At 40.3% G+C, this 288,358-nt stretch overlaps 1 protein-coding gene and 2 long non-coding RNA genes across 3 annotated transcripts; 1 reads left to right on the top strand and 2 right to left on the bottom strand.

The window, feature by feature from the left end:
* Positions 1-83,775: 83,775 nt before the first annotated feature.
* On the top strand, positions 83,776-186,724 carry HS3ST3A1 (heparan sulfate-glucosamine 3-sulfotransferase 3A1). The gene is made up of 2 exons (XM_003912371.5): positions 83,776-84,683; positions 183,946-186,724. The coding sequence occupies exons 1-2, from the start codon at positions 84,085-84,087 to the stop codon at positions 184,565-184,567; spliced, it is 1,221 nt and encodes a 406-aa protein (XP_003912420.2). The 5' UTR covers positions 83,776-84,084; the 3' UTR covers positions 184,568-186,724.
* LOC108582582 lies at positions 116,222-130,679 on the bottom strand. Its single transcript, XR_001896211.3, has 3 exons — positions 130,598-130,679; positions 125,213-125,268; positions 116,222-116,298 (listed from the first exon to the last, which is right to left on the bottom strand). It is a non-coding gene; the product is annotated as an uncharacterized LOC108582582 (long non-coding RNA).
* On the bottom strand, positions 152,299-157,269 carry LOC103878654. The gene is made up of 4 exons (XR_004179347.1): positions 157,065-157,269; positions 155,271-155,308; positions 152,904-152,968; positions 152,299-152,421 (listed from the first exon to the last, which is right to left on the bottom strand). It is a non-coding gene; the product is annotated as an uncharacterized LOC103878654 (long non-coding RNA).
* Positions 186,725-288,358: the final 101,634 nt, after the last annotated feature.

The raw sequence follows: 288,358 nt of genomic DNA, 5'->3' as shown, positions 1-288,358 counted from the left end.
TCTCTGATTGATGTGGCAACTAAAGACCAAAGAGGCTCTATGATTGACTCAAGGCTTCCAGACTGTTTCTTCCATGATATAAATAATAATTGCGTTAGTAATGAAATTACACAAGTTCACATTGAAATGTATCTTTCCTGGTATGGAAACAGGACAAAGAGGAGGTGGGTTTTGTTTTTGATGGACATCACCAAAAGCCTTCTTCTTTCCAAATAGTTCTTTCTGAGTCTGTTCCATGTCCCCAGCTCTTCACTATTAGAATCGTTCATTTGGCCATGATTTTTGTAAGCCTTGGCTAAGATAAAAATGTGTTAAGAGAAATTGTGAAGCAGTGCAGTGAATGCAGGCCTTAGAACTAGAAATGAGTGGTCTACATTCTGGCCTGACACTTGCTGGGTAGGTGATCTTGAGAAAGTTTCCAACTCCTCTTATCCACGTGTTCATTCAAACACTTACAGAGAGAGTCTGCTCTGTGCCAGTTTCCTCATCTGGAAAATGAAAACCAACCTGAGTGAAGAGAGCTGTGAGGATTACATGGAATGACATTTAAAGCGATCATCTTAGTGTTTTCCATATGGCAGACATTTAACTATTATGGTAAATATCAGTGTATATAAAATAAGATGTGAGTCATAATATATATAGTTATCATATGTGTAATTTACATCTGCTGCTGATGGGGTTGACTGCTCACTTTTTAAATTCACCACCAAGATTACAGCAAGATAAACACTGAGAGTTTTGGCTTAGATGTTCTAATGATTAAAAGAAGCCAGAACATATGATGTTCCAATGCTGATATTTAAGGTACGGTAAGGTTCTGATTTACCAGTGTCTTGTGACTAAGTCTTGGTAATTAAAAGCCTTAAAGCTTTTGTTTTGTTTTAATCTCCATCCAGCGTTATGATTGAAAAATGCTTTCGGCACCCTTATTTCTCTGGCCAGCCAAAACTTAAGAAAACTATTATCATATGGGGGACATACAAGAGAAAAATGGATGCGTTTCCTTCAACACCTGTTTTCATTAAGTAAGGGGAAGGAAACGAAAGGCTTTTTTCAATGCTTATCAAGTTAGTGCCAGAAGCATTACATATGTTATCCCATTTAATCTTCAAACCCAAAGAGGTAGATACTGTAGTCCCTGCTTGAAACATGTTATAAAACCATCCCTAAAATTTTGAACTTTATGGAAGTAGAATATATTTCTTAGAATTGAACTTTGAATGAATAAAAACAGAATCCAATGCAAATATTGGTATGGAAAGTTACAAGAAAGGGGTAAAATGGCATCCAGGCCAGTACCATTTTCCATAACGTTAACATTATTAATATTCTTACCAAAGAATAGTGTCATTGGATAAAGTTACAGGACAGCCACAAAAGTCCATAAGAAAGAGAAGTACAGAGATAAACAGGTGCCATTGGAGGAAGAGAAAGCTCAGCTAGTGAACTTGGAGGAGCTGGGTTACCCATTATGTGAAGCTGTATACCTGAGGTTTTATTAGCTTGATTATATTAAGCATCCAAACAATTGCCTTTTTTCTGATTTCATGTTCAACAAACAAGCTCCTGGTTGTAATTTCACTTTCCATGTAGAGTTGGCTACAGGAAAAGAAAGTTGCCAATGATGCAGCTGTGAGGACTCTGGTCCAACTCTTATTTATCTTGGGAAATTAGTAAAATGGCTTTCTAATTTTATCTGTTAGTCTTGTGATTGGTTAATATGAATAGATCCACCTGATGGAATCAGGTTTTGGAGTCTACCAAGGGGAGGCCCAAATTCTGAATGTTGGTTTATTACTCAAGTAGTTCATGCTGGATTTTCTTGGAATTAAATATCTCACCTCCTTTCTTTGTGAACCACTTCATGAGACAACAATCCTACCAATAGCAATTATAAACTTGTAGAGGACTACATGCTCGCAAACAGGGTGTTCCCGATAAGTCCTGCTCTCGCAAACGAAGCAGGGCATTCCCAATAAGTCCTGCTCTTGCAAACGAAGCAGGGCATTCCCAATAAGTCCTGCTCTTGCAAAGGAAGCAGGGCGTTCCCAATAAGTCCTGCTCTTGCAAACGAAGCAGGGTGTTGGGGGCTTGTTTATGTGTAAACATCTTGAAAATCCAGAAAGTCAGGGAAAGGTCAGAAAAACAACAATGTGTCTTGTGACTTGGCAACATTCCACAAACCACTGTATAAAATAAAGCAGAGCGCACCATTCGAGGCGGCCACCATGTTTGTCTTGTCTTGTGTTGTCTTGTGTGTTCATTCCTTTGTTTAGGAAACACGTGGACCCCTACATAAACTACTGACCAAGTGTCAATATATACTGTTTGATGGTGTTGTAGAACAATCCAAAGATGGCAGAATCATGAAGAAACTTGAAATATGAAAAAGGAGAAGAAAATCCGGTAAACTTTATATTCAAGCAGCTCTTCCTCCTGAGGGCTTCACACTTCTCGTCTGCAGAAGTGAAATAGAATACAAGGAGGACACATGGGGGGAAAAAGGGCAGACAGGGGGCAGAACCAACTTGCAGCTCCCACTTGGACAGACAGAACAGCATGTCGAGACTCACATCATGAACTTTTGCTCCAAGAACCACCTCAGGAAAGCTGAGAGAATCCACAGACCCTTTGAGGGAAGCGGATTGCTCCTGCAGTCTCCGGGAGACAGCTGAGAAACTATGAGTGCCCAAAGTGTGAAAGTACAAAAAGGGGATCATCTATCCCTGAACACACACTCTCACTGGGGAACCTGAAGGTCCAGATCGCTGGAGAAGGATTTGACCTTACCTGGAGCTGAGATTAATTTAGAGAGCCAAGAAAAATATAGGGGTAGAAGAAACAGCAGAAAGAGTCCTGTGAGCTCTCTTGGTCCCCAGGAAAGCCATTTCTGACTTTGTCCCACAAAGTGAGAAAAAGCGTTTTGGGAAGGGCTGCCAGAGGAACTGAGAAAAGGCCACAGGAAGAAGGAAACTTCCAGCTGAACTTTGTAACAATTTTGACCAAATGTGAAGTTTCCTGGACAGAACCTGGAGGAGTGGGTGAATCAGGAGTGCAGACACAGCACAGAAACTATGGCAGGTGAGGAGGCCTGAAACCTGAAAGCCTTACTTGCTTTCTTAGCTGGGAGGCTGAAAGCCTGTGGCAACTTCTCAGTCCTGTTCACTCACTGCCTGGAAATAAACTTGGTAATGTTGGGTGGGGAGAGAGAAGGGGTGGGACCAGCCTTGTGGGCTATGTGGAAGTGGGGTGAGACTTATGACTGCTGGTTTTCCCCTACTTCTCTGGGAACCTGCGTGATGCAGCAGAGGCAGCCATAATCCCCCCAGGAACGTAACTCCATTGGCCTGAGAACCACACCCCCATTCCCTACAGCAGCCTCAGCAAGCCCTAAGAAAGGAGAGTCCGAGCTCAGATTCACCTAACCCTGCTCTCACATGATGGTCTTTCCCTACCTGCCCTGGTAGCTGAAGACAAAGGACATAATCTCTTGGAAACTCTATGGCCCCACCCACTCCCTGATCCACCCTATACTACGGCTGCTGATGCTCTTTGAGAGCGCCACCTCCTGGCTAGAGGCCAACCAACACAAAACTAGCACAATAAACAATATTACAACCAAGGACGCTCACAGAGTCCCTTTCACTCCCCTCCACCTCCATTAGTGCAGGCGCTGGTATCCACAGCTGACCCAAAGCTGGTATCCACAGCTGACTACTCTCGCAGGTTTGAGTAGCAGCAAGAAAGACCATATGGGCCACAAAGTGTAAAATATTTACTCTCTCTCCTTTTACAGAACAACATGGCTGATGACTGCTTCAAAAATATTTGCAAAACTAAAATAGACCAATCTTAATAAAGCCTTAAACAAAACTTCTTCCCAGTTAAGTTGATCTGCTGGTATCTTAACCTCCTATCAGAATGAAAGAAATCAATATTTAGAGGAAAATAACATAATCCAGAATATGTGCAACGTATTATACTCAATATCCAGTAAGCAATAAGAAATTACTAGACAGGTAGACTTAGGGTAATGTGATTCATGAATAAAGAGGGAAAAGGTCAATAGAAAACTTTATAGGTGGTCCAGATGTTAGAATGAGCAGAAAAGAAAGTAAAGTAGCTAATATGAATGGCAAAAGGAATTCAGGATAAATGGACACAATGAATCAGCAGATGCAGATTTTCAGCAGAGAAATAAAAACTCTAAACAACAGTCAACTTGGAATTCCAGAACATAGGAAAAAAATACATTAAGACTTCCAATTTCATCTCTGACATATTAAGAGCTTGAAACCTGTCACTTCAGGCTGAGGCACAGTGGCTCATGCCTGTAATCCCAGCACTTTGGGAGGCCGAGGTGGGCAGATCATGAGGTCAGGAGATCGAGACCATCCTGGCCAACATGGTGAAACCCTGTCTCTACTTAAAAAAAAAAAAATTAGCTGAGTGTGGTGGTGCACACCTGTAGTCCCAGCTACTCGGAGGCTGAGGCAGGAGAATCGCTTGAACCCGGGAGGCAGAGGTTGCAGTGAGCTGAGATCACACCACTGCACTCCAGCCTGGCGATGGAGCGAGATTCTGTCTTAAAAAAAGAAAAAAGAAAAAGAAAAGAAAGCTATCGCTTCTGTCCTTACAAGAAAGAGTTAGAAAAAGTAAGGTCAATGGTTCATCTTGGACCCATCAAAGAACTGAGGTTGCAGGGTAAACTACCACTTGACAATTTGGAGCAAAAGGTGCAACTAGAAAGACACAGCTGAGATTGCTTATCTGGAACAGAAGCTGCTAGAGCCATAAACTGCCTCGGCTGGTGGCTAAGTGTGGCGTAACATGAGAGAGTGAAACTCCTGTGGAGTAGTCTTAGGGGTGGCCCCTGCATATTCATGGTCTTTACTCAAGGGATCCTACTAGATTTCACAGTGAAGATCTGAGAAAGATCCCCTAATGATTTTGGCAGGGGGAGGAAAAGAGTGACCATGTGAAATACACCCAGAGCCTCATCTATAATAAATGCATTTTCTGGGGGAAAAGACTACCAAATCCATATTCCAGTTGGGGGAGAGAGCATATTTTGCACTCCAAGTCCCACACCTAGCCTTCCTAGCTCGCCTAAGAAAATGACAACATCCATGTCTCTAGTCATTTACATTAGGTATATCTCCTAATGCTATCCCTCCCCTTTCCCCCCTCCCTACAATAGGCCCCGATGTGTGATGTTCCCCTTCTTGTGTCCAAGTAATCTCATTGTTCAATTCCCACCTGTGAGTGAGAACATGTGGTGTTTGGTTTTCTGTTCTTGTGATAGTTTGCTGAGAATGATGGTTTCCATGTATACATATGTAACAAACCTGCATGTTGTGCACATGTACCCTAGAACTTAAAGTATAATAATAAAAAAAAAAAACGACAACTACAACAATAACAACAAAACAGAAATCATGACTGAGCCTCAAGTTAATAGACTAGGAATACTGCAGCCAGGGAAAGGAGAAGGGGACAAAGGGAAAATGCTATACCAATGGAGAAAACACAGGCCCCCAAAGCAACAGCCCACTAACCACTGAGATTTAATCGGATTGTAGAACACCCATTCTCTTCCACCAGCTATCAGCACATCGGCTGGGCTCCAGTATAATAATAGCTGAAAGTGTTGAGAAACACAGATTAAAGATAAGTATGTGAGGCAATGTGTACGTTAATTAGATGAATTTAGCTATTCCACAATGTACACATATTTCTAAACATCATGTAGTATACCATAAATATATACAATTTTATTTATCAATTAAAAAGTAAATTGAATCAAATTCAGAAATGACACAAATGTGAAAATGATCAATTTAAGATAATTATAATTAATATGTTAAGAGATATAATGTAAAAAGTAGACAACATAAAAGAAATGATGGGTAATGTGAGCAGATGGGTGTAAACTCTAAGAAAGAATAAAGAGAAAATGCTAGAAATCTATCACTCTGTGATAGAAATGAAGAATGCTGTTGGTCCCTCATAAGCAGACCCAGTCAAGAAAAGGATAAGTGAGCTTGAAAATAGCTTAACAGACGTTTACCAAAATAAAATGCATGGCACGTCCAGGAATTGTAGGTCAATTTCCAAAGGCATAACAGACATGTAATTAGAATACCATATCAAAAGAAATGTTTGAAGTAATAATGGCTGAGCCCCCACAATTAATGACACACCAAATCACAAATCCACAAAACTCAGAGAACATCCAGCATGATAAACATCAAAAAACACACCTGAGCATGTCATATTCAAATGGCATAAAATCAAAGACAAAGAAGAAATCTTGACTGAAACACAAGGATAATTAGCACAGAGAGCTTCTCATCAGAAATTATGCAAGCAAGGGAGAGTGGAGCAGCATATTTAAAGTACTGAGAGAGAAAACAACCCACAAACCTAGAATTATATATTCAGCAAAATTATCCTTCAAAAATGAGGAAAAAATAAAAATTTTCTCTAAAAAATAACAAAACTAAGAGAATTTATTTCTAACAGGGTTCCTTAGCAAGAAATGTTGAAAGAATTATTTCTAAGGCAAAAGGAAAATACTATAGTCCAGAAATGTACATCTACCTACAGAAAACACAAGATATTTTTAAAGAAAGAATAAATTGAAGTAAAATAAAATATTTCACTTTTTAATTCTTAATTTATCTAAAGATAACTGAGGAAGCAAAAGAAACAACATATTTGGTTACTAAGTATTACAGAGTATGGTTAAGTAAAATGAATGACAGCATTGGGACAAAGCAATGGGACAAAAAAAAATGTGAAACTCTGTAATATGATATTGCACCACTATTTATAAAACAGATTAGTGTTATTTAAAGCTGGGCTTAAATTAGCTTAAAAATGTGTATTGTAATGACTGTGGTAATCCTTTCACAATGTATATGTATATGAAATTATCATGTTACATGCCTTAAATTTATACAATTTTTATTTATCAATTATACTTATATAAAGCTGGAAAAATATGTATTGTATACTCTAAACCAACTACAAAAAGCTTTAAAGATAAGTCTAATTTATATATTAAGAGAGAAAATAAAATGGAATCACAAAAAATGTTGGATTAAAACTAGAGAAGGCAGAAGAAGACTGGAAAAAAAAGAAACAAGCAACAAAGTCAACAAGTAGAAAACAGATATAAATCTGATAGATGTTAATCTGACTATACCGACAATTACTTTAAATGTGAATTAAAGTTACTTTAAATATGAATGGTCTTAATAAACAGCGATTATCAGAATGGAAATAAACGAAGCCTAACTATGTGTTGTCTACAATAAATTCACTTTAAATATAAAAACTTAACCTAAAAGTGAAGAAATGGAAAAGATATACCATGTCGACAAAAGTCAAAAGAAAGCTGGAGTAGCTGTATTAATTTCAAACAAAGCCGACTTTGGAAAAGAGAAGATTGTCAGAAATATGTAGAGGCATTACATAATAATAAAGGGTTCAGCTTGCCAAAAAAAAGATCCTGAATGTGAAAGAATGTCAGAATAAATGAATTAAAGCCTGATAGAACTGAAAGGAGAAATAGAAAAATGACTATTAGAGTTGAAGACTTCAACAACCTTCTCTCAGTAACTGGCAGATAAAACAGGCAGAATATGAGTAAGAATATGGTTGAACTGAACAGCACTATCAATCAGCTTGATCTAGCTGACATTTATAGAATATACCAACCCTCAACAGCAATATAAACATTTGCCTGCACCTCATGTGGAACATTTTCTAATATAGACTACATTCCAGCCAGAAAACAAACCTTAAGAAAATTAAAAGAAAAGGAATTATGCAAAGTGTGTTCTTACACCACAATGAAATTAAACTAGATATTAGTAACAGAAAATAGCTAGTTAAGTCCCCAGTATGTGGAAATTAAATGACACAGTAACTCATGCATAAAATGACAAACTAAAAAAGTTTAATTGCAAATACAATTTATCAAAATTAGAATGTAGTAAAAGCAGTGCTTAGAGGAACATTTTTAGCATCAAATGCATGTATTAGAAAACTAGGTTGGCCAAGCTGCTCTCGAACTCCTGACCTCTAGTGAACTGCCCGCCTCAGCCTCTTAAAATGTTGGGATTACTGGCATGAGCCATCACGCCTGGCCCAGATTTTGGTTTTCAGTACTATTCTCCAATAATAATAATAATAATAATGAAAAAACAAGTCTTGGAGAAATTGGTGATTCCAGGATTAAGGCAGGAAATATACTAGATGAGCCTGGAGCATCTCATAATAAAAGTTAAAAAGTGCTGAAAAGAGAAGTAAGTGCTTTCAAACAAACACACACACAATAATGGGGATATGTTAAATGGATAAAAGGGCCAAATGAAATAACTTCCAATGGCCAGAACTAAAACAATCTGGGCAACAAAATATTATAAACAAAGTAGAATTAAATTATAACCCAAGTTATAAAATAAATGTTCATGAGTCTACGCCAATATAGATACATGATTGAACAAAAAGTAAATGGAGGAGAATAAACACATCTCCTATGCAGAATTTCAAATAATCCTCAAAGAGATGGAGCATAACTTCTTACATTGAGAGCTGTACATAGTGACATCCTTCCAAAGTATAAAAAGAGGAAAAAAATAGCCTCACAGCAAAGAAATCTGAAAAACATCACTTCAGCCAAATGACCAGTTTTGACATCAGTATTGATAAGTCATGTTGATAGTATTTAGCCTTGGTATGATGTGATAAGTGGCACTTTACCTCGTGGTTTTCCTCCCAGATACTCATAACCCTGTCTGATCGTGAGGAAATCATCAGACATTTTACAAAATAACTAACCAGTATCCCTCAAAACATTCAAGGACGTCAAAAACGAAGGAAGTCTTGATAAACTACCAGAGCCACAGGGAGCATAAGGCAACTACACTAAACACAATGTGGTCTCCTGGATACCTAAGTGGAACTCTGAAATAGAAAAATAACCTAGATAAAAACTAAGGGAATCCAAATAAATATAAACTTTAGTTAATATGAATGTATTAACATTGGTTCATTAATTATGGCAAATGTACCACACTAATGTAAGATATTAATAATAGGAAAAATTGCTTCTGGGATATATGGGAACTCTTTGTATTATCCTCATATTATTTGTAAATATTATCGGTATAGTCAGATTAACATCCGATTTATTTGTAAATCTATTACCATACAAAATAAAAGGTTTATTAAATAGATATTGATTAACACATTTATAAAATTGGCTTAGAAGATTAGACATAGCAAAAAAAATTAATTAAAAAACATGTCAATGGAAATTACCCCAAGTAAAAGAAAAAGAAAAAAAAGAATTTGTTTTGAGATGGAGTCTCACTCTGTTATTCAGGCTGGAATGTAGAGGCATAATCATGGTTCATAGAAGCTTTGACCTCCTGAGCTCAGTGATTCTCCTGCCTCAGCCTCCTGAATGGCTGGGATCACAAGTGTGTGCCACACCATCTGGCTAAATTTTTTGGTTTTTTGTAGAGACAGTCTTGCCATGTTACCCAGGATGGTCTTGAATTCCTAGGCTTAAGCAATCCTCCTGCAATTACAGGCAATAAATTTAAAACAGAATTACACTACTATAAATTATAATGTTTGTGAAGTAATACAAACCAATTTAAGATAGACTGAATTAAGGTAAAGATGCATGTGGGAATCTAACCATAAGAAGGCAATAAAAGAAGAACAGAACAAAAAATAGGTGAGTCAAGTAGAAAACAAATAGCAAATTAGTAGAATTAAATTCAACCACATCTACAAATACATCAAATATAAATGAACTGAAAAGTCTAATTACAATGTGTTAATTGGCAGCCTGTGTAAAAAAAGAAGGATAAACTAATGGTCCTTACAAAAGGTACAGTTTAAACATAAAGACACAGATACACTGAAGCTAAAAGATGGAAAACTATATACCCTAAAAACACTAATTACAAAAAAAACTGTTGTAGCTGCATTAATGTCAGACTAAATAAATGAGTAATGCAATGAATAATGGGGAATATTTTATAATATAAAAGGATCAATTCATCACGACAACAAAACAAACATAAATGTATATGCTGTGACTAATATAGTTTCAAAATATCTGAAACCAACAGTGATATACCAGAAAAGACAAATTCCTAAGCATAAAAGAAGTTTTAATAGTTTTCTCTCAGTAATAGATCAAAAAGTAGCATAAGGATGTAGAATAGTTGAACATCACTTTTAACCAACTTGGTCTTATTGATATTTTTGACTTGTTTCCCCATATTTTTATTATAAAGAGTCTTCTCAAATGTACTTAGAACATACACCAAGATAGACAATATTTCTAGCTATAAACAATCTCAATACATTTTCAAAATTAAAATCCTACCGAATATGTTCTGAAAACCCAACAGAATTTTTAAAAACAGAAATAAAATTGTAACTAAAACACACATACATGATTAAAGAAAAAATCAAAATTGAAATTTGAAAATATTTTGAGCTCAGTAAGAAGAACACAAAATATCAAAATTTGTGTAATGGAGGTAAGCAGTACTTAACAGCAAACTTACAAGTTTAAAGACATATATAAGTGTACACACACATATATGACAAATTTAAAAGGCATATATATAATAAGAATCAATTATTTAGGTTACTAAAACAACTAAGCTAACAAGAACAAATTAACATGGATGGAAAAAAAAAGAGAAAAATCAATGGAAAAAGACAAGGTAAATAATAGAAAATATTAACACAACTAAAAATTTGTTTGTAAAAAGATTAATAAAATTGATAAACCCCTAGAAAAAGTAATCAAAAAAAGAGGAAAAGCATAATTTGCCAGTTTCAAGAATAAAAAAGAAACCATCTCACAGAGTTTTTAGGTATTAAAAAGATTGCAATAGGGTATTATTAACAACTTTGTGCCAACAATATTGATAACTTAAAGGAAATAAACAAATCCCTTGACAAACACAGATTTTTTTAACTGGGCACATTCACACACAAAAATAGAAAATTTGAATATCCCTGTGTCTTTTAAATACACTTAAATAAAATATAATATTTTCCACAAGGAACACTATGTCTAGATGGCATCAATGCAAATTTTTCTTTAAGGAAGAAATAGCTTCCATGTTATACAAACTCTTTAAGACAATTCAAAAAAACCGAACACGTGTCTTCTGGATTGGGGGCAGGATAGTCCTAATACTAATACAAGAGAAAAACAATACAGAAAAAAAATCACTGAATAGTACTGAATAGTATCTTTCATGAACATAGAGAGGTTCTTAACAATTAGCAAATAGAATCTAGCTATGTATAAATGGGAAAATAAGGCTACCAATCCAAAAAGCACACATCACAGTCACACTGCAGAAAAACAAAGATAAAAAGATTAACTTAAAAGTAGCCAGATGGGGGAAAAAAGAAACTCCCTATACAGAAAAACAATGATAAGAATGTTACTTGACTCCTCATCAAAAATAATGGAAGCCAGAATATAATAGGATAATATTTTTCAAGTGTGAAAGAACAATTAACTGTTGCATCTGCCAAAAACATCCTTCAAAAACTAATGGTGGCATAGAGATATTTTCAAACAGACAAAAGTTGAATGAATTAAACTCCAGCAAAACTGTCCTACAAGAAATAATAAAAGAATTTATGTAGGTTTAAAAGCAGTGACATGAGATAAAAACTCAGCTTTAAAAGAAAGAATAGAATATATTTTAAAATATTTTGAAAATTATTTTTTGTTTTCTATACATAAATTATTAAATATCCTTAAAGAGTATTGACGATGTAAAGTAAAAAAAGCAAAAGAACATAGATTTTATGCAATATGTAGAAGTAAAATCACAAAGCCTCAAAAGGTAGATGGTAGCAATTGGAAAATATTGTCATATATGAAATCGTGAGGTAATTAAATATTTTGAGATAGCTATAATTTAAGGGTGTATATTATCATTTTTAAAGCAACTGCTTAAGAAAAGTAAGCCATGTAACTAAAAAATTATTAGAGGAAATAAAATAAATACGAAGATTAAGAGGATAATAATTATAACCAAGTGGTGTTTGTCTCTAGAATGCAAAGTTGTCTCAATATTCTAAAGTCAATCAATATATTCACCATATTAATATAAAGTTTAAATTACATAATCATCTCAGTGTAATAGATATAGAAAAAACATTTGATAAAAGTCACTGCCCATTATGAGGGGGAAAAAACCCCTTCAGAAAAGAAAGTAGAAGACTTTCTCAGTAACACTGATAAAGTGTTAAGCACATTATACTTTAACACAAAATATTGAACACCCTAACATCAAGAACAAGGCAACTATCTTTGTCCTTCCCATATCTGTTAGACATTGTACAGAAAGTACCATAGGAAAAAAAAAAAAAATAAAACACAAAAAACAAAGAAACCACAAAGAACAGGAACAAGTAGACTTTACAATAAGTAAAACTGTCTTTATTCTTACATGACATGATTGTGAATGTAAAAATCCAGGGAAATCTACTAAGAAAAAAGCTAGAATGAAAAATGTAAGTATTTCTATACACAAGAAACAGAAAGAAATAACTAGGAATGAAATTAAGTAAACGCCACCATTTATAGTAGCTTAATAGTTAAAATCCAAGTACAAATAAATACATTTAATAAAAGATGTGCACCTACACATAGAGAAATTATAGTTCTAAATAAATGGAGATATATACCATATTCATGAATTTGAAGATTCAATCTTGTAATCACTACTTTTCTCCCCATCAAGATTTATAGATTTAAACAATCTCAAGCAAATTCCAAGCAGATATTTTTGTAAAAATTGACAAGCTAATTCTAAAATGTATATGGAAATGCAAAGTGCTTAGAAAGATCAAAGTTTAAAGATATAAAGTTAGAAGCATGTTAAAGATACAAAGTTAGGAGATTACATTGCCTGATTTCAACACAGAGCATAAAACTACAATATATTAGGCAATTAGTTATTGGCATAAGGATAGACAGACTAACTGTACAGAATAGAAAACTTAGAATTATATTCATACTTGTGAAGTTCAAAGATTTATTAAAAATATCCTAATAAAATTCAGTAGAGGAAAAAGTCTTTTCAGCATGTAACATTAGAGTAATTGGATATCTTTATGAAAAATTCATCTTCACCCCTTTATTATGTCCTACATAAAAATTAATCAGATGAATTATATACCTAAATGTAAGAGCTAAAATTTTAAAGCTTCCGAATGAAAATATTGGAAGAATATTTTTATATACTTGAAGTAAGCAAAAAACAAACAAAAACATGGATGAATCTCAGAAATATTATGTTGAATGAAAGAAGCTAAACATGAGTCTATACTATATGATTCCACTATATGAAGTTCCAGAACAGGCAAAAGCAATCTCTGGTTATAGAAACTGGAACAACAATTTCTCTGGAAGGGAGATATTAACTGGAAGTGCCACAAGGAATGCTTCAGGCAATGGAAATGTTCTGGTTTTTGATTTGAATGATGTTAGAAGGGTATGAACATTTGTCAAAATTTGTTGAACTATTCACTTAAAATCAAAGCATTATACTTTATGTAAAAAATACTCCAATTAGTAAATTTATAAGCAGGACTCTCCCTACTCTTGGTCAAAGCACTTCTCTCATTTGAAATATTGAGGTAAACCAAATCAGTGAGGTGAATTATGATTTCTCAGTAAAAGCAGAATGGGCAGATTTCATTTGGGGGACATACAACTGCGGCTTCTCAAAATCATTCTCTGTCTGATGGTTAAATCCTAATATTCTTTCGACAGAACGTGATTTAAAAAATTATTTCAGAGAGAAAGAGACCAACACAAATGTATTTAACATTGTTATCACAGTAAGGTAGCATTAACCAAGGACTGGATAAAATAGGAGGAAAGGGCTGAAAAGGAGACATCAGAGAAAAGCAAAGAGAGACAAAACATTTATTTCATTCTTGAAGGAAGAAGATGTCCCTAAACAATCTGAACTCTCTATTGCTGTAGTGAACGGACTTCAACTCACTAACTTTGGTGACATCTCAGCAATTCTATTCACCATATGTATGATTTTGGTGTGTCATTTTGATTCTTACCTTCAGTTCTGTAAGTCTAGAATAGTAACTGCTACCCCAAAGCTTATCACAAATATAACTTAAAGGGAAACCTTAACCAACCCTTTCCCCCAATCCTTTGAAATCTGCACCAAATACAGGGAAATAATGAGTCTTTATACCGCCACTTTTGTGTTTGTAGAGGTACTTGGAGACAATATTTAGTCCACAAATTTGAGTTGATTCAAAAGTGAAAAAAGAGGCTGATTTCAAAGCTTCTTCTCGGTTTTTTTTTTGTTTTTTTGTTTTTTTTTTTACTTGAAGGCAACTATCTGATACAGATGGTTTTGTGGTTTAGAGAAGCAGAAAATAAGTATGATTTTATACACACCCATTTCTTCTGGGAATGTTTAAAGGAAAGATAAAAGATTGCTGACACTCCTGTATATAACATGGAAAGTATTGTGGACTAAGAAATCGGTATAGGTTATGCTACATTTACGGAAGAAAGTTTCTTATTTCCATGTAGACCATATTCTCTACGAAAATATTGTCTGTTGTTGTGAAATATGTGTAAGTGTTTAGCCTTATAGTTAAGAAAATGATACAAAGAGTAAAAACGACATATCTAGACTTCATATGAGAGAGAAGAGACTGAATGGGATTGGATTCAAAGGATGAAAACCAATCTTGAAGTTGTCCAATGTATTTTGGAGACTCATAACCAAATTGCTCTGCTGAAACGACGTATGATGTATGTCTCAACTCAATGCCTTAGATTTTAGGAAAACATGTTTCTGTAGGTTAGTGTGGTCTATAGTTTGCCGTGGAAGAAAAAGATGATGAAATCCAAGGTGATATCAATCCTCATAAACTGCAGATGTGGATTTCTAAAAGACAAGCACAGATTTGAAACAAGAATTTAAAAACATACCTCTCTGAGCATGAAGGAAGGGAGGCTTGGGAGACTGAGAACAGGAGTTTGAACTGGGCGAGGCTTGGGAAACTGGGAACAGCAGTCTGAGCTGGGCTGCTCCCCGAAGGGTATGATGAAGAGCTACTTTGTTTATTCATCCATTCACCCATTTGTCTTCTATTTATTTATTGCCTTTTTTGGGGGGCTTGGGGAAAATCATATTTCACATGCAGTTTTAAGTTATTCTTTCCTCCATTGTATAGAAATTTCCAACTCTATAATGATATATGTTATAAACACAGAGACTGGTATGGTGGGCTTGGAAGAACTGAGAGATACAAGAGCAAGGGAAATTTTCTTGTCCCATTTCCTCATCTCCTGCTAACATCACAGGAGAAGCAGCATCACCTCGAGGGGGAGGTCAGAGTTCCAGAGTTTTAGGCAATGGTTGGCAGCACAACCCGTATGGTCCAAAAGGGAGCCAAGAGCAACAGAGAGAAACATGCAATCCAAAGCAGCAGCTGCAAGGAGGAGGAAAAACAGTTTTAAGACAAACTCCCCTTTCCCAAAATATGGGGAAAGGCAAGACTAGTCTAATACTTGGGTTACATATGGATTATGTCAGATAACATATATTCTGCACATAGGAAGCACTGGATATATGGTAGCTATTAAAATAATAATAATAAATCTAAACGAATCCCACCTGGAACTATTTATCTGTGGAGGAATCTGAAGAGAGAGGTATGGCAGACCAGGAAGCCTCTGGGAATGAAGTAATAGTATTTAAAACATCAACAAATACTGACAACATAGAAGCATTGAATGCCACAGCTGGGAAATCTCAGTTATTTTAGTTTAACACTCTCATTTTACAAATGTATTAACTGAGTCCCCAAGAAATGAAGTGACTGGCTCAAAATCGCCCCTTATTTATAGCAATGGAGCTGGGATTTTTTTCCAATAGAGTTGGATTTTTTTTTTTTTTTGGATCGTTTTCCAAGAAATGCTCAATGTCTGACATCTGCAAATAAATTTAAGAAAACTCTAAATAATACGTATAATATATTTATCTTAGTGGGGATGTTACTGGCAGACTGTTTTCCAGAAGAACGATGCCATTCAGTCGATTAGGGTTTCAGTGATAAACATCAACTCAAGGGAATGAAAGTTCTTCCCTATAAAATATCATAAAGGATGTTCAATTTTGTGAGTAACCTGAGAACCTGATTTTCACTTTTCCATGTTTGTATACAAAGAAAATCTTGTTGGGACAGTAGAAGGATATCTAAACCTCTTCTATCCTACAAAATTGGAGTTTTTGGACCAGGACCAGGGAAAGTGACAGAAGCCAGCGTGGCTAATACAATGGGGATTGTGACCATGAGATAACGAGAGAGGTCGCACCCAGCACTGCCTGCGGTCAACTCTTTGCAGAGAAGCTGGACTTGCAATGTTAGCCACAATCCTTTATCTCCATTTGGAATCTTCCAACTGTAATTTTAAATTGATATATAGTATTTTAGATATTTATTGAGGATGTGTGAGTATTCGTCACTTGCATTCCCCTTTCCCCATATCCACACCAACATTTATGGGTTTTTTTGACTTTTTAATAATGGTTTTTCTTAAAGGAGTAAGATGGTATCTTATTGTGGTTTTAACTTGCATTTCTCTCATAATTAATGATATTGAGCATTTTTCATGAGTTTGTTGTCCCTTTGTGTATCTTATTTTAAGAAATGTCTATCATGTGCTTTGCCTACTTTTTAATAGACTTATTTGTTTTTTCTTGCTGATTTGTTTGGGTTCCTTGATTCTGGTTACTAGTCCTTTGTCGGACGCATAGTTTGCGAATATTTTCTCCCATTCTGTAGGTTGCCTGTTTACTCTTCTGATTATTTCTTTTGCTTTGCAGAAGCTTCTCAGTTTGACTAGGTATCATTCATTTATTTTTGTTTTTGTTGCATTTGCTTTTGGGGTCTTAAACATACATTCTTTGCCTTGGCTGATGTCTAGAAGAGCTTTTCCAACATTGTCTTGTATAATTTTTGTAGTTTTAGAGCTTATATTTAAGTCTTTGATCCATCTTGAGTTGATTTTTGTATAAGGTGAGAAGTAGGGATCCACTTTCATTCTTCCACATGTGACTCGCCAGTTTTCCTAGCACCACATATTAAATAGAGCGTCCATTTTCCAATATATGTTTTTGTATATTTTGTCAAAAATCAGTTGGTTGAACATTTTTGGCTTTATTTCTGGGTTCTCTATTTTGTTACATTGGTCTATATGCCTGCTTTTATACCAGTACCAAACTGTTTTGGTAACTATAGCCTTGTAGTATAATTTGAAGTCTGGTAATGTGATGCCTCTAGATTTGTTATTTTTGCTTAGGATTGCATTAGCTATTTGGGTTCTTTATTGGTTCCCTATGAATTTTAGAACTGTTTTTCCTAATTCTGTTAAAAATGGTGTTGGTATTTTGATAGGAATTGCATTGAATCTGCAGATTACTTTGAGCAGTATGGTCATTTTCACAATATGGATTCTTCCAATTTGTGCGCATGAGACGTACTTTCATTTGTTTGTGTCGTGTATAATTTTTTCAGCAGTGTTTTGTAGTTCTCCTTATAGAGATCTTTTACATCCTTGGTTAAGTATATTCCTAGGTATTTAATATTTTTTGCAGCTGTTGTAAAAGGCATTGGGTTCTTTATTTGAGTCTCAGCTTGGTTATTGGTGGTGTATAGCAGTGCTACTGATTTGTGTACATTGATTTTGTAATCTGAGACTTTACTGAATTCATTTGTCAAATCTAAAAATATTTTGAAGAAGTCTTTGGAATTTTCTAGGTATACAGTTTATATAATCTGCAGACGGTGGTAGTTTGACTTTCTCTTTTCCAATTTGGATGCCCTTTATTTCTTTCTCTTGCCTAATTCCTCTGGCTAGGACTTCCAGAAGTATGTTGAATAGGAGTGGTGAAAGTGGGCATCCTTGTCTTGTTACTTTTCTCAAGGGGAATGCTTTCAACTTTTCTCCATTCAGTGTGATGTTGACTGTCGGTTTGTCATACATGGCTTTTGTTTTTCTTTTATTTATTTATGTTTATTTATTTATTTATTTATTTTTAAAAAGACAGGGTCTTGCTATGTTGCTCAGGCTGGTCTCAAACTCCTGGGCTCAAGCGATCCTCCCACCTTAGCCTCCCAACATGTTGGGATTACAGTTGTGAGCCACTGTTCCTGGCCTGGCTTTTATTATTTTGGAATATGTCCATTCTATGCTGAGTTTGTTGACTTTTTATCAAAAAAGGATACCAATTTTCTTGAATGCTTTTGCTGTGTCTATTGAGATGATAATATAGTTTTTATTTTTAAATTCTGTTTATGGGATATATCACATTTATTGACTTGCATAGGTTAAAGCATCACTGCATTTCTGAGATGAAACCCACTTGCTCATAATGAATTATCTTTTTGATGTGCTGTTGGATTCAGTTCGCTAGTATTTTGTGGAGGATTTTTGCATCTAAGTTCATCAGGGAATTTGTTCTGTCATTTTTGTTGCGGTTGTTGTGTCTTTTCCTGGTTTTGGTATCAGGGTGATACTAGCTTCACAGAATGATTTAGGGAGGATTCCTTCTTTTTCAATCTTTTGGAATAATTTCAGTAGAATTGGCACCAGTTCTTCTATGAATGTCTAGTAGAATTTAGCTGTGAATCCATCTGATCCTGGACTTTTTTTTTTTTTTTCTGCTGGCAATTTTTAAATTACTGATTCAATCTTGCTGCTTGGTATTAGTCTGTTTCTGTTTCTTCCTGATTTAATCTAGGAGGGTTGTATGTTTCCAGGAATTTATCCATTTCCTCTAGGTTTTCTAGTTTGTGCACATTAAAGTATTCACAGTAGTCTTGAATGATCTTTTGTATTTCTGTGGTGTTGGTTATAAGGTCTCCAGTTTCATTTCTAATTGAGGTTTTTTGGATCTTCTGTCTTCTTTTCTTGGTTAATCTATCTAATGATCTATTGATTTTGTTTATTTTTTTTCAAATAACCAGCTTTTTCTTTCATTGATCTTTTTTTTTGTTTGAATTTCATTTAGTTCTGTTCTTATCTTTGTTATTTATTTCCTTCTTCTAGCTCTAGGTTTAGTTTGTTCTTGTTTCTCTAGTTCCTTGAGGTGTGACATTAGGTTGTCAACTTGTGCTCTTTAAAACTTTTTGCTGTAGGCATTTAGTGCTATAACCTTTCCTTTTAGCTTTTGCTGTATCTGGAGGTTTTAATAACTTGTGTCACTATTATTATTCAATTCAAATAACTTTTAAATTTCTCTCTTGATTTCATTGTTAACCCAGAGATTGTTCAGGAGCAGATTATTTAATTCCATTTGTTTGTATAATTTTACAGATTGTTTTTGGAGTTAACTTCTAGTTTTATTCTACTGTGGCCTGAGAAGATAATTGATATGATTTTGATTTCTTAAAATTTATTGAGACTTGTTTTGTGGCCAATTATATGGTCTATCTCAGAGAATGCTAATACAATGGGGATGTAAATATCTGTTAAGTCCATTTGTTCTAGTGTGTCACTTAAGTCTATTGTTTCTCTGTTGACTTTCTGTCTTGAAGACCTGTTTAGTGCTGTCAGTGGTATACTGAAGTCTTTCCCTAATGTTGTTTTGCCATCTGCTTTGTTTCTTAGATCTGGCAGTAATTGTTTTACAAATCTGGGAGTGCCAGTGTTTGGTGTGTATAAATTGAGAATTATAATATCTTGCTAAATTAATTCTATTTTTATTATATAGTGACTATCATTGCCTTTTTTTTTTTTTTTTTTGCTGTTGTTACTTTGAAGTCTGTTTTGTCTGATATAAGAATAGCTATTTCTGTGCATGCTTGTTAATCCCAGCACTTTGGGAGGTTGAGGTAGGTGGATCACCTGAGGTCAGGAGTTTGCACCAGCCTGACTCACATGGTGAAACCTTATAATCCGAGCTACTTGGGAGGCTGAGACAGGAGAATCGCTTGTACCTGGGTGGCAGAGGTTGCAGTGGGCTGAAATCATGCCATTGCACTCCAGCCTGGGCAACAAGAGCGAAACTCCATCTCAAAAAGAGAGGAAAAAAAAAGCGATTTCTGCTCTCTTTTGATTTTCTTTTGTATGGAATACCTTTTTACCTTTTTCTATCCTTTTACCTTGGGTTTATATGAATCTTCCCATGTTAGGTGAGTCTCTTGAAGACAACAGATACTTGGATTGTGATTTTTTTATCCATTCTGCCATTCTATATCTTTTAAGTGGAGTGTCTAGGCCATTTACATTCAACATTAATATTGAGATGTGAGGTACTGTTCTCTTCATCATGTTAATTCTTACCCAGATAGTTTTATTTCATTGATATTGTTTTACACACCCTAAGAGTTTTAAGTTTTCAAGAGGTTCTGTCTTGGTGCATATTAGGCTCTCATTTCAGGGTTTAGAACCTCCTCTTAGTATTTGATGTAATGTTGGTTTGGTAGTGACAAATTCCCTCAGCAGTTGTCTGAAAATGACTTTATTTTTCCTTCATTTATGAAACTTAGTTTTGCAGGATACAAAATTATTGACTGACAGTTGTTCTGTGTAAGGAGGTTGAAGATAGGACTCCAATCCCTCTAGCTTGTAAGATTTCTGCTGAGAAGTCTGCTGGTAGTCTGGTCAGTTTTCCTTTGTGGGTTACCTGATGCCTTTGTCTTACTGATGAAGGAATTCTTTCCTTCATATTGCCTTTAGATAACCTAATGACTGCATGACTTGCTGAAGATCTTTATGCAATGAATTTCCCAGGAGAATTACTTGAACCTGGGAGGCAGAGGTTGCAGTGAGCCGAAATTGCGCCATTGCACTCCAACCTGGGCAACAAGAGCAAAACTCCATCTTGGAGTGTCTTGGATTTGGATATCTAGATTTCTATCCAGGCCAGAGAAGTTTTCCTCAATTATTCCCTCAAATAAGTTTTCCAGACTTATTATTTTCTATCTTCCTTCAGGAACACCGATTATTCTTAGGTTTGACCATTTTACACAATCCCTTATTTCTTGGAGACTTTCTTCATTTCATTTGATTTTTTCTTTATTTTTGCCTGATTGATTAAATTCAAAAGCCTTGTCTTCAAGCTCTGATTTTTTTTTTTTTTTACTTGTTATAGTCTATTGTTAAAATTTTCCACTGCATTTTGTAATTCTCTCAGTGTGTCTTTCATTTCCAGAACTTCTGGTTTGGTTTTTGTTTATCATATTTCTCTCTCTAGAAATTTTTTATTCATATCCTGAACTGCTTTTTAAATTTCTTTATGATGGTTTTCACCTTCCTCTGATATCTCCTCAAGTAGCTTGATAATTGACTTTCTGAATTCCTTATCTGGTATTTCAAAGATTTCATCTTAGTTTGGGTCCATTGCTGGAGAGCTAGTGTGACATTTTGTGGGTGTCGTAGCACCCTGTTTTGTCATATTAACAGAGTTAGTTTTCTGACTTCTTCTCATTCTTGAATATACGTATGATTTGACTGTGTTTCTTTTATTTTGTTTGCTTGCTTGTTTTTAAATTCTTTTTTCCCCTAAAGGATGAGACTTTAATGCTTAAAGTTAATTATAGTCTAATTCAGTTATTGGTGCTTTCAGGGGTGATGACTCTATAAGAGTTCCTTGGTTAGAGAGAGTCTTTGTATGGTGGCTTTCTTGTATGCTGGTTGTAGTAGCAACGTGCTAAATGTGTGAGCAAGTTCACTATCTTCTGGGGGTTGGAATGGTCAAGGTATTTTAAAGCTTATCCCCCCCGTGGCATGCACTTTTTTTATTTATTTGTTTTTCCTCAATATTTTATTTACTGGTTTGATGATTTAGGATTCATTCCTGGGTAGGAACTGGTTGCGGCTAAAGCAGGTGGATAAATGAAGTTGCAGCCTTGACAGAGGTGGGTGGAGGAGGCCTCAGTCTGTAGCACTAAGGTCTTATCAGGGTAAAGAGTTGGAGTAACTTCAGCTCCCCAGCTGGGTCAGCAGGAAAGGTATCCACCTCTCAGACACACTCCTGTGTCAGTGCTCTGGCTATTCAGATCAGATAGGCACCCCTTTTCATCCGTAGGAACGTTGATGTTCCAAGCAGAGAAGGACTGTGACTCTGTCTCTCACGCAAGCCTGAACCTGGAAGGCGTTCCTTCTGTGGGAATGCAGTCACCCTGATAGATCCCAGAAAGGCTGCCTATAGTTGCACCCATGCTGAGATCTTGTGGGAGAAGCCCCACTGTGCATACAGTGGTAGACAAGTGAGGAAAGATATTTTTTTCTTCTCCAAGACCCCTCATGTGCATCAGGGCTGTCTGACTGTTGGGATAGAGCTGAAGACATTTTCTGCTGGGTCCAGCACTGCAACTGTGCCTCTTCTGAAAGAAACTCCATCAGCAAAATGAGCCAGTGTTCAAGGCCTGCCATCCAGATTCTTTTGTTCCACGGGGCGTTTCCTTGATGTGGTGCACTCTCCCTTCCCATAAAAGTGGGAGTCCCTGGGAGCCAGACTACTGGGAGCGAGCTGAGTTCCAGTCAGCCTGCAGCTACCCTGAGTCATAAGCTTTCCCTGTGAAGACAGAAATTGCGGCTTTCAGACCACGCCCCTCCCCATCCACGGCAAAGCTGAACGCCTGGCTCCTCCATTCATGATTCCTACACTTGCCGCCTACTTTTCAATCTCTTCCTCACTCCAGCTCTGACCAGGGAAGTTCGTCCCTATCTGAGGTTACATCATGATATCCAGCAGGGGGCTTCTTTCAACCTGCAACCACTTCCTGAACTTTTTGGCGGTCCTCTGCAGCAGTTCCCCTGTGAAGAACAGTAAGGAATGGCCGCCCTCAGCTCGTGCTGGGATTTGGGAATGCATGCAAGGGTCTTCCCACTGCTGCTCCCACTTTTATAGTCCACAACCCTCCCCAAGTTGGTTCCTGTGCTGGGTGCGGTCAGGGCCTTTCCCTATGGCCTGACTTTCAGGGTCCCCAGTGGGGGTGTATATCTCAGAGGCAGTCTCTCCTCCTCTCATACTCTGGGGACTTGAGGCGCTTCACCTGACTCACAGTGTAGGCTGCAGCCTCCTGCTTCCTTCAAAGGGTATGTAATTCCTTCAGTTTCACTGTTCAGTTCCTGTGTCGCTTCTTGAAAAAAATTTCACAGTGCAAATCGCTAGACACTATTTTGTCCTTCCAAGTGGGAAAGGTATGCTAGCAATGCCTCTGATCTGCCATTTTGAACAAAACAAACAAACACACAAAACAACTAGAAGGTTTTATTTTTGGCTTTTGCCTGATTGTTCTGGTGAGGACTTGCAGTGCTATATTGAATGAGAGTGGTGAAAGCAGGTATCTTGTGTTGTTCAGTTCTTAAACAAAAGATTTTCAGCTTTTCCTTATTCAGAATGATGTTAGCTGTGGGCTTGTCATATGCGGCCTTTATTATGTTGAGGTATGTTCTTTCTATGCCTAGCTTGTTGAGAATTTTTATCATCAAGGGATGTTACAATTTATGAAATGTTTTTCCTGCATTTATTGAGAAGAAGAATTGTTATATGGTTTTTGTCCTTTATTCTGTCGATGTGATGTTTTATATTTATTGATTTGCACACATTGAACCATCTTTTCATCCTGGGGATAAATCCCACTTGATCGTGGTTTATTATTTATTTGATGTGCTGTAGAGTTTGGTTTGTGAGTATTTTTGTTGGTAATTTTTGCATCTGTGTTCACCAGGGATAAACCTGTAGTTTTCTGTTTTGTTGTTGTTGCATTCTTGTCTGCTTTCGGTAACAATGTAATACTTGTTTTGTAAGAATGAGTTACATTCTTATGAAGGGAGAATTCTCTCCTCTTCATTTTTTGGAATAGCTTGAGGAGAACTGGTGTTATATATTTTTTGAAAGTGTGCTAGAATTCAGTAGTGAAGCTATTCAGTCCTGGATTTTTGTTGGGAGACGTTTTATTATGGCTTCCTTCTCATTACTTATTATTGGTCTGTTCAGGTTTTCTATTTCTTACTGACTCAATGTTGGTAAATTGTATGTGTCCAGGAATTTATCCATTTTGTCTCAGTTCTCCAGTTTGTTAGCGTGTAATTGTTCATAATAGTCTTTAATGACCTTTTGTATTTCTGTGGTTTCAGTTGTAATGTTTCCTTTTTCATTTCTGATTTTTTTAAGGTCTTCTTTCTTTCTTTTCTTGGCCAGTCTCACAAGTTGTTGATTGATCTTGTTTATATTTTCAAAAATCAGCTTTTTGTTCCATTCACTTTTGTATTTTTTTAAGTCTCTATTTTATTTAGTTCTGCTCTGATCTCCATTATTATTTTCCTTCTGCTAACTTTGGGTTTAGTTTGCCGAGATTTTTTTTTATCCTTTCATTCAGTCTATACTATATTCTTTAAGAGGAAAGTTCAATCTATTTACATTTAAGGTTAGTATTAGTATGTGAGGTCTTATTTCTTTCATTTTATTAATTCATTTCTGGTTGTTTTGTTTATACTTTGTTCCTTTTTTTCTCTCTTAATATTCATCATTGTGGTTTTCAGTAGTAGTAATATTTGAGTCTTTTCTCTTCCTTGTTCGTATGTTTGCTCTACCAGGGGTATTTATGTTTTCATGTGTTTTTATGATTGCAGATACTGTTCTTTCACTTCTGGGTATAAGACTTCCTTATGCATTTTTTGTAGGGCCCATCTAGTGGTGATCAATTTCTTCAGGTTTTCCTTGTCTGGGAAAGACTTAATTTCTCTTTCATTTATGAAGAAAAATATTACTGAGTCATCCTTGGCTGGCAGATTTTTCTGTCAGCACTTTGAATATATCATCCTATTCTCCTCTGGTCTGTTAGGTTTCTGCTGAGAAATCATCTGTTAGGGTTTTGTTTTTGTTTTTTTATACATGGCTTGATGTTTTTGTATTGCTATTTTCAGAATTTTTGCCTTTGACTTTTGACAGTTTGACTATAATGTGCTATAGAGAAGACCTTTTTGCACTGTATCTATTTGGGGATCTCTGAGCTTTCTGTATCTAAATGTCTAAATATCCTGCTAGACTTGGGAAGTTTTCATCCGTTTTTTATTAAATTCATTTTTGAACTCTTTTGTTTTCTCTTCATCTCTGGTATTCAGAGAATTTGAATATTTGGTGACTTTATGTTGTCCCATATATCACATAGTGTTTGCTCATTCTTTTGAATTATGTTTTCTTTATTTTTGCCTAATTGAGTTATTTTAAAAGACCTGTCTTCAAGTGCTGAGATTCTTTCCTCTGCTTAATCCATTGTATTGTTGAAGCTTTTAAATGTACTTTATATTTCATTCAATTTTTTAGTTCTAGAATTTCTGGTTTTTTAAAATGATCTTTATCTTTCTGGCAAATTTCTCATTCATATTCTGCATTATTTTTATGATTAATTTGTATTGTTTTGTAGCATTCTCTTATATCTCATTGAACTTCTTGAAAATCAATATTTTAAATTCTTTAGGATTTTGTAAAAAATTTTTTATTAGGATCTGTTGCTAGAGAATTATTGTTTCTTTGGAAATGCCTTATTTTCTTCCTTTTCTCTGTTTCCTGTGTCCTTATGTTGATATATGCATATTTGGTGAAACAATTACTTCCTTTAATTTTTTTGAATTTGCTTTCATAGGGGAGGATTTTTCTTGAGGCTATATCTATGGTGTTGGTTGAGTAGGACACTTTGGCTTTGATTCTTGGTGCATGCAGTAGTGTAGTTTCTGTATGAGTTCTGTAAACAACATCAGTGGTGTGTGATTTTCTTGGTGTCTTAAGGGGTTATTGTTAGTGAAGGTTGTGGTGAATTTTGCTGGAGACAGGGATGTCAGGTGGACCAGTCTTCAGAACCCCGTGGTGGCAAGGGTGGCCTCAGTGTGCCTGTCCTTGGGACCTAGGGTGGCATATGCAGGCACTGGTATTAGTAGATCAGGTGGGCCAATTCTTGAGTCTCTAGGTAGCTTGTGTGGATGCTTATAATGGAGGAAGTAGGCAAGTTATTGGGCTTCTGAACAGAAAATGTGGCACAGGTAATGGCAATTAAGTGATGGGACAACTCTCTGAGTCTTGAGTGGTGCACACTGCACAGTGGCTGTGTTGGGCTAGGTGGGTCAATTTCCAGGCCCACAGGTAGTACACGTAGGTGGATACTAGCCATGGTGGTAGGAGCAGGGTGGGTGAGTCCAACTGCAGGCACCTGGGAGGAGTGCGCAGGTGCCGACACCGGTGGACTGGCCTGGGCGATCCCCAGGCCACTTTATTACATGCTCTGGCACTGGGAGCAGGGAGGTGAAGCTGGGCCACGTGGGCTTGTCCTCAGGTCCCTAGTAGTGTAGGCACTGGCTGTGGTAGGCAGAGTCAGGGTGGTCCCCAGACTCTCGGTAGAATGTTCAAGTTGAGGGGGTAGCAACAGCTACTACTAAAGAGGTCAGTGTTGCTCTCAGTGGCAGCCACAGGCAGGCAGGTGAGGAATGCGCACTTTGTTCATATTTCAACCTCTGTGCTGGCAGCCCTCACTTTGCTTGTTCCTCAGCCCTGGCAGCAGCAACCTCCCTCCCACTTGCCATTTCAGCCATCAAGGCAGCAACTCAGAGTGTTGGAAACTGTAGGTGGGGGAATCTGGGCATATGAAAATGCATGGTGGCTCTACTGCCAGAAGCAATGGAGTCACTGTTGATGACTCATGCCTTGGCCCTTTGCAGTCTATTGAGGGATGAGCTCTTAAAATGGCACCTTGCTGTAACTGCTTAGGACTCTGGTCTGTGAGGGACCCACTATGAGCTTCCTTGCTGGAGTAGTGCCATCATGTGGTCTCCGGGAAGCTCCCTGTATCAGTTTCAGGGCCTTCTATAGCCAAGAGACTCTCCAGTGACTATGTTTGCAAGAGTCTATGGTGGGTATGTGGACTGCTGGGTGTCTCTGATTTACTCTTTCCTTACAATGGGGAGACTCTACAGGTCCCCAGTCAGCCTCAGCCCAGTAGGCTGCCTCATTTATCTCTCATTCCCTGCTTTGGGGCTTCCTGTCACTTCTCTGTTGAATTCCAGTGTTCTCTCTTAGATGATCTATTTGAAGTGTTACTATCTACTCACTATTTTCATTCTTTGTTGAGAAAGTGAGTATGAGATGCCTCTAGCGAGCCATCTTGAAGCCTCTTCTGTGACTGACTTTGGTCAGTAAGCTATTATCCTAGGAAACAATATCTGTTTATTGTCATGCACAGAAATATCTGTACACATCGTGAAATGCTGTCACAGAGGGGAAGGGATAAACTTCACCTTTCAGAATCAGCACTAGCACCTGTGATTTTTAATTCTTAGATTTTTCCAGGAGATCAAGACGTCATACCACCACTGTTAATTCCAAGTTAGTGAAGGTGTGTAATGACCAAGGTAGCTGTTGTGCCTGGGGTCAGATGGTCTGGACCATCAAAAATAGTTTTTTGGCCGGGCACAATGGCTCACACCTGAAATTCCAGCACTTTGGGAGTCTGAGGTGGACGGATCACAAGAGGTCAGGAGTTCGAGACCAGCCTAGACAACATGGTGAAACCCTGTCTCTACTAAAAATGCAAAGAATAGCTGGGCATAGTGTTGGGGGCCTGTAGTCCCGGCTACTTGGGAGGCTGAGGCAGGAGAATCGCTTGAACCCGGGAGACAGGCTGTAGTGAGCCAAGATCGCACCACTGTACTCCAGCCAAAGTGACAGAGAGAGACTCCAACTCAAAAAAATAAATATATTTTTTCTCCAGTAGCACAGTTGCTTTAATATCTATTTGCTCATGAATCCAAATTCTGGTCAACCTCTCAAAGAAGAAGTGGCCCAAATTAACCTGTTTTCAAAAGCTTATTATTCTGACATACACAGTTTCCTTAGAAATAATGTATGTCTAAGCATATCTAGTCCTCTCTTCTCCAGAGTCTCCCAGAGATTTTCCAAAATTAAGTCTTGCCTCCCTTATCTCAGGTTTTCTCTCTGTCAACTCTCTCCCCAGGTCAGGCCTTTTTCATAGGGATCCTTGTTTTAGGTGCCTCCCAGATGCTACTGCCAGCAGTGCCAAGGGTTTTATTCTCAGGATATGGAAAACTCATATTCCAGCTATAGGTGAAGGATCTAAAGACAAAAACTGAGTCTAAAATGGCATGGGTGTTGAGGTTGAGATAATAAATAAAAGCTAGAGAAGAAAAGAATAACTGAAAATAATTTCACTCTTTTTACCTAATACTTAGAGAAGATATACATATATATACACACACACATACACAAATATATACATATTAGGTTGGTGCAAAAGTGATTGTGGTTTCAGACTGTGAATTTTAAATCATTATAACTAGTTTCACACACATCTTTATTAATCAAAATAGGAACGATTACAATCAACAGATTCTTGCCAGTGAGAAATAAGTTTGTTTATTCCTGTAGTGTAAAAATCCTTGCTTCGGGGCTCGACAAACTCTTGGAAAGCATTTTCTGAATCCTGCTGGTTGTGAAAGCATTTTCCCTGCAAAACGTTGTCTAGATACTTGAAGAAGTGGTAGTCAGTTGGCGAGAGGTCAGGTGAATATGGCGGATGAAGCGAAACTTCAGAGCCCCATTCATTCAACTTTCCAAATGTTGGTTGTGTGACGTACAGTTGGGAATTGCCGTGGAGAAGAATTGGATCCTTCCTGTTGACCAATGCTGGCTGCAGGCATTGCAGTTTTCAGTGCATCTCATTGATTTGCCAAGCATACTTTTCAGATGTAATGGTTAGGCTAGGATTCAGAAAGCTGTAGTGGATCAGACTGGCAGCAGATCACCAAACAGTGACCATGACCTTTTTGTTGTGCAAGTTTGGCTTTGGGAAGTGCTTTGGAGCTTCCTCTCGGTACACCCACTGAGCTGGTCATTGCTGGTTGTCGTATAAAATCCACTTTTCATCACATGTCACAATCCAATTGAGAAATGGTTCGTTGATGTTGTGTAGAATAAGAGAAGGCAACACTTCAAAAACATTTTCACTCAGCTCATGAGGCACCCATTTATCAAGCTTTTTCACCTTTCCAATTTGCTTCAAATGCCAAATGACCATAGAATGGTCAACGTTGAGTTCTTCAGCAACTTATCATGTAGTTGTAAGAGGATCAGCTTCAATGATCGCTCTCAATTGGTCGTTGTCAACTTCTGATGGCCGGGCAATATGCTCCTCATCTTTAAGGCTCTTGTCTCCTTTGCAAAACTTTTTGAACCACCACTGCACTGTATGTTCATTTGCAGTTCCTGGGCCAAATGTATTGTTTATGTTGCCAGTTGTCTCTGCTGTTTTATGACCCGTTTTGAAAAGTTTGAATTTACTTTTGGTCTAACATCATTTCCGTAGTCTAAAATAAATATAAAATAAACAGCAAGTAATAAGTCATTAGCAAAAAAAAACATAAAGCAAGACATGCGCATTAAAATGATGTGTAACATAACCACATTTATTTAAGAATGTATTCCAATGTCAAATGCCAAATTTCAACAATGCAAAAACCGCAATTACTTTTGCACCAATCTCATTGCATCTTCTAAAACACATTTTATATGATATACACATTTATATATGAAAGAGTATTTATTGATATATGTGCATTTATATGTAAATTTAAAAATACAACTCAAATAGCTACCAGAGTCAAACCCTTAATTCAGTAATTTACATGGCCTTGAAATCCTGTGAGAGATCAAAGTCACTTGTTCTGATTTGTACAACTGCAAGAAGACACTCTGAGAGCTGGACCCCTTGTTACTGGATAAGGAGCTGCTTCAAGCCCGGGCTTTACATCTTTTTGCACTACCCAGATAAAACAATCCTTGAGACCTCCTATGTGCCATGTTATTACCACTACAGAACCAAGGAGGGGCTGTACTTGCTTCCCTCTTAGATGTTCACTCTTTCATTCACACCCAAGATTCTCCAGAATTCAGAGAAATGCCCCAAAACTCTTTGGTTCCCTTTATCTTCCTAAGTCACATCTCAGAAAACTTCTCACTACATTGTGAAATGGACAGCCCATGTCACAAGTACACGGCTGTGTCTTTTCGTTCTTCAACTTCCCCAGCCAACTGCTCTCTGTAGCATCAGGATTTGGATGATATCAATTCTTTTGACATCGCCTCTTTTGGATCTTTGTTTTCCTAAGGGGAGCCCAGTTTAATTGAGTGTGGATATTAGTATCATACAATCAGCAGCCAGATGGTCCAGAGACGGGGATTTTGATACATGTGGTCTCTGTCCTTCAGAAGGAAATGATTGCTGCTTCTCACTGTGTCTGAGATGCTGTAGGTATTGGCGGCATTAACAATAGGCCTCTCAGTGCAAAGCAAAAGTGACACGTAATAGAGCGCAATCTCATCCTGAGATGTGTTTCTGCTACTATCCATCCTCCAGCCAGCAGAGTTCTGGAGACAGTGAATTCTGCGACTGCCACAGGGCATCTGGTTCTAGTTCAAATCCACAAAGTTTGTAAATGAATAATCTGAGGCCCAGATAAGACTCCCTCACAAAATAAGTTGCTGGCAGACACAAAACTAGAGGCCAGATTACTAAACTCTCATTATAGTGCTCAGTTTTACCCACATTCTGGATCTAGATAATTAAAATAGAATGCATAATCATTTACTATATATCTACTATATTGTATGGTAGTATTGTATAAATAAATAAAAAAAATTAATATAAAAAGTACATGAAAATACAAATAAGTTAACATAAAGAAAAGTCTCAAAATGGTTATAACTGCATACATACATGGAAAGATACTGCTTTTACAAGAGAAACCAGGAGTCAAAAAAGTGATGTGACCTGGGAAGAGAGCTGCTGTGGCATCCTCAGAATTTCTATGACTATGACAGTAACACATGAAATTCTTTAACATGTAAATCTTGTATATTGAGATATAGTGCTTTTGCCTAGACTTATGGAAATACTGAATGTGGAGGAGAGGATAGCCAATTTCCCTTTTCCCAGTTCATCTCAATTGTTTATTCAGCTAATATTAAGCTTGTATTATATTGTAGACACTGGGCAAAGCCTTGGAAATGAAGCAGGTGACCAGATCGTCATGGAATTTTGTCCTAATGGCACTTAAGAGTCTTTAAGCCTAGAACCCTAACACCTAGTATGACTACACTTAATAACTCCATAATATATACTGGAAATTTGTGAAGAGAGTAGCTTTCAAGTGCTCTCACCAAAAAAAAAAAAAAAAAGGAAAAAAAACCATAACGACATGAGGAGATGGATATGTTAATTTGCTTCAATGCAGTAATCATTTCAATATGAACATATACATCAAAACACACTGTACACATTAAATATATACAGCTTTTATTTTTAAAAACACTCTATGGAAGAATGTGAAGTAGGTCACAGAATGTCAGGAAAAACAAAGTAGTTTTAGCAGAAAGCATTGTGGAATTCCAACTTTAACTCATTGGGCATGCTTCGATATTTGCTGAGGTGTCTAAAATTTTAGCTTTACATAAAATCTTTTCTACTATACAAAAGTATAGTTGTGATGACAGTGTGTTATTTAAGTGAGTCTAGATAAATATATCAAAGAAAAGAATATGGCTTCCTACAGACATGGTCATTGATGTTTGACAAGGCCAATAAGGCAACTTAATGAGAAAAGTTTTCTCAACATACTGTGCAGGAACTGAATAGTCATGTGGAAAAAAGTAAGCCTTGATTCCCATGTCACCTGATATACAAAATATTATTCAAGATGGGCAATAGAGCTAAAATAAGAGGTAGAATCATAAACCTGCACAAAAAAAATATATAAAGAAATATTTACAACATTGGGGTAAGGAAATATTTAATAGCCAGCAAAGAAAAAGCACTAACAATAAGGGAAAAAATACTGAATTGGATTTCGTAGAAATTTAAAAGTTCTACTTAACAGAAAAGATCATGAAATTATTAAACAATGAAGCCACGAACTGCGAGAAAATATTATCAATACATATATCTTGCAAAGAAATGTATCCTGAATGCCTGCAATTTAAAAAGTTTAAAAATAAAAACAAACAAAGACTTAGACACTTTAAAAAGAAAGTGCACAATACACACATGTCTATATACGTGTAAAAAGCTGCTCAACATATCCAGTCTTCGGGAAGGCAGGTTGTCACCACATACCCATGAAAATAACAGAAATAAAAATATTTGACAATGGCAAGTGTTGGTGAGAACAAGAAGCAACAGGACTCTCATTCATTGCTTGTGGGAGGTATAAAATGATATAACTACTTGGGAAATTTATTAGACATGCTCTTATACAGTTAGTCTTATACCTTCTCTTTGACCCTATTACCCTAGGAAATAACTTTAAGTAATTAATAAATAAATAACTACATCTACAACAAGATTTGTGTAACAATATTAACAGCATTAGTCATAATTGCCAAAATGAAATGAGCCAAATGTACAACAGAAAAATGTACAAGTACCCAGCAATAGGAGAAAATGAACTATTGATGCCATCAGCAACATGAGTGAATCTAAAGAGCAATTACGTTGAGTGAAAAATGCCGGGCACTAAATGATACATACTGTGTGATTCACTTACATGAAGTCCTACTTCTGGCAAAACTAAGCTATCGTAATAGAAATATGAATCATGGTTACCTTTGGTGGTGGTGGAGAGGGAGTGGTGGCTTGAAAGGAAAACAAAGGAAAGTTTTAGGTTGATAGAGATGTACTATATTTTAATGGGGGTGGTGGTTACTCGGTAGTTACACTTGGATGTAAAAGTCATCACATTGCACACTTTAGTCTGTGCAATTTGTTTGCAGATAAATTATATCTCAATTTAAAAAGCTACATGGTGAAGTATTTTTGATTCAGCCTTAAGTCTAAAATCAACTAAAAAGCCCTGAAGGATATATATACACACACACACACATCTATATAGGTATATATTGAAAAAATGAATATTATTAAGATTTCAGTTCTTTCTTATTAACCTATATATTCAATGTACTCTCTATCAGAATACCAATAGACATTGTGCTGAACTTTGACAAGTTGGTTCTAAAAATTATAAAAACACAAATCTGGATAATATTTACATGAGTTTTCACTGAAATGTCCATTTGTATTTTGAGCACTTTTCTGGATATACTATAAATTAGTTAAAAAAGTGAAGAATATTTACACCTTGAGGAATGCCATTCTAAATGTCTAAGAGAAATACATGTGCCCAAAGATATATGCAGGAGAATGTTGATTGCTTATTGCTTTAAGAATTAAACCATCTAAATAGGAACATTTTAAATAAACAGCACTATTATTTCAACTATAAATTACTATCAAGCACTTATAGAATTATGAATTACTATGTGGAAAATGTGATTACACAATGATAGTTTGATTCCAGTTACAAGCATGTTGTGTACATATTTCATAAAGATGAACACAATATATTTTGCATTATTTCAGTTTTTTCTTCACTGTTACCTTTATTTTTTATTTTATTTATTTATTTATTTTTGAAACAGACTCTCGGTCTGTCACCCAGGCTGGAGTGCTCTGGTGCACTTTTGGTTCACTGCCACCCCTGCCTTCTGAGTTCAAGCGATTCTCCTGCCTCAGCCTCCTGAGTAGCTGGGACTACAGGTGCCTGCCACCACACCCAGCTAATTTTTCTATTTTTAGTAAAGATGGGGTTTCACCACGTTGGTCAGGCTGGTCTCAAACTCCTGACCTCATGATCCACCCACCTCGGCCTCCCAAAGTGCTAGGATTACAGGCGTGAACCACCACACCTGGCCCACAGTTATCTTTAGAAAATTGAGTTCATGTTGCTGATGATGAAATGAGTGTATGGTAACAGTTTTTTTATTTTTTCTTCCAATTTTTTTCTTTCTTTTTGTCAGATTGGATAATTTCTATTAATTTATCCTTAAGTTCATTCATTCTTCTGAATGTCCATTCTAATGTTAAGCCTGTTCAATAAATTTTAATTTGGATATTAAAATTTTCAATTCTAGAATTTCCATTTGATTTTTTGTATACTTGTATTTGTGAGATTTCCTATTTTTAAATTTATTGTGGGCATATTTTTCCTTCTGTCTTTGAGCATAGTTAAAATTGTGGCTTAAAAATTCTTGTCTAATAACTATGACAACTGAATCTTCTTAAAGTCAATTTCTGCTGATTCCCTTTCCTTTTGAAAATGGGTGGCATTTTCTTCTTTATTCATATTGTCAGTAATTTTGGATTATGTGCTGGACATTGTTAATGATGTTTTGTAGGAACTCTGGCTTCTAATACGTTCCTCTGAAGTGTTTTGATGGTTTGTTTTTTTTTTTTAATTGGACAATTAACTTGGCTAAATTCAAGCTGAAAATTCTGTCTCCCCTGTGAGAGGCAGCAATGATATGTTAGTCCTTGTAGCCTTAGCTGGGCTTCTTGGGGTCTACACAACATATACATGGTTAAGGGGTAAGACCAAGTTTGGAGTTTATACACATCATTCTGGGCTTTCTCTCTAGGACACTCTCATTTCCAGATGTTCTTATTTTCTAGTGGCTGTAGTTACCCTGAACACTGTTTATGAAATTTCTACCCAATAATTACTACTATTAATCTATTGCTCTATTTCTTCCTTACTCTCCTGTGTGCCTTATCTTTGTATATATAAATGCCATGTATTTTGAATGAAAATTGGGTTTATTTTACAGACATATATTTTATCTCTTGCTTTTATCAGTTAAAATTGCCTTTTAGGTATTTTCTTATATCATTATATATTCTCGTCATTCAATGTAGATACTTCCATAATTTCTCTTTGATTGTTTTGAAATTATGCTATCATAAATAAGAGTGAAATCAATTTCTTTCACATAAAAGTTTATTCACCTTTCTGAATATTACCTTACTTCATACTTCTAAAAGTGAAATTACTAAAACTTGGGAAAATAATTAACCTTACCATCCATCACTTCCTAGGTATTCTGGGTCACTGGATAATATGGAAACTGTTATGTTCATCCTCCTCAAGAAAAGGAAGTATGAACATAAATGGCCAAATTGTGGATCATTTATTGGGCTATGTTTACTGGAAGCTGGGTTCCAGAGTGTTCCTTATAATGTACAGGTTTTCCTTAAGAGGCTTTGTGTATCCTCAAAGATCTATTCCCAGCTCACCATTTTGCTCAACTTTTCCTCTTCTTTACATACATGCTTCATTTTCCTTGTCTTTGCTTTGAATTTCTGTATCACATGGAATGCCAGAGGATGTTAGAATGTTAGTATCTGTAAATATGAAACTTAAAAGGCTTAGAGGTTTCTTTCAAGCATTGAGTCTGACCACAAGCTCTAAACCAGCTTTTTTCAGAGGGTTTCAGAGAAGGCTCCAGGATCCCAACTGATTATCAAATGGCACATAACATATTTGACCGAAGAACATTGAAGCTAGGAACTTTTATAAAGACTAGCAAAATCACATTTCAGAGCAAGAGTATGCCAACTCTGCCCATCACCAACAGGCGATGCAGTATCTAGTCATGAATTTGTTCTCTCCATTGTATCCATGGAATTTTAATTTTGGAGATGACTGAGTGACAACACACAAAGTCTAATGCCACTGAAATAATTGATTGCCTACATTTTCTAAGAGGAGAGGTCATGTATGCCATACAGGCCATGGGTGAAAACGCCAGGTTTGGTCAGGGACAGAAGAAGTGAGGGAATGCCTTGACCAGTGCCTTTATTACTACAGTGGTAGAAATTTGCAAGGTTGGAGTCCCTTATGGAACAGCAAGTAGATATTACTGTTTGTGGTTGGAGGATTTCTCATTTGATGTTTACATACTCAGAAAAGTGGGATTGCAGAAGAGATGCAGGCGACTTTGGCCATGATTTGGACCTGTGGTTAATGGATGCCAAATAGAGAAGTACAGAATCTAAGAAAACACAGTTAGGACACTTGTTTATAATGAAAACAATTAAAATGCAAACATATTTGGATAAATGTTTAAAAGAATTGAAAAGAAGCCAGTAGATTTTATACAGCCTGCCCCTTCCACCTCATATCCTACTTCCCTGCAGTGGGCTCATTCCGCCTCAGCCATTGACCTGTTGGAGATTCCTGGAAAAAAGTAGGCATGGCTCTGCCTCAGGGCCTTTTCACTTCCTGTTTCATCTACCTGGAAAGTACTTCCCCAGGTAGCTGCAGGATTTCCTCCCCGAAGTCTTTACTCAAAAGTTACCTTCTCAGTGGGGTCTTCCTAACCACCTCTTCTAAAATGTTAACCCCACTTAACACTTCTAGTCTCCTTTCCTACTTTGTTTTTTTCTCTTTAGCACTTACCACTGTCTAATATGCTAAATATTTTACTTGTTAATGTCTGTTCCCCACTAAAATGTATGTTCCCTGAAGGTAAGGATTTGTTCGTTTTGCTCACTAATGTACCCTCAGGCCCAGTGTCTTTCAACCTAGTATTAAGGGGAAAATGTTGTGAGTTGAGGAACAAATGTTAGTGGAGAATAAAGAGAAAGCTTCCCCTGTACAAAGAAGTCTACAGGTTTAACCATTAAATAAAATAGATACATTGTAGTCCCAGCTACTCGGGAGGCTGAGGCAGGAGAATGGCGTGAACCTGGGAGGCGGAGCTTGCAGTGAGCTGACATCTGGCCACTGCACTCCAGCCTGGGCGACAGAGCCAGACTCCATCTCAAAAAAAAAAAAAGATATAAATACAAGAATATATAGATATATAATATACATATAAAGAGAGAAGATGTAAACACACAAATATACATATACATATATACATAGTGAGATGGTAGAATTTTTTTAGAACCTTTAGCATGCATTGACTTATACCAGCAGCCTCATGTTTATTTGAACCACAGGACTCTTTGTCATTGAAAGCTCTTTTGGAAAAGCTGGTCTCAGTTCTGGCTGTGGGGAGAGGAAAGAAAACTGGCATTTCTTTTCTTTTCTCTTCTTCTCATGTCCTAAGACAATAAGAAACCCAAGGCTTCTAAGGATAGTTTCAGACTACATCTTCGTGTTGTCCAGCCCAGGATGCCAATGTTTTATTATGTATCCCTCTTAATTCACATCTGCCTGCAGCAACTTATCTCCGTTCCAATTGTCATATGGCTCTTACCCCCAATTCAGGCATTGTCTGGCTTCTCCCACCCTTCCCAGACAACCCCCTTCCCTCTGTGTCCCCCACAGCCCAAGTCTAGGCAAGGCATCCTTTCACATGCCCCTAGGACATATTTCACACACCTTTCTCATAATGTCTGTTACCCTGTTTTGACTGCAAATGGGTGAGATTGTAATTTAATTGCTTTATTTGCAAAAGGCATAGCACCTCATTGCTTCGTAGATATTCACACTTGGACAATGTATTAGGTCAGTTTCATGTGACTATAAAGAAATACCTGAAGCTGAATAATTTATAAAGAAAAGGTATTTCATTTTGGCTCATGGTTCTGCAGGCTGTACAGGAAGCATGGTGCCAGCATCTGCTTCTGGTGAGGCCTCAGGAAGCTTCCAATGATCACAGAAAGTGACAGGGAGCCGGCATGTCACATGGTGAGAGTGGGAGCAAGAGAGGGAGAAGGGGGAGGTCCCAAACTTTTAAACAACCAGATCTCACAAACTAATTGAGTGAGAGCTCACTTATCACCATGAGGATGGTGCTAAACCATTCATGACGGGTTTGCCACCATGATACAATCACTTCCCACCAGGCACCCACCTCCAACACTGGGAATCACATTTCAACACGAGACTTGGAGGGGAAAAACATCCAAACTCTAACAGACAGCATTTCTTTCTTCAGGCTTAGTTTCTACCTTAAAGTATCTGGTGGCTTAGAATTCTTAACTATTCTGAGTCTCAGTCATATTTTCCAGCATTGACGTGATTTATTAACCCATATACCCTAATGTCACTAGGAAAGCCTGATTATAAACATAATCAGATGGTGTTCTGTTTACAGGCCATAACGGGAGTTTAAACATTGATTCAATGTTTGTGCACTGATGTCCATAGCAGCATCATTCACAATAGCCAAAAGGTAGAAACAACCCACGTGTCCATCAACAGATGAATGGATGCCAAAGTGAGGTGTACCTATACAATGGAATTATTATTCAGCCTAAGAAAAGAAGGAAATTCTGACACATGAGTGAACCTTGAGGACATCAAGCTAAGTGAAATAAGCCAATCAGAAAAAGACAAGTACTATATGATTCCACTTACACGGGGCGCCTAGAGTAGTCAATTTCATAGAGACAGAAAGTAGAAGCAAGATCACCAGGGGCTAGGGAGAAGAGAGAATGGGGAGTTACTGTTTGAGGAGTATAAATTTTCAGTTTGGTGTGATGAAAAGGTTCTGGAGATGGATGGTGGTGATTTTAAGTACATGAGTGTACTTAATGCCACTAAATTGTAGATTTAAAAGGGTAAATAGTAAATCTTAGGTTACACGTATTTTCACACAATACTTTTAAAACATTGATTACATTCAGTACCTGATTCCTATATATCTTACCTCTTTGCCTTCTTCTGGCCATAAGGTAAAATCTGAATGAATTAAAGAGTCAAGTTGATTTCCATTGCTTGGAATAAGCCTCAAATATTGATGAGAATACATCCCGTAGTGCAGTCTTTATTGTTATGTACCCTCACTATCTTCACTGCTTTACTTTCCTGTTTTACAAAATAAAACTTCTCTGAAGTTGTCTTTTAAAATGTTCTTTGCTAAGAAAATTTTAGTTTATTATATTTCACTAGGGACCATAGAAGCGTTTATTGCAGAAATTTCTCTCTTGTGCTGTGTTTTGAATAAAGTATGACTTGTAAATTCTTAAAATTTGTTTATCAGCTTGGAACAATAAAAGCGATAGTCTACATATGAAAACATGCTTTAAATAACTCTAAATGCATTTTTTTATGTATCTCAGTAAATTTTTTATATTATATACATTTGGCTTGCAAATGACATTATCAATTCAATGAAAACAGTGTGAGAATTGTTTCATTCATGCAATAGAGATTTAAAGAAAAAACTCTCATTGTTCATGTTTGAGACAATGGAATCATGTAAATATCAATCATGGAGAAGAGGTTTCCATGGGATGCCTGTCCAGTAGTACTTTAAAAGCTTCTCATATCTTCATAGCTCATTTGTTATTAGATGGCATTTTAATAAATAATAATTTACAGTTTAAGGATAGTCAATTCGTTAATATAATGATTCAGAAAACTATGCCTGCCTCAGAAAGACCTTAAGTCTAAGTATACGAAGCACAATTTTTAGCACATGTATTATTAGCATATACTAATATATATATATATATTTCTATGTGCATTTTTTTCTGAACAGAGCATAAGAAAATAGCTTTTCGCATGCAGAAAATGTGAATTCTTTTTTAAAAATAAGGAATCATTTTAAAAATAAAATGATCAGGTTTCATAGATTGATCTTGAAGTCATGGTTCTTTCTGGGAAAAATCCTTTCCTTTTTGCAGTTTCTGCATCACTTATCTGGACCAAATCTCTTGAGTGTCATCTTAAGAGCTGTCCAAAACATAAATCATGCCAAATGGGTAGTAAGAAATGATGGAAGGTGATAAGCTGATTTGCACCATTTTTCTTTCTGACAGTTCTGTGTGATCCGCATTGTGATAATTGTAAGTCATGGAGTCCCAGTCTACTCATCATTGCTCTTTGCACATACCTCCAGGTGTGCCAAGGGGCACAGCGAGACCCATGGGAAGCTGACAGAGCACAATACAGAGGAGAACGTGGACGGGGTGCTATGGACGAGGAAGCCTCAGCTCCTCCCCACCTGAGTTCGTCCATAGGCCTGCTTGAGCGTCTTCAAGGCATGGCCACTGGTTTCCCACAGAGAGAGCCATTTCAAGAGAGAGAGCCCAGGTGGAAGCTGTAATGCCCTTTATGACTAATTTTAGAAGTCCCAGTGTCCCGGCAGCCCTATCCTGTTGGTCACATGGAGCATCTCTGATTCGGTGTGGGAGGGAAATGCACAAGAATGTAAATGTCCAGAACCTGGGTCACTCCTCACAAGTCACAAAGCACTCCTGGAGCAGCCCCCAACTGCTTCCTCTCTGAAATCTCGTCTGAGCTGTCCACTAATGCTCTTCTCCTCTTGCCCAGGGGAATCTTCTTTTAGGTTATTGCAGGGTATAGATGGAAGGCCCACCTTTTCTACTACTTTTAACCAAGAGAATTGTCCAGTGTGTATGAATTATTTCTCTCACTCATAACTACCCTAAATTCCCCTGAGGCATTGGTTTTCAATGCTGGCTGTGAATTAGAACTACCTGAGAAGAGAGAGAGAGGGATGGGGGTGGGGGAGAGAAAAAGAGAGAGAGAAAGTATGTGTGTGTGTTCTCTTTTATACACAGTCATGCGCCACTTAAGGATGTTTCAGTTAACAATGACTACTTCCGGGATGTGGGGCCGGTGAGATTACAATACTATATTGTCATGCTGCCTTTTCTATGTTTAGATACACAAATACTTACCATTGTGTTACAACTGCCTCCAGTATTCACTGCAGTAACATGCTGTACAGATTTGTAGTCTAGGAGCAAAACTAGGCCTTACTATATAACCTAGGTGTGCCGTAGACTGCGCCATCTGGGTTTGTGTAAATGCACTCTATACGGTTCGCACAACGACCTAACCACGCATTTCTCAGAACGCATCCCCATCGTTAAGAGACACACAAGTGTATTATCTTTTTTCTATTCTATTCTATTTCAAAAGCAATTCTACCGCATCAGAAATGTGTCCTCCCCCAATTCCGCTCTGATTTACTTGATCTGGGGCAAGTTCCAACAAACAGTAATTTTTAAAAGCATCCTTGAATGATCTCAACGTGTGTTACAAACCACTACATATGTGTTTCAAAAACAAAACCTAGAGAGCCTGGGTAGATAAAGCGCACAAATCTTAACTACATCACTCAATACATTTTTAATATCTATGCCAAGCATATCCAAATGGTGGCCCCTGGGCGGCATGCAGCCCAGGACGTCTTTGAATAAGGCCTAACACAAGTTCATAAACTTTCTTAAAGCATTATGAGATTTATGCAGGTACTTTTTCTGTTTTTCAGTTCATCAGCTATTGTTAGTGTTAGTGTGTGTGTGTGTTTTTGTTGTTTTTTTTTTTTGAGATGGAGTCTCGCTTTGTCACCAAGGCTAGAGTGTAGTGACACAATCTTGACTCACTGCAACTTCCACCTCCCGGGTTCAAGCAATTCTCCTGCCTCAGTACCCCAAATAGCTGGGACTACAGGCAAGTGCCATCTTGCCCAGCTAATTTTTGTAGGTTTTTTTTTTTTTTTTTTTAGTAGAGACAGGGTTTCACCATGCTGGCCAGGTTGTTCTTGAACTCCTGACCTCGTGATCTGTTCACATCGGCCTCCCATAGTGTTAGTGTATTTTATGTGTGGCCCAAGATAATTCTTCTTCCAGTGTGACCCAGGGAAGCCAAAAGATTGGACACCCCTGGCTACATCATCCAGTTCATTGTAGTACATTTACAGCACACCAGAGAGCTGCCCGATGGTCCTCTCAGTCAATAACCCCTCTCAAAGGTAACCCCTATTCTGATTTTTATCACCCTATATTATTTTGCTTGTATTTGAACATTATTTATATAGAATGACACGGTATGAACTCTTTCGTGTCTGTTCGTTTTTTTACACTTAATAGTTTGAATGTGAGATTCATTCATTTTGCTGCCAGTAGTTGCTTCTTTTTTAGTAATGTTCAGTTTACCATTATTTGAGTAAACTATACTCTATGTATCCAGTAGATTATTTCTAGTTTTTGGCTAACAAAAGTGCTATGATCCATTCTGTGGATGTCATTTGGTTGACACAGGCATTCATTTGTGATGAAGCAGAACTGCACAAGCAGAATTTCTGAATCATAGGTTAGGCATCTGCACAGCTGGAGAAAATATTACCGAACATCTTTCCAGAGTGGTTGTACCAATTTTCCCTTCCATCCACACGGTATAGGAGTTTTAATTACCACTCACCCTCATCAACACTTTGTATTTTCAGTTTTTTTCAATTGTATGCATTCTGGTGTGTAATATCACAATGTGGCCTTAATTTGCATTTCCCTGATGATCACAAAGGGCACATTTTTATATATTTAAATAAAACATATAATTTGGATATATTTTGGATACTTTCTTTTGTGAAGGGCATAATCAAATCTCCTGCTCACTGTGTAACTGATTTTTTTTTTCTTTTTTTAAACCATTTATTTGTAGGAATTACTCATGCATTATGGATATAAGTCCTTAGTTGGTTATTTGTATTGCAGATATTTTGTTTACAGCCAATGGCTTGCCTTTTACTCTCTTAATAGTATATTTTTATGGATAGAGGTACTTAATTTTCATGAAGTTTAAACTTCATCAGTATCTTTTTTATGGCTTTTTTTGGGTATCCTGTTTAAGGAATCTCTGCCTTTCCAAAATCATAAAGATATTTTTATAAATTTTTTTCTAGAATATTCTATTAAATCCTTCTTCAGTGGCTGTGAAGGCAGAGCCAGCTATTTACTTTAGCTGAAAGAAGAAAAAAGAGAAAATGAAGAAGAAAATGTGAAAATATGAGCTAATACCTAAAAATAGTATCTCAGTAAAATTTTATCTACTAGATTATAGGCTCTGTCTTACTCATCTATACATTTAGTTCAATGGCAAGCTCAGTACCCCACACGTAGCAGACATATATAAAGATAAAGCTGAATTTGCTTCCTACTCAAGTTCAACCTCTGTCCTCATCCAAACAAAGAGCCCTCACTGAAACCCAACAAGAAGAGTCAATATTCGAGATGATGAGAACTTGGAAAAGCCTTAGACATTGCCCAACCAAAGTCACATCACGGCAAAGGAAGCAGATGGGACTTCCTGGGCCACACACCGGCTTAGTGGCAGGGCCACGATTTGACCCCGGGACTCCTGTCTTCCAGTTCACAGACCTTTCCCACATTTCAAAGGCTTCTAGAAAACCCCAGGTCTATTTTCAGAGAACCCACATGAATGTCAGCTGTTAGATTTCTTCACTGTTGATTCAACATATAAACAAAAGAGTTCTGCAGTTCTTATTATGTCTCTCTGTTGAACTACCAAGAGGCAATCAGCAGGAAACTAAAACAGCATAAACTTGAAGGTGAGCTGTGGAAAAGGGAGAGGAATAAAAAAATATTGGTCTCGGGTAACATTATCTTCACTTAAGGGCTTGTATGGTTACGACCAGTTTTGAAGAGGGGGCTTTGATTCCTTCCAGGCAATCCATGTTAGCTCACACTTGTGTATTCTGTTCCCACTTATTCAGACACAGGTAACTGAGATTCCATGCGTGCCAGTAACTGTGGAAGCACTTGCTTCATCCTTCCTTAAGGCAAAAGCATTTATTTAGACTGGATGTTTCACATTGGAAGCCTGTGGGGTGGATAAGGAACACAGATGGGGTCATCTATTTATATGTTTAACAAGCCAAAGTTTTTCTAAAGTTTCACATAAAAAATAAGCAGAATGTCTGGACTTTTTTGAAAAAGAGAATTGATCTCTTGAAGAAGAGAAGAAGAATCGATCTATATGATAATAATAGACTTGTATCTCGACAACGATGCACGTGAGTTGGACTGGCTTGCCTTCCCTCATTCATTGCTTTGTTCATGGACATCACCTCTCTTCCCTCTGTGGGCTTTTGACTCAGGGGCCCTGACTTAAGTAATAGCATAAATTAGGTAATATTATTTTCTGCTTATAGCCAAAGTATGCACTGAATTTTTTAAAATTCTAACTTATACATATACATTCTAAGTTTTATATATATTATGCTATGGACTGAATTATGTGTCCCAAAATTCATGTGTTGAAGCTTTAACCCCTAAATGTGACTGTATTTGGAGATAGATCCTATAAGAAGGTAAGTAAGGTTACATGAGGTCTGATAGACTGACCGTGGTGGCTCATGTCTATAATCCCAACACTTTGGGAGGGCAAGGCGGGTGGAACACTTGAGCTTAGGAGTTTGAGACCAGCCTGAGCAACATAGTGAAACCCTGTCTCTACCCAAAATTTAAAAAGTAGTGGAGCATGGTGGCACACACCTGTGGTCTCAACTACTGGTGAGGCTGAGGTGGAAGGATCACTTGAGCCTGGGAGTCAGAGGTTGCAGTGAGCTGAGATCATGCCACTGCACTCCAGCCTGGGTGACAGAGTGAGACTCTGTCTCAAAAAAAAAAAAAATGAGGTAATGAGGTCTGATAGGATTAGTGCCCCTATAACAGGAGACGTCTGAGAGGTCACTTTCTGTGTGCATGCCGTGGTGAAAGGTCATGTAAGCACAAAGCAAGAAGGCAGCCATCTGCAAGCCAGAGAGCCCTCACTGAAAACCAACCACCTGGCACACTTCCTAACCTCCAGAACTGTGAAAAAAAAATACATTTCTGTTGTTTAAGCCCCTCAGTCTATGGTATTTTGTTATGGCAGCCTGAGCTGACGAACACATGCATACCGCAAGTTAGATCTTTTCAACTCCTCCATAAACTGCACATTGACTTCACTGATCCTGGAGCATTCTGGCTTCCATTTGGCTGCCGGTTGGAATACAGGCATTGAAAACCTTATTGACATCTTCCTGCTACTCATTCTGTACATTAAATGGCCTCAAAGGGATTTAAAATTATTTAGGCATCATTCTTCCTCTAATGGAGACAGTGGCTTCATGGATGTAACTCTCAGCATCTACTTGAATCCATGTCTTATCCATAACTGTCTCTACTCATTTTCTGAAGTGACCGAGAAGTCTCTTACCTACGGACTGTGTAACGGCACTGTCTCAGCCTTGATTGTCCCCAGTTCCCAGTCCTAGAGTTACGACATTCACCAAGAAGGTGATACAACGCAGGTACAACTTCAACAAAAACAAATACCAGAATCAGACTCTTCTTACTACAATTTAAAACACAACACATGCCCTTATAGCTTTTTATTTGAAAGTTTCTGAATTCCCATCATTTGGAAACAAACTCATGCATTTTTAAGAAACAGTAATGGTGACCTAATATGCCTATTCATTCTCACTCTGAGGAAAACTATATTGTTTGAAAGTTTTTGCTTTTTTTGAGCTCATTCTGGGGTTGCGATGAACGAGGCTAGATTCTGCAGCTATATTTCATGAAGTATCATTATCCTTCTGCCAAAGCAAACTAATGGATGGCTGGGAGGGACGATACAATTTGGAGGCAATTAATTCTGCTTCAAATCCCAGTTCACCCAGGCTAAATAGCACTTGAATCTCGATTCAAGATTTAGTGTCCAACGGCCTGTGGAAGCCGGCTTGGGCTGCTCTTCATGGCTCCATTCTGCAAAGGGCCTGCCTTTTGTCCCACTTCCTCTTGGCCCTGTGCTTATGGGCAATGAGATCAGTGATGGGCTGCTTCTTGTGCAGTTTACCGGGGCCTCAAGCTGCTTTATGCCCTGATTTACAGCATGAAGGGAGTCTCCGATGAGCTGGTGCTTGATGCTTGTTCAATTTGTCCCAACTACAGCAGGGCCCATGCTGCCATCTGCTTGTGATGCTCCAACAAAAACACTTGAGGAATGAGCCTGTCTTTGTCTCCCTCCTGACACTGTTTGGTATACTCTGGACTGGAAATGGCATTAGCAAGCCAAAGATACTTCACGCTCATAGAATCATCCTAAACAGGAGGCACAGCCAGTGGTTGGTCAACAAATGTAGCTGCTAGGATTATTCCAAAAACATCATCTTCCACTCATGATTTACAAACACAAGGGGAAATGGTTGTGAAGCTATTGCTGCTAAGGGATCAGCCCTTAAGCCCATCCCTTCGCTTTTTCCTCTTACAGAAGAACACTGGCTGCAGGCAGCCCTCTGGGAGCAGCTGAGTTTGCTGACTCAGAAGCAAATTCTAGGACAACTGGCCTCACCTTTCATCACTTATTTTGGTGCTTTCCTAAGATCTGATGTTCTGCAAGCCCCAGCTTGCTTTGCTTTGACGGTCGTACACTAGGCCCTGCCATTTACTAAGCCACGTTGGGCAACTTAGCATTTCTGTGGCTCTGTTTCTCATCTGTACACAGGGTTGCTGCAATATGATGCAATAATTTTATTATTTATCATTATTATTGTTGTTGTTTATTTAAAGATGAAGTCTCACTCTTTCACCCAGGCTGGAGTGCTGTGGTGCAATCTAGCTCACTGCAGCCTCAAACTCCTGGGCTCAAACCATCCTCCAGCCTCAGCCTCCTGAGCAGCTGAGACTACAGACATGAGCCACCACACCCGGTCTGATACTGTGATTTTTGAAGAGTACCTGGCACACAGTAAATGCTCAGCAAATGTTAATTACCGTTACCATTATGGTGTTTCAGCTCACACCATGATGAGCGAGCCAGGCTAGAAGTGGAGAGTCAAATAAATGCAGGGAACAGAACCCTGAATTAAGCCTTCAGTCCAGAGATGCTGGTCTGCTTTCAACTGTACCTTTTCAAGTTCAGAGCACAGAACTTAACACTCATTACGCAGAGAGGGAAACTGAGATGGGTAAAACGGTTTGAATGTGGACGTTAGGGAATTACAGGGACTTTGCTCAGAGTCCTAATTGTGCCACATACCAGCTAAGCGACACCCAGCAGTTCATTCAATCTTTCTGAGTCACATCTTAGTGTGATCCCACATCTTAGTGTCCAGCTTTTCCTCCCGCCTCACAAGGCTGTGGTGAGGACCACCTGGGTTGATGTGCTTGGTCACAGTGAGTGCTTTCTGAATGGTAGCAGTGGTGGCTATTCTTGTTCTTACCCAATTCATGCAACTTGAAGTGGTAGAGTCTGACCCCAATGGCTGACTCCAACTCCAGGATTCTTTCCTCTGCTGCCTGAAGAACAGCAGAAATACACACACAGAAATCAGAGGTCTGGTGAAGCCCAACACTGATTCCATTCTACACGTGGGACAGCATCCTCTATCCAGAGCCTTCACAGATGTGGGGTAACAGCAGGACGAAGCGTGGAGGTGGGAACAGTGTGCACTCAGAAGCAGAGTCTTGAGCCCAAACTCTGCTCCCCTCACCCCCATCTGCCTAGGCTTTGTGATCAGAGAATTTCATCTTAAGTGTTTATAGACCTGCCTTTCCCAGATCCCAGTCTCTGAGGTTAAATTGGTTTTGGTCATCATAATTACCAGATGTTATGGGAAGGCTCAGTTCATCCCAGAGTTCATTGCCATACAAAGGCTGTGTGAGAAGCACACAAAGGCAAACTAGAGAGAAGTGAGGAAGTCAGCATGTGCACCGTAATTGGGCATGGCAGAGGGTGGTGGAAGTTCAAATGCATCCATGAGGGAGTTCAAAGAAGGATGTGGTTAACATGGTTTGGTCAAGGGGGAAATCATCTAATAGAATGTTGAACACTTTATGTATGTAATCTTATTTAGTCCTTAAAGCGTTCTTCCAGAGACAAATGCAGTTACATAAATTTCACAGATGCAGCTTAAATGCTAAAGTCATATATTGAAAAGAGCTGGAGCTAGGAGTGGAACCTGAGTCTGTTTTAAAGCAATACTGCAAACTCCTTCTACTGTATCACACTGCTTCTTAGCATTTATGGAGCACTTACTGTGTACCACGTACTCTGCAATGTATGCTGCATATATTACCTTATTTAAACCTCAAATAACTCTTTTGAAATAGATGTTATTATTCCCAATTTCTGGTAAGATGGGGCTAAGTAACTTGCCCAAGGTAATACATTTAGTAAAAGGGCAAGATTTGAACCAAACTTTTTAAGCTCCAAAATCTAGGCCTTTTCTACTGTATCACAATTTTCTTTCTCATTATTCTATAAATTTTAAACAAAACATTCCCAAACTCAATCAGGCATTTAATAATGCATTCTAATCTAGGCAACATTTAGCATATTCCTCACAGTCACTATTGACCTTTTCTGCTTATCTTTGGGGCCAAATACTGCCTCTCTAACTGTGCAGTGTCACCAGGTCACATCACTTCTTGCGATATAAAACTTCTAAGTCAAGTAGGGCAATTATGCTGGAAACTTCAAACACCTTTTTCACAAACACCCCTCCAATCCAGAGGGAGACTAACCCTTCCCTTCACCTGTATCCCAGACCTCATTTGCCAATAGATCCTGACTTTCCAAGGCACCTGTTCCCTTTTTGAATACTTTCCAAAATTCGGAGAACTCCTCAAACTATATATACATGCTCAAGTCTCTCCTTTGACCTAGGGATCCACTTTTATAACTTGGGAGGCTGAGGAGATCAACTAGAGCAAAATAGTGCTGTGTCAAAATTGAAATATGTAGTATGAGGAATTCAATGATCTAATGACTTTCTGCTGAGAAGATTACAGAACGGTGAGAAAATAATGTACTCTCACATCAGAATTCCAGGAAGAAGTTTCTAGATCTTTCCTCTAAAGGCAGAAATCACTGATTTATCACAGGAAACTTTCTTTTTTTTGCTTTTCCTTTTCTTTTTTTTTGGAGACTGAGTCTCATTCTGTCACCCAAGCTGGAGTGCAGTGGCGCGATCTCAGCTCAGTGCAACCTTCGCCTCCTGGGTTCAAGCGATTCTGCTGCCTCAGCCTCCCAAGTAGCTGGGACTACAGGCGCGGTCCACCATGCCCAGCTAATTTTTGTATTTTTTTTTTTAGCAGAGGCGGGGTTTCACCATGTTGGCCAGGATGGTCTCGATCTTCTGACTTTGTGATCTGCCCAGGCGTGAGCCACCGCGCCCAGCCCAGGAGGCTTTCTTTATACAAAATCCACTTGTTGTTTTCATTTGATGTATTTTTGTTTTGTTTTGAGGACTTTGATACATTCCCGCTGATTGCATTATTAAAGTGATCTCCTCTGGCTGATGTTTATCTCTTTGATCTTTCTTTCTTGATCTTCCTTGACCCACTAGAATAGTGAGGGCAATGACAGTGAGGTAGGAAGGCATGCAGATGGGTTCCGGGTCTAAACTGGCCCTACTTCTCAGATAGGGTGACCAACTTGTCCCAGTTTGCCCTGAACTTTCTCAATTTTAGAACTGAAAGCCTTGCATCCTGGGATATTCCCAGTCTTGGACAAATCAGAATGTCACCCCATCGTACAAGGATGAGAGTTTAAAAAGAGTATGGCTGAGGCCTGGATATAAAATTAATCCAGAAAACCAAGAGACATTTGGCTAGAGTCTCTTTAGTTTGAAATAAGAAGAACTTCCAGGGGTAGAAACCCCCAGAAGGTGTGGGAATAACAGATGCTGAGCTCACCCTAGGGTTTCTGACCCAGCAGGTCAAGGTGGGGAAGAGAATCTACATTCCTGACAAGTTCCCAGGTGAGGCCGATGCTGCGGGTCCAGGGACCATACCTTTAGAACCACCACCCCACAGCTGATAGACCTTCTTTGCGGAAACTGCAGGATTCCTGCAACTATGATTACGCCAGAACCATCTTGCCACTAAGCCTGACCTTGTACATGCCCATTGAGCTATTTTATTCTTGCTAAAGTCTTTATTGTTCAGAGAGAGAGTGAGTGATAGACCAGCAACACGGTCACCATTGATTAATGAGCCCCTGCTGCCCCGGTGCCTTCAGGATCCTCTGGCATGCAGCTTTTGCCCTCAGAGCCCTGGATTTGAGGGAAAGAAATAAGAGGTCTCTTTAGAAAGCCTTGAAGGGCTAAGGCTCGAGAGGTTGAGCAAGGCTACAGATCATTGGAGAAGTACCAGCCTGACCCTCTCCAACCCACAACAAAACCTTTTCTTGAGTGATTAGCCCCAGAGAAAGGTGATTTGTTAAAACCCTGGGTTCACGCTTTTGTGTCCTGGGCCTAGGACATCTGGCAGGAGCCAGAGAGCTCTCTGATACCGGGCTTGAGCCCCCATTCTCATCCACTGGACTGTGCATCATTGAAACACTGGCCACTCATTCTCATGCTAATCCGTGAACTCAGAGAGCAGATGTGAAACATTCGGTTCTGTTCTTGTTCACTTGTAAAGAACTAATGCAACTTTTTTTAAAGGGAAGGGCAGAGTTGGGCTGAGAGAGGGGTTAAGGTGAAGGGGGAGGGAGAAAAGGAAGAAAATGGGGTGAATTCCAGGAAGAAAGAAAAGTTTACTTGAATGACTTTCTGTCTTGGTGGGCCAAAGCACTGCAGTTTATGTGAACTTCAGCCAAACCAATATAAGGCAGGAAATACAAATTACTACTAGAGGAATGAAGTACTTCCAACTTGCAATGTACATGTTTTCTATAATGCAAAGATGGCAAGATATAGAAGCTTCTCTCCAGTGAGATTCCATGAGCCTTTTTTTTTCTCTGCCCTGTGTAAAAGCATTGTCTTTAGAGGCAAGAAAACTTTATTCCAACCCGCAGGTATTTTACACTGTAATTATTTTATATTTAGAATGCCATTCAAAAGTTGACAATAGTTGAAGTGGAAATTGGAAGTTATTCCAAAAAAAAGTATCCATTTTACTATATGTATTTCTTTTTTTTATCAATAGAAATATATACATAAATTCATTAGAGAGATGAACAGATAAATAACTTCTAACACTGTCAGAGATTTAATACCCTTATTCCTATGTGGTTCATTTGACTAAAGTGTCTATATCATTGATGAAATTGTAAATCTGTTAATGACAACATTGATTCAGTGGACTATCTAGATTTGTTTCCTCCACTGTCATCAGGAAAATTCTTGGGGAAAAAGACTTATGATACATTTGCTGATGGCATACTGTCCCTCTTGCCTAGGATTTGTGGTCTGTTTAATGCATGCCACAGATACAGGCTGACATCTGCAAAACATGCCAACTCGAAATTGTTTACAACTCTCACCCAAATGTCCTCTACATTCCACCAGCCAGCATCACTCACTTTAACAGTTCTGCTGCGTCAGTAGCCTCTGCATGTTAAGTGGACAGATCGCCACCTTCCACCCTTGCTCCTTTCTAGAAGTCTCTTTAAATGACTGCTGCCCAAGCTTCCCTAGTGATAATAATGACCTGGAGTGCTTATTAAACATAGAAGAACTTCCTGGGCTCTCCAGGAAAATCTAATTTGATAGATATAGGAGGCAGAGGTTCCAGCATCCCTGTCCAGTATTGAGGATGAGTCTGATCAACAAAAAAACTCTAGGTCACTTTGCCCAAAAGAGTATTTTTGGGAGTCATCTATGGGGCAAATAGGGTCTAATATATACCGAGCCACGTACTCTCTGCTTCAGCCATTTCTTCTCTAGAGCGGCTATCTGCCTAGGTTTGCAGGTCAGGTGTTTGGGGGACCACGTTTGACCTTTGATACCTTAGGAAGCCTATTCTCACTTTACTACCATTACCTAGAATTTTTGGCGACTTGTCTCCTAATATTTAGCACGCAGTTCTCTCTCTTGTAAGCGATTCCTTTTCATCACCATTCCATGTTTAGGAAGAGAGGCTTGGGGACATTGAATAATTAAGGTCTTCAGGTTCGTTTTGCCTCCGAGTCTTTCGGGGGAAAATGTTCCCCAAATAGTAATTTGGCCTTCCGGGAAAATTGTTATTTTTAAGTTTGCCACCTAGAGAGACCCTGAGGAGAGGCTACTTCAATCATAATGTGGCACTGTCCTGGGAGCCACCATCCCATGACTGCACTGTCCTGAATTCAGCCCACACTTGGGTCCTTTTTTCTTCGTAGTGATTTTCTCTCAGTAGCCTCTCTCCTGTACATACCAGTAATCTAGATACACACACACACACACATACACACACACACAAACATGGGCCCACACAAGCACATTTAGACACATGAACGAACACAGGCACATGCACGTCCACATCCACACATTCACACACAAAATTCACACATAATTGCACAGACACACATCTCTTCCAAAATCCTCAGACATATTTTTAAATGTGCAGACTTACCTTTGGGCAAGGTTTTTGTTTATTCTCATAGAGCTTTTTAGCTTATCCAAATCATAGTATGTACAAAGGCACCTGCTCAGGTGACCCTGATCATCCACATATAGATAAGGAGGCCTTCTCTCTATCCTGAATTCAAGCAAGATCTCAAACAAAGGCATCAGCCAACTTCACAGGCTGGTGTAGGCAACTCAACCAAGACACCTGTTTCCATACCTTCTGAAGAGGTTGTTACTTCATCCTAGTGTAGAGACAGAGGGAAGGTTTCCTCTTTGCTCACCGAAGGTTCACTGAAAATGAACTGACAAAAGCAGATAAATATGAAAAAAGAACTACAACATTTATTTAACATGCATAAGCACAGAAGCCGTACAGAAAGTATGAGGCTTGAAGAGAGGCCAGATGGTTGAGGCTTAAGTACTCTCTTCGTAGGGAAGATACTATGGACCTGGGAGGACAACATCATTTTGTATATGATTCTCTTTGGAAGCTGGATGGAAAAATGAGGGTGGCACAGTGCTGGAACAAAGGTTGTCTTATGCAGATCAAGCCCTCCAGGTAATCCCTCTGAGCTGCCCTCAGGAGAAAAGATGAAAAGTCTGTCTGGGTATGGCAATTCCTACCAGTCTTTTCTCTGTAGCTGATCTTTCCTGGTTATTTGATGAGATTCCTAGGGAGAGGGTCTTAAGACAATTGCATTTCTTTTGGGAAGAAGCTTTCTTAGTCAGACAAGAACTTTCTCTAAGTCCCTTCCAGTGTTTCAGGAAAGAGAATCAGAGAGACAGGGAGGCAGGGGAAGGTCACAGAGAAAAAGTTTGATACTGAAGCTTACTTTTGTGACCTTTCAATTTTCAAAGCGCTCAGCATGCCAAAGCACTATATTTTGGGCAATTGTCTTCAGTGCTCCAAAATTAGACCCACTCAATCTGTTCTATGCATTTCGACTTCTTCTTTGATGCTGCTACTCATGCCTCTCTTTTTTTATTTTTATTTTTTTGTTGTTGTTGTTTGTTTGTTTTGAATCTTTACCTATCCAAATCCTCAGTACTAAAAAAAGAACCCTCCATTCAGCCTTCTGATTCTTACAGGTGTCACCAAGCTCCTCCCCTTTGGAATAGCTAATCTTCTATAATTTCCCTTACATAATTTTATATTTAATTACATATTATATGTATCATTAAATATTGTCTCAAGTATAAATTTCCATTTGGTCTATGAATACTGTGAATTCCATTTTGAGATTCCTTTAGCCAAATTCTGTTTCTTCTCTGGTACTTATTTTCTTCCTTTTATAGTTAATATGTTTTTCAAGTGTCAACCTGATGTCCCTAACTAGATTGCAAATTAGTACATCAGTCTGCAAAGATCTACTGGTTACTAACCATGAGCTGGGGAAAACTCATTAGCAAGGTAGATTTATTTTTACTCTCATTGTGCTCGCAGTTTTCCAATTTCTTCCAATTAGAAACTAAATGTATGTCCTCAATTGCATATGCTAAAATCTTATTATTGCTAAGACAATTGCATATGCTAAAATCTTATATTATTATTGCTAAGACACCTTTGAAACAAGATAAAGGGTTTAATTGGTACAAGATATAAAAGATACAGCCCATAAGTTTGGCTACGTGCCCATGGTCAGTTTTAAAGAGTTAGTAAAGCGAGATAACAACAATAATATTTACTGTTTATTGGGCACTCTTTATGAGTCAGGCACTCTATTAAGCCCTTCATATGTGTTACCAGAAGGGGTCCTGATGCAGACTCCAAAAGAGGTTTCTTGGATCTTGCACAAGAAATAATTCAACATGAATCCATAAAGTGAAAGCAAGTTTATTAAGAAAGTAAAGGAATAAAAGGCAGAACAGCCCTGAGGACTGCTGGCTGGCTATTTTTATGTTTATTTCTTGATTATATGCTAAACAGAGGGTGGATTACTCATGAGTTTTCTGGGAATGGGCTGGGCAATTCCTGGAACTGCAGGTTCCTTCCCCTTTTAGATCATATAGGGTGACTCCCTTTCATTGCTATGGCATCTGTAAACTGTCATGGAGCTGGTGGAAGTGTCCTTTAGCACGCTAATGGATTAAAATTAGCATGTAATGAGAAGTGAGGTTGATCAGAGGCGACTTTTGTTGCCATTTTGGTTTTGGTGGGATTTGGCCCGCTTCTTTGCCACCTGCTGTTTTATCAGCAAGGTCTTTGTGACCTGTGTCTTGCGCAGACCTCCTATCTCATGTTGTGACTAAGAGTGCCTTAACCTCCTGGGAATGCAGCCCAATAGGTCTCAGCCTTATTTTACCCAGCCCCTATTCAAGATGGAGTCACTTTGGTTTGAGTGCCTCTGATGTATGTATCAGCTCATGTATTGCTCATGATAACTCATTGTAAGAGTGTATTATGATGCTAATACTACTATTATCCCTGTGTTTCAGATAAGGAGAGATAAGTAACTTGTCCAAGGCAACTGACAGGGTGTGGACCCAGATTCAAACCCTGGTCATTCAGCTGCAGAGCTTGTGCCCTTCACTGCTGTGACCTCGGCTTACATCCTAATTCTCAGGTTTACTGTGTAGCCTCTATAATACTGGGGAGAGTATCTGGCCATAGTAACTGTTCAAAAAATGCTAGCAATCAATAGCAAATTGTAGTTTGGCTTTATCTTTGTCCAAGTATTCATTAGGCAAGTAATACTTTACTTTCTTAGTACTATGATTTTGCCATGTTTTTTAATTATAGTTTTCTTGTCTTATTGCATTGTGGTCAGACATTACGATTGATGAAATTTATGCTATTTAAATTTTTTAAAAATTTAATTATACATGCATGTATAATAGTCTCTAATTTATGTTTTGAACCAATTTAAAATATTTTGCTTTCAGTAAATTAGTATGACTTTTATTCTAAGATGGAACAGGTATATTTGGTTTAATTTCAATAATTTTCATATACGGCTTTTGTTTCTTATGCTTCCCTTCTATTTTCTTTGTTTTCTATGCCACTATATTTTCTGGAAATTTTACGTGTTAGTTTGGAAGACATTCTGTCTGCTTGAAGTTCTGCTTATAGTTGTATAATGTCTTTCATAACTGATAAGCATTCTTTTAAACTTATGTTTGTTAATTTAAAAATGACAGAAATGAAATTATAATTGGTGAGTTCCCTCAATGAAACATGAATTCAGTTATACTTTTGAAATGTTTTTTTCAGTATTTTAAAATTAATTTATGATTTTTTAACCTGTCACATTTGTCTCAAACATTGTAAGATGTAAAGTATAATATTTATTACACCACTTTTATTTATGGTTTTAGATGGAGTTTTAACTTCCTACTTCTGGTGTTTTTACTTTTGAATTTTTTTTTTTTTTTTTTTCTGAGACGGAGTTTCACTCTTGTTGCCCAGACTGGAGTGCAATGGCACGATCTTGGCTCACTACAACTTCCACCTCCTGAGTTCAAGTGATTCTTCTGCCTCAGCCTCCCAAGTACCTGGGATTATAGGCATGCGCCACCATACCCAGCTAATTTTTATATGGTTAGTAGAGACAGGGTTTCGCCATGTTGGTCAGGCTGGTCTTGAACTCCCAAGCCCAGATGATCCAAACACTTTGGCCTCCAAAAGTGTTGGGATTACAGGCATGAGCCATCGTGCCTGGCACTTTTGAATTTTTAGTTGGTTAAATTGTGCCTTCAACTAGTTTTTCAGGAAGAATACATGAGCAGCATTGTTACTGAGTCATTTTACTAACTGTGAAAGTCATCGTATCATCTTTATTTGAGAATGATAAGTTGGCTGAATAGAGAATTCTACTGTTTTTTGCCAAAGTGTCTGAGGAGATATTTGAGGTTGATGCTTTAGATGTCAATGATAGTGACACAGGAGTTAAGAAAAAATTATTTAGGCAGATAGTGAGAGGAAGGAAGTCCTTGGTAATGTTTTTCTTTTAATAAAAAAGCAGCCCCAAATCATTTTCTTTTCTAACAAATGGCAGCCTGTAAAATCAACCTGCAGGCATAGACAAGCAAGCTAGAAGCTTGCACGGGTGAGGCAGCTGTGCCAACAGGAAAAGGCTACCTGGGGGGAAGGCATGTCCAACATGGCGGCTCCATCTTCCCCTTATCTTGTAAACCACGTGCCCAGTAAGGAGCAGGCAACATGGCCCAGCCAAGTACAGACTGTATTTGCATAATAAATGATTGGGGTGGGGTGGCCAGCTTCCTCGTGGGCTATGTAAATGTCACACCTGGTCCAACCAATCTTTGAGCCTTATGTAAATCAGACACTGCCTCCTCAAGCCTGTCTATAAAACTCTGTGCACTCCAAGGTGGACCAGGAGTCTCCCTGGGGCACCCCTCTGTCTTGTAAGAGAGAGAGAGCAGTTCTCCTTTCTCTCTTTTGCTTGTTAAATCTCTGCTTTTAACCTCACTCCACCTGTGTCCATGTCCTTGATTCCTTGGCACGAGGAAACAAACCTTGAGTATTTACTCCAGACAACAGTGCCGCTTCATTAGTCCTAAAAAATATATTTAAAATGGTTTGGCCTTTCCTTGGTTTCAGCTTTTTCTTTTCTTTCTTTTCTTTTCTTTTTTTTTTTTTTTGTCTTTGTCATATTTGTTTCTTTCTATTTGTTTCAGATGGTGCTATATATGGAAGTTCCAGCTTTCCTCAATTTCTTAAAATTTTAAATTAAACATATATGAGGCTTCTCAGTACCTGTTATCAAGGTTACTTACAGAATTTATTAACATTATATTTCACATTTTATTTTCTATTTTTAACTTATTATATTTTCATATCTGATCTCCTCATGTAAATTTAACCCTCTAACTATTTTAGGCCGGGTGCGGTGGCTCAAGCCTGTAATCCTAGCACTTTGGGAGGCCGAGGCGGGAGGATCACGAGGTCAGGAGATCGAGACCATCCTGGCTAACACAGTGAAACCCCGTCTCTACTAAAAATACAAAAAATTAGCCGGGCGTGGTGGTGGGTGCCTGTAGTCCCAGCTACTCAGGAGGCTGAGGCAGGAGAATGGCGTGAACCCAGGAGGCGGAGCTTGCAACGAGCTGAGATTGAGCCACTGCACTCCAGCCTGGGCAACAGAGCGAGACTCCATCTCAAAAAACAAACAAACAAACAAACAAAAAATTTAATATTTAAAAAAATTCAATATTCAGTATCAGCCATTTAAAAACCATTTCTCTTTCTTTTCCACTTCTACTTCAAATACATTCTTTTCAATAAATATTGTGAAACTAAATAATTCAAACTTAAAACTGTTGGAACTTTAAATTATTTTTTGAGCCTTGAGATGAATGTGGCTATGTGGCCTGAGCCACCTAACATGCAGCTGTAACTCCTGCTTTTTCCTGAAAATGATTAGGAAAGACTTTGTGGCATCAGGGATAAGACCTCCTTAGATCATCATTCCTCCCCACAGAATGTTAAAGCAATCATTCTTGCAATGTAGCAAGCTGTAATAAAATTGCTACAGCATAGGTACTGACTTTGTTTGGAAAATGTTGCAACCCCTGTTAACTGCCTATATAAGGGAAACTGTAACTTCCCCACTTTGGAATGCTGACCCATTATTTTGCAGTCTGTGTTTCCCAAGCACTTATCCTCAAGCTTTGCACTTGAATAAACTCTATACATTAGTCATATTTTCTGAATCTAATTATCTAAGGCTGACAATACAAATATATAATACTTTCTGGACATCTGAATATATACATACATATATAGGTACATATAATTGTTATATTACTTTTCTGTGAGGAAAAGAGCTTTAATAGGTATATAATACTTCAAACAGTTTTCCTTGAAAACTTTACACACATTGCTCCATTGTCTTAAGAGCATTTCAAGTTGTAGGAAGGTCTGAGGCTAGTTAATTTTTCATCATCTGTAGACAGCCTTTTCTTTCTACCTGATTTTTTCAGGTACTCTCTTTTTGTTATGTTTTTTACTCCTTTTAATCTGAGGATTTGCTTTATTTGTTTTGCTTTGTTCTGCTCAAGAAAGTTCTCCTGTGTGTGTGTGTGTGTGTGTGTGTGTGTGTGTGTGTGTGTGTGTTTTGAGATGGAGTGTCGCTCTGTCGCCCAGGCTGGAGTGCAGTGGCGCGATCTAGGCTCACTGCAATCTCTTCCTCCCGGGTTCAAGTGATTCTCCTGCCTCGGCCTCCCGAGTAGCTGGGGCTGCAGGCACATGCCACCATGCCCAGCTAATTTTTATATTTTTAGTAGAGACGGGGTTTCACCATGTTGGCCAGAATGGTCTCAATCTCTTGACCTCATGATCCGCCCACCTTGGTATACCAAAGTGCTGGGATTACAGGCATGAGCCACTGCGCCCGGCCACTCCTATGTTTTAAATTCTTGTTTTGATTGCATTTGTTCTGGAGAACCCCTCAATAACATTAAGATTTACATATTTAATCTTAGTTCCTTGTTCTCCACTTCTATCATCTTTCTTATGTTTTAAATTATCTTTCTTTTTTCTGCCATCCTGGAATAACTTCTCCAATTTACTCTCCATTTTCTAATTCTCTCTTCTTGAGGATAAATTTTGTTTTCACCACTTCTAATAAATTTTGTTTTTATCACCTTTTTAGTATATTAATATTATCAAGTTTCTTGTTTCTGTTTTGTCCTACAGAGTCTCCCTTTTAATCTCAGTTTATCTAGTCATCTCATTCTTTCTTTTTTTTTTTTTTTTTTCCAGATGCAGTTTTGCTCTTGTTGCCCAGGCTGGAGTGCAATGGCACAATGTCGGCTCACCACAAACCCCGCCTCCCAGCTTTCAGTAATTCTCCTGTCTCAGCCTCTCTAGTAGCTGGGATTACAGGCATTAGCCACCAGGCCCGGCTAATTTTGTATTTTTAGTAGAGACGGATTTTCTCCATGTTGGTCAGGCTGGTCTCGAACTCCAGACCTCAGGTGATCTGCCCGCCTCAGCCCCACAAAATGCTGGGATTAGAGGCATGAGCCACCACACCCAGCCTCATCTCATTCGTATCTCATTTCAGTGAGCCAAAATGTTATTTTATTTTATTGAGAGCCAAGCAAATGTACTCTAAAATATACCAGAGAAATATACCATAAAATATCATTTGGAAAATTTTATTTTTCCTTAAATGTATATTTCCTTTTACTCATGCATGCATGATGAGACTTCTATCTAGGAATTATATTTGATTTCTCGTAGATTCAGTAGGTTCTTCTTGAATTCCTTTGAACTTTACCTATATGCTTGATTGCAGTCTCTGACACATCATCCTCATAATAAATATGGAGACTATAAAAAGATTGCATAACATAAGGAGAAACAAGGTAAACAAAACGAATTTAAACTTAACTTTCTTATCTACTTAAAGGAGATAATAACTCTTAGGCCACAGGAAATATTGCAAGATTAAATGCCTAAGGTGTTTGACATACTCCCTGAAAAATACTTGACAAATACAGCTCTTGTTATTACATCAGTGGAGAATCTAGTCATTATCCAGAATATGAAATTGGCATGGAAAAAGCATCTAGTTATTGAAACTTTGGATACGTAAAAATAGTATTCATGGATCGAACCCATTTCTTACCACATCACTGCAAAATTACAAACAGCCTGGGAGTCCTTCATTTTTATTCTTCACCTTGAGAAGCGTGTGGACAATCTAATTACCAATGTTGTCCTTGACGTAACTCCTTAACTCCCTTTAAACGTTATACTTCTGGGCAGAAACTGTGTTGATTCAACCAAACATAGGCAAGTCTAGCAAGTCTGTAGTTACAATCAGGCTAAGTAAAAACATCTAAGTAAAAAAAACCTAGATGTTTTTACTTAGGCAAAGATACCAGGTGGCCATCTTTGCCTTTCTCTAGGTAGACCAGTCTCGTCAGTTATTTTCATCATTTGCCCTGTCTGAACCCCAGTTATATGCAAATCATTTTACTTAAAAAAGACCATATTTTATTGCTTTCTGAGTTTTCAACATTTCAAAAATGTTTTTTTAAAAGTCCGATTTCAGGCCAGGTGCGGTGGCTCACTTTGGGAGGCCAAGGCAGAAGGATCACGAGGTAAAGAGATCAAGACCATCCTGGCCAACACGGTGAAACCCTGTCTCTACTAAAAATACAAAAATTAGCTGGGTGTGGTGGCGGGCACCTGTGATCTCAGCTACTTGTTCGGGAGGCTGAGGCAGGAGAATCTCTTGAACCCGGGAGGTGTAGGTTGCAGTGAGTCGAGATCGTGCCATAGCACTCCAGCCTGGTGACAGAGTGAGACTTTGTCTCAAAACAACAACAACAACAACAACAACAAAAAAGTCCTATTTCAAAAAATTGTACATATAGACACATCAGTATTTTTTCTTCTCACTCTTTCTCTTAACTAATATTTTAGAACTTCACAGCTTTGATAGGCTTCCTGGATATAACTTCCTCTTCATATTTTCCTCAGTATAAGAATTTGCTCCTCCCTTTTTTTTTTTTTTAACTGGGTCCGGTGTATTGATTTAGAAATATCTTTTCCCTTCAAATAAATGTAGAAAATGCCATTGCAGAGGACAGAAAGATGTCTAAATTTCAGAGGCTATTTAAACAGCTTTTTCAGTTTAGCAATATTATAATTATTCTTATTTTTTCCCTTCCTTGTTTGAAAAGTGGCACAAACAAGGTAGTCTAAAGTGAATGTCAGGAGAGAGAAGAAAAAGCAAGATAGAGTAAAAAGCCAACCAAGCGGAGCTATCCTAAAATTAATGGTTACTTCCACTTTGCAGGCTTCTACAAAGTGGTATAGAATTATGTAGTTCTTAGGGATATTCAGGGATCAACTCCTGACCACCCACAACATCGCTTAATCTCCTTGTGCCTTAGTCCCTCTTTTATTTTTATTTTTATTTGTTTTTTGAGATGGAGTCTGGCTCTGTCACCAGGCTGGAGTGCAGTGGCGCATTCTCTGCTCACTGCAACCTCCATCTCCCAGGTTCAAGTGATTCTCCAGCCTCAGCCTCTCAAGTAACTGGGACTACAGGCTCACGCCGCCACACCCACTTAATTTTTGTATTTTTTTTTTTTTTTGAGACGGAGTCTCGCTCTGTCGCCCAGGCTGGAGTGCAGTGGCCGGATCTCAGCTCACTGCAAGCTCCGCCTCCCGGGTTTACGCCATTCTCCTGCCTCAGCCTCCCGAGTAGCTGGGACTACAGGCGCCACCACCACGCCCGGCTAGTTTTTTGTATTTTTAGTAGAGACGGGGTTTCACCATGTTGGCCAGGATGGTCTCCATCTCTTGACCCTGTGATCGACCCACTTCGGCCTCCCAAAATGTTGTGATTACAGGCGTGAGCCACCGCGCCTGGGCAGTCCCTCACCTTAAAATGAGACTGATTGGCCGAGCGCGGTGGCTCAAGCCTGTAATCCCAGCACTTTGGGAGGCCGAGACAGGTGGATCACAAGGTCAGGAGATCGAGACCATCCTGGTTAACACGGTGAAACCCCGTCTCTACTAAAAAATACAAAAAATTAGCTGGTGAGGTGGCGGGCGCCTGTAGTCCCAGCTACTCGGGAGGCTGAGGCAGGAGAATGGCGTGAACCCGGGAGGCGGAGCTTGCAGTGAGCTGAGATCCAGCCACTGCACTCCAGCCTGGGCCACAGAGCGAGACTCCGTCTCACAAAAAAAAACAAAAAAACAAAAAAGAGACTGATTATCATTTTGTAGTGTTGTTCATGAAGATCAAAAAAATTGATATGTGAAAAGAAACTAAAATAGCACTATATAAATGTTAGGTTCTCTTTTATTTATGTTAGATTAGATCTGATATATCCGAGTTTACTTTTCCAATGGCACATGATCAGAATTTCATCTGTGTAAAAGTTGCAAGGATTTTTTTTAATTGGTAACTTCACTGAATTGAGAGTTCTACTCTTAGTGATTGAATATTAGATTATGATTCAACCATGATTCAAATGTACATGAAGATATCATTTATACTGATTTCCTTCTGTCTGTGATCCTTCATTATGTCAGTTTGGTGATGTAAATTTAAAGAGTTAAATTTCAGCAGCTGTGTAAGTAATGATATTACACTTCAATTAAAATTGCTACTTGATTCAAGCATTCTGATGGGACACCTGGCGAGGTTAGTTATGCAATAGAAGCTGCGGGCTGGTGGCAAATGTTGGCTGTGAAGTCATGTGTACTAGCCAAATTGATAAAGAACATTTACTTTAAAATGTTTTGGCGCGGCCGGGCATGGTGGCTCACGCCTGTAATCCCAGCACTTTGGGAGGCCAAGACGGGCAGATCACAAGGTCAGGAGATCGAGACCATACTGGCTAACACGGTGAAACCCCCGTCTCTACTAAAATACAAAAAAAAATTAGCCTGGCGTGGTGGCGGGCGCCTGTAGTCCCAGCTACTTGGGAGGCTGAAGCAGGAGAATGGAGTGAACCCGGGAGGCGGAGCTTGCAGTGAGCTGAGATCCGACCACTGCACTCCAGCCTGGGCGACAGAGCGAGACTCCGTCTCAAAAAACAAACAAACAAACAAAAAAACCAAAATATTTTGGGGTACGCCTTTGGCCTTTGAACATCTGCAAGCGCAGTAGAGTGGAAAGAGTACAGACATGGGTTTGAGAGTTCTGAACCTGGTCCAGCAGTTCTAAGATCATAGAGTGGAGTGGTAAGGTTCAGACTTCATACAGAGAAAGCATCTAGCACACAGCTAATACCTATGACACTAAGTGGTAGCAGTATGGGTTAAAATGAATATGTGAGGCCAGGCGCGGTGGCTCAAGCCTGTAATCCCAGCACTTTGGGAAGCCGAGGTGGGCGGATCACGAGGTCAGGAGATCAAGACCATCCTGGCTAACACGGTGAAACTCCCTCTCTACTAAAAAAATACAAAAAATTAGCCGGGCATGGTGGCAGGCGCCTGTAGTCCCAGCTACTCAGGAGGTTAAGGCAGGAGAATGGCGTGAACCCGGGAGGTGGAGCTTGCAGTGAGCCGAGATTGTGCCACTGCACTCCAGCCTGGGCTACACAGCCAGACTCCGCCTCAAAAAAAAAAAAAAAAAAAAAAAAAAAAGAATGTGTGATAGTGAATACTAATGAGTAACCACACAAAGCAGGAATCAGAGAGACTCCGTCTCTCCAGATATTCAATCTTAGATAGAGATTCAGCACTACCCTTTTCCAGGTGGGTGACTTTGAAAAAGTTAATTTAAATATCTAACCTTCAGTTTTATCTCCTCCAAATTGGGAATAATACTTGGAGAGGTTGTGGTAGAAAAAAATGTTAGAAATATTATGTGTAGTGTGATTAGCTGAATGTGTAACATAGTAAATGCTCAATAAAGAAACTTACTTTCCCCAGCAATAGATTTTATATCACTTCTTTCCCTCTATCCCCTGCATATCATGTGAGGTGTGCTGAACTCCTACTAACCTTAATTAGTAAGAGAGGCATCAGGTTCAAGAGACCAAAGAAGAGACCCAGAGCCAGTAAACGAGACATGGGGTATTATTTTTATTTTATTATTATTTTTATTATACTTTAAGTTCTAGGGTACATGTGCACAACGTGCAGGTTTGTTATATATGTATACATATGCCATGTTGGTGTGCTGCACCCATTAACTCGTCGTTTACATTAGGTATATCTCCTAATGCTATCTCTCCCCACTCCCCACAACAGACCCGGTTGTGTGATGTTCCCCGCCCTGTGTCCAAGTGTTCTCATTGTTCAATTCCCACCTATAAGTGAGAACATGCGGTGTTTGGTTTTCTGTCCTTGCGATAGTTTGCTCAGTATGATGGTTTCCAGCTTCATCCATGTCCCTACAAAGGACATGAACTTACACATGGGGTATTATTAGGGATTTACGTATAGGGTACAGAATCCAGTGGCGGTGGGTTGAACAAGATATCTTCCTTACCTACAGTCTAGTGGTGGCGGGCTAGGCAGCAACACTGCAAACCCTTGCAAACAGCATGCAATTTATATGACATTTTCACCTAATACTCTCTCCTTAGTTACCTCCTTCTGGTAACCTTCATTTAACCCAAAACTCAGGGGCTCAGTCCCCTGTATGGCCCATGGGTGCTCAGAAGTTCCTCATAGACAAGGAATCAAGGAATGGGTCTCCCGGTTGGCCATGCCCAGTTTCCCAAGAACGGAACACACATTCAGATGCCTGTGCCATAGAGGGTCAATCTGAGGGTATGCCTAAGTTATTGCTATCGGGTGTGTTTGCCCTACAAGTCCATTTATTTTCTTCATAGGAGTCATCATTCAGTATCTGAACTTATTTTTATTTATTTTTGTTTTATATCTTTCTTCAGACCACCATTTTGGTGACAGCAAGAATTAGCCCTCTTGTTCTTTTTTTCTTTTTTCTTTCTTTTTTTTTTTTTTTTGAGACGGAGTCTGGCTCTGTCGCCCAGGCTGGAGTGCAGTGGCCGGATCTCAGCTCACTGCAAGCTCCGCCTCCTGGGTTCAAGCAATTCTTCTGCCTCAACCTCCCAAGTAGCTGGGACTACAGCCGAGCGCCACCACGCCCGGCTACTTTTTGTATTTTTTTAGTAGAGACGGGGTTTCACCATAGTGGCCAGGATGGTCTGGAACTCCTGACCTGGTGATCCTCCCGCCTTGGCCTCCCAAAGTGCTGGGATTATAGCCGTAAGCCACTGCACCTAGGCCCTTCTTGTTCTTAACTCTATCCTTAGTATGTTGCACATGTAAGCCACATAATAAATGTTGGATAAATGAACAAAAGAAATTATTATTAGTATTATTATTGATTTGGATACCTGAGACTAAATAAGTCTTTTCAAGCTTTTCATATAGTTTAATTGTTTTTAGTATTCTACTAGTTGTTTTTTTGTTTGTTTGTTTGTTTTTGTTTTTTGAGGTGGAGTCTCACTCTGTTGTCCAAGCTGGAGAGTGCAGTAGTGTGATCTTGGCTCACTGCAACCTCCACCTACTGGGTTCAAGTGATTCTCCTGCCTCAGCTTCCCGAGTAGGTGGGATTACATGTGCCTGCCACCACGCCCGGCTAATTTTTTGTATTTTTAGTAGAGGCGGGGTTTCACCGTGTTAGCCAGGATGGTCTCGATCTCCTGACCTTGTGATCTGCCCACCTGGGCCTCCCCAAAGTGCTGGGATTACAGGGGTGAGCCACCGCGCCCGGCCTCCGCTAGGATTCTTGTCCTGAGTATATTGCACTCTAGCAAAATGTTTACATGCCCTTTTGCCCATAGTTCAATAATTCATAATTCATATATTATGCCATATATAAGTCTTATTAATATAAAATAGGTCTTGACTTTTCTATACATCTGTACTTGAGTAAGAACGATCTACATTTAATGACTGGATTGATGAAGCAGGGATTGGTGCAGGTGGAGTTAATTATGGTGACAGGTAGATTTTGGATCAAATAGAAAAACCTAGCATTGTTTTCAAGAGATTATTGGCCCAATCATCATAGATGCCAAGAAATTTAATTGAAAGGCTTTCTAAAAGTCTTCTGACCTCATTATATCTGCCAGGAGGCAACAAGGACTAGTGTAAGGCGAAAGTGAAGATGGGGAAGAAATGGAAGAGATTCCAATTTCAAATTTGTTTCCTGAGAAACAAAATAAAATAAAATTGTTCATTGACAGTTTGGGTTTTTTTGTCTCTTTTTTGTTATATCATGCTCTAGATTTTTATAATATCACATTAGATTCGGTGATTTATGTTCCCATATATTTTAAGTTTATAATTAAAGTAACAGCTAACAGACTCTGCTTAAAGTACATTATGTAAATTATCTTACCTTGCCACAAAATCTTCTATGATATATATATATATATATATATGTTTTTTGTTTGTTTGTTTGTTTTTGAGATGGTATCTCATTCTGTCACCAGGCTGGAGTGCAGTGGCACGATCTCAGCTCACTGCAACCTCTGCCTCCTGGGTTCAAGCAATTCTCCTGCCTCAGCCTCCCAAGTAGCTGAGACTACAGGCGCGGTCCACCACGCTCAGCTAATTTTTGTATGTTTAGTAGAGACAGGGTTTCACCGTGTTGGCCAGGATGGTTTTGATGTCTTGACCTCATGATCTGCCCGCTTCAGCCACCCAAAGTGCTGGGATTACAGGCATGAGCCACCACGTCCGGCCTCTTCTATGGTATTATTAACATCATGTCCATTTTAGAGATGATGAGGCTTGGAGTAATGTGCCCAAGGTGTCACAGGTGCTAGATAATTGTATGGTGATTTGAACACAGGTGAGCCCACAGGTGATCACTACTACAGGGGTTCACAAGCTATGGTCCAGCAACCCTAGCTTAAACTTGCTAGAAATGTAAACATTTATTTCTCACAGTTCCAGAGCTGGAAGCCAGCATGGTTGGGTTCTGGTGAGGGCTCTCTTTCTTGTTTATAGGTGGCTGCCTTCTTGCTGTGTCCTCTATGGTGGAGGCAAAGATCATCTTCCTTATGTCTCTTCTAATAAGGGCATTAATCTCATTCATGAGGGCCCCACCCTCATGGCCTAACAAGGGTCTCATCTCTAAATACCAACATATTAGAGATTAGAGCTTTAACACAGGAATTTGAGGGAGACACATTTAATCCATAGATGGTGGTTTAGGGTTTGGAGTCGTAAGATGATATTGTATAATACCATGATAATATGTGGTTCTGATTAAAATGACAGATTAATGGAACAAAATAAAATGGCTCAGGATTCAGGAATGTGTCAAATTAAACATAAGATAAATGCATCATTTCAAGCCAGCGAGGAAAGACTAGGTATCAGGAAAACCAGTTCATTATTTGGGGATTAAAAAAAAAAAAAAGTTAGATTGTTACCTTACAACAAAGAGAGAAATTGATTAGGTAAAAAATTTTACTCAGAATCCCTTTCTTATTAACTCTTCCTAATCTTGCTTTTTTCCTTAGGATATTTAATACATTAGTTTGAATTTCTCTGCCTATTCACAAAGATACCTAATCATATGCAAGCAAAATAGGGACTATCTTTTGTCTCAACATAACCATGTCTTAAATTTGCTATTTTTTCTTGCGTAAATGGAGTTTTGTTTGTTTGTTTTGTTTTGTTTTGTTTGAGACAGGGTCTTGCTTTGTCAACCAGCCTAGGGTGCAGTGGCACAATTATAGCTCATTGGAATTTCAACCTCCCATACTCAAGCCATCTTCCCACTTCAGCCTCCAGGGTAGTTGGGACCATAGGGTCATGCCTCCATGCCTGGCTAATTAAAACAAAAAAAAGAAAAGAAAAATTGGTAGAGTCAGGGTCTCACTATGTTGCCCAAACTGTTTTCTAACTCCTGAGTCCAAGTGATCCTCCTGTCTTGGCTTCCCAAAGTACTGGAATTATAAGCACAAGCCATAGCGCTTGGCACTAAATGAGTCTTAAAAAGTTGTGTTCTTAGACAGTCTGGGATTTTAGTCATTCTAAGTCCTTTAAAAGAGTATGGTCTGTGTCAGAAGTCAAGCTGTAAAAAGCTTAGAGGTGAGTTTGAGCTTTTAGTGTTTAATTAGTAAAGTTAAGCATTATCTTCATAGCCCCAGCTAATACAATTCCAGCAGTTAAAGGGCAGGGTGTTAAAGAGATGAGGCTATAAAATGCTCCCCTTTTTGGATAGGAAATAAAAGATACCTTCAGAGTAGTAACACTGGCAAAATCAATCTCTCTCTCGCTCCAGGAATTATAAGAAGTGGTCAAGTTTGCAAGAAAATCAACTACAGGCCTTTTCTAGGAAATGACAAAAGTTAGAATGAGCAGAAGCTCTGGGAGAAGGAAACTTTGGGGAGTTTTAACATTTTGAGGATGTTTCTATTAGTACTAAAAGTGTGAACGAAACAGAACAAGGAACCGCAGATTGAGTTGAAAAAGTGTGTTTTAGTCTGAGATAAAGTAAGAGTACCTTTTAAGAGTAAGTTGTGTAAGTAGGACAATGCCCAGTTTAAGGATTAATATTGGCTTTGGAGTTAGGCAAAGGTGCAAAAAAGCTTGATCATGCCACTTCCCAGATGTGCAGCTTCAGGCATGTTTGCTCATCCTCTTTGGACCTCAATTTCCCCAGCTGTCAAATGGGGCTAATACAACTTACATTCAAGGTGGCCCTGGGAGGACTCAGTGAGATCGTGGTTGCAAGGCACTTAACACATAGTAAAAGCTAAAAAATATTAGCTATTATTATTAATTGTATTGACTAATTATTGCATTATTATTATTATTATTATTTTTATTTTTATTTTGAGGTGGAGTTTCACTCTTGTTGCCCAGGCTGGAGTGCAATGGCACAATCTCTACTCACCGCAACCTCCGCCTCCCTGGTTCAAGTGATTCTCCCTGCCTCAGCCTTCCCAAGTAGCTGGGATTACAGAAATGTGCCACCATGCCTGGCTAATTTTGTACTTTTAATAGCGACTGGATTTCTCCATGTTGGTAAGGCTGGTTTCAAATTCCCAACCTCAGGTGATTTGCCCCCCCTCGGCCTCCCAAAGTGCTGGGATTACAGACATGAGCCACCGCACCTGGACTATTGCATTATTAATTAGCTATTATTATTAATTGCATAGTCATGTGTGTTGTGACTTGAATTGGGTCCTCCCAAAAGATGCGTTCCAGTCCTAACCCATAGTACCTGTGAATGTGACTTTACTTGGAAAGAGTCTTTGGAAATGAAGATTTAAATTAAGAGGAGGTTATACTGAATTAGGGTGGACCCTAAATCCAATCACCTGTATCCTTAATAGAAGAGACACAGACAGAGACACAGGCAGAGGGAAGATGATCATATGCAGAAATTGAAGTAACACATCTACAAGGCAGAAACATCAGGGAATGCGAGCAGACACTAGAAGCTAGGAAGCAAGGAACAGGTAAGGAAATACCCTTCCCTAGATATTATCCCTTTCAGAGAGATATATCCCTTTCAGAGAGAGCATGTCCTGTCAACACCTTGATTTTGGACTGTTAGTCTGCAGAGCTAAGATAAAATAAATTCCTATTGTTTTAGCCCATCTAGTTTTCAGTAATTCGTTAAAGTAGTTCTAGGAAATGAATATAGCACTTAATCTTTCACTTTTAGTTGTTTAACAATATGCCTGGAAAAGCTATATTGTTGTATAGAAAACAATAATAATTAAAAATGTACCTTTATTTAACTGTTGTTCTATATGTGTTTTCATTAAAAAAATTAATTGATGCCATCATTTTGCCCCAGAAGTTTCAGTACAACTTGAAAAAATCTATTAGACAAGGCAAGAGAGGAGATGGACATTAGTGCTTTGGGGTTGACATCATTTGGATTTTTGTCTCCAGTGGCAAAAATGCAATAGAGGAGAAAGCAGTAAAGGGATGAATGTTGCAAATAGTACTGTAAGAGCCTGAGCCCGTATCTGACCTGGAATAGAAACCTCACGGGAAACAGAAAATAAAAGTTCTCTTCTTGGTAACCACTGTCTACTTCGTTTTCAGTTACCCAAGTGTGCACCAAGCCTTCTTATGATTTTGCAGGTAATGCAATATTTTCCATCATCTCTAAAATTTCATTTATTTTCTACCACCTCCAGGGATTTTATGTGCTTTATGAAATAACTTGCTCAAGGTGAAATTTGCTTAAGTGGAATATTAAATAACCTGAGGAGTACCTGCAGTGATTATTCTAATTCCAGTTAATATTCAGGTTCAGCTGTATTCATCTTTTTTTTTTCAACTTAAAAAAAAAATCAATTACTAGCAGGTCCTAAGAGAACAATCAATTCAAACTTCTTGCAGTAAATATAAAGCTATTCATGTTAATGTATGTCTATATGCTTGCATATGATGTGTGCCTGCCTCCACTAGGTATTCCAGAAAACAATGAAGAGGAGATTATTTTGGCAGTGAGGGTAGAAGAGATCCCTGACTTGAAAGTATATCAATTCTTAAAAGCTCTGTAAATATTTATTAACTTGATTAAATAGAGCTGTTTAGACTGTAGGAGATTGAGCCATCCATACTTTAAAACTGTATTTAGTTCTGATTAAGTAAATATGCATAGAAACTACCAGTAAATCTTTCACTTTGAGTGCTTAATCATATGACTCAAAAATCTATAGTGTGTGGAAAATAATTAGAACTAAAAAGAAAAACAAAAAATCATTTGTTGAAAAAGGTGGCATGGATAGATGCTTTAAGGTATGCCTTATAGGTTCCCTTTAGTAAATTCATTTAGTAAACTTCTTCAGTGACTGTTGCAGACACAAAATATTGGATAGGACAATCATGTATGTAAAAATTAACTTCCTTGCGCTTTTTGAAAATTGAACTGAATTTCCATTTTCAGGGCCCATTTTTCTTGGTCCATTCTGGGTAATCTCAGGGTCTCTCCCCGACCCCCACCCCACAGCCTTTATCAATTCCTCTGATCTTGCCCCCAGGTCTCCTGGGTGGTCTTAGAGAATGCCAAGACATCATAGGGAATCTGGTTTTGGCTACCATTATCCGTACATAGGCCATCTGGCCCTTGGTCACCACTCCATAGCGATCACAGCTGTACCAGCTACAGAGACCATGGCTTCTCCAGACCTGGATACTTTTTCATTGTTTCTGTGCCTTTTCCATTTTGGAGCTTTGAGGGGCCCCTGGAGAGTGATTGGAGGTGCTACATCATAGGTGTTTTTTTTTCTGCTCTCATGATTCTCTGGGCTCTTTGAGACTCACCCCTTCCCTGGACCCTCCTATAGGCCTCCTTTACTTTCAGATTCCCTCAAGGGATCTCAGGACCCATGTCTTACCTCCAGCTTCTGCTACACTTGTGGCTTAGAAATGGTTCTTGCCTAGGAACCAGCAACATTTCACTCTCACTTTCCCCCTAACTTACCTCCCTCTCCTGCAACACAAGGAATGCTTTTAAGTCTCCTCTAGAGATGGGGAGCCAAGAAAATTAACTCAAAGTCCTTTTACTTTTCAGGTTTAGTACATATGCCCACCTCCTTCAAATGATCATCTAAAGATTAATTTTTAATCTACTATGAAAAGCATATGGTACCTTTAAAATAAAGGAGTACCAATATGATAATAAAACAAAAAAGCAAGTAGGGTCCTCTACTTTCAGAAAACAAATTGAGAAGAGAACAAATAGAATAACCATGACGCCCTCATCGAATCGACTTTTAACAATACGTTACTTATTTCCGTATGTCTCATTTTCAAACTGTGAATTCTTCTTCCTTCTGATGCTTTGTTTTTATTCTACCCAATGTTGAAAACCTAGATGCTCTACTCAAACATGTCTCTTGACCTTTTTGCACACTAATTTATTTTTAAATGAGTTATATTTCAAAAACCTGTACCCATTTCTTGCATGTATCACAGAATATGAAAGAATTTACTCAGGGTACAAGCAAGAAGCATGAGGCGATCTCTATGTAATTATAAACCTTTTCAATTATTTTTGGCCAAATCAATAATTCATGAAAATTGCCATTTGTCAGGACCTTGGTGAAACCCCTATCCCTTGGGGAGAGTGGGCCCTCTGAGAAATGACAGAACAAAGAAAATTCCAGATATTTGGTGAAATATCCCCCCACCTGGTCTCAAAGTAAACCAGGCCCTCACTATATGCAGCTGAGGCCCCAATATGTTCACAAAACATTCGTCCTCTGAGGTTCCTGATAATAGCAATCCCTATAAAGCTGAGGATTGTGTTTGCTGATGTGTGTTCCTCAGAACAATGAATGTTACCGGATAGGGCATGAACAAAGAGAGCCCATGATCCTCAAAGCTTGGAAAATGTTGAATTCAGCACAATTTAACTAGTATCTTTACTGCGACATCATCTCGGAGACTATAATATGCTAATGTTTATCAGGAATGTTCAAGAGACGATATGGTCTCCCAAATTTGTTTCATCACAGTATCGTTTTTTATGGGACATTTTTCAGGGTGAAGATGATACCTGGGGAAATGCTGGCCTCTTTGAATACTGGAAATGACAAGAAGAAAACCTGAGCATCCACACAGAGAAAGACCTGCTAGGAAAACCGTGGTGCTGAGTGTGATACCCAGCCTTCAGTGAATATCAGCCATCTTTCATCTCCCTTCCTCATCATCCCGCTGGTCCAGACTGCAAAGAGTTTTGGACACTCATTTTGGTAAGAGCAATTCTTACCATTGGTAATAATTTTCGTTTGTTTTGTTTCTCAATCTGGGATACCCACGCTGCTCATAGCCATCTGCAGAAATCTGACTTCTACAAGGCCCTATTTAAATTTCACTTACTTGGAAATTCTTGGTGATCTCTCTCTCTCTCATTTTATTTTAACTCACTCTCAATAATAACTCCCAGTTTAGCAATGGATAGATTTTTAGTCATCATGTCACCCGAGGCTGAGAATACAATCTCGCCCCCAACACGAGATTAGTAAGAATTGTATATGATTTAGACAGCAATTGAAATAGTCACCGTGACTTCATTTCAGGCCTGCTTTGTCCTACAGTGAGAGCTGACTTGTGACCAAAGCTGTAGCTTCGATTCTAAAAGTGACTTGAACCAGCCTCTGTCCCTGCTTGCCCTCTTGTCTGCTGCCCACTCAGGGCTACACCTCCTGGCACATCCCCAAGTCAGTTTGGAGCAGGGCATCAGCATGCCTGACTGCAAAGACAGAAGACAAAACCAGCCAGTAAACAGACACAAGGCCAACTGTGAAGGAAGAATTCAATGGCAATAATCGCAGTGGCTTTTGATTTTTGCTTTTTCTTTCACCTGCTTCATCTACCCCATCACAGGGTTTTCGGCTGCTTTCTTTGGAAGATAGTTTAGAGTTTTCTATTTGTACCCTCTGCTGACAGCGTAGTTTAGGCTGATATGATTTCATGACTGGCACCTAACTAGAGCTTCTCTACTGGGTTATCTACTTCAAGCTTTTCCAACCCATCCAGCGTGCAGTCCTCAAAGCAATTTTCTAAAATGCTAACTTCATTATTCCTGGGATTGAGAATAAGAAATCAGGCACTTGAATTTGAGCGCTGAACATCCTGAGGTCCTATTTTTGTTTGTTTGTTTCTTTATTTTTATGTGCTTTGACTCTCAATAAACCTAAGGTTGCCGGATGCGGTGGCTCACGCCTGTAATCCCAGCACTTTGGGAGGCTGAGGCGGGTGGATCACGAGGTCAGGAGATCGAGACCATCCTGGCTAACATGGTGAAACCCTGTCTCTACTTAAAATACAAAAAATTAGCCGGGCGTGTTGGTGGACGTCTGTAGTCCCAGCTACTCGGGAGGCTGAGGCAGGAGAATGGCGTGAACCTGGGAGGCGGAGCTCACAGTGAGCCGAGATCACGCCACTGCACTCCAGCCTGGGCGACAGAGCGAGACTCCGTCTCAAAAAAAAAAAAAAAAAAAAAAAACCTAAGATTTTGGGACCAGGTAGCTTTCTATCCCCAGCAAGTCCGAGTTAGTCCTTTTTTCCTCCTAATATTGTTGTGATTAAAATAAGTTCAGAGAAGCAAATGGTTTTCATTCATGAACAATAAAGCTTTCGAACACTATATTGGAATGATTTGCACATAAAATCCAAAACAACGGGTATATTTTGTTATATAAGAATAATCAATTAGACTTCAAAAGCAAACACTCCTGTTTTATAGTCAATAATTTAGTAATGTGTTAAACCCCTATTAGAGTAAATAAAAATGGCTGTTTAAAATGTCAGAAATAGTTAACTCCAGTTGAGCAGGCTCTCTGGAGTCAGGCTAGGTGGCCTCAGTTCAGGCCTGACTGGTGTTCTGGGAGCAGGAAAACAGGTGCAGTCATACAGGTGACAGCAGGTGGGTCCTGGTAGGTTTCAGCTGGTGGGCATGCAGCAGCACAGGTTGGCGTCATTAAAAATATCACTGGTGACCCAGCTACTTGGGAGGCTGAGGCAGGAGAATGGTGTGAACCCAGGAGGCGAAGCTTGCAGTGAGCCAAGATCGCGCCACTGCACTCCAACCTGGGCGACAGAGCAAGATTCCGTCTCAAAAAAAAAAAAGAAAGAAAAAGAAAAAAAAATCACTAGTGAAAATGTCTGATTAGGCAAGCAAGGAAGCTTGTAGGGTAGAATAGAAAACCAAATTTGGACTGGGCATGTTGGCTCATGCCTGTGATCCCAGCACTTTGGGAAGCCAAGGTGGGTGAATCGTTTGAGCCCAGGAGTTTGAGACCAGCCTGGGCAACATGGTGAAGCAATATCTCTACAAAAAGTACAAAAATTTGCCAGTAGTGGTGGTGCACGCCTGTAGTCCCAGCTACTCGGGAGGCTGAAGCAGGAGGATTGCTTCGGCCCAGAAGGTGGAGCCTGCAGTGAGCTGAGATGACACCACTGCACTGAAACCTGGGTGACACAGTGAGAACCCGTCTCAAGAAAAAAAAAAAAAAAAAAAAAAAAGGGAGAAAACCACATCTGTTAAAATCGAGAGAGACCTGATATTTTAACATCCCGATGAATCTTGAAAATGACAACAACAACAGAATTTATCAGTGCACGTAACTACTAGCTCCAGGGTAGAAATGAATCCAGGGCCTCAGATTAAGTTTCCTGGAATCTCCTTCTTGCTTGCCTCTGCATTCCTGTGTTGACTCCATCAGAGAGGAAAACATGGTAACCGGCAGCTCAGGCTTACATGCTGTCAGCGCAGCAGCCCAGGGAGAAGAGCACTTCTTTTTTCAGTAGTTGCAGCAAAGTCCTAGAGTTGAACCTCTGAGCCTGACCTGATTTACTTGCATCTTTTAAACCAAACCCACCCTCTGGACAGGAAGCTGGGCTACTTAGACAGCTGAAGCCAGGGGGTGAGGCTGGCTTTATTGAGATTTTGTGATGTGAGTCCAAGGAAGAGTATTCGCCCTGAGGAAAATCTGGGTGCCGTTATTAGAAGAGCAGGGGAGAAAAATTAGAGCTATTTACTGCCATCGCTCCCAACTCTCATCTACCTCTCAACATACATAGCAGAAAGCACTCTTTCCCCGGACTCGCGAATGTCTGGGGCAAATTTTGTCAGGAGCGCGCTAGAACCCATGTGAGTCCCCTTGACACCACTGTGCCCATTAGATCAAGGTACTGCTTCTTCTAAAAACATTTTATTGCCATGTGACAAAACATTAGCATTATAAATTACAAATCTGCAATGACTGACATGCAAATGACATCCTGGAATGTGATTAAAGTAAGTTCAGAGAAGCAAATGGTTGCCATTCGTGAATAATAAAGCATAACATAAAAAATATAAAAATATAAAAAAATATACATTAAGTTGGGTATAATCTTCACAGCCTCACTAACTGTGGTCCTAAGTTTGGTATTCCGTTGTCCACTGTATTCCTTTTCAGGTGAACAGGGGCAATTTTGCAAGGTTCCTTAATAATTTCTTGACTTCAGTGCTTGTTTTCTTTTTCTTTTCTTCTTCCTTTTTTTTTTTTTTTTTTTGTTTTTGGTCTTCAAGGTGGTTTCTGGCAGCAAAATCCTGATGCAAGTCTTGAGAGCGAGAATAATGGAAGCGAAAATATTGGGTGACAATACTATGAAAAAAGGAACATGACTTCTCATCTGGTAACTTCATTCTCAGGAATTGGGCGTAACCTACAGAAAACATGAGGAGTGGGTAGGTTAGAAAACAGAGACTACAATGTAATGCAGAAGTCTATGACAAGCCCCAGAGGCTGCAGAAATCCAACGTCGTCTGCTTCTAGGAAACTTTCTTAAGTTAATAGATAGAAACACTTTCTTTCCTTTCTCCCTATCATTGCACACACATTGACTGAATTTTTAAAAAACCACTGCATAAACCCTGTAGAGTAGATTTAACTATCCTCCATTGATGGACATCTAAGCCATCAATTTTTATTTATTTATTTATTTTTTGAGACAGAGTCTCACTGTATCACCCAGGCTGGAGTGCAGTGGCGCTATTTCAGCTCACTGCAACCTCTGCCTCCGGGGTTCAAGTGATTCTCCTGCCTCAGCCTCCCGAGTAGCTGGGACTATAGGCATCTGCCACCACGCCTGGCTAATTTTTGTATTTTTGGTAAAGATGGGGTTTCACCATCTTGGCCAGGCTGATCTTGAACTCCTGACTTCGTGATCCACCTGCCTTGGCCTCCCAAAGTGTTGGAATTACAGGCGTGAGCCACCGAGCCTGGTACCTTTTTTATATATATATGCATATATGTGTGTGTGTGTATATGTGTGTGTGTGTGTGTGTGTGTGTGTGTGTGTGTATATATATACATATTAAAAGGAGAAACAGTTTCTTAACACTAAAATAGGGATACATGAAGATTTGGTTATAGTTAATCATTCAACAAATATTGATTGACTGCCTCTTGGGTGGCGCTTATTCTTTGTGACTCAATGTCCCCACCTGCCCCACATTCCTCAAGACCTAGTTGGAAATCTACCACCTCCACCAAGTCTCCCTCTAGTTTCTAGCCAATAATTGATTGTCATTTTTACTCTCTTCTAATAGGAATTTGTCACACAACTGGAATCCTGCTCTCCTGACTTGACACTGTGTAGGAGAGCTTTCTAGAAATGCAAAGTGGCCTTGTCAGTCTCCACCAGTGTCCCACAAAAGTGCAGCCTGTCAAGAAAATTGTACAAGATCCTCAAGATCTGCTCTTGATTTCCACTCTAGTCTTACTCTCCTGCTACTTCCAGCTCTCTTCAGTAGCTCCACTAAGCCAATCACTTACTTCATTCCGACTGAAACACAAGCTGTTCACAGGACACCACATCCTCTCTGGTCTCTTGGCTTTTTGTTTCTTCTTTGAGACAGAGTTTCCCTCTTGTTGCCCAAGCTGGAGTGCAATGGTGCAATCTTGGCTCACTGCAACCTCCGCCTCCTGGGTTCAAGCGATTCTCCTGTCTTAGCCCCCCGAGTAACTGGGATTACAGGCGCATGCCACCATGCCAGGCTAATTTTTGTATTTTTAGTAGAGACGGGGTTTCTTCATGTTGGCCAGGCTGGTCTCGAACTCCTGACCTCAGGTGATCTGCCTGCCTCGACCTCTCAAAGTGCTGGGATTACAGGCATGAGACACTGCACCCGGTGTCTTGGCTTTTTAATGAAGTGTGCTCAGGCCCTGCCCCACCTCTGGATGCATAAGTCCATTCAACACATCTTTACTGGGCATCTCCTTACAACAGGTAATATGCTAGATGTTCTAGGTATACTAATGGGCAATGGTGTAGGATCCTTTGGCGTGCTTGTAGTCTAAGGGGGAGACATAGACACAACCACACATCTATATAGCAAGAAACTCTCATACAGTCTGCAAGGAACAGTGCTGGGCACTATTAGCATCCATACCAGGAGATCTCATTAAACCAGGGGCAAGAAATGGACCATGAAAACATCCTTGAAGGTGAGTTTAGAGCTGATATCTGAAGAACAGGTTGGGGTAGGGGAGCAGTGCATTCTAGGTAGAAACACCATGTGCCTCAAATCAGAAAGAAACAGGTCAGCTGGGTGCGGTGGCTCACGCCTGTAATCCCAGAACTTTGGGAGGCCGAGGCAGGTGGATCACCTGAGGTTGGGAGTCGAGACAAGCCTGACCAACATGTAGAAACCCCATGTCTACTAAAAATGCAAAATTAACCGGGTGTGGTGGCACATGCCTGTAATCCCAGCTACTCTGGAGGCTGACGCAGGAGAATTGCTTGAACCCAGGAGGCAGATGTTGCGGTGAGCAGAGATTGCACCATTGCACTCCAACCTAGGCAACAAGAGCAAAACTCTGCCTCCAAAGGAAGGAAGGAAGGAAGGAAGGAAGGAAGGAAGAAGGAAGGAAGGAAGGAAGGAAGGAAAGAAGGAAGGGAGGGAGGGAGGGAAAGAAAGGAAGGAAGAGAGAAAGAAAGAAAGAAAGAAAGAAAGAAAGAAAGAAAGAAAGAAAGAAAGAAAGAAAGAAAGAAAGAAAGAAAGAGAGAGAGAGAGAGAGAAAGAAAGAAAGAAAGGAAGAGAGAGAGAGAAAGAGAGAAAAGAAAGAAAGAAAGAGAAAGAAAAAGAAAGAAAGAAAGAAAGAAAGAAAGAAAAGAAAGAAAGAAAAAAGGAAGGAAGGAAGAAAGGAAGGAAAGAAAGAGGTGAAATTTGTGAATTGAAAATGAATCTGGTGAGTGTGGAACATAAAGTCTGACAGTTTATTGAATATAATATAATTCTGCATTCTAAGGGGTGCATTCATGTTTTGGCTCACTAAGCTCATAAGCTCTTAAATCTGTGTCCCCACTTGTGGGACATACTCTGTTCTGAATGCCTTTTACTCTTAATCTCTATCCTGACCTGGGTGTAGCTCACATCAGTGGGCTCCTGAGTTCATTGGCTTCTGCGTTAGTTTGGCTGATGTGGTATCCTGGCAGGCGATGGAGGCAAGGATGTGACTGAGAGACAGATAGGAAAGGGGCAGGACTCTGGAGAGCCATAAAGGTTGTTTCTCAGATATGTGGGTCTTTGGGGAAAGGGGAGGTAAAAAGTCTTCGGTGAAGCACTCTAAATTCTTGGAGCAGAACTATCCATGAGTTCATGCACATCAATTATGCGCATTATTACAGGCAGCCAAAGAGTGATCCCCATATTCTCCACACTGCTAGAAACTTCTAGTATTTTTTTAAAAAGTATCTGTTTTTCTGTCTCTCGATCCATCTGTCAATCTATCTCTCTCATATATCTACATCCACCTCTCTTTCAGAGAGAGAGAAAGAGAAAGAGGTGGATGTGCATATGGATGTAATTGTTTTATTTGTTATATAGTCATGTATATTAAGTTTTCTGAATGAGTATAAACTATTGATATGTGAGTCAGTGGGAGTGAGTCGTCTTTAAAAATATTCCTTACTTTACAATGTTAAAAACCTCTGTGGTAGGGCATGAGAGATGGTAAGAAATGCTTGTACAGTAGAATAACAGGTTTATAAGATCCAGGCCCGGGAAGGGATTGAAGGTGGGAGGCCTCACAGGACCCTGGGTGGCATTGCAAGAGTGGACATCACAGTAAAGGAAGCCAGAAGGGTACAGAGAGGGAAGCTGAAAGTCACTGAACACAGACCTCACCCCTTTCACCACCGAGCACAAGACCAGCTTCTGTGATAGCAAGAAAAACCTGGAGTTTTTTTCCAAGGCAGAGCCTTATTGCTTTCAAGGGTCTTGAAAGCATGCTTTAACATGATGTGATAATTAATTTTAGGTGTTAACATGACTGGATTGAGGTATATGTACAAAAGGCATCATTTTGGGTTCTTTCTGTAAGGATGCTTTCAGAGGAGATTAGCATGTAAGCCTGAGTGGAATGAGTTGGAAAGATCCACCATCAATGTGGGCAGGCACTATCCAGCTGGTTGGGGGGCCTAGACATAACAAAAGCAGAGGAAAGTGAATGTGTATTTTTTTGTTTTTTTTTTTCTGAGATGGCATCTCACTCTGTCGCCCAGGCTGGAGTGCAATGGCACAGTCTTGGCTCACTGCAACCTCCCCCTCCTGGGTTCAAGCAATTCTCCTGCCTCAGCCTCCCGAGTAGTTGGGATCACAGGCACCCACGATGCCTGGCTAAATTTTGTATTTTTAATAGAGACGGGGTTTTGCCATGTTGGCCAGACTGGTCTTGAACTCCTGACCTGAGGCAATCCACCTACCTTGGCCTCCCAAAGTGTTGGGATTACAGGCATGAGCCCCTGAGCCCAGCCCAATGTATCTTTATCTACCTCCTAGAGCTGGAATACATTCTCATTCTCATGTTACTGGTCATCAGAATTCCAGGCTCTTTGCTTTTGGACTCCAAGACGTACACCAGTGGACCTCCGATTCTCAGAACTTACACCATTGACTTTCTGGGCTCTGAAGCCTTCAGACTTGGACTGAGCTACACTACCAGCATTCAGGGTCTGTGGCTTGCAGATGGCTTGTCATGGAACTTCTCAGCCTCCGTAATCACGTGAGTCAATTCCCCAGTAAATAACCTCTCATCTCTCTATCTCTATCATCTCTCTCTAATCCATCTATCTATATCCATGTATCCCATTAGTTCTCTTTCTCTGAAGAAGCCTAATAAACATGGAATAACAAAGAGAAAGGGAAGAACAAGAAGAAGCTGTGCAACAAAGTCTGTTGTGCTCTCTGGTACTTTGGTAGGCACTTTTTCCCCATCAAAGAACCCTAATAATCATCATCTCCAACTTGTTTGCATTCTAATGTAAGACTCTGAGTGGATGAAAGAAGACATTTTCTAAAAGGCTGTGTAGTGTGACTGCATCTAATGTTATCACGAGGCTTTAATCACCCTTCTTGATTTTTATCATGATTAAACATAATGCCACATACCTATCCCCTACTGTCTTATCAAGAACATTTCTTTCCCTGATTCCTTTTCTAAGAGGTGCCTTAGACAGGCTGTGTGTCACCACGAAAACTTGCTGCCACTCTCAAGGGCCTCTTCTATGGACATGTTCCCTCCTGGTTGTGGTAACTCTTCCTTTCCCTCATTCTTTCCCTCATTCTTTCAGACATAAGGGTAGTGACAGCGCCAGGGCTACTAGCTTGGGGTTGTTGTCTTTTCTAGTCCTTTATAAACAGTTCTTCTGTAAATAAACCCTCCATGTATTATCCTAATTTGAATGTGCTGTCTGATTCCTGTTGAGATCCTGACAGATTCATCCCTCCCACCAAAGCAACATCCCCATTTGTGCTGTCTACTAGGGGAGCCACCAGCCACCTAGGGGTATTGAGCATTTGAAATGTGGCTAGTCCCAACTGAGATGTGCGGGAAGTATAAGATTCTTTCACACTGGATTTCAAAGACTTGGTATGAAAAGAAAGAACATATATGATTTCAATCATTTTTATATTGATTACATGTTATAGTCACCTTTTTGGATGATGGGATATATTATGAAAAGATAACTTTCTCTGCTTCTTTTTTAACCTTTGTAAGGTGATAAAATTTATTAGAAATCAGCCTGGGCAACATGGCAAAACCCCATCTCTACAAAAAACAACAACAACAAAAAAACTAGGTATAGTGGCACACGCCTGTAGTTCCAGCTACTCAGGAGGCTAAGGTGGGAAGATCACTTGAGCCCGGAAGGCAGAGATTGCAGTGAGCCAAGATTGTGCCACTGTACTCCAGCCTGGATGACACTCAGACCCCATTTCAAAAAACACACAAAAAATTACTGGAAATTAAAAATGACCCATGCAGCTTTTATTTGTGGCTCACATTTTGCTTCTAAGGTGCAGAGCTGTCCTACATATCATGCGAGTGATGGTGAGAACCGAGCAAGTATTTAATTCCCACCTAAAGGAAAGACCTGTGCTCAGAAAGTGGAAGACCAAACGCATGCTATGATGTCATGTTGGAGCTAGAAGGGAACTTCCAGCCCATCATTTTCCAGTCCGGGAAACTGGGGCATGTTTATAAGAATTCGCAGAATTGCATGTCTTCAAAACAACTTAAAAATGGTCTTTGTTTTGTCTTCCTTCTGCAAATCTGACTGAAGTACTTAGAGAAAAAATCTGAAAACACAGGAAAGCTTAAGTTAGCATTAGATCTCAACTGGTTTGTCAATATCCAATTTTAGAACACAGAAGGACGTTAAAGCTTGGCAGGGCTTGTCCATCCTCGTAAACGCCCAGTGCTTTATGGCATCAGAATCTAAAGGGCTCTTCAATGGTTGTTGAATCAGTTGGGATTGGTAATTCATAAACATAAAACCATATCCAGCAGTGAGTATTTATCCAGCAGGGCACAAATTCATGGATCCATGCAAGCCCAGAGTTAGAACCACTAGGTTCCCCTTGGAAGCTGAAAAAGTGGAAGCTGACTTCCACTTCCATGGTCAAATAACAGAAGGGCTGCGAAGTTCCTGCATGGGGGCGCAGAAATGCCTGGTAAGTTTCCTACACGGTGGACCTTGAGCCTACGGTGGGCCCTTGTTAGTACCCACAGTGGACCCAGAAAGCTGCCTCCACAGCTTGCAGCGGCTGGTATGAAACTGCCAGGCTACCGCCCACATGGTGAGGCATCCCGTGGAGGCAAGGAAGTCAAGAAATAAGGAACAAATAGGATTGGAACAAAAAACCACCTAATGCATCTTCCACAGGCCACCTCCCTCCATTAGACAGCAAGGCGGTTTGTATCCCTTCCTGACCTGCTCTCCGGGGAGCGCACGAAGAGGATATAGGGTCAGGGGAAGCAAGGGAAAGAGGAAACCACCGTTTATGACAGGACATTTAACCCCTTTGCGAGCGTGCACGAGCGCGCGCGCACACACACACACACACACACACAAGTACAAAAACAGTTAAGAAAATACACACTACATTAAAAATTGGGCATAGGGACTTGGGATAGGAGCTGCATTTTTTTTTTTAATTTTAATTTTGCCTTTGATTTATGCATTGGTTTTCCTCCTAAGAGTCTGCTCCTTTCTAGGCCCTGGAGGACTGGATCATCTTATGCAAATCCAGGGGAAAACAATCAAAAGAAGAAAACAAAACAAAACAAACAAACAAACAAACAAAAAACAAACTGATGGGAGAAAGAGCTTTGCTCCAAGGCCCGTAGCAGACAGTTGAGTAGGTAGAAGTCGAAGCTGCTGCAGAGGAATTCGGTTTGCGCCAGACAAACGGGGGCGTGGCGTGCAGCGCACTACGGGGAACTGCTGCAAACAAAACTTCCAACGGGACGAAAAGTAGGTTCCAGGCGATGGAAAGTGGTGGGATGAAGGATAGGGCAACAGTGCCGAGAAAGGAGCAGAGCGCGGGGAACCTGGAGAGGGTCAGGGCTGCGGAGGGCTGAGCTGCGGTGGAGAGCTCTGGAGCCTCTCACCAAGCTAGTGGCTTCTTGGGTGGAAGTCAGGCCTCTAGGGATCCGGCCGGCCTTAGCTGTCACTCAGGCAACCCCGAAGCAGCCGCAGACTCCGGATCCACTGGAAGGGGGCGAAGCCGCCGGGAGGAATGGGGGACACTGGGGAAGGGGCGTCGCCCCTGCCACCCCCGCCCTCTCCAGTGCCATTGGGCGGCCGCTGCGGAGCCCGCGCCACCTTTTCTCCATCCTACCCCGCCCGTCTGGCCCCGCCCGGCCGCGGGTCCGCGCCCCGCTGCGCTCGTCCTGGGGCTGGTCCGGCCCGGGCCGTTGACGTCACCAGCAAGTTTGCTGCCCTCGGCGTCCCACGTGTGGCGGCGGCGGCGGCGGCCCGGGAGGCAGCCGGTGAGTGCCTGCGAGCACAGTGGCGGGGGCCGCTGACAGGTCCCGCGCAGCCCAGCCCCGCCAAGCGGCTCACTGGTGGGGTACAAGAGCAGTTTGGAGCAACCCGGCGCGCACGGAGAGGGGTGGACGGCTCGGCAAGGGCCTCCTGTCTCCCGCTCTGGCAGAGGGACTCGGGCGGACCTCGCTCCTTGGCCAGGAGAACCTGAACCCGGGCGGAGAGAACGCGCCCAGGCGGGCAAGGGGACCAGAGGAAGCCCGGGCTGGAGGGCACTCTCGCTCGCTTCTGTCTGGAGCGCACGGAGCGCAGAGGCGCCGCAGCCGCGCGTGCCCTCACCGGTACCGAGCCAGGGATGCAGGATCGCTGAGCAGACATCCGCCCCGAGAGGCCGCTCGGGGCCGGGGCTGAGACGCACGCCTTCGCCACTGCTGCCAAGACCCCGATTCCGGCGACTCTTGGGGGGAACCGGGTGGCCGAGGGCTGCCCCAAGCTCAGGACTTGGGCGAGTCTAAGACGATGGTTTCTTAAGCACGGACCCGAGTTCCCCTTCCCGCCCCCTCGACTGGAGGCAGGGATCCTGCGTGAGGCCCCCGGGGGCTCCGTCTCCCCGCGGAGCCCCGGCCGCTGCCTCCCGGGACTGTTCGCACGGCCGCAGGGGCGCACGGCGATGTGGCCTCCGTCCAGCGCGCAGGCACGCCGGGGGGATGCTCTGGCACCTGTCGGGGTCCCGGCCTAGCATGGCCCGCGCGTTGCCCGACGTCGCCTCCGGCTAGGATGGCCCCTCTGGGCCCGGCCGGCGCCCTCCCCACCTCTGCGGAGCCGCTGTCCCGCAGCATCTTCCGGAAGTTCTTGCTGATGCTCTGCTCCCTGCTCACGTCCCTTTACGTCTTCTACTGCCTGGCCGAGCGCTGCCAGACCCTGTCCGGACCCGTCGTGGGGCTGTCCGGCGGCGGCGAGGAGGCGGGGGCCCCTGGTCGCGGCGTCCTGGCCGGAGGCCCGCGGGAGCTGGCGGTGTGGCCGGCGGCGGCACAGAGAAAGCGCCTCCTGCAACTGCAGCAGTGGCGGAGGCGCCGGCCGCCCGCGCCGCGCGACAACGGCGAGGAGGCGGCCTGGGAAGAGGAGTCGCCTGGCCTGGCCGGGGGTCCCGGCGGCTCCGGGGCCGGAAGCAGCGTGGCCGAAGCCCCGCAGGGGACCCTGGCGCTGCTCCTGGACGAAGGCAGCAAGCAGCTGCCGCAGGCCATCATCATCGGCGTGAAGAAGGGCGGCACGCGGGCGCTGCTGGAGTTCCTGCGCGTGCACCCCGACGTGCGCGCCGTGGGCGCCGAGCCCCACTTCTTCGACCGCAGCTACGAGAAGGGCCTCGCCTGGTACCGGTGAGCGGGGCGAGCCCGGGCGGGGGCTGAAGGATCCGGGGGTCCTGGGATGGGAAAGACGTGGGAGAGCCCTCGGTGACCCCCGGTTCGCCCTCCTGCCCACTTCTGGCAGAAGGCGAAGGGTCATCAAGGTTCTTTCTTTCCTCTCCGCCTTCTCCTTCCTGGGAAGTGGATGTTGAGGGAGACAGTGGGAGGGAAATTCTGGCCTTCATGATTTTCGTCCTTGGGGATCCCTCGCCAACAAATAGCTAGTCTGGTCTCTTTCTCCTGCTCTGCAAAAGTATTCATGTATTTAACTAACAGAAAAAAAAAAAGTCTCTTCTAAATTAGAAACCTGTTCAACAATTAATAGATTTCCTTCCCCTTCCCAAGGAAGCCCGTTTTCATTCTTTATCTTTCGGGCAGTTCTCTGTGGTTAACATACTCTTTACCATCAGGTATTTATTTACCTTGACCTTTTGCCAGATAGTTGTCCTAGGTGGGAAGTAATATAGAGACTTAGTAAAAGTGTCAAGAACCAGAGAATCTGGGTAGTTTGGAAAATATATGCCTGTCTGAGCAACAGAAAGCAACCAGGCACTGTATTTTAAAGGACGCTTGGCAGTAACTTTTGTTTGAGGGCAAGGAGTGAGTTTTGTGAAGGGCTTTTGATATTTGTAGGGAAAAGTAACTTTTGTCTCTTGACTGACAGAAACTTTTCCAAAGATCTTCAAACAATCCTCTTTACAGATAAGGTAGCCAATTAAAAGAAGAAGAAGAAGACAAAAGAGGGAAAAAGACCTTGGCACAGCTTTGCCAATACAGTTTAGGAAATAAGTTTCGCTTAGATCTTAATCTTAAATTTGCCAGTCTCTTCAAATTCAGACCACCGTTAATAATAAAATCAGCCAGATACTAATAAATCTAGTGTCGCCTGGATTTTGTTTGCCATAATATATTGGCTTTTTTTTTTCTTTCTTCAAAGTACCAGTAAAAATTATGTTGCTAGTTTTCCATTTTATAAAGTTTATCTTGTTCATAAAATATGCATTCCGTTTGTTATTTTAACTGAAACAATGTTACGAAAATTACAGCACAATTTAGGTACATTTCAAAAAGCCCATTAAATTAACCATTCATCCCCAACACAGAAATGGATATGATTTGACAAGTTTATTTACTTGAGGGGCCAATTACACTCTCAGATTGATTTCAGGAGCCGAATTTACAGTAAATCTACTCATAGAGAAAAGATTTGGCCCTAAAAATAGAATTTGAACATTAAACACTTTTAAAACAGTAACTTTCCATTTGTTGGAAAGAAAAAACAAACAACATTCCCTTAATATAGATGATATATCATTTAAAATCATCAGCCACTTAAAATATCCCCTTGTGTTTCTGGTCATTTATGTTGTATCCTCTGGGAAGTTCTTATAAAAATGACCTGTTGAATCTGAAAACAACAGGTCCTTCTTTTTAGCACAAAGGCAGTTCTGTTTTTTCCATCAAGGACACGAGAAAGAAGTGATTAAAGACCCCTAAAACTCTTATCTATAGCAGTTTGCTATTGAATTCGGCCTCGAACCGTGCTATAAGCGAACACATTTCAAGCTGACTGTCTAAAACATCTAGCACTACGCTGGGCTCTGAGGTGCTATTAAATATGGTGAAATATTTAGTACTAAAACCCTTTATTTTCCTTTTGCCATATAAACTTTATTTCCACAAAGTAGGATTGTTTCTTCTTATTCCAGAAATGAGTATTTGAGGGCGCAGTGTATCTGCAGACCTGGATCTTATTTTCCGTGGACCTTTCTGAGCTCCTGTAAGGGGAGGAAGGTTTCAAGGTAACTAGAAACATAAGTATTTTTTTAAAAAAAAAAGAAAGAAAGAAAAAGAAAAAAAGAGTCATAAACTTGTAGGCCACTCTTTCCTTTGGAAACTGAAAGCATGCTATAAAGTAAATCTCTCCTTGGATTGTTTACTCCAGCAGAAGAGTTCTATAAAGCAATTTATGGTGGTTACAAAAATAACTGCACAGTAGACTTCATGGTTTGGTGAATTTAATTTTCTAAGTGTTGGAGCAATGTCTTTGTTTTACCATTTGCAGTGGTTTTTTTATTGGATGCATAAATTTACGTTTAACTCAATTACATAGGAAACTTATTTTTAAAAAATCCAACCTATGGAGCCTGGATTATGTGATTATTTAATGAAATTTCCCCAAAGTTCTCTTTCATCTTGGCTCTGAACTTGGGGTTGGATGTTTGTGAGTAAGACTGAAGGCTCAACTATGAAAAAAAAGAATCTCCCACCCAGAATGCCACTTAAATATTAAGTGCATTTTAGCTACTTATATTTGGCTAATAGTTTAGAACAGGGGGATTCAGTTAGACCTGCATGAGTCAACCCAAACTTTGCAATACAGGATTTGTACCACATGCTTATGACCACACTAACACAGACACACACATATGAACAGAAATAAATTCCAGATATTTGCACCCAGCAGTGAATTATGGAAGAGAAAACCCTATATAATTATTTTTAGGTGTACATTGACGTGGGAGAATCCTAAAATGTCTAGTCTTTTTTTTGGCCAGTGAAATCACTCAGCTAGCCATGATAGTTTGTGGTGGCAGCGCCCCCTACTGTCCCCACAAAGGGACAAATCTGTTGCTATTAGCAAGTTTGAAGAAAGTCTCTTGGAGAATGAGTCTGTGAGTTAAAAATGCCTGTTGCTGAACTTTTTCAGTCAATTACTCTCACTGGGAAGAAAATAAAATACTTTATGAAGTTTTTTTCCAAGAGTGAAGTAATAAACACTTCCTTCATTTGAACACACTTGTAGTGAAGGCAAAGAAAACAAATGTATTATTCAAAATCTCTAGAAAGAAAGTTATTCTTACTAATTTAAATGTCCTAATAGACTTCCTCTAAAATAAATACAACAAAGGCAAATTTTTATATGCTGAGAAACTCGACCCCTGATGGAGTTTAAAAAAAAAAAAATTCCTCAAACTTAATTTAGCAGACATGGTATCAGTACAACAAATGTCTGTGGCTTGCGTGTCACGGGAAGGCTGTCCTTTGCAATGAATAGTCTCCATTTCTCTTGTATGTATGGTGGCTTCATAAAGGAAAGGAAAAAGTTTCCTTAACTTCAAAACATTGAGATACTTGCTGGAAGTCAGGACTGAATAGCCCTACTGTAGTTCAAAAGCAGACGAGCTTAGAATTTAATAAGGAAGCTCCCTTCTGCTGGTTTCCATCTGCACCAACTAAAAGGTATGCCCTTTTTTTTCTCGCAAGCTAAAAGATACCTATTAATAAAGTAGTTAAATATGTGTGTATGTGTGTGTACGTGTGTACACATACACATACGTATGTATGTATGTAAATGTTTAGATTCAATAACATTTCAGTCTATTATTTTGGTGCAAGATAGGCAATATTTATTATCCAGTCTCTTACACTAGCATGTCTATTTCTTATATTTCTATTTCTTTTCTTTAGCAAGTCTGGACAATTTCAGCAGAGAAGGATACCGCTAGAATCATTTTATTCTAGAGGATACGGGAAGATCAAAGATAGTCCAGATCAGAGTTTAGGAGTTAGTGCTCCCCCGACTTCACCAAAATTTGAAATTTTCTGGCCTCGAATGATCATGGCCCTGTTTTTCAAGTCCATTAGAGAGGCAGACTGAGCAGAGGCCCTTTCGATTCCTAGGAGGAGAAATTGGCATTTCGTAGCAGCTGGGAGCAGCTGCGAAGTCCCTCCATGTACAGTTTCCCACCCTCCTGTACTGTGCAAGCCCCTTCTGTGTGAAGAGTTTGAAATGAAATCCGAGCCAAGGAAGCTGCAGTCTGGCCACCCATGCAAGGTCATATGGACTGAAGGCCAAGGGCACTCTGTCCTTAGGGCAGAGGAAAGAACATTGGGACTAGGTGAGGGCTAGGAAGAGAGTGAGATGTTGCTTTGGACTCTGAGTCTAGAGTACTTGTCTACAGAAGTTCTCAGTACCTGGACGTTCCCCACCTACTCACAGGTTGGGGAGCCAAAATGCTGTCATCTAGTTTGCTAAATGTCTGAACTCTGGGCTCATCCCCAGTAGACAACCAGAAATGCAAGTTGATCAGCCCAGTTCCTGTGTGTGTGTGTGTGTGTGTGTGTTTGCCCTCACACATGCATGTGCATGCAGGAGCAGACACCCAGAAGGCAGGGACAATGACGGAATTTATGATAGGAAAGTTACTAAGTAGTTGGGGAACTTCTGAGCGATATTGGACATCCTGAGTAGGGAACAGTTTGGGAGCACTATTGAGATCATAGCCCAGGCATTAAACAACAACAAAAACCCTTGGTAGGGCTTGGACTGGAATGCCGTGTGTGAATGAATATTCCTTTACAGGGATGAGATTTACAATATGCTCCTATACTTCATGTGAAATTCATAGACTTCTATGAAAATCCACCACTACATTATAATCTCCTGCCCTCTCTTTAAAAAGAAAACACCCTGGCCAAAATATTTGTCTCCTGTAAATAAGTCTGTTGATTGGCCGGGAAAGAATAAGTGCCAAATCTGTATTTTGGCAGGGTCATGGGAATGAAATAAGCCTGTGTAATTAATGACAACAGGGGCTAACCTCACATAGACCAGATGCTTAACTTCATGAGAAGAGTGTTGCAGGGCAAACAAAACTCCCTGATATGAACAACAACAACAACAACAACAAAAAAGGCCTCATATCTCTCCGGGACACAGTTGAACAATTGCAAATTGCAATTACCATCAGTCAAATTGGTGGGCCCAGTCGGGAACTTGATATTCTCAGCTCTTTTCCTTGGGGGGCAATCTTCCTCCACCGAGTGATAGTAAGTTGGCTGAAAAAGAGCATCGTTTCTTGGTATGGGTTTCCTAATGATATTAAACCCCAAGCTTTTAGAAAATTTGTTTCTGCTTAAGTGATGAGTTGCAATTGTGAACATAAGGTTTCTTATTAAATATGTGCCTCTAATATGTAATCAGAGGAAATTGTACTCCCTCATCTTTGCATTTTATAAGGATATCTTAAAAATGCTTGTCAGCACTTTAAAACTTTTGCTAATTTGATACAGTTTAAAAATCTCTATGGGGGATATTTATATAGTGAACAAATAAGCTGTTGTGAAGCCAAAATTGGGAAATCGAATTTATGAGAGGGAAGTTATTAAGTAGTTGGGGAACTTCTGAGCAATATTGGACATCCTGAGTAGGGAAGAATTTGGGGGCACTATTGAGATCATATGCCAGGCAATGCTGAGTTAGTGAATGGAAGCCTTTCCCCAGTTTCTTGCCTTCAGTGATGCCACTCTTGAATTTTTGCCTTACTATGTGGTCATGATTCTTCATGTCCCTAAAAACTTACATTTATCCTAAGATTGCCCGACGGCATTACGGAAATTCAGAACTGGCCTGTTTCAGTTGTCTGATGACAAGAAATGTGAAAAGAGACAGGGGAAGTGTTTATTAAACAATGAAGTTTAGTATTTGCCATCAGGAATTCCAGAGACATTCTTGCAAAGGTTTCAACACAGACTACCGACTCCATCAGCCCGCTTTGAATGTGATGTGTAGCGCCGCCTAGTGGGAGGAGGAGTCAGCAAGCAACACCTAAAGGGAGGACGTGGAAAAATCTCATCATGATAGAGCATATTTGCGGTCCCACTTTAAAAAAGAAACTACAGCAATATCAAAAACTTGTGTTTAGGTAGGACTTATAGCAAGATGATGTGCCTAGCACAGATGAACTGCACTTTGCCTTTTTCCAGGCAAGGATAAGTCACTTCATTTAGGCAGGGAGTTGATTCTTTGGAGAGAAATAAAGAGATTTGGCTTCACAATAAACTGAAAACCAAGATATAAATGGTTAGGGGATTTATATTAAAAATGCCTATGACTGAAAGGAATACCATATGCCCCAGATTACTTTTGTTAGTGTGTTTTGCCTCTGTGTCTGAAAGCCAGCTTCAAATGAAAATACTTCCAGATGATTTTATTTCAACATCAGTAATGCAGGCCTGTTCCTTCCCCTGTGTGGTACAGGCTCTGGAGGAGGGTTCTGTGATTCTAAACAGAAGCCTGTTTAACTCTTAAGGCGCTTGAGGTGCCCCGTTGAGAATCCTGCCCATCACACACAGAACAGCTTCACAGGAAAGCGCTTCGAGAGTTGCGACAGGACAGGCGTTTCTGCGCCCGCAGTCCAGGGCCTGGGAGAGCAGGCTGGGATGGGCAGGATGAAAGGGACAAATAGGACAGATTGAGTGGAGAAACTGACAGACACCACCTTAACCAAGTAACCAGGGTTAGCATTCCCTTGTTGTGTTGAGATCATGATCCCTGATATAATACAATAGGATGGCACTTCACCTGTGCGGTAATCTTCCCCCAAATCCATAACCCCAGTATAGCCATGAGAAAACATTAGACAAACACTAACTGAGGGATATTTTACAAAATCCTTGACCAGTACTCTTCAAAAGTGTCAGGATCATGCAAAACAACGCAAGACCACTAAGCTAAGCTGTCTCAGATGGGGGAAGACAAAGGTGAGTCATGACTAACGAGTAAACACGAGGGTGCCGTTGGTCGGATCCTGGGTCCGAACTAAGGCATTTATGGGAAAACTGGGGAAATGTGGATAATGTGTACAGTTTAGTTAATAGCATTATTATTCAGGTCAATTTCTTGGTTTTGATCATTGTACTGTACTAGGATTGCGATATCCCCTAAGATTATCATCTGGGTGAAAGCGGTATGCGAATTCTCTGTACTATTTTTCACAGTTTTAATATCTAAAATGATTCTAAAATCAAAGGTGTAAACAGCAAAGAGGGCGGGAGAAGCCTAACAGGCATTGAAGGATGAGGGCTCATGCTGAAATACTGTCTGTGCCGATTCCCTTTTATTCCGTGTTTCTTCTTTCCTTTCCTTCGGAAGGGCCCCCAGGATGGGCCCGCCAGCTTCCCCTCCCCTGCCCGCACCTGTTGCTTCCAGACATGCTGATCTTATCCTCAGCTGATTTCATAATCATATTGGCTCACGGCTCCCCTCCTACGCTCTTGTTCCCGAACCAAGCACAGAGACAGTTTTGTATTCCTTTCTTTCTGTCTTCTGCAGCGGGCAAATGTAAAGTGAAGAAGGTGTGAAAGTCTCCCCAAAGCTTTTTGTCATAGAGAACAAAAACGCTGATGTAAATGACAGGTCTCTGAGGGCACAAAGAGCTAAAAACTAAAATAAGGGTCAAAGGAAAATCAGACTTGGGCGTATGACTTTTTTTTTTTTTTTTTTTTTTTTGCTACAAACATAGAAAGGAACAGGTGTCAGTGGTTGAAAGCTGGTTATAGGGTAAATAGATAGATAGGGCCAGAGCTGTGGATGCACCTTATGGCGAAGATGACAACACGGTCCAGATTTTCCAGGCCAGCTTAGGAATTTTATCTGCTTACTTCACTTGTTTTAACCTGTGTTGTAGACACTTTGAGTTATGAAACTTTCCATAGGAGCAAAACAGACCTGGAACAGTTAACACATTCAAGGAAGAGGCAGGAAGAGAGAAAGTGCAACCTTCAGGGCTCTGGAGGACCAATTTCATTGCACCTTCTAACCATGCGGGTTTTTTCCACTGGAACTGCTCAGCCAGACTCCCAGAGTTATCAGACTCAAAATTCCTGTCTAGGTGGTGTGCTGTCGTTTTCTGCTTCTGTTTTTAAACACACAGTTATGTTGATCTGTGCTTCTGGTTGAATTGAGTCATGAAAATCTCCCTCAAAACATTTCCTCTGATATTTTTAATAACTGTAAAAATAGTTTTATCCATGTTACATTTTTCCCTAAGCAAAACAAAGCAACACCCACTCCATCAAGAGACTCCAAGAAACTAACAGTATTTTCTTCTAATCGTTCATTCGCTTATCTTTATTGGATCTGTTGTATCAACTGCTTTCGTGCAAGGGATAGACTGCAAATGCTTATGTAGTTAAAAATAATTTCTGTGATTTAATACCATTCTCTACTTGTTTGGCGTTTTTCCATTTTAGTGGCCATACACTTTTCTTCATGCGTTTTAGCCTTTTTTAAAAATAGCAAAATAATTGGACCCCACAGTGTACCTTTGATGAAATCTATCCTTTCAGAGGTGAGGTGATATTAACTATACTTGTTGAGGCCACGCTATGTGCTGGATGATGCAGAATGGCCTGTCGCTCGTAGTCTGATGTTATTAATGTGACTCCTATTTTTAAGCAGGTCCTATCATTTTCTACATTTTATAGATCAGAAAACAGGCTCAGAAAGATGAAATAACTTGTCCAAGGTCGTAGAACTATGTACGTTATAGAACTGCTGCCAAACCCAGGTTCACCCACCTCCGGCATGCCAGTGCCTCACCACTGTGGTGAATGGGCTCTGTGATGGTCTCTGGCAGAACTGCCTACAGCTAGTTCCTGCCTACATAGCAAGCCACCAGTGTCTTAAAGGTGCAGGGGACTGAAAGGCTGCTGCATGTGGTAGAGTGACTTGGACGTTCTGATCTTGGACCTTTAGTTAGAAAATCGGACAGCACATTAGGGCCAGGTGTGGTGGCTCATGCCTGGAATCCCAGCACTTTGGGAGACCGAGGCAGGCAGATCACTTGAGGGCAGGAGTTCGAGACCAGCCTGGCCAACATGGCAAAATCCTATCTCTACTGAAAACACAAAAATCAGCCGGGTATGTGGTGGTGTGCGCCCTGTAATCCCAGCTACTCAGGAAGCCGAGGCACAAGAATCGCTTAAGCCCAGGAGGCAGAGGTTGCAGTGAGCTGAGATTGTACCACTGCACTCCAGCCTATACAACAGATTGAGACTTTGTCTCAAAAAAAAAAAAAAAGAAAGAAAGAAAACAAAGAAGTTTGGGCAATCCATTAAAATATGGTTGTAAAAGTGAATTTTTAAAAGTATTTAAATATCTCTGTTAGTCAATTGGCCTATTATGGAATAACTATTATTAAATAATACTTTTAGTTATTTTTGTCAATTTTACTCCCTTTTTCTCTAAAGAAGTCGTCTGATCACAGAACTTATCTCGTTGAACATATCAGAAATCTCGTGTCATTCAATTGATTTTTTTCCCCCATTTATTACAAAATAACAATAACCACCAAAAACACTTTCCAAACTGCTGTGTGAGAAAGCCAATATGTTGTCAGAAATGTAATCAGAGCTGGGCACGGTGGCTCATGCCTGTAAACTCAGCACTTTGGGAGGCTGAGGCAGGCGGATCACTTGAAGTCAGGAGTTCGAGACCAGCCTGGACAACATGGTGAAACCCTGTCTCTACTAAAAATACAAAAGATTAGCCAGGTGTTGTGGCCATGCCTGTAATCCCAGGTACTCCAGAGGCTGAGGTAAGAGGATGGTGGAGCCCGGGATGCGGAGGTAGCAGTGAGCCGAGATTGCACCACTGCACTCCAGCCTGGGTGACAGAGTGAGACTCTATCTCATTAAAACAAAAAACAAAAAAATAAAATAAAAAGGAAAGAAAAAGAAAGTACATGGAATCGGAAGGATGCTTGCTGCTCCTGGAATTGGAGCAAGGAGAACTGAGGCTTGTGTGCCGTGGCTAGTGTCATCGAGCTACCTTGAGGTCCCTTTTGCACCGTAGGGATCCCCCAATCCAGTGCTCTCCCGAAACCTTGCTGAGCCACTCTGCCGGTCTGTCTTCTTCACTTTTCCGTATTTTCATCTTTGGATTGATGCTTTTTAAACATTCTTTAGATATGTTAATACCCCCAATGAGAGCACAACCTGGTTGTTATCCGAAGTACTATTCTATCTTCATTATTGTTATTATTAATAATGTTTGTCTAATTGATTTCCTGTCATCTGGTCATTATTAGCACCAAGCCTTTACTGGAGTGGTCAGGTCATTAGTCACATAAGACATGACTGTTGATCTGAACTTCCTTTAGTTCCAATAAGATAGAATCATAAACAGATAGGATGTTGGAGGTAGAAGGTATCTGAAAAATAAAGGTTGTCTTCTGAATAGGAAGAAACAGAAGTGCTTTGCCCAAGGTTAAGCTGAAAGACGAAAACTCAGTGCTTCTAAGTCCAAGGATATAATTCTTCAATGCAATTGGGGAACAATTGCATACCTCCACATATGTGAGTTTGGTTTTGGCGGATTTGCAACAAAGATAAAAATATTTTTTTTAATGGAACCAATCGTAGCATTATTTTTTTTCCTCACAGAGCTATTACATTAAAGCATTGAATTGAATTGAATCAATGGTCAATTCATCTTTAAATTTCTGTTTTCCATCTCAGATGTTTTCCACAATATTTTGATACTTAGAGGTGTGGGAACACGGCGAGTGCGATTGGTCTTGGGGTCCTTGAAAGTAATTTGTGTTTTATGTCCGTTGCCTGCTTGTAAAAGATTAGCAGGAGAAATCTGAGTATGGACAGGAAAAAGTTTGCTTTTTCGCTTTTTTCTCTCTTGAGTGTTCAGAGTAGGAAGTAATCAATCAAATTACGGGAATAAAATTTCTTTCCCCTTTTTCAGAGTTCTTACTTGGATTAGATCTCTCCTTTCACTAGGAAATATCAAAGTTGCCAGGCTGGTTTGAATGACAAAGTCAAAAATGATGTGTTTGTTATGGTCATAAATCTCTGCGGATTCTCATTAAGTTCAGGTATTTAACAAAAGGGAACCGGATTAAGCTGCAACTAAAGTTGTATTGCCGGAGCTAACTGCTCCCCTTGCCACCTTTCTAAACGGAAGCCATGTTTGCCCTAACTCTGTGTTTTGAAAAGATGCTGTCGCAATGCAGTGATTTCATTTCACAAACAAAGCTTTTCACAAAGTAAACAAAAACTTGCACCTGTGTGTGCATGTGTGTGCGTGCGTGTGTATGTGTGTTTAATTTTCTGGTGAGCTCTAATTATTCTTGTAGTTTCTTTTGTCAAATGTTGTGTGTTTGCTTTTTCATTTTTTCTTGTTTTAAGAAAGAAAAGCCACTTTTTTCTTTCTAATGAGGCCTTGGTGTAGGAGGCTTTTGGATTACAACATTATTTGTTCATAAGGGCTTTCCCCAAAGCCAGAGGGTCTACTAGAATGCCCTGCTAGGGTTTAACGATGGAAAGAAAACAGATTGGATCTGTTTTATATTTATATGGGGAGAGGTCATAGGGAGCTAACGCTTGTGAAGAAAATTCTTGGGATTTTCAGGTGCATTTGCTCTGTTGGCGAAGGGTGGCAAATTGGGGAGCAGGCCTTGGAGAAACTACTCAGCTCCCACAGATTCTTACCAAGTAGGAAGGAGGGCTCCTAGAGATTTGTCCTCTGACTTTTCAAAGAAACTTGGAGTATCGACTTTTTAAAAACATAGTGTAAAAGGATTTACATATTAAAAACCAAAACCCACACGAAAACCAAACAAACGTCTGTGTGGATGAAGCGAATCAATCTCAACTGAAGTGAATGGCTGCTAGTTTACAGCCTGTGACGTGCGGTGAAGGTCAGAGTTAGACAGTCCACAGCTGGAGCGGACCAGGGAGTTTTCCAAACTGTGAATCACGAGACATGAATGTCTGATAAAATCAATCCTTCTTTAAAAATGGAATTACCTATAAAATGGACTATACTAAGGTAACATAAGAGAGTGAATCCCATGTGGTAAGAAGGACAAGTGTTGTCTTGACAAACTTGGTTCTGTTTTTTATATTTACTGATATAGATACGAGTGTGCTGAAAGAGTTGGGTGTAAAATGTATTTGTTATAGTGCATCCCAATAGAAAAAAAGTTTGGAAAACACTGACTAGTGTACAAGAAAGTCATGTTTGAAAAGACTAAAATGAATGTGCTAAAATGACTAAAATGAGAAACTAAGTGTGAACATTCTATGCTATGGATTCTAAACTTCAGTCCTTTTAACCCGATATGCCCAAGGCTTGGAACTGTACCACAAACAGAATCACTATGAGTTTAATGAAAAAAAAAGTTTAATGCCCCCTTACGCCAGGTGTCAGCAATTTTTTTTTTTTCTTTTTTCTGGAAAGGGCCAGATACTAAATACTTTAGGTTTTGTGGGTGGTGCAGTGTTTACCACAACCACTCAATTCTGCTTGTGTAGCATGGAAGCAGCCACAGATGATATGTAAATGAATATGTGTGGCTGTATTCCAATATTCCAATAAAACTTTACTGACCCAAACCATGAAACCACTGGCTGTCGTTTGCAGACCTCTGGGCTAAGCCAGAGGCTTCAAGTATCTCATATGTGCTTCCTTTACTTATGGTTTACTCTCAGGTGAGCACCCGCAGCTAATATTCATGGCAATGTTAGGGAGGCCGAAGGTAGGTGATGAAACACCAATTCAAGATCCAATTCAGAAATAACAGAGCTCCCTGTGACTGTGTGGGAATGGGATTAGGCCGTGCACTCTGGAACTGCATGCCAGTGACCTGTATTTTTGAAACATACAAAGTTGTTTGGGAGGATGACATTTTCTAGAATGTGATTATATGCTCAACTACAAATATTCTGTTTTGAAACAGACATAAACACCAATCAAAGCAGTGGTAGCTCTGTTTTTTTTTTTTCAAGCTTAATAATCTGTTTTGATGCTTCCTTGACTTTGTACTTGAGTGTGTTTAGTTTATAAATCATTCCCTGCTCTCTCTTTTGCCTTTTTTCTTTAGATGCCTGGGCACCATATGAATCATTTAGGAGTAGTAGGGGTACAGTGAGGTCACTTTGATTGTCACCTGACTTCTGCACTGAAACAGCATTTCATTCACCCATCTGTCTGTGCAGGTGAGGAGTGAGACATCAAGTTGGGAACAAAGTTTGGGAAAGATTTTTGAAAATTATTATTTTTTTTATTTTTGAGATGAGGTCTCGCTCAGTCATCAGATTGGAGTGCGGTGGCACGATATTGGCTCACTGCAGCATCCACCTCTTGGGTTCAAGCGATTCTCCTGCCTCACCCTCCCCAGTAGCTGGGACTACAGGTGTGCGCCACCACACCCGGCTAATTTTTGTATTTTTAGTAGAGACGGGTTTCACCATGTTGGCCAGGATGATCTCAATCTCCTGACCTCGTGATCCGCCCACCTCGGCCTCCCAAAGTGCTGGGATTAGAGGTGTGAGCCACTGCGCCCGGCCTCAATTATCAAGTGGCATGTTTAAGGAGTTTGGACTTTATTCAAGGACAGCACAGTCCAATGGAAATGTAATGAGAAACTTATATGTAATTTCAACTTTCTAGTAGCTACCTTATAAAGGTAAGACTAAAGAGGTGAAATTAACTAATAATATTTTAACTTAAGCCAATATATCTAAAATATTATAATTTCAATATGAAATCAAAATAAAACATTAATAGTAAGAAATCTTGCAGTTTTTTATATTGTCTTCAAAATCTAGTATGCATTCTATACTTGCAACAGATTTCAATTTGGGTTCACTACATTTCAAGAGCTCAGCAGACTCATGAAGCCAATGGCTATTCTACTAGCTACTCAAGGCACTGGAGACAGAGGCAGGGGAGGCACTGAAGGCTTTCAGTGGAGGACTGATTTCACAGACCTCCTCTCGTTCTGCTTTGGAAATCTAATTCTCGGTGGCATATGGATGCACACTGGGATAGGTGGCTGTTGAGGAATCTAGAGGACAGACGATAGAGGCTTGAACTAGAGCAGAGCAGTGCAGTGTGCATGGGAAGTGAGGGAAAGATTTGGTAGGCGTTTCAGAAGTAGGTCTTGTAACGTTGTGTGGAATACTAGCAATGCGGAAAGGAGGAGGAAAGGGAGAGTAGTTGAATACTTATTAGTAAGTGTAACTGTGATAAAGAACACAGAGGCAGGGTGTGGTGGCTCACACCTGTAATCCCAGCACTTTGGGAGGCCGAGGCAGGTGGATCATGAGGTCAGGAGATTAAGATCATCCTGGTCAACATGGTGAAACCCTGTCTCTACTAAACACAAAAAATTAGCCCAGCGTGGTAGTCCGCTCCTATAGTCTCAGCTACTTGGGAGGTTGAGGCAGGGGAATTGCTTGAACCCAGGAGGCGGAGGTTGCAGTGAGCCGAGATTGCACCACTGCACTCCAGCCTGGGCAATAGAGCAAGACTCTATGTCAAAAAAAAAAAAAAAAAGGCACAGAAAAATGAGTATTTAGATTGTAATTGGTGGCTAAATGGTTGCTCATGGTATAATTCTTTCAAATTTTGCTCTATTTTATATTTCCACAATAAATGCTCGTAATGGAGAAGGGAGGGTGGTTTCAAGGTCCATGGTATCAGCTTCTACAGAAAGGATGAATACAGGTTTGAGTGTTTGCCTTGTGAGTTAAGAGGTCATTGGTGACCTTGAGGCCAGGTGGGCTTTTGTGGTGTGACAGAAGCCACATGGCCTGGGGTGATGAGTAAATGGAAATGAGTAAATGAGTAAATCCTGTGTCAGAAGACACAGGATATAATGTGTATCTGTGTAATCTTTGCCACCTTTCCTGTCTTTCCTGGACTTGAGTCACCCAATGGGATCCTCATACTTGCTTTGTGATGATTTTGACTAGTTATCCATGTGAATAAAACTTCCTGAGATGAAAAGAGTCTTTTCTATATTTCCTATACCCGTTTCCTTCCATGTGTGTCGTTTTTATCCATCCATCCTTCCTTCTTTCCTTCCTTCCTTCCTCCTTCCTTCCTTCCTTCCTTCCTTCCTTCCTTCCTTCCTTCTTTCCTTCCTCCTCCTTCCTTCCTTCCTTCCTTCTTTCCTTCCTCCTCCTTCCTTCCTTCCTTCCTTCCTTCCTCCTCCTTTCCTTCCTTCCTTCCTTCCTTCCTTCCTTCCCTCCCTCCCTCCTTCCTTCCTTCCTTCCTTCTTTCCTTCCCTCCCTCCTTTCCTTCCTTCCTTCCTTCTTTCCTTCCTCCTTTCCTTCCTTCCTTCCTTCCTTCCCTCCCTCCCTCCCTTCCTTCCTCCCTTCCTTCCTTCTTTTCTTCCTTCCTTCCTTCCATCCCTCCCTCCCTCCCTCTCCCCTTTCCTTCCTTCCTTCATCCCTCCCTCCCTCCCTCTCTCCTTTTCCTTCCTTCCTTCCTTCCTTCCTTCTTTTCTTCCTTCCTTCCTTCCCTCCCTCCCTCCCGCCCTCCCTCCTTCCTTCCTTCCTCTCTCTTTCTTCCTTTTTTTTTCTTTTTCAAGAAATTGCAGACTGTGGTCTTTGGATGAATGCTTATGGTTTCCAGCATTAATTATTAAACACATGTAACCATGTAGCATCTGAAATGCCTGTTTAATTTTTGTGAACGTTTTGGTAAAAGCATAGTGGTTCTTCTTCAAGCCAGCACTTGTACCAGTCTATTCTAAACTCCATTGCAAGTATGTAAGTAGAGACAAACTTGCTTTAAGGATCTCCATTTTTTAAATACTTGCTTGAAAATTTCATCAGAGAATGAAGAAATTTAAATACCTTATGTTTTTTCCTCACTCACATTGAAGGCTTTTTAAAAAGTTTTACCATTGGCTCTTCTTCCATCAGTGACGTGTTTTTATGTGTTCACTGTGAATACCAGATAGCACATAAAATCCAGATACTCTTTGCCTTGCATTCAATACTTTCCTTTTTCTTCTCTGGAAATCATGGTAATGGTGAGAAACCCTCAAAAACAAAGCAAAACAAAAATACTGAGGAGTGAGAAAACCAAACCAATGTATTACTGCCGTATTGTCTGACTCACAAATGTATTGCTCATGGCAAAACCAAACCAAACCAAGCCAAATGCCTTTGTAGTGTTCAATTCCTCATTTAGTTGACAGCGAATATTTCTCTCCAACTCCTAGAGGTTCGTAGAGAAAAGAATCAGAGAAAATTTCAAGCTGAATATTGTTTAAAATAAGTGGAGTGACTGTATGTCAAGTTCAACAACTATGTTCATGCCATCTCTTTAGATTTAATACTGGGATATTGCAAATAATTAATGTACTTCACCATGAGTTTCTTTTCCAGTTTGACAAAAGTTTGATAAAAAATCTAAGGGTAGGCCTTTAGCAGCATGGTGATGTGTTAAGGGGCATTTTTTCTGGAGGGGATGAGGGAGAAGGGAAATTGAGAGAGTATGAGGAACCCAGGAAACTGAAGAATTTAAAAGCTGGTGGCTTACGTTTAAATAAATAAGTGCCTGAGATCTTCACTTTTCTAATAGCCTGATTAAAGCCAGACTCCTTGTGACTCTCTGCATATATGTAACAAAACTTTAGAATATTTCAATGCATGACCAGAAACTCCGTACAACTGCAGCGGAGGAGAAAGCAGAGAACCAAAAGGGGAGGAGAAAGTAGCACTGATCAAATGCTTCAGAGGTTCACCAATAAAAGGGCAAAGAGGCCAACATGGAGGAGAACGTGGTCTAAAGGCAGTTTCAGATTTTCTTAGCGGTCGAGCCGGATTTTTTCAAGGAATAACTCTGAAGACTTCTGTGAGTCTTAAAATTCACAGACGCTGAAATGTTTGTACCTTCCCTGCGTCCCCCGCGTCTCATGCCTTTCTATGGCCGTGGGTTTCCAGTGAATTTCCTCATGCCCACAGTTTAATGCCTTTTCAGTTACCACTATCATTTTGTTCACAGAGAGGCATTTTTCTCTCATATCTGGAGAATGAATGGCTGTAACATCTTCACAGGAATTTAAACGATCTGCCTCTACAAAATTAACAAATGACCGAGTCTCAGGAACTGTGCAGCCTACCTACACATGATCAAAGAGCAAATGTGAGTCTTTGCCTGCCAGAGGTTACTCTGTATTACAGCATTATCTAAAAAATAAGGCACTCGGAAAGACATGAGAGTATTTCAAATACGATTTCTGAAAGACTGATTGATTTCTCAAGGAAAGAAAGCATGAAAATCATTAAAGAATATAATGAATGAGAAAGTAGTGTTATGCAAATGAAAAGGTGATTATTTTGACATCTTAGAAATACGTTGGGCATTAAATGTTTCATTTCACGTGCAACTCCTTGGTCATTTAGCACACCACATCGGTGGACAGATTATATGTTAGCTCTATTCATGCAAGCATGTTTTCCTTCATTTATAAAAAAGCAAATAAATCATAGTTCATTTAAATAGCTACATGAGTATATTGATTTGGACTTCTGACTTATGTATTCCTATTATCATAGTATACTAGCACGGTTGTAAAGGTTTGGGCAAAATTATTGCCCTTTTAAAAAGGAAGTTCTGAAAAACCAAATAATAACTGGATATTTAAGCAACTTCAATACGTTGATTTGGACATATGACTTTTATGTAGGCCTATTATCAGGATTCCATTGAATATGCTAGCTCAGTTTTAAAAGCTCAGGCAAAATCATTTTCCTTGAAAACAGAAAGTTCTTTTTCTTCCTCCCCAAGGCCGCTAAAAATTTGAACTATTGAACTCAGATTTGAGTGATGATGTACTATACTTTGCCAAACGAGTTGTTTCCCCTTTTATAACATCCATCAGGAAAAAAAAAAAAAAAAGGAGGAACACTTCCTTTCATTTGTTCATTGGTCAAACTGTTTGCCAGGAAAGTCCTTTTTTGTGTGTCTATTCGCTTAAGTCAAGGTAATTTTAAAATAGGAAGAAAATTTCACACTGTTCTCAGGTGACATTTAGGAAATAAAAAGTATGAGTCTGTGTGTTACGTTCTGTTGGTACAGAAATGCCCAGACAGTAGTTAAAGGGTGACCCCCCTCGGAACTGAGTTTATTTATTCTTATCTAAACATAAAGTACTTTATTATTAAGAAAGAAGTACACTATCACAAAATCTCGTTATTAGCATTGGAAATGACCTTGGGGTCATTTAGCCCAATACTTATCTGATAGACCAAAGTTTATTAAAACAGTTCTGTAGCTATTCTAGTCATCAGATAATGCTTTTAAGATAAGTGCTCAAAACATTGATATAACATAATTTATTTGGATGGCAAAATATTTATTTAGTCCATTGCTTGCTTTGCCTGCTCATTGACGAGCAGATTCACATGTATTTATTCTGTATTTGTGTGGCTAGTTTTGAGACAGTGCTGGGTGTGTAGACAACTTTAGAAATATTATTTTATTAGCTCATGTTAAAGTTTATTTATTAGGAAGTTTCTACCTTTTTTTTTTTTTTTTTTTTTCCTGAGATAGAGTCTCACTTCGTCACCCAGGCTGGAGCGCAGTGGCTTGATCTCAGCCCAGTGCAACTTCTGTCTCCCGGGTTCAAGTGATTCTCATGCCTCAGCCTCCTGAGTAGCTGGGACTACAGGTGCGTGCCACCACATCCAGCTAATTTTTGTATTTTTAGTAGAGATGGGGTTTTGCCATGTTGGCCAGGCTGGTCTTGAACTCCTAACCTCAGGTGATCCACCCACCACAGAAGCTTCTACTATTATGTGTATATAGCACATATATAAATGTATATGATAGACATATAAGTTAAGTCAGTTCTGCTGTAATGCTTGTATTGAAATGCAAATTTGTTCCAATGGAATTAATATATTAATATTAATATCTTTGAGTTTACCATTTGAACATAATGTGAGTTTTTCTTACGTGCACTTTCATTCACAAGAAACGCCAGGTGAATACAGAAAAGTGAAAGCTGCACCCAGCCTCACAGGAATACACAAGCACACACATACAGGTACATGCCCCAGTTGCCTACCAGAGACCTCAATTCACTGTGTGTGTTCTTTTTTTTTTTTTGAGACGGAGTTTTGCTCTTGTTGCCCAGGTTGGAGTGCAATGGCGTGATCTCAGTTCACCACAACCTCTGCCTCCTGGGTTCAAGTGATTCTCCTGCCTCAGCCTCCCGAGCAGCTGGGATTACAGGCATGCGCCACCATGTCCGGCTAATTTTGTATTTTTAGTAGAGGCAGGGTTTCTTCATGTTGGTCAGGCTAGTCTCGAACTCCCAACCTCAGGTGATCCGCCTGCCTCGGTCTTCCAAAGTGCTAAGATTACAGACGTGAGCCACTGCGCCCGGCCCACTGTGTGTGTTCTCAGTCTCACCCATCCAGGTCTGTTGTCTGGCTTTAAGCTGGATTTTACTTTACTATGTTTTTCTATTTAAAATGATTATTTTTTATTAACTTGTTTTTAATTGACAAATACTAATTGCGTATATAAATGTATAAACACAGTACAATGTGATGTTTTGCTAATCTGATTTTAGATAACCTTCCATTCACCCCTTCCCAGTAATTCACAAGCTGCAACCCCTCCAATGCCCACTTCCATGAGAAAACACTAGGGCTTTTTCAAAGTAAAAGTGTCATTTTTATTTTAGAATTTCTGGATTTCTTAACCATTAGTGTGTATGGAACTGTGTTACCATTGTTATTTAGGTTCTTTTTTTTTTCATGTGCCACTGATGAAAATTTTAAGTGTTGTACCCTAATCCTATTTTCCTCTAAGTCGTGTAGTTTTTTTGTCTTTGAATTTTTATTGGCATAGTGATTTGAAGAATGTGTGTGTTGACATTATAGCACAACAGACTCTATATGCTCCCCCTTACAAAAAACATGGCAAATGCCATGGCAAATTCAAAACTGGTAGCCTTGCTTTTGTTTTGTTTTTAACCTAATTAAGATCATAGCATAGGTATAATTTCTTTTTTCTTTCTTTCTTTTTTTTTTTTTTGGACAGAGTCACTCTGTCGCCTAGGCTGGAGTGCAGTGGCGCAATCTCGGCTCGCTGCAGCCTCTGCCTCCCAGGCTCCTGAATAACTGGGATTACAGGCAAGCACCACCACAGCCCTGCTAATGTTTGTTATTTTTAGTAGAGACAGGGTTTCCCCATGTTGACCTCAGGTGATCTGAGGAGTTCAGTCAGCCTCCCAAAGTATAATTTCTTATGATGCTTTTTTTTTTTGGAGACGGAGTCTGGCTCTGTCACCCAGGCTGGAATGCAGTGGTGTGATCTTGGCTCACTGCAACCTCTGCCTCCTGAGTTCAAGCAATTCTCCTGCCTCAGCCTCCCTAGTAGCCCAGATTACAGGTATGCACCACCATGCCCTGCTAGCTTTTGTACTTTTTATTAGAGACAGGGTTTCACCATTTTGGCCAGGTTGGTCTCGAACTCCTGAGCACAAGTGATCTGCCCACCTCGGCCTCCCAAAGTGCTGGGATTACAGGAGTGAGCCACTAGGCCCAGCCTAAATCCTCTTTTAAGAGTGTCTCATAGTAATGATTACCCCTTTAGGCACTTTTTAATTTGGGACTATTATAAGGGATACTTTTGTTGGAAATCTTTGTTTGTAATGTTATTTCTAATATTGGGTAAGAGTTTAGAATACATTTCCAGAAGTCGAATCATAAGGTCAAAGGCTATGAACATTTGATACATATTGCCAAATCGATGTCCAAAATGGTTGCATGAATTTACACTCCCAGCAGTACTGTACCAACAGAACAGTGGTAGAATTTCCACATCTTTATGATGCTGAAACAACAAAGATAAAAAATTTCATTAAAATGAAAAAATGTGTCCAGTTGTATGAATGGCTTTCTTTTTTGAAAAGATACACAGTGCTAGGCGTCTGGGAATTTAAAAATATATAATTATGTGATATGGTCAAGAAAATGTTCAGCTTATCTAATAATAAATGTTTTCCTGGGTAGCTGCATGTTGCCTGCATATTTTGTATATTTAATAAAAATGACAAATTTAATAATGAAAAATCAACATCTATTTTGAATACATGAAGTAATTCAAAAAATCGAATAGTCAACCTACCTCTAAATAATCGCTTATATTGACATGGTCTCTGTAATTCCTCTTACTCAGGTAAGATTTTGTTATTAGGGTGTGTCTGGTGTTATGCTAAAAATCTAATCGACATTCATTCATTCAGTATTACCAAGTCTCTTTATCGACATTCATTCATTCAGTATTACCAAGTCTCTTTCCTGTGGCAAGCACTGTACTGAATATGGAAATGTCTAGGAGAGACTGGGCCCAGGCTTCAGATTAGATTGAATAAATTTTCAGACACCACTGTGGAAACCCTGACTTTTTTTTTTTTTTTTTTTGGAGATGGAGTCTCGCTCTGTCACCCAGGCTGGAGTGCAGTGGCACGATCTTGGCTCACTGCAACCTCTGCCTCCCGGGTTCAAGTGATTTTTCCACCTCAACCTCCCAAGTGGCTGGGACTACAGGCACCTGCCACCATGCCCAGCTAATTTTTTTTTTTTTTTTTTGTATTTTTGTAGAGACGGGGTTTCATCATGTTGGCCGGGCTGGTCTTGAACTACAGACCTCAGGTGATCCGCCCACCTTGGCCTCCCAAAGTGCTGGTATTACAGGCATGAGCCACCGTACCTGGCCTGGAAACCCTGACTTTTAAAAAGATTTTAACCTTTTTTTTATTTGAGACAGAGTCTCGCTCTGTCGCCCAGGCTGGAGTGCAGTGGCGTAATCTCGGCTCACTGCAAGCTCCACCTTCCGAGTTCACACCATTCTCCTGCCTCAGCCTCCTGAGTAGCTGGGACTACAAGTGTCAGCCACCACACCCGGCTGGTTTTTTTGTATTTTTAGTAGAGATGGGGTTTCACCGTGTTAGCCAGGATGGTCTCAATCTCCTGACCTTGTGATATGCCCTCCTCGGCCTCCCAAAGTGCTGAGATTACAGGTGTGAGCCACTGTGCCCAGCCATTTTAAACATTTTTTAAAATATCGCATGGATTCTGTTGTCTGGAAGTCCTATAAGTCACTTAGGCAATCCTTATTGTTCAATGTTTAACTTGATTCCAGTATTTCACTATGACAAATAAAACTGCCGTAGACTCCTTGTTACTAAATCTTTAATGCTCACCTATCATTATTTTCTTAGGATAACTTCTCAGCAGAAAAGATGGCTGAGTAAAGTGGTATATGCATTTTTTAAATCTTTTGACAGCTGTTACAAAATCGCCCTTTGGAAAAGTTGTATCAAATACTATCTCTGGTAGTGTGAAGAGGCCCATTAATCTAGAGGTTCTAGATTGAGAGCTACTCTAAGAACTCTTTTTACACACACACACACACACACCCCAGAAACTGCTACCAAAATTTCTTGGCTTCTTTAAAATAGTCATTAGACATAAAAGCAGGGGCCTGAACTTGATGGAAATGGTAATCATATTGACTATGATAATAAAGCATTTTGTAGTAGGGATCTAGCCCTGGCTTTGCCCTTAATTAATTGGTGAATTTGTACAAGGTACTTGTGTTTTATCTGTGCCTGAGTTTTTTTCATCTTCTAAATAAAAATGTCAAATTTGGTGATTTCTGTTGGTTTCCTCCAAGTCTACAATTGTATTATTCTGTATGTATTCTGTCCTGGATTGTGTAAATTTTGACTAAGGAAAGCTTGTGGGCATGACTCTTGTCATGAATGTCCTCAAACTCTCATTATTCCTCTGGCCTGGGAGGGAGCAGTTAGCTTTACTGGTTTCCTTGCCAGACCTAAAGGCTCTTCAGAGTCGAAGGCAGTAGGGAAGGAAGGTTTTCTTTCATGAGGCAGCCAGAAAGCAACCCCATGAATACAATGAACTGGTAATAGCTTGGAGAACTGGAAACTAGCAAGATTTCCTCCAGTCCTGGCCAGGCAGACTTAGGGTGAAGAAACCTTAGTTCCATGAATTAATAGCATGCTGAGTAGGTGTTATGGTTTGGCTGTGTCCCCACCCAAATCTCATCTTGAATTATAGCTCCCATAATTTCCACGTCTCATGGGAGGGACCCGGTGGGAGGTAATAGAATCATGGGGGTGGGTCGTTCCTGTGCTGTTCTTGCAGTAAGTCTCACGAGGTCTGAAGATTTTATAAAGGGGAGTTCCCCTGTACACGCCCTCTTGCCTGCCACCATGTAAGGCATGCCTTTGCTCTTCCTTCGCCTTCTGCAATGATTGTGAGGCTTCCCCAGCCATGTGGAACTGTGAGTCCATTAAGTCTCTTTCCTTTGTAAATTACCCAGTCTCAGATATGTCTTTATCAGCAGCACGAGAATGTACTAATGCAGTAGGCCATCCTACCAACCAAATGTCTGTTCTGCCGTCTAGTGCTAGACATGAAAATTGTGATTAATTGCACCATCCAGTTTATTGGTTAAAAAAATCTTTAGGGTTGTTGCTTGCTCTAGGAATAGTGAACTAATTTTTAGGATGTCCCTTGGTCTCTCCTGCTGGGGAGGCACTAATTAAAATTGGATTCCTAAGACGTTAGGTGTTATTAAAGGTTTTTGGACACCCTTAACATTGCCGTGGTGATCTTCAAGATATGTCCACAAAGTCATATACTCTTGGTACTCTTTTGTTTAATAATTGAAGTGTAATCCTCCTCTTGGATGTGGGCTAGACCTAGTCATTCACTTGCAACAAAAATAATACGAGAGAAGTGATGAGATATATCTTCCAGGCTTGGCTTGTTAAAAGATTGCGCTTTCTCTCTTGAGTGCATTCTCTGTCTGGAATGACTTGAAGTAGCAGAAGTTAGCTGCCATGTTTTATGAGCAGCCCCTATGGAGAGGCCCACATGGCAACCTGAAGTCTTCCAACAGCACGTGAGTGAGCCTGGAGTGACTCTTCCACCTTAATCAAGCATCCATATGTCTGCAGCTCCAGCTGATGACTGTGATCCCAGGAGATACACTGAGCTGAGCTGGAACCACCCACTTAAGCAGCTGCAGCATTCCTGACCCTGGGCAACTGTGTGAGATAATCAATGTTTGTTATTTTAAGCTAGTAAGGTCTGCAGTTCCTTGCTGTGCCGCAATTGTTAATGCAGCCACCACCACCATTTGCTAAGGCAGTGTTTAACCTAAGTTGCATCAGAATCACCTGGAGAGCTCATTAAAACTCAAGTTCCTGGGCCTCAGTCCCAGAAATACCAGTGCAGTAGCCTTAAGGTGAGGCCTGAGCATTTGCATTTCTAACAAGCTTCCAAGTAATGCTGATGCTAATAGTGTGGAGATCATCCTTTGAGTGACAAGGCCTTTATCTGCTTTCCAGAAAGACTTGTGTGAGTATGCTGTTCACAGCAGGGTAAATCTTTTCCATGGCACTTAGCTGGGAAATGTTTCTAGCTCCCGCAGTCTAACTGGAGCCTCTACTTCCCAGCATTGACGGAAATGATGGTTAATACTTACAATGGTTATTTTTGAGGCTTCTAAACCTGCTGGGCTTTCGGTAGACATTCCAGCCACTAGTCAATTATCAGCTCATTACTTCCAATACAATTTCCCTCCCTTCTTAGCTTCTATTGGCTAAGAGATCAGGCGACTCCTTGCTAACCTCTGGTATGGTCTTGTGCTATCTAGGAACCTCAGATAAAGGCAGAAGGAGCTAAAATCTTTGATTGACCCCTAGAATAAGCCGTGAGATGAAAGGATTTTTCTATTCTTTTCCTGATGACAGTCACCACAATTAGAAGTGAGAGAGCGAAAACTTCCTGATTGGAACTAGGAACCAACAAGGGTAGATTCATGCTCTGTAGAGTCATGCTCTGTGGTTTCTTCTTCAAAGCATACCCCTGCTTTTATCTTACCAGTGTGTTTCATTTGCAATGTCTTATGAATCTGGCAAATTTTGAAATCAAAATAGAGGCTGGGAATTTCATGTCTTTCTGACCTCATCCATTATCCATTTTTTTGAACCTAAAAGATGCTTTTTCCCCACTTAGGGTAGGAGTTTGCAATTTGATGGAGGAATCAGAAAAGAGCCTCAACATGGGTAGTACGTGTAATGCTAGGCAAAGGGTATAGGTAATAATTGTCAGAGAATTTCACAACCAAGAGAGCAAGCAAGAGTGGTCTTGGTATGCTAGAACATTTGGGGGAAAGTCTCCTGAAGGAGATGGGATTATTTAAAAAATTGACAGGAATTAGATAAACAGAGAGACACTGAGAAAAATTTCCAGGTAGGGACAACTGTGAAGTGGAAGAGGGTCGCAAATGTGAATGCGTTACAGGATGGTGGCAAGAGGATTAATTTGACTAGATGGGATATTTTGTCTTCAAGCAGTATTTCAAGGTGAGATGGGAAAGAAAAAGCAGACCCTCCTTGCGGGGGACCCTGGACATCAGTTTTAGTGTTTTACAATTACCATCTATAGATATGGAGAACGTTTTTCAGGAGGGTGATGATGAGACATGCCTTTCACTGTTTTAAGAGTGATATGGGCTGGGCGTGGTGACTCATGCCTGTAATCCCAGCACTTTGGGAGACCAAGGCGGACAGATCATGAGGTCAGGAGATCGAGACCATCCTGGCTAACACGGTGAAAACCCGTCTCTACTAAAAATACAAAAAATTAGCTGGGTGTGGTAGCACGCACCTGTAGTCCCAGCTACTCGGGAGGCTGAGGCAGGACAATCACTTAAACCTGGGAAGCCGAGGTTGCAGTGAGCCGAGATCGCACCACTGCACTCCAGCCTGAGTGACAGAGTGAGACTCCATCTCAAAAACAAACAAACAAACAAACAAAAACAACAAAAAGAGTGATATGGCAATGGGTATAGGCTGAATTAATTGAGCACAAGGATAGAGAGTACTGGGGTGAGAACTGCATTAGAGGATGGTCTTAGTTTATCTACTATAACAGAATGCCACTGACTTGAACAACAAATACTCATTTCTTACTTCTGCGGAGGTTGGGAAGTCCAAGACCAAGGTGCTGGAAGATCTGTGTCCAATAAGGGCACTCTTCCTGGTTTGCAGACTGCCATCTTCTTGTGTATTCTCATGTGTCAGAGACAGCAGAGAGAGGGAGACAAGCTCCCCTGTGTCCTTAACTCCACTTTGGAGGCTGTATCCTCATGCCTTATTTTATTTTATTTTATTTTATTTTATTTTATATTTTATTTTATTTTATTTATTTTTTGAGACAGAGTCTCGCTCGTCACCCAGGCTGGAGTGCAGTGGCGCCATCTCTGATCACTGCAAGCTCCGCCTCCTGGACTCAAGCCATTTTCCTGCCTCAGCCTCTCGAGTAGCTGGGACTACAGGCGCCCGCCACCATGCCCAGCTAATTTTTTGTATTTTTAATAGAGACGGGTTTTCACCGTGTTAGCCAGGATGGTCTCAATCTCCTGACCTCGTGATCTGCCCGCCTTGGCCTCCCAAAGTGCTCTCATGCCTTCATTTAAATCCAGCCACCTCGCAAAGGCCCCCAGCTCCTAGCACCTTCACATTGGAGATTACAGTTTCAACACATGAATTTGTGGTGGGGGGCGGTGGGGGCACAAACATTCAACCTGTGTTGTTGACACTCACCCTCAACATTCAGCTCAGTCACATACCAAGTGTGAGGATAGAGGGTTCTGGAGGTGGGAACTCTGCCAGAGACACAGCTGATGTCTTTTGGGCTGGTGACAATGAAGTCCTGGACCAGGAAAGACTGGAGAGGAAGAGTCATCAGATTTTGATTTCTGGTTGTTTGGGAGACTAAAAAGGAATCACAAATGACTCTTTCCCACTTTGTAGCATGGTGGTGTGGAAATGGGTAGAACTGAGGGAGCATGGATAAAGGGGCATGGTTGTGGATGGACAGAGACGTCAGCGGGGAGCTTCGAGTTCTAGGTGGAACCTTCCATGAGACAGGGGTAACACTACAAATGGAGGCTTGCAATGATCTGCTTAGAAATGAGAAGACAAAGCATGGATGGATTGAGTATGTAGGAGTTGGAAGGAGGAGGAGGTCTTGCTGTGGGCATTGGGGTATTCTAAAATGCATTCAGAGAGGATGGATGAGATCGAGGGCAAGTGTAATGCCATGGAGGTCAGGGGAATGAATGGTCATTTTAAATGTGGACAGGAAGGAGGCTAAGGAGAGCCAAGAACACTGAAAATCGGATGCATTTGTCCACTAGGAGGTCAGGGTGAGGAATCTCATGGTGTGCAATATTTTGACGGAAATCCGGACATCAGTGGAAAAGCTTTAGTGGAATTGGTTATAATCTTTCTTCCAGGACCTCCTGAACTCCAGGACTCCACATAAAAATCCTTTTCTGCTCATTGGGATCAGGCTGTTAAATAAGCAGGGTCTTGTGTTGGAAAAGGGTCCGCTGTTTTCCCTAATTCAATATATACAATTTTAACTTATTCTTTTCCTGCCTCCCATATCTCTAACAGAACGGCTAGTTCCTTGAGTTTGTGTTTTGCTCAATTTTTTATTTTCCTGTGGTTTCTGGCACAGTGCCTTGCACACAGGAAAAACTCAGAAAATAGCTGTTGAATTCCCCATCTACTTAATCCTGTAAAATAAAAGCATGGTTCTGAAGATCAGGCAGGTGAAATGACCTTAACAAATTAAAACATAGCCTGGACCTCTCCTCTAGGGAGCCCAGCCTCTATGAACAGAAGCCAGCGGTTTCCTTCCAGCCCATTCAATTGTGAGCCCTGTATCAACTTCAGGATCAAATCCCGGTAGCAGCTCTCACATCCTCTCTGCTGGCCCCCTCGATGCCCTTTTTTTCGTGAGTATTTCTTAGCACCCCGACTTTCTCTAAACCTCCATTTACAATTTCCAAATGCATTGGTTTCCTAGTCCTTCCAGGTAGGGTCCCACAAGAAAGTGGTCCGAGCGGTCACCCCCTAGGAGGGAAGGATCCTGGGACACAGGAGCCCAACCTTTGCTCCTGCACCTGCCATATGATGACTTGATTTGGGATAAGTCAGTTCTCCTCTTTAGAACTCAGTATTATCCTCTCAAAAAATGCATTTGATTCAATGTTTTCCGAGCATATTCGTTCATCTTTAGAGAAATATCCCTAAGTAATTCATAGACATAAAAAGGACATGGTAAGGAGAGAGATGAAGAGAGACAGAAAAAATAAATCTATCCAGCAACATTTTGTTACCCAGAAAAGCATTTTGCTGTGGAGTCTCTTTGTTTTTTAAAAGCTTTATTAGTGGGGCGCTATGGCTCATGCCTGTAATCCCAGCACTTTGAGAGGCTGAGGTGGGTAGATCAGCTGAGGTCAGGAGTTCGAGACCAACCTGGCTAGCATGGCGAAACCCCGTCTGGACTCAAAATACAAAAATTAGCCAGATGCAGAGGCACATGCCTGTAGTCCTAGCTACTCAGGAGGCTGAGGCAGGAGAAACGTTTGAACCTGGGAGGTGGAGGCTGCGGTGAGCTGAGATCATGCCACTGCACTCCAGCCTGGGCAACGGAGCGTGACTCCATCTCAAAACAACAACAACAACAAACCATTATTTTGTAAATTTCAGTATATGGCAGGACTAAAATAATTTTATAGTGAAAACCCATCAACCCATCATCTGGATTCTATTCTTTACGTTTTACTATACTTGTTTTTATCATATATATTTCCATCTACCTGTCCTCTCTCTAGCACTAATCCCCTTTTTGATTTTCCGAATCCTCTGACGATATGACTCTCCTGAGACATCAGGGGCTTGTGGGAAAGTTAGGGAAAGTTGCCAATTAGCCATTGAGGTGAAGTGAGGTTGGCCAATTGGCAACCTATGCCATCTAGGTTGCCCTCAGAAGGCGATTTTCTTCCTGCCGTTGTCAAAGCATAGAGCACTTGCTAAAATAATGCATCAACTGAATTATGTAAAATGTGAACATAGGAAGACTGAGTTTTTTTGAAAACAGACACACATAATTTATAGATCCAATTAAGTGACGTCCATCAAAGCAGTCCCCAGCAGAGGTTATGTGCTTACTCTAGTATTGCCATCACACAGAGCATTTGGGGGGATTTTTATCTGGAATTCCCTCTAAAACTGTATGTGTCACAAAGAAATTGGCTTTATTGTTTATAGACAGGCCATACACTGATTAGATTCATAACCACAGCTTCAAAAAGTCCCCTTCCTCCCACCTTTCTCCCTTTAATTCCAGTTTGGCTCTAGTTCTAACTACCCATGAGTTTGTATGGGCTGATAGAGCACTTGTGAATTCCCTAGGTTTACAGACACCTAAGAAGAAAACCTTGGTAACAACAGGCTTCTCCTATATCTGTAATGCTGAGCAACTCATTGTCAAATGCTTGTGTCTCGGTTTCCTTCTCTGTCAAATGTGGTCAAGCACGTTTACCTTGCTTTAGTGAGAGGGTTGTTGTGATTAAAAAACAAAACGAAACAAACAAACAAACAAAAACTAAGATGCATAGGGACCTAAAACTCCTGCAAATATGTGAAAAACACATGGATATTTTGATTTTAACTATGTTTAAATAAGTTGTAGACTGGACACAGCGGCTCACCCCTGTAATCCCAGCACTTTGGGAGGCTGAGGCTGGCGAATTGCCCAAGAGTTGAAGACCAGCCTGGGCAACATGATGAAATCCCATCTCTACAAAAAACACAAGAATTAGCTAGGCCTGGTGGCGTGCACCTGTATCTCAGCTACTCAGGAGGCTAAGGTGGGGGGAATCACTTGAACCCAGGAGGTTGAGGCTACACTGAGCTGTGATTGTGTCACTGCACTCCAGCCTAGGTAGCAGAGTTTGCTTGTCTCAAAAAAACAAACAAAAAGGAAACACCTTTAGAATGCTACCAGTGCTGGAATTATGGATGAGTGATTATCTTTTTTTTTCAAAACTGTTTATAAGGTGATATTATTACCTTCATCACGAAAAAGTGTATTAGAACTAAGCATCCAATATTCTTTTCATGTTTAGGACAAACAGCAAGAAATGACTTTTGTAGTAGTTAGTTCAAGAAGGAAACACCCAGTCATTTGAGAGAGAGATGGAAATAGCATGGAGAAGGTCCTTCTTTGTCTCCTGATAGCATTGACTACCATTTACGCCTTCCATATCCTAAGACCATTGGTTTACGTTGCATCTCTGAGTAACAGCTGAAAGCTCTCAAATGTGGTGAGAATATTCATGTATCAATAATTCTAGAAGGTTTTTCTTCTACCAGTTTTGAGCTATGAGAGGATTTTGAAAGGTTAGAATAACTGTTTGTTAACCAGCTAACTCCCATCTTCTGCACAGCGCTACTTTCCAAGAGGGATTAATGGCAAGTCCCAGAATAGAATTTCCAGCCTACACATCTAGGACACGGCTTCTGTGAGCAGGAAGGTGGGAGGAGTGTGGAATGGTTAAAGACCCATTTTAGATGGAGACGAGCAGAGAATGTGAAAACCAGGAAGGTGACAGCCAGAGCTGTTGATAAGCCAGCTCCAAAGGAGAGGTAGCACTAAGATTCTTCAGACGTGCTTTTCATTTCTATTTTACTTGGTGTTTCACTGCCTTTCCCAAGGGATTGAATTTACATCAGAATTTTACTCCCAGTGGAGGTCTGTTGCATTAAAGTTTCAAAAGTTGATAGTTGTAAAAAATGAACCCCCGCAAATTCGCTACTTGTTATATAGAGATAGAAATGGAAGGAGCTGGCAGGGCAAGGCTGGGGGACGCCGGCAGTGAATCACCTGATTCATCCAGGCTTTGTGTACTTGCTGACAGTCCACAGTAGTCTCCGGTGGAGGGGCTGGGACTGGTGTGTGTATGTGCCGCATCTCGCAGCAATGCATGTGGAGCTTGGACGCCTGGACTCTGCTCACATAATATGGTGCCAATAGAGCGTCATAATTAAAATCTTTAATTATCACAGAAACATTTCCAGCAATGAGAGGGACTCAGCTGAGGAGAGAAGTGATCTAATTCCTCTTCTTTCCACCCAAAATAAACATAAAAGAATGCTGCATAAAATGTAACAGCTACCACAACAAAAACAAGTATACCCAGCCAAAGTTCAAAGAAAAGAAATCCTGCCAGGGCAGTAAGTGGGCGCTGAGGCTGCTGTAGCCCACAGAGGATGAACAGGAGAAAGGACCTGGGTTGAAAGCTGGGATTTAGGAATTGGCCACTGCCTGCATTTGCCCCTAGAGACAAAACCATGCCTATACATGCAGCCAAGCATCTGGACATGCTCCATGCTCCTTGACCTCATAGATTAGAAAACCCTGCCTCCCAGGCTCAGCAAAAGTGTCAGGAAGCTTGCCCTCTCTCTAGACTTTTGGACAAAAAGTAAAAATAAAAATAAAAGTCACTCATAAGGAATTAAAACCACAAGTCTGAGCTGTATGTTTGCATGTGGCCTGAGTTTATGCTTCCCGTGAAGTGTGAGAACCACAAGCTGAGAAATCAACAGAAGAACCGGTCTCAGGACCATTGAAACCCTTGGTATCTTTGGCAAAAGAAAAACTGAAGCTGTTCCGAATGATTTTCTACAACTTGGTTCCCAGGAGACTTCCCTAGAATGAACGACCACAATTGAGGATGGGAAACACGATTAGAAATTTCAATCACTCGAAGACAGACACCTACCGTGTGGAAGAGGCAGTAAAACCAACAAACCCCAAAATTGACCTCAAAATCATAATACTCTGAAAGATACCTACATGACTGTTTCAAATTTATGAAAGAAACAAAATATTAAAATTATTACGAAAAATCTGGACAGCATAAAAATATTTGACAAAGAGCCAAATAGAATGTGAAATGAAAAATTGTAAATGTTGAAGTTAAAACCTCAACAGAGAGGATAAACTGCAGATTAAAAAAGCAGAAAAACATAGTCCAGGCATAGCTCGGAGATCTTGCAGGTTCTGCTTCAGACCACTGTAATAAAGCAAATATCACAATAAAACAAATATTACAATAAAGCGAGCTGCACAAATGATTTGATTTCCCAGTACGTATAAAAGTTATGGTTTTTTTTTTTTTTTGAGATAGAGTCTTGCTCTGTCGCCCAGGCTGGAGTGCAGTGGTGCCATCTCAGCTCACTGCAAGCCCCACCTCCTGGGTTCGTGCCATTCTCCTGCCTCAGCCTCTTGTGTAGCTGGAACTACAGGTGCCCACCACCACGCCCGGCTAATTTTTTGTATTTTTTTTAGTAGAGACGGGGTTTCACCGTGTTGGCCAAGATGGTCTCGATCTCCTGACCTCGTGATCTGCCTACCTCGACCTCCCAAAGTGCTGGGATTACAGGCGTGAGCCACCGCGCTTGGCCTAAAAGTTATGTTTATGCTATTCTGTGGGTTATTAAGAGTGCTATGTAATTATGTTTAAGAAAGTACATAGCTTAGTTTTAAAATACTTTATTGCTAAAAAAGTGCTAATGATCATCTGAGTCTTCAGTGAGTTGTAATCTTTGCTGAGAAAGGGTCTTGCCTCAGTGTCAATGGCTGCTGACTAATCAAGGTGTTGGTTGCTGAAGATTGAGGTGGCTGTGGAAATTTCTTAAAATAAGGCAACAGTGAAATTTGCCTCGTTGATCCACTCTTCCTTTCATGAAAGATTTCCCTGCAGCATGCGATGCTGCTGTTTGATAGCATTTTACCTACAGTGGAACTTCCTTTAAAATTGGAGTCAATCCTCTCAAATCCTCCTGTTGTTTTATCTACTAAGTTCATGTGACATTCTAAATCCTTCATCGTCATTTCAACAATGTTCACAGCATCTTTACCAGGAGGAGATTCCGTCTCAAGAAACCACTGTCTTCGTTCATCCACAAGAAGCAACTCATTATCAGTTCAAAGTTTATTGCGAGATTGCCACAATTCAGTCACATCTTCAAGCTCCACTTTTAATTCTAATTCTCAGGCTCTTTCCACCACATCTGGAGTTACTTCCTTCTCTGAAGTCCAGAACTTCTCAAAGTCATCCATGAGGGTTGGAACCAACTTCTTCAAAATTCCTGTTTGTGTTGATATTTTATAACCTCCTCCCATATATTACAAATGTTCTTCATGGCACCTAGAATGGTGAATTCTTTCCCGAAGGTTTTCAGCTTTCTTTGCCAAGATCTATCAGAGGAATCATTATCTATGGTAGCTAGAGCCTTACAAAGTATATTCCTTAAATAATGAGACTTGAAAGTCAAAACGACTCTGTCCTGTGGGCTACACAATGGATATTGTATTAACAGGTATAAAAAACAACATTCATCTTATACATCAGAGATCTTAGATAACCAGACGCATTATCAATGAGTAGTAATATTTAGACAGATATCCTTTTTATTTTCTGAGCAGTAGGTCTCAACAGTGGGCTTAAAATATTCAGTAAACCATGCTGTAAACAGATGTGCTGTCATCCAGGCTTTGTTGTTCAATTTGTACAGCACAGGCAGAACAGGCTTAGCATCAATTGTAAGGGTCCTAGAAATTTTGAAATGGCAAATGAGCATTGGCTTTAGCTTAAAGTCACTGGCTGCATTAACCCCTAACAAAAGGGTGAGCTTGTCCTTGAAACTTTGAAGCCAGGTATTAACTTCTCTGTAGCTATGAAATTCCTAGATGGCATCTTCTTCTAGTATAGAATAAGGCTATGTTGTCTACATGGAAAATATGTTGTTTGGTGTAGCCACCTTCATCAATAATTTTGTGTAGATATTCTAGATAACTTTTTGCAACTTCTGCGTCAGTACCTGCTGCTTCATCTTACACTTTTATGTTATGGAGATGGCTTCTTTTTTTAAACCCCATGAACTAGACTCTGCTAACTTCACACTTTTTTTCTGCAAGTTCCTCACCTTCTCAGCCTTCAGAAAATATAAGAGAGTTAGGGCCTGGCTCTAGATTAAACTTTGGCTTAAGGGGATGTTATGGCTGGTTTGATCTTCTGTCCAGATCAGCGATAAGGCTGTTTCACTTTCTTATCATTTGTGTGTTCCCTGGAGTAGCACTTTGTTTCCTTTAAGGACTTTTCCTCTGCATTTACAACTTGGCTAACTGCTGCAGGAGGCCGAGCTTTCAGCCTGTCTCAGCTTTCAACATGCCTTCCTCACTAAGTTTAATCATTTCTGGCTTTTGATTTAAAGTGACGGATGTGCAACTCTTCCTTTCCCTTGAACATTTAGAACATTGTAGGGATATTAAATGACCTAATTTCAATATTGTTGTGTCTCAGGTAATAGGGAGGCCTGAGGAAGAGAGAGATGGGGGATAGCTGGTCTGTGGAGCAGTCAGGACACACACATTTATCGATAAAATTCCCTGTCTTCTATAGGCATGGTTTGAAGCACCTCAAAACAATTACAATGGTAACCTCAAAGATCACTGATCACAGATCACCATAACAGATACAATATTAATGAAAAAGTGAAATATTGAGAAAAATGCCAAAATTGTGACACAGAGACACAGCATGTGAGCATACTATTGGAAAAATGACCCCGACAGACTTGCTTGATGCAGGGTTGCCTCAAACCTTCCATTTTAAAAAAATGCAGTATCTGCAATGCACAGTAAACCAGAGCTCAATAAAGCAAGGTATGCCTGTAATAACTAAAAGATACATGATAAACTTACCAAACAGCAGAGGAAAACAGCTGAAACATGTTAATAATGAGAAGATCTGAGAAACTTCTTAAAGAGATTAAAAGATGGAACTATAACAAGGTAGTTTACAGACTCCGAGTATAGACTTACTAGGTCCAAAATGCATTTAATAAAACTTTCAGAGGACAGAACGTGGAGAACTTTCAGATAAACAAAGAGAGAAGTAACTATACAAAACCTTTACTGAAACTACTAAATGACAGACTTTAGCAAGAAAGACTGAATCCAGAAGGAAAGCAAGATGTACTAAAAGCAAGGGTGAGTTGGGAAGATGGTAAACACACTCATCCATCCAAACGAGCTGTGACTATAAAATTAAAAAAAGTAATATGTGGCTTGGATTAAGAGCAGTTTTACCAGTGATAAAATTAGAATGAGAGGAAGGTGAAGTGGAGGGCAGTGTTAAAGCATTTTATTTTTTATTTTACTTATTTCTTTATTTTCTGAGACAGAGTCTCACTCTGTAGCCCAGGCTGGAGTGCAGTGGCATGATCACAGCTCACTGCAGCCTTGACCTCCCAGGCACAAGTGATCCTCCTGCCTCAGCCTCTGGAGTAGCTGGGACTGCAGGTGCAAGGCACCGTGCTCAGCTAATTTTTGCATTTTTTGTAGAGATGGAGATTCACCATGTTGCCCAAGCTGGTCTTGAACTCCTGGACTCAAGTGATCTGCCTGCCTCGGCCTCTCAAAGTACTGGGATGATAGACAGGAGCAACTGTGCCTGGCCTCAAGCTTTTTAAACCCTTGCATTGATAGAGAAGGATTGCAATATTAATATGAGGTTTTCTTAAATTAATTACCATGCAAAATTTGAAATGTAACCAATGAAATAATAATTTCTAAATTGGAAGGGGATTCAATAAAATAAACTTGACTACTCCAATAAAAGAAAAGAAAAAAGCAAACAGACGTAGTAAATGGAGAGCATCAAATAAGATGATAGAAAACAAGTCCAAATTTCATCCAGGCACGATGGCTCATGTCTGTAATCCCAGCACTTTGGGAGGCTGAAGCAGGCAGATCACTTGAGGTCAGGAGTTTGCGACCAGCCTGGCCAACATGGCAGAACCCCGTCTCTACTAAAAATACAAAAATTAGCCGGGCATGGTGGCATACACCTGTAATCCCAGGTACTTGAGAGACTGAGGCATAAGAATCGTTTGAACTCGGGAGGTGGAGGTTGCAGTGAGCTGTGATCGCACCACTGCAGTCCAACCTGGGTGACAGAGCGAGACTCTGTCTCTTAAAAAAAAAAAAAAAGAAACAAGAAACAAGTCCAAATTTCTAAGCACAGGGGACATTCCACATCGGTGGGTTCTGCATTCAAGGATTCAGCTAATCCCCCGCCCCCCACCGCCACAAAACAATACAATGATAAAAAGTAACATAAATACTAAAAAAATGTGGTCTAATAGCTATTTACGTAGCATTTCCATTCTAGCAGGCATTATAAGTAATTTAAAGAAGATTTAAATGTATACAGGAGGATGTGTGTAGGTTATATGCAAATACCATGCCATTTTATATAAGGAACTTGAGCATCCATGGATTTTGGTATCCTTAGGGGGTCCTGGAACCAATCCTTTGTGGATACCAAGGGGCAACAGTCATCAAAATAAATTTAAATGGATTAAAATCTAATACTAAAGGCGTCTCAGACTGGATAATTTACTCAGAAAAAATAAATCTCTGCCAAATAGCATCTGAACCTTTTGAGAAAATCCCTACTGCCTTTAATCTTCCTCAGGATATTTCACTTCTGTTATTTTCTGCACCAAGGGGTAAAAATGCAGGTTGCTGAGCACTGGCAGAAGGAAGTTCAGGGTACAGAAAAAATATCATTAACACATGTCATGAGGTGCTGCTGATGGAGGCAGAATTGCTTTCCTGGATTAACAGTAAAAACTTCCTAAAACCCACCTAATCTCTTTAGCTTCCTGAAAAGCAGTGGTAATTCAGCTTTGTGGTCCACGAGACGAGTCCAAATGTTTTATTGTGCAATCGTAGATTGGCCCATTTATTTAACAATAATTAATAAGAAATTAATTTTTCTTAATAATAAAAAATTAGTGCCTGGCACTGGTGCCCACAGTTGTGATTTTGGGATCTTTAAGTTGTCCTTTCACAGTTAATTAATCGCATTTAAAAAATACAGAAACGTGTATTCAGCAAAGGAAGGAGCTGCAGCCGCGTACTCCAGTAACAAATACCCATTGCCAGAAAGAGAGAGACAGCAGCCTCCAGTTCAGCGTTGGGGACTCGTGTGTGTCCTCTGAAAAGGCTGTTTCCTGAGCCTTTGCTCAACTATGACCCTTTGTACTCCATTCACTTCATGATTCCCAGAGTTAGAGAGTGTCGGAGCTGAAAGAACCTCTGGATTTCCGTGAAGCTGCTCTAGAGATGAGGACAATTTACATGCTGCCTCTCTGGTCCCCACACTGGGGTCAACACTTCAGAGTAGCCGGACATCTCTGACATTTTCTTAGTTTGCTCACATCCTCACAAAATGCTTACATACATCCTGCTCCAGTTCCCTTGGCCCCAGCTGGCATAGGTCCTCTTGAAGAATGACTTGAGTGAAATAAATGCAACATTGGTAGCAAACAACACACAGACCCTCCAGGTGACTGAAAGAGCTCAGAATATGTCGTCCCTTCTGCAGCAGAAAGCTCCCTCCTAAATCCCTTTGTTCCCCTTGTACCCCACCTTCAGTTTCTTTCCATACCCCGATCAACCTAAAGAGATGATGTGGTTCTACCCTTCGCTGCGGTTCTGGCGAACATTTCAGAGACTCATCACTGTCCCTTTTTCCAAATGGGATCTAGGTATCCCTGGAGGACGCAGGGCTGGAGGCAGGGCTGGGGAGGAGGAGGCAGGGCTGGGGAGGTTAGATAAAATGATTCTCTTCTCCCTGCTTCTCATTTGCATCATACAAGATAACAGGTATGTATTTTTCCCACTTATCATGGACCGTCAAGAATCTATGGAATCTTGTTTAGGGCCCCTTTAGGTCTGACTCAATTTCTTTACCCCAACGAAATGAACAAACAACAGCTGGCTGACTTAGCTTTTCAGGCTCTCTATCGGGTCCCGACACACAATCCCCTTGTAAAAGAAGCTAGGGCCTTCCAGGCAACAAAAGTTAGGCAGAAAAATCATCTTTTTATGAACTCAAATACTGTCCTGTCATAGTAAATATAAGATGGTTTATGGTCACAGGGCACCTCGACTGGTTTCATAAACGCTGGCTCCTGGAGCTCAGCTGGGTGCCTTGATATTTGACTCTGGATGGAGTTCGGCCCGGTGGAAACGTTTGCCCGTGATTTCCATCAATGTAGAAACACAGGACTTAGAGCTCATAAATTCTCTGCCTGGCCAGGGGTGGGGACGGGAGCTCTATTGTAGGGCCTGGGGGAAGGGCCTGCAGCTTGAGGGTGGAGGATGTTAAAGGACTTCCATCAGGATACTGTTTCTTCAGTTTTTGAATCTGTCTTTCACGGTGGACATTTTTATAGGGCCATTCAATCCCAGGATGTAATGGAGATCAGAGCGGGTGTGAGGGGGCTGCAATGTCAGGAATTGGATAGGGTTACTGTCCCTCCCACCCGCTGTCCCTCGTGTGTGCCCGGGCAGCCACACTGGTGACAGGATGTGAAATGTTCGCGGAATAGACGAGGCTGGCTGTCCACGGCACACACGTCTGTCCCTGCCTCTTGCAGAATGAGCGGTCCTGGACTCCTCCAGACCGCGACTGTGTCTGACTCATCTCCTGGCATGTGGTGGAAGCTCAGTCAACTCTTGCAGGCTGCGGCTCCTTTTTCCTAGAGACGGAGCCAGAGTTACTTCCTGGCTATTCCAAAAAGGCAGGGTGGTCATGGCGATGGGGAGAAGGGAAAGAAGAGGGAGGTACAGCTGTTGTTCATTCACATTGTCAGGTATTGTGAGCGGTCACAAACACTGGTCTTTGCTTGAGAATTCAATTGTTTATAAGGGCAATGGGCGGCATGACTTTGTCAATTGCAGGTTTCTCCTCCAGCTAAGCTCCTGGACCCAGTGTCAGCCCATGCCACTGAGAGCTTCATCTGAGGAAGCTGCCTTCAGCACCACACAGAACTGCACCCTACACCCTCCTTTTGCCCTTTGTCTCTCCTCTTTGTACCCCTGGGATCCGGACATTGGCACTGGCACAGTTCATAGCTCTGTCATTTTCCGGTTTGTGTGAGTGAAATGCCTGCTGTTGGGTGTGGCATCCGTCTCCTGCTGGAATTCCCCAGTGTCTCCAGCCTGGTGGGAGGTCTGAGACATTGTGGACAACGCATTTAAGAATGGTCTGGTGGCCGGGTCCAGTGTCTCATGCCTGTAATCCCAGCGCTTTGGGAGGCCAAGGTGGCTGGATCACGAGGTCAAGAGTTCGAGACCAGCCTGGCCAACATGGTGAAAGCCCGTCACGTCTAAAATAAAAAAAAGATTAGCAGAGCATGGTGGTAGGTACTTGTAATCCCAAATCCCAGCTACTTGGGAGGCTGAGGCAGGAGAATCACTTAAACCTAGGAGGAGGAGGTTGCAGTGAGCCAAGATTGCACCACTGTACTCTAGCCTGGGCAACAGAGCAAGATTCTGTCTGCAAAAAAAAGAATGATCTGGTATCTCAGGGTGAATGCTCACAAGAAAATCAGCACAGAGGGAAGGAAAAATGTGGTGCAGTGTCACTTCCTAAGGCAAGAGACTTAGGTGGTGGTGGACAAGAATACACAGTCGTACCCAAAGTCCAAACTTCCTTTCCTCTAGGGCAATGGGTCTCAGTTCCAGCTGCTTGTTAGAATCACCTGGGAGCTTGTAAATACCAGCATCCTTGTTCTGTCCCCAGCGATTTCTACTTTTATTGGTCTGAGGCGGGCTCCAAGCCATCTCTGCATCTTTTAAAAGCTCCCGAGATGATTCTAGCATCCATCGAGGAATGGAGACCTCTGGCTGAGATGTGTTATAAACAGAAATAAGAGAGATGGAAGCAATGTGTTTCTGATCTCTTAGTGGATCATCTGTGCCCACCTCTCCCATAGGCTACACGGTGTCAGGATCTGTGCTTTGCTGTACAGTATTGCTGGAACTTAAGTTTGAATTTTACCAACCTTCCTTCTGTAAACTTGAGGAATGTCACTTTAATTTCCTACACTTCGGTTCCCCTGTCTTTTACACGAAGAAAACATTTTAATAAGTTTTCCTGAGGTACTAAGTACTTCAGTTCCAAACCAGATTCTCTACTAGGCACCTGTGTTGATATCGTACTTTGATCAAAATGGAATTGCAATAATTAATTATTTAGAGATATTTACTCATGATATTTAGGAATGGAGCTATATTTTAGTAAGCTCACTTTACCATACATAATAGGCAGGATATCCAGACTAAAAGAAACTCTATATTCCAAACCAAAACTCCAGACACACGCTGTAATAAAATTTGTTTTCCTCCATGTTAAATGTCCTGAGTATGATGATTGTATTATGATTACTTAGGAGAATGTTTTTGCTCTTAGGTAATAATACATGTGGAAGTATTTGAGGTGAGATGTCATGATGTTTAACTCTATTACGGTTCAGAAAGGATATACACAGTTACACACACACAGAGGCAAAGGAGGCAGGAAAAAAGAAATGGTGACTCTAGTTGAAGAGTATGTGGGTAATACACTTTTTTTTTTTTTTTTTTTTTTGAGATGGAGTTTTGCTCTTGTTGCCCAGGCTGGAGTGCAATGATGCGATCTCGGCTCACCAGAACCTCCGCCTCCTGGGTTCAAGCGATTCTCCTGCCTCAGCCCCCTGAGTAGCTGGGATTACAAGCATGTGCCACCATCCCCAGCTAATTTTGTGTTTTTAGTAGAGATGGGGTTTCTCCATGTTGGTCAGGATGGTCTTGAACTCCTGACCTCAGGTGATCTGCCTGCCTCGGCCTCCCAAAGTGCTGAGATTACAGGCGTGAACCACCACGCCTGGCCAATATACTCTTACTACTGTACCTTTCCTGTAACTTTGAAAATTTTCAAAATATAAATTTAGAGGATCAAATAATTGTTAAGAAAACAAGATGGGCTTATTGCAAAAAAACCAAAACTAAACTTGCTGCTTGAAAAATGAATAGTAATTGTACAGCCTAAGCAAAAAATAAAATAAAATAAAAATGTATATTTGCACCTTGCTCCTCAGTCTCCTCAGTTGCCTTAGGGATAGCCTGTGCTTCCATTCTGTACCTGGAATGTGAAGAAGAAACTACTGTTCACTGAATTTGGTAGGAACATGCTCATTTCCATTTCTAGAATTTTCTAAGGGGAAGGATACTTTAAAGATAATCAATTGCCTAAGACCTTAATGATTAATAAATTAGACAATAACAAATTAAACATATATGATAAAAGATCAAACTTTTATAATATATAATATAAATAAAATTATATCATAAAATCTAAAATTATATCTAATGATATATGTAATTAATATGTTATATAATTAAATTTTATATAAAATATTAAATTATATACATATCTAATTGAATATATATTCACATGTAATAAAAAAGGGTATATTTTCAAAACTATTTTTACTTTTAGGTGTAAGAATAGTGTAGAAGTAGAGTTTGGACACATAAATGTCTGAATTTCTGGATGCTTGAAGAGGTGTCATCCATTAATACGAAATTACCTGTTTCAGATTTGCCTTGGGTGGTAGCCCCCAGCTGAGGGGCTAAGAGACTGGAGTAAAACCAAGCATCTCCACCCAGTCTCTTTTTTTGTTGTCATAATAATACTAACAGTTAATATTAATTGAATACTCATATGTGCCAGCCTCCAGGCTGATTTGTATTGCTTGTTTTACATAAATGTTACAATTTCCCCATGAGGTAGGTATCATTATTAGCCTTTGTACAAGGGCATAGCTGAGATTCAGACAGGCATTGTCACCTATTGAAGGTCACATCACTACTAAGTGGTAGAGGCAGAATCTGAGCACAGAGCAGTATTATTCCTGAGCTCAAGCCTTAAACCATTGTAATCTACCACCTGGCCCTTTATTATGACTTTTCAATAGCATTGTGATTTTTTTCTTCAAGGGCTGTTTTTTACACTGGCATTTCATAAACATTTTTGTGACAATTTTTTGGACTTTCTTATTTAGTTTCTTTGCTGATGCAGCTCTGCAGTCTCTAATCTCTTCATTATTCCCTTCTTTTAAAAAGCATGTACAATATATTAAGCCTGAAAATGATGCAAATAACCTCTCACATGCCAGATTTGATATTTTGCCGTGTTTGTTTGTTTCAGGCATGGCTACAGATAGTGATTGTTTTAAAGGAAATAAACTGGTATAGTTACCAGATTCCACCCTCTGCCTTCCTTCCCTCGAGATAATCATCTTCTTTAACATTTTTATCATTTGTTTTCTTACTTTGAATTTTTTATCACTTACATACAGCATAAATCACTACTTTTTTGTTGTTAAATTGTATAATGGATCTTTGAAATTTTTATTTTATCTATACATTATTGAAATACATAGTACTTTATACATATTACATATAATACCATATGTATATAGTATAAAGTAATGTTTTCAACATTAAACATTTTTTGCACATCCAATTTTTGTTTGTTTTAGAGATGGTGTCTCACTATGTTGTCCAGTCTGGTGTGCAATGGTTATTCACAGGGACAACTGCAGTGCACTACAGTCTCTAACTCCTGGGTTCAAGGGATTCTCCTGTCTCAGCCTCCCAAGCAGCAAGGAACTACAGGCTCGAGCCACTATGCCTGGCTTTTCAATTTTTTTCTTAAATCTCTTATAAATGAAATATTGGTGGACTATAGCTTTCCTGAGTCATAGATATTTTCCCTCAAATTTCTACAGAGTCTGCTTCCAGGTCTTACGGTATGTAATGGTGTTAAGTAAAGGCCTTAGACCACTTCTTTTATCTTGCTTTTAGGTAACTTGAAGGATTCTGTCTTTATTCTTAAAATTCAAAACGTTTACCAGGACACAGCAAATGCTTGTCCCTTTTCAGTAATTTTGTTAACGGTGAACGTTTTCTGTCTGCAGATTCCAGGTCTTGAGATCTTTTTCCAAAACATTCAATGACCTGCATCGTGGAACTTCGTTCTCTGATCTCAACCTGTCTGCTCATCTTCCCGTTCCCATCTCTGAATAGCTTTTCTCTGCAGCCTAAGAGGAGATGGCTTCAAGCTTGGCCTCCACAGTGATACTTAACCTTCCTACTTTTGTATTTTCAGTTTCTTTGAATGATTTCACCTGTCCTTTTTTTTATTTCTGCTCACCTCTTAAGTAGCTGCTTCTTAACCTGTCTTTATTCTTACTATTTCCAATTTCATCTCTGTCTAATGAAGTCCATATTTACATTTAGTGAGAGTGTTGGACAAGTATCACTTAATTCTTACCTCGGGTTTTTGTTGTTGTTGTTGTTGTTACAAATCTTTTTTTTCTTTCCTCTGAAAGGTGCCTTGCTGTCTCTTTCTCTTTAGAGCTTGTCTTTTTCTTTCAATTTTGTAACTTCTCTTTCTGATGTTGGTGGTTATCTGTTGACTCACGCTCAAATGTTCAAGGGTTTTACTCTGGCCTTTAGTTTGCTCAAAAAGTAGAGTGTGTGATTCACCTCAGATAAACAGGAGGTCTAGCTAATGAAAAAATCCATTTTTATTAAGTGATTCAGCAACTGTGAAGAGGGGAAAAGAGGTGGAATCGCACAGCACCCATTAAGGAAACATTTCTGGGCCTTCCTCCGACCCGTGGTCATTTTTGTGAATCTGCTGGGCTAGGTGTTTGCTTTGCATGTATCCTTTTGTTTGTTGGAAGTTTGATATTCTCGTTTGTTTTAATTTGGGTGAGCTAAGGCGTCTCTGTGGCTATACGATTTGACTGTGTCAAACCTATTGCCTATTCTGGTAACTGCACTTTCAGGGAACATGTTTGCTGTCCTAAGGAGGTTCTGCTGGGTGCAAGCATGTGCAAGCATGGCTGCCATTGAGTTTCTGAGTGCATTTCTGTTTATGCTGATTTCGCCTCGCTTTTTTTTTTTTTTTTTTTTTTTTGAGACAGAGTTTCGCTCTTTCACCCAGGCTGGAGTGCAGTGGCGCGATCTCCACTCATGGCAACCTCTGCCTTCCGGTTTCAAGCAATTCTCCTGCCTCAGCCTCCCAAGTAGCTGAGACTACAGGTGCCTGTCACCATGCCTGGCTAATTTTTGTTATTTTTAGTAGAGACGGGGTTTCATCATGTTGGCCAGGCTGGTCTCGAACTCCTGACCTCGTGATTCACCTGCCTCGGCCTCCCAAAGTGCTGGGATTACAGGCATGAGCCTCCACGCCCAGCCTCTCCTTGCTTTCTAATTCTCCCTAAATCTAGGGAGATTGAAGTCTTTCTGGTGTAGCCCCTCATCACACCACATACTGTTTTCGGGAAGGTGTTATATCTGTGCAACATGGCCCTTGGTGTCATCCTTCTTGATTCCTCAAAGCTGAACGTGGATGCCACCCTTCCCTAGGGCTCAATACTGAAGAAGGGCTTCCCAGATTTTTCTTCTTCTTTGGTCGTTGTGCATACGACTGGGAGAAAGACAAGAGAAGGAGGAAATCTAATGAAACCAAAGGTATCTTTTATTTCATAATTTGTGCCTTTGCTTTTATGCTTAGAAAACAGTTCTTCAGGAATGGCTTCATATTCGTCTGTTTTCAAGTTCTTATATGTAATATAATATACTCTCAGACACATTGAACTCTTAACACATCTGGGGTTGACTTCTGCATGTGGTTTGAGGTGCTGCTGGAGCTTTATTTCTTATCTCAGGTAGTTAAATGATTGTCCCAGCACCTTCTGTTAATTATAAATCTCTTTTGCATTTTTATTTTATGAAAAAATGACACATTTATGAATGTAGGGGAATTTGTTTCAGTGTTAGGTCCAAAACTCCACAGGTAAGCAAGTTCTTAATACAGTCTAACATCGACTTAAGAAACTCTTTTTTTTTTTTTTTTTTGAGACAGAGTCTTGCTCTGTCACCCAGGCTGGAGTGCAGTGGCACGATCTTGGCTCACTGCAAGCCTCCGCCTCCCGGGTTCACGCCATTCTCCTGCCTCAGCCTCCCTAGTAGCTGGGACTACAGGCGCCCGCCACCATGCCTGGCTAATTTTTTGTATTTTTAGTAGAGACAGAGTTTCACCATGTCAGTCAGGATGGTCTCGATCTCCTGACCTCATGATCCGCCCGCCTCGGCCTCCCAAAGTGCTGGGATTACAGGTGTGAGCCACTGCGCCCAGCTGAGAAACTCTTTGATCAAGTCTAGGATGGTTTTGAGGCAAGATGCTTCCACTCTAAGGGGCTTCAGGGATCTGGGGACTTTGGAGAGAACAGGTGAGTCTCAGCCCCATTTCTGTTTTCTAGGACACAGGCTCCTAGTTGAACACCAGGCTGAACTGCCTGCACCATTTCAATTGTGCTGTGTCTCCCTGTTGCCAAGTTGAGTCTGTGTAAGTGAAACGGGTTTAATGTTGAATGTGACACCCCTACAAGAGCAGGTTACATTTCTTCCTCCACCTGTTTCCATTCCCATACTGCCTGAACCACGGTAGGTTTATATGAACAAGGGTTTGGAAAAGACTTCGTGGAGTGGAATGGAGGAAGGATGAACTCCAGGCAGAAAAGGCCCACCCAGCAGGAGGCATAAGGGTGTAATCTGTGCTAAGGAAGCCATGGGTGTATTCGTTCAGCAGAAATGGCGGTCACCGCCGGGGAGGAGTGGGCGATAACACTGATGAGGTAGGTAGTGTGGGACTCCGTTGGTGAACATGGTGGATTCTAGACTGAAATGTCGGTGAGTTAATTGCAGATCAGACAGGTGCCGCTGAATGAGGGTAAGTGACATTATTCTCAGGGGGCTTGAGGAATACTAATTTGGCACACCAGGACACAGGGTGGAATACAGTCAGGGGGCAGTCTGCCTGTGGGGAGATAATTTATGGGGATATTGCTATCATTGGGTTTCAAGATAATAAGGTACTAGAGTTGTTGGGGGTGGAGGGGATGATGGAGGAAGGTAGTATCTGTTAAATCCTCAGGGATGGCATCTTATCCCAATCCTGCAGGTTTTGAAAATCTGGATGAACGTTTCCTCTTTGTGCTTGAAAGACAAAACCTTTGCCTTATCTCTCTTTCAAAAGGAGGCTGAGCATGCTTCGAACTAGATTGCCTTGGTAGGTCTAGGGACTTGACAGTTCCGAAGTCAGCACCCCTCAACAAGAAAGGCAGTAATCAGTTGAGCGCCCCTCGCGGTTTTGCACTGAGCTGCCTTGAGCACGCAGCCCACAAGGCATTACAGAGATATCAGCACCGCACAGGGCCTAGCAGCTGTCAGATGTCAGCTCTGGTAATGACTGTATCTTATAAAATTTTGTGAATTTCCCATTCCCCTTGTGAGCACTTTTATTTCTCATTTATATTTTTTAATAAGCTTGATACATTATACATTGCTCATTTGCTACTAAAATTGGAACCAGTAGAGCAATAACTGGCAATTACCTCCTGAGCCTGTGAATTTTCCTGCTACTTTTCTGGAATCCGTAGTAGAAGACTCAGAGCTACTCAAACCACCAACCAGGCTTCGGTCTTGGGCTTTGCAACCGGACCAGTAGGCTTGCCAAGCCTCTGCCTAGAACACAGACTAGCCACTCAATAGAAACTCAGAAAAAATGTACAATCGAATGTCTGCTTCTGAGGCAGGAAGTTTGCCAGTGATGGCTTGGGTCGCCAGCTTTTATTCCCTTATTTGGCCCCGCCCATGTCCTACTGATTGGTCCATCTTACAGAGTACTGATTGGTCCATTTTACAGAGTGCTGATTGGTCCGTTTTTACAGAGTGCTGATTGGTGCATTTACAAACCCTTAGCTAGGCACAGAGCACTGATTGGTGCGTTTTTACAGAGTGCCGATTGGTGTATTTACAAACCTTTAGCTAGACACAGTGCTGATTGGTTCGTTTTTACAAGAGTGCTGATTGGTGTGTTTACAAACCTTTAGCTAGACTGAGAGCACTGATTGGTGCACTTTTACAGAGTGCTGATTGGTGCATTTACAAACCTTTAGCTAGACACAGAGTGCTGATTGGTGCGTTTTTGCAGCGTGCCGATTGGTGTGTTTACAAATGTTTAACTAGACTCAGAGCGCTGATTGGTGTGCTTACAAACCTTTAGCTAGACACAGAGAGCTGATTGGTGCGTTTTTACAGAGTGCTGATTGGTGCATTTACAAACCTTTAGCTAGAAACAGAGTGCTGATTGGTGCATTTACAAACCTTTAACTAGACACAAAAAGCTGATTGGTGCATTTTTTGCACAGTGCTGATTGGTGCATCTATAAACCTTTAGCTAGACAGAGTGCTGAGTGGTGTATTTACAATCCTTTGGCTTGTTCTCCAAGTCCCCATCTGACCCAGAAGGACAGCCGGCTTCACCTCTCAACGTGTGGAGTGAAGACTGCCAGTGAAGTCTAGGAATATGGTAGACTAGAGGATAGGATTAGAGATGGTTTGTCAATATGAACACTATCCAGGATGTTAAGGAACATGGTGGATATAATGGACTAAACGTGTTCCTGCAAAATTCATACATCGAAGCCCTTATTTCCCATGGGATGGTATTGGTATAGGTAGCACTTTCAGTAGATAATCAGGTTTAGGTGAGGGGATGAGAGTAGAGATCCTATGATAGGATTAGTGCCCTTATTAAAGGAAGAGACCAGGGGTTTCCCTGACTCCTCAATGTGAGAATGCCACAGAATATGGCCATTTACAAACCAGAGAGAGAGCCCTAACTAGATGGCAAATCTGCCTACACCTTGATCTTGGAGCTCCCAGCCTCCAGAACTGGGAGAAATACATATTTGTTGTATAAATCATCTTGTCTGTGGTATTTTGTTATAGCTCCCCAAAGTAACTGTAACAATTCAGAAAAGTAATAGAGATACAAAGTCGTCAGACAATGAAAATGGCTACTGGAAACCATGAGAGTGTGAAAGTGAGAATTTAGACTTGGTTAGTATATTTAAATAATCAGTGCTGTGTTTAATAACACCATACCTGATGCCAAACCTGTGGGTTTTTTTTTTTTTTTTTTTCCTCACACCAACCAATTCTCCAACTCCCCAGACACCAACTAGGTCTCCAACAACTCAATTCAATTCTGACACTATCTACCTGGAGTTAGCATCCTATCCCTGGAGTTAAGGGCTCAGTCCCTCCCACAAGGCTGCTCCATATCAGATGCTAATCTCAAGTCCCAGGCCTCCTGTACTTCCGACTGACTGGCTAAATATCAAGGTTTCTCATAACCCCTTTCTTGGGTTCAATAATTTGCTGGAACAACTCACAGAACTCAAAAAAGACTGTACTTATTATAACCAGTTTATTGTCAATAATACAATTTAGGAAGAGCCAAATGGAAGAGATGCTTAGGACAAGGTGTGGAGGAAGGGCATGGATCTTCCCATGTCCTCTCTGGGTGCACAGCCTCCCAGCACCTCCATAAGCTTTCTGAACCCTGATTGTTTAGGGGCTTTTATGAAGTTCTGTTACATAGACATGATGAACTAAATCATTGGCCATTGTTGATTAGCTCCAAGTCCAGCCCCTTCTCCCCTCCATGGAGGTTGTAGGGTGAGGTTAAAAGTTCCAGCTCTCTAATGGTACCTTGTTCTTTCTGGCAACCCATTCCCCTGAAGCTATCCAGGGGCCCTCCAACCATCGGTCCTCACATTTGCTTGCAAAAGGTACTTATCACTCTGAAAATTCCAAGGGCTTTAGGAACTGTGTCAGGAACTGGGGACAAAGACCAACTTTTTTTTTTTTTATGATCACAGGACTTTAAAAGTAAAGACATAGTGTTAGATGCTATGGGGAGGGATGGAGGTAAAGTCTTATTTTCTTCCCTTGAGGTGAATGGGAGTGACGGTTGGGTCTCTGTGTGAGAGACACATGGTCATAGAATGCAATAGCCAAAGGAAATTTGGTAATCATTAAGTCTAATGTATATTCTGTGAGGGGTTCCTAGGCAACTGCAAAACATGAAATTCCATGGTTAAACACGTTTGCTAAAAGTTGCATACCATATGAAGTTTCATACTGCTTAGTAGCCCATTGGAAGGCTTGAAGAGTTTTAGAGTAAAGATTAAACACATTTTTCTCAGCTCTCCCTACACTTGTCTCCAGAATCCCTTTTATCATGGCACAAGTATTTTCATTCATTCAACAAATATTTATTGAATATCTGCGCTTGGCACTGTATGAAAAGTTGGTATTCTAGAGAAGGCAGTTTGAGAAATGATGATCTTGTCCAACTTCTGGGTTTTTCAGGTGAGCAAATTAAGTCTATGAATAATCATATTTTAGTCAAAGGAGGTAGTTAAAAAGAGAGGCTGAAAGAGGGGGTGCCATTTCCACAGGGAAATCAGTAGGAAAAATGTACTGCAAGATCACGACAATTGGGAAGCGTGATATGGGCTGGGTGTGATGGCTCACGCCTGTAATCCCAACACTTTGGGAGGCCGAGGCAGGCAGATCACGAGGTCAGGAGATCGAGACCATACTGTCCAACTTGGTGAAACCCTGTCTCTACTAAAAATACAAAAATTAGCTGGGCATAGTGGCACACACTTGTAGTCTCAGCTTCTCGGGAGGCTGAGGCAGGAGAATCGCTTGAACCTGGGAGGCAGAAATTGCAAGTGAGCCAAGATCACGCCACTGCACTCCAGCCTGGCAACAGAGTGAGACTCCGTCTCAAAAAAAAAAAAAAAGAAAGAAAGAAAAGTGATATGGAGTTGTAGAAATAGTTTGGGCGGCAGATTCATTTTCTTTCTGAGAGTGGCATATAAAGAAAAAGGACTAGATAAGATGAAACTGCTTGCATCTTAGTGGTGAGGAGTGGGTCCACGTGGTAGACAGTCAATTTTAAGTCAGAGAGGGAGGACAGGTGGAAATTAGGCAGAGAAATGCACATACACACACGCTGTCTCTCTCAAGCGACCCCCAGAGCTGGCAAGAGGGTGGAGATCAGATTCACCTGGTACTTTTTAAAAATTATTTTGAGATGGAGACTCCCTCTGTCACCCAGGCTGGAGTGCAGTGGCACAATCTCAGCTCACTGCAGCCTCCGCCTCCCAGGTTCAAGCGATTCTCCTGCCTCAGCCTCCTGAGTAGCTGAGACTATAGATGCGCACCACCACGCCTGGCTAATTTTTGTATTTTTAGTAGAGAAAGTTTCACCAAGTTGTCTAGGCTGGTTTCGAACTCCTGACTTCAAGTGATCCACCCGCCTTGGCCCCCTAAAATGCTGAGATGATCACCTGATACTTTTTAGCATTGTGCTGGATGTTCTGAGTGATGCAGACATGAGCAATGGAGGTTTCTCCCCATATTCTATGGAAGAGGTGATGCAGCCCCAGCTCCAGGGCTTATTTCAGAGGTCACAAAACCAAAATTTCTGTGGCCCAGTGGAGTGTGACAAAAGATATATAAACCTCTTCCATGCAGAGAGATACATAGCTCTCCGGTATAGGTAGGGAGAAAGAAGGAAAGATTTCTTAGATAGTGAAGGCAGGTCAATCGAAAAGGCCAGAAATAAAACTCCACCACGGGCCGGGCGCGGTGGTTCATGCCTGTGGTCCCCGCACTTTGGGAGGCTGAGGCGGGCGGATCACCTGAGGCCAGGAATTCGAGATCAGCCTGATTAACGTGGAGAAACCCCGTCTCTACTAAAAATACAAAATTAGCCAGGCGTGGTGGTGCATGCCTGTAATCCCAGCTACTTGGGAGGCTGAAGCAGGAGAATCACTTGAACCCGGAAGGCGGAGGTTGTGGTGAGCCGAGATGGTGCCATTGCACTCCAACCTGGGCAACAAGAGCCAAACTCCGTCTCAAACAAACAAACAAAACAAACAAACAAAAAACCTCCACCACGATGAGAAGCAACCTCTGTGAGGAGTTACCAGGGGAAGAGTCCCCTGTGGAACTAGCATTGATGTCTCCATTCATTGTGTCCCTCTCACACTGCTTTCATTACTTGAACAGGATCTGGTGTCATTAAGATATCAATTTTATTTAGGTATATCTGCATTGGCAGTTTAATTATGTCTGGGTAAGGCCCGGTATTTATTCATGGGTGATCTTGGTAGTTGTCAGACACCAGCCTGAAGATAAAGGCGTCCATGCCTGAGGAATGCTAATGCTCCCCAGCCCGCCCTTTGACAAGCGCACATGCCAGTTACTACCAAACTGATTATTTCAATCATGAACACCACATGCATCAGCGTCCTTCACCCGAGATTGCCACATGCATTCATCTTTTCATAAACAATTATCTGACAAGGGTGCCGAGAATTGATGTTCTGGGGGGAATTGCCCAACTTGCCTTAGCCACGGATGCAGCAAGCTGAACGCCCCGCTTAGCATCGTCATTTCATTAATCAGATTAGCACAATGCCCAACTGAGTGAGTACCATGTTCCTAAACGATCTCCAATCAGGGTTCCTTTCTGTTGTCCATGCTGGTGGCTGCACTTTGATTTTTTTTTTTTTTTTTTTTTCCTGGAGGATTTCGGCTTTGCAGATCCCCTTAGAAAACCTGGATCTTTGCTTATCCCACCACCCATCCCATTTTTAATAATTACTCTTGTTCCGAGGAGCAGGGTGCAGGGAGAGGCTCCGGGTTTGTGGAGGCGCCATCTGCTCCTTATTGCTCACCTGAGTCAGAGCCTCCTGACATCACTTCTCCGCAGCAATGAGAGCCAAACATTCACACAAAGAGGCCGGGGCTGTGCCAGACGGCGCAGGGCCTGAAAAGTGATGAATGAAAGAAATGTGAAACAGCAAAACTGCTCCCAGGCAGCGAGCCCTTCCTTTAAAAGGTGACTCACAGAAAAGGCAGTTTCGCCTTAGTTAGAATGGTCGTCCCAGACCCTTACAGCCGAAGGACTAGCATTTGTTTCTCTACACTCACAGCTTGCACAGATCGCATCTCACCCATCGGGGAAAAGAGAACATTCTGTTCAATTTCACTGAGGCTTTTTGTTGTTCTTCTTCTGATGATGTAAGGCAAACTTCCAGGGTTTGGGTTTTTAATGGTTTTATATGATTGCCTTTTCATGAGACACACAGTTATATTTATATTTTTAAAGCAAACCCAAAGTAAGAAAAAAATTATATACTTTCATCATATGAATGGAAAGTATTATATATTTTTTTCTTTTCTTGGAATATTTTCATTGGATGACGCAAACGGCATGATGATGATAATAATGTTTTCTATTTATTTGTTGCTTGACTAATATATTTTTTTCAATTTTCACAAAAACTGTACTTTCTTTTTAAAAAGAGTTTTGGAAACTGAGATGAAGAGACTTTGGACAACTTGCCCAAGACAGTGAGCTACTTAGTGGTAACCCTTGATGAGTGGGTTTTAAAATCCTACTTTTACCACATAAAAGTCATCATAGAGTCCTGCTAGTCCAACATTCTTTGCGATGCTTTGGAATCCAGATCGATGGTTATTTATGTGATGGGATCTTACCCACTTGTGTTATGTAGCTCCTTCTCATTCTTCTTTTGAAAAGCTTTAACAGTTAAAAATTCTTTTTTTATAATTAAGCCAAATACCTTATTTTTAAAAACATTTCCAACCAGTTCTAGATTTCCTTCTAGATTCACAGAGAACAAATCTGAATCTCCATGTATTAGGTTGGTGCAAAAGTAATCACAGTCTTTGGCATTGAAAGTAATAGCAAAAACTGCAATTACTTTTGCACCAAGCTAAAAGTAGTCACTGTCTTCAGATATTTTAAACAGCTATAATGTCTTCTGGAAACTTCTCTTCTTCAGGCTGATTCCAAATGTTGAAGTTATGTGGCACTGTATTAGTCTGCGTGGGCTATGTCGGAGAAAAAAAAATCCTTTTTCTCTACTTCCACACATCACTCGATATAACACTTTTGACACTACATTCTCCAGCACACATCATCTGGGTGTCTTATTCAATTCAGTTCTGACACCATCAACCTGTAGACAGCATCAGATATCATAGGTTAAGGGCTCAGTTTCACAAGACTGCCCCCCACTTTAAATGCTAGTTGCGAATAGTATACCTCTGATTGACTGTCTGGTTATAAATTGGGGTTTTCCATGAACCCTTCATTAGATTTGTTTAATTTGCTACAGAGGCTCACAGAACTCAGGGAAACACTTATGTTGACCCACTTATTACAAAGGATATTCCAAAGGATACAGAGGAGCAGCCAGATAGAAGAGATGCATAGGGCGAGGTATGTAGGAAGGGGTTTGGAGCTTCCATGCGACTGGGTGCACCACCCTCCAGGAACCGCTGTGTGTGCAGCTCTCTGGAAGCCGTCAGAACCCAGTCTTGGGTTCTTGTAGAGGCCTTATTACATAAGCATGATTGATTAAACCATTGGCCATTGGTGATGAGCTCAATCTTCAGCTCCTCTTTCCACCCCAGAGGTGTGTGTGTGGTGGTAGTAGGGGAGCTGAAAGTTTCAACCCTCTAATTACGATGTTCCCCTGGCAACCAGCCCCCATCCTGAGGCTATCCAGGAGCCCCCAGCCACCAGTGATCTCATTAGCATTCACAAAGACACTTATTGCTTTAGATTCCAAGGGTTTGGGGAACGGTGAACCAGGAAACAGGAAGACCAAATATCAAAATATGGTGGCCTGTGATGTTTCAAAATGTCACAGGCTACCATAACAAAGTGCCACAGGCTGGGGGACCTAAACAACAGTTTATTTTCTCACAATTCTGGAGGTTGGAAGTCTGAGATTGAGGATGGTAGGGTTGTTCTGTCCTGTGACCTCTCTCCTTGGCTTGCACATGGCCACCTTCTCTCTGTGTCTTCACACAACCTTTCCTCTGTACAGACATACTCCTGGTGTCTCTTTCTCTTCCTTTAAGGACACCAGTTCTATTGGATCAGGGCTCCATTCTTACAACCTAATTTAACTTTTTTTGGGGGGGACAGAGTCTCGCTCTATTGCCCAGGCTGGAGTGCAGTGGCACAATCTCAGCTCATCGCAACCTCCACCTCTCCTGGGTTCAAGTGATTCTCACTCCTCAGCCTCCCAAGTAGCTGGGACCGCAGGTGTACACCACCACGCCGAGCTATTTTTGTATTTTTTGTAGGGATGGGGTTTTGCCATGCTGGCCAGGCTGGCCTCAAACTCCTGACCTCAAGTGATCCACCCGCCTTGGCCTCCCAAAGTGCTGGGATTACAGGCATGAGCCACTGTGCCTGACCCCTCATTTAACTTTAATTACCTCCTTTAATGCCCTTTAATCTTCAAATACAGTCACATTGAGAGTTAAGCCTTCAACATACCAGTTTTGAGGGGACATAATTCAGTCCATTCCAGATATCAGTGAAGTCAAGGCATCCATTTCCTCAATATGCTTTACTACATGTACAGCAAGCCAGGACTGTTCACAGTTGAAAGAGGTTTCTGGAGGTGTGTGAACCATCTGAACTTCATCCTCTTTCTTCAAGTAGTCTTCAGGACTTGTGCCCACTCAATGAATCCTGTGGAAACTGCCAACAGATGGCCATCTGGTCAAGATGTTCAAAGGCTCAACCTAAACAACTTTGAAAATTATCAAAACTAAGGCAAAGGATATGATTCTACTAAAGAAGGAGACTTCTTAAGGAGCAAGAGTCTCTAGGAACTGACTGTTCAGCAGCACTGAATGTAAAATTGGAATAACCACCCTCTCAAATCTCAAAGAAACTGGACTTAGGGCTTTTTTTTTATTATTATTATTAGAATGTGTTTGGGGAAGTGGACAGGGTGATTATATTAACTGGCCCTTCCATTCCCAATGTGTGTACCAAGAGCGAGTGAGACAGTGATGAATTACCCAGGATGAGGTTAGAATAATTTAATAAAAAGAGGTGGAAATGGGGTCTTTAATTCCTAACCTTTGGAGCTGTGGCTAAAATCCATTAATAGAACATGGATTAAGAGTCCAAAGTAAGATTACTCAGCATCACCCGCCAGTGAATCACTCTGGCACTTGGGTCAGAATTAATATCTGAGAATTCTTTGAAACTTTATGGCTGGAATTTTTCTTTCCCCCTGGCTTGGCTTCTTTTGTAGTCTCAGCCTCTTTAGCAGAGGAGATAGGAAATCTTTGGCATCCTTTCAAAAACTCATTCAAACCACAGGGTAGAACTTTAAAGGAGGCCTTTGGGGATATGTGGGGTCAGTTGGAATAGTTTATATCATAGCTTTCAGTTTAAAGAATTTTTTTACAGCATCAGTAGGGAGAATTATATCACAATACATAAATAGATTTAGCAGGATTTACAAATCCACATGTGTTCCCTTAAGCAGTAGTTTTCAAATATTTGATGACCTTAGAACTCCTAGTTCAAATGAAATTTTACACTGAAGTGAAAATGAACAACACTGATAAAAGGGGAGTTTCTCTGCTAAAATAAGGATGTGAGGTCCCAGAGATCCCTTCTGCCTTTCCCTTTTGCTCTTTTGGGTAGCCCCTAAGGGGAACGAATGCCAAGATCTTCCAGGAAGATAGATCGAATGCTTTTTCTCTAGGAGACTCTTGTTCTACAGTGAAGTTCCCTCAATGAACCACAGAAATGTGTGAGCAAAAGCTGATCATTAAGTAGTAAGTCACACCTCTCCTTAAGTTTTGAAAAATATTTTGAAAATGATATCTGGTCTTCCAACATAAATGCGGAGATGAAAGAAAACAGACTTTTCTTTCTCCACAGCAGGAGCACTTAAAAGTCTTTGACTATTTAAACTACTGGAAAAAGGTACATTTTATCAATTGAGCATGCATTTTTAATCCATCAAATCATGCAATGTTGAAGATGGAAGGAACCCTAGAAATTGAAATCAGATGAGGCAATTACACAAAGTGCTTTGGAACCTGTGAAACATTTTGCAAGAGTATAATTTGATGATGATATTTAACCCCTTCCACTAACTAGAGCTTTACTGTGCCTTTAATGTTTAACCCTGAATCCTTTGGCAAGAACTCAGAAAGGGGAAAACCACCCTGCCCAGTGTCAAGCTGCTGGTCAGTGACACAGATAACACTAGAAATGGATTGTTGCTTGAAGACATTGTGATCAGTCATAAAAGCCTAGGAATCAGAGGTCAATCAGAAATTAGAAAGAAATCATTTACTTTCTCTTGCACGAAAATATGTTTTATTTATACCTACGGTGGATCCCAAGGGACTACTTTCTGTTGGAACACAAAAGACAAGTCTATCAGTCTTGATCTGCAAATCTAAAGCATGTTTTAGAGAGGAGATTTAGGCTTATTTACTAACTAAGCCCAAACTGGAGTGCACAGGAACACCCTCTCTTCGTAGCTCTACAGTGATACATTTGGAGTAAATGGGTGGAATCTCATCTTACATGGTTGGTGGTGAGCTTCTAAAATGAGTAAAGAAGTTAAAGATCATACAAAATCACAATTTTTTCTGAGGACCGTTCAGACTCTTAGAAGCTGTGACAAATCACATGTTAATATTATTGTCTATGGAAATTTCACTGACATGTTCCTTTTCCTGTGACACTGGAAACTAAAGTCTCTTTTGAATTGAGGAAGGCAGCATAAATAAGGTGTGTTTTGTCTTCTTTGTGCTTGACTGGTTGAATATGAATCCTGTGCTCTGGTTCCTAAACAAGTTGCCTGTTTGACTTACAAATTGACTCATGGTGATAGAACTGATTTGAAGCTCAAGTTAATTTGAAATGAGGATCTAATAACAAACATGGAGTGATGTTTAAAGAAAAAGATGTTCTTTGCCAACGTCTCTAACCTGTGAAGTGAAATTATGGAGAATGACCACTAACTCCCTGAGCTGACCATTAGTACCCTCATCCATGCTAGAATTGAGAAAAACACTGCGAGCTAGTACGGTTGACTGTCTCCATAGATATGCCAACTATTCCTCCCACCCACATTTGTGCATTCCATTTACCCCATCCAGATATGGAATCATGGAATCTAATTATGTCCACTCACCTTGGATTTGAACTGGCCTTGTGATTTGCATCAGCTACTAGAATATGGCAGTAGCAATGTTGTGGCAACTCCAGGTTTAGCCACTTAGAGGCCTAACGGCTTCTGCTGTGGCTCACTTGGAGCCCTGAGCCACCAAATAAGAAATTCAACAACCCTGCTGAAGAGAGGCTCAGCCGGCCCCCAGATCTTCAGCCACCACAGCTGAGGACCCAGATATGCGAGTAAAGCCACCTCGATATCATTCTAGCCCCAGCTGACCTCTCTGTCAACTAAAGCTAAATGAGTGACTCTAGCTGATATCACATGGAGCAGATGAATCACTTAGCTGAGCACTTTCTAAATTTCAGAATTATGAGCGAATAAATGTTCTGTATTGTTGCAAGCATTAAGTTTGAGGGTGTTTTGTTAAATAGCAGTACATGACAGTTAGTTGGTCAAGAGATTTCTGATAGATTTTGTCTTATAGACTCTTCCCTGACCCTCTTCCTTCTCCGGATAGGCTCTTCTGCTTTGGTGTCCCCTAATTTTACCCCAAATCTTGATGAAAAAAAAAAGCAAAACCAAAACACCTGGGACTTCCTCACTGGTAGACCCTGCACGGTCTTCCCTTCCTTCCAAGCAGATGATGTGGTTGCGGGGATCTGGCCTGAGTCTCTGAATGTTCTCACCTTGCAGGAGTGGTCAGAAATGTGGATCAGGGTATCATACATTTCAAATTCCATGTTATGCTGGCATTTGGTTTACAATTCCCATTACAGAAGAAGACATGGACAGGTGGCCACAATTAATTTCTAAAGAATTCAATACTCCAGGGAGAAGGGGTTAGTGATAAGCATCAGAAGTGAAAAATTAGACAATTGTTGGGTAACCAGGGTAAGCAGAAGGAATTTCTAAGAATTTCTAAGTGCTACTGTGAAAATAGCAACAGACAACCTCAAAGACTTGCAAAATGGTCAGACCACTTCTGTGGCTAATCAGGATGGCTTGGAGTCAGTCAGTAATTGAGCCATTTCAGTCAATTCTAAAATAAATTGGTCTGCAAAAAAAGTAGAATAACCATCTATAAACACAAAGGGTTTATCCCAGTATCCAATATCATGGTAAATTTATTCCATAAAATGCAGTTGCTGGATGTTTAACCATTAAGTAGTAAGACACATCATTTCTGTTGTATTGAAAAACACTATACAGATGATATGTCATTTAAAATACACAAATGTAGTCCTGACAGACCAAATACATGTTTCTTAATACAAGCATCCTTTGAAACCCTGGCACGGTAAAGCAATCGCTACAGAATGTTTATTGTATTAGTTGAACAACTCCGTTAAATCCAATAATGTTGTCACCTAAGAAAACACCAAAGCTGAGTTTTTAACCTTACAGAAATATTGATGGCATAAAGTGGAGGCTGATGAAATAAAGATTTCTTATTACTTTTACTACCTTGGAATAACCTTCTACCTGTGAACTGTAGGAAAATGCTTTGCCAGTGCCACCACCTGCCCTCCAGGGCAGCTCTACCCTCAGTTGACAGGTGTTCGTAGAAATTTTATAGGAGTTTTCAGTGAGGCATCAGTTGTCTTTAATACTTGAAAGAAAATTGAATGGAAGGATTCAATTACTCATGTGAAAAATGAGTCTTCTACCCAAGGTTTGGCCACTGCTGGTATGCTTGTTTTAAAACTGAATTATAGGCGCAATACATTTGCCAGAGACACAGGCATTAATTTTTCTCAAACCATTCAAGATTGGGAGGACAGAATAGGAGGGAGCAGAGAGAAAATAAGATAATAAGAGCTTCACGTTGATTTATTCACCTTTGTGCAAAGTAATGGGGACAAGAGGGAGGCGGCCCCCGGAGCCTGGAAGAGAGATGGAGGAGCTGAGAAAGGAAGGATTGCAGGGCAGCCTGCCAAATAGAAAGTCAGATTGTTGTTCTTAGATGATATAAGATTGCTTTATTTCTCTAGCTGCTTTATAAAAATACATATGCATAAAATATGCCACATGATGCAGCTGGAGTGAACGAAGGCCACTCTATTTATCCAGGAAAGGATTGTATTCCTAACTTGCCTGTCTGTTAGCTCATTCTTTTAATAAAGATAAAGTGATCCTCTACCTAGCAGAGCTCAGGCTATGATTCCAATGTGTTTGATGCTAGGAGTGCATGAGAGATTGGCTCATAACCTGCCCTAGGCAGATGGATAGATGGATGCTCTGAAGCACAAAGTTGACACCATACAGAAGTCTGTGTACGTGAGCTATCATAGTTGCGGAGGAGGTTCTGTCCTTCGCAGACCTGATGTCAGGTCACTTAGCACAGTTGGGAGAAGTATTGGACAAGGAATCTGTGCATTCCTCCCTCAGCTACTAACTAGCTCCATGCAGGACTAGGCTCATAATTTTCAGGGCCCAGTGCAGTAAGAAAATGTAGGGATCCTTGTTAAAAAGAAAAATGAGAATTTTAAGACAGCAGTGTCAGAGCATTAAACCAAAGGCAGAACCCTTCTAAATATGGTGATCTTTTGAGTGCAAGACTCTGTGGGACTGCATGGGTTACATGTCCAGAAAGCCCAACCTGGCTCCATGATTTTGTGACATGAAGCTTCTCATTTGGGACCATCAGTTTCCTTGTATTAAGAGAAGCCAATTGGAAGCGATCAGCAGCTTTCACCCTAGGGGTGTTAAACGTGGTCATGGTCAGTTAGCAATATTATTGGTGAAGTTGGATCTTCTCTGTATTATGGAATTTGAATCTTAATTCCAAGAAAACCTTTTTTTTTTGGAACCACGTGACAGTGCAGAGGGAAATACCTACTCTCTTGGGTACCCAGGAGATGGGGAGCAGAAAGTCTGTGTCCATTGTCTCATGGAGTAAAAGAAAACTTATATTAACAAAGAGTATATTTTCTCATGTCTATAAAAGAAAATCAAGTCCATTCCATAAATTAGCCCTTGCCTTTCTTCTAAAACAACTTAAATCTTTTTTTTTTTTTTTTTTTTGGTCTCCAAACAGAAAATTTAAAAAATAGCATAAGCTCATTTATCTTGGAACAGACATTGCAGGCAGAGTTGACAGGTTTATCTGTTTGAAAAGAGACCTTGAAACCTAAATGCCTTCTTTAATGCTTGGGCTCTGAAGTTGAACTTCTGGGAGATGACAAATGAGAATGGGATGAAGCATAACTTTTCTTATTTTAACCATACAAGTCTCACTAAACCCAAGCATATGACTTGACTTACAAGTTCTGAGAAATAGAACTCTATGTCCAGCAGCTGCAAAATTAGTAACTGGTTCTCTAGGTCATTTGGGGAAGGTTCTGGAGTCACCAGAACCTTGCTGATATTTCAATTTCTCATCTTAATGGAAGAATCTAGTAAAATTCTGTGGATTTGCTGTTTTTTCCCTGTTCACACCCCAGAGGGTAGCCACTGGGTCAGTAAAACTCTAGAAACAATTCTTCAGCATTGGAAAAGCCATTTGATACCAACTTGCCGTTTTGCACTGAACAGGTGTGTTTCTGACTTATAAGTATTTTTGATTTTTTAAACAAGATTTTTCTTTTTTTTAAGAGGGAGAAAGCTGATTTGAAAGAACAGACAACCCAATATATTTGGCCTATTTTCATGGGTTTTCAATTTCTTTTTTTTTAAATACATCTATTTAACAAATGCAGTCGATCCTCACTATTCACGGATTTGTGTCTGCAAATTTGCCTACTTGCTAAATTTATTTGTAACTCCAGAATCAAGACTTGCAGTACTTTCAGAGTCATTTGTGGGCATGCCCAGAGCTGCCAAAAATTTGAGTTGCATGAGGTTTGCAGCTAAGGTTGAATGAAACAACACTCTGCCTTCTTGTTTTAGCTCTCATACTGTAACCTGGCTTTCTTGCATGTATTTGGTGACTTGGTTTTTGCACTTTCATGCTTTTTGTCGATTTCACTGTTTAAAATGGCCCCCAAGTGTAGTGCCAAATTGCCGTCTAGTGTTCCTAAGCACAAGAAGGCTGTGATGTGCCTTGCAGGGAAAATACGTATGTTAACAAGCTTCCTTCAGGCACAAGGTATTGCACTATTGGCCATGAGTTTAGTGTTAATGCATCAACTATATGTTAAATAATGTGTCTTTAAACAGAAACACATAAAACAAGGTTATGATTTGAGCATTTGACAAAATGTGACCAGAAACTCACAGGAACCTAGCCCTATGTTTCCCCTAGGAGCATTGGTTCAGTATTCACTAATTAATGTTTCATTTTATTTATTTATTTTTGAGACAGAGTTTCACTGCTGTTGCCCAGGCTGGTGTGCAATGGTACAATCTCGGCTCACCACAACCTCCACCTCCCAGGTTCAAGTGATTCTCCTGCCTCAGCCTCCCGAATAGCTGGGATTACAGGCATGCGCCACCACGCCTGACTAATTTTTGTATTTTTAGTAGAGATGTGGTTTCTCCATGTTAGTTAGGCTGGTCACGAACTCCCGACCTCAGGTGATCTGCCTGCCTTGGCCTCCCAAAGTGCTGGGATTACAGGCGTGAGCCACTGCGCCCTGCCATTATTTATTTTTTTGAGACAGGGTGTCACTTTGTTGCTCCGGCTGGATGGCAGTGGCACCATCACGGCTCACTGCAGCCTTGATCTCCCTGGGCTCCAGCAATCCTCCCACCTCATTCTCCCAGGTTGCTGGAACTACAGGTGCATGCCACCATACCCGGATAATTTTTTTTTTTTTTTGTAGTTTGTAGAGATGAGGTTTCGCCATGTTACCCAGGCTGGTCTCAAACTCCTGGGCTCAAGCAGTCCACCTCCCTCTACCTCCCAAAGTGCTGGAATTACTGGTGTAAGCCACCGCACCTGGCCTGCAGCAACTTTATAGAACATAATTACTTAGAATAACAAGAACTTAGAGAGTCAGCCCTGTTCAAATGCTCTGAAGGAGGCAAAGTGCAATAAAAGGTTTCCTATCTTCAAGGAGTGTGTTTAATAGCAATCTTTTCCATTTTTGAGTACTTATTCCAAGCATCTTAAATATTGTATCTGCTTTAATTTTCTCAGTCACACTGTAAGTTAGACATTAACCCCATTTATAGAAACAAAGAAACAAAGACTTAAGTTATCACAGCTACTACTAAGTAGGACAAGAAGGATTTGGACTCTCCACATCATGCATTCATCTTCCCACATTATTCTACCTACCTAGTCAAGGGGAAGAAAAGTTGCAGGTTATGGTTTCATAACAAGATTCTAATGCTTGTGATTGCTTTGGGATCTATGGAATTGAGACAAAAGAAAGTACCCAAATGGGTATTTCTGGCTAGTTTTCTCAAAAACACTAAATTCATCCTAATTTCTTTCTCCCTCTTTCTCTGAGACATCTGTGAAAATGCTCTCAGAGAAACTCTTCAGGGATTTACAGTCCTTCCTATGTTAAGTTCTTTCTCTTCTTATTTGTTACACTAAATATAAGGCAGGAATTTTAAACAAGCAAGAAAAGAACTTTATACTCTGGATTATGATCTTTGATGACAATAAGTATCACTGAACATTTTGTTCTTTTTTTCATTTTGGGTTATTACTCTCCTATTTGTTCAAATTATAGACCCTATCTAAAGCTTTAGGAAGTTGTGTCCATGAAAGTAACATCTTTCTATCTTGATGCAATCAGATTTCTCCTGCTTTTTGTTATTTTGATTTAAATTCTTTGCAATGAATGTAACCAATCTCAAATGACAGAGTTGCCTTAAAAATTAATAACTTCAGATTATAACAATTCTTTGTATATATTCATTATTATTTTTCTTATCTCCCCTTTAAAGATCTGGGAACTCATTGAAAACGAGTCTCTGTTCTAGACTTTTCTCCTTCCGAACAAGACTTAGGAAGATGACATTTCCTTTTTCTGTTTCTTCAGGGTTGCTGTAAGGATAAAGTGAGATAAACTACAAAAGTCACCTTAAGCAGTGTGTGGATTATAGCAGATATGTATTAAATATTAGTTTCTTTCCTGTTTCCCTTATTAAGCAGTTTAATTTCCACTTAGCAGTGGATGCCATTTACAAGGTTGGTATGCAAATGAGAAAGCTTAACTTGACTACATATACTAACCTTATACATGTAGGTATTTTACACTTTACACAGTTCCCCACTCCTCCACAATCTTGACATGTTCTATTCAATTTAATTCTTACAGCAACACTATAAAAACGATGGAGCAGGTGCTGTTGTCCTTTTTTGATAAGACGATGGGACTGAGGTCTAGAGTGGATGAGATTATTCAGGGTGAGATCCAGATGTCACTGAAAAGAACCTATTATATTTCCTCCATTTTCATCATAAGTCAAAGTGTATAAATATGTATTTATATATTTATATATATATATTTGTGTGTGTGTAACCATAACCATATTGTTTACTAGTTGCAAATATGTCTTGGAAATATTCAACAAAGATGATAAAAACCTCCAGAACCTAAATCCTGCATGCTGCTCTCTGATGCTTCTATCTCCTGCTTACCAGATGTCTCTAATTTCAGACTTTTGTCTGATAGGACTATGGAAAATAATTGTCTTTCCCCATCTTCAGTATTCCATCAGCAGATATTTAAGAGCGACTCTCTCGTAAACTCTTAATACCCAGACGTCTTGCTTGTGTTGATCTCTACTTTATACTTTATTCCCCTTTCATCCTGACCCCCCTCGGGCCCTGGACTCTCTTGGAAAACTGATTTCTTCATGATATTGCCTCCATCTCCTTGTTGCTAGGTGTTCGGCTAGCTCCTGAAGCGCTAGGCTTTGTTTGTCAATTTCTGAAACTCAGGCTTCTTTGAAATTTGCTTCGACCTCCCGACGGCCTTAGGACCCTGTTTCCTAATTTGAACTCAGCATTCTCCTGGTCAGCCCCTGGTCTTCCTGGCACCATTCCTAACTAGGACTGCTCTACCTATGCCCCGCTGTGTTACCTGATGACAGTCAGATCTTTTGCAAATGCAATGGTAAAGGAACACAAGTGCAGTCAGCACTTGGGAGGGCATGAGATGTGTAGAAGATCCTGTGTTCAGCAGCCCGTCTTCATCTGAAACAGAATTGCCAGAGAAGTCACCGGTGAACTAAGTCCGTGGCTTCTCCCCTTAAAGTATGCTGTTTCAACTCATCTGGCTGATTGTGCTTGCAAAGAGCCTTGATTTTGAGCTCTAATTACCAGCCGCTAATTCAAGCCTGGCCTCTGATCATTCATCTTTTAAGTGTTCAGCTTCTGAATCCCATTTGGTTCCCTGTCCCCTCTCTCTTTCCTACCACCTCCCCTTGATGTGGCCAGAATAGTTAACTCAGACAATTAGTAAATGCTGAATCATTGAGTCAGTGAATGAGGCAAGTGTCTGTGTGAGGTATACAACTTCCTGAGTGGGTTTAATGGAAGCCTAAAGAGATTTTTCACAGATTCATGGGTTTTCAAAGGAGAAATTTGCATATTAATAAGAAGCTGTTCAGACTGATTCGCTTAATGTGTTTGGAGTAAGTATAATTAAATGTCAAGGGAGATATATCATGAAGTAATGAAGCTGAAGCCAATTTATCAAAAATAAGGTCTGGAGAGAGACATTTCAAATAATAAACAGTTCTCTAACCTTCCTTTTTAAGGTGATTTGCTTAGTCTGGGCCAAGATTTACATGTTTTTTGAGACTTGGTTCAAACAAAGATGCTGGGAACTGGGTGGGGGTGGGGAAGGAGAATGCACATTTTTTCCCATTCAAGTTTATAACATTCAAGGAGGTCTTTCCTGTCTGAAACACTTTTAAAGGGGACAAAACCTATTTCATTTTCCTCACTCAGATATTGGGATGTGAGATAGGATGAGCACCCCACCCAAACCCCACAATTACAGCTGCCATTTGAAAACTCCTGTTCTGATGAAAGGGAAGGTGATATGCAACGGGAGCTGGTTCATTGGGAACTGCAACTGTGAGAAAAATGGATGAAAATATAACCCCGAGTTCTTGATTTTGAAGAGTGAGCTATTTACTAATGAACATGTTTTAAGAGTTGGTCAGTCTTTGAGCAAAATCAATCCATGCTTTGCTTTGAATTCACTTAGGAGAGATATCATGATAAAATTGCACACCCGTCTTTTTATGCTTTTCCTTAAATGTTAGATTAAATTAAGAAGTTTAGGCTCATGTAATACATGGATTCTTTTGAGTTCAAATGACACTGAAGTGACCTCAGGAGTAGTTGCCTGACCCAATCAAATGGAAACACTCAATAGCATCTGATTCTGTTTACCAGAATGTGAAAGTCACTGGGTTCATTTCTAGCCAGAGAAGAGGGATCAGTGGCCCTCACTGGCCCACCTCAAAGAGGTCTCGGGGGAAGAGAGGAAGGGCTTGAGTCAATACTGTAAAACCACTGGGTGGAAGAAAGAAAATGCCTGCCTCCTATTCATTTGTCACACTGAAAAAATGAAAAGCCACATACAGAAAACTGAGAGATTGAGTTGCTTATACTTGTATTGACTGCAAGTTGTGCTGACTGTGGTCATGGGGAGGATAAAGCAGAGACAGGCCGTGATTCAGTACTATCAGCTTTTGGGGTGGTAGGCTCCCCCAAGTCTTACAAAGGGAGCTAACTTTGAGAAGCATCCATCTATTTTGTTTCATAACCAAACAGATTGTTAGATTGTCTATATATGATTTTTAAAAGTTAGTGTTACCCACTGCCTTTGTAACAGGACTGCTTTTGAAATCTGCCTGTCTTGGGTTCAAGTCTTCCACACCTCCTTATCATCTGGCTAACTTGGTACAAGTTACTGAAGCTCTTTACACTTTAGTTTAGTCATTTGGAGAGTGGGAACAGTAATGTCCACCTTGCTTTGCATTTGTCAGGATTAGAGATGATGCATGTGGACCACCTTGTTGATATTACTGTTGTGATTGTCATTTGACCCATAACTTCTTGTCGCCATCTTTTCTGGATATCATTTGTAGACATCGTTTATACCTCAAATGATTAGTGATAATGAGCCTTGCAATTTCCTCTTAACTTCATTAAAGTTAAAAATAAGAACTGTATTTTAGGTGGGATTGCCTATGTCTGAGCAGGGGTGTCCTTTGGGAAGTTTGTGTTGCATCTATTCAAAGGAATGAAAAGGGGGCATTTCTTCTTCTGAGATCAAGCCCCTGGTCTTTCTCCTTTTCCTAATGGTAGATATATGCCCACCCCAACCCGTGTGTGTGTGTGTGTGTGTGTAGTTAGATAAATAGATTGATTGATTACTGTTGTGATTTCAAATGTAGCACTAGAACTCTTTTTTTTTATTCTTAAATATCTGTTACAAATTCTTAATACATAATACAATCCACGATGATTGAATTGAGGAGAGGAGCTCTAGAACCCACCTGCTTAGCCACCCTCTCATTTCATGGAGTGACCCTAAAACATTTACAAGGAGACTTTGGGGTTGTGTTCAGCAAGTTTTGATATGAAATGCTTTTGAATTCCTCAAAGTCAACCCACAAAATGTTTTCCCTGTAGTGTTATTTCCATATCTTTCACAGGAGTTATGAAGGTAGGAGGATTTTGTGATCAAATATGAATGGGAAATGAATTCAACAAACATAAATGGATTTTCTACAGTAGACTTTTAAAGTCCGGGGACCTTGTAAAATTCACTGTGAAAAGTCAGATGGGATTTGTCACATACAGTGTTTCTCATATTATGATGACAGTGGAAAGCATTTTAATGAAAAATCCATAGGACTCTGTGTTTCTTGGAATGCAGCTTGGGAAATTTTTTGTTAATTAAAGCAAATTATGATTTCTAAAATAACTTCTTTAGGATGGATGATCTTCCTTGTTAGGATTTGATAATGGGCTTAAGGTAGTTATTTTAGAACCACGTAAACATGTCTTTTTCTTCTCTTGAATAAGTAGTCAGCAATAGGAATATTAACTGCCATTTTCTTTCCTCAAAATGTGGGCCTAGAGAATGAATTTTACATGATAGATTGGTGTTATGATATGATTGATTTGACTGTACCATGGGTCAAGCAATTCATTCTCTCCCTAACAAATAGCAGGTGCTATTTTTCCAAGGAAACCACCTACATAGAAGTAAAATATCTGTTTCAGGGCTGTCAAAAACACTATGCTATGGAATTCTACATATTTTATTGCTTTGTGCAGCTCATTCTTCTCCCAGGACTACCATTTCCCTTTATCAGAGTCTACAAACCAATAGGAGTGTATACATAGAGCGTTTGTGACAGCTGTTTATCTTGGATCCCATATTTCCCAGCTTTATCTCCCCGCTTCACCCCCTGTCCCCACCACTGCACATGTCCACATCGTTCCATACATTACCCATGCTCCCACATCCTGCTCTTTATATCATGCCTTTGTGCATGTGTCCATCCTGCTGCTTCAAATGTCCATTTTCTTCTTTCCTACTCATTCAACTCCTATTCATCTTCAAAGTCAACTCAAATGCCATTTCCTTCACGATTTCGCCTTCCTCCGTTCCCCCAGTGGTCAGATCCATCACACCCTCTTCTGCATCGTACGCCACTTTGTTTGCAACTCATCCCCTGTCACCATGGAAGTTCTCCAGGAAGCGGATCCTAAGAGGGAGTTAGAAGTACAAAAGGTGTCATAGAAAGGGAAATCTGTACAAGTAAAAGGAGGGAAGCTGGATTGGGCAGACCCCCATGCAGACCTGACAGTCTCTGCCAGACCAATGGGAGGCTCTGGAGCAAAGATGGCTCAGCACAAGAGTTACTGGGCTAAGCCTTGGTGCCACCACCTTGTTACACTATTGACCAAGCTATTCTGTGAGCAAATCATGAGCTCGACAGTGAGATGGAGCCTAAAGGCTCTAACAGCTGAAACCTGTCGGCTGCCCACACGTCACACAGCTGGATGGCAGGCAAGTCCTTTCCTGAAGGGTGATCTGAGTAGCACATCTCTGTGCCTGTCACATTTCCCATCATTTTTGTTGCCTGCCAGAGTTTTTATTCCTTGACCCACATGTCCAGAATATTAGAGGTAGATGGGACTTTGGAGCCCATACAGTGCATCCTTCACATTCCATTAGGAATGGAGACGTTCGTTACTCATACTGCGTTATAACTTCCCTGACTGTATGATCCATTCTGAATTGGATCCCAAATCAGAATCCAGTAGATCTCCTCCTTCTTTCCAATGACACAGATCAGTATATATACATATATCTGGCCAACCCAGGAAGCACTGCCTATTCCTGGGGGCCAAGAAGAATGAATATTGATAGCTGTAAAAAAAAAAAAAAAAAGAACATTATTAGTGATATCGTGATATCTGCACTGGGTCATTGTACTTCAATTATACATTTCCCAAAAAAGCAAACAGCAACCAAGAATATTGACACTTTAAATATTAGCCTTTTGTGACTTGAGGTCCCCACACAATTACAGATAATGAAGGGGAGCTAAAATCCTCAAAGCCAGATCCACTGCAGCCGTAGTTGGAAGCCTACGAACAAATGTTTGTAAAAGGAGGAAAATCAATGAGCAGAATGGGAATACATCGGAGCAGAGTCTGTTTCCCTTTCTGTTGATCAATCAGTCTTCCTAGAAGCTGCTGGGCTGTGAGGTTATCTTAGATGCATTTCCAAAGACCCTGAGCTCTTGGCACTTTGTGGTGAGCAATCTCTGTGCCGTGGGGAGCAGGGGGGCTTCACTCTCCCACCAGGGTCCACTCCGCTCCCGGGGTGATGAATAATGCCTTAATTACCAAACCCAGAGCAGGTGATGTCTGTCTTCTTGGTCCTCAGGGCTCTTGATTACTTAACTCCCTCCCTAAAAGGAAACAGTTTCCACATCAATAATTTAACAGAGCAATTAGGGGAATTTAAAAAGTATAATTAGACAGAATCAACTCTGTGTCCCTTGGGTATTCTGTCCCTTTTTCTTTTTCATGCTCCGTGCCCTCCCTCCCCTTTTTCTAAAGGATCATTTTGTGGGCATAGCAGATAGGAACATAGTTCAGTGTCTTTAGTCCAGGAGAGAGAGAGAAAAAAAAAATCAGTTTAAAGGAATGAAAGAAAGGAATGGAAGGTAAGCGCACACCCAGACTGTCTGAGTTCAGTCCTGGGACCTGCTGTTTCCCACGTATAGCAGCCTCAGCTCTCGGGGCTTGAGGAAGGCAAAGGAGGTAGGTTATTTGGGGCTGGAACAGTCCGTCATGCAAGAAGTCTCTGGAAATGGGGTTCTCAGTCCCCAGAATAGTGCCCAGCCAGCAGCAAAGTATGTGGTACCCCCATAGAAAACGACCTCCATGGACCAGGTGCAATGGCTCACGCCTGTAATCCCAGCGCTTTGGGAGGCCAAGGAGGGTGGATCACCTGAGGTCAGGAGTTCGAGACCAGGCTGACCAACATGGAGAAACCCGTCTCTGCTAAAAATAAAAATAAAAAAATTAGCCGGGCGTGGTGGCGGGTGCCTGTAATCCCAACTACTCGGGAGGCTGAGGCAGGAGAATCGCTTGAACCTGGGAGACGGAGGTTGTGGTGAGCTGAGACCACACCACTGCACTCCAGCCTGGGCAACAAGAGTGAAGCTCTGTCTCAAAAAAATAAAAAAGAAAAGAAAAAGAAAATAACTACCGTGAATGGCTTTTACTTTACTCTGATCTGCCTGGTATCCTCAGGTGAGGAGAATATATATTTTTTTAACCTTGAGGAAATGAAAATTAATCACAGCCCAACCCAATAATATGTATATTAAAAAAATTAAAGTTGCATCCAAGCTCAATTTGGTAATAAAAAAACTTGTGCTTTAAGTGTTTCCTTTCCCCAAATTCCCAGTGACATGGCCAAAGAAATAGTAGGAATAAGGAAAAAGCACTGTCAGTAATGGAAAAAGGACAATCACCATCTACCAGCAAAGAGCTCATAAATTCTCTAAGATACAATGCGGGGAAGTCTGGATTGAGGCAATAGCAACTGGGAAGTTGGGACAGGAGCCACTGAAAGAAAGCTTGTTCTCAGAAGGAAGCAGAAGGGACCATCTGCAAACCCTGGAACTCAGATGCTGGGCCCCAGGGAGGGTGCACTGCAATGCAGTGACAGAGGGCAGATTCTAAGACTGCCCTGTGGAGACAGCAAGGGCCAGGACTGAACAAGCAGGATTCAGGCCTGCAGATGGCAAGGTGGGTGCCTGGAGCACTGATATCCCGGTTTCCTAGGATATCATGTCAAGTACAGCTGGGGGCTTAGTGCAGCCAGCCTCAGGTCTCAGCCTTGGAGTACTAGTTCCTGTGCTCTCTCCCTGCCTCCTCCTCTTGGGATATTTATTTGACTTTTATTTTGATAAAGTAAATCACAGAAAAAAAAAAAAAAAAAAGGTAACATTTCTCTTCTCCCTTGCTCTGGCCCTGAACAGATTTCAACAGGCACTCGGAAAAACGGAAGCCCTTTCAGTCACAAATATGGACAAACACAGATCCACCTCTGGGGCCCTGTAAGGTCAACAGGAAGAAACATGATCAAACATAAAACTCGGTCTTTTAGAAGAACAGAGTCAATTGGAGGCATCAGAATGAATGTCCTCCCTTCCTGACCCTCTATGATACAGAGTTTCAGTATGAAATGGGAGAGAACTGGAGAAAATCTCTTAATTTGTTTTCTCCAGATTTCAGTCTGTAATTTGAAAAGGTTAACTGAGTATCATGCAAAAGTCATGAAAGTGGCCTAAATGCATCCTGATTCCAAGGAGAAAAGTTTAATCAAGGGAAAACAACAATATCAACAAACAAAAACCCTACAATTATCTAGATGACAAAAACAGATTGCCTCAGAGGAAAAAAATATATAATGCTGGCATTAGATGTCTTCCTTGAAATATTACGTTTCAGAAAGCGTTAGCCTCATATTACAGTTTTAAGGAAAAAAAACATTTAGGACAATAATTTTTAACTGTCCAAATTACTTTATATGGTTAAGGTATGAAGAAAGTTAAGGCATCACAATAAATGAATGAACTAAAATTATATCATAATAGGAGGAGTAAAAATCTGTGATTGTTATTTCTTATTTGTAATAGACACACTAAAACAAAATGAAATAAGTTTAAAAATATAGGATAGTCAAAGCTGACTTACCAGACTTGGGAGTATGCAGACACACTTACACATATACACTGCAAGACAGAAAAGAAAGGAAATAAAAGAAAGCAAGCTGGGGTCACAAAATTAGCATCAGGCAAAGTAAAATTCAAGGTAAAACATGTTAAATAAAACAAAAGTATCAATTTTTAATAATCAAGACTATAATTTATAGCTTGAGATTTATGAACCTTTATGTAGTAGATGACATAACCACTAACATCAAAATATATGACCTGAAAGCTGTTAGAAATGCAAGCAGTGAATTTTTAAATTTATTTTTACTTTTAATTGGAAACAATTATAGATTTGTAAGAATGTGAATACATTTTGCAAAAAGTTCTTATGTACCCTTCACCCAGCCTCTCCCAGTGTTATCACCTTCTATAGTTATTGTACCATACCAAAACCAGGAAATTGATATTGATAGAATCCATAGAACCTGTAGAAATTTTTTAAAAATATCACAGTACTGGTGGAATATTCTAATACATTCATTTGAACTTTTGCCAGAGCAATTGGAAAAACGAGAATAAATATAGAAATATCAAAAATGTGCTTAAGCCCGGCTCAGTGGCGCACACCTGTAATGCCAACACTTTGGGAAGCTGAGGTGAGCAGATCACCAGAGTCCTCAGCCTAGGCAACATGGTGAAACCTCATATCTACAAAAAAACACAAAAATTAGCCGGGTGTGGTAGTGTGTGCCTGTAGTCCCAGCTACTCAGGAGGCTGACTCAGGAGGATTGCCTGAGCCCTGGCGCTTGAGGCTTCAGTGAGCTGAGATCATGTCACTGTGCTCTGGCCTGGGTGACAGAGTGAGACCCTGTCTCAAATATATAGGCTTAATTTTGATCTGATTAATAGCTATCAGAAGGCTACTTATCTACAAACAGAAAATAGTCTTTTCAAAAGTCTGTGAAATAGTTGTAAAATGTGTATATACTTGGCCACAAACTCATACTCTGTAAGTGACAAGTAATAACAAAGGAAAAATAAAATTAATAAAATCAATATAAGGCTAAAAACTACTTTATAAAAATCTTTAAAGAGGAAATCAAACAAGCAGTTAAAGACCATTTATGTAAGAGCCAAATGATAACACTATATACCTATCATATTTTTACAGTCAGTGATGTAAGTAGAATGAATTCACATTTTTATGTATTTTAGTATTAAGATAGAATGAAAATGGATAAATAAGCATTCATGCCCCCAAACTTGAAAAAGAGCAAAAAGTAATAAAACAATGAGACTAGATATGGCCAAGAAATTATAAAATATACATTACATAACTCTACAATAATGAATTTAAAATATATCTGAAATAAATTCTCTACCGAAAGACACAAGTTACTAAAACTCTCTGTGGGAAACAAAGCAGGCATCTGTTATTGAAAGGCAATTCAAATTGAAAACAACTGATTGAAAACAGGCAAAAACTTACCGAGAGAAAACTATTGGAGATTTCTCCGTGTAAAACTAACTCTGACCTATTTTCTGTAGCACCCAGAAAGCCTCTCTTAGTGTGGAGGGCATGCATTCTATGGAAACTTCTTTCCAGGAGCAATAGCAATCCACCATTGTCAGAGCTGCCATTTCTCACCATCTTTGCAACATTTGATATTCAACACTATAGATCACAGGCACATTTACAAATGATTTCCTGCATCCTTTTGGTTTCCTCTTCTATATGACACCACCCTCTGTCTTCCTAATTTCACCCCAAATGTGGGCTGTCAAATATCCAGGCTTTGTCTTACCCATGATTACATTTTTTGTTTCAGTTACCTGATCCAGTTTCCTGCTCAAGAAATTAACTAGACAGGCCATATTCTTCATCTTTTCCTTGTTGTTTCACTCACTTTCCATACAACTACATGGCCAGATCTTCAAATGCAGATTGGGTTTATTTATTTATTTATCTTTTTCTAGAAAGGAAATCTTTAAGAAGAAAATAGAGAAAGCTTCACTTCGTCTTTAGTTTGATCCTAGAGTCTCAGATGCTGGACTCTTGAGACCTAGTTCATCCTCTCTCTTTTGTGAAATTCCTAGCTTGTGTAACTTCTCACTTCTGCCTTTGGTTCCTATCTTGACCCACTTCTATTTTTTTCTAAGCATGCAGCATTTCTCACTCACCCTAGCTGTCTGTTTTGGCTTGAATATGTGCTTTATCACTCTCAATAAAACTTCACTTCTGTGTTCTGGGGTTACCACAAACTTATGGCCAAAACTGAAAAGGTTATCTTTTGTACTTGCTTTTTTTGTTTTTTGTTTTTTAGGTTTTTTTGGTCTAGGAAGCTTGACTTGACTTGAAACAGCTTTGGTATCATTAAATATTATTTTGCCATTTTTTATTGTTTCAGTTTTTATGTGTTCATTCTTATGTCCCCAACTGACAGCAAATGGCCATTTTCTTGTCTAATTTAACTTGGTATTAACCATCTAACCTGTGTCATCTGTCTATAAAGTGAGATTTAAATACGCATTGCTTAATAATTGTCTCCTAAAATATATAATAAGCCCGGAGATGCGAGATTGGGCAGCTTTGCACATATTTTGCTATTTCCCTCAGTATATAGACTCCCTAATCTCCTAGATGACCTATGATATTTTGTTTTGATACTTTTATATTATCTAAGGTAGACAGAAATCACTAAACTTGTCTCAATAAGGTAGAAAACAAAGTGCCCATTAGTTGTTGAAAGAAAACCATACTAAATTAAGAACAATCAAACAAAAGCATACAATACAATATTGAAGAGAAATAGATTTCTAAATGGGAGACTGTAATCCATCTCTTAGTAATAGCACAGATAAACAATAGACTTTCTGAGGGTCAAGTCTCTCAGTATTGTTAACTTTTTTTTTTAACCATAATCCATGTTATTTATAGGCATATACATACACACAGATGAATATGAAATACATGTTTATGAAACAGTACTTTCTCTTACGCTATGTTGTCTGATTTTTTTTTTTTTTCTGATTCTATTTTACTGTATTCCACTTTTTAAATTCAATGTCGGTGGCAATTTTCTAAAGCAGTGGTTTTCATCAGAGGACAATTTTGCCCTCAGGAGACATTTGGCCACGTCTGGAGACACTAGTAGTTGTTATCACACCCTGGAGGGAGAGTGGAGGAAAGGGAGGTTGCTACTGGCATCTATCTATGCAGTCCAGAGATGCTGCCCAAATTCTACAATGTGTAGAACAGCCCCCAAACAAAGAATTATCCATCCTGGAATATCAATAGTGTTCGGGTCGAGAAACCCATATCTAAAGAGTTGTAGCCACAGATCCAAACACACTTCCCTCAATCCTAGGGTTACCAAGAAGAGAGGAACATTGCCTGTAACAATATGATAAAGTTCTTCTAAGAGGACTCATTAGAGCGATTTTTGTCTATATGAGGATCCCACAACGTAGGCCCATCTTTCCTATGATAATGCTTGATGTACTCTTTCTTCAAGTTTATATCAACTTGTGAGACCTTGAAGGCCATGCAGGGCACGCTGAGGTTAAATGTTAGCAAATACTTCTCTAAGCGTTCATGAAAGCGGATTCATCACTCGGGGCGATTAGCAGTGTTGGGTTAGAACTAATGAGCTTTGAGTGCCAGTAGTTGCTATGTGAGCTTAGTGGGGCATTGAAACTCAACAGCACTCAACTTCTTTCTGACCTGCCTGGCCCTCTATTACTTCAAAACCCAGCAGTGAGAAAACTGCTGAAACAGCAGTGTATTCCTCATCAGGCTAATTACTTCTTTTCCCAAGATCAAGAGTACATTTTGGAAGGGCTGACACATCTGAAAGCAGAGAACATCCTGCCTACTGGGGCAGGGAAGCTCAGGCAGTTTTTGTGCCCCTCAAAAGAAAGAAGCAATTAGCAAAGGATCTGAAAGCAGAACACAAAGCACGGGGACTTCTGATGGAGTCTGTAAACCAACCCGGCCAAGAGGCAAATGGTCACTCAAACTCAGAAGCAAGAGTTTGGGAGTGCTGCCACCACAGACAGCTGCTGCCATGTAGAAGAAAGGGTGTCAGTGGGACTGGGGAAGCCCAACAGAATGCTTGTAAACCATAGAGAATTTGGAAAGAAGCCCATGAAGTTGCTTTTGGTTGGAAGGTTTGAGGTTGTCAGAGCAAACTCTCAGCAAACTCAACATACAGGGATATTGTTCTAGTTTTCCAATGAATAAGCGCTTTAAAAATCTAAATGATCCCACCACTTTGGGAGGTCGAGGTGGGTGGATCACCTGAGGTTAGGAGTTAGAAACCAGCCTGGCCAACTTGGTGAAATCCCATCTCTACTAAAAATACAAAAATTAGTCAGGCCTGGTGGCAGGTGCCTGTAATCCCAGCTATTTGGGAAGCTGAGGCAGGAGAATCGCTTGAACTCAGGAGGTGTACTCCTTGCAGTGAGTGGAGATTGCGCCATGGCACTCCAGCCTGGGTGACACAATGAGACTCTATCTCAAAAAGAAAAAAAAATAACTGAGTGAAAATATTTGCATATTCTTCGGCATCGAGGATTGTTAGCTCGCCATGGACTGGTTCTACAGACATAGACTCTTTGGGAAATATTTCAGATGTTGCTCTGGCTAGGAGAATAGGGTCCTAGATTTTTGTTCTTATTCTGTTGATATAACATTGGGCAAGTGACTCTATGTCTTCTGACCAGGATCTTATAATATCTGAATGTACAGTAGGACTGATACAATTTTCAAAGGCTTGTTTCCCCTGAAACATACTGTAGATTTAAGAGGATTGAATGATAATGAAACTGTCCTAAAGTATATCAGGTTTTGTTTTGTATCACTGTTTAAGCAGACATTAGAAAATAATAGCATACTGGGAAAAGGAAAATTAATGAGTCAAAGCAATAGCATAAGAGACATGAAGAGTATCAATAGCAATAGCATATTCATTCTTTATTGATCGTTTACCAGCCTTTTTATTAATTAGAGGGTAGATGTAGGGAGGTGGCAGCAAGTAACTGAATTTAATTTCCATAACATGAATTTTCTATTCATTATTTATTTTCAATGGATGAGGAAACTAATACACAGAAATTAAGAAACTTAGGGTCAGATAGTTATCAGGAGATGGAACCAGGTACTTTTAACCCTCAAACCTGACATATTTTCATGCTATTTTCCCATCCTGCTACCTCTAATAAGTTCTATGCTTCACACAGGAGATGATTCTCTGATATTTTGGATGTCTACAGTTATTTTAAATGCCTGTCATTTGTTAAAACTATTGGTCGAAGCTTAATGTGGGGTGAGCAACCAAATCAAATCAATAGCTTGGAGTTCCTTTTTTTTTTTTTTTTCTAGACTTGGGAAAGATTAAAACAATAATTAAATTTTCTCCCAGAGAATTGGCATGAGTGAACAAAATAACCATACATCAGAATCCACTTACTTATAAAATCACTCAGCTATTTTAATAATCTGAAAGGCCAAATTAGGTCAATCTCAAGAAGATTAATAGATCATATGGCAGTTGGTTCTTAGTGTGGGTTAAAATTAGCAAATTATCATCATCATCATCATCGTCGTCATCATTGCTATTCTAAGCACTTTCAGCTTACAATACTTTTATACAGAACTTTGGATACTCTTAACAGTTTCTTCTATAGCTGTTCCTCTTCAAAATAGACATAATCATTATCTCAATGATCTCACCCCCGGCAGCTTTATAAATAAGGAAAAATGGGCTAAAATAGAGGTTAAGTGTCTCATTCACTGATGTTCAGCCTATCAGCGTGATAGATAAGAACAAAAGCCAACTATTCTCAAACTTTTTAGAATGTTAGTTCTGTAACCATTCAGACTTAATCTTAAGGCCCTAGGCAGCCACCAGGATCAAGTCTTATTTTCTTATCTATTTTTGGTGTTTCAAGAACACATTAAGGAGAGAAAATGGATCAAAGCAAAAACAGCAATTCAATTTCTTAGAGGGTACATCAATACTTTCAGTGTGTGGAAGTACAATGTTAACCAACCATTCCATTTCCTAGAGGTAACCACTGTTAATAATTTGTTATGTATCTGTCCAGATTTTTGGTAAGCTTATATTATATACAAATATAGCCTATCAGTTATCTAGGGCTAAAATAATGCTTCAGAACATTACCACAAAACCTCAGAGACATACAATAACAGTTATTTATTTTATAAGTCTGCAGGGTTTAGCTGATCCAGACTAACTTGGGATCTCAGCTGGCCTTGCTTATGTGTCTGTGGTCAGCTGTGGGTCGACCAGATGGCTCTGCTGATCTTGGCTGAGACTAAGCAGAGGAATTAGCTGGCTGAAGGCTGACCTAGGGAAAGCTTTCCTGGGATAACTGAGGTGGCTTTACTTTGTTCCATCTGCCTTTCATCCTTCAGAAGGCTAGCCCAGACATGTCCTCACAGTGATGAAGAATTTTCAAGTCTCTTCTTATAGCACAAGAGCTAATGTTTCATTGGCCAAAGCAAGTCACGTGGATAAACTAAATATCATGAAATGGGAAAACAGATTCCACTCCTGACACAAAAACTAGAAATTCCATGGCAAACGGCAAGGATAAAGAGAGGAATGAAGAATTGGAGCCGTCAACACACTCAACCTAATACTAAAACACATTCTAACTCAAAACATTTTTTTTATTGCCTGTTTTTACAAACATGAGATAGTATCTTATTGTTTTATGACTTGTTTTGTAACCTAATACTATTTTGGGGATCTTTCTAAGTCATTGGAAACAGATGTAACTCAATCTTTTTAACACTGGGAAGTGTTACATTATATGAATAAATTAGAGATTTTTTAGCAGTCCTCTAATGATGGATAAGCTAATAATAAAGTTACTTCCTGTTTTGAGAAGTTTGTTAACCGTGCTGCAGTAGACACCATCTTGCATAAATATTTGTATTTCCACTGTAATTTCTGTAAATTAAATTCATATAAGTCAGACTGTAGGATCCTTCCTACTTCACCCTCCAGCAAGACTCAGCCACTTATACTTCTCTGAATATGCCTCCATTTTCTCAAGCACTAATCTCTTATGCCTCCATTTTTTCAAGCACTTTTCTTCTAGAATCCTTCCTCTCCCAGTGGACCCTGATAAACTAAAATAAAACTTTATTAGAAAATAAATTTACAGCCAGGCACGGTGGTTCATGCCTATAATCCCAACACTTTGGGAGGCCGAGGCAGGCAGATCACCTGTGGTCAGGAGTTCGAGATCAGCCTAGCCAATGTGGCAAAACCCCATCTCTACTAAAAATACAAAAATTAGCCGGAGATGGTAGTGGGCGCCTGTAATCCCAGCTACTTGGGAGGCTGAGGCAGGAGAATTGCTTGAACCCGGGAGGCAGAGGTTGCAGTGAGCCAAGATCATGACACTGCACTCCAACCTCGGCGACAGAGTGAGACTCCTTCTCAAAAAAATAAAATACAATAATAAAATAAATTTCCATATAATTGATCATTAGCTCCCGTTCTCTATATCTGACTCACTCTGTAACATCTCAAGTTTATAGATTATGCAAATGATTGGGAGGTCACTTGTGACTCTACTTTTATCATCATTCTTGTCTTCACTCAAGCACTTCTGTGTTTGTGAAGCTTTTTCTAAATTCCTTAGGCAGATTCAGTACTCCTTCTGTGAACATAAACATTCCCTTATAGTAATTTTCCCATTGAAATACATTTGTTATTGTGTCTACCTGCCCTCTAGATAGTAAGCTGTTTGTCTCAGGGACATTATCTTTTTATTCTTGTAGCCAATAGGATGCTTGGCCAAGACAGACATTCAATAAATGTTTACTAAATAAAAATTTTGCACTTTAGGTCAAACCTAATGTTAGTCATCTATTAATAACATTCATTCACTAAATATTTATTAAATGTGTTCAGTGATTTAGATATGTTTGAAATGAGAGTGTGGGTAGAATGTGAATGTGCCTAATTGAAAAGGGATGATCTTTTTAGAGTATCTGATGAAATTTCAAATTTTTCCTTCAGAAAAACGCATATATGCTCATTTCCACACTTTTACATACACTTACTGTAAGTTCACTGTTTCCTGATACTCATTCTTGGAACTCAAGTTAAGAACCTCAGCCTTAGGTGGATAAGAACATGGCCCAATGTCAGACTTAGCTGTGCTAAGGACAGATTTTGGGAACTTGAGGTTAGACCATCTGTCATAACCTACGCATTATAGTCCTTCATTCTTATAATAAGTGTACACGTGGCCAGAATATGGATTCTGTCATATCTATATCTTCATCTACATTTTGGCTATCTTGCCTACCTCCTAAAATACGCTTGAGACTCATAATATTTCGGGTCATTGATAATGAGATAGCTACAAAGACAGGGAAACCACAAAGATGTCTCATCACTTGTTTGACATTTCTACCATAATTCTGTGTAAATACATTGATCAGTTTGATTTAGTGGGAGAAAGAAAAACTTTCCAAAAAATCACTGGATTGAAAATATAACTTCTGCATTAAAAAAAAAAAAAAAAAAAAGCTTAAGGTATATTTAGATCAAATAAAACATCAAGATCTCATTCAAAATAATAGCAAAAATTAAAATATTTAGAAAAACATCTCAATAAGAATTGTGTACAACTTGCCTGTAAAAAGCTTTACTGAGGCTTCACGACTTGGGTCTAGGCAAAGAGTTCTTACACATGTGATAAAAGCATAATCCATAAAATAAATCTATAAATTGGATTTCATCAAAATTAAAAATCTTTTACTCAGTCAAAGACACTGTTAAAAAAATGCAAAGTCAAACTACAAACTGGGAAAATACTTGGAAAAACCTCCTATCCATCAAAGGACTTTTATTTTGAATATATAAAGAACTTTTATTTATTTATTTATTTATTTTATTTTATTTTATTTTTTTTGAGACAGAGTCTTGCTCTGTCACCCAGCTGGAGTGCAATTGTGCAATCTCTGCTCACCGCAACCTCTGCCTCCTGGGTTCAAGTGATTCTCCTGCCTCAGCCTCCCGAGAAGCTGGGATTACAGGTGCGTGCCACCGTGCCTGGCTCACTGTTTGTATTTTTAGTAGAAATGGAGTTTCTCCATGTTGGCCAGGGTGGTCTCGAACTCCTGACCTCGTGATTCACCCGTCTCGGCCTTCCAAAGTGCTGGAATTATAGGTGTGAGCCAACATGCCTGGCCGGTGAAGATATAAAGAACTTTTAAAACTCAGCAGTAAGAAAATAAACAGCCCCATGTAAAAATGGGCAAAAAAACTGTAATAAACATTTCAACAAGGAGGCAATTAAACACATAAAAAGATGTTCAACATCATTCATCAATAGGAAAAGGTAAATTGAAACCACCATGTGATACCACCACACAACTATTAGAATGGCTAAAATTATTTTTAAAAAGTGACAACATTAAGTGCTGACAAGGGTGTGAAGCAAATGAAACCCTCATACATTGCTTTTGGGAAATGAGAAATGGTAGACCCCCCCCTTTTTTTTTTTGAGACGGAGTCTGGCTCTGTCACCCAGGCTGGAGTGCAGTGGCGGGATCTCGGCTCACTGCAAGCTCCACCTCCTGGGTTCACGCCATTCTCCTGCCTCAGCCTCCCAAGTAGCTGGGACTACAGGCACCCCCCACCACGCCTGGCTAATTTTTGTATTTTTAGTAGAGACGGGGTTTCACCATGTTAGCCAGGATGGTCTCTATCTCCTGACCTCGTGATCCGCCCGCCTCGGCCTCCCAAAGTGCTGGGATTACAGGCCTGAGCCACCGCGCCCAGCCGACACTCTTTAAAACAGTTTGGCAGTTACTTATAAAGTTAAACATATACTTGTTAAATGACCCAGTAATTTTGCCCCTTACTGTTTAGCCTAGAGAAAAAGTTTGTATTCACATACAGCCTCTGCAAAATGTTAATAACAGTGCTAGTCATAATTATTGAAAACTGGAACTGACCAAGATGTCCTCCAGCAGGTGAATGGATAAACTAACTGTGGTGCGTGTAGGCAATAGAATACTATTCAGCAAAAACAGAAACAAACAAACAAACAAAAAAAACAAAACGGAGCAAACTGGTTGCTCACAGTGGCTCATGCCTGTAATCCCAGCACTTTGGGAGGCGGAGGTGGGGAGATCACCTGAGGTCAGGAGTTCAAGACCAGCCTGGCCAACATGGTGAAACCCCATCTCTACTAAAAATACAAAAATTAGCCAGGTATGGTGGCACATGCCTGTTATGCCAGCTACTTGGGAGGCTGAGGTGGGAGAATCACTTGAACCCAAGAGGTGGAGGTTGCAGTGAGCCAAGATAGCGCCCTGCACTCCAGCCTGGGCAAGAGAGGGAGACTCGTTTCAAAAAATATATGTTATTGCAATTTTATATGTCTCAAATCAAATGTGAAATTTCCTGTTCTACTCTTGAACATTTTTCATTGAATGCGTTTTCTTCCAAATACATTGAAGAATTACACAATATTTGAATTAAATCCTATTTCCCTCTTCATTTCCATTTGAATTGGCATTTCATAAAATACAAGTACTAGTTTGGGAAGAGATGACTTTTTACTACCTTTAGTTCATTAATCTAGGAAAATTATATGACTTTCATTTCCACAAATTTTCTTTTATGTTCCTCAGTAACATTTTTATTTTGTTTTATATTTAAATTAATATTTAGCAAAATTGACATTTCTGGAGGACAGCTCTATGAAGTCCAACATGCGTACTGATTTGCATAACCAACACCACCATCTGAATGTAAAACAGTTTCATCACTTTAATCTCATGCTATCACTTTGTAGTCTTACCCTCTCCTCATCTCTGGCAACGTTTCCTCAAAAGGAAAAGCCATACCTAGAAACACGTGACTTCACGTGATCCACCCTCCTTGGCCTCTCAAAGTGCTGGGATTACAGGCATGGGCCATCGCGCCCAGCCAAACTGCAATAATTAAAAGAGTGTTCTACTAATGCCAAGGTAAACATAGAACAGTATCAAAACTCCAAACACAAAATGAAGGATACATAGCAACTTAGTATATGACGTAGGTGGCATATCAATACTGGATAAAAGGACAGGTACTTGTTCATAATTTTAAAGTATATATATTTCAAATTTGACTTTACATAATTTAAAGTGAATTAAAAAATAAAATACAAATCAAAGACGGATATTTATTTAATATTAAGATTAGAAAGACCTTTCTTAGGAAACATTATAAAGGAAAAGCAAAAGTCATAAAGAAAAACATTGATGGATTTAAAAATATTTTTAAGAAACACTATGAACAAAAAAGAAACAAGAAAGGATAGACTGGAATGTTTGCTCTATAAAAGACAAGGGATAAATATCATTAATATAAAGAAAATGAAATCTAAGAAAAAAAATCCCGTTAGAAAAATATAGACAAAACAAACATAACCAGAAAATGTCTTTGAAAATCATAATCTTGATAAACATCTGGGAAATGCTCTAATTTAAAGCATAAGTACAAAAATATTTTTAAAAATCATTTCCCTATGCTTACTGGAAGCAATTGAAATATAATACAAAGTGTTAAGGACTGTATGAGAAAATATATACTTTAATATACTGAAATAGAACCAAAATATTTTAATATATTAAGATTCAAAGACAAAATATAAATACCTTCATAGAAGTTTTACGGTATGGCTCAAAAGCTTTTAAAATACTCATGCCTTCATTTCTACTTCAAGGAAATAATTAAACGTGTGAGTCAAAATGTTTGACTTTAGAAACAACTCAGGTATCCAATAATAAGGGATTCACTGAACACTTTATGGCATTTCATAAAATAGGATACTGCGCAGCAATTTAAAACGAAGTAGATGTGTAATTAATGACAGGAATGGTGTTTCTATTTATTCCAAAGTGCAACAGGCAGTTTAGAATAGTGCGTGCACCATATGATTTAATTTTATAAATAAAGTATTAACCTACAGCTCTGCATAGAATGAGATCTGCATGGATGTATTTTTAAATGCTGTATCTGAGCGGTGGGTGAGTAGTTTTACTTTCTAGAATTTTGTGCTTCTCTGAATTTTCTAAGTTTTCTATAATGAACCTTTTTGGCATGTAGAATTTTTTAAATGTTGTTGAAGTTTAATTTTTTTAAAAGCCCATTTGGACAGCCGCTATTTTCCGCTGCTCCCCCCCGAGCCTAGCCTGTTGCGTTTTCCTGTGCTGAAAGAAGAGGGGTTTCTGTTCGCTCACACAGATGTGAGGCGTCTGCAGCGTTTCTGCTGCGGTGGAACCACCTCGCCCGCGTGAAGTGCCTCATCTGGAAAGTTCAACCCCTGACAGCCCCAGGCTTTTTTGGAATGGACAGCCTGTCTGCCGGCCTTGTTTTTCTTCACCATGACTTAGCTCTAAGTCCCGGTGTGTTTTCATATGGCCCACCCTTTACATTTCAGGTCCCTGGACAAGAGCACAAACGAAGGCCCGCATACCGTATGTCTGAACCTTTAAAAAGTTCTAAGTCAAGCTAATAAACTGTTAAATGAAATGCATCCTATTCTCCTATTTTGACAAATATTCCCTCCTAACAACAAAACAGAAAAATACACATAAATCTATTATTTTTCTATGTCTGAAAGTTGGCAAATTACCAGAAATGACTCAATTTAATTATTATTGCTCATTTGGGCATTTTGTTGATGGGCCAGCAATGTTGGGATGAGTAATAAAACAAAGACATACGCAGATCACGAACTACTACATACTCACGCGTACAATTTGTTTTTTTATCTCTTAATTTCAACAAAATGCTAATTATGCTACCATCAAGATTTTGAATACTAATTTTTTTTTTTTTTTTTTTTTTTTTTTTGAGGCAGAGTCTCACTCTGTCGCCCAGGCTGGAGTGCAGTGGCGCGATCTTGGCTCACTGCAAGCTCCGCCTCCCGGGTTCACGCCATTCTCCTGCCTCAGCCTCCCGAGTAGCTGGGACTACAGGCGCCCGTCACCACGCCCGGCTAATTTTTTTTGCATTTTTAGTAGAGACGGGATTTCACCGTGTTAGCCGGGATGGTCTCCGTCTCCTGACCTTGTGATCCGCCCGCCTCAGCCTCCCAAAGTGTTGAATACTAATTTTGTTCTACTGACAGCAATGGTCTAAAGCAGGAGGTGAAAAATGTTTTATGAAAAGGTCCAGATAATGAATATTTTTCAGGCCACGTGATCTCTGTTACACGTACCCAGTCCCGTGTTTGTGGTTCAAAAGCAGCCAGAGAGGATACATTTGCAAATGGACGTGGCTATGTTTCAATAAAACTTTACTGACAAAAAAAGCTGATCACCACCGCTATCCAATCCCAGAGCACTTTCATCTCGTCAAAAGGAAACGTCATACCTATTAAGCACTCACTCCCATTCCCCACTCTCCTTAGCCCTTGGCAACAACTAATCTGCTTTCTGTCACTATAGATTTGCGTGTTCTGAATGTGTCATATAAATGGAATCATGCAGTTTAAAAAAACTAGCTGGGGTTGACCTGTGGGCCATAGTTGGATGACCTCTGATCTAAAGAATTTTTGAAGTGTAAGTATACAAATTTGAACATATTTTGATCAAAAAAAAGTAAATGTAAAATTTAAGAAATGAAAGTTATTTCCATGTGTATTTAAAAGTTATCTTTATTTCTAAAATATTCCAAGTTATCTATCAAAATTCAAAGACAAAATGTAGATTCTAATTAACAAATATAAAATTTTGAAATAAAAATTCTTTTAAATTGACTTCTTATTAATTTTTAAATTGTAATTAAATCTCAAACATATTTATAAAATTAGAACTGTTCTCTGTTCTAGCTTTTAACATCCATCTAGTTGCCACTAGCGTCAGTACCATACTTCAGCTGTTTCATCTGGACCTACATGTTTATACATGTCAGAGTGGCATCATTTGCTCCATTATGAAATATGCCCCTCCACCTCCAAGTGCAAATGTTGTGAGTACTTCTATAATGTGTTAATATCTTCAGGACCGTGAACTGGATTAGGAGGAGAAGCAGAGAAATGAGCACTCAGTAATGCTAGGACATGATACTTTTACTTCAAGACGCTATTTCATGCTCTGTGATAGGAAGCCCTGGATAAGTTACTTAATTTGATTTTTTTTTCTCTTAGCTAACTACTTCCCTCACCCAAATCCTTCCCCAGACTGGAAGCAGTGTCTGTCTGCTGCAACACAACCCCTGTATGTTCTCAGCATTTGGACCTTTTGTTTTAAAGACACAGGGCAAGAGGTTTGCCGAAGCATTTCCCTGGGATTTAAATAGGAGAGTGGGTATTTAGGGTTTCTGGTTGCACTATGCTGATGCTGGAGTGACAGTTTCTGTAATAAATTTGTGTGTGTGTGCAATTTGTGGGAACTTCCAAATTGTGGGACTTAAAGCCAGAGCCCTTCTTGCCTGTGTCCCTGTTGGATGGATGGTTTTACTTCTTCTTAGTGGTGCGTGGTACAGCTGCACCAAGAGGCTGTGTAAAATGCGCACTCAGGGATGGATTTCCTAAAGTTTGTTTTGTCTGCATGCCTCATTTCATGATGACATTATTAGGGTTTTATATCATAAGAGTAATGAATAAGAGATTATTTTGGAAGTTTGTTTTGATCTGTATGAGACAAAATGTTTCTCCTTTTCTACTGTTCAAAATCAAGGACGTGGTGGCGGGTGCCTGTAATCCCAGCTATGCAGGAAGCTGAGGCAGGAGAATTACTTGAACGGGGGAGGTGGAGGTTGCAGTGAGCCAAGATCGCGCCACTTCACTCCGGCGTGAGTCACAGAGCAAGACTTCGTCTAAAAAAAAAAAAAAAAATCAAGGACACTGAGATATTCACACAGGGCGAGGATGGCAAATTTTAGAAAGAATATCCTAGCAGTTCAAGACCCCAGACTCCTGCCAAAATCATAGCTGCAAGTCACTTTTCCTGGTTCAAACTTGCAAGACGTATTGATTTAGCACCTAGTCTGTGTCCAGAACCTAACAAGTAGAATAAAATAAACTGACAGAAAAATAAGGAATGAACAAGCAAACAACAAAAAATACCACCATTGCCAAAATGTAACAAAGAACCTTTCTAAAATTTTAGATTTATCCTCATCATGTTTCTTTCTCAGCTTCCCCACTCTCCTTAGATTGTTGATTTCCAAACAAGGAAAAGCACATTTCCCCCCTTATCTCCAGCCGCACATATGCAAAGACCCGATAATTCCAGGCTGATGAGAGCTCTGTTCCGAAGCAGCTGCCCGCAGTTGCACAAAAGCCGATAGCACAGCTCTCAAACTAATCATTTATAAAACTCCTGTCAAGAGCCCAGATCAGCCTAGATGTTGGGTTTGCTGCGGCAGCCACCAGAGAGCCAGGAGAGGGGCCTGCCCTTGGCCCAGACTCTCCCCACTTTGAATAAGAATTCCATTCTCCCCTTCTAGATGCTGACCTCATATCATGGTTATGAGAACCAGGTAGGCTGAAGAAAAGCCAATTCTTCCTTTAATCAGGACTCAACATTTAATATAACTTTCACAGTTCAGAAGCACTACAAGGGAATTCCACCCACGCCCCCAAGATGGATTTTGTTTTTCAAGTAATTAAGCCCTGGGCACATTATATTTCTAGAATTAAGGCAGAATAATGTAACTTAGAAAGAACAGTGAGCCAAGCATCAGAAGACTCAGAATCTAAGCCTGGCTTTTTGTGTTCTTTTGGCTGAATGACTTAGAACAAGCTCCTTCTCCAACCTTTCAATATCCGTGAAATGAAGCAGCTGGATTAGGGGGTTTTTAAGGTTTTTTCCAGTTCTAATTTTTAGTGGTACTGCTTGGAAGAATACAGTCCTTGCACTTTCCTATCTCTGGTAGATTCTAGATTCTTCTCTTTTTTCTGCTATCTTCTTAGTCTCTTCTCTGTCTCCTTGTAACCTATCAATCTCTCTCTGTCTCTCTCTCTCTCTTTCTCTCTCTCTCTCTTGCACCCAAATACACACGTACTTCTAAGGGTTTGTAAATATTGTTCAGGCTTCAGCTCCTAACTAACTTAATTACATTTTATTTCTGCTATGTATTTGTCATCATTTTTGTGTATACATTAAGAATAATTCTTTAAGACATTTCTATTCTGACTGATTTTAGATGGCCCCGCATTTTACTGAAATACACTAACTTTTTCATTCTTGTGCTTTTAATTTTTCTCTATCTATTGCTCAGTTGACATGAACTTTCAAGTTTGTTTGTTTCCCAGGGTTACATGGGTGTTAAGTTTTTTAAACCATTGCATATCTGAAAATGTCATTTTGATATGTCATCAAATGAAATAAAACTTAGCTGAGCATAAAGGTCTTTTTCCCTTTAAGCTCTTCTCCACTTTTGGCACTTATTACTGAAGGCTAAGGCCCAACTCCCCCATCTCCTCCTTCATTTGTCAGTAGCCTAGGTGTTGTGTTATTTGTTTCTCTTTCTGTTTAAATGCCAGGAAGTACTTTCTTTTTTCTCAAACTCTAAAAACTTGCTAGTATTTTCAAAGTGTGGATCTCTGCCAGGGCCAGGACCAGGGTCAGGCAAGAGTGGCACCTAGGCTAAAAAAAAAAAAAAAAAAAAATTAAAGAGATGCTTACTCTCAGAGTAGGAAATCTTACTTTTTGCTTGGTACACAAAGAATGTTGGAAGTCCAGAGATGGCCCCACGGTGGGGAAGAACAACGTATTCCTACCTTTCCCAGGTGGTTTCTTAGGCTCTGATCGTCTTACAGATTTTGGCATAATTAGGTTGTTTGTGAACTTTAGTTTTCAATGTTGTAAGGTTATTTCTCTAGATATTATTTGATACTTTGATAGGACATTGATAGAAGCACACCAGCTCCTAGGAGACAGAAACCACTTTAAAACAGAATTTGGGACAATGCATACCGTGTTAGAAATGGTATTTTACATCTTATGAATTACATGAGTTCCCCCAACGAAATTAACATAGAAAGGGGGATCAGGGGTTGAAGCAATGAGCCTTGGAAGTTACTGGTTTATTTTTACTGTTTCTAAGAGTCAATGAAAGAGAAAATGTGTGGAATTGCTTGGGAAACTCTAAGATCCAACAGAAACATAAAGCGTTCTTACTTGAATTTAGGAGCTCAAAACACTCTTGCCCCTTGTCTCCCAGGAAGATCTGACCTGACTACAGATGGATTCGTTATCTTTTCATGAGGCTCCCCCAAATTAACGATCAAGAGTCCTTGACTTTTCTCTCCTCCCCTAGAGTCCAGGGAACCCTGTGCTGTTTTCTTGAAGTAAGCTTTGGTACATATTGTGTCATAAAGACTAGTGAGAATAAGTATCCAGTTTTTTTTTTCTCTCTCTCTTTCTTCTTTACCTGGTCGTTAAAAGTTTTAAAAGGAGCCTGCTATCAGTGACACTGGTCAGTGTCCCAGCCTCTCACCCTGATGTTTAGCTTATCTTGATGATGATTTGGTTCTTAGAATTGCATATCCAGATTCAGTTAGTGTGGGAGCTGGTTCAAAAACATAAGTCTTCCTACCCACAGAAGCCAATTCAAACAACAAGTAAAGGGAGTTTTCTTTCCATCCTTATAAGTCACGTTTTCGGAGGGGTCCCACGTAACAACAGCAGGAAAAGAAATATTAATGTGAGTGGGACTCGGCCCAAGGGATGGCGAGCTGACAGCACGGAGAGTTTCCAGCAGTTTCCCCTGCTCCCAGACACACACCATCGAGGACCCACAGGAACTACCTTCTCGCCGTGGCCATGAAAAGAGCATGTTTTTCTAGCATGTTCTGCTGCCGGAGGCTTCCAAAAACAGACACACAGTTCTGTTTGGTTGTACAGACTTTAAAAAAGTACATGTTCATGGGCCAGATTTATTTATTCCTCAAGGCACATTACCTTTGCATTACAACTCAGGGACTTCCCTTTGCAGGATGTTCTTCCCTTGCAGAAGATAGCCTTTGAAAAACATATGATGTATATTACCTGTTCGCAAGATTTCAGGAAGGGTGATTTGCATTCAGAGATGGATATGTAAAGAATGCATTTAACACTCGTATGTTTTGGCAGAATGTCAAAGAAGGCCAGGAACATCAACTAAAAGTCACTCTGATGTCCCTGACTGTTTCCGAAGGTTGAAAGAATATGCACTTTAGAGCTGGATGGACCTGGGTTTTCATTCTTGCCCTATTAGCAACCATGTGTGCTTGGATAAGTCACATTATCTCTGTGAGCCTATTTCCCCATCTGTAAAATAAGGGGAATAATTCTAGCTTTTCATTTTAGTTGTGAGACTCAAGAAATAATACATCAGACCTTGTGCTACGGTAAATGCTCAGTAAGTGTTCATTTTCTTCTGTCTTCATTATCTCTTCCTAAGGACCCTGAACTTAAATTTCTGGCTGCCCTGGATCTATTATTTTTAATGTAGTCCTATCCATGAATTTCATCTTCTGACTTTGACATTTTTCTTTCTTTTTTTTTTTTTTTTTTTTGAGATGGAGTCTCGCTCTGTCACCCTGGCTGGAGTGCGGTGGCACAATCTTGGCTCACCGCAACCTCCGCCTCCCGGGTTCAAGCATCTCTCCCTCCTCAGTCGCCTGAGAAGCTGGGATTACAGGCCTCTACCCCCAGGCCTGGCTAATTTTTTTTTTTTTTTTGTATTTTAGTAGAGACGGGGTTACACCGTGTTGCCCAGGCTGGCCTCGAACTCCTGAGCTTGGGCGATCCGCCCGCCTTGGCCTCCCAAAGTGCTGGGATTACAGACATGAGCCACCGCACCCGGCCTCCTGACTTTGACATCTCATTTCAACGTGTCAGGCACAGAAGAAGCACAGGATAGACGTGGGTCTCCTTCATCACTTGCCTTGTGGAATATAGTGAGACCTCTCTGCTCATAGATTTCCTGGTCTTTCTGCTGCTCCCAAGCCCTAGGGATATATCAAGTTCACTTTCATTTTAACTAACCTCAGCACTTTCTCTTGGCATCAGTTATTTGAACTGCATTCTTTCAGATCTCATTGATTTTGAAATCAATTCTGTTGATGCAGAATTGCCCTGTGTAATTATTTATACAAATCGCTTGATGTGATTGGTGGAGCCATACTTCAGAACACAGCAGCATAATGCTGCACAGAGCTTTAAATACAAGTTAAAAAGGAATTAAAGTCTCACTCCCTACATGAAATCTTAGAAATGGGAAGTCCTACCGACATTGAGGACAATACACTTTTTTTGTTCGTGAAGAAATCGAGGCCAGGAGAATGAAAGTGATTTGCCCAAGATCACACAGCTTATTAATAGCAAAATCAAGGCTGAAATCCTTATTACTATTCCTGCTTTTGAGTTTCCTATAAAACTATGTTGTCTTCATGGAGATACATGATCCATCTGTGTCATAGTTTAAAATAAAACTAATACTATTTTGTCTCCACTAGAATCCTCATGCAGAAATCCTAACTTAAAAAAAAAAAAGTAACTGACTCTACTGAAACAGAAATCCAATTTATTTATTTATTTATTTATTTATTTATTTATTTTTTGAGGTGAAGTCTCACTCTGTTGCCCAGGCTGGAGTGCAGTGGCGAGATCTCGGCTCGCTGCAACCTCCGCCTCCCGGGTTCAAGCAATTCTCCTGTTTCAACCTCCTGAGTGCTGGGATTACAGGCACATGCCACCATACCTGGCTAATTTTTGTATTTTTAGTAGAGACGGGGTTTCACCATGGTAGTCACGCTGGTCTCGAACTCCTGACCTGGTGATCTGTCCACCGCTGCCTCCCAAAGTGCTGGAATTATAGGTGTAAACCACCACACCCGGCCCAAATTTTCTTTTTTGACGGGGAGAGGGGACCACTTTCTTCTTCAAAATAATTGTTCACTTTAATAAAATTTGTATTATTTTCCACCTTTCTTTTTTGAAAATGTCTACGTTGTTTCAGTCATAAATCAGCTATCTAGCCTCACCGATTATACTCTAAATATTTCTTTTGTCCTCACCCACCCTGTCTTTCCCACTGTCAGCACCCTAATCCAGGTCTTTAACTCCTCGAGCTTGGATTCTGTTGGAAGAGCCCCCTAAAGTATTTAACCACCTGCAGTCCTTTCCTGCTCCAAACCTGCACACTGCTTCAGATTTAATATATCACTGACATTAAGCAAACCATCATCTTTTTTGGTCTAATTTCGTACAGCTCCCCAGTTCAAGCAGACAAATTTCTTCATCTCATCTGTATTCAATTCAGGATTTAGTTCTTTCAGGATCTTCACATCTACCTTCTGGATAACTCTCTCAGGTTCCCATGTTTTCCATCTGTTGAATTTGCTCCATTGGTGCCATTGTCTGTATATGATTTTTGTAATCCCCTTTGGCTGCTGACTTTCTCTTACCCACTGCAATAGAAATACTCTTGCACTAGGCATTGGGAGGACCACCCATCACCTTCCATACAGTGACTATGAAGACGTCAGCATACTGCTCAGCCTCTCTGGACCTCAGCTTCCTCGTCAGAAAAACTAGGGAATGTAATTACCTACCTTACCTCTTTTTTGGCTATATAAGGATTAACTGAGAAAGTCGTCGCCCAAATGTTTAGCAAGAGTAACTTGTTCTTCACTTCTCTCTTTTCTGAGTTCACACTCTTGAAACACATCCTCCAGGTTACACTGCACACCACTGTGCTCATAGTGGTCCATGTGAGGGGCAGCTGCTGTCCTTATCATTTACCTGGGGTGATGGAGAAGCGGTCTTGGAGAGGACGCCTGACTCCTAGGTATATGATCTCCACTCCTTCTCCCTTGTGATCTGAATTTACACAAATTGGAGACACAGTGGGCTTCGTAAATACCCTTTAAAAAAAAAAAAACATGCTTTTCTTGGAGCATTATGGGATATCGGTCCATTTATTTTTTATAAGCATAGTAAAATCTTTATTCAAGTACAACATAAACATAAAAAAAGACACAAATCATGGGATAGAGCTCAATAAATTTTCACAAAATGGACATGCTTCTGTGACCAGCACCAGGTCGTGAATTGGTACTTTTCCTTTGGCCTGGAAGTCCCTCTTATGCCCTCTTCTAGACACCGATCCCTGCTAAGGGTAACCTCCATTTTGACATTGAAGGGGATAGATGAGTTTGGCCTGTTTAAGAACATTTTTTATAAAGGAAATCATACAGTGTTTCCTTTGTTGTGACTGGCTCTGTTTGTTAACACTGTGATGTTCACCCACAGGTTTTGTTTGTTTGTTTGAGATGGAGTCTCGCTCTGTCACCCAGGCTGGAGTGCAGTGGTGTAATCTCAGCTTACTGCTGGGTTCAAGTCATTCTCCTGCGTTCAAGTCACTCTCCTGCCTCAGTCTCCCGAGTAGCTGGGACTTGTAACAGGTGCCTGCCACCACACCCGGCTAATTTTTGTATTTTTAGTAGAGACGGGGTTTCACCAGTTGGTCAGGCTGGTTTCAAACTCCTGACCTCATGATCCACCCACCTTGACCTCCCAAAGGGTTGGGATTACAGGTGTGAGCCACCATACCCAACCCACCCACAGGTTTTAAGTCATTCATTCTGTGTGCTGTTTAACATCTCACTGTTTAAGATCTACGTGCGTCTATTTTGGGTGGACATTTGGATAGCTTGAAATGGGGACTATTAGGATGGTCTGTGAACATTTGTGAACATGTCTTTTGGTGAACATATGTATCATTTCCATTGAGTATAGCCCTGGCCATGAAATGGCTGGGTCACAGTGAATGCACATGTTTGGTAGATAGTGCCAAAGAGTTTTCTAAAGTCACTGTGCCAGTTTACTCTTTAACCACTAAAGTGCCAGTTCCACATTCTCGCCCAAACTCAGAATTCTCTGTGGGCTTTTATTCTAGATGACCAGTGGGTGTGTCATAGTATGCTATTGTGTTTTACTTTACATTTTCCTGATGATCGATGAAGTTCAGTGCCTTCCTCGTGTGTTTATTGATTATTTACTTTTTATTTATTTATTTTCCATTTCATTGTTAGTTGGCACCTAATAATTGTACATACTTACGGGACACAGAGTGATATTTCAATACATGTATACAATGTAATAATCAAATCAGGGTAGTTAGCATATCCATCACCTCAAACATTTATTACTTTTTAGTGTTGTGAACATTCAAAAATCTTCCCTTCCAGCTTGTTGAAAATATACACGAAATTGTTGTTAACCATATTCACTCTACAGTGCTTCAGAACATCAGAACTTATTCCTCCTATCTAGCTGTAATTTTGTGGATATGGTATTCTGTTAACAAAACTTTGCTTCCTTCAAAAGTGCTTATTCCAGCTTTTTGCCTGTTTTTCTTCTATGCTGTGTAGTTATTTTTACTTATTGATTTATAGGAGTTTTTTGTTTGTTTGTTTTTTGCGGTGGATCTTGCTCTCTTGCCAGGCTGGAGTGCAGTGGCCTGATCTTAACTCACTGCAACCTCTACCCCCCAGGTTCAAGCGATTCTCCTACCTCAGCCTCTCGAGTAGCTGGGACTACAGGCACACGCCACCACGCCCAGCTAATTTTGTATTTTTCGTAGAGATGTGATTTCACCGTGTTGGTCAGGATGGTCTTGCTCTCTTGACCTCATAATCAGCCTGCCTCCACCTCCCAAAGTGCTGGGATTACAGACGTGAGCCTCCGCCCCCAGCCCTATTTATTTATTTATTTATTTATTTATTTATTTATTTATTTTGCATTATAGTTGCTCCTTTAAGAAATTAACAAAACTTTACCTCCTTCAAAATCATCAAGATGTTCTAGGTTTCCTTCCAAAAGTTGATTGTTTCACCACTTATATTTGTATCAGCAGACGACCTGGAGTTAATTTTTCCTAGATAGCTAGAGGCAAATGCCAAGATTTATTTTTCCATATAAATAGAAAATTGACCAAACATCATTGATTAAAAATGAAATGGGGAAGGGTAATAGGGTAATCGTTTTTTGGAAGAAGTACTTTCAGAGAGGGCCAGTAGCAGTTCCAGAGGGAGGGTGAAGGAGCAAAAGGCAACATGACGGCAATGAGAATTCAGGGCAAATGGCCCAAATGGATAAGAAGAGTGAGGCACATGAGGGAAGTTCTTTTTATTTTTTCTTGCACATATTGGATGCACCATGCATATGTGTTGTTGAGTGTCATGGAAGGCTCTCTCAGGTGGTTCCCGGATCATAGAGGTGGCAGTGATGCAGCCAGTGCTAGAGTTCTACACTTGCCTCTTGGACCATCGTTAAGGCACAGCCATGGAGGCAGGTCTGTCCCCTCAGTAGTGTGGCAGTGGGAAAGTCCTCTGGGTCATTTTAGTACTCCCACCATTAACTGCTGGTTGAAGGCTGGGGTAGAAAACAGAAGACAACTTAGCGTGTCTATCATGGTTCCTGCTTGACCATAACACTTCCGGCACCACAGACGCACAGCAGCTCTAACAATCCTAGGCCCCGAGAGCCTTACCCGGGGTGACAGATCAGATCCAGAATGGAATTCCCCAGCACAGTGGAGTGGCATGATGTGTGAGCCAGATTTAACATTGCCCAGCAGTTTCCTTCCTGGCACAACTGCATCCATGCCATGGAAGGAAATGAAATCCCCTTGAAAACGGAGCTCATCTCTCTCACACCATTATAAGATAATAAGCCAGGCTCTGCCCTTCCAAATAATGTAGCCAGCTCACGGCCTTCAAACCAGGCATCCTCACTGTCTGAATGACAAATGGGCAGGTGTGTCAGGAACATGGCAAAGAGCTCTAACTCTGAACCCTTTATTAGCTGGACTAAGTGGAGTTCTCCCGGAAGTTGGGAATTCAGAACACTGAGTGTCACATTCTTAAAAAGAGTGCTTCCCTCTATTCCCTACAGTAATAATGGCCATGTTGACACTTCATTACAGTCCAGGAATTTTGAACCTTTGATTTGATTTTTCTGGTAAGGTGAATAAACTGAACATGGAGATGCTAAATTACTATCTCGTGATCATGCAGCAGGCAGTGGGCATGGACCACAAACCTCATTTTTTGATTCGAGATCAGCTGCACAAAAATCTCATAAATTGTATTTCCCTTTTAGCAAAACCACAATCTCCTTCAGCGGTACCTTGTTCTAATGTTTAATTAACCATAAAGCAAAAAGACTCTTTTGTCTAACTAATTTCTATCAATGCCACTGAAATGTTTGTTCTCCCTTAAGTTCTTTTTAAAAAAATTGTAGTAAAATACACATAACATAAAATTTACCATTTTAACCATCGTTAGGTTCAGTAGTGTTAAGTACATACATGTTGCTGTGTGATCAACCTCGAGAACTCTTTTAATCTTATAACACCGGAGCTTCATACCTACTGAACAATAACTCTCTGTTCCTCTTCCCTACAGCCTCTGGAAACCACCATTCTACTTGCTGTCTCAATGAATTTGAGTACCCCAGATATATCATATAAGGGAACTCATACAGCGTTTGTCTTTTTGTGACTGGATTATTTCACTTGGCGTAATGTCCCCAAGGTTCACCCAGGTTGGAGTGTGTGTCAGAATTCCTGAATAATATTCCATTGTATGCATAAACCACATTTTGTTTATTAACTCATCTGTCATTAGACACTCGGGTTGCTTCCGCCCTTTGGCTACTGTGAATTCTCTTTGAGTTCTATGGGAAGAAGAGCAACTGTGTGTAATCTACCTTGCAATAATTCTTAATTTGCTTGTGAAATTTCTGCTTATCTTTGCCTCCCTCAGGACAAAACAAATACACTTCTATATTTTTTTTTCCTTACAATGTTGATCTCAACCCATTTCCTCATCCTTATACCTACTGTAAATGTCTCCAAATTCTGCTCACTATTTAGAGGGGAGGTTGGAATGGTCTACGCTACTTAGCTTGGAAAGTAAGTTCTCCTAGGACCTATGCCTCCCATCATCCGGTTGAATTTCTCCCATCCTTCCTCACCTGTTCTGTCTTCAGGCAAGCCTCACGTGATTTCTCAGTGCACACACCTTCGTGCTCCCATAGCCTGCCTGGTATTTCTATAGACCTTTTGTAGTACTGTAATAGATCTTTCACTACCCATCCTGGGCCCCAGCTTTTACACAAAGCACCATCATAGTATTAGGTTGGTGCGAAAGTAATTGTAGGTGTTGCCATTAAAAGTATTAGGTTGGTGCAAAAGTAATTGTGGTTTTGGCAATCATTGCAAAAGCCACAGTTACTTTTGCACCAACCTAATATGTACCTTACTGTGGTAAAGAAGAATGATTTCCAAGTTCTAGACACTTTGAAATGCAGTATTCCAACATACATATGCCTTTTGTTTTATATGCTAGTGTGATGCTTTGTTGAACATTAAAATGCAGTAAGATTTGCAATAAGAAAATGTATGAAAAAAATGTATCCCCTTCATTGACTTTTTTGAAAAGAAATGTCTATCCCTTTTATTGACTTTTTTGAAAAAAAGATTTAAAGATTGCAATTTAAAGAATTCTGTTGTGAGTCCTGTCACAAAGCAACCGTTTTCTACAATGTAAGCTTGATTAGGATTCATTTAGACTATCGTTTCTTTATTTTTGCAGAAAGAAGCTTGCAGGTAGCTTATAGTTAAGCCCGACTCTCCACACCCACCCCATGCTAAATCAGTCAGTTTTCCTCACCCTGCCAATGACAGTAATGAATGTGTTTTTCTTTTGCAATCCGATTTTAGCTGTTTCCTCTTCAAACTCCTCGTATGTTGGATAGCCCTTTTCCCTACTCTATTGAGATTATTTAAACTATGGTTCCTTTTTTTAGTGGTTTTAGCAGTGTTTCCTCTGGCCCAGCGCAATCTATAGCCTCAATCTCTGCAAAGTCTCCTGCAGCTCTTGCCCACCCCAACCACACCCATACACCCAACCCCTTCCCCAGTAGGCCAACCAGGAGCTCCCAAGTGAAGTATTATGCTCTCTCTATTTTACTGGTCAAAATTTGAAATAAAGTAGTTAAACGTCAAAGATATGTAGAAAAAAAAGAGACAGGAATGCTGGCTTTTTCAAAAAAAAATCTATAAATACTCTTTCTTATCATTTCTGTGTAGTTGATGGTTGCTTTTCAAGCCCAAAACTTTTTCACACATTTGATTAAATTTCCTTCACTGAGAAATTCCAACCATCTCTGGATAAATCTCCTGGCTCACCTTAGACAAGAGTAACGTAAGCTTTTATATTAGGTTGGCCTAGCCAACTTTTCAGTTCCATAAAAGGAGTCACAGAGCAATGAGTTATATGCATTCACACCACGGAATCTGCATAGATGGTTATGCCAATGTGTGTCTCCTTTGTGTCAACACCAAACTATCTGGTCTTCGCTTACTCTTACCCAGACCTTAAGGTCTGTCTAGGAGGTGGGTAATGAGGTACCTTAAGAGTTATTTTGAAAAAGGAAGCTCACATTTATTTCAAAAATTAAAAGCTCAGAAACAGAAAGCAAATGCCTATAAAAAGTAAAGCTAACCCGACTGAAGTGACAAAAATAACCGCCCCACCCCGCCAAAAAAAATGGGAGGAAACCTGAGTATGGGCTAAGGGAAAACTTCCCCTTCAACTCCTGAAGGGTTGCTGAAAATCACTGATGAGAGGCAGATTCATAGGAGAAAAGGCATACACGCTTATTACTGCATATGCAAGAGCCTTCAGAGGGAAGACCTAAAGATACAGAGGAAATTGTCCATTTTTATGCTTGGGCTTAGCTAAATATGAACAGTTGTATAGAAATATGATTGGACAAAAAGGGTATGATCTAACCCAAATAGACCCAGTGGGGGAAGCCCGCAAGGCCTCTCTGTCTAGATTCTTCTTGGCCTCTCTGAGCATGCCTTCCTTCCTGTTAGGCGTGGGGCAGGACCCTCTCAGGAATGAAGGTCTTATGACCTACAGTCAAACAGGATAGGTCAGATAATGTCTTTATGGCCAATTTTTATACAGAAAAGTGGAAAGTTAGAGGAATGTTTTTAGGTTTCATGGCTGGCTTTGGGGAAAAGGAGTTCTGGTTTCCATGACCTGTCTTGGGGGAGAGGGATTTTAGTTTCTATGGTGAGTCTTGGGTAAGAGTAGGACTGAAAGACAGAGGGGCAGGAGAAGTTCAGAGAAAAAGTTCTGCTTCTGAGGCTGCTTTTGAGGCCTTCATTTTGGAGTGTTGTTTTCTGAGTCCCAGTACCTGCATCATTAAAACTAAGGGAGTATCAGGGCCACCAGATTGCCTGAGAGATTGAGGAATTTGTGCCAGAAATAATGCAGAGGGGAGCAGGAATACTTATTAATCCATTGATAGGATGTTTGTGAATGACTTTAAAATAATCCAGCTGGCCTGGTGGAGAAGCAGAAATGAAGGGTTTTAGAAATAAAATTGGCCATCCTGAAGTTTTGAAACTGGATGTGAGGTGTATGAGATGGATTTGACAATTTTCTCTGCTTTTGTGTATGTTTGACGTGTCTCACAAAATGTAGTTAGCCCAGATGGTGTAGCTGGGACAAAAATCACAGGGAATTAATAACTGCAAGCTTCCATGACACAAAGTGTATCCTTTCCCTGCAGATGCAAAATAAAAACGAACCACAAATTCCATGAACAAAAGTAACAAATCTATCATCGGAATTAAAGATATAATACAATCCTAGATAATGCCTACATTAAAAGAGAAATCGAAACTACAAAATGAAATAACTAAAGATCTCTGACTATCCATCTGTCTGTATCTATCTCAACAAATAGTGCATTTAATTGCAGTATACTTAAGTTGGAAGAACCAATAGATGTAATCTCTCCTGTTCATATGTTTTGACTGGCGAGGCCCGTAGAAAGCCTTCTTGAATAGAGAAGCACTATCTGCTTTATCAAGACTCCAACTGGGTTTTTGTTTTTAATGTGACAAAGTGATATCTCATTTGTCAGGAGGAATAAACAGACAAGAATCATCAAGGGCAAGTTGAACAATAGAAAGTCAGAATGTACTCTGGTGTACATGAAAATATACTATCACACGATAATCACTTATAATTGGGCCAATGTAGAAAGGAATCAACATATTTAGAATATGATAATGATGGCATTTCAAATCATTAGGCAAAAGATGGATTCTTTAATAAGTCTTGTTTGTGCCTGCAAAACTCAGGAATTACAAGCATAAGTATTTTGTGTAATATGCTACGTGATGTTGAATATAATTGCTTTGTTTATAAGAAAACTACAGGAAGGACTCAGGATATTTTAATACTATCTCATAACAGTATAATTGTGTTGATGACAATATTCTAATTCACCTGAAGATTTTGACCAAGGTTATTTTCTTACAGCACTGTGGATAAACAATAATAAAACACAGAAACTTAACATGGCATTTATTCGGTGCCAGGCACTTTTCTAAGCTGTTGAGGTATATTAACTCGTTTAATCATCACAAAACTGTACGCGATGGGTAATACTATTATTCTCTGCTCAATACACGAGGAATCTGAGGTGCGGAACTCGTTATGCCATCATCAGACATCTAGCAAGTGGGCGGGGGATGGGGAGCTGGAATTGCTGCCTGGCTCCAGCGTGTACTTGACCGTCTGTCCTGGGACTGAGCTCTCTATGCACATCTCTGACGTGCCTTTTTGCTTTTCTCAGGGACCTGATGCCCAGAACCCTGGACGGGCAGATCACCATGGAGAAGACGCCCAGTTACTTCGTCACGCGGGAGGCGCCCGCGCGCATCTCGGCCATGTCCAAGGACACCAAGCTCATCGTGGTGGTGCGGGACCCGGTGACCAGGGCCATCTCGGACTACACACAGACGCTGTCCAAGCGGCCCGACATCCCCACCTTCGAGAGCTTGACGTTCAAAAACAGGACGACGGGCCTCATCGACACGTCGTGGAGCGCCATCCAGATCGGCATCTACGCCAAGCACCTGGAGCACTGGCTGCGCCACTTCCCCATCCGCCAGATGCTCTTCGTGAGCGGCGAGCGGCTCATCAGCGACCCGGCCGGCGAGCTGGGCCGCGTGCAGGACTTCCTGGGCCTCAAGCGGATCATCACGGACAAGCACTTCTACTTCAACAAGACCAAGGGCTTCCCCTGCCTGAAGAAGGCGGAGGGCAGCAGCCGGCCCCACTGCCTGGGCAAGACCAAGGGCAGGACCCACCCTGAGATCGACCGCGAGGTGGTGCGCAGGCTGCGCGAGTTCTACCGGCCTTTCAACCTCAAGTTCTACCAGATGACCGGGCACGACTTTGGCTGGGATGGATAACCATATAATTTAAAAAGAAAAAAAAAAAAAATCAAAATATAATATATTTTTTTACCAATCGGTAGAGAAGAGGCAGTTTAATATTTGTGCTGAAAATATGTTTCAGTATTTTTTTCAATGAATGTTAAGAGATTGTTCTCACTCCAGCCCCATCTTAATGGATAACCAACGCCAAACACGTGGATCAACAGGAAAGGAAAAGTTCACTCATCTAAACGCTTTCAATGTTCAGTTTTTATTTTATGTTCTATGTACCCAGTCATAAAGTATAAGCATCAGTTTTCATTAAAAGTTTTCAGAAAATCTTAAGGATAAACCTCTCTCTCTTTTTAATACAAGACCCTGATAAAATTGATATCTATTCTTATATTTTTCTCCCTTTTTCCTGTGTCACTTTTTCTTAAATTATTTCCCAGTTAGTATTATCATGTTTGTACCCCACTTCACAGTTTTCATAGTGCTTTCAAATACACGTTTTTGATCATACTTAAAAAAATCTTGCTCTGTCGTATAAGAGCACAGTAAGTAAAGATTATTATACAGAAAGAGAATAAAAATAAAAGGTTATTTTACAGAAAGGAACACTGAGTCTCTGGGAGGCGAAATGATGTATCTAAAGGCTAAATGGTGGACCCTGGACAAAATTCCATCTTCCACTTGTTCCGTATTTTATGCCACTTTTTCCAGGGAGAATGGGAAGGAAGATATCTGCGCCTTTAGAAATGGTTAGCTAGTTTTCAGATGATCTGAAAAGGGACAGAAAGAGTGTTTTCTTGTTTTCTAAGTTCCATGGCACCCAGTCTCATTACATAGTTCTGTCCAAGAAAACTACTCAGACCTGGACACAATCTCTCTTAAGAGCAGTCTTGCCTCTTGGCTACTAAAAATAGCCTGAGACATGGAAATCTTGACTGACGGATGCTTGATTGAATTGGAGAGGAATTATTGGATTCTTGCACGGAGGACAAGGTGGCCAGCCACGCTAGGGGTAGCACAAGATGTGTTAGGAACATAACTTACCCATTTGTTGGTTTAACTGACTTTTAAAAACAAGAAAAACAGATTTCAATTAGCGCTGACAAGTATGAGTCTCGTGTGTGTTTTTGGTTTACCTCTTTTTAAAGAGAGAAAACCTACCTTTCTTTGTAGTATCTCGCTTCCAACTTTGGAGCTAGTACTCTAAAAGAATTAATTAGCAATTCGTTTTCAATGTTTTCGTTTTTCATGGATGGAAGATGATCACTTTGTCACTTTATCCCCCCCCCCCCCTTCCTATTTATACCATTTATAACCTAATGTTCGGTAATATTTGGAGAAATATTCTAGGAAATTCATTTGTGGGAAAATGGTGGCTCTTCCTCTTCTCTCGTCTGTTTCTGCCCATCCTCCATTTAAATCACTCAAATAAATCAATAGTTTATTAAGAGTATTCCTTTCCTCTCTGAGTGGGTATTAACAAGATTAGCGTTAATGGGAATTAAATTGGTTTAGGGAGGAACACGTATGCACGAAATATATAAAACATTTATAATTAGCCTGTCAGCAACATTTTACTAGAGGTTTAAACCCAAGAGGAAAAATGTCTTCTATTTCATGGAAGTTTTCTTTATCTGCCAAAATTTAAAGGACCAGACACTCTGAAATAATATTCTTTTTCTTCTCTAATGTTGTCAATCAAAAGAAACTAAAGTTGTTTTAAAATATGCAATACAATTGTACATTTACCATAGATGCTGCAGCAGGTGATGTAAATATTTCTTGAGAAGCTTAACATAGGATCAAAATGAAGGAAAAAAATCTTTTAAGTGTTAGATATTGTGTCATTGCTCCAAATCGTCGATTTATCTGTTAATATCCCATTTACAGGAGTTAAGTAAACCCCAAATCCAGGTCACCTTTTTTCAGCTGATTTCCTTCATGGCTATGCCCTCAATTTCCCAGTGCCACAGACTGTTTTTATTCTACTTGAATCACTAGCTACAACAAGATAATTCTTATCATCATTTCTCTTAGCTCATTTTGTTTGTACAACTGATTCTTTTGTAAGTGTTTGCTTGGCGTTATGCAAAAGTAGCTTGCGCAAACAAACAATTGCATTCTGCAACCTTCATTTTTTTAATGTGAAAGAAATAATAAAAGAACAGAATTGAATGCAAAGGATCTCTTTTTGAACGTAGATATTTTTGTTCATATTATTTTCAAAATGAATGACTACAGAAAATGCCAGAAAAATCTTCTAGCTTCTATGAGTTTCTTAGAGTGTTAGAAGTGATAAGTACCAGCAAAATGTATAAAGATTTAGAGTCAATATTCCCTAACAGGAATATCCATTCATTTCTGCCTCTATACTGTACTCATCCCTGCTGTGCATGAACTTGACCTCACATTTATTTTGTCCATTTAGCTACACCAAATCATAGGCTTTGACCTCAATTGGAACACCTTAGCATCCATTCTCTGAGCTGTCTGCTCCAAAGCCATGCCTCCCAATCCCCTTCCCGTTTCTTAGAGGTATAGAGTATTGTCTTTCAAGAAGAACACCTAGAAAATACAGTTTCGTTTTGAGCAGTTTGCTTCCAAGGTCACATCTACAGTGTATCCATTCTCCAGAGAACTTAACCACTTCCAGGGAAATGAATTTCATTTCAATAAATGGAGATTAATATGCTTCTAGAAAATGGATATTGATTATTCTAGAAATATTAATCCCACTCTAATTTTCTTATTTTCAAAGGATCTTCAAAGTTGAAATGAACTTCAATGGTCATTTGGATCAAATTCCTGTTCAGCACCTGAATCCTTTCGTTAACTTGTTATGCAGGGGTTTAAAACATTGACATGTCTGTAAATTCTTAACTCTTGATATTACAGTTGAAAAGGGGATACATTTCTCCTAAACAGTCTCATCGTATTCTGCCAGCTGAGACCTGCTGAGTCCCCAGCTCCCCATGAAGATATCTTAAGTTCAATATGTGAATAAAGAAACGTGTCTATAAAATAATAATGCCTTATATTTATATTGCAGACTGACCTTTCAAATGCATTATTTCACCGTATACCAACAACAGCAGCTCTCTACTCTCATTAGTTTCACTTTACAGATGTTTCACTAGGTTTCACTAGGGCTTAAGACACTGGTGCCCAACAAAAGGTGAATTTGCATCCCAGGGCAATGTCTGGAGATATTTTTGGTTGTCTCAAGGGTTGAGGAGTGTAGGGTGCTAATAGCATCCTGGGTAGAGGCCAGGGATGCTGCTAAACATTCTGTAACGTGCAGGAGAGTCTCCATCACCAAAAATGATCTCAACCAAAACATCAGTCATGCTGCAGTTCCTGGGTTGAGATGAGAATCAGCCACAGCTAGTGTGTGCCTCAGGTCTAAAAGCCACATTCTAATTAACGTTGGACTGATAATTCTTTCAGTCACCACTCTAGATTTTCTCTTGAAAATCTTTCTTTTCTGTTATTTTCTTCGCTCCCTCCCTCCCTCCCTCTCTCCTTCCCTCTTTCTTTTTCTTTCTTTCTTTCTTTCTTTCTTCTTTCTTTCTCTCTTTCTTTCTTTCTCTTTCTTTTTCTTTTCCTCCTTGCTTCCTTCCTTCTTTCCTTTCCTTTTTCTTTCTTTCTTTCTTTCTTTCTTTCTTTCTTTCTTTCTCTCTCTCTCTCTCTCTGTCTGTCTCTTTTTCTTTTTTCTAATAAGCAGGGCAATGTTTACTGTTGTGCTTTGCTGGGAAAAATGCTAAAGGGAACCAAACTGTATTATTATAATGAAGATACAGAAGCAACTTGCAACAAATGGATAATTGCAATTGTGAGAAATGGAATCAGTCAGCTTCAGGTGGAGAATAACATTCCCATAAAACACTTCTAAAGGCTCTTTCAAGTTCAAGCCTTGCAGTTTCTATTTGCCTCCACAACAGGACCGTGACTGTATTTCTTGTCACCTGACAAAACCAAAGTGCCTAGAGAGAGAAGTAAATATCTCTGTTAAACAGCTAAATTCAGATGGATGTGCTACGGTTACAAATAGCCTCGAGTTGCTGAATAATAGCAAAGGAAAGCAAATTCCTATTGCCTCATATCCTAGAAACCCCAGAACTTTGTGCATAATTTCGATAGAATCAGAGAATAGAAAAATGTATGGTTCTCAAACACAAGAAAAGTGTTGCTGGGATTCATTCCAATATAAGTCTTGGTGCAGAAAAAAAAGGGTCCCTGTTTATTCTCCTATTGTATCCTATAATCACTGAAGGAGAGTGGAATTTTAAAAACCCAACCCCAAGCCCTGTTGGTGAGGCACTGGTGTTATTGTAGAATTTGTGGTCCTTGAAATATCTTCATCAACATGCAAACAGATTTGCATTGAGTCTCTAATATATGGAAGAAGAACATGGATAGGTAAATTATAAATCTGTTTGCTACATATTGGAATGCTGAAATGGCAGGCGTTTCTTTAAAAGCTTGAAAAAGGGTGAATTTGGGGAAATTATGAGGCAGTGCGACATCACATACGAAGTCATAAAATAATAAATTTTAGTCACGCCAGGAGGAAATAAAACTGAAAATAGAAATTGTTTCTAATATATGGTTCCATTGTGGGATATCAGAAAATGTTAGTATGTTTCAGGCTACAGCCCAATTTTTTTAGTTTAATTTCCAAATGTTGGTTGTATTCTTTTAATAACAATATGCTCAACAACTTACTGTCCTCTGGTTTTCCTGTGAAAATAAAAGGGAACACTGAAAGGGCAGCACACATTCTGGTGTGAGTCCTTTTTGCTCTAAAATGTCTGGATATGACATTTTAGTTACTTTTGAGGGATCAGATAGGATGAGATCTGGTGTCCTTCATTAGCTCTGCCTGGAAGATCCACGACTATGCTAGATTTTGAACTTGGTGCTAACTTGGATTATTCCTAAGAGGGCTTTTGTGTAACTGTCTAGTCTCTACGTTGACCATTAGGTCTCTCCCAAAGTCATTTTATAATAAACCTAGAGTGTTCCCCCACACCCCAAGGGGAGTTTGGTTTCATTGCAAATAGAAATAAAGGTCTTTTCCCCTCCCATCTTCTACCTCCATGCTTCTCTCACTTTCCGGTGACTTCTGCCACATCCTGCCTGTGACTAGTGATCTTTGGCATCTGATTCTTCCCTCTCTTAAGATGTACCATATCTGAGGATGTCCATTTCCTACTTCAGATTCCCGGGAAAAAAACTGCAGCCCACCTAGGGCACTTGCTTTCAGCTTCAACTCTAGGAAAAACAGTCTGAATATCTGATATAGACACCTAGAGAGATGAACGTGAAATAGGCTTCACTTTCCCCAAGAGGATTTACATTAGGAAAATAAAAAAACCCCAAAGGAGGATGGATGGAACTGAATCTGAAAGGATGGAGGCATGTTTGACATAGGAGATGTGCATGTTGTTGAAAGGATGCTTACCTGGCTTCCAGTACCCCAACCCCTCACTACGGACCTGAAGAACCAAGGGCAGTAATGTGTGGCCTTCCACTCCTGAAAGGTTATCTGCCTCTGGTCTGGGCAGTGGCATTTTTCTCCCACCTGTTTTTCCAGAAAGCCTTATCTAAGCTCAGATTTCTTTATTTCAGGCCTGCAACAGCTGGTCAACCAGCAAACTGTAGGAAGCAAAGAAGCTTTATAGTCATTTCACTGCCATTTTTCAGAGGCAACAAGAGTTTTTGATTAAGTGCTATCAACGGATACCTTTATAGCCAAACCTAATTTTTATTTCAGACGACTTGATCTTACTCCTAAATTCCAGGTCAGTTGTTCTTCATTATACAAAGTCCAACTAAATATCCTATAATAGTAATACCTTACCTTTATACAGAATGGTTCAAAGCATGTTTATATCAAAGAGGGTATCGACTTTAGACTTGAATAGTTTTTTTTTTTTCTTTTTCCTTTCTAGATTAAAAAAAAAAAAGTTTATATGGTCTATTGCAACTCATTCCCATCTTGGGCAAACCCCACATTTCCCCTGAGCTGAATTACTTACAAAAGTCTTTTCAGCATCTTTCTTTCTACCCTTCTTGATTTTACTTTTTTCCTCATCTGAATAAACTTTTACTCTTCAATTTTTTCCTGTACCTTATGTCAAAAACTATTTTACATATTTTTTATTACTCTTTTCTTTTCTTCTTCTTCTTTTTTTTTTTTTTTTTTTTTTTTGAGACAGAGTCTTGCTCTGTTGCCCAGGCTGGAGTGCAGTCATGTGATCTCGGCTCACTGCAAGCTCCACATCCTGGGTTCAGGCCATTCTCCTGCCTCAGCCTCCCCAGTAGCTGGGACTACAGGTGTCCGCCACCATGCCCGGCTAATTTTTTGTATTTTTAGTAGAGACGGGGTTTCACCGTGTTAGCCAGGATGGTCTCGATCTCCTGACCTAGTGATCCGCCCTCCTTGGCTTCCCAAAGTACTGGGATTACAGGCATGAGCCACCGTGCCTGCCCTCCTCCTTTCTTTGCAACAAGACCCCTAATTGTTATTTTCCCCCTTTTGTAACAATCTGGCCTCAAAATTATACCTTACTTTTCATTTCAAAGTGCTTGGCTTTCATCCTACCCTCTTTGATGTTCTTTGCCCTTTCTCAAATTGTGCCTTTCCACGTTAGGGAAAGTTCTCTTTAGAGAAAAATCCCCTCCCTACTATCACTGAAGCATATGGCATTTGAAACTTTCTTGTGGCTGTAGCTTTCTTATTCCTTCCGACCCACTGAAATGCAAAAATTCCAACTGGTTGACTTCCAACTGGAAAGTAATTCCATATCGAACACACCTAGCTCTTCTTCTTCTATCTAGCCATAAATAATGAGCTCTTTTTCAGACTCTTTGGCCCCTGCTATTTGCTGAGGCCATTAATAAAAAGTTCTTTATCAACAAGATGATGCATTCTACTAGCCCAAGCTATATATAATGAACACACAGAAAAAATTGGAAGCAGATCTGTTTTTACCAGCCTCATCCTGTCTTCTAACTGAAGTTGCAAATCTCCCACGTGTAACAATGCCCATAGTCTGTTTCCCTCATCATTCCTGCATGTCTGCTCCTAGGTTTCTTACCAGTCTGGTCTGTGCCTGCTCATTACCGTTTATTTCTGTGATGCTTTCATTATTTAATGGACTTTTGTTCCAGTTCATCATTTTTACTATTGTGTCCCTTATTTATGTGGTTGCCTGTTTGATGTTTTCCAGATCTCTCAACCTGTGCTGAGTAGGCTTTTTCCCTGACACTCTGTCATTTGCATAAGCAAACTTCCTTCATTTCATTCCACTTACCTGATGAATGAAAAATATATATATATATGAATGAAATACATATATGAATGAAATATATATATATGAATGAAATATATATATGACTGAAATATATACATATATATATATATTTGAAATGGAGTCTTGCTCTGTCACCCAGCCTGGAGTGCAGTGGCACGATCTCAGCTCACTGCAACCTCCACTTCCCAAGTTCAAGCAATTCTCCCTGCCTCAGCCTCCTGAGTAGCTGGGATTACAGGTGCCCACCACCATGCCCGGCTAACTTTTGTAGTTTTTAGTGGAGATGGGTTTTCGCTATGTTGGCCGGGCTGGTCTTGAACTCCTGACCTCAGGTGATCCTGCCTTGGCCTCCCAAAGTGCTGGGATTATGGGCATGAGCCACAGCGCCAGGCCAGTTATATATATATTTTACCCTTACATGGCACTTCATACCATGAAAGAGAAAGCAATGGCTTATCTAATCCATCATTTTCTTGATCCTGTCTTTTTTTATGATGTTCTTTAGACTCACCAGCTCTTTCCGTGCCCTAATAATGAAACCCCATGGCTTGTATATAATCTTGTGAGTAATTTTTGATTTGGCCACAAATAATGAAAATTTGCATGAATCATTCAATCCCTCTGAACCTTAATTTTTTCATTTATTAAAAAAAGAAGAGGATTAACAGTTCTGTCCGTCTCATTCCAACTGTGACAAGTCTGCAAGCATTCTATGGTTGAAGCTGTTACTAATAATTATGTTTCTTCTGCCTTTTAAAATGGTAATCTTTAAGTCACTAACTTTACTAACTTCTCATAGGCTGCTGAAACTGTGACCAAAGTTTGTTTTTAGAAATAACAATCAGTGCTAGCTGGCCACTGAGCCTTTCCTTTCAATAGAAATTGATCACATTTGTCAATGTTAGAGAAGTGGTCACTGCCCTTGAATTGTGTTTTTCTTCCTACTTCCCCTGAAGTCCTAACATTATCACCCTTCCTGAACTCTAAGGTTTCTGAAATAGTTCTGTTAAAAAAAAAAAAAAAAAAAAGTGCTTAATAACAGTTTCTAAATTGAGGGTATCTTAATCCATTCATTTTTGGCTCTTTAATTTACAGACAATCCCCTACCTTGAACAGTAAAATGTAGCTATAAAGAAACTCAATCATTACTTCTATCATTGTTTTGATCTGGCCCAGACTGGTTTTCCTTTGACTTAGGCTATTTTCTGTGAATTTTTATGACCTGGTTTCTCCTGCCTCCTGCACCATTCCCTGCTTTTGCATAAGGAGGTAGGCACCTTACCTTTTGAATTCTTTCTACAGAGAGTGCACCATTTATAACCATTTGGAAATGGGGACCAGGCTTCTCGCCTCTTGATAGGTCATATAAATGCCTTCTGAGTCTACAGTTTACACAAAGGTTATTAGGTGGCCAGAAAAGGCAGTATCTGTTGCTTTATTTCCCAGCCTCTATCGTCCTTACAACTAAACCCGTGGCTTTGATTTGTGGAATTTTTACTTAGGTTCTGGGATGCCTTTTGAATTCACTTTTATAAAAGGAATTTTTTTATTTTGTTAAAAAATATGTAACATAAAATGTATTATCTTAACCATTAAGTATATAATTCAGTACATTAAGTACATTCACAATGTTGTTCTAGAACCATCATCAATATTCATTTCCAGAATATTTTATCCTAAACTGAAGCTCTAGGCCCACTAAACAGTAACTCTTCATTCCCTCCTCCCTCAGTCCCTGGCAACCACCATCCTACTTTCTGTCTCTATTCTATGTACCAGAAGTCCCTCCTACCTTGAAGGCATACCCAAATTTTGATTATTCAACTCATTTTGTTTTTCTACAAGTAAGCTCCCAATTGTTCAGTCCTGCCCAGCAGCTAAGTAATGTCTGCTACCTCTATAGCCAGGTTTTAGACTTTCCAGCCCTTCCCTCAGTTACTCCAGTTCAGGAGGTCTGCCCAAACCCATCTGTTTGACTATATGCCTGATACGTCTTGCTAGACCTCCCTTGCTTTTATCTACCAAGGCAGATTAGGAGATTGGACAGTAGTCTTCTATTTCAATCCACTCAAGCACTGGAAAAGTCTCTGTAGCCCTCTTTACTGATTTTACTGCCTTAGTGATCTCCTCCCTGGTCTATTCTAAAGCCAAGGGAAACCCAGTTATGATGAAATTCTTCCAATGGCTGTGGCCCAATTTTTTCTTTACACATTTTTAAATACATTTTCTGCATGTTATCTTTTAACTTGACCAGAGTTCTCACAGGAATTTGAAAGGTAGCTTATGCATCTTTGGTTCCTCTAGATTTAATTCATAGTCCCCGGGTAGCTGTTGTCTCTCCTGAAGGTTTCCCATGAAGAAATCTCTGATTTACATGGGGCACAGAGATAGCAAAAGTTCCTTCTGCCTTCTCCTGCCTCTGCCATATGCAGGTGAATTCACTACTCGCTACAAAATAAGTGAAGATCAAGCTTCAGACTCTTCAATGGTGCTGAGTACTTTCCAAGGTCCTTTACCCCTACATTTCTACTTTTGTATTTTTCTTCTTAAAGGGACCCCTAAAATTATTTGAGTGTCAGGGTGTCAGGTGCTATTAAACCTATATCCACTTTTGCTTGCTTGATTTTTTTTTTTTTGGACAGAGTTTCACTCTTGGTGCCCAGGCTGGAGTGCAGTGGCATTACCTTGGCTCACTGCAACCTCCGCCTCCTGGGTATGAACAATTCTCTTGCCTCAGCCTCCGGAGTAGCTGGGATTACAGGAACCCGCCACCACGTCTGGGTAATTTTTTGTGTTTTCAGTAGAGACAGGGTTTCACCATGTTGGCCAGGTTGGTCTCGAACTCCTGACCTCAGTTGATCCACCCATCTTGGCCTCCCAAAGTGCTGGGATTACTGGCGTGAGCCACTGCGCCCGGCCTGCTTGCTTGATTCTTGAAGACAAATTTGCCATACCAGCAGAATGAAACTTCTTCTCTTTTAACCACCTTCTTTTTTCTTTTTCTTTTTCTTTTTTTTTTTTTTTTTTTTTTTTGATAAAGGATCTTACTCCAATGTCCAGGCTGAAGTACAGTAGCACGATCACGGCTCACTGTAGCCTTGAATTCCCAGGCTCAGGTTATCCTTTCACCTCAGCCAACCAACTAGCTGGGACTACAGGCATGTGCCACCACACTGGGCTAATTTTTTGTACTTTTTGTAGACATGGGTTTTACCATGTTGCTTAGGCTGGTCTTTAACCCTTGGGCTCAAGCAATCTGCTCACCTTGGCCTCCCAAAGTGCTGGGATTATAGGCATGAGCCACCATGCCTGGACTCACCTCCTTCTTGATTAGTACATCTCAAATCCCACACTCACCTAGTTCGTCAGTTAGATTCTCCAGTTCCTCTTCCTTATTCTCATCATTCGCATCTGGCTGATGGCATTCGTTTGACAAAGGGTGGCTCATGGGTCTGTGTAAGAAACGAATGACAAGGCACTGCAATGGGAGATCATTCCGTCTGCTCCATTTGAAAGGACTGGTGATGATGCAGTTTAATTTTAGCTGGTAGTACCAGGTGAAACTGGTCAACACGCCAAAAGCAACGATGACTAAGGAATTATAACCTACAAATCACCTGGCACCCTTTTTAGGCCCTTCTTAGCCTATATTCTAACATACATATTTATTACAAAGAATCAGTGTACTGTAAATTATTAGTTAAGAGCATGGCCTTTCAATTTGAATTCTAGATTTGCTCATTTCTAGCTTGGTGACTTTGGTAACAGGACTTAATCTCTCTGTGCCTCAGTTTTCTCTTCTGTAAAGAGGGGATGTTAATAATGGCATTCACAACAAAGGATTGTTATGAGGATTAAATTATTATGTAAAATGCTTATATCAATGCCTGGCACACAGTAAATAGGATGTGTTTCAGCTTTTATATTAGCTGTTGTTTGGGAGCTTTATATTCACTCACTTTCTTGGTTCTAAAATGACTGTGGTATGCATGAATATGTTTGTGTACTTAGGCATTCTTATATTCCAGGCCTCTTTGCACAGAGATTATATAATTTGAGATAATTGCATTGCATCGTGTGATTATTTTACCTTGAAATTAGAGAACTGCTAAAATATGCAGTGGAAGTTTCCAAATCCTAAAACTCTCTTAACAGCTAAGTAGAAATTAGAAGTAGAAAGGAAAAATTTGAAGCCATTGTCTTAGACCATTTGGCCTTCCATAACAGCATGAGATAAACTGGTTGGTTTACAAGTATTAGAAATTTAGTTTTTCAGAGTTCTGGAGGCTGGGAAGTCCAACATCAAAATGCTAGTAGGTTCTGTGTCAAATGTGGGCCTGCTTCCTATTTCATAGGCACCTGTCTTCTCATTGTATCTTCACATGGTGGAATGGGCAAGGGCACTCTCTGGGCTCTCTTCTATGAGGGCGCTAATCCTGTTCAAAAGATCCCCACCCTCATGACTTAATCACCTGACAAAGGCCTCACCTCCAAATCTAATCACATTGAGGATTAGGGTTCGATATATGAACCTTTGGGAAGACATAAGCATTCAGTCTATAGCACTGATCGATGGAGTCTAGTTTCATCATTTCATAGTTATGTCTCTCCATTTTGCAGACATAAGTCATGGGCAGGAGGGAGACCACAGAGGTGTCCCCATCATAAGTCATCTAACGGAAAGCAAAGCTTAGGGTTACTTGGTAGAGAACTACTCATAGATCTCTTCATTGCAGGGCTGTGAAACTCTAGAAGGAGCAGCCCTTAACAGCCTCAAGATCTGGGGTTTTGCTCATGAATGACACTATCTTATGACTTTACGTAAACTCTTGGAGGTTCTCAGAGTCTCAGTTTGCTCATTATGGAGTAGATTAAATGATTTCAGAGGTTTCCACTAGCTCTAAACAAGTATAAATGTACATATAAGTAAAAGCAGTTCAGCAAACTGGTGAATCCTAGTGGTGACACATTTCAATTGTAGAACACTTGAGGGTTTGCACAGTTCTTTTGTTGGCACAAACTAGTATTTGTTTTTTTCTTTAGCACCCAGTGTTTTTAAAGGAGGTTATTTCCATTTTGATCACTACCAATTTCACCTAAGTTCAATATTATTTCCTCAGTAATACCTTTGTAAGAACATGGCAAAGTATTTTCTTTACTTAAAAAATTACTATCGTGAGCACAGTTGACCTGATACATTTAGAATTTATGTCACATCCCACTTCTGCAAAATTCTAGTGCAGAAACCATTTATGTTCACATTTTATAATTTCATTGGAAGAGGAAAAAGGGTGGTAATATGGAAGTTGAAAATATATTGATTTTTCAATTGATAGCCTTTAGAGAAAAAAAGCCTAATGCAAGATAATCTATATGCTACCAAGGATGTCGTTCACCTTAATAGCTATAAAAACCAGGTTAATCAAGCTGAGATGCTTGGTTATCAGAATATTTTGAGGTCATGGAGTTAATTCATGATCACAGTAGCAAAATGTCAACATAATGAAAATAATCTTTAGCAGCAGTGCCAAGATGAAGATATTTACTATGAAGTGAACTTACATGTTATAAAGTAAAACTTTACAGGGCTCCCAACTTTATAGACTAGGACTACTTGTGTTTTATATGTCAATCAAATTGGTTAACCAGTTTTAGCTTCCCTGCCTTTCCTTAAATTAAAAGTTGTAATTTTCAAAGGTAAATCTGGGCATCCTAGGGCTTTTTGCAAATATATTAAGATTCTTCATAAACAAGAAAATTAATAGTTTCCCGTGATGGTTTGGTTCAGTTAATCCAATTGTACATTTTTGTTTATTTTCTTCCCACTGTAGTAGAAAAGGAACTAAAAGAAGACTGTTTGGTGTTGGTAGTGGTGGTTAATTTGATGCAATTTGTTTTCTCATATTTACTGAGGTAGAAATTATATGTGTGCTACATTAAGGAGGCACTCTATTTGAAGTTCCAAGTTTTTTGGCCCAAATTGATGATCATTAATATTTTAAAAAAGCCTTTCAAAGCTCCTCTAAAATAACTTTCTAAGCCTCAGTCATCAAAATGGTAGCTTTTATGTGCTTTAACTCTTTGAAATATTTTTAGCATCCCAAATTTTTCCCACTTGAAATAATTTATCCGTTTTTTCTCATAGAAAATATAATTTGCTTTTCATTTTATGTCCATCGTTCTTAATTATTTCTTACAAAACCTGTCAAGTGGCCTTTCATTCAAAATATTTCTTTAAGCACTTTCTCAATTCTGTAACTTTTTCACTCTAATAATTTAAGTTGGAAACTGTTTAATGTATTAAGTGTACATTTACTGTAATAAAGCTACCAGAAAAATCATAGGCAATAACAATAAATTAAAAATTTAAGCTTAAAATGAGAAAATCTTATTTAAAATGTATCTATTAAATTGTGTCACTACACCAGGTTTTCTGTGTCTTTTTATGTAACAAAATATGTATATTTTTATGGTAAAGATTTAAAGAGCTTGTAACACCATTTTTTCACATCATATTTTACATTGAACATCTTCCCTTCAGTGTTATTTCTGTTTAAAAAATAATTTTGCTTATGTTTTATATTTCTTTTAATTAAACACGCCCATTTCTTACAATACAGGAATGGTTGCTTTCATTTCTTTATATCTATGTACAGAACATCATACTTGAAGATGCTAATATTACTGATGGGGTGAACATTGATTTTAATATTAAAGTTAGTATTATGTTATTTAAAATGAAAAATATCAAAATTTTAGACTTACTTGTATTTCTTTATTTTCTGAAAACTGTATTAGTTTGTTCTTGCACTGCTATAAAGAAATACTTGAGACTGGGCAATTTATAAAGAGAAGAGGTTTAACTGGCTCACAGTTCTGCAGGCTGTTCAGAAGGTATGGCCAGGGAGGTCTTAGAAAACTTATAATCGTGGTGGAAGGTAAAGGGGAAACCAACACTTCACATGGCCAGGGGAGGAAAGAGAGAGAGATGGGAGAGGTGTTACACATTTTTAAACAAGATCTCATGATCACTCACTCACTATCATGAAAGCAGCACCAAGAGGGAAATCTGACCCCATGATCCAATCACTTCCCACCAGGCCCCACTTCCAACACTGAGGATTCCAATTTGACATGAGATTTGGGTGAAGACACAGACCCAAACCATATTATTCTGCCCCGTCCTCTCCCAAATGTCATGTTGTTCTCAAATTGCAAAATACAATCATGTCTTCCCAACAGTCCCCCAAAGTCTTAACTCATTCTGGCATTAACTTAAAAGTACAAAGCCCAAAGTCTCATCTGAGACAAAGCTAGTCCTTCTGCCTATGAACTTGTAAAATAAAAAAACAAGTTAATTACTTCCAAGACACAATGAGGGTATAGGCATTTGGTAAGTACTCCCTTTCCAAAAGGGGGAAATTGGCCTAAAAGAGGGCTACAGGCCCCATCCATTCCAAAACCGAGTAGGGCAGTCGTTAAATCTTAAAGCTTCAAAATAATCTTCTTTGACTCAATGTCTCCACATCCAGGGCACACTGATGCAAGAGGTGGGCTCCCAAGGCCTTGAGCAGCTCTCCCCTTATGGCTATGCAGCGTTCAGCTTCCAAGGCTGTGCTCATGGGCTGATGTTGAGTGCCTACAGCTTTTCTAAGCACGTGGTGCAAGCTGTCAGTGTATCTACTATTTCGGGGTCTGGAGGATGGTGACCCACTTCTTACAGCTCTGCTAGGAAGTGCCCCATTGGAGACTCTGTGTGGGGGCTCCAACCCAACATTTCCTCTACATACTGCCCTAGTAGAGGTTATACTTAAAGGCTCCACCTTTTTAGTAGACTTCTTCCTGGACATCCAAGCTTTTCCATATATCTTCTGAAATCTAGGTGGAGGCCCTCAAACCTCAACTCTTATACTCTGCACACCCACAGGCTTAACACCACGTGGTAACCACCAGGGCTTATGGGTTGCACCCTCTGAAGAAGCAGCTCAAGTACCTGGGCTGCTTTGAGCCATGGATGGAGCTGGAGTGGGGCTCTGGGACTGGCCCACAAAACCATTCTTCCCTCTCAGGGCTCCGGGCCTGTGATGGAAGAGGCTGCTGCAAAGATCTCTAAAATGCCTTTGGGACCTTTTTCTCATTGTCTTGGCTATTAGTACTTCCCTTCCTTTTAGTTATGCAAATTGCTGCACCCTGCTTTAATTCCTCCCCTGAAAATGAGTTTTTCTTTTCTACCACCTGCCAGGTTGCAAACTTTCCAAACTTTTATGCTCTGCTTTCCTTTTAAATATAAGTTCTAGACCGGGCGTGGTGGCTCAAGCCTGTAATCCCAGCACTTTGGGAGGCCGAGACGGGCGGATCATGAGGTCAGGAGATCCAGACCATCCTGGCTAACACAGTGAAACCCCGTCTCTACTAAAAAATACAAAAAACTAGCCGGGCGCGGTGGCAGGCGCCTGTAGTCCCAGCTACTCCAGAGGCTGAGGCAAGAGAATGGCGTGAACCCAGGAGGCGGAGCTTGCTGTGAGCTGAGATCCGGCCACTGCACTCTGTCTCAAAAAAACAAAAAACAAAACAAAACAAAAAAAATAAGTTCTAGCTTCAGGTCATTTATTTGTTTATGCATATGAGGGTAGGCTTTTAGAAGGAGCCACGCCACATTTTGAATGCTTTGCTACTTAGAAATTTCTTCCAGCGAATACCCTAAATCATCACTCTCAAGTTCAAAGTTCCACAGTTCCCTAAGGCAGGGGTACAATGCCAACAGGTTCTAGTTCTCAATAAATTCCTCATCTCCATCTGAGACTTTCTTAGCCTAGACTTGACTATATCACTATCAGCATTTTGGTTGCAACCATTCAGCAAGTCCCTAAGAAGTTCCAAACTTTCCCTCATCTTCCTGTCTTCTTCTGAGCCCTCCACACTCTTTCAGCCTCTGCCCATTACCCAGTTCCAAAGCCACTTCCATATTTTCAGGTATCTTTATAGCAATGTTCCACTCCTAGGTAGCAATTTTCTGTATTAGTCCATTCTTGCACTGCTATAAAGAAATACCTGAGACTGGGTGATTTATAAAGAGAAAAGGTTTAATTGGCTCACAGTTCTGCAGACTATACAGGAAGCATGGCAGCATGTGCTCAGCTTCAATCATGGTGGAAGGGAAAGGGGAAGCCAGAACTTCACATCGACAGGGCAGGAGAAAGAGAGAGGTGGAGAAGGTGCTAAACATTTTTAAACAACAGGATCTCGCAGTAACTCACTCACTATCATGAGAACAGCCCCAGGCGGGAAAACCACCCCCATAATCCAATGACTTCCAACAAGGCCCCACCTCCTACATTGGAGATTACAATTTGACATGAGATTTGTGGGGGGACACAGGCCCAAACCATATTATCAACCACAATTAATTTTCCTTTGGTCCAAAAGCAAAAAATGTGAAGCATTTTTGTTTTCTGATAAAGCAAAAATTTACATCAGTTTATTTATTAAATATTTTGTTCATTTTGTTTTTTCAGATTCCTAGCACACTTTATTAACAGCTCTATTGGCATACAATCAAACATAATTAAACAGTACATATTCAAAGAATATGGTTTAAGTTTTCAGATATTTAAATATTCATGAAACCATTGCCATAACCAAGATAATGAACATATCCAACACGCTAAGAAGTTTCCTATTTCTTCTTATAATTCTATCACATTTTGTTTCTGCATATTGAAGTTTTATTATTAAGTACATACACTTTTAAAATTGCTATGTTCCCTTGATATATTGATCTCTTTATCATTATAAAGGATTCTTTATCCTTGGTAATACTTGCTCAGAAATATACTTTGGTATTATATTACTATAGGCATTCAAGTTTTCTTTTGATTAGTGTTAGCATAGTAAGTCCTTTTTATTGTCCTTTTGCTTTTAACCTATTTTTGTCTTTATATTTGAAGTCTTCCTCTTGTAGGCATTATATAGTTGAGTCTTGCTTTTTTATGCAATTATGTCTACCTCTGCATATTTATTGCAATATTTAGACAATTTGCATTGATATACTTAGGTCCAAATCTTTTATTTTGATCTTTCTTTTCTTTTTTTTTTTTTTTTTTTGGCGCCCAGGCTGGAGTGCGGTGGCACGATCTCGGCTCACTGCAAGCTCCGCCTCCCAGGTTCACGCCATTCTCCTGCCTCAGCCTCCCGAGTAGCTGGGACTACAGGCGTGCACCACCATGCCCGACTAATTTTTTTTTGTATTTTTAGTAGAGACGAGGTTTCACCGTGTTAGCCAGGATGGTCTCGATCTCCTGACCTCGTGATCCACCCGTCTCGGCCTCCCAAAGTGCTGGGATTACAGGCGTGAGCCACCGCGCCCGGCCTTGATCTTTCTTTTCTATTGAGCCCGTATTTGTTTCCATGTCAATTTTTCTCTTCCTTTGGATTGATGATTTTATTCAATTTTATCTCCTTTGTTGATTTATGAATGTGAGTTTTTAAAGGATGAATTTTGTTACTGTGAAATACCAGGGGAAGTTGCTTCTACTTAACTTCTAGTAGTAAACCTTATCTCCCATCTACTTATTTTTATGGCTGATCTTATGTTGTAGATTGAATGAGCATGTGTTCCTCTCTCTCTCTCTGTCTCTCTGTCCCTCTCACTCTTCGCCCCCCACCTCCCACTCCCTCTCTCCACTGCTCTCATTTGGCCTTGCACATCCCTAACTCTTTCCTGGTATCTCATCATCTTAATGAACTCAGATTTAAGAGCTTTGGGAACGTGGGACACTAAGCTTGCTATTCAGAGTATTTACATTCTTTTCTTACGGCTCTTCTAACAAATTGCTATAAACTGGGTTACTTAAAAACAACAGAACTTTATTGTCTCCCAGTTCAGGAGGCCATAATGTTGGCAAGACTGGTAACTTCTGGAAGCTCTGAGGGAGAATCTGTTTTATGCTTCTGGCAGTTGCCACAATCCTTCGTATTCCCTGGCTTACAGATGCATTGTTACAATTTCTGCCTCTGCTTCATATGACTGTCTTCTCTTGTGTGTGTGTGTCTGTCCTCTCTGTCTCTAAGTCTTCTTCCCTTATAAAAACACCAGGCATTAGATTTAGGGCTCACCGCAATCCAGTTTGATGTCATCTTAACTTGATTACATCTTCAAAGACCCTATAACCAAATAAATTCACATTCACATTTACCTGGGGTTAGGATTTTAACATATCTTTTTAGGAAGCACAATGTAATCCACAGGAGTACCATAAATCCAGAGGGCATGAAATAAATATTCACTGAGTTATACTAAATAGACCATAAACAAATCATTAGTCCTACCTGGGTTTTATGTTTATGTTATCTATTACCACAGAACAAACAGTCACATATTTATTATCTCTCAGTTTCGGTGGATCAGGAGTTGACATACAATATTTTGATAAGGGTTTCACAAAGTTGCAGTTAATTAGGCTGTATGCTCATCCAAAGGCTTGTCTGGGGAAGAATCTGCTTCCAAGCTCATTCAAGGTATTGGCAAGATTCATTTTCTTGAGGTTTTAGAACTGAAGACCTAGTTCTTACTAACTGCCAGCTGAAATCTACTTTAGCTTGTAGAGGTTGCTTTCAGCAACTAGGGGCTACGTGCAGTCCTAGAGGCCACCTGTTATGCCTTACCATGTGGGTTTCTTCAACACATCTGCTTATTTCAAGTCAGCAAAGAGAGCATCCAGAGTGTGTCCCCAAGCAAGACAGAGTCTGATGTCGAGCAACATGATTATAAGAATGTCATCCCATGATTTTAGACATATTCTATTGGTTAGAAGTAAGTCTTTCCCAGACTCCGGGGGTGGAAAACGGGGAGCAGAGGATTACACAAAGGCATTTACATTGGTAGGTGGGGATCACTAGGGGCCACCTTAGAGTCTGTCTGCCATATGTTTCCTCACTTGGAGAATGAGGGTACTGAGTAGGAACTCACTAAGGTTCTCTTTGGTTCTATAATCTATGCATCTAAAGAAATCCTTCATTCCCAAATTTACATCGGCTTGTGATTCCCTTTCATCATGGCCCACTTCTGACATGCAAACAATGAGTCATTCAGTAACTTTATCTATGTTTTGACAATAAAAAGCCCAGACTAATCTGCTGCCTTTGCTAAGATTAGTAATCATTCACAGAAAGGTGTCTTTAACCAATCCAAGGTGACTTTTAATTCCTACGTAAAACAAGGCCTTTACTTTTATCTTACTAAGTGGAATAACTTGAATTTCTAACACTCTTAACCTGCTTTCTCTTGGTACATTCTTTTGTGTATCCTCTTGAGGAATAAGAATACTTTCTTTGCTGATCTGAAGTTATCATCGAATTCCTTGCTTCCAAATAGGCAAACTATAGGACTATGACTTTTTGTTTTGACTTACCAATTCCTAAGGAAAATTGCCATCATATTGTTTTTTCCTGGGCTGCTTTTATCAGATCCAATCTCTATGTGACTCTTGCCTGGAAGACCTTGTTGCATAAAACTTCTTTCTTCTCACACTCACCACACGTCTCCCTTGCTTACTCAACTCCACTTTCTTTTCTTGCCTCCTTTCTTTTCTCTTCTCCAGCCTGCTGAGGCTACAACCATTTCTCACTCTGCCACATCCAGAACTGTTCACAGGAAAACAGCAAACACACACACACATACACACACACACACCAGAAGTGTTTGTTGCTAGTCTTTGCTTTTTCTCATATCCCTGTTGGTACACCCCTATCTCATCCTATTCCAGCACTGATGCTTCCTGCTATAGGCCCACCCTTCCTTTCACTATGCTATTTGTGGCTAAAACCTGATGCACCTTGGGAGAGAAGAGCTCAGAACTTAGATATCCCCACCCCAAGTCTCTTGCTGTGCTGCTACTCTTGTCAGTGTCCATATGTAATTGCCCATGGGTTCTTCCTGCCTGCTGCACAGACAAAACCAGTTCACTGAGACCACAGTGCTACAGTTGAGAAACAGTTTAATTAACACACAGCAAGCCAAGGAGAAGGACTGGAGTTGATATTCAAATTAGTCTCCCTGAGAACTCAGAGGTGAGGGTTTTCATGGATAATTTGGTGGACAGGGGGCTGGGAATGGGTGCTGCTGATTGATTGGGAATTAAATCATAGGGGTATGGAAAATGTTCCTCAAGTCCACCTCTGGGTGGGGGCCACAGAACCAGTTGAGTCGGGAATCCTGGGTCCAGGTGGAGTCTATCAGCAAAAGTCTGAAAAAACATCTCAAAAGACCAATCTTAAGTTTTACAATAGCAATAGTAGTGATGTTACCTATAGGAGCAATTGGGGAAGTCACAAATCTTGTGACCTCCAGTCACATGACTCCTGAGCAGCAAGGCATTATAGAGAGAAAAGCTAGAGGGGACAATGGCTGACTATCATTTAGCTACACATATATTTTAGCAGAATTCAGGACCCTCCCATAATCCTCATCTTGTGGCCCTTCACTAGTCTTACAAAGGCAGTTTCTGTCCTCAGACAAGGAGGAGATCAGTTTTAGGGAGATATTATTATTATCCTTGTTTTAAAGTTAAATGATAAACTAAATTCCTTCCATTGTTAGCTTGACCTATGCCCAGAAATGAGCAAAAACAGCCAGGCTGTGAGGCTGGAAGCAAGATGGAGTCACCCACGCCAGACTTCTCTCAGTGTCATAATTCTGCAAAGGCAGTTTCACATACATATGTGTAGCCTCCCCTGCTCCCCACCACTCACTTCCATCCTCTCCATGACACTAATAAATTAATTTCTTGTTTCAGGTCACTATCGAAGACCAACAGAAGTACAATATCCCTACTCTGGGAATGGCTACAACCTAGTTTACCTTCCCTTTATGCTCCCTCCCATGCCCACAGAAGACATCATTAATGGATCACAGAAGGCATCATTAATCAATCATAGAAGACATCATAAATCAATCACAGAAGTCATCATTAATTGACCATAGAAGGCATCAAAACTTGATCATAGAAGACATCATTAATCAATCATAGTACTCTGACATAGTTAGCTCCAGTTTCTCCAGAGAATTCTTCCCAGCCTCGTGCTTAGGGAAAGCACTGCCAATTGATGGAAGCTGGTTCATGTCATAAAACCATTTGCCATCCTTGCACTAGAGCTCAGGGAATATAAAGGGACAGAATGGAGGGAAAAAAGGCTGGAAAGGAAAATGGACAAGATCGCTGAAATATCAAATGACAGCTAACTCTTTTTACAGAGCTTTCAACTTGATCATATTTCAGGGGCCCAGTTGTGGAAATGACATAGAGATAGATACCCATAAGTTACCTGGGTTCCCTAAATATTAAAGAGCCAACTTATGGTGTTTTTAGTTTGCTTCATTTTTATTTGTAAAATGGGGGCACTAAAGGCATTCAATTTATAGAATTGTAAAGATTCAATAAAGTTATGTGTGTCAGAGTAGTGCTTTAGAATATGGTAGATACTTGGCAAATATTAGCTATCATTGATCATTAATATCAATTAGGACTCCCAAGCAGCTACCCTCTTGATGAGATTTGGGAGGCATCTTTTGCCACCAACACAGTCTTTCTTGGGTGGGCTGGACTGCATTCTGCCTCTGCTCCAGAGAGCTGCCATGTGAAAAAATCAGCAATCCTGCTTTCCTCTGCATTTACCGTGTCATGGCACAGCAGATATGTCTGCAGCATCTGCAACGTTGTTGTGTGAATCATAACAAACTTCCCAAATGCAACCTGACCCGGGGCCCCTCACTGTGCTTCCCGTTAACTTTTACTTCACCTCAGAAAGACCTTCATGGGAAATGTGGTTTTAAAAGTGTTGGAAGAATTTGTCATCGGGGACCTCTTTAGTTACAGAACCCAAGTGAAGTAACCACGGCAGGAAATACATCTGTTCCACAGCACTGGGTTGCCCCACTGGTTACACAGTCTTCCAATTCCAGGGGAACTTTCACACATGAGCATCCTATATCATAGCCATCTGCCCCAATAAATCCAACTCCTAACGCTAGTTAAAACCCATAGTATCCAGGAATGCAATGCTTGATTCATTTGCTACTGATGAGGCTAGGAATCAGAAGACCTCCTTCTGTTTTCCGCTTCATTACATTCAAGAGCAATTAAGAAAAGTGATTTTGTCATCATGCTCTTGGCAATAAATGCAGTTTCTATAGACTGAGATGTAGCCTTTGAAGCAAAGAAGGGTCACAGGTTCCAATCACATTTTCAGGTGGAAGTTAATGACTGTCATTGTCAAAAGCTTTTTGTGATTCTGCATCTCTATTTTACAGTCTAAAAATAAAAAGAACGGATGAACACATTGGCCTCCTTTCCACAGAGCAGTGAAAGTTGGAGCCAACTGGCCTTCAGGGACCTTCTGGTTACACAATGGGTTATGTTTTATGTTGGAGATCCTTAGAAGAAAGGTGCAATTCTTCCTGACCCACAGATCAGAGGCCAGGAGTTTGCCAAAAGGCATGAGGGAACCTTCCTAGATTTATGAAGTGTTCTGAAATTTCTACTTCCATTTCAGACCTGGCCGGCAAATCATTTCCTTATCCTTGTGCCTTCGGGCCATGAGTTGTAGCACTCCAAAGGACTATAAAAGAGAAAGTAGAGTGATATTAAATAATTTGGCAAATCATTGGGGTTTTCGGTTTTGTTTGGTTGTTATTGCCTTTGCTTCAAGCAAATCATATTTGAAAGGAATGGAAAAAAAATACGCAGATGAAATCAGTGATGCTAATTATTTCCCCCAAAAATGTGTTGTTTCAATCCTGATTATACCCACAACCTACACTATCCTTTTCACGAAAAATAGGAGATACATTAACTTTTAAAGTTTGTTTTTTAGCAACTTGGGATTTTAAAGACAGCTGAGCAATTCGATCCTTTCCCACTCTCTAAGACAAAATCCAAGAATTCAATATGAGTGGCCAGGGGCATAAACAAATGCTCAGGACTGTCAAAGAAATGTCAAATGCAATGCAGAAAATTGGTTAATTTTTCTACATTTTCATTTAATTTAATCTTGGAATTCAAAGACTTTTTGGACCAGCTTCCTTAAGACCTGGACAAAGTCCCAATCAGTCACCTTAGTCTTGTATTGCAGTGGTCATGTCTTGATTTCCTTGACCTTTAAGGTACAGGAGAAGAGACTCCTTGGGCCTTTCTTATTCTATCAACTGTTTTGAAACAACAAGATGCTAGAGAGCGCCCCCTACAGGAAACCATTGGCTTTTCACTTTATTCCTGTGCATGCAAACTCCAGCTGATCAGTAGCACATTGATAAAATTTTCTTGATATTAGAAAAGAGGTAACGAAGGGAGAACCCAGTACTTCATTAGAAGTTGTTGGATGTCACGAATGATTCCGTATATCAGTCACCCCTGCCTTTTGACTTCTGGATGCCAATCCAGACCTACCTTTGTGGACTCTATAATTTGCCTGAGTAATGTCACTTGGTCTGACTTTCTGACTAATCACACCTTTATCTACATGCTGGATTTTCTGGCACATTGTGTTCCCAGCCAAAACCTCCATGGCCCACAGGTTGCTTAAGCCTCTGCTCAGCTCTGCGGTTGGTTCTTTCTCACTTACCTGGAATCCCAATACAGAGAGTACTAGGCACTTCCTGGGACTTCAGAGCTGGGGAAAAGAAATGAAGCTTGTTGTGTCGTGTAGCGTATTGGGCTCAACTCAAGGGTTGGCATAAGATGTGCCTCTGGATATCATTTCAAACCACTAGTGGTATGAGGACAGAGAGAGTTGATCCAATCCATGAGTCAGAGTCTAGTACAAACAAAGCTGTAGTGATAGCTGTTAGAAGGGTCAAAAATCAAAGGAATTTACTACATGCCAAATTCGTTCTGACAGGGGGATGGCATGGGTCAGGTGGGAGAAGGCAAAGAACTGATGGAGATGACACAGTTTGAAAACAGTGTTTCCCAAAGGGGCTTAGAAAAGACCAGAGTCTAGACTGTGGGATGGGAGCGAATTTGGTCAACAAGACTGACTCTTTGGCTCCTGGTTTATTCCAGAAGGATAGCCCCACCCACCAAAGAATATCACTCAAGAATGTTGGATCGAATGACCAAGGTCTCTCTGCAAAGATTTATGTATGGGCAAGATTGAGCACATCCTGTCCAACTGAGTAAATTACAGAATTGTGTTTCTTCCTCTATCTCTACAAGTATTGAAAATAGGAGTATTCTAGATTCTGACCCTGGTAGATGTGTGATTTCTTCTGTGAGTCTCTGGTGCTCTCTTTTGGCTCCAGCCCACCCTTTGTGCTCATGGCACCTTAAAAGATGCCTATCCTAAGGATATTGCTCCTTCCTGGTGGCAGCTGTAGTGTTAGGCACAGTCTCAGGAGGCTATACTGCAATTCCAGGAAACACGCCTTGCATAGCTCACCCATGTTGCCTTCTATAAACTTTTAATACTAAGCTATCACATAGGAGAAGGCTGACTATTAATCAACATCCCGTCTTTTGGGAAATCACGTAATGTTCAACTTTCTACATTTGCTTTCCTACATATCAAACTTAACGTTTCTCACTCCAGGGTAGTTACTTGATCTACATTCTGATTATTCCTTTGCTTAAAGATTTATTCCTGCTCTTGATTTTCAACTGTAAACTCTTACTTCAGTTAACCTAACCATAGTGATGCTGAAGAAAGAAACTGAGCCCATTTCTTCATACTGTTAGTGAAATGAAGGGTGTTATTAATGAGTGTCCTGGCTCGGGAGAAATAGCTCTCTTTAATGCTCTTTCCCACCAAAGTATACATAAGAGAGACTTCCCTAACTCTAGCATCCCTTCTTTACTCCAGGGTCCTGGGCTTGCTGGGGTGCTGGTTGTTCTAGGACATTGCAGCGGCACGGAGGTGAGAGGAATGAAGCAATTATCTTGGAACCTAGATAAATACCCTTTTTGTTGCGCAGTCACAAGATGAAGAAATAGAAATCTCAACAGTGACCCAGGGATGTCATATTTGATGCAGAAGATGCATTTTCGGAGGACTCTCACAACTCAGAATGTTTTAAAAGAATATTTTAAAACCATACATAAGGCAGGGAGGCCAGCACAGTGAATCATGCCTGTAATTCCAGCACCTTGGGAAGCCGAGGTGGGTGGATCACTTCAGGTCAGGAGTTCAAGACCAGTCTGGCCAACATGGTGAAACCCCATCTCGACTAAAAATATAACATTTAACTGGGTGTGTTGGTGCACACCTGTAATCCTAGCTATTTGGGAGACTGAGGCAGGAGGATTGCTTGAACCTGGGATGCAGAGGTTGCAGTGAGCCAAGATTGTGCCTGGGTGACAGGGTGAGACTCTGTCTCAAAAAAAAATTTTTTTTTAAATAAACCCATATATAAGGCGGGGGAATTACACTCCTGAACACCACAAATCTACTAAATATAGTTAGTACTCAATGAATAATGCTCAACAGTGAAGTGGGAGGACCCAAGGGCAATGGCTCACCTCCCAGTACCCAATAGCTAAGCCCCTTGGCTGCTGTATAGAAGCCCCTGGGGTCGTTCTTGGCACTGTCTACCTCTTGGGGCTTCTCAGGCTGAGCAGACCTCTCCCTTTTTGAGCAATTCTTGTTGGATATGCTCCTGGGTCCTGAGGTCCTGAGGTCCTGAGATTCTTGTCTACTAACTCCTTCTTTTTTGGGTCCTATCTCTCTCCCGGTTTGGGAAAACCCTCTATCTAATTTGGTGAAAATTCCTCCTCCCAGCTATTTTACAATACCTATGAATCCTCTTCTTGGCATTTTTCTCAGAAGCACCTAGAGATGGGCTTAGGTTTGTGAACAGACACTAGGGCAAAAAAGCACTGAATGTGCTCATTTGTCTGAACGGGGAAATAAGAGGTCAACCCAAAACATACTCCAGACCAGAATATCATCCAGTTTCCGTTAGCATTTCAAAGGGCAGTGGAAATCGGAAGAGTGTTCGAACCTCCCTAGCAGGGCAATTGCTGAAACAGTTTTCCAGCGGCTGCCCTGCAGTCCTGCTGAGACCCTGTCATACAGAATAGGCCACACAACTCTGAATTGCTGGGAGGCACTGCCAAACAAAGTCAGAGAGGGCATGAGAGGGAACGCACAAACAATGTCAATTCTTCAGAAACCCTGTCTCTGGGGGAACAAAGAGAACCTCAAAGCTCTCATTTTACTCTCTTCCCATTTGGGGTTCTGTATACACAAGCCTGCCTCCCACTTTCTTGTGAATTAACCATGGTATATTTATTGATTGAATCTTTAAACAAATATTTAGGAGACTGAACAAGAAGAAGAATTAGCTATTATTTTCTTCAAAATAGTAAGTTCAACTGATGGAAATTTCAGAAAGAAAAAACTGCCATGCTCAAGCTCCCTGTAATTGAAGAATGGCATTTCTGAAGCTGGACTGAGATTGATTCACAAGATATAGCATAAGATACAGCTTGTGGTCCATAAGATATAGTTCACAAGAGATAGCAAGTTTTGAGTGAGGAAGAAGTGAATAAATTATATATATATGTACATATATATGTATATAAAATATATAAATTATATATGTATATATAATTTTTTTAGGAAGGAAGGAAAATATAGTATCTTGGAATAAAATCAACTCTCAAATAGGAGATGGCATGAACCAGGAGTGGGGAAAGAGGTCCAAATATCCAAATTCATGTTGTTGGGCCAGTAAGTAGTAACGGAGTGTGTGGCATAGACCTGAGTAGATCCCGTCACATTTCTTAATAGCACACACCAACACAAAATGAAGCATTTTTTACAGTTTTGCTTAAGATACAGTTAAAGAAGGTGTTGGTGATCTAAGAATGTTAAAGTTTTTAAAAAGATCTGGCTGTTTTAAAGGGCTCAGTTAGACAATGAGGGAAGTAAGTTCCAGGAGGAAAGAAGGTTTTATGCTGCTGCTAAACAATCCATTGCCAAGTGCATTCCCACTCCATCTTCACATCCTTCCAGGGACAGCGCCCAGCCTGGCATGAGATGGACAGACAACGGCAGGCTGGGGAGGTTCCAGGGCCATTCAGGAGAATTTAAAGGCTCTGGAAAACCACCCAAGAAAGACTCTGACAGGGAGTTCACAGACTGAAATGGGCTTAATTAAGACCACGTCTCTGACAAGCAGCAAGGAACAGGTATATTATGAACATGTATTGGCTTGGGTCTGGATGCCACAGGATGCTATCTGATAAAGACCAAGGTAAGCGTTCAGCAAAGAGAAGTTGATAGACAGTCCTGTCTAATATCTATTGAGTTCTTACGATGGTTTAAGTACTATTCTAAGTTCATGTGTTGATTTCCTTAGTATTGCCGACAACCTTTTGTGGTCCGTCCCTTGTGAACATCACTTATGAAAAAGGAAACTGAGGCATGAGTTAGCCAAGTGCTCGTATAAAATTACAAAGGAGGCAAGTTGATGGAGCCTAATTGCAAACTAGACAGCATGGGTTCAGAACCTTCATGCTTAGCCAAGGCTCTCTCGCCTCTTGGATATGAAGGAACATAACCACTATGGACTCCGTACTTGAGAATTTCAAAGACGAGTCATATCAGTAAAGCATTTCTGAGCAGTTAGTACATGCTAAGCATGGTGCTAAGATGATTTTATACTTATTTTGTCCAATAACCCTGATGAATCTATTCCATTTCCTTCTAACCTTGTTCTTGTTGAGAGTTGCTTTGTAATGGAATTGATGCCATTTTCTTTAGAGACTCCACTTTTATAGAGAAACCCAAAAGAAAAATGTAATGAGTGAATCCTATTCTCTCCCCTTTCTTTAGCTATTCATACCTCATTCATACGGTTGTGTGCAGTTAGCCTAGGTAGGAATCGCCTTTCGCCTGTGGCAGTGACCCAAGCCTTGGCAGAATATCCTGGCAGAAGTAAGTTACCTCCAGAGCTGGCTCTGAGGTCTCTCATACCCTTTTCATCGATGCCAGATAGCATATCAGTTGTTGTCTTTTAACACAAATGGCATCCTGATCAGAAAACAAGTTTAAATGCTGGATTATTTATCTGGATGTATCAGTGAGGTAGGATCTTGTTTCCTTTGTGTTCCCAACTTCACACTGTCACCACAATAATCTTTCAGAAATTCTTGGAGTCTCCTGCCTGGTCAAACATTTTCCTTAGCTCATTATTTACATTGTGAAGTCCAACCTCTCAGTCTACCATTTAAATTTTTCCCATGATCCAGTCCAAATTATTATTATTATTATTATTATTTGTGATAGAGTTTCACTCTTGTTGCCCAGACTGGAGTGCAATGGCACAATCTTGGCTCACTGCAACCTTCTTCTAGGTTCAAGGGATTTTCCTGCCTTAGTCTCCCGAGTAGCTGGGATTAGAGGCATGTGCCACCACACCCAGCTAATTTTGTATTTTTATAGAGATGGGGTTTCTCCATGTTGGCCAGGCTGGTCTCGAGCTCCTGACCTCAGGTGATCCACCTGCCTCAGCCTCCCAAAGTGCTGAGATTACAGGTGTAAGCCACTGTGCCCAGCCTGAATTATTATTATTTTAAGATGTTATTTTCTGTGACTCCTTTATTTCTCTCCTACTCTTTACCTGAGGGTCATCCTTCCCTGACTGCAATACACTGGCACCTCTTTTCTGGGATATTTTTCCATTCTCCCACCTCCTAATGTCTCCACAGCTCTTCATACTGTGACTCTTTCAAGGCCCAGTTCCAATGCTTTGTCTATCATAACCTATTCTCCAATCACTCCATAACTTCAAGTAATCTCCTCTTCTTCCCATAGCTCTTTATTTGTGCCCTTTCATGACATTTCAAATTCTCTGTTGTTAATTTATAGACAAGTTTTATATTCCTAGATTGCAACTTTTTTTTTTTTTTTTTTTTTCAGGGCCAGACTGATTTCACTGTGGGATAGAAACAGAGACAGACATGGGTATTGTGATGAAGGACATAGAGGAGAGAGAGTGGGGCCCAGCTGTTATAGCACTGGATGTCCCCACATTTCACAAAGAAGCAGCAAAGCAGCTTTTCATACCTCACAGAGAACCGACTAAGGGCAAATGACTAAACTCTTCTGTGTTTACATCGCCTTTATGTTTTCCCACAAAGGGCCCCCATTGGGTCATTTTGCCATCATGAAGTAGAGTGAGTGACCCTATTGGAAACTGTCAGCCTCAAATCACCTCAAAGTCCATTGACTTCCATCGTCCCAGCCCCTATGCAGTTGCTTTTTGAATAAAGCACCAATTTTGAAACAAACCTGTAAACAGTCCTTAAACAAACTCTGATCAGCGATTAGGGAAGTAGAGTTGGCTTCATGCAAGTTTATTTTAGCCAAAGCAACTTACATAGAAAATAACTGGTGAGGATCATTTTTTTTTCTCCCTCAAAGGTAGTTAGATTCTGTATTAGCTCACTTTCACACTGCTGATAAAGATGCACCTGAGCCTGGAAAATTAACAACAGAAAGAGGTTTAATGGACTTACAGTTCCACGTGGCTGGGGAAGACTCACAATCATGGTGGAAGGGAAGGAGGAGAAAGTCACATCTTACATGGATGGCAGCGGGCAACGAGAGTTTGTGCAGGGCAACTCCCATTTTTAAAACGATCAGATCTTGTGAGACTCATTCACTGTCATGAGAACAGCACAGGAAAGACCCACCCCCATAATTCAATCACTTTCCACACCAGGTCCCTTCCACAACACGTGGGAATTCAAAATGAGATTTGGGTGGGAACACAGTCAAACCATATCAGATTCCTTCTCTTGCCTCCCCAGCATAATAGAATCTGATGATTTCCAACAGGGCTGGATGAATTGGTTCCCAATTCTGCTTTTCTCTACAATCTGGACCCACCTTAGAAGGATTTTGAGGATCAATATGTTGAAGCAGGCTATTCCCATTGCCTGCTTCAACATATTGAGTGGCCAATGAATGGTTCTTCTTACCTATTTGGTCTTAAGCTGGAGCTTAAAGCACATTATACCATCTAGCTCAGGCTACAACACACTGCCACACCCCTTCCCTGTACTTCCCTCCATCGCTTGGATCAGAACCCCTTTTGCTATCCATGTTGGTTTCAGGAATACATGTTAATAAGAAGTTCTGTAACCACACCCATCACAGCTTTGTAAAATCAGCCAACAAGCCTGTGAGCCAATGATGTGTCACAGCTGATTTCCACTGGTCTCAGTATAGACAGTTGTTTGCATCTCTTCTCAACTTCATGGATTCCACATTCAGTGATACTCTGCTGGGGTCCTGATATCTACCACAGTGGGAGTATTTACACCATGGGAATTGGCAAACACTATGAATATGACCTGGTTCTTTGGGGTTTTAGTTTTTTATTTTGTTTTGTTTTTTGGGAGCTGGTTAACCAAATGCCATTGAAGTCAGTCCACTACAACTCCTAACAACAAATAGAACACAGAACACCTGCCCAAAGGGGCATTATTCCATTTCTTCTAATACAGAAAATGTGTCCTGTTTCTTTGAGGCCAAGTCCACATGAGGAAGCTGAGGCACACAGCTGATTGCTCCAAGGGAAAGACCACTGAGGTGAAGCTCGAGGAATAACCTAAACAGGCATCCTATTCCCACCCAGCTCTGGCTCATGGCACTTCCATTTTCTGACCCAAAGAGGAAGGTATATCCAGGCAAGAGGAGGAAAAAAGCCAGTGAACCGATTAACTTTTTCACAAGGACAAAGGAAGTCAATAAATGTTCAGAATAGAAAGGGCTGCTCCCATTCCAGGGCTCTAGCAGCCTCTAGTACATTTCCATGTTATGCTGGCCGTAATGGAAAGTGACAGCTGATGAAAGCTGCTATTCATGGTCATCTGAAACAGCTTTTCCTCCCAGATGAAATTCGGTGTGGCATGAATCTAAACACACAGACCAAAGGCCAGGCGAACATATTCCCCAGGTCCCCAAGGGCTGGCAGAGGCGACTGTTTGGGAAGGGGGCTTCCTGAGTGAGCATCAAAGAGGCTCCGTGCAAACAATAGGAGTCTTTATGCCCCTCCTGAGCTCGGGCCTGAGATGGTGGTCCTGGCCCTCAGCTCTGCCCATCTCAGGCCCTCCTCTTTGTTTATAATCAGCCACCGGCACTTGGAGTGACTTTGGGGTTTCACGACTAATATTTTCCACAGCTATAATGAACAAAGCCCAGATTTATCCTCAATGCCTTCAAGGTGAACTATTTCCCAGTAGGGTAAAATGTTGGGGTGGGTGACATGAAGCATGAACTGCTTCAGCTCTGAGATGACTACCCTGACTCTTTGTCTGGAAGTACCAAGAGCAATTGCAAGTCTTAGCGAAAAGGATATGCGTATAGAGTTCAGGAGTGAGTAATCCTGGAGCCTGTAGGGCTGATCTTTATAAGCCTAAGGCAAGCAAACACTCTTCGGAACAAGGGGCCATAGCTTCTACTCCATTCCTTGCTGTCTGGCACTGACATGAAATTACAAACATGTGGTTTCTATCAAAACAGAGTTGTTGGTACTCCATCAGCCTCAGGGATATAGTAACGGGTAGCTAGTCGCTTAGGAGCTGGAGGCTGGCCATTTAGAACAGCAGCATCGGGGCCAGAAGACAGGTCCTTCTGGAAAGACCAACACAAACTATACACTAAAACAAGCATTTAGCAAAGTGGCAAGATCAAGAGTCTCGGATTAAGAAAAATCTAACTTAATCCCATGGTTTCTACCTTTATTCCAAGTCACCTCTCAAACTTTCCACAATTTTCCATCTTTCTTGCTCTAAGGTTGAACTACTAGCAAGTTAGCTACAGATGCCCAACTAAGAGAGGGGAAATACATTGTACATCGGGTGGGCAAAATTAGCCCACAAACCAGGGAAAACAGAGTAAAATGTGAATGTCTTTCTCGTTGCTGCTCTTGACTCCTATCACACCTCTAGATCCCAAATGAATGAATTATAATCCCAGGCCACAAACTCAACTTAGCAAGAAATGTGACTTTATTTTCTATGGCTAATCTTATTTTCTTTGTGAAAATCCTATGCTCCTGAGTGGTAGAAACTAAATTTCCTGTACACTGCAGTGTCCCCCAGAAGTCAGAAACAATAATGAATAGAACTGAATAAGCAAATTGTTGAATGTGTGGATCTCAGGCTTCTCCTAATTCTTATAGCATGGTGCCTAAGTTTTTTGCCAGGCTCCCAAGAAGGTGTGTGTGCATACTTGTGAGTGTGTGTGAGTGTGTGTGTATGTATTGGGGGTAAGATGTCTGTTCCTAGGTTGTGTCGGTCAGTACTGGTATTGATTCTTATTCCCATGAGCTATTATATATGAGAATTATTCCCATGATTTCTTCAGTTATTTGACTATCTGACTTGTTGCTTCATCCTTGTCCCAGCCAAAAGGACTCTCTAAGTCTGGCTCTCATTTAGCATTTTTCGTATTTTTTCGGTAGGAAAGGGTGCAGGGTAAATAGTCAGCCACTCTCTTGTGCCATTCCTAAGTTGCAAGGACTCTGAGTGCTGAAGACATGTGTCACAGCCATTTCTACCATAGTTCCCATACTGTGCTGGGCACTAGGAACCAAGCTTTTTACTTCCCCAAGATCCCCAGGGAAGAAATACCCAGTTGGCGCTGCCTCACTTCTCCTAACCCCCCAGGGTTGTTATGCTGTCCCCATCTCAGGACCAGGTGGGTAGGGAGCCCCAGTCTCCAGCTTCTGTCCTCTTCTTTAGTTCTCCGCTCTCCTCCCAGCCTACAAAATCTAGTTCATGAGCAGAATAACTCAACTCTTCATTTCCTGTCTCATTTCAGTGTTCGTGAAAACATTTGCTGAGCCATGGATGCCCTTGAAACTATAATGTTCAGTTCATGTGACTTAAAAGTCTTTTCCTACAAACCTTTGTTCCTGCCAGGAGTTTCAAAAACAAATTTGGATCCAAAGCTGACTCAATGCTTCTTCCTTTTGGCATAGCTGCTGAAATATATTCCTGCTCTAAGATGTGAGAGTGAAATTTTCTAGCTGCCTGGGTCAGGAGAACTGGCAGAGGGTGAAGAAAAGTGAGGGGAGAGCTTTGGCTAATACTTCAAGATATTATCTTGCTTTACCTACTGTTTTGATCAGATGGATATGACAAGCTTCCCACAAGTTTCCCACAATCTGTCATCTGTTATGAGGCTGCGGGGGCTGTGACTCCAGGGGTCCCATGGGGATATTTGGGGGAAGAGTTCTGACATATAATTGCTGTATGCTGGAACCAAAGAAGACCTGAAAAATTAGGATCCTGCCAAAAACTTTGGATAGGAAAGAAATACACTCTTTATTTTTCCTCCAGTCTCTCAGATGGAAGAAACATCCCATCACAGCACCGAGATGTTTACTGTTTACTGGGAAACATTTGCAAAGTGTTTCCAGGTTGCCTGTAGCCTTATTATATCACAGTACTTAAAGCACATGGGGAGGGGGCTGAGATCCAAGAGATGTCTTGTATTTTTCCCAGTTATCTGTATTCCAGGACCTTGTCCCAGTGGTGGCAAAAGGAAACGTGAAGGCTTGTGCCAGATATCCTTTTTCCCAGAACTTTGGAGTGGTTACGTGTAAATAACCAAAATTTTGCCATCTATTTCAAATCCTTTACATGTTATTTCTCAGTTTTACTGTCTTTCCTTGTCGGGACATTCATTACACATCTTGATGAACAACTGAAAGAGTTACAGTCTAATCCGGAATGTAGCTAAGTTGCCCAGTGTGTCCTTGAGACTCTTGCCCTGTTATTCCAGAACAGGTGAGGACAGTAACTCTGGAGAGATGTGTGTGAGTGAGCATGGGGGGACAGAGGTGAATATACTTTGACGTCAGGAAAATCACCCTTTCCAATCCTCCCAGAATATCTTTAATGCAATTGGACACTCTTTATTTCCATCTGAATATAAATGATTTATTTGATTTAGTAAGCATCTTTTAAAAAGCTATGCAACCCAGAAAATGTAGACAATCTTCAATCCTTCATATTGCTAATACAAATTAATTTCTCACAAAAATACTTTCAGACACTGTAAACTAGTTAACATGAATGAGAAAAACTGAAGCCAAGAAAAATGGAATTACTTATCCAGAATCTACAGCTAGTTAAGGGCAGCACCCTGACTTCCATGGAAATTCCTTTCCCTCTTTATGAATTTAATCAGATTTCCGGAAGTAGGCATAATGGGGACTAGGGGAATAAGGGTTTTAGCATGGATTTTAGATGAGGACCAAGAATAAGTCTTGGTGGTGAGAGCTCTGATTTAGGCATAACAGTTAAGATCATCCTGAAGCCACTGGCAATCAGGAGGAGGTAGTGGGAATGTGGAAAGAGGCATAGGGGTGGGAAAATAGCAGAGAGACATTTCATGGAGTCTTTATTCAATAATTATTACAACTATGTTAGTACTATGCTAGGCACTGGTGATGGTAATGTGATGAAGAAAACATGATTAAGTAAAAGTCAAATAGAGCGGCATAGAAATGCTTCCCCTATTTTTTGTAAAGTTCAGCTTGATTTTTCCTGTTCTAGTTAGAAGGATCCCTCTATCCTATCAGGGGTGTAGGCAGGAGTAGGTCACCTTGATGATGAGGTGCCAACCCCTATCCTACAGGGAATGAAGACTGGGCAACCAACTAGTTTGGGGATTGTTAGTGATTTAGGCTCAGATTGAATGGGATCTTGATCTCTTTCTGATCTGCCACCAAAAACAAAAGGAAAGAGAAAATAAAGCTACTATATGGGCAAACATAGTGTGTGGGTAGGAACCTAGAGGAGCATGAGAAGAATGGAAGAAGAAGAAAGAAGGAACCTAGAAACCAAATATGTCAGCTCAGTTTCTCCAAAAAGCAGACACTCAGATGAGATGAGAAATGGTAGAGATCCATCAGGGGACATGACGGTTCATCTTTTAATCAAAGGGGAGAGGGAGCAAAAGAAGGTGAGAAGAGCCTTCAGATTATGATGCAGGTCTGATATCTGCAAAAGGAAATGGAGAAGGAAGGAAGATTGGGTAAAAAGAGTCCCAAACTGTAGGGCAATCCCAAGAACGTCTCCCTGGTGGGGAGCCCCAGAGCAGAGGCTTCCTATTAGAGGAGATCCACATGGGGCAAAACTGGCCTGGCTCCAAGTCCTTTCACTGCTCAGTCATCATGGGCAGAAAGCAGCCTGGGAAGAGCATGATCTCCAGCAGCAATGCCCCGGTGCATCCAAAGGAGAGTCAGCTAGAGGCCATTAGCCAACCACTCTCCCCACAGTGGCTCATTCTAAGGGAAATCTGAACCTTGCACCTGTATGGATACCTTGCACCTGTATGGATACCATACCTGGAGACCCTGCAACCAGGTGAGAGGCCCAGGAGTGGGCTGCCACCTGGAGGTGCTGGCTAAGACATCCAAGAACTTGTCCTTTGTGAGTGGCACGCAAAGCTGTGTTGGATTCCAGTCTTTGCCAGCCAACCTCTCAAACCTTAAATGAGGCACAGCGTCACATACTCTGTATCAAGAAACCCCGCAGCACCTGCTAGAAAAGGAGTAATACCTGTCCTACACCAAGTACCCTCCCTCAGTAACAATCTGAATTGCTGTGTAAGAGTGGCAGCTGTGTCTGTTTCGGGGGAAGAACAAGTCCCCTGGAGAACCTACACAGTAGGCCGTGGATATCTCTATTTCAACTATTTTCATTTTCTACACAGACCATAGAAACCAGATGTCTGATCTGGCAGTGTGCTATGATGGATCTAGAATTAATGTGAGTGAAAGTCAGAGTTTAAAGGCTATAAAATACATTTGAAGGATGCTATTGCTCTAAATATGCCCTTGCTAGGGTTAGGAGAAGTCAGTGATGCCTGAGAAGATGTTTGCTTCCAGAATATAATTAATGTTTTAGTGATGTAGTAATTTTGTTTGGGGGGAGGGAAAAGGAGTGAACATCCTAGTGAATGAATGAACTTCTTATATCCATTTGTCATGATTCCTGGGTGTTTAACTACAGGGCGACCGAGGGTTCAGATGAAAATGGTATAATACACTGGAAATCCTTTATCAAACATACAGGTTATGTCAATACCACAAGCTTTGAGACAGAGCACCTACCACAATCAAAAAGAAAATTACACGTTTTGAAGTAATAAAAACAGACATGCCCTCATGCACACAAAAAGCTGTACTTGGAGACAGGGAGTTCTGAATAAATAATTGATGATTCTTTGAGCCAAATAATGCACAATGGATTTTTTTGCATCATAAATAAATGAGCAACCTTTTATTTATCCAGAGAGACCTCCTTTAGCACACACATAGAACATCATTCTTGTACCATCACGTTCATTTCAGGGCTAGCCAGCTGTTTTTTGTGTGCTCTGTGGAACGGGAGAAATGGTTCATGCAAATGAAAATAGCAAATAAGTGTCAGCCACAGGTACGGTAGGGTCTTGATTTTATGATATTTTATGATATTTTCTTAAACCTCACATCAAGAAAAACGGGACATTGTTTTCTGGAAGATGGGTTTTATATATCTGTATTGGGAGTAGTGACATTTTGTAAAATTCTCACTTTAGACTTCGGTGCAAATACAGGACACGAGAAGTTAAGCATTTCCTCTCGGGCGTTTTGCTTTGCACTGAGTGAATAGTTCTGTCTTGCTGTGAGCTCCATGGGCCAAATGATAAAGCTCATGCTTCATTCAGTATCAGGGAATTAAGCGTTTCAGCCAATTAACTATCATAGTATTAAAACAATCAGGCAAGGAAACTGTGGCAGTTTGAAAACATGTCTGCAAGTTTCTGACTCTCCTGTCCTGGAGAGATGAAATCTATAAGCCAGAGTCTCATCCCTCTGCGGACACCATGCTGTAAGGAAGCTTGAGGTAGTCCATGTGGAAAAAGCACATAGAGAAGCCCTCAGACTAAATAGAGAGAGAGGCTTCACCAGCTCCTTGCTGCTCCAGCCCTCACTTCCAGGCACTGTTGGACTGAAACAGCTCTGCTAACCCCTCTCCAAAGTTCTGACCTGTGGAAACTACCAGATATAATAGAATAATTACTGTTACTATTAGCTATTAATTAATATTAGGTTTTGGGGTGGTCTGTTAGGCAGCAATAGATAACAGCAATATATATGAATCATAAGGGTGTAGAGAATTATAGACTTAGAAATTACTTACCAATTTATTTCAGATTAATTACACTCGGTTGCACAGACCTCATTCAGGACATCCATGTCATGGGTGTTTGGGCCATGCAGCTTGCTGGAAATTCTGAAGCTTCACCATGTGTCAGAGCTTTGTTTTTTTTTTGACATAGTTTTGCTCTTGTCACCCAGGGCGGAGTGCAGTAGCATGATTTCGGCTCACTGCAACCTCCGCCTCCCGGGTTCAAGGGATTCTCCTACATCAGTCTCTGAAGTAGCTGGGATTACTGGTGCCTACCACCATGCCCGGCTAATTTTTGTGTTTTTAGTGGAGACAGTGTTTCACCATGTTGGCCAGGCGGGTCTCAAACTCCTGACCTCAGGTGATCCGCCTGCTTCGGCCTCCCAAAGTGCTGGGATTACAGTCATGAGCCACCCCTTCTGGCCTGTCAAAGATTTCATTAGTGGCCTTTCTTTATGACAATTCAAGGCTTTTGCAGAGTCTTTTCTGAGTTTCTTCAATCCAATAAGAAGCAATTCTGCATTTTCTCTGTAACTTATTTGAATCCTGTTCCTGCAACATTTCTCCTTAGATCACATGTCCCCTCCATGAGGAATCTAACTGGTAGCTATACTATGTACTAGGTTAATTTAATTACTTAAGAATTATTCTTTTCAGATCCAGTAACATATTAAAATGATTGCACATCACAACTAAATGGGATTTATCCCTGAGATGTAATGGTGCTTCAACATATGAAAGTTAATCAATATAATATATCACATTAAGAGAATACAGGGAAAAACAAATGATCCTCTCAATTAATGCAGAAAAAAAGCATTTGACAAAATTCAACATCTTTTCATGATAAAAACACTCAAAAGATTTAGAAGACAATTTTTTCCATTTGATAAAGGACATTTATGAAAACCCACATTTCCCATTATAATGGTGAAAGACTGAAAACTTTTTAAGGTCAAGAATAAGACAAGGATGCCTACTTTCACCAGTGCTATTTAACATTCTAATTAAAAATTTAAAATTCTGGCCAGAAAAATTAGGCAAGAAAAGGAAATAAAAGACATTCAAATCAGAAGGATGAAGTAAAACTGTCTCTATTCACAGATAAATAATTTTATACACAGAAAATTCTAGAGAATTTATTATTAAAAACCATTAAAGTTAGTAAATGAATTCAGCTGATTTGTAGGATTCAGCAAATTTTTAGGATACAATACTGACAGAAAAAATTCAGTTCTATTTCTATACACTATTAATAAATAATCCATAAAGAAAACTAAGAAAACAATTCCATTTACAATAGCATTAAAAAGAATAAAATACATAAGAATAAATTTAACCAAGGAGATGTAAGAATTATACATGGAAAATGACCACACATTGCTGACAAAATTTAGAAAGACCTAAATAATTGAATAAACATCCCTTTCCCTGGATTTCACCTACCTCACACCATACACAAAAATTAAGATGAATCAAAGTCCTAAACATAAGAGTGAAAACTATAAAACTAAGAATAAAACAGATGTAAATTTTATTGATCTTGAATTTGGCAATTGATTCTTACATATGACACCAAAAGCACAAGTGAAGGAAACAAAAAAATAGACAAGTTGGACTTAATCAAATTTAACATTTTTTGAATCAGAGACACTATCAAGAACGTAAAAAGGCAACTCACAGAATGGGAGAAAGTATTTGCAAATTATGTATCAGATAAAATCTAGTTTTCAGAATATATAAAGAATTCCTAAAACTCAACAACAACAAGCCAATTAGAAAATTGGGCAAAGGAATCAAAAATATATTTCTCCAAAGAGCATATACAAATGCTGACAAGCACATGAAAGATGCTCAACATCATTAGTCATTAGGAAATAAAAATCAAAACTGTAATAGATACTATTTCACACACATTAGGTTGTCTATGCTGTGGTGGTGTGCTGCACCTATTGACCTGTCCTCTAAGTTCCCTCACCTCACCCACCACTCCTCAACAGGCCCTGGTGTGTGTTGTTCCCCTCTCTGTGTCCATGTTTTCTCAATGTTCCACTCCCACTTATGAGTGAGAACATGCGGTGTTTGGTTTTCTGTTTCTGTGTTAGTTTGCTGAGGATGATGGCTTCCAGCTTCATCCATGTTACACCTACGTAACAAACCTGCACGTTCTGCACATGTATCCTGTTTTTTTAAGAAGAAATAAAAAATACTAAAAACAAATATGAGTAAAAAATAAAACAAAAAGGATGTATAATGAGCATTGATAAGAAAGTAGAAATTTGGAACCCACTCACATTGCTGTTGGGAATGCAAAATGCTGCAGCTGCTGTGGAAAAGCTTGGCAGTTCCTCAAAAAAAGTTAAATGTAAAGTAGCCATATGACTTAGGTATACACCCCAAGGAATTGAAAACAGGTATTCCAACAAATACTTGTATATGACTGTTCATAGCAGCATGATTCGCAATAGCTTAAAGGTAGAAACCACTCAAATGTCCATCAACAGATGAATGACTAAATAAACTGCAGTGTATCTGCACAATGGAAGATTATTCAGCTATCAAAAGCTACAAAAAGTGCTGATACATGCCACAATGTGGATGAACTTTAAAAAATATTTTGTTAAGTGAAAGACGCAGGACAAAAAGACTCACATATTTTATGATTCCATTTATATGAAACATACAGAATTGATAAAAATCATAGAGATAGAAAGCATATTAGTGGTTTCCAGGGGTTTGGGGGTTGGGAAAATGGGGAGTGATTGGTTAATGGATATGGGGGTCTCTTCTGAGAGTGATGAAAATGATTCAGAACTAGAAAGAAAGAAGTGCTGGTTGCACAACATGGTAAATGTACTAAATACCTCTGAATTACTTGCTTTAAGATGGTGAATTTTATGTTATGTGAATTTTACCTGAACAAAAAGAAATGAATCTTCTAATAATTGGTGTATTAGTCACTTCTCACACTGCTATAAAGATATACCCGACACTGGTTAATTTATAAAGAAAAGAGGTTTAATTGGCTCACAGTTCTACAGGTTGCACAGGCTTCTGGTTTTGGGGATGCCTCAGGAATTTTACAGTCACGGCAGAAGGCAAAGGGGAAGCTGGCCCATTACATGACCAGAGCAAGATAAAGAGAAAGAAGTGGGAGGTGCTACTCACTTTTAAACAACCAGGTCTCGTGAGAACTCACTCACTATCAAGAGAACAGCAAGAGGGAAATTTGTCTCCATGAACATCAGCTCCCACCAGGCCCCTCCTCCAACATTGAGGATTACAAGTAGATGCGAGATTTTGATGGGGACATAAATGCAAAGAATATCAATCAGATTTAATATATGGTTTGGGTCAAACATGCAGAAATGTAACTGTAGAAAAATCTTCATTTAATAATTGAAAATTTTCTAAGGGTCAATATTCATCCCAGAACACAATAAACAGCAAGCTAAAGAATTCTTTAAAAATACATATAAATACGTTTTCTGACTATCTTACTGCTTTAAGGAAGAGTTCCTTAGCTAGACAAACCATTTTCATTTCTGTTGCTAAATTAATTTTAGTCTGTTAAAATTATTATCACATTTTCTTATCATGTGTTAACTACAGAAAATTTTGAAAATACAGATAAGTAAAATATTATCTGTGTGTGTGTGTATGAGAGATTCACACGACCTTCTCTCTGTGTCCCCCTCAACCACATGGGATGGTGCTGGTTTCCAGCAACTGCAAATCACAGATTACCTTTTGTAAATTTCTCCCCTTGATTCCTTCAACTCTTCGAACACCTATTGTTAGTTCTCTTTTTCTTGGCTGAACCTACTTGAGGTATAAAGTAATTTCCCCACAACAGTTTGCATACCAACACAGAACTAACATCTTTTAGATAGATGTCACTGCAAATGAATGTTGTTTAAGTCTTTCCCTGCATCCAAACAGAATGTGCTTTCTATTTCTCTACTTTTTGCTACTTCACTATTGAACTTTCTATAATTACCGATCTTAAAATATCTGGTAGGCTAACATATTCTACTTATCCCCCCATTTTTTCTTATATTACTCAATGGTGTTTGCCACACACTCTTGGCATTGACTGTGCAAGAACTCTACTCTCTATTTTGGTTGTGGAAAGACAGTTAAAAATCCCTCTTGAAAATTTTTAGAGACAGAAATCTAGCATTTGCTTGGCTATTAAACTTGGAATTATCCACCACATTTTTATCATTCCATGCCACACCCTTTTTCTTTTTCTTTTTTTTTTTTTTTTTTTTTGTCAGGGAGGTACTATTCATTTATTTTTTTGTTTCAATCAATTGTCAGCTATTGAGCCACAGTTCTGTGCCTGACCCTATGCTAAGCACAGAAAAATAGAGGGAATAAGCACCCTCTGTTCTTCAGTAGTTCATATTCTTGTAGATTAGGCAGATAATTATATATGTTAGTTGCTATGCACAAAGGTTTCCTTTTGGGGGTACAGGGAAAAGCACTCAGATCTTCCATTCTCCTAGTTGGGAAACTGACAGTGAGAATGTGAAGCAGATGACCAGAAAAAAAACAATTTTCTTGTTTATTTATTTATTTGTTTGTTTGTTTGTTTCAGTAGGTTTTGGGGGAACAAGTGGTGCTTGGTTACATGAATAACTTATTTAGCGACGATTTCTGAGATTTTGATGCACCCATCACCCGAGCAGGGTACACTGTACCCCATGTGTAGTCTTTTATGCTTCACCCACCATCCTTTCTCCCAAGTCCCCAAAGTCTATTGTATCATTCTTATGCCTTTGCATCCTCATAGCTTCACTCCCACTTATGGGTGAGAACATATGATGTTTGGTTTTCCATTCATTCCTGAGTTACTTCACTCAGAATAATGGTCTCCAAATCCATCCACGTTGCTGCAAATGCCATTATTTTGTTTCTTTTTATAATTGAGTAGTATTCCATGATATATCTATATACCACAATTTCTTTATCCAGTCGTTGATTGATGGGCATTTGGGCTTGTTCTATATTTTTTCAACTGCGAATTGTGCTGCTATAAATAGGCGTGTGCAAGTATCTTTTTCGTATAATGACTTCTTTTCCTCTGGGTAGATAGCCAGTAGTGGGATTGCTGGGTCAAACAGTAGATCTACTTTTATTTCTTTTTTTTTTTTTTTTACTTTTATTTCTTTAAGGAATCTCCACACTGTTTTCCTTAGTGGTTGTACTAGTTTACATTCTCACCAGAGGTGTAAAATTGTTCCCTTTTCACCACATCCATGCTAACATCTATTTTTTTTGTTTTTGTTTTTGATTATGGCCATTCTTGCAGGAGCAATGTGGTATCACATTGTGGTTTTGATTTGTATTTCCCTGATAATTAATGATATTGAGCATTTTAAAATATGTTTCTTGGCCATTTATATCTCTTCTTCTGAGAATTGTCTGTTCATGTTCTTAGCCCACTTTTTTATGGGATCGTTTGTTTGTTTTCTTGCTGATTTGTTTGAGTTTCTTGTAGATTCTGGGTATTAGTCCTTTGTTGGATGTATAGATTGTGAAGATTTTCTCACACTCTGTGGGCTGTCTGTTTACTCTGCTGATTTTCTTTTTTTTTCTGGGCAGAAGCTTTCTGGTTTAATTAAGTCCTATCTATTTATCTTTGTTTTTGTCACATTTGCTTTTGGGTTCTTGGTCATGAAGTCTTTGCCTAAGCCAATGTCTAGAAGGGTTTTTCTCACGTTGTCTTCTAGAATCTTTATGGTTTTAGTCTTATATTTAAGTATTTGATTCATCTTTAGTTGATTTTCTTATGAAGTGAGATGAGGATCCAGTTTTATTCTTTTACATGTGGCTAGCCAATTATCCTAGCACCATTTGTTGAATAGGGTGTCCTTACCCCACTCTACGTTTTTGTTCGCTTTGTGGAAGATCAGTTGGCTGTAAGTATTTGGCTTTATTTCTGGGTTCTCAATTCTGTTCCACTGGTCTATGTGTGCCTACTTTCATACCAGTACCATGCTGTTTTGGTGGCTATGACCTTACAGTATAGTTTGAAATTGGGTAGCGTGATGCCTCCTGATTTGTTTTTTTTTGCTTAGTCTTGCTTTGGCTATGTAGGATCCCAGAAAAGACAATTTTCATTTAAACTTTGTGGGTAGAAGGAAGGAAAGACTGACACATTTAGTTCAAGAGCCACAGAGCCTTTTGCTGCCACTATGTGTTCTCATGGCATCTTGGATCTGAAAGGTCTGCATAATCTAAGTTAGAGCTATTTTGGCTTGCTGTACCGAATTTTGAATCTTGCAAATTCTTTAGCCATGGTGGGTAGGAAGGGTTCCATCAAATCCAGCCACAAATCAGATGTTTTTATTTTTATAAAACACCTTTCTTGAGATGTAATTCACATATCACATAATTCACTAATGTAAGGGGTACATTTCAATGGTTTAAAGATACATTCACAGATATATGCAACCATCACCAGTCAATTTAAAAACATTTTCCTCACCTCAAAAAGATACCCCACACTCTTTAACTATGAACCTTCATTATCTCATCTTTACCAGACCTAAACTTGCTTGCTTACTTTCTCTCTACATAGATTTGCCTTCTGGGCATAAATGGAATCTTATAAACTGTGGTCGTTTGTATCTGGCTTCTTTTACTTAGCGTAAGGCTTTCGAGGTTCATTTATGTTGTAATATGTACAGTACTCCCTTCCTTTTTACAATAATATAATATTCCATTGTATTAAACACCACATTTTATTTACCCATTTAGTTACTTGATGGACATTTGGGTTATCTCCACCTCCTTTGGCTGTTACAAATAATGCTACGGTAAACATTGGCTAACAAACATTTGAATAGACATGCATTTTTATTTCTCTTGGGTATATACTTACTAATGAATTCACTGGGTCATATAGCAATTGTATGTTTAACCATCTGAAGAACTGCCAGACTGTTTCCAAAATGACCACACCATTTCACATTCCTACCAGCAGTATTATACGAGTTCCAATGTCTCCACATCCTCACCAACACTTGTTATTATCTATCTTTTTGATTCCAGCTATTCTGGTGGGTGTGAAGTAGTATATCATTGCAGTTTTGATTTGCATTTCCCTGATGTCTAATGAAACGATACTTAGCACCTTTTTGTGTGCTTGTTGGCTATTTGCAGAACTTTATTTGAACACCTACCTATTTCTATCCTTTGTTCAATTTTACTATATTTTTACCTTTATTATTTTTTTTAAGACAAAATCTCACTCTGTCACCCAGGCTACAGTGCAGCTGCATGATCTTGGGTCACTGCAACCTCCACCTCCCGAGTTCAAGTGATTCTCATGCCTCAGTCTCCTGAGTCGCTGGGATTACAGGCGTGTGCCACCATGCCCTGATAATTTTTGTACTTTTAGTAGAGATGAGGTTTTGCCATGTTAGCCAGGCTGATCTTGAACTCCTTGCCTCAAATGATCCATCTGCCTCAGCCTCCCAAAGTGGTGGGATTACAGGCATGAGCCACTGTGCCTGGGCCCTTTGTCTAATTTTAATCAGGTTACTTGTCTTCTTATTGTGAGTTGTAAGAGTTTATTATGTATTTTAGGTATGTCCTTTATCAGATGTATGATTTACAAAGCTTTTTGCTATTCTGTAAGTTTCGCTTTTTTGATGGTGCTCTTTGAAGCACAAGAGTTTTTTCATTTTGATGAAGGTCGTATGGTTTCTTACTCAGTGATGTTTTTCTTATACACACCCTTTTACATTTCTGTTGTCTCTGTTGTCAGTATTCTAGTCCACACGCTTGTAACTTCTTCCATAACTGTAGACTCAATGGTCATCTTGGCCTCTCTACTGCTTATGTCTTCTATTTGTACTCTACTTTATTCTGCATCCAGAGGCATCTTCCTAAACCATAGCTGCTTGTGGTGATTCTTTAAAACATCCTTAGAATTCACTTCTGATTACCAACCAAAGCCCAAACTCAGTGCATTATTCAGTACACAGACAATCTTTTAATTTCATCTCCTATTCCTTTCCCAATCTCTTCAACATTTAATTTTTGTCATAGTTGCATACCATCTTTATTTACCTAATATTTTTCTCTAACCTCTTTTCCATAAATTAAAATTCTTCAAAGAAAACTTTATATGCCTGGTCTACATGAAAAACCATCTTGACTCACCAAGCTTCCTCACTCTGTCAATCCAGATTACTTAATGCTGTCTTTGGATACCATTTAAAGTTTTCTTATTTCATACTTTGGAACATTATTCTACCTAATTGAGCTACTTAGTTTTCTCATAACCTGTCTTGTTTTTCCTTGGCATCCCTTTCTTCCCTCTTTTTAGAATTTCTTCTCCCCACCAGCCATTCCCTATCCATGCCTGGGGCTTATCATCCTCCAAAACTTTTATCAAAGTCCTTTTCATCTGGCGTCTTTTATTACCATTGTAGCAGTGGTCTCTGTCTATGTCCTGATGTACTCTGGACCTTTTCTAGAGCGCCTGTCAGGTTTGATCTATTTTTATGGCCACCTGTGTCCATGTCTTGTTACCAGGCCATGGCATGGCGTGGTAGGAAATTCAAGGTCTTACTGTGACTTGGCATTAAATAGTACATAGTCCTTGAGAATATCACAACTTCTTTCTGATCCCTAGTTTCCTCAACTTAATAATGGTAAAGTGGTGCTGTACCATTGGTTCTAGGCTAGGGCATACATCAGAATTACCTGTGTTCCCATGATTCTATAAAGAGCGACTGAATCAGATTAATTCCAGGATGCACCCCTGGGTCAGGGCAACAAGAGATCTTGCCTGACTTGGCTTAATGCTATCTCATTGGTTTTCTAGGGAGATACTAGGGTTGGCACATAGTAGTGATTTAATATTTATTTGAAGGAATTCATGAATGTTTTCTAAAGCCCGTTTGTTCTCTGATATTTTATGTCTCTTGCCTTGCTCCTTTATGGATCTTCAAGGTGCTCGCCATAGTGTCTTGGCTGCCCTAGGTGATGATTAAGTATCTGTTGAATTGAATTGAGCTGAAGGTCAGAGAGTAATTTGAGGCACAGAGGTGAAACTCTGGGAATCAATCACTGATGAAAGCAGAAACTTTTCCATAACAAAGACCTTGTGGAGGACTAGAAATCATCCATGGAAAGTTTTTGGAGATTTCTTTTTTAAAAGAAAACAGTTTAATACAATGCAATTTCAACTCCTACTCTCACAAGCTTTATTTCTATGAAGTTAAAATTGGTTTCATCCTCCCAAGTTTTTAAATGTCCACATTGTTATTAAACCTCCTGGGTCATCCTACCAGTGGGGATTGCTCTCTGCATTTTATCATTAATGCATTCCTGCAGACGGAGGCACTGGAATAGATAGGGTGATGACCTGTAAACCAGTACACCAGACAGCAGCGAAAGAATGTGGTACCTGCTTCGTCTACTCTTGGTTCCTTCCTCCAAGACCTAACTGGGCTGCCCCAGGTGCAGACTTCTTCCAGAATGCCTAGCAACAGGGATAACTTGGAAAAGGCATCCTTTGATTCAGTTCTCTGACAGTTCCACGGCGTTTTAATTCTATGCCTAACAGGCCTTTGTCTTTACACTACAACTTGAAGTTTTATTCTTTAATAACCTGAATTTAGTTCTTGTCTTTAAATGTGTTGGGAAGGCCGAGCTGATACTCTCAAACTTCACTCAGGGTCTTTTATACTCAATCTTTGCATTTTAGAGAGGGTAAATTATCAGAAAAAAATATCTTTTTTATAACCTCCATTCGATTTCCTTTGTTGAATGAGTAGGAATGATAATCTGCATACATTATGAAATATTAGACATTTCATTTATTTGAATCTTTCCTCTGAAAGATGGAGAGTGTGAAACTTCCAAAAAGTCCTGTAGGAGGTGGAGGTGGTCTCTTCCCTGAGGTACTGGCTGAGTGAAGGGTGGTTTTGGTTTTTGTTTGTTTGGCTACTGCATCTCCTTTATTACATGTAACCTGCCCAGATATCGAGGAAGCTCCTTTGGAAGGTATAGCTATGTTTGCTGGCTTACTGGTCTTGGCTGCCAACCACATTACACTGAATAGTCTTGGGCTGTGCACACCTAGAAAGAGAGAAGTGTGTGAAGCAGGACAGAGGCTTAGAAACCCTTTGTCTCCCTCATGAGTCCCTACGCCTTCAGTACTGATGACCCTACTAGGTGTCCATACCATCAGAATCAATAGGCCCACACAATCAGTCAGTCTTCCTGGCGGTCAGCCATGAATTCTACATGCTGGCTCATTCACTCAACAGTCAATTCCTTGACACCAACCCTGTGCCACCAAACATTGGGTTTGAACAGAAAGAAAAGAACTGGTGTCTTCCCCTAAGTGGTTTTACTACATATCATATTCACAAAATAAGAATCTAAGAATAAGTATAAATTAAATATTAGCTCATTAAGTCAGTTACTGTTGATTCACAACTTGAGGTCCTAGATATGCAAGAAACTAAAATTTGACTTACAACCATCTGAGGAATATGTAACTTACAGAAACACATTTTTCACATTCTGTCAAAAAATCCAAAAACATAAGTCTTAAATGCTTGCAAAAGAATCACTTGGCAAATTTGTTTAAAATGTACATTTCTCAGCCATGCACATGGCTCATGCCTGTAATCCCAGCGCTTTGGGAGGCCAAGGCGGGCAGATTGCTTGAGCTCAGGAGTTTGATACCAGCCTGAGAAACATGTGAAACCCCATCTCTACACAAAAGAAAAATTAGCCAAACATGGTGGTGCACCTGCCTGTAGCCCCAGTTACTCGGGAGGCTGAGGTGGGAGGATCACTTTAGTCCGGGAGGTAAAGGCTGCAGTGAGTCATGATTGCACCACTGCACTCCAGACTGGGTGACAGAGCAAGACCTCAACAACCTGTCTCAAAAAAACAAAAACAAAAACAAACCCAAAAATGAATATTCCAGATATGTAGCTGAGAGAAAAAAAATCAAGGGACAGAAAGACCATACATTTTTGTAGTATGTGTGTGTAAGATTGCTTGTTTAAGTATAAAATCTCTGAAAAAATACATAAACAAATAAACAGATACCCCAAGCTTACTGTACTTGCATTGTGGGAGGAGACCTGGGTAGATGGGTATAGGGAGACAGGAAGATTTACCTTTCATTGAATCCCCATCTGTGTGTCTTAAATGTTGTACCATGTGGATGTATTTCTTAATTATTCTATAAAATGTTAATTTTTAAGAATAAAAGAGTGAAAGACAGTAATTACTTAAAATAAGCATTTCTGGCCCCTTCCCCAGACATTTGGATCCTAAAGCTGTGGGTGTGATGGAGTGGAGGGGCCTAGAAATTGGAGTTTTAACAAACAGCCTGTGTTAATATGATACACGTGCTTTACGGACCACATTTGAGAAACTTGCTACCACTTTCGGGAGTAATTCATTGATTCATCAAACAATAAAGGAGAGTGTACCCATCATAGTCCAAGCACTGGGATAAGCACATAGAATAAAGTGAGACTAATGTTTAAAGGGCAGGATAGAGATGCAACTATTTCACTGCAATCATGGGTCTCAACATTTAGCATGAATCAGATTCACTAGGAGGGATTGTGAAACACATTACTGGGCCCCACACCCAGAGTCTTCCCCAGTAGGTCTGGGAAGGGGACTGGGAATCTGCAATTCTCATACGATCTCAGGTGATGAGGAGGTTGCTGGTGTACGAACCGCATTTTGAAAAATTCTTAAACATCCCTGAAAAGTAATTAACTGAATCCATTTGCATAGATTTTAGGATGTATTTCAGGATATGAAACTCACTACTCATACATAAAACTTTCTTCATTAGAAAACAAAAGCTAAGTGTTTTCCATATGACTACCATTTATGCAAACCCTACAATGACATTGACATTGAGTCTTTCTGTAAGTTCTTGAAGAAAGCTATCACTTTCTTCTCTTTCTTATTACATCTTCTGACTCTTAGGCAGAAGACCTAATTTCTAGTTTTTTGGTTCCTCTCCTCTTAAGACCCTACAATCCATTACTATTCCTCTTGCAATATGGTTATCAAAAATTCTTGAGGCCTGAATCTGAGGTCTCATCCACTCAAGGTAAAACAATCTCTTGACCTTTGTTCTGGAGACAGCAGTGTAGGCTGGTAGAAAGAGCTGTCTGATGTTGACCCTAGCTCTATCTCTAGCATGACAACTTGGTGAGATTAATTTGCCATCTCTTTCTATTCTATTTAGACTCAGACTGAGCCTCTCCTTCCTTCCTATATCTCTGGTAGTATCCGAGGACCAGCCTCCCAAAACCAAAAGTTCCTTGTATATGAACATGTGCCAGCCTATGCAATTCTGACTGGGCTCAGCGGGGACACTCTGCAATAGTATCGTGATAGCAATAGCTTCCTACACCCCTCAAAAGAATAGGCAGTGATGGTGAAATACAAAGCGCCCATTTTGACAGGGAAGGCCCATTGTGCCCATAAAACACTGGGTGGGAAAGAGGGTATTTTCCACTTTCTGCAACTGATCAGAGCACTAGCAGATGGAGGCAGAGACAGGGATGGTAAGGCATGTGCTGTAGTTACCGAATTGCTCCTTTCTCCCAGAGGGCCATGGCAAACACGGAAAGTGGTGAAGTACCTCCCTGAGACGGTACTGGGGTGAGACTTAGGCAGGCTGGGAAATAGGTGCCCATGGAATCCTACACATAAGAAAAGGAACGTCCTCTTGCGACCTTCAGCTGGGTCCCGAAAGTCCAGTGTTCTCAGGAGACACTGGGCATGCCATGGCCACTGTCGACTGTGTTTCTCCACTCCATTCTGTTCCTTAGATGTCACTATATTGGCCGGTGAGGGAAGCACAGAAGAGTCGGCCTGCTTCTGTTATTGATCTGCCAATTCCTTCCCTTAGAAGTAAAAGCCGTGGGCACAATGGCTCCAGCTTGTAATCCCAGCACTTTGGGGCTGAAGTGGGTGGAGTCCGCGAGGTCAGGGGAGATCCAGACCATCCTAGCTAACACGGTGAAACCCTGCCTCTATAAAAGGACAAAAATTAGCGGGTGTGGTTGCAGGCACCTGTAGTCCTAGCTACTCAGGAGGCTGAGGCAGGAGAATGGCGTGAACCCGGGAGGTGGAAGTTGCAGTGAGCCGAGATCACACCACTGCACTCCAGCCTGGGTGAGCAGCAAGACTCCATCTCAAAAAGAAAAAAAGGAAAAAGTTTCCTTTAAGGTAATGAAAAACTTGAATATGTGTAGAATTAAAATATAGAGTGACTGCCTGAGTCTGTTCAGGCTGCCATAACAAAATACCATAAACTTGATGGCTTAAACAACAGAAACTTAGTTCTTACAGTCTGGAGATTGAGAAAATCCAGGATCAAGGCACTGGCAGCTTCTGTGTCTGGGGGTAGGGGGTTGCCTCTTGCTTATAGAGTGAGTCTTGTCTTCTCGCTGCATCCTCGTGGTCTCTCTAACGTCTCTTTTGTAGGGATACTGATCCCATCACGAGGTCTCTGCCCTTCTGACCTAATCACCTCCCAAAGACTCCATCTCCTAATACCATCATCTTGGAGGTCAGGGTTTCAACATATGAACTTTAGAGGAACATGAATATTCAGACCATAGCAGTTGTTTCTTAAAACAGCAGAAATAGGCTATTTGATGGCTCAAGCCTGTAATCCCAACTTGCTGGGAGGCGAGGCGGGCAGATCGAGGTCAGGAGATCAAGACCATCCTGGCTAACCGCGGTGAAACCCCATCTCTACTTAAAAATACAAAAACTAGCGGGTGAGTTGGCCGAGCCTGTAGTCCCAGCTACCGGGAGGCTGAGGCAGGAGAATGGTGTAAACCGGAGGCAGAGCTTACAGTGAGCTGAGATCCGGCCACTGTACTCCAGCCTGGGTGACACAGCGAGACTCCATCTCAAAAACCCAGAAATAAAGCCACTCATCTTACACAGAGGTTAAGTTTTATTTACCACTAGTGTCTCATCTTTCTTTCTCATAAAGCTTTATTTCTCAGAAAGCGAATTTCCCAAACCTCGGGCCTGAGACCTCTCTCAAGTAGAGGCCACACAATCATGGCCCTCCGGTTTCATGTATTAATATTTATACACACAAATTCATAACACAAATGTCTGACAATTGTGATTGCCCAGCAACCACAATGGCCATTGCAGACGAAACCACGTGCCTTGTGCTACGGATGTTAGTGCTATTGGTGCCCACCTCTCAATGAGGGCTGACACCTCGTTGGTATCATCTACCATGTCCCTCCTGTAGTTATTTAATCAAGGGTCCCTATTGGCGGTTTTCTTTTTCTTCCTTTTTTTTTCCCATGTAAGTTATGCACAGACTGTCTTAACCTATGCGTTTCTTGGATTCTAATGTCCCCTTTTCATTTTCACATGTTTGATGGTTGGGGGAGGAGGCTCGTACTTGTGTTTGTTTTTTCTTTAGTGAAAACAACCATTCTAGGTCTCTTCTTACTTCCAAAAGTCTTGTTTGCACCCCTGACCCCACGAAAAGTCTTGAAGCCTTCAAGCTTTCTTTTGTGTTTCTGTTCGTGACACCAATCTTAAGACCTGACCTAGAAATTTCAGCTGCAAACTTCGTAACTCACAAGAGTCAGAACAGAGTGGGTAATGGAAGCCTTTGTAATCTGGCTCAGAAAATGAGGCCCAGGGGTCCACCTCATTCCGCATTCTGGCCTGTGTTGGCTCTGAATAAGTGCTGGGATAAAATGTTACTAGTGATAATAATAGTACGGAGGTTAATGCGCTGTTTTCCTAAAGTGATCATGTGAGTGAGGAGAATGATTTAAAGGGTGTAGCTTTGGATGGGAATGCTTCTGAATGTGGAACATTTTTAAAGGCCATTATCATTAACATGGCATCATCCTTTCAATGAGTCTCGTGTAAAACAATAAGTTTCTCTTTCCTAAATGCAATACCATAAAAATATATGTTTGAAATGTATTATATTCCATACAAAATTGATGAAAAAAGCCAAGCAGAAACCACCCCACGATCACAACACTTAATGCCTTTTAAATGCAGTTATGGAAATAGATAAAAACCATTCAGCATCTGTTCAGCACAGGGATTTTCAAATTTGATACAATAATCCTAACTTTACATTTCTCAGGGCTCCCTTCCTAATGCATCAAAAGCCACACTAAATTTAAATAATACAGTCAATCATCTGGCAAATTTGATTTAGAGGGAAAGTTTTTCATTAGATTGTTTTGGGAGATATCGGCGTGATAAACACCCCCATTATCTAAATGCAAAACCGAGACAACGTTTTGTTCACAAAATATTTAAGCAGCAAATCACTGTAAACACCATCAAGGAACTTATAATCAAACACCAAGAACTTCTTGGAAGCTTTGACACAAACACAGGCAGAAGATGCAATGTTCAAAATAATCAATATTCGGAAACAAAATCAAATGGCAACAGCTCAAGGATATTTCTATTTGGGCCTAGTTTAGGTAGTTTTCTAAGTATTGTCGGAATCCTGGTGAACAATTCACTCCAGATAGATGCAGGAGAGATAACTCTAGGAAGCACGATACCAATTCATTAGGAAAAAGGTTTTGATTAACCAGAATACTCAGGTTGGACATAGCCACTCCCTTTCAAAGGCCCACTGCAAATGCGTTTTCATGACTAGGTTTGCCAAAAGTATTATCTTTCTGTCTTAGGTAGTATTGGAGATTCATGTTTAAATATTCATTCTCTGTTTTCTATTTTGACTCCTGGTAGATCGTCATTTTTAACAACAAAAACAGCCGTGGCAATAAGAGTAATAATAATGCTACTAGTAGGGGTAGATGACAGTAACAATGGTGGCTTTGGTACAATGACTCCCACTATTAAATTAAAAATAAAAACCAAGGGGGACAAAGACAGTGGATGAAGAAGTTTTACTGTCAATCATTGAACCTGACCCCACAGAGTGTCATCACAGGGTGATGAAGTTCTGGGCGGAGAAATGGGACAAGTGTGTTAAACCCCAATGGAGAAGAACTATCTCCGTCCCGCGTCAGGGAAGCAAAGCCTGTGAGTGCTGCTGCTTGGCTAGGGGTACTGGATTGTCTGGGTGGTGAGCAGTGGGCTGGTTCGAGGAGACCTGCTATGAAAATGGGGTGCCCACCTTGGAATCATGAAGACCAGCTGCCTCAGGTGCATGGGTGCCATCCCAGAGTCTGAATGATAAACTGTTGTCAGCAGCTGAGGAAGACAGGCCCCAGTTTACACTGCTTTGAGGGTCTTGGAGGCAGCTCAATTTTTCATAGTTAGGATATAATTCCTCTGTGATTTATTATATACTACTTAATGTGGCAGATATCTGCTGATCTACTCACCCAGCATCTGTTCACTCTGCCTTACATCAATTTCCCTTTGGAGAAAACCTTCATCCTACCTTCACCCATTGACAACTCCTTCACCTTGAGGAGTAGAGCATGACCTTGGTGAGAGCAGTCAGCACATCCTTTGCCCCTATGCCTATATCCCCATCCCCCACCCCCACTATATTAATTTATTCAGGGGTAGGCATTGAACAAGTCAGATTAATCAGAGCCCACAATTCACAATTCTAAGGCTTTCACTTGGTGAATAGGAAAATCAACTCTTCTCCACTTCATGTGAGACTGAAGCTATGGGATCTGCCACTTAGAACTTGGCCCTGGATACAACTTCAGAGATAAACAATACGATTCTGGTAGCATGACCTGACTCCTGAAATAAGTGGTGCCTACAGCTAGCTCAGCCTCCTTGAGTTTCCAGCTTTCAGAGTCACTTAGAACCTCTTCCAGCTTAAATCACTTTGGTTTGTGTTGGAGTTTCCATTTCTTGTAACCCGAAGTTCCTAACTCTATCACGGAAGATGTAGGTTGCCTGCTTTTTTGGTTTGGCACGAAAAGGAAGATGGATGTAAAAGAACAAAAGTTATAAAAGCCGTAGTGCCTATTTCTTTCTGCTTTGTGTTATCCTTAATTATGCAGTGGAAATCATGATCCCTTGCTGGATCTTAAGCTCTAGCAGACAGAAACCACAACCTGTCTTGATTTCCCTCATAAAGCATATACCTTCCAGCAGAAGCTAATGGAGGATTGTGCTTGCCAAGCACAGTGAACGGTGGATTTCGATGAAGACTCTCTCTAAGTCCTCTTCTTAACTGGGCTTTGACTTTGGGTTTCAGGGTCCATCTTTGTCCATCCCTCAGTTTCAGCAAGAATCCTGCTAAGTCATTTTGGGGAGAATGCCCCGGGTGATAACCTGATTACCCTGGCCTGCTCTTCAGCAAGGATCATGTTAAGTCTGTTTAGCCAGAATTCGCCTTCTCTGCCTGGCATTTCCTCCTAGTAATTTTCCATCCACCCAACCTGCTCCTTGACGATAAACCCCCTAGTTTTTACTTGTTGTATTTGGAGTTGAGCCTAGATATGAAAGTCTCTTTTCCTTTATTGCAATAAATAGGTTCTGAATAAAACTGTTCTTTTTAAAAAAAAAAAAAAAAGTTACACTTCAACTGCTATCTGGCTCTTTTTTTTTTTTTTTTTTGGATACAATATACACATTTCAATGTCGGTGCTGGGTCAGGCTGAGTTGTTTTGGATAATGACACATACGATTTTCTTTTAGGGGGAGAGACAGTGAGAAATTTGGGAAATTTGCAGGGGAAGTAGACAGAAACTAGCAAAGCTGGAGCTCCCTCACTGTAATATCTCCCTGCAACCCTCCAAACCTTCGTAAAATATAAGCGAAATTGAAATTGCTTCATGAGAACTGGGGAAGCTGTGTACAGTTCTCATGTACTCTACTGGGGAAGAGAGTACAGTACCAAAGCTGAAAAGCGAGTGAGCAGACGTTTGTATTACAATTGTGAGATCTGCCACATCGGATCATGCCTGGACTTGGATTTGTAGGTACTTCTTACTTAGAGGGGCCTGGCCCCCTTTACCTACATGGCGATTACTTTTCCAGTCAAAGCTGGAGGGAAAGTGACTGGCGAGAAGCCTCATTCATCCAGAAGAGTTTACCTTGGCAAATCACCCATACAGAATGGAAAAGCGCCTCAAGCTGCGAAGCCCAGAGCCTTCAGTTATTGTTTCTGTCGCTGACCTTTGCTCCCCTGAAGGCCTCCCCGAGGAAATCAGACTCCGGGTCAGCTCAATTGCTTTTTTGAGCTTCACCAATTTAAGTGATTACTGGTGTGTGCTTACCACAAATCACGATGAGACAGCAACAAAAAGGAATCCTTGTCGCCATTTTTCTCAGCACACCGCGTTCTCTGTGCCTCTTTTTATAGTTCAGCAAAAGCAACAACTGAAGGCCGCCGTCAAGCCAGCCAGGCTGATCCCCTACCTCTGAGGATGCCCTTTTGTGTCTGTTATCCTTTAAAAAACTCACCTTGATGTTTTTACCAAAACAACCTGATGACTCATTCACGAAATGCAAGTCCAGGGAGGGGCTGAGGTACTCGACAAAAGGTAAATCTTAATATATATACAAAAAGAAATCACGAAGTGTAACCGATATCTGGCAAAGAGAGGTCATTGGGAGCCAGAGGCAGACCTATGCTTGATCCAATTAACCAAATAAAATTCCAACCAAATAGGCTCAAGCAAGAAGCAGTACTGTTCTTAATTGTGGGCAAATAAATGTCTGCGCCTCTGGCCAGATGCCTCAGAGAACATGAGCTAAGTATTAAAAAGGATCTCTTCCCAAAGTGAAAACAAAAAGTGATAGAGGATACTTTTTTGAGACAATTTGGGGACTTTGAATGTTAATTGCCTGATTTATAACAAGGTTTCCTTCCTTCCTTCCTTCCTTCCTTCCTTCCTTCCTTCCTTCCTTCCTTTCTTTCTTTCTTTCCTTCTTCGGAGTCTCGCTCTGTCGCCCGGGCTGGAGTGCAGTGGCCGGATCTCAGCTCACTGCGAGCTCCGCCTCCCGGGTTCACGCCATTCTCCTGCCTCAGCCTCCCGAGTAGCTGGGACTACAGGCACCCGCCACCTCGCCCGGTCTTTTTTTTTCTTGAGATGGAGTCTTGCTTTGTCACCCAGGCTGGAGTGCAATGGCACGATCTTGGCTCACTGCAACCTCTGCCTCCTGGATTCAAGAGATTCTCCTGTCTCAGCCTCCCAAGTAGCTGGGATTGCAGGTGCATGCCACCACACCTGGCTAATTTCTTGTAGTTTTAGTAGAGACGGGGTTTCACCATGTTGGCCAGGCTGGTCTTGAACTCCTGACCTCACGATCTGCCCACCTTAGCCTCCCAAAGTACTGGGATTAAAGACGTGAGACACCACCCCTGGCCCCAGTGTTTACTTTCTTAAGAATCATTTTCCATTTTGGTTACGGAGAAAATGGTGGATTTTGATGGAGACTCTCTCCCTGACCAAACTGTAGTAAGGCTCATCTGAGCCCTCTTCTTAACTGGGATTTGACTTTGAGTTTCAGGGTCCATCCTTGTCCATTCCCCAGTTTCAGTAAGAATCCTGCTAAGTCATTTTGGAGAGCATGCTCCAGGTGATACCCCTGGCCTGCCTTCAGCAAGAATCTTGTTTTTTAATAGATACATGCTGAAGTATTTCAGAGTAAAACATTAAGTTGTTTATAACTTACTCTCATATGAGTTCAGAAACCAACTTCTATGTGTAAAATAGAATAGAAGAGAATATGTACACGTATACACTCAAACATACATTCATGTGTCAATCTAACCCAGGAGAACCCAAGAGCTTCCTTTTCAGGATTAGAATATACATAAAACATTGAGAGAAGGCTCATATGAATGGAAATAATATTGTTGAGGCCGGGCGCGGTGGCTCATGCCTATAATCCCAGCACTTTGGGAGACGGAGGCGGGCGGATCACGAGGTCAGGAGATCAAGACCATCCTGGCTAATATGGTGAAACCCCGTCTCTACTAAACAAAATACAAAAAATTAGCCGGGCGTGGTGGCGGGCACCTGTAGTCCTAGCTACTCAGGAGGCTGAGGCAGGACAATGGCGTGAACCTGGGAGGTGGAGCTTGCAGTGAGCCAAGATGGCGCCACTGCTCTCCAGCCTGGGCAACAGAGCGAGAGACTGTCTCAAAAAAAAAAAAAAAAATTGTTGAAATGAAAGAAAAAAAATAAGGTTTATTTCATTATGTTCAAATGTACACAAAAGACAATTTTACCCTGTCATTTGTGAGATTTACAGAGATTTAAAATTTTCTTCCTGTTGTCTTTGATCACCTCATCTTGGGCCCATAGTAAACATCCTAAAAATAAAATTGTAATGGGACTTTTAGACACTTGCTTCAGACACAGGAGCTCAGAAAGCTGTCTTGGGACAAGTTCTGCTCTGCTGTGAGGTGGGAGAGAGAACCACTAGTTAAAAACAATCGGTAAAGGCATGCAGATTACTACCAAGAAAGTCAGGTTAGAAAAAAAAAAAAGGAAAGCAAAAGAAGTATATGTGGATGTATGTCTAAAAGGTGAGTGAAACTGTATTATTAAGTTCCTATTATGTGTGAAGGACTTTATCTCATTCACTTATTTTATCTTTAAAGCAACCACACAAGGTCAGCATTATTATACTCAGTTTACATATTTGAAACTTAGGCTCAGAGAGATCACAAAACTCACCCAAGGGCACACAGCTAATGCGTTTTAGAGACAGGATTCAAATCCAAGTTTATGCTTTTACCACTGTACTAATTCAACATCAAAAAGTTTAGCACAGGCTGGGCACAGTGGCTCACACCTGTAATTCCCGCACTTTGGAAGAACGAGGCGGGAGGACCACCCGAGATCGGGAGTTCAAGACCAGCCCGACCAACATGGGCAAACCCTGTCTCTACTAAAAATGCAAAATTAGCCAGGCATGGTGGTGCATGCCTGTAATCCGAGCTACTTGGGAGGCTGAGGCAGGAGAATCGCTTGAACCTGGCAGATGGAGGTTGTGGTGAACTGAGATCGTACCACCGCACTCCAGCCTGTGCAACAAGAGTGAAACTCCGTCTCAAAAAAAAAAAAAAGAAAAAAAAAAGTTTAGTACAAAGGCCTCGTACTTCAGCCCCATACTGAAGTACCGGAGAGGCACTTCACTAGCGGGGAAATGGATAGAGAGAATATAGCCTGACTGTTTGCCTGGTACCTTTATTTGTAAGAAACGAGTGCTGTCTACTCAGAAATGCTTTGCTTGCTTTTTCTCAATCTGCCCCCTATCAGATTCTCTGTACTTTCAAAAGAGACAGAAAACATATCTGGTAAATAAACGTGATACAAAAAAGAAGGAAGACACTTGGTCATTCTTCTCATCTGCCTTTAGAACCTAACACATATGCACAGTTGTCTTTTAAACCAGGGGGCAGCAGCCTGTTTTTTGTAAATAAAGTTTTATTGGAACATGACCACATTAATTTGTTTCCTACTGAATTGAATCGGGCTGTTTTCCTGTGATAGTGGCAGGTCTGATTAAGGATAGATGTTTATGTTTAGAATTTTTTCTCTAAAGATCCAAAGAAAAAACATTGTAGGTTTGTGGGCCTCATAGTGCTTATTACAGTAGTTGTAATATAGTTGTAGTCTTTATTATAGTAGTTGTAATATAGCTATAGTCTTTACTACAGTAGTAGTAATAGTATTTCTCTAAAGTAATCTTTAGAGAAAAAATTCTACATGTAATAATTTATCCTTTAGCCTCTAATGCAAAGAAAGATTCTGGTGGTTGCTATTTCTAAAAGAACATGAAGTCATTCCTGACTACCCTCCACCCCCAAAAAAAGTCAATAAAATTGTGAAAGCTGATAGATAGTACAGATACATTCTCTGATCATTGTACATTATAACTGAAAATTAATGTTCTGGGCATTGTAGTAAGAAATAGTTGGCTGGTAAGAAGTAAAAAGAAATGTAAAAAATATAGTAGCAGCTGTAAGAAGCACCCGCTCCCCCTAGAACTCAGAAAGAATTGCTTAGGGAGGAAGCTCCCCACATCCCCACCGACACACACACACACACACACACACACACACACACAATCCTATGGACTGAGATCCAGACCTCCTTGCAGTGAGTATTAGAAAGCTACAGATCAATACCATCCACAAACATGTATGCAAAAATTCCAAACATTATTTTAGCCAATTGAATTCAGCAACATATAAAATGTATAATACATCATTAGTGAGTTTAGCCCCAAAATGCAAGGTTGGTTTAATAATATGCAAAAAAAAGTCAATTAATGTGATTCATCATTTTTTCTTTATGAAGAAAAAATTTTCTTTATGAAGAGAAAAAAACATATAATCATCTCAGTAGGTACAGAAAAAGCATCTGACAAAATTCAACAGCAATTTCTGGCCAAAACTGTCAGAAAACTAAGAATAGTACAGCAACAATGAAAAACCTACAGCTAGCATCATAATGGTGAAAACTAAATGTTTTACCCCTAAGGTCAGAAAGAAGACAAGGATTTCTGCTCTCATCATTTCTATTCAACATTATGCTAGAGGTTCTAGTCAATGAAGTAAAGCAAGAAAAAGAAGAAACATTCAGATAAAAATTCTATTTGCTGGCAAAATGATCACCTATGGAGAGAATTCAATGAAATTTGCATAAGGTCTACTAAATCTACTAAGTGAGGTTGGCAAGGTTTCAAAATACAAAATTAATACACACAAATCAACTGTATTTCTATGGACTAATAATGAAGAATAGAACATTTCAATGATACCATTTGCAATAGAATAAAAATATGAAATACTCAGTGATAAAGATGTGAGAGACCTGTATACTGAAAACTAAAAAAGAAATCTGAGAGAAATGAAAGAGAGCTAAGTAAATGGAAAAACGTATCTTGCCATGGCTCAAAAGACACAATATTGTTAAGATGTCCATTTTCCACATATGGATATGTAGATTCAATGCAATTCAAAGCAAAATTTCAATTGAATTTTTTCCTTAAAGTTTGACAAATTTGTTCTAAAATATATATGGAAAAGCAAAGAACTTAGAATAGTTAAAACATTAAAAAAAAAAAGCTGGAGGATGAACAGTATTTGATATCAAGATGTATTATAAAGCTAAGTAATCAATACAACATGGTATTGCCATCAAGATAGACAAATAGGTCAATGTAACAGCACAGAAAAATCCAGAAATAATTCCACACATACACAAACAACTGACTTTTGACAATGGTGCAAAAGCAATTCACTGCCAAAAGAATAATCTCCAAATAAACAATGCTAGATTAATTTGATATTTGAAAAATAAATAAATCTTATCACTAATTCATACCGTGCATCATATAGAAAAATAAACTAAAAATGGATCACACATTTAAATGTAAAGCCTAAAATTATAAAATTTGTAGAATAAAACGTAGAAGAAAAATTTTGTGTTCTTGGTTTATGCAAAGATTTCTTAGATACAAGAACAAGACCATGATCTATGAGAGAAAAAATAATAAATTGGACTTTATAAAAATCTAAAACTTCTCTTTAAAAGACAAGCTACAGACTAGTATAAAATACTTATAAATTAGATGCTTTTACCCAGAATATACAAATGACTCTTAGAAATCAATAATAAGAAAACAACCCCACAAGAAAATGAAAAAAAGATCTAAACAAACACCAGATAAAGATGAATGGGTAGCAAAGAAGGACATGAAAAGGTGCTTAAAATCATCAGTCATTAGCGAAATGCAACCAAAAACCACAATGAGATAAACACCTATCTGAATAGCTAAAATTAGAAAGACTGAACATACCAAGTGCTGGCAAGGAGTGCAGGAACTGGAACTCTCTCAAACACTGCTGTTGGTAAGGTACAATGGCACAGTCACTTTGGAAATCAGTTTGAAGCTTCTTAAAAAGTTAAACACATGCCTACTAAACGTCCCAACAATGCTGCTCCTAGGTACTTACCTAAGAGCAAAGAAAGCATGTGGTCATGCATGAACTTATAACAAATATTCATAAGAATGGAAGCAACCCTAATATCCATCAACAGTGAATAGATGAATATACAAATAAGAATGCTGAAGAAGCAGCTAGACGGAAAAGAGAACATTCTGCATGATTTCATAACAAAGTTCTAGAAAATGCATACTAATATGTAGTGACAGATAATACTAGAGGAGTGGGGGGAGAATTATAAAGAAATGTAATGAACATGTTCATTGTCTTGATTGGGTAATGGGTGTATATATACATCAAAAGCTATCAAATTGCACACTCTGGAGATGTGCAGTTTATTACACGTCAATTAAACCAGTTAAAAGTATTGTAAAGAAAGCCCAATACAAAAATTAAAATCAGAAAAAATATTTGCAACACATGTGATAGACTATGGGTTTAATTTACAAATTCAATTTAACTTAGAAATCCATCAGAGTGATATGTCTAAGACGCTTAAAATTTTTTTATAAAGAATGAGCAGATCTAAAATAATCAAACAAAAAAATTAATAAGTGTTAAAGAGATATTTATCTTCACTTATTGTTAAAGAAGTACAAATTACACAGCAAGTGAAATATCTATTAATACCTACGGTAGAAGTTTAAAATGTCAGTATGTGCACCATTGGCCAGTGTCTGGGTTGAAATATCTTCTTGTGCACTGTTGGAAAGAGTCTATTGGTAAAACATTATTTGGAGTATAATTAAGGTCCTATCTATCAAAATCAAAATGCACCAACAGTAAATCCAACTATGTGTAGGAATTTGTTCCATGAATGTAATGGCAAATATGTGTTGACTTCAGCAATATCTGACATAAGAAAACAGTCAATCAAACCACCAAATAAAACCAGCTTGTATGTGAATCAGCAGGTGGAATATTCTGTCCATTACAGCACCGCATAGTTTTCAAAAGAAAGATGTTGATGTATATACAGTGAGACCTCAGTATCTGCAGATGCTGCAATACATCCACAAGTTCAACTAGCTACAGAGTGAAAATATTTGGGAAAAAAAACTTCAATACAATAACAAAAATACTAGAAATAAAAACAATATAGTATAACAATTATTAAAGTAGCATTTACATTTTATTAGATATTATAAATAATCTAGAAATGATTTAAAGTATATGGGAGGATGTGGGTAGGTTATATGAAAATACTATGCCTTTTTATATCGGGGATTTGAACATCTGTGGATTTTGGTATCTGTGAGGGGTCCTGTAATTAATGTCCCTCAAGCCCCCTACACCCCCAGCAAATATTGAGGGGGGTAACATATGCTGCTATAGAAAGGGCACAGAACGTATATTATTGAGTAAATAGAGCAAGGTATGGCTATTTTATATGTAAATAATTCCATTTGTGAAGAATTAAAAAGCTTTCTTACACACACACACACACACACATCATATCACATATGGCCCTATGCATAAGAGTATTCAGAAAGGATACACAAAGGTTAAAAGTGATTAACTATGATCAAAGATTAACTTTCTAATCCTATGTATGGCTTCAATTTCTTTTCCAATTTTTACAAAACCAGTTTCTATCATTACTATGGTAAAATTAATAAAATAGAATACCAAAGCATGATGTCACTTTTTTCCAAAGTTTGGATCATTGAGTTTAAAAGTGTCATTCTTGATATTTGCGATTATAAAATTAAAATATCTGAATAATATTCAGAATGTTTTCTAAACTTGAGTGATCTTTATTTCGAGTGTCTTTATTTTGAAGCTCTAGCCCTAAAATGATTACTTTAACCATGTATTACTATTTAGCTACTTCCCTGGTGTGGTGGAAAGAAGATGCATGACCTTTGGCTTTAACAGAAGTCCCAGACCTGCCCTTTACAGGCCATCAGACCTTGGGCAAATTATTGCCTCTCAAGCCACAATTGTCTCAGTGGTAAAATGGGAACAATAGTATTTATGTCACAGAAGTGTGCTGATCACACATCGTATACCTCTATTAAAATATCTCACGTGCCCCATAAATACATCTATATACCTATGTACCCCTAAAAATTAAAAATTAAAGAAATTTTTAAAAAACAGTGTGTTAAGATTGTATGAGAAAGAAGAAATTTAGTTTTTTGAAATTGTAGGGCCAGATCATCTTTCCTGCCAAGGAAATGTTATTCAAAACTTTGTAGACATCAGATAGCGGACGTGAAGCTCTCCTTCCTGGTAGACAGGGTGCTCACTGCTGGCTCAAAGGAAGGATACTGGGATTCTGCCAATCAAATTTATTCAGTCAACAGGTCAGATGAAAGATGTTCTCAGTTACCTGGGGAACTTGGGGGGATGGCCCTGGATGAACTTTACAGTTTTTTTTTTTCCTCTCTGAGTTTTATTTTGGAAGGATGAATGTAGGTGTTTGGTCAGTGTTTGTGTGTATGCCTTTTCTTCTAGGTAAATATTGATTTTTCTTGCTGGATTACTAAACTCCTCCCCAGAATTTCTCCATCTCATAAGAGACCATTTGTAAGAGGACAAATACGGGTCATATTCGTAAATACCAGATGAAATAAATTGTATACATGCTTGGGCTTGAATGACGGACTAACTGATGTTATGACGAGGAAAAGTAGCCAGGATAGAATCACAGAATCTGAAAGGAAGTTTTACAACCACGTCCCCAAGTGAGGGATGTTGGCGACCCATTTTCAAGCTTGTCACTTAGTTGGTGACAATCCAGCATGTCACCCACTCTCTTGATCTGATGAATGAAATGGGGCCAGCTGGATACATCTCTTCTTGCAAGATACTGGAGATCTTTTTATTTACATAAACAGTAATGCAGTGAATTTGGAAATGTCAGGATGTCGTATCCGCTAGGATTTATTGCCTGGATTTGTTTTTAAGACACAGGAGAGAGAAGATCGTCTCTATGTACGACAAGAGGCAACGGAGAGGAGGAGACAGAGCAGAGGCTTTTCTGAGTCCTGATCTCTTGATGAGGATTTCTTCCAAAACTTCAGAGCTTTAGGAACGCCACTGGCTTCTTTAATGTGTATGGAGAATATTTCTGTATTTTGAGAACAAAGAAATCCAAGGGACAGCTACAAATCTGAGAGCAAATCAAGAAATATATCTCAAAGAAAATCCCCTGGGGGTGTCGTGTCTACAATCAGGACACTTCACCCACCAGGCAGAAAATCTGAGCAGTCCTCTGATAACATTGCCTCAGAGGTTAATCCATTCCTGATGCTGCTCTGTGGACAAGGAGATGATTATCCAATGTGTCATGCTGAAGGCATAGCTTCTATAAGCCCTGCCGGTCACCTCACAGCCCTGGCCAGGCAGGCGAGAGGCCCTGGTCAGAATCCCAGATCTTTCCCATCAAGCACAGAATTTCCCCTGGGTTTGCTGGGCATGTCTTAATTCTTACTAACTGATGGTAATTTTGACCTGTGAGTTAACAGGAACTGCCCTTCGAATTTCTTTTGGCCTTCATGCAATCTGTTAAGGCACTTAAGCTTCTGCCTTCTACATAAAACACTCCTATTTTTAAAAACAAACTTTTAAGTCAAAAATGACAGGGTTAATTATTCTGAAATATGCTGTTTACAGCCCAAACTCCATAAAACAGAATACATGATTTAATACACCATCCAAGACAGCACTGGTTTTCATTTCTGCACAATCAGGGACTAAATCTATGTCACTCACTCCCCTATGTGTGCTGGAAATGGTTTTATGTTCCATCTTACTTTAAATTATACACATCAAGATCATAATGGGACACAGTCTACTTTGTTGCCAAAACCTGCTAGGTTAGATCATCTATTAAACTCTATTTATTTTTTATGACAAACAAGAAAAATGACAAAGCAGCTACTGAATGCCCACTAATGAACACCAAATGCCTCTCGAGGTTTTCTTCATATTGTACTCATTTGTTCAGGAGTCCAGTTAACTTCCTCTTTGATGCTCTACCTCCCCAAAATATTCCTAAGAAGAAGCTGGTTTTCATAAGCTACTGGGGACTGAGCTGGTTGCCATCTGCCCTCTTGCTCTGATTCCGGGGTCAAAAGTTTAATTCAACCTTGACAACGCAAAGTTTCAGAAAAAGGAGAAAATCTCACGTACCATTGTGGTTACCTATCTTGGGGGCCAAGTAAGCAAAATGAAATATTAACTCTACATCTGAAAGAGTCACATCTGTATCTAGAAACACTTTTAGAAAGACTTCCGGATGAAAACGGGAAGAGGAAGTAACTCACCTAAGGACAGAGCTTCCTAAGATGGCAGCTGTGAGAGCTGCTTAAAAATCAGACTCAGAAAATTCAAAGGGGCATTTGGAGTCAATTGGATCAACAATTCAGATTTTGACAGTGCTGCCGATTTTTACCTGCTGTATATTTTTTAGGTTTGTCTGGAAAACTTTCTAAGTGCTATTGAAAGCTATTGCTCACCTATCATGTCTAGTGTACATGCCTAGCCCAGCCGGTCAAGAGCAAATCCCACTGGTGGCACACACCGAACACACTTCGTGCGCAGTGGCCTCCTAAGATTTAGAGTCTCTGAATACAGAACTATGTTTGTGGGACTCCAGGACAAAAAAGTGCAGTGTTCTGCCTTCTTCATAGCATAGCATGGAGGAGAGAAAGGAATAGCTGCCTAATTCCCTGGTCCCTCGCTAAAACCGATCCTGGTTAATGTGGCAGACCGAGGAGACATACAGGCTGCTTTTCTTCAGGAGGTTCCAGGAGATGCAATGACATGAAACCTGAGCATGTTAAAAATAAAATAGAATTGGCCGGGCACAGTGGCTCACACCTGTAATCCCAGCACTTTGGGAGGCTGAGGCAGGTGGATCACCTGAGGTCAGGAGTTCGAGACCAGCCTGGCCAACATATAGTGAAACTCCGTCTCTACTAAAAGATAAGAAGTTATGGGGATAGCAGTGAGTTACCAGTTTGAATTGGAGATTTGAAATACCCTTTTAATTATATCACACTGATTTCATTTAAACATCTCTGTGTTATCAATAGATGCTTTGATGCTGGGACTCCACAGGCAAACACATGATATCTGTGTTTTGAAGGTGGCAGGTGAATCTTGGGATACCAAATGTGGAAAATGCCAAAAAAAAAAATAGATCCTAGAGAAACAATTGGTACGTAGAAGTTTCCTAAGTCAAAATTTAAAAAAGAAAATGGTTTTGTACACTTGGGGTGTGTATGAGTGTAGCGTGAGGGTTGGAACAAGCATGAAGAAAATAAAGTGGTCCCATAGGCTCAGAATATTCTGGCTTTGAGTTGATACTCAGGAAACATACATTCCCCCATCTGCTTTATCATGCAGGCTAAGTCTCTTCAAATAATTCCTGCATTGAACTCTTTCATGCACTGCTAACTGTGGCCACCTTTCTTCCCGTCTCTTCCTCACACAAGGTGAGCTGAATGATAATATCCGAGGAAATGCAGACGGAGGCTTACAGGCATGGCTTACTTCATGAGACTCCACATGGAAGATGACTCAATTGGGCCAGATCCTGTCTAAATTTGAATTCACTCTCTTGAGGACCTTAATTAGGTAATTTTTTTCTACTTAAAATCTCTGGCAGGCAGGCGGGTGTGCAGTCTAAGATACCCAAGTAAATTTTCATTTCAGGAAAAGGCAATGATTACTTTTTTAGCATAAGTTTTTCCCAAATATTGCCTGGGTCATATTTATATCGCAAACAAGCATTCATTGTTTAGTTGAAATTCAAATTTCATTGGGCATACTGTATTTTTGTTTTTGTTGCTTAATCTGGCAACTCTACCTATAGGAATCTATATTTGTAAGTTACTTTTAAATATCAGTAAGAAAGAACCCTGGAAACCATGTTTATCTTCCACACCCTCTCCATACCTGGAAAAAGATCTAGCCTATTTTTGTAGAAAATAAAATAATCTATGAAAAAATGGCTACCGTGAATTTTATGGGTGTTTAGTCATAAGAAAAACTCTTCATGAAATCTCTATTGGTGCCAGTGACATATTACTAACAGAAACCTAATGACAATTTCTATTTTTATTAGAAAGTAAGATTAAGATGAGTTAGGCTACATCAAAAATCAAAATTCTTTTTTTTTTTCTTTTCTTTTCTTTTCTTTTTTTTTTTTTTTTTTGAGACAGAGTCTCACTCTGTCACCCAGGCTGGAATGCAGTGGTGTGATCTTGGCTCACCGAAACCTCCACCTCACGAGTTCAAGGGATTCTTGTGCCTCAGCCTCCTGAGTAGCTGGGACTACAGGTGCATGCCACCATGCCCAGCTAATTTTTTTGTATTTTTATTAGAGACTGGGTTTCACCATGTTGGCCAGGCTGGTCTCGAACTCTTGACCTCAGGTGATTGACCAGCCTTGGCCTCCCACAGTGCTGGGATTACAGGCATGAGCCACCACGCTTGACCCAGAATTCTTTTATTACTTTAAAACTATTTCTAGTCACACAGCATTTAATAAAGTTGAAAACATATTAAAAATCAAATTTGTCCTTATTTAACTTCATAAACTGAGGCAAGTCAAACAAACCCTAACAGAAAGAGCAACTGGTTGACTGTCTTAAGAAAAAGCCACTAAAGCTATTCTTTGTAGGTCTCATCATACCCTGTAAAAGGACAAAAAAAAAAAAAAAAAAAAAAAAAATGAGGCTCTGACATCGGATATTGACAACTATGACAGAATTTTTGATCTCAATGATTACATTTTTTTCCTAAGGAAAAAAAAAAAAATTAGATTACAATTATTTGCAAAATTTCCCGTAACAGCAATTGTACAGTCATGTTCAACATACTATCTTAGGAAATTGCCCATTGCAACATTTAAACTTTTATGTTTCAGTCTAATCCAAACTTAATCTGGTTTCATGAAGGCTTCTTGTGAATTTCAATTCCTTCACAAGGGAAGGATAAATGGGTACAAGTCTTTCCAACTTAAAATATGAAAACTGGCCATTTTACAAAGACCTGATGGAGAAAAAGAGCTGAGATTGTAATCTGCTGCTTCTTTCTGGGCAACCACCACCCAGCTAGAACCACAGTGACAGAGCAGGCAGAGTGCTCATAGAACAAGCAGTCAAGAGAACACTGTTTTGGCTTGAATCCCCTTAGGGCTCCTTGATGATCTCTTTCCCTCCATAACATGCACACATATTATTTAGTTAGGGGACTTTTCTGTCTGCAAACGTAGACCCAATAGGAATGTTGGTCGTGAATATCATTTTTTCCTAAATGAGGAACTGTGTGCTTGGTTTGCAGGGACAGAAAAACCTCATTGGAATCCTACTAAGCTGAAGTAATGATGATAAGTAGGCAAGATTCAAGAAGATGCCAATAAAGACATTTTATAGCATTTTAGAGCAGAAAATCAGGCCAACACAAAAAGACTTCTACAGGCTGAAACACAGCTCTTCAGTAGTTCATCCCTGGAACTTGTCTCCCTTGTTTTATTTTTCAACATCCTTATCCTTGGCTGCTGATTCTAAGGCATAAAGATGTATGAACCTTGACCAAAGTCATACGTGGTAAAAACAGAAGTCATGTCCAAGGCTGCCTGGCTCTAAAATTCAACTTTTAACTCTATACTATTAATATGAACTATTCTAAGTTTCAAGGTAGGTACTTTTTTTTTTTTTTTTGGTCTAAATTTGAATTAGGCAAATTTGAAAGACGACAGTACAAATTATTTAAGATCTTAAATTATGCCAAAATAAAGTATAGAGCGCTCCAATGTTTTTAAATGCTGAGAATTGCAAAATTTCAAAACTGGCTGGCAGACTCAATTGTAAAAAGGTTTTATGTCATTGCCATAAGAGAGTATAGATTTAGCTGGAAATAAATATACATACATATACTATTATTTTTGTCAGTATCCCATGAAGCATATTGCAATTAACATGCATCAGCATCCCTGAGCAATATTGATCATCATTATATTGATATCTTAATAGGTATTGTTATAATTTATTATTTAATAAACATTGTTATTAGTGTAACCTGAAAAATATCTTCTTCAACAAAGTCATCCACGTATTCACTATGTTGCGGTGATAGAGCTGATGCTAAAAATTGTGCCTGGAAATCACTAACTTTTAGGAACATGTTAGATGTGATAAACCACTAAGCAGTAGATCAAACTGCCAAAGCGTGCTGTGCTGTTAATTGTAGAGAGCACTAAGGGAAGCATTAGAGACATTGCTGAGAAAATAAAAAGCAGCCTCAAAGCAAAAATATGTTAACCACAGTTGTAAGAGTATATGGTCCCAAAATTAAATTTGCTCCTTCACTCCATGTTTACATTGGTTCCTAGGAAAAAGTTAGGCTTGAACGATGCTGGGTTTTCAGGAATGCATCTCTCGCACAAATGGCAACCACCCTGCATTTTTCATTAAAAGCATCTGACAATGTTCGGCTCTCTTGCCCAGCTCTATGAAAGAGTCCTGTGGTTTATCAACAAGAAAGGAATTTCCATGGAGATAAAGACTCATGTCGCCCCAGGACTTAATGCCATGCTTACCTGGAGTACAACAGTATCTAGTAAGTATTCAGTCAATAAGCAAAGGAATAAATATACTACCTCAGATCACTTAACACCATCACCAATTCCCAAAATTTCACTCGGAACACTTCCCCTTGGATCGTTTATGAGAGTGCTTTATTCAAAGAATTGACAACTTACCCCCAATCTGGCCTGTCGGGTAACAACTAATTAAGCAATTCTACAATCCTTTAGTAATTCAAACAAATGAAAGTCTTTGGCACAGAATTGTATCAAAAGCATCAATGTTCCCCACCGTGGGATTTTCAACACAATTCTTTGTTTTGATATTTTCCATCTTCATTGAGAATAGATGTAAGAAAGAGTTTTTTGAGCTGCATCTTTGTGTTCATGGTAAGGATGGTAAGTTTTTAGTTACATCACACAGGGTCCAGTTCCCCAGAATCCCCCATATAAATTCCTGCCTGATGCTAGTTATCAATAGCAAATAGATTTTCCTGGGCAATTGATTTGTTTTCATCTCTTTCAACTGTAAATTGTATAATTAGCAATGTTTCTTTTTGTCTGTGTGTGTGTGTGTGTGTGTGTGTGTGTGTTTTACATGCTAAACTTAGAATCCAAATTTGTGAACCAATGTAACAAGAGTTTAGCCCAATTTCTGGTCATCATTTTTGTTCCTATCCTTACCTTTCTTTTATGGCTTTCTGTTTTAATTTATCTTGTATTTTATTCATCTTTTATTCAAGCCCCTTTTGGAACAAGGCAGAGTCTCAACTAATGCAAAGTAAATAATGTCAAAATCTATCAAAGCCATTAGTTTTATTTTACCCTTTGAAGGGAGAAATTAATGGACTTTGCTTTAGTAGGTAAGATAGGCATGCATTTTTTTTTTACACACTATGTAGCTTTTTCTAAGTTAGGTGATATGTTGTTAAATACTCAGTGACTCTAACTTTGTTATAGATGGTACTAACTTATCTGGTACAAAATCCAAACTCACTGCTCCGTTCCCTCTGAGCTTATTTGGGGACTGGGAGCAAAGTCAGGGCAGGGCACAGATCACATTGTTCGTCTGCAGCTCAGAGCCTGTTTGTCAATTTCATTTTTTTTTCTTTTTGAGAGGAACTCTTGCTCTATCACCCAGGCTGGAGTGCAGTGGCACATCTTGGCTCACTGCAAGCTCCGCCTCCCGGGTTCACTCCATTCTCCTGCCTCAGGCCCCCGAGTAGCTGGGACTACAGGCGCCCGCCACCAGGCCCGGCTAATTTTTTGTACTGTTTTTAGTACAGACAGGGTTTCACCGTGTTAGCCAGGATGGTCTTGATCTCCTGACTTTGTGATCCGCCCACCTCAGCCTCTCAAAATGCCGGGATTACAGGCATGAGCCACTGCGCCCAGCCTACCTGTTTGTCAGTTTCAATGAACTTTCATGTGGATGCCATCTGGTCTTTACCTGCTATATCTGTGTCTGCCTTGACAGTTTCATCTTGTGCATTTTCCATTAATTAGGCCAGTAACTCTGATCTGTTTGGTTATCTGTTACCAAAATCTAAGGCACAGAGTATGCAGACTCTAGACTCAGGCTCACGTTCCTTTGTCAAATCTGTCACTTGCCAGCTGTGTGGCTTTGTCCCTTATCCTCTCTGTGACTCAGTCTTCTCATCTGTAAAACGACACCAGCAACAGTAAATTATGGGGATTAAATGAGGCATTGTGTGTGAAATCCTTGGTACAGTGTCTGGCATATGGCTGGTAAACACTGAAAGTTTTCTCTTGTTATATTGCTGCTGTTTGTAGCTTCTGCAAGTTCTACCTTTCCATGACATCCATTTAACCAGTTCCGTGAGCGTCTAGCTGACCTCGCCCTTCTTGTGGATATAAAGAGTCTATTATTTTTAGCCTTGAAGTCCCTTACCAATACTCCCTTAAATTCTTTTCTGGGGGGCATGTCTAATTTCTAGTGTATGCCTTCCTGTTTTCCTCACTTAGCTTGTCTTTCCATTTTTGAAAAATGGAAGGAGAAAAACCTATTTTATTTTGCCAATTGACCATGAAGAGTTGTATGTGTGCTTTTGTTGTCTTCCTTAAAGTGCCAGGTCTTTTAGTTCCTTGGCATGCATTTATCCTGGACTTTTAGCAAGCTATTCTAAAATAGTCACCAGGCTGTCTTAGCTTTTAAACTCTTCCTTTCAGTTTTTCCCTAACAAATGTTCCCACTTGGCCATTAAGCTCTTTTCATGAATAATAACATGAGGCATTTCTTTTGGTTTCCCTTTTCCCTCTGGAAAGTAAAAATTGCCCTGACAACTGCTCACTAGTGTTTCACCCCCAATTTCTTCCTGCAAGATGCCCAGTCATGACTCAGGGCCAAGTTCCACATGTTGCTTTCCATCTCTTCTCTAAAGCTTTGCCTCTACCTATCTCTTGATAGGTTTTTTTTTTCCTGTTGGCCTAGTTGAATCCCGCATTGCTCATCCTTTTATCCACCCAACAAGTATGTGATGAGTGTCTAGTGTGTGTCAAATTTTCACACAAAGTGAAGAGGACCCCTTGGTGCATAAAACAGTATCCCTGTCTGAAGGAATGTATGGTGAGGATTAATGTTATGATGGGGGAGAGTACAGATACTATGGAAGTATCTAGCAGAGGTGCCCCACCCAGTTGTATTGGTTTAGGGAAGGCTTCCCTAAGAGGGAGATATTTGCTGAGATTGATGAAGAATAAATTATAGTTATGCCCTGCAATAATGATTTTTTTTGGTCAAGGACAAAGCACATATACGACTATGGACCCAAAACATTATAACACCATATTTTGTACTGTACCTTTTCTATGTTTAGATACACACACACTTACCGTTGAGTTACAATTGCCTATAGTATTCATTATGGTTGCATGCTGTACTGGTTTGAAGGTTAAGAGCAATAGGCTGTACCTTATAGCCTAGGTGTATAGTGGGCTGTACCAACTAGGTTTGTGTAATTGCACTCCATGATGTTTGCACAATGATGAAATCAATCATCCAATGACCCATTTCTCAGAATGTATCCCTGCCATTAAGCAACACAAGACTATAATATAAATATGATCCCACCTTAGTGGCCATTGAGAGTATTTGTCAGTTGACTGAATGATAAAGGAGTAGAGAAAGCATATTAGCCAATTATTTTTCAAACCTTGGCCATGGAAGATTGGAAAGACATTGGTTTCGAGAGGGGAAGAGGTAAAGCATAGGAGGGAACTGATAGAGCAAAATTATTAGAGGTATCAAGGAACTGGAGGTCTGGAAATTGCCTGAGGAACAGTACTGTAACAGCCACTGAAGGGGAGGGCTGTGAGGACAGGACATGACGGCCACAAGCACAAGTGGCCAAGAGGAATCGAAGTGGTGGCCTTTGAGGCTGGGGAGATGATGTCACCATGGGATAGATGATCAACAGGGAAGTTGAAGCCATTTGAGACCACAGAATTTCCAGGGTAGAGGAAGCAGAAGGAGAAAATCAGTAAGTCTTGTGCTAAAGAGTTCAATGACTGAGGAAAAAAGAACTGGAAGAGTCAACACATTCAAGAAGGAATAGAAAGCAGCATAGTCATAGCCCAGGCTCCAAAGTCTGACACACATGGTGTAAAGTCCAGCTCTGTCACTTCCTGTGTGACCTTGGACAATCCACCTTACTGCTTTGTAAGCTTCATTCTCCTCTTCGTGTGGGAAATCATCATAAACACCTATCTCCTAGAATTACAGGACTATTTAGTGAGAATGAGGTCACATGGGAAATGCTTAGTCAAGAGGTCAAGACTTTGAGACATTAGGGATCAGATTCCAAATTGAGGAACCCGAGTGAGTGCAAATTATCATAGAAAGTATTTTAAAAAACACAAAAATAAGAATCAAGCTATGGCCCTTAAACTCCTTATAGATAAGGAGAGAATAAACAGCAGTATCGGTTGTTGGCTGTAGGGAAAGACATTTGTTCCAAGGTTTTCCCCAAAGACAGGCATGCACAAAGTCCTCCCTTGTCCCCTATTCATAAAAAAGCGAGTGTGGATTCCAGAGAACTACTTGGGGAGCTTCCTGTGTGAGCCCTGTGGTAGGAGACACAGCGTGTACTAGGGTCTTGCCTCCTCCTGTAAGATCTAAAGAGCTAATTGCTGATGAACTGGCCAAAGGAGGGATGCCTGCATTGGGTTCAGCCTGCATTCCTAGAGTTGGTCAGGGAAAAAGCTGAGTTGGCATTTTCCACAGACTGGTTGTGGTGGCCCCAAGGAGAGAGCTGCTGTGTGGTTGCTTCCGGTCCTGTCCACCTGGACTGACTGAACGGCCATGGCGCCTGCGAGACAGCAGCTAGGGGAAGAGTGACGATTTCCAGGGGCTGCAGAAACGTGCAGAGGAGCAGGCCGCAGTCAGATGTGAGCAGTGATGGTCCCTGAAGAACTTCCTCGCAGGTAAGCAGCCTTCTTCAGCAGGCTGGGTGGGAGCTGAGTGAAGGCGCCTCACTGTGACGTTGAATAAAGATGGAGGCTCTACACATTGCATCAGACCAGACAGTCTAATTTCTGAATCGAAACTAGACTCTATTCAGCCATCGAATTTATTCGTGCCTGGTAATTTAATGTGACTGAGGCTTTTTATTGCTTTTGAATAATGGGGAATTAATATAGTGACAATAAAATCAGTATGATGGTGATTATTATAATTATTCCTATTACATCTTCTTCTAGAAGGCGGGAAAGAACTACAGAGGGACAAAAACAGATAAAATAGTTCCTTGAACACCTGTGAGCTCTACATGTTCAATATCACATTGTTACTATTAAGTAAAAAGAATGAAGACCAGAAAAAGAAGATATAGCTGTTTGATATAAATCTTAAAGAAACTGGAGAGTTTTATTTGGAGTTGGAGAATTTCTTAAACTCTAGAAGGAGTGTGAAAGAGGCAAGTCTTACCTTTAATCCTGAAATACACAGAATGGGAGTGAGTCGTAGCTCTCAGAGGGAGTCATGGGAGGCTCCCTCGCTTCAGTCAAGCACAGAGAAAGGAAGAATTTTCTAAATAGGTTGAGTTTGTAGGGCGAGTCTGCCCATCTGAAGTGGATGTCTCTGAGTGAACAGAATGGAGATTGAGCCAAGGTAGAGGAAGCAGAGGGCAGGATGAGCAAGATAGAAGGGAAAGAAAGGGTGAACAAAATTCCACATTTCCATTGGTGACTTAGAACAGAGGTAGAGGGTTGGGCGCAGTGGCTTCGCCTGTAATCCCAGCACTTTGGGAGGCCGAGGTGGGTGGATCTCCTGAGTTTAGGAGTTTGAGACTAGCCTGACCAACATGGAGAAACCCCAATTCTACTAAAAATACAAAATTAGCCAGGCAGGGTGGCGCATGCTTGTAATCCCAGCTACTCGGGAGGCTGAGGCAGGAGAATCACTTGAACCCAGGAGGCGGAGGTTGCAGTGAGTCGAGATCGTGCCACTGCACTCCAGCCTGGGCAACAAGAGCAAAACTCTGCCCACCCACCCCCCACACCCCTCCAAAAAAAGAACGGAGGTAGAGATGGGGCAGGTAAGTTCTGCCAAACTGGGAAGAGGGACCTAAGCCTCTCTCCAACAGGACAGCCATGAACTGGGTTGATTGTGTTGAGTTCTGCAGCTTCCCACTGTCATTTCTAACTCCAGGGAAATGCATTTAAATTGTCAGGAGGTACCTTCTGTAATGTTTACTTACACACACACACACACACATATCTCACACACACTTATAATTCAAGTTCTACTGTTTGTTATTCGTATGTGATGGCAAAGGCCCATAATGTATAATAACATCTAATGGAAAGAACAACATTACGTTTATAATAGAGACATGGTGAGGTGTAATAGTGGAACTGCATTCACAACACACATTTGTACACATTTGAATTGCCTGGGCTATGAGGCTGCTGTGCTGATAGCTGCTCTCCCAAAGTGCCCGTGTGTATCTTTTCAGGATCTTCTTAAATTAGGTTGGTGCAAAAGTAATTGAGTTTTTTGTCATCAAAAGCAATGACAAAAGCCCCAGTTGTTTTTGCACCAACCTAATCACTCAGAAATAAATGGAATTGAGGCCGTGCATGATTGGGGGCACAGAGAGTGAGCTCCATCACTCTCCCCTAATGCCTGCAGCCCTGTGATTTGCAGTGAGGAGCTCCTTGCTCTCCTTGCCAACAATTCCTGTTTGGGATTGCAGTGGCATTTTTGCATGTTGTGGTTTGCCTCCTATGCTGTGATTGGTTCACGTCACTGCCTTTGAGTTCCAAATGCAGGAAAGCTGAATCTACTGCCTTCTTCTCCATCCAGTGCTAAGATCTGCCTTTTGGGATCCTGCCCTGAAGCCAGGGAGAACAGGATGAGAAATGAACATCTCTGTGGCTCCTCAGGATAAGACACCACCCCAACTCCAGCCTTTTCCCTAGCAACTTCTGGGGCTCCAGCCCAATTTGTTACATACAAACATGCACCAGAATTTGGTATTCCCTGGAATTAAGCCAAGTCACAGGCCAGATGTGCTTATTAGTTGATAATGAATTGCATTTTACATATTTACGCTTTTTATATGTATTTCACTACTATGTATTTGCTATATATTTCGCTTGGCAATTTCCCAAACATTTTTATGTCCAGGTGTCTCAGACACAGTGGTGAAAATATATGTAGGTTTTGGTAGAGATGGATCTGGACTTCTCCACTAGCCAGGGATGTGACTCTGGACCACTTAGGAAACCTCTCTGTGACTCATTTTTCTTGTTGAGAAAGGACATTTGTAAAATAATCTCCCTTACAGGATTGCCTTAGGGACCCATTGAGAGTCTTTCTGTAACATTCTTAATCTAGTAAGTCATATCCCGTAGAGTTTTAGTTACTATTAATAACTCCACAAGGGCTACGCGCTTATCCCCATTTAATGAATGAGGCAAGGTAGGCTCAAGAAATTGAGTGGCTGGTTCCACACCACACACTGAAGCAGTGATCTCAAGAGGTCAAACTCCTCGGCGGGCGCGGTGGCTTAAGCCTGTAATCCCAGCACTTTGGGAGGCCGAGGCGGGCGGATCACGAGGTCAGGAGATCGAGACCATCCGGCGTAACACGGGCAGGAAACCCCGCCTCTACTAAAATAAAATACAAAACTAGCCGGGCGCAGGTGGCGGATTGTAGTCCCAGCTACTCCTGAGGCTGAGGCAGGAGAATAGCGCGAACCCGGGAGGCGGAGCTTGCAGTGAGCCGAGATCCTGCCACTGCACTCCAGCCCGGGCGGGCAGAGCTGAGACTCATCTCAAAAAAAAAAAAAAAAGAAAAAAAAAAAAGAGGTCAAACTCAGTGCCTTTTCCCCTATGTTTTTATTGATTTGCATTTTAGTAATCAGTGCCAGGTCATGCCAGACATGATCAATCAATCTATCCATCATCTATCTATCCATCCATCCATCCACCCATGTACCTATTTATCTATCCATCTGTCTATCCATTCATCCATCTATCCATCCACCCATGTATCTATCTATCCATGTATCTATCTATCCTTCCCTCCTTCTATCCACCTACCTATCTATCTGTAGTTTTCTTTTAATCGTACAATGATTCAATCATTTTTATAGCAATAACTGGTTGCTTGTTGTTAGGCAAACCCAGCCTAAGTCTAGCTGGTCTTTGCGTCATATTTCTCTAAAACGCAAAGTTGTTTTCTTAAACTCACAATTTTAAGAAGCATTGGTGCAGCCTATTCCCCTTCATGGATTAAGTTAGAAGAAATCAGACAATTTGATTCAGTACTTGGTGCTTTAGGTATTTAATCTAAACTGGCAAAATACTCCTTGCCCCTCCAAAAGGTCCTGAGCATGCATTAGCTGTGGTTTCTGCGGGGGCTGGTGTCACATCGGCTTCCTGAACAGAGGTCTGCACATAAAGGGAAAGAGACCTCATAGCAAGAACACAAGCCCGGCATGGAATCTAAACACTCTTTAGTAGAATGTCAGATGACAGCTTGGATTTCTGAGTCTTCTGAGTGTGATCTGAGGAAGCAGGCCTGGCCTGCCACCCACGTTTTTGGCAAGCGATGAGGCTTACAACTGACTGTCCTCCAGTCAGCTCCTGTGTATGAGCGTTTTGAAGGACTCTGGCAAGAAGCCAAAGCGACATCATTGCTGCTGTTATCAGATGGAATGAAGTCCACATGTAAGGGCCCTGGATTTGGGCCGCTTGGGTTTGAATGCGGAGGGCAGGAATCTCACCAAGAGTCTTTTCTTGATACCTGAGTACACCTGACACCGAGTGGGTGCTCAGTAAATATTTGTGGATGTGACCCACTGACCTTGGAAATCAGCTGAATTTCCAAGGGTAGCTCTTTGATTCCTTTACTGATTAACGAGTAAGCCTCCCTCTTTCTACCACCTCCCGAAATGCCGCTCATTAAGAATCTGTGTGCTGCACTGCCAGACACACTTCATTTGGCAAAACCTAGGTTATGAGCTCACAATGTCAATTCACGAAACGCAAGATGTATTTATCTAAGATATCTTTTGCTTAGACTCTGTGCTAATGGTGATTCTCCCACCTTGGGATAAATGTAAATGTTTTGCCTTTTCATTTTGAAGATTCTTATTGTCAATATCAGTTTGTAGCTAAGGTCTGCATACTTTCTCTGGGTGAGATCATCATTCCCTGTATTTCCATCTACCATTTCCATGATGAAGACTCCAATATCTATGTCTCCAGGCCAAAACCCTGTTATTCTTCATTAATTTTTTCAGAGCTACCTTCACAAAATTTAGCATTACCACATGCCACGTTATAATTAACTTATTTTTTTCATTAAATTGACTACCTCCTTCTCTATCTAGTTAGAGATTTTAAAAGCAACTTTATATCATGAGCTTATAAATAGAAAACTGCAAAGGACCTATAAGTGGGAGCTGAACAATGAGAACACATGAACGCAGGGCCTGTCAGGGGTGGAGGTGGGGGGAGGGAGAGCATCAAGATAAATAGCTAATGCATGTGGGGTTCGTTACCTAGGTGATGGGTTGATAGGTGCTCCAAACCATCATGGCACACGTTTACCTATGTAACAAACCTGTATGTTCTGCACATGTATCCTGGAACTTAAAATACAATTAAAGTTTTAAAAAGATATAACCCTGTATTACTTAAAATAAATAGCAATGATTTAGAAGTTCAATACCTGGTTTCTCTTCAGATAGTATACATCATTTGCCTTTTACTATTTAGAAGTTCCAGACACCAAATGACCACCAAGTCCTGTTAATTTGAGCTCAAAATCAACTTAAATCTGGTCTTATTTCTGCTCCCCCACTGCCACAGGGCTGAGTTTTGCAATAGCCTCCTCTGTTTTCCCTTTCACTTCATTTGCCCACCCCTGTAATCCCAGCACTTTGGGAGGCCGAGGCAAGTGGATCACCTGAGGTCAAGAGTTCGAGGCCAGCATGGCCAACATGGTGAAACCCTGTCTCTACTAAAAATACAAAATAAATAAATAAATAAAAAATTACCCAGGCATTCTGGCAGGTACCTATAATCACAGCTACTCAGGAGGCAGGATAATCGCTTGAACCCTGGAGGCAGAGGTTGCAGTGAGCCAAGATCACTCCATTGTACTCCAACCTGGGCAACAAGAGCGAAACACCATCTCAAAAAAACAAACAAACAAATGCCAATTATTCCAAACTATTTGTACCATATTTCATTAGTCTAGGGTGCACATTTTTTCACATTTTGGTTTCTCTGAAGTGAAGATGCGTACTTCAATTGATGATAAATCATAGGGTAATTTGGTGGCCTTTTTCCTTCTTCATGGTACATATGAGATTTTCCAATCAATGCATCTTAAATTTGATGAAACATGTTGGTCCCTGCATGCAACACTATGCGTATTTTTCCCTCGGCTGCTTTGGTTCATGTTTCTCTCTGCCTCAGATGCCCTTCCCCACCTCTGCGTGTTTCATGACTTCCGGTCATGCAAGGCTTGTGTTGAGTCTTTTAAGGCTCAACTCAGCAACTTCCTCATCCGGGAAACTTTCTCAGACCACCCTCTCCCCCATCTGCATCAGGCATATCCTTTTCTAAGTTGCAATAACGCAGAGCACATATCTCTATTGTCACATTTCCACATTTTATTATAAATATGTAGGTAGGGCCATCCTTACCGGTGATGACTGCGCCATATTCATCAGTAGGCAGAGGCAGCACCGGAAGCTGATGAACAGCACAGACTCGGCTCCACAGTGTCACAGGGTTAATACCTTTGTGTCGCTGTCCCTTTATGTGAAAAATGGGGACATTATTATGCACCTTTCTCATAGGTGCATAGTGTTGTTGGGAAAATTAAGTGAGACTACTCATGCCGAGAACTAGCAGAAGTGTCTGGTCCATAACCATCACTGAACAAGCATTAGTTCTTAATAGTGTTATCTAGCCACAATTCCAGCAGAAAACTAAGCCAGAAAAAATTAAAGTTGTTTCCTATTTTTTTTTTTTTTTTTTTTTTTGAGACGGAGTCTCACTCTGTCACCAGGCTGGAGCATAGTGGTGCAATCTCGGCTCACTGCAACCTCCGCCTCCTGGGTTCAAGTGATTCTCCTGCCTCAGCCTCCCGAGTAGCTGGGACTATAGGCGCGCCACCATGCCTGGCTAGTTTTTGTATTTTTAGTAGAGATGGGGTTTCACCATGTTGGCCAGGATGGTCTCAATCCCTTGACCTCGTGATCTACCCGTCTCAGCCTCCCAAAGCACTGGGATTACAGGCAAGAGCCACCGCACCCAGCCAAAGCTATTTCTTTAGCTTTATTCTAGGAAGATAAAACTTGCCACTTTCTAGCCAGAAAGTTACCATATCTGTGGAGCTGGTGGCACTCCTAAGTGGTCTAAATAAAATATATCTGTTTAAACAATAGCAGAGCATAATACTAATTTATCCTGTGATGCTCTTTAAGATCATAGACTTATACTAGGTGTTCCATGAAAAACTAACTTAAGAGTCACAATCTTTGCCCTCTCTCTCTCTCTTTCTCTGTGGATATATATACACACACACATATATATGTGTATATATACACGTGTGTGTGTGTGTGTGTGTGTGTGTGTGTATCTATATATATATATTTTTTGGCAACAGAGTCTCACTCTGTCACCCAGGCTGGAGTGCAGTGACACGATCTTGGCTCACTGCAAGCTCCACCTCCCAGGTTCATGCCATTCTCCTGCCTCAGCCTCCCGAGTAGCTGGGACTACAGGTGCCCGCCACTGTGCCCGGCTTGCCCTCAATATTTTTTACATTTAATGGGCAAACTTACATTTATTTATGATTTAGATAAATACACAAATATCATCACACACAAAGGAAAGCAAATTTGTCTACCAGCTGACATCATTTGAAATCATGTTTCTGCCCTATGTGTTTTCAAAGAGGCCACGAGGCTAATTGGAAAAAAAAAAAAAAAAAAAGAAAAGAAAAAACTCTGGACACATCAGCTCATGCCAACTTTTCCTTTAAAAATTGGATCATTTAACAAGTTTCATCTGAACTTTCTTGTCTGGTACAGAAATGGGGCATTTGTTTCACAGATTATGAGCCATATGAAAAAAAAACAACTATAGAAAAAAATTTAGGGGACATTGAGGAATAATTTTCAAAGGCCACTTTTTAGCTCTTAAAAAGGAGTATGTAATTCTAGTCACTAAATACTAAAACAGGGTATATTTGGTCCATATTTATCGTCAGTCAATAACAAAGACAGAGAGAAGGGGCAAAGGAACAAGGGAGATGATTTCCACACAAAAACTTCTCCCTCCTACACCCTCTTCAGATGCTGTGGCTAAGTCAACTTTCAGTGTGACATGGTGTTTTCAGATTCCTGCAACTATCTCAATATTCTAGTTTTTGATCCTTTCTCCAAGGACAGATAAATTCAGGTTAAGGGTTAAATGTGGCCTTCAAACACAGATTTTTCTAGCCTTGTGCCTGGAATGAATTAGCAGCTAAAGTAAATCCCATCTAAACAATTCTTTCAGATTCATTTTTTAATACCCTTAATTTTAAGAACTGAAACATTCAGTTATTAGGAGTAAGGAAGCAGAGCGTTGGCATGTAATAGGCATTCCACAATATTTGCTGTTGATTTAAGGCGCCTATTTTGCACTCCATAAGAGCAGGTTACAGGAGTTGAACACTGGACACATACCCAAGCCCTACCAGCAGCTGGGGAAGAGCAGGGCAGCTTATGGGGACAGAACAGTCTTCTGCTTAGTATTGATTATGTTGGCGTCATACAGATGAATATAAAAACGTGAACAAACTTCTTGAGTTGCTCTTCACTGTAGGGAAAATCATGTGATTCGGAGAATGTTAATATAGTAACGGAAAAAACGAAAAACAGGATTTCTCATTTCCCACGTTTCCCAACCTCTAGACAGATAATCTCTCTCTAAGAAGAAAGAATATATTTGTGTATATATCGGTATATTTGGGGGAAGATATATGGAGAGACTCCATGTTTCAGCACTATAGTTAGTTCTCTTTCTTGGCAACACTTAGTCTTGTCCATCCTGGGTATTGGACAGCCAATTCTGTGTTCATTTCCATCTTTACACTATCTGATGTAGAGTCTTGATAATACAACCTTGAACTTGGTTCGGTTTTGCTCTCATTTCCTATAACAGATATTTCAAACCTTTTCTACTTTCCTCTTTCCAATTTCCTGTGCTCTCATTCTCAGCAGTCTAAATTTCCTTGGTTCACAGAGTCACTGGAAGCCCTCAGAAAGAACACCCATCGCTTTCTGCAATGGTTTGCATTCCCATGCCGTGATACAAGCTTAGCAATACTCTGTCTAGCCAATCCATGGATCAATTCCATCTCGCCTGCTCTCTGGCTGCTCCTTCTCAGTTTTCTTTACAGTCAATATTTAATTTTTTCATCCCCAAATGTTGAAGACTTTTATTATTTTTCTTCTGAACACTCCCTCTAGTTTTTCTCAATTACACTCATGGCTTTAATTAGTTCCTGGAATGTTTAGGGGTTCAAGATGTTCTCCTGCAACTCATCTCTTTTCAGAACTTCAAATCCAAATCCCCAGTGGCCTGTAATGGACCTCTCCATTTGGAAGCCTTTTCCAAGTCATCATGCCTGAACTAAACCCAAACCTGCCCTTCTCCTTATGTTGCCAGTCTCAATGAATGGTACTACTATCCCTGCAGTTGCTCAAGCCTGAATCTTGAACCTCATCTTTGACTTCTGATGCATTCTCATTCCTTTCACCTCTAAAAATTTTGATCAGCTTCTGAATACATCTCAACTCTGTTTACCTCTCTATATCCTCAATGTAAATACAAGAGAAAATCATCTTTCATCAAGATTAGTGTCAAAAATATTATTCACTGGACACTTGTTGAAAACCATAAGACATATTTTATTTAGACTACTGCAGTAGGAAAGAGAGATGGAGCTCAATTCTGATCTGTGCAGAGGTGAAAGGCACTTTAAAGGGAGACTGAGGGAGTGGGGAGGAGGAGCCAATGGGAGCTTGAGCAAAGTCAGAAAGTGGAAAATTACAAAAAGTTAGGAGACGAAAGTGATTGGTCCACAAGATTTGGCCATCTGTGTCTGCCGAATTGTGCTTATAATAGGTTCCTACCCACCCACAAAGGCTGGGAGACAGGAATCCTGTCCTTCCTGATGATTAAATTTCAAAGGGATGTCTCCTAGGTTCTTAAGACAGACATTTCTGGGTTATAGAAGATGCAGCTCAGAGAAACAAAGAAAGAATTTACAGTTGCAAGTTTTCTAAAGTCAATGCTCTAAGGACAGGGAAGTCAGAGGCCTGTAGTCAGGTTTTGGGTGAAACAGAGAATAAATTCTTTACGGCAGTGCTGAGCTTTCTAAGCAGGCATTTATGGAGGTTGAGGTCATCACCCTAGGGGCATGGGCTCGAGCTGACAAAAACTGTGCTAGCATTTGTTCAGGCCTCTTAGTGGGGATGGGTGAGGGGTAGACAGAATTGTTTATGCTGAATGTTGAAGTTCTTACAGGCCAAGGTTGAGGCCTAGTTGACAAGACGGCTCAGAGGAGGATGACTGGAGTTTGGTTGAGGAAAGGGTCTTCATCAGTGCTCTAACACAAAAGCATCTGTGGTAGGTTGTCTCCAGTACGTCTTTCAATAGCTCCTCTTGTCTCTGTATCCACAAGTCACTCCTCCCAACAAGAGGTGTAGTTGACTCCTTGAATCTCACCTCGTACTTTGTACTTTGTTTTGATCAATAGAATATAATAGAGCTCTCTGTTGCTTAAGAACCCTTCACTCTCCTGGAGCCCTGAGTTCTGATTCAGGTAGTTTGACTGTCCCACTGGAGAGAGAAGCCCAGCAAGCCCAGCTCAGACTCCAGACATGGGAGCAAAGACATCTTTGGTGTTCCAGCCTCAGCCAAACTCCCAGCTGTATGCAGCCTCGTGAAGACCCCAGCTCTCGCCATGGGCCATCTTGTCCAAACTGCAGAATCATGAACAAGTAAATTGCGGTTGTTGTTTTGAACTATTAAATTTGGGGGTGATTTGTTTCAGCTCTGAATACACATCCACTCCTACATCTCTGCCACACCTCTCTCTCCTTGTGCTTTCGTCAATTTTCTTGAGAAATCCAGAACAATTACTGGACAATATTGCATTTTTCTATTATAGTGCTTTATTAACTAAAGTTTTTGAAGAATAATGATGAACTTCAATTCTTTAATTCCAGTTATTGGGAGTTCAAATTTTTGATGAATTTCTTAGCCTAGTATGTAGTATTTGATCAATTTTCTTTACGTTCTCACTTTAAAATTTACAAACAGCACATTTGTCTTCATTACAGGCTATTTCAGTGAGGCCAACATGACTAGATAGATGGTTAATATGAGGCCATTCTACGGTTTCTGATTCAGCTTCTCCAATGCCAATTGTCACACCATGCGGTTGTAATTAAATCCGTAACAAGCAGGGATAATTTTTCCAGTTTCCCTAATGAACCATAAGATACCCAAGGTTATTTATTAATACAATTTATAATTCTGTCCTGTCTATTAGGAGACACAGGGGGAAGGAATAGAGGTTGTAGGCTGGCCTGGACATATAGCGAGGGGTTGCCTACCTACATTATCATAGAAAAACACACCTAGGGGTTGTAAGGACACACCCCAAGCCACAGAAGGGACAAGGTCTCAACATACAAGAAAATCAGAGTTGATCATTGCCCTTCTGTTTTTCCCATATTGTCTTTATCAGGCCACGGAGGGCCTGTGAAGGGAGGTGCAAACAGGTATATCACTTAGAGGGCTCAGTGGGAAACTTCTGCATGAGGCTCGGCAAGAAGTCAAGAGGGTGGATAGAGAATCATGAGAGTGACTGGACATCAATGGGACACAGGAAGATGGTTATCAAAAGAAATGGCCACCAGAAAGCTGCTTAACACCTGCCTGCAGCCACAAAGGGCGAGGAGACCTGGACAAGGACCAGAGCAGAACTAAGGTTCGTTAGATGTGAGATTGTGTAAGGGGGGCCTCAATCTTCCACTTCCTATGAGCCTTCCAAAAGCGAGAGAGGCTTCTCAGTCACTGCCGATCAACCTGAATGCATGAGGAACTTGAATAGATTCTTGCCAACTGACCTGGTTTTGCTGGAATTCCAGAAGCCTCATGAAGCATGGCTTGAAGTAGCTGGTGCTAATGACACTGAACCCTAGCCTGGATCTAGACTCATCATGAGCTCGGAGCAAAGGCAGGATATCCTCACCAGCATCAGTCTAGTTCTGCTTTAGAGACCAGTTTCGCTGATCAGAAAGACTGAAAAAGAAGCAAAGGAAACACCCAGAAATTTGCATCCTTCTGGCTTAAAGTCTTTCCATCTCACAGGAATGCAGTTAATGCCAGGACAGGGTCTAGACTGTGCCATTTTAAAAGGATGCAGACCACATACTTCTCTTGCTTTCCAGGAAAGCTTAAGAGAAAATAGCTGTTTTCATTGTGGTTTAGCCCCGGTGTCCACAACCCTATCATTTAGTTTCTTAAAACACTATCCTATTCTTCTTTCGTCTGAATTAATGAGGAAAGCAGGGATAGGGTCAAATCCATACTCTGGAAGTGTAGGTTGTTTTCTGTGTGCTACAATTTGAGGGGACCCTAGAGGGACTTCTTTGAGGAGGGAGCAGTGTCCAATTATGGCTTGAAGGAGAATTTAAATATCTGTTCCTTTTCTATTAATTGTATCCCATTGAGTTTTTCCTGGTTAGCTCTGTATAGACATGGACACAGTCTAGAGTTTTAATTTCTGGACATCTTCATTTTCAAGAATGACCATGTCCAGTGACTGCAGTGTAGTGGCAATAGTGTTTAGGCTCTGTGGGTGGAGTCAAGGGTCAACGGTCATTTTTAAGAATTCTCTTCTCCTCCCCCAAGAAGGGCTGCCTTGATTAGGGGAAGTTATTCTTCAAATCTAAGATTTTTTCATTTGTTTACTGGAAAAAATGGTGTATGTATTTTGTATACATACACCATTTTGTATAATGTAAATAATTATCCTTCTTTGCTTGTTGCTCCTTTCCTAGACTATAGAAGTAGGCTTTTAACTAGTTTTTCTAGCCTGCCTCTCCCTTTGAGTTTACTTCTATGTTTTGTCCCCAAAGAGGTTTGGCTTTGTTTTTAATGCAAAACAGAACATGTTTATCCTCTTTTTAATGGCATTTGTCACCCACAGGAGAGAATTCAATAGTCTGAGCATAGGACACAAAATTCTTCACTAAGGATTGGCAAACTTTTTCTACAGAGGGCCAAATAATAAACATTTTAGATTTTGTGCACCAAAAAAAAGCCAAATTGAGTAACTGTGCTCACAGAAAGGCTAATAGTCTTTTGCTTTTTTGCATTTTACACTTCAAATTGTAAAAATCATTCTTAGTTGGAAGGTTGTACAAAGCAGGCAGAGGACTGTCTGTGGGTCATGGTTTGCTAACTTCCTGGTCTTGTCTTTCTCACTATTCCATCCTGGCCTCTTTCACTGATTTCTCCACTTCTACCCCTCAGCTGTTTTATGCCCTTCCCTCCAATACCAGCTCAGGGCACTTGTCTTCACCCCACCGCGGCTGACTCCTGACTTGGTCTCTGCTGGGGAGGGCTGGTTTTTACAGTTCCTCCTGCCCTCTTGGTGATTCCTGTGTGCTTCCTGCAACTTTCTAACATTGCCCTCATCGCACTCATTTCAACTTCGTTAGCTTATCTCCCACATGACATTCTGAAATCCTGAGGGCAGAGATAGTTTTTGAATGACCTTTGAGTTTCCTAGGCACAGCAATGGACCTGGGACGGTATAAGTGGTCAGCAAATATTGAATTGGCCCAGCCCTTTTTTTTTCTTTTTTAATTGTCTGTAAGGAAAACATAAGTTTGATAGGAAAGATTGAAGGGAATAAGTAAAATCTGAGAGCTGGTGTTTTGTTTTGTTTTTCCTGTCTGTATTTCCTGTCTGTATTTCCTTTTCCTTTTCTCCTAAATTTTCCCCTAAAACAACCACATGTCTGTGGAAGCTTCAGAGGATAAACAGACCCATTCACAGGATGCTGCCTTGGGTACCGTATCCAACTTTAGGTCAAGGTTAAGGCTTGGTTCCACTTTCACAAAGTTTTGAAACTGAAAAGAAATTCTGATTTGACCTGAATTTAGTTTTCTGCCTCTCTTTTTTTAATGCAAAATATGCTTGAGCAAATAAGGAAAGAGTAAACATCTAGACCAGAAAATAGAAATTAAGTGGCACAAGGATTTTTTAATTAATAGAATTTATTTTTTGAGCAATGTTATATTTACAGAAAAATTAGAGTACTGTTTTATAGCTATTAAGTGACCAACATTTTACTTTAAAAATTTTGAAAATTTTCTGTGTTGGAAAAAGTTGATAAAAGTGTGAGTAACTAAGAACTCTTGGAGCAGAATTTAGCGATGTGCATCAAAAGAAAGGTTCCAGAAAATTTCCCTTTAAAACAGCAATTCTGTCACTGAGAATTTTTCTTAGGAAAATGTCAAAGATATTCACTAAGTTTGTCTTTAAGACTGAGCACTGCAGCACTGTTTATAATGGTGAAAGTTTATATCACAAAAACATATCAATATGTTGAAATAATATGCAACCATCAAAAATATGTAGTAAAATAATTTAAAAATTCAAGATATGCTCATAATATGTCAAGTTTTTAGAAAGCAGGTTACAAAGCAGAATAAATATGTTTTGTAAAGAGAAATTGCTATTGCTGTTACAAGACAACAAAGGATATTCATGAAACAGTTGCTCTCCTGACAAGGGGGAAAAGGTGGTGTCAAAAGTGTGATTGTTACATTGCTCGGGTTATTCTAGGGGATTTCCTTTTTCTACGAGCGACCACATCTGCTCCCTGAATGTGATTGCTAAGTCCCACCCTGCCTCCCAGCCCATTTTCTAACAGCCAGAGGGATCTTGCTAAAAATGTAAATCAGATCATGTCACTTTCCTGCTTCCAATTAGACTTAGAATAAAATCCAGACTCCTTCACATAACCTAAAATGACCTTCCACTTCTGGCTCCTCCTGCCTTCCTGTCATCCCACACCACATCTTGCCTGCTCACTGGATGCCAAGCACACCAGCTTCCATTATGTCCCTTCCCAGTGAGTTGGTCATTCCTAATGCTGAGAATGCCATCTCTGTGTTTGCATGACTGGCTCCCTTTAGTCCCTCAGGTCTTAGCTCAAATGTCACCTATTCAGAGAGGCCTTCCTGCCCTCTGCCAGTTACTCTCTATCTCATTACCCTATTTATTGCTTTCACAGCACAATCAATTATCTTATTTAGTCATTGCTTACTTGCTTACTCTCTCTCTAGGATTTTCACGGGCAAGCACCATGCCTGTCTTGTTCTCTGCTGGATCCCAGGTGTCTAATACAAGGCTAGGCATAAAGAAGCAGCTCAATCACTGTTTGTCAAGTGAATGGGTAACTTGGGTGAACAATGTGCTGTGCTCTTCGGAACTCTGGAAAAAGGAAACAAAAGCCCAGGAGATTACCTTGGCATCCAGAATTTCAAGCTCACCGAGGAAGAGCTTCTGAATGAAAGCTGTCTATACAGATGTTCTTGCTGGCCTCCAACCCATTTTAGTGACATGTGCAACCTCCGTTGCTCATACTCTTCCAGTCCTTATGGTTTCTCTGTTTCTTTTCTCCTTCTCTGAACTCTGCTTAGCTCAAGAAAATTGGCTCAAATTCCACCATAGGCTCTCGTATGCGTCGTACTTCTACATAAATACATTTTTATTTCATTGGATTGTCCTCTAGTATGTGTCAGTACAGACAAAAAAAAAAGGTAATGTGAAAAGCATTAGATCTGAGGGGGAGAAGCTGAGAAGCCTGGTTTGAGTCACACAGTTCTGCTGCTTTCTAAGTGAACTGGAGCAAATCATTTAATTTCTCTGGGATTTGTTCAGAAGCACATTGGTCACTGTGAGGTCTAAAAAAGAGGCCAGGAAAGAGCGCCTATCAAAATGCCTGACACATCACAGATATTTAGCGAGTGCATGCTCACTCATTCATTACTCATTCATTCTCAGCTAGAAAAAAACAACAGAATCTGCATAGATTTCAGTGTCAATTTCATCCATTTCAGTGTCTCTGCTCCCATGGAAAGGCCCATTTGAGTGTCCAGGCAAAGAGGAACAGCTTCTAAGTCACAAGAACCATTTACTGGCTGGGGTACCAGAAGGGAGGTGGTCAAAAAAGGAGACTCTTCATGTTCACAGAGCAGCTTTCAGCCAGGAATCAAGGGTTCTGCAAGATAAAGTCACATTTACATTACGGCACTATGGGGATGAAAGGCTCAAAATGGCAACAAATGTAAACACAGGCGTTTTATAAACAGTTTGATAACTCATGTTGTTGATAGTTTGGGTTCTGTTGGTTCTTACTATATTTTGTCGGGGTTTGAGGAAGCGAGGGAAGAGGGGTGCATTTTGGACTTCTTATTAGAAGATCCACTGGCTCTTCACTTCCTCTCCTCTCAAATTCTTTTGGCCCTGGAATATGGGAAACAACTTTGTATAGTAGGAAGAGTTAAAAAAAAAAAATTCAGGGCCAGGCACAGTGGCTCATGCCTGTAATCCCAGCACTTTGAGAGGCCAAGGTGGGCAGATCCCGAGGTCACGAGATCGAGACCAGCCTGACCAACATGGCGAAACCCCGTCTCTACTAAAAATACAAAAAGTAGCTGGGCGTGGTGGCAAACGCCTTTAATCCCAGCTACTCGGGAGGTTGAGGCAGGAGAACTGCTTGAACCCGGGAAGCGGAGGTTGCAGTGAGCAGAGATCATGCCACTGCACTCCAGCCTGGTGACAGAGTGAGACTCTGTCTTTAAAAAAAAAAAATCAGAGGAAAGGGATTTGTGTCCAAATCAGTTCACAGGCTATGTGATGCAGGCAAATTTGTTGACTGTGCTATACTTCCCAACTATGTCCGCCATCTTGAATGTGTATACTCATCTGACATCTCACTGAGAGACGTGAAACGTTAAGAACGGGGTACTTTGAACTTGAGGCCACTCTTCCCTCATCTGGAATCTGGACCTCTGGAAAAAGGAAACAAAAGCCCAGTAAATTATATTGGAATCCAGAATTTCAAGCTCACGGAGGCAGAGCTTCTGAATGAAAGCTGTCTCTACAGATATTCTTGCTGGCCTCCAACCCATTCTAGTGACATGTGCAACCTTCTTTGCTCATACTCTTCCGGTCTTTATGGTTCCCCTGTTTTTCTTCTTTTCTGAATTCTGCTCAGCTCAAAAAACTTGACTCAAATTCCACCATAGGCTACTGTATGCATCGTACTTCTACATAAATACATTTTTATTTCATTGGATTGTCCTCTAGTATGTATCAGTACAGATGAAAGAAAAATGTTGTGTGAAAAGCATTGGATCTGAGGCCAGAAGCCCTAAAGGGGCTTCCTGAAGGATCAAGATCTGATAGCCAGGATTCAAGAGCAGAAGGTAAGCGTGGCCTTGAGTGATCCCCATTAGAGAGCTGGTTATTAGTTGGGTCTTCCCGAGTGAGAAGCGTGTGGTCAGAATTAAGTGCAGAGGACAGTAGAGGAATTTATATTTTTAACATGAACTTAATATTCTGTTGACCTGAACAATTTCCTCTCAGGAGTAGAAATATCACTGTGGGGCCTCTATTCCTAAACATACTTCTATGGGGAAAATTTAGTTTTGGTTTTGAAGACTATTACCAGACTATTACCCGGTTGATTGTATATCATTATGCTGTTCACTCTAAAACTAAAAGGTTCTCTTTGGAACCATTCTGGTACACAAAATATATCTGAGATGCATAAAAGGCACCTTGATATTAACTTTCCCAGCATCTCCTATGTAGAGATGCAAGTGCTGTTGGACAAGGGACACCCATGACGTATAGCAGCTAACCTGTGGTATGATGCAAATTAGAAATAAGGTAGACTTGAGTTGCTTCGTTTCGTCATCAAGATGAAAATGTGGGTGGAAGTGGGTATGATTCTGATAGGATGATCAGCCTGTGGTTGGGAGGTGGCACTGTTTTTTTCCTTTCTTTCTTTCTCTCTTTTTTTTTTTTTTTTTTTGATGGATTCTCGTTGTCGCCCAGGCTGGAATGCAGTGGCGTGATCTCGGCTCACTGCAAGCTCCACCTCCCAGGTTCACGCCATTCTCCTGGCTCAGCCTCCTGGGTAGCTGGGACTACAGGCACCCACCACCACACCAGGCTAATTTTTTTGTATTTTTAGTAGAGACGGGGTTTCACCATGTTAGCCAGGATGGTCCCCATCTCCTGACCTCATGATCCGCCCACCTCAGGCTCTCGAAGTGCTGGGATTACAGGCATGAGCCACTGTGCCTGGCCACTATTGTTTTCTTGTTACTTTTTGTGTCCTCAAGCAGCAGTTTAGGGAAAAGATACACATAAGGAAACTCTTCCCTGGGAATAAGACAGCGACCTTGAAGGGTTTGAACAGCACCTTGTTCTTAATGGGTCTACAGAGGCTACTCACAACCATATATACCCACTGAAGAAATAGACAGTGACGACATGACAGCAGCACCTCCAGGCATCAAGCACAGACTACAGATGTTTAGTAAATAAATGGAGTATTTCTCCCATGCATCTCTATTTGGTAGAAGTCCATGAAGGAATGTCCATGAATGAATGAATGGGTAGATGGATGAATCCCCATTTTACAGACAAGAAAACAGAGGTTGAACACTTAAGTAAACTTGGTAGTCATCTGTGTTGTGAATTTAGTTCCCATTGTGATTATTTGAGGTTCTTTACTTCCGGGGTGTGTGTGTATCCCCAGTTTGCATAATTAACTTTATGGGAGAAAAATAGGAAGGAGTCAAGGTTATCTAGCCATCCCCTTTTCCCTTACTCTGCATGGCAGTCACTATCTTTTGCTTATTCGCTACCCTCCTTTCCTGCTCACCCCCATCCCCGCTTCCCCATGTGCTCTCATCATGTTCCTCTTTAGTTTCCTTTTGGATTTTTCAATCCCAGGTGGGTAGAGAGTGAATCACGATTGGTCTAAGCTACCTATAGCAATTCCATCCTCTGTGCCAGTGATTAGGCTTGGCCATGGGCATAAAGCCCAAGGGGAGATTTTCAAAGAAGCTTTGGTAAAGGTGTTTTCTTCTACCCAATAGAGATGAATGGGAGAAATACTTCATTTATTTACTGAACATCTGTAGTCTGTGCTTGGTGCCTGGAGGTGCTGCAGCCATCTTGTCACTATGAGGGGCAACAGCTCCAAAAGGCTAAGATGGGAGAGTGAAAATGTAAAAGGCACATAGAGCCTTTTACTGTTATGTCACTGGATTAAGATTCCCCAGACCGGCCACACGCAGTGGCTCACGCCTGTAATCCCAGCACTTTGGGAGACTGAGGTGGGCGGATCACCTAAGGTCAGGAGTTTGAGACCAGCCTGGCCAACATCGTGGAACCCCGTCTCTACTAAAAATACAAAAATTAGCCAGATATAATGGTGCATATCTGTAATCCCAGCTACTCAGAAGGCTGAGGCAGGAGAATCGCTTGAACCTGGGAGGCAGAAGTTTCAGTGAGCCGAGATCGTGCCATTGCACTCCAGCCTGGGCAACAAGAGTGAAACTCTGTCTCAATAAATAAATAAATAGATAAATAAATAATAATAAATAATACAATTTCCCAGACTGTCCTATCCCCAAACTTCATGCTATGTGAGAGAAAATAGCCTTTATTGCTTACAATTCTTGTGTTTGGGTGTTGCTTATTCATAATGCAAAGCATCCTGATACCTCTAACCTTATGCCTGAGGAAGAAAAAGAGGAATAAGCAGAAATCCTTTCTTTGGATTGATAAAGTAAACCTGCAAAAATGCACAGTGTAAGTTTCTAACATGAATGGGGTAGAAATACTGTTTTTCCAGCCACTCCTAACTCTGGTCTTTCTTTTTTTGATTTTTGGCTGCAGAGAGACTGTAAAAGTGGTGGCTAAGGGCCTGAGGTCTGGCTTGAGTCTGAATCTGGGTCTACCACTTACTGGCAGTGTGTGTGCATCTGTGGTCAGGTTACTTAACCATGAGCCATAGTTTCCTCATCTCTAAAATAGGTGTAATAATCACCCTGGAGTCATTTTGAGGATTACATGAGACAATGCATGAGAAGCAATTAGCACAGGGTCTGGGGCATGGTAGGATGTCAATAAATGCAGCACCATTACCGTTTTCATCTGTCTGAGTATTTTGACTTATCCAATCAGCAGCACGTCTCTTATTCTTATGTTAGCTTCCATGACCTGGCATTCTCTTTCTGCTTATTCCCCTGGTCGGATATTTCTTACACCAGCCATTGTCCATGGTTCAGTCTCTTTCTTGGGCGCTGTGTCAGCCCCAGGCTTGCATGCTCCTGGATTTCACAGAGGTATCTCTCTCCCTACGTTGCCAATGCTTGTATACTCTTCAATACGACTTACATGTTTTTCCAATGTGGATTGGAATGACAACTGGTGTGTGTAAAGCAGAAGGCATGCTACATAAATAAGGAGACCCCACTTAATGACCTGCAAAAATTATAGGGTATGTGAGGGCTGGCTCTTATGATAATAGACAGTGGAACGCTGCTGACTGTGACTTTAAATGGCAGGAATGCAGGGAGAATGGTAATACAGTGACAACAAGGAAAAATATGAGATGGTAACCTACTAGGTAACCGACAGCACATGAGAACTTAAGACCTAGCACATAGATAGCAATGGGAAGGGGGTCAGGTTACATGGGAGAAGGAACAGAGTAAAGGATAAAAAGTAAATAAAATCATAGAGTTCTTCATCTCTGGAACATGTGAGTTTCAGAAGGCAGGACGTCCATGAATGGATCAATGGGTAGATGGATGAATCCCCATTTTACAGATAAGAAAACTGAGGTTGAGCATTTAAGTAACCTTGCTAGTGAAAGGCCATACAAGTAGCATACACTGGAAGTACTGATTCCTAGTTCATATGCATTCTGTACTATATTGAAAGAAAAGTGGTATCTGTTTGATGTTCTTAAGCTCTTTTGGAAGAACCATTTGTTAGAAAAACCTGAGTGTACAGACCTTGTCGGCAGTCTGCAGATATTGAAATTCATCAAATAAAGGAGGTAACGTCCACTCCAACCTGAAGACTTACTTAGTGTTTCTGCTACTTCTTTTGGTTTGGGGCCATTGTGCACCCTGACCAGGGAAGCATTTCAACCCCGTTAACTACTGTACATCTGTAAGTGTAGATTAACAAGCAGGTTTGACAGAGTGATACTGTGTATGTTAATACACTCTCAGAGTATTCCAGAGCAGTGCATGACCTATTGAGCTGCCAGTGTTTACTAATATGATTGTCAGACAGGATGACAGTGGAATGACACCTCCCAATACTTCAGTGGGAGTGAAACCTTGGGACAAGATAATATGAAATTCATTTGACTGCTGAACAAAACACAACACTCAGAATTGAGCCTGAAATCTACACTACGTGTTTCCTTACTTTTTTCCCACCATCAAACTGAAATGATCCCATATTCCCTCATAGTGTATAAGTATATTCATGAAAAGGAAATACGTTGTACAATATTTTTTGCCTCAGATGATTTCAAGTAAATGGAGCTGCAAAATGAAATGTTGGAAATGAAGATTATTATATTCATTATACCTTTGTGTGTGGCCCATTTCTTGGAAATTTATTCATATGTTATGCTTAATAAACCATAATTTAAAGATCACCTTGGATGCAAATTTTTGAGCTGGTTCTGTTATTCATTATACTTCGCTTCTTGTTTTCTTGGCAGAATTTGTCACTCTCCCACCCTTATGAAAGCCAATGGATGAACAAGTGCAATTCTGAAATTTGATGAATTTGACTGGAAAATAACAGATATGTATCAAAGTGAACTTTATTTCTATTCTCCCCACATAGGCAGAAAAGCTGGTATTCAAACTCTGTCTTCCATTTATTGTTTGAGGGGGCAGTGAACACTGTGAGTGGCAGGTGTTTATTTAAATCTTCCTGAAAACAACTCTCCTAGCCAATCCCTTGGAGTCCCTTGGAGTTAGGTGGAACCTTGCAAATCATCTAGTCCAACACTCTTGTTTTGCTGAAGAGTGACAGTGTGAGTAACTTGAGATGAAAACATGATGCTTCCTAAGCAGCTATATTGAGAGGAGGAAGCTCTGTCCATAGACATCACATCTTCCATTCCCCGTCTATTACTGGATGGTGAAAAGTAAATGATCATGGGAGGCTTCACAAAGAGGGGGTTTTGAAAGTGCTTCTTAGGATGGTAAGGATTTGGTGGGTGAAGGAGGGCAGCCCTTCCAAAGGTGCAACAGCTTCTCTAATGATCCAGTTGCAGAACTACATGAAGTGTATTTGTAGAACGGCATTCAGTCCAATCTGTCCAGAGGAAAAGCTTTATAAAAAGGGTAGAAAGGCAGGGAGGGTGGCTCATGCCTGTAATCCCAGCACTTTGGGAGGCCAAGGCAGGTGGATCACCTGAGGTCAGGAGCTTGAGACCAGCCTGGCCAACATGGTGAAACGCCACCTCTACTAAAAATACAAAAACTAGCTGGGCTTGGTGGCACACGTCTGTAATCGCAGCTAGTCTACTCGGGAGGCTGAGGCAGGGGAATTGCTGGAACCCGGGAGGCAGAGGCTGCAGTGAACTGAGATCACACCACTGCACTCCAGCCTGGGCGACAGGGCAAGACTCCGTCTCAGGGGAAAAAAAAAAAAAAAAAATGGAGGGTAGAAGAAGGTAGAGGATCTAAAATTAAAGGTAAACTGGAGGCAAGTTGTAGATGACCTTGAAAAATTCTCCTGAACTTCATGAACCAGATTTATCACTGAGCAAAGGGAAGTCTTGGAAGTTTTTGAATAGGGGAGAAATTCAGAACTGCAGTACTTGGGGAGGTTAATACAGTGGTGATGTGGAAAAATGACGTAGGCAGAGGGGCTCCTTGCCTTAATGTTGGTGCCCAAGATGGATATCACTCTTATCGGTCCAGCACTCCTTCCCCCACTTCTGATGCTAGAAGTCCTCTTCCCAGTAAGGACCACTTCCTCATGGCTGGGATGGATGATTGCAAACCACAGTGCCACCATTGCAGGCCTGGGCCTGCTGCCTTGGTCTGGGCAGAGTGAACCCCACCTCTGGCCATAAATTTAGTCCAAGAATGAACATTTGTCCCAAGTTAGGATAATCAGTCTTCTCAGGTGGCTTTCTACCAGGACTATTAAGAAACTTTCTTGCAGGTAGAATTGCTAAACAACTGAATTATGATTCAGGGGCTGTGGGAGACATGTTGTATCACACAGCAAAAAAAAAAAAAAAAAAGAGTTCTTGGTCTACAAGCTTAATCTAATTAAGTGGTGAATTCTAAGCTAGAGTGCCAAAGGGAGGTGGCCCAGAACTGGGTTTAGCAGTTGAATTGCTCCATATGAGAAAGTGAGAATTATTCTGTTTGTTTTTGCTTTTCTTAACTAATGCTTGTTAAACCAAATCCTTTTTTAAAGGGCTACCACACAAGAACTTAGTCTGAGAGTAATATGAGGGACTGAAAGACCAGGGTTGGTATCTGGTAAAACACAAAGCATTATGAAAGGAGGATGGGAAAGGAAAGAGGAAGGCCTGAAGCAAAGAGAGAAGTGAGACAGGAGAGCGTGCAACTGAATTGGAGACTGAAAAGAAACTGAATTTGAAACCGAAATGAAACCGAAAAGGTCAGCCCAGCATGGAATAAGGTCAGCACAAGGCAAGACGGGAAGCGCATTCATAGAGGACGCCAACTCCTGGAGAAATAAGAATCCAAGCTCTTGGGAAACCCTCAGAAACCTTAGGGACTTTCCACAAGTCGTGAGAAAGGGGGTTCAGTCCAGTCTTTGCTAGATGTGAAGGGCACTTTAGCCCTGTGAATATCATTGAAACATGTTAAGCTTTAATGGAAAGAACATTAGCCTCAGGGTGAGAAAGCCTGGCTCCAGCATGAAACTTAGTTATATGTCTGTACTTTCTGACTCAATTTCCTTCTCTACAAGGGGATGGATTTGGGTTGGAGGAACCAAAATATCCCTTTTAGTTTTAAAACCCACTATCCATGATAAGCAAACCATGAAATGCCTTAAGAAATGGAAAATAAGGAGGACTCCGTGGAGGTATATATTTCACAGGAGGCCAGAAGGCGGTTAGTTCTGTGTCTTTCTTCCAATTAATGTGGAAAGATCTAGAAATTTCTGGAAGTTCAGGTTGTTCAATACATGCAGGAACCTTCTGGGGCTGGTTAACAGCTCCAGGTTAATAGGGCCTGTTTAATTACACTTGCCATATGCCAGGCACAGCGAAATGCGGCTTCCATGTACCAGGTTCTCAATAAAATTTTAGAGACGGATAGTGTCCCTTTCCCAGAAAACTGAGGCACAGTGATTAAGCAACTTTCCAAGTTCACACCTGCTGAGGGCCAAAGCAGGGATAATTATGCTGGTGTCAGAGTCCAGAGCTGTTTCCTGTATGCTGCATCATCTTGTCTGTCGATGGCGGACAGCTGTATCTGCAGTGCCAGGCTTCCTCACACGTGCTCACATTCTGTCTATTGTGTGAGCCTCGGGACATCCCTGTGTGGGCAGGACAAAGATGACTGTCCCTATTCTATGGTTGAAGAAACTGACTGATCTGCTGAGACTACGTAGAGGAAGACCCAGGACCCAAATCCAGGCAGGGCATCTACCAGGGTCATAGACCCAGGCAGTAAAACCTTCCAGATGTGCTTTGAGTAATCTGAGATTCTGAGACTCTGATCTTCCCACACTGGAGGAGTTGAGAGTGATCTATTTCTTCTGAGGTTGTGCAGCAAATATTACATCGTTTACGTAACAAAGACTCCTACTCACTCTTATTCACGTACTCGCCTCCCTTCCAGAGGGATCTTGCGACATGTAACTGAATAGGAACCAGCCAATCCTTCCCAATCTTCATGGTTTTGTGCCAGCATCGCTGTCTTTTCCAAGCTGGAAGTGCAGGTGACTTCCTGACCTTTGGGAACTGGATCAGCACATTGGGAGTAGACATGGGGAGATGGCCTCAGGAGTGTGTTCTGGGGATTCAGACACTCAGGGGCTCAGCAGTGCCCGAGCATCTACTCACAAGTTCACACTTACATATACGGCCATTCCGGCCAAACCCCAGCATCTCCCTGTCTCCACGGTGTCTGGTGGGCGTGGAAGTACATGCCTCTTCACCAATTCTCAAGCTGAGTTTTATACTAATGTCGAATCAGCTGTTATCATGAGACTAAAATAGCAGTCAGCTTACCACGAAGTCTTAGCTCAAGGGCCACTTACTGATTTTGTTTTTCATAAGTGGCGTCTCGTTCACAGCCACGCTAATTTTAGCCATGGTTATCAGCTCCAGTTTGGGTAAATTCAGCCTCGATGATGTCAGTCATGGCTCCGTTGCCTTCATCAGGGTTTTCAGAAGGAATGGCTGTTGGTAAGGGCCCCCTTGAAAACTTACTGGGGCTAAGGACAAAATAGGCAAAATATGCTTCTCTCCAAGCGTGTGTTTGTATTAATCTTTTTTTTTTTTTTTTTTTTTTGAGACAAGTCTCGCTCTGTCGCCAGACTGGAGTGCAATGGTGCGATCTCAGCTCACTGCGACCTCTGCCTCACAGGTTCAAGCAATTCTCCTGCCTCAACCTCCTGAGTAGTTGGGATTACAGGCGCCCTCCACCACACCCTAATTTTTGTATTTTTAGAAGAGATGGGGTTTCGCCATGTTAGTCAGGCTAGTCTCGAACTCCTGACCTCAGGTGATCCGCCCACCTCAGGCTCCCAAAGTGCTGAGTTTACAGACATGCACCCAACCTGTATTCATCTCTTAAGAGGAAACCACCTTCCTCATCCCAGTGCCTGCCCCGGCATGCAGGCATTTCACATGTAGAGAGTTTTCATGTTTGCCTCAAATGAAAAAGTAAAATTTTCCCCAAATCAAAGAAAGACATCATGTTAATTCTAAGAAACAAGACTAAAGTCCAAACTTATCTTGATTATATTTTAAAGTTTAAGGAATTTGCTATAAATATGTCCAGGTAGGAAAAGAAATCCAAACTCAAGGAAGTACAAATCAGGCTGGTATCAGAATTCTTCTCTGCTCTTGAAATTCCAGAAAAGAGTGAGAAAAGACCACAGAGTTTTTGAGTTTCGATCCTTCAAGAAAACACAAGCAGAGTGGGGAGGAAAAGGTGGTGGGTGAGGGAAATCGGAGAATAGAGTTTTGATGGATTGCTTTAAGGAAAATGAAGATAACACAAATATTAATAAAGTTGCTTTGCACATGGGTAAGAGTTAACAATTCTGAAACTACAAGTGTGCTACAGCCGAAGAAATAAATGAGCAACGTAGTTAAGGGGAATCAGCTTCTCACTATCAGAGAAAGAAGTTAGAAACAAGGAAGGAGGGAAGGCTAGAAGTTCCCCTTTGGTGCTGGATAAAAGTCAGAGCTTCCAGTGTGAATTTATGGATATTCGATATATGGACAGGCAGGTAGATACCAAAATACAGAAATGTTTGTACAGTATGCATGAGTTAACACACATACATATATTGCATGCTGAGTGCTCCCTAAAAGTGACACCCCAGTGGCAATGAGCATATCCAGCACCTAGATCTTAGTTTTTAAATACTATTCTCCAATAAAAGGAAACAGGGCTCTCAAAAGAAATACCTGATAAATTATAAGGTTCAGGCCGGGGCAGAGAAAATATGAAATGAGCCTGGGGGACCTTCTAGTGTCAGGAAGCAAAAACATGTAGAAAAAAAAAAAAGAAGAAGAAGAAGAAGAAAAAGAAAGGATGCGGGTATGTCAAAAGGATGCAAGAGTTAACCGAAAAGAGCTCTCAATGGCCAACCTGAACTAAACTGAGCAACAGAATAAGTAATAACATTTAGTGTTGAATTATAACCCAAAGAATAAAACAAACATCCACAAGTTCATACTGGTATAAACACATGATTTAATGAATGAAGAACTGAATGACTGACAAATATTCCTTGCAGAAGAATTCCAGTTGCTAAGTGGAGAAGGAATGAGGGAATTAAAATATCACTCTTAGAATACCAAAGTAATAATGGCTGCTGGCAAGATCCATCAATGAATGCTAAAATTAGTGGGTGAAACTTTAAGGATATTTTAAACAGGATGTTTTCATAGGCTCGAAGTTCTCCCCATCACATTTATTAATTCCTGTGTGGTTTTAACATATGTCTGCAAATTCCTTGGTACTCCTCCCTACAGGAGGTAGGACTTAATTCCCCTCCCCTTGAATTTGAGCTACACTTAGTGACTGCTTCCAACAAGTAGTACACGGAGAGGAAAAATAATGATTTTGTAGTGAACAAACTTGGCAGACACCACCTGAAGCAAATGATAGACATTAATATCAGTTGTGATAAGTCATGTTGATGCTATGTATTTCCTGATAGGATATGATGAGCAGGTACATCCTCTGTAATATTTTCCCATAAAAATCTATAACCACAGTCTAATTATGCGAAAGCATGAAGCAAACTTAAATTGAAGAATATGTTTACAAAAGACCCTAACAGTGCCGTTCAAAAGTGCCAAAGTCATGAAAAACAAGGAACGATTAAGAAACTGTCACAGATTAGAGGAGAACAAAAAGACACGATAAAAAAGTACAATATAGTGTCCTGGATTGGATTCAGAAAAGGAAAATGACATTAGTGAAAAAACCGGTGAAATCTGTGTAACAACTGTGGTTCTATAAGATGTTAATATTAGGAGTTGTTTAAAGAATGTGTGGGAACTCTGTGTAATTTCTTTCTATTCTACTGTTCATTTAAAATTATTTCAAAATAAAAAAATTTAATTGTAAGCACACAAATTAATTTTAAGAATTTCAGCTATATGATGAATGCAAGAATTCCACCCCTAAGTATCACTATATGTATATAAATGGGTGATAGGCCAGGCACGGTGGCTCATGCCTGTAATCCCAGCACTTTGGGAGGCCAACATGGGTGGATCACTAGGTCAAGAGATCAAGACCATCCTGGCCAATGTGGTGAAACCCCGTCTCTACTAAAAATACAAAAATTGGCTGGATGTGGTGGCTTACGCCTGTAATCCCAGCACTTTGGGAGGGTGAGGCGGGCAGATCACCTGAGGTTGGGAGTTCGAGACCAGCCTGACCAACATGGAGAAACCCCGTCTCTACTATACACACACACACACACACACACACACACACACACACACAAATTAGCTGGGCATGGTGGCACATGCCTGTAATCCCAGCTACTCAGGAGGCTGAGACGGGAGAATCACTTGAACCCAGGAGGTGGAGGTTGCTGTGAGCCGAGATCTCGCCATTGCACTCCAGCCTGGGCAAGAAGAGTGAAACTCCGTCTCAAAATAAATAAATAAAATAATAAAAATACAAAAATTAGCCGGGCGTGGTGGCACGCGCCTATAGTCCCAGCTACTTGGGAGGCTGAGGCAAGAGAATAGCTTGAATCCGGGAGGCAGAGGTTGCAGTGAGCCAAGATTGCACCACTGCACTGCAGCCTGGAGGCAGAGGGAGACTCCGGGGTGGGGGCCGGGGCGGAAACGGTATAGCATATTACATAATTTTGAGCAAAAAGGATAACAAAGTGACAATATTGCCATTATACAACATAAAACATGAAATGCAGAGAAAATGCATTAAAAGGGAAATAAATTGTTTCAGTTTGATAATAATTATCAACTGCAATAAAGATATAATTGGCATGTAACTTTATGTGTCAAATTAAATGTCCTCACAATTTATAAAGTAAAAACTCTTGTTAAGTGTAGACGATGGCATTAACAGAAATATGAATGTTGATGGTTTTAACACACCACATTTGGTCAAGTAGACATAACATGCTTAATTGGATAATAAAAGAAATAAGGTTGATTTACTAGATATGTCAAACTTTTTAACCAACAGGGAATAGATATTCTTTACAAAGCCCCAGGGATAATTTTGAAAATTGATTATAATCTACAATCCAAAAAATTGCCAGTGATTTCTAAAAGGAAAAGTACATACAGGCTACCTTATGTGGTTACAATACAATAAAACAAGAAATTAACAAAATGTAACCCAACAGCCACAAAATTCCAAACAAGTTCAGATGTTAAACTGACCATGCATTCCTAGAGCAAACCCACGTGATATTATTATCCTTTTTATATATTGCTGGATTTTGTTTGCTGATTGTTTCTACGTTTATTAAGTCATATGAGTCAATATAATGCCTGCTTCGTTTTGGGATATGCATTATGCTGGACTCATCAAATAAATTGGGAAGTATTTCTTCCTCCAATATTTTTTAAAGAGTTCATATAAGATTGGTATTTTTTTTTCCTTAAATGTTTCATACAATTGGAGTTTTTTTGGGGAAAAGTATTGGATTACGAATTAAATACCATGAATACAGTTAAAGCTATTCTGATTTTCTGTTATTTCCTGAGTCAGTTTTGATAAACTACATTTTTAAAGGAATTTGTCCTTTTTATGTATGTTATATTTGTTAGCGTAAAGTTGTTCATAATATCCCTCTCATCTCTTTTTTAACGTCTATAGGATCTGTAATAATATCAGCTCTATTATTTCTGAAATTGGTTATTTGTGTTGTGTCTTCTTTTTCTTGATTAGTCTTCCTAGGGACTGTGTCAATTTTATTTAATCCTTTCAAAACATGAAGTATTAACCTGGTTGATTTTCTACGTTATTTTTCATTTTATTGATTTCTGTCTTTATCTTTATTATTTTATCTTTACTGGGCTTTGGGGGATTACAGTATGCTTTCTTAAGCTATCACAGTTTACTTATAATTAATATACCATTACACGTACTATGTAAGGAGAACCTTACCGGAGTGTAATTCCATTTCTTGCCTCTTTTGTGCCAGTGCCAAATACTTTACTTCTATATACCATAGTCAGTCACCTTTCATTTCCCTACATACTTACTATTTATGGTGCTTTTTTTGCCTTCCTGTATATGCAATTTAGCATCTGGTACCATTTCCCTTCAGTCCAAAGAGTATTTTATTATATATTGTAGTTCAGGTCTTTTGTAACAAATTTCCTGTTTTTTAATTTATCTGAAATATCTTTATTTCAGCATTCTTTTTGACGGATATGGTTTATGCACATAGAATTCCTTTTAA

This window comes from Papio anubis, chromosome 17, assembly GCF_008728515.1.
Source record: "Papio anubis isolate 15944 chromosome 17, Panubis1.0, whole genome shotgun sequence".
NCBI lineage: Eukaryota > Metazoa > Chordata > Mammalia > Primates > Cercopithecidae > Papio > Papio anubis.
This window is presented reverse-complemented; position numbering and strand designations above follow the sequence as displayed.

What these genes read in the sequence shown, in the direction of transcription:
- HS3ST3A1 (XM_003912371.5), top strand. Translation starts at nt 84,085, where the DNA reads ATGGCCCCTCTGGGCCCGGCCGGCGCCCTCCCCACCTCTGCGGAGCCG. An exon ending in AAGGGCCTCGCCTGGTACCG is followed by an intron (nt 84,684 to 183,945) that starts GTGAGCGGGGCG and finishes TGCTTTTCTCAG; the next exon opens with GGACCTGATGCCCAGAACCC.